Source organism: Lepidochelys kempii, chromosome 10 (assembly GCF_965140265.1).
Source record: "Lepidochelys kempii isolate rLepKem1 chromosome 10, rLepKem1.hap2, whole genome shotgun sequence".
In the NCBI taxonomy this organism is placed as follows: domain Eukaryota; kingdom Metazoa; phylum Chordata; order Testudines; family Cheloniidae; genus Lepidochelys; species Lepidochelys kempii.
In genome coordinates this window covers 8,140,685-8,394,330 of record NC_133265.1, presented here as the reverse complement: position 1 = coordinate 8,394,330, position 253,646 = coordinate 8,140,685, and the positions used below count along the sequence as shown (strand labels likewise).

Sequence of the window (253,646 nt, the reverse complement as noted above, 5' to 3'; positions counted from 1 at the left end):
TTTCTTCCCCCCACAGTACAAGAAAAAATGTCTCAGACTAAAATTACTGCAGAATAGTGCATCTTTAAAAGACAACAAAAGGGGGAAAGTCTTGCTACATAAAGCACACTTTGCAGCAGGTCTATGTAGTTGGTGGGGATCGGGTTGTATTCCAGTGAAGTGAATGGGTACGCTGAGGCCTTGTAAGTGCTGGGAATGTTTCTCTACAATCTCCTGTGTTTGCTACCTCTGGTCCAGCTCCACCCGCGGGCATCAGATTTTTCCAGTGCTCCATGCCTCCATTTGCAACCAGATTTTCAGCAGAGCTCAGCATCTACCAGGCCACTGAATTTGGAGCCTAAATGGGAGCTGAGCTTTTTCGACAATCTAGCCTGTGAAGCCAGGGTGGAAACAGCTGCCAGGGGAAGCCATTTGCAATGCACAAGAAGTTTTACTGGTCCTACAGAATTCAGGAATGATGCTACGTGCACCTGAGCACCAATTCCTGGCACATTAGTAATTCACAATTTCCCTCTGTGCAGACGCAAGGCACTCCCCTAACAAGCCCCGATTGTGGATGCTGAGTTCTGGTGAAAATCTGGCCCATAATGTAGACGAGGTGCCAGCCACCACCAACATGATAGCGGTTACAGAGCGTAATGCCAGAAATATAACATTGGCCATTGCCACCATCTGCCCACTAAACCCAGCAGCTGAAATTAGACCAAAGTATTTCAGCGAGCAGGAGACTAGATTATTATATGCCACCAGCAGAGAATAGGAGGGACCGAGGCCCCCACAATGTCAGGGAAATGATGAAGTGAGATATACCTAGCTAATCCCGGCAAGTGACCCACACAAAAAAACCCCCAAGTTCAAGACCAATATGAGCTGGGGGAAATTCCAGGCTGTCTCCACGTAGGGCAAACAGTTAGACCCTAAGCATGTGAGCAAGAACCAGCCAGCCAAGCAATTGAGACAGAGAGTCCTCAGGGCCACCTCAGAGCCCCAGCCCTCTCCACCCAAAGACCCATCTCCAGCCGTGGCTAGCCCTGATGCTGCAGAGGAAGAAGGTCAAACAAAACCAAACAGGATGGGGAGAATCCCTCCACCGTACTGTGAAAACTGTGTCATCTAACATAGAGAAGGGCTACGTGAAGGGGTATTTATGCTAGCTATGCCCTGTGTTGCTCACTCAACAGGGCATCCCACCTACATCCTACCAAGGGCTCAAGGCATGACCCAATCAATTTAGGCACCTCCACCCTTTCCCTTCCAAGGGCTCAGGGTGTAAGGCACCTATCCTTACCCACGGGGCTCACAAGAAACCTGGTCAATTTAAGTACATGCCCTGTCCCTCGGGGCTCAGGGCTCTATGGGTCTGCGGAACCTTTTCCTAGTGAAAGAGCCTTACACAGTTGTCCGCTAAACATCTATTAATTAGAAACACACACAGAATACGGATACCAAGTAAATCTCTTCTGCTCACCACTCCCAATATACAGACAAATTTCACCCAATGGGCAGCGAGGGGTTCATTCATCTGGAGGTTTCCGGCACTGCCTCTGCACCTCACGGTAGGGCAGAGGGGTCAGAGTTCCAGCAGCTTGATGTTGCACTGCAGGACGGAAATGGTTCCCAAAGAGCATTGTTTTTCATTTACATTTTATAGATAAAACTAGCTCCCTTCTTCAAATGTACTAACCTGATCACATTATCCCATAAGCCCCAATAACAAACATTTAACCAGTTACACACTGGCACCTCTGTGTCCTCCTGTCATATTAAAGAAGTTCTGTATTAAAATCACAAATGAGTTTGATTCCCCATCGTTTAAATTCCAGGGTATTACTAATGAAGAGGTCTCTTGGTTTTTGGTGCTGTTTCTCTCCCTCTATGTGTGAAACTTGCAAGCTGCTAATTGTGTTAGTACATTCTAAGACAGAGTCTGTTCTCAGAGCAATTCTTTGTAACAACAACTACTCACACAGAGAGAGACTCAAACCAATACTCTGTAACAACAGAAACAGCACCCAGAGACTCCCCGCCCTTTTGTCGTATTCATCTCGCTTTGTTAACAATTGTGATTAAAATAGAGATAGAGGATGTATGTGGATGGATGCTGGGTGTGGATAATAACTGAATGATCAGGGAGGTGCCAGCCTAAGAATCCAGTGTCCATCAGCTGAAGAAGGTGTCAAGTGGAAATAACCAGAGGACCCCCCAAAGGGCAGACTGGAATCCACCCAACAGCCTCAAGAATGGGAGAACCAAAGAACAAGATAACATCTGGCAGCACGGAGCCGTCAGGAATGTGCCATCTGCTGATTGATTCAGCAACAGCATGATGAAGCAATTCCCATAGACTGGCATAGGAAGAAATTCCTATAAAAATGGACTCTAGAAAGTGAGAACTTTGGGATCTGATTCTGCAAACCAACTTCCAGGAGCATCAGATGACCATCTGACAAGGCCCTGCTCCCTCCTCATGTCCAGGCCACCTGGCCAGTGGCTTGTCATGAGCAACTCTTAAGGCTGGTAACTATGATAACAACCTTGCAGAACCTGTGTGTGTGTGTGTGTATGAATGAATGTGTGAATAAATATGAAATTGAATGGAATGTTATAGCTATAACTAACTGCTTACTAGGATTCTTTCTGTATTCACAATAAATGTGGCATTTTGCCTTTTCCCCTTTAATAAGATACTGCTGGTTTTTATTTTATTGGTATAACACTCTTTCCTGCCCACATTTTTTACATTTTATCTTTCATGCCCAAATTGTAACTTAGTTGTGACCTTCTCTGCTCATGCAGATGGTCAACATTAAAACGCTGGTCAGAGCTTATCTTACCGTTTATTGACTCTCTTTCTGGGTCCTCCTAATTTCCCAGCGCCTGGACGTCTCTACTGTGCAGACTTGGTGGTTATAACTCTCTAGGGACGTTCCTGAGGTGGGGGTGCTTTATCAGGAGCAGAAGAGTCTTTTTTTCAGTTTTAGTGGAGAACTCCCCGAGTTTCACCCAAGGCTGGTTTAATATGGGGGGCAGGAAAGCAAAAGTCCTCGTGTAAACATATAAACACCCCGTAAGGCTCAGTATTAAGACCTCACCAGGTTACCACCTATACCCAGCATGCTGCGCGTTCACCTGAAGTGACCGACCGCACGCTCTTGTGTTGAACATGGGCTGAATTCTGGGGGCTCATCACGACTCCAGTTCTATAGGCAGGCGAGGACCCTGCCGAGGATCAGGCCAGGAAGTCGCATTCCCTTCTGAATTCCTGACTGGACTGAAAGAAGGTGAGAAAAGGATGAGACCATGTTTGTACCATGTACTGTTAGATAGCCACAAACATCATTCTCCTTCTCTAGCACAGTCCACCTGCTGAGCTCCAGGTGCTTTACAAACCGTGAGCCACGCAGCACCTCTCGGAAGCTGGGGAAGCTGAGGTACATGTAATGCTTTTGTTTCTCTGCATGGGCAGAACCTGTGAACACTCTTTCCTCCCCAGGGAGTTTAGGTAAAAAGGAACAGAAGCCAGGAAAGAGTTAATGAAATGGAAAGGGGCTTAATTGGGACAGCCTAGGTACACCTGGGGAGGAGTGTGTCTGTGAGGGCGGGCCCAAAGAGAAGGAAGGCCTCAGAGGAGTGTTGGTGGGTGAGGAAGCCTGGCACGGCACAGCCTGGCCTGGCCTGGATGGCAGGAGGTGGAGGCCCCAGAGTCAGCAGGAAACCTGAAGGAGGCTGCAAAACCTGCAAAGCCTGGGAGAGGCCAGGAGGAAGACCTGAGGCTGAGCCCAAGAGAGCCAGCAAGGAGCCAAGAGGCTGTTGCTTGGGGGAGCCTGCAACAGGGCTTTGGTGGAACATCAGCCCGAGTGGGATGTGTTGGGATGAGTTTGTTGTGGGGACCCCAGGGGAAGTCCTGAGGGCCTGAAACTAGTGTGAATGCAGATGCTGATGCATCTATTTTGGGCATGGGACTTTACTACCCGGGAAGTGGGGGATCTATATGTGACCTGGCCGGAGGGCTGAGTCACGAGAGGTGGACCATCCGCCAGCGCAGCTGTTGCCAGGGGGCACCAGATGAGGGGAGCCTGCTATGCCACGCCTGGCCACAAGGAGGCACGCCAGCCGGTGAGTCACTCACTTCTGAATCAGCCACTAGTAGAGACTCCCAATAGTACTGCAGCACAGAAAGGGGGTGACTTGCGCAAGCCACGCAGCCATCTCCCTTGGGGCCAAGCCTCCTGCTTTAACCCTGAGACAGCACTTCTTGTCCCCTTCGTCGTCACTGACAGGTCTGCAGAGCCAGAGCAGCTGCAGGAAGGCAAGCTGGGTTCTGCTCTGCTTTGTTGTCTCAGCAAAATTAGCTGCCCGGCCCTGATTCCAGGGTTGCTGATGGCTGGTGATGTACAAAGCACAAAGAACACAGCTTGATTTTTCAGAGCAAGGTTGACTAGCACAGCTGGCAGCCTGAACAATCTTACTTGGCCTTGTAAATGGAGTGAGTTTGATCAGCAAGTCGCCGAAGGAGTGTAAATGTGGAACCCCATGAGGCCATTTTCACAGAGGGGTTTTTCAGGCCGTGACTAGGTTTAAAACTCCTTCCTTAATACTGCCTGGGCAAGAGAGCCAGGCAGCTTCCGCATTAGATGTGCTAATGCAATGTGTGAATACGGAGCTCGATGCAGAGGTGTTTTGCACTCACTACACTGCTGAATGCTTCACCCCCTGAAATCACCCCACACAGGACTTGTGTCGTGTTAATGACAAGTGATTGTGACAAGTCTATGCGAGACTAGAAACAAACCATCTAGCTTTCCACTCTTGTTTGTGCTGGCTGTATTGTTACGTGAATAATTCAACCCCTCCAGCCCAGCTAATCAGCTGGGGAAAGGTGCAGTGATGTGTCGAGTTTCCTTGTGAGGCAGCAGGGGGCTCTTAGAAACCAGTGACTTGGAGGATGACTCAGCCGGGCTGCAGTTCAGTGAGTGGTGTGGGGGGGACAGTTTCTGCAGGGTGTGTGTGGGAGAAGCTGCATCTCTAGGGAGAGTGAAGGTATTTTCCCCACTCGCTTCAAAACTCCCTCTCTGCACATAACCTTTGTGAAGTGTGTTTAACATCAGCTAAGCTGGCATTCCTGGCAGTAGTGTAGTTGAGGGTAAACACAGGTAAGTGGAGTTTACCCACTTCTCATTTGGGGAATACACCACGAATCCTAAGGCTCATTTCAGCCTTGAGTTTCATTTCTGAACCCTTAGGTTGTCAGTGCCTGTTTCTCTCCCGCCCCAGAGTCTGACCTGTTGAATCTTGCATGGCACAGCTGGTGCCGGGCAAGTAACTTTTTGCACCAGCCCTTGATTCTGGGAGCAGGACTTGGTGGCTTGAATGCTGCTTTGCAGCACAGGGCTAGCCTTCGCGTCATGGCTGCATCCCACTGGTCCATAGAATCATAGAATCTCAGGGTTGGAAGGGACCTCAGGAGGTCATCTAGTCCCACCCCCTGCTCAAAGCAGGACCAATCCCCAATTTTTGCCCCAGATCCCTAAATGGCCCCCTCAAGGATTGAACTCACAACCCTGGGTTTAGCAGGCCAATGCTCAAATCACTGAGCTATCCCTCCCCCCTTGCGCTGGGAGTTAATTCTTTCAGCTGGTCAGGGCCATGAACAGGGCAGGCAGTGGTGGCAGGAGTCCCCCCCCCCCCCGAAACGCCCTTACCAAAGTGCCTCTCCCTAGGGCAGGCACCACCGGTGGGGTTAAAATGGAGCCGTTGCAGCTCGGAGAGTCCGCTTCCAGCCAGGAGGGTAGTGTACTGGGCAGAACTGAATGGAGGAAAGTTTTTGTTTCACTAGGTTCCTGCTGTAGGTATAGTTCTCATGCATGTGTCTACCAGTGATACCCCGGGGTTGGAGTGGTGACGTGGGTTTGCAATAAGCCACATGAAATGTTTGGCTACCATCGCCAAGAGGTTGCAGGGAATAGGAGAGGAGAGTGAGCGAGACAGGCAGCCATATATATGAAGCTACATTCCAGCAATACTTCCCACTTAGAAAGAACATGAGGTTTTGGCGGCTGCAGTGACTGGTCTCAGGTGGCTCCTCACCCCAGAGCTGTGTGCTGGCCGGCTGTTCATTTCCAGGTGTAGTTCAAGGCACTGGAGGTGAGCTATCCAGCCACATGGTCTGGGCTCGAACAGGTATCTGCCACCAGGACTCTTGTTCCCTTTGTGGCGGTTGCTCTGTTGCTGGGGTGGAACGAGGCACCATCCAGTCACTGATTTGAACGGAGCAAAGAGTCACTGAGTCCCTTATTGTGACCAAGGCACACTGCCAGTGTTGGTTGTCCAGGGTGGAGGCAGGCAGCCAGGTTCCATGGCAACCAGGAGAGGCCATCATAGGCCTGGGGTTGAGAGGCAACACTCTGCTCCTGTCTGTTCCCTTGCAAATCCTGGTGGGCGGGGGGTGGGGGGAGGGAGTCAGGTGTTGGCGAACGCGGACTTCTCTGTGAGGGTGGCTGTAGAGAGGCTGCTCTGTGGTGGCTCTTTGTGAACTTGGGGCATGGTCCAACTCCCCTTGGAGGTCCCCCTTGAGGTCCACGGGAGACCCCCTAGAACACGCGGGGGGGTCTGCAGGGTGAGGCAGTTCTAGCCGCTGGGGAGCGGAAGCTGGGGCCACTTGCGATCCCCCCTTGCTTTGGAGCGGGAGCTTCAAGAGACAGCTTTGTCCATGCAGCCCATTCCCCAGGCCCTGTGTTGGGGGCAGGGGATTTCAAAGGATGAGCCACGTGGCCCCACCGGAGAGCTGCACTGTTCTCCCCAGGGACCTGCAAGCTCCTTGGCGGAAGATTTACATTTTCTGACTCAACTGAAAAGAGAAATCTTTATTTTTTCCTCAGTTGCAAGGAGGTCTGAAGCTAAACCTGCTCAACGGAAACAAAGCCACAAAGCTTAGAAACCTCCTCCTGGCTGCACGGCAGAGCCCAGAGTCTGCCACCACCAGCCCCACAGGGGTAAAAGACCTGGCAAATATTGCTCAGGCTCCTGCAGTGACTGATGGGAAGGAGCGTCGGCTCCAACCCGAGGCCACTCAGCCATAGAGGGTTTGGTATTTGGGGGCTCGAAGTGGAGCCTCTGGAACATTCTCTATGGCAGGTTTTCCCCTCAGCCCTTCTTCACAACCTCTACCTTTCCTGCCCAGGATCCCTCGGCGCCACTTCTTACTCAGCCGCTGCTCTGGGGAACGAGGGGTTTCGGCCTTGGCCTCCTGCATTGTCCAAGTCAGTTGGGGGCTGAACTGTCAATGTGCCAGGAGCTTGGAGGTGGCACCTCCTTTGGGGAAAACTAGTCCATATTAAGACAATGGCCCGCATGAGGCCCCAACTCCATGCCAGTGTCCCATCCACCCTCCTTGGAGTGGCAGTGGGTTTCACAGTTCAGATGAATGGGGCAGTTCATTCCTCTTGGAGCTACAGTTTTAGGCTCCCTGCAGACTCTGGCAGCATCAGTTACTCCTATCCCATTTCCAAGCTTATCTGTGCATCCATGAGGGCAAGTAACAATTTACTTTGAATGAAAGCGGAGATCCTGATCCATGACTTCACGAGCTGGGCCCTGGGCATGATCCATGACTTCATGAGCTGGGCCCTGGGCAGGGCCTACCTATGGCCTATAGGCTACGCCTTCATCTAGCCAGGGATAAAATAGAGCGCGTGCCTCTAGGGACACGCAAGGCCCCAGGATGCACTGGAGTCACTCGGAACTGGGTCCACATGTCTGCAATGAAGAGCAGGGCCGCCGTGGAGCTCACTCTGGAACTTTCTTAGAGGTGCTTGGCCTGCCCTTGACTTAGACTATGAACCTGGCGCTGCTGCTTTGGTTGGGTGTTTGTGGGGAAGTCCAGCTCAAGTGGCTTTGTAAAGTCAGTATTTCCCTCACCGCAGTGCGTGAGCTTTCTTCACCTTCCCCCCGCCCCCGTTCTGCATCATTGCCAGCGCTGTGGACGGTGAGAGATCCCTGCCCGAGGGGCTCGTGGGCTAGAAGAGACCCCCTTCCCCCATCCGAGACAAGCTCAGGCAGAGCTTGAAGAAATCACCCCACCAGTCCTTGGAGAGAATGTCATACAAGAGCCGGGGGGACCCTGCTGAACAGCCCCAGCTTCCCCTGGGAGGTCCAGGCAGCGGGGGTGCGTGAGCAAAGCCCTCCAGTGAAAGGCAGGCCAGTGCTGGCCAAGGTGCCCTGGACCTGGTGCAGCACGGCGGGGGGGGCAAGCGTCTCTGCATTGCCCTTCCAGGGTGTCTCCTGCAGAGCCAGAAGGGACAAGGGGCAGGCGAGAGCAGAGCTCAGTCCTGAAGCCTCCTCAGGCTGCCTGCTGACCAGGAGTGCCATGCAGGAGGCTGGTTTCTGTACCGCAGCCGCGGGGAGGATCACATCGAAGGGACCCAGCCCGGCTTCCCTCGCCCAGCATCCCAGTGGGCAGCAGAACTCCCCAGCTCAGAGATCCCAGATACATTCAGTGGTGGAGGGGGAGCGGGGTGTGGGGGTGAGTGTGTGTCGGGGGGGTATTGCAGGAGTGTGGGTGGTGCACTATATGTATGGGGGGTTGGACAGCACATAGGGCGGGGGACCAGGGTGCACTGTGGCTGCAGGGGGAGTGTGGGGTGGGGTGGATGCTGTGTGAAATTCGGAGTCCCCGTCCCACACCTGTGGAAGGGCTGGCTATGGGCTCAGCCTGTCAGCCAGGGGTTAACGGGGGCCTGACACCAGCTGTGCAGTGCTGCCCACCTCTCAGGATTTCAGCACAGTTCTGGCAATCTTTGGGGAGTTTCCTCAATCCCTACCTCCTGGAGGCAGGGGATTTTGGGGGACTCTCGGCTTTCCTTACCCATAAAAGGGAGTTGCCAACCCTCCCTGGTGCAGAGAGAAGTTTGCAAACGTGACCCTGGCGGCGCAGAGAGCAGGAAGTGACTACACAGAACCCAGCCACTGGGTTTTCAGGCCTCATGGTTTGCCAGCCGGTCTCATGAAGGTTGGGGCCTGACTGCAGCTGTTGCAGTGAGGCTGGGTGAGCTGCTGGGGCACCAGCACTGCGGAATGAACCGGGGGAGGGCGTGTGGCCAGGAGCACACGGTCTGTCCCACCCACCCTCTGACTCGGGGCTTGGCAGGGGAAACCTGCCTCTGTAAATAGCAGCTGGTGATTTGTGGAGCCGCCTTCTCGTGCCCTTAACAAGGAAGTGAGAAGCACTTTGGGCAGGTTTGCTCCTCCTGGCTGAGCTGAGATCTGGTGATTTGACTGTAGCTTCAACTACCGGCATGTCAACTCTCAGCCAGCTCAGCAGCCCCAGCCAAGCACACACCCAGCACTGCCCCCGACTCCCCCCCCCCAGCCATGCAGGCCCCCAGCACTGCCCCAAGCCCCCCCGCCCCCAGCCACACAGGCCCCCAGCACTGCCCGACACACACGCCCCTCCTCCCCCCCCCCGCCATCCAGGCACCCAGTATAGCAGCCCTGCCCCCAGCTACATGTGTGTATCTAATTGAAGCCCCACCTTCCCAGCAGCACTCCAGCCCTGCGTGCATCCAAACAACCCCCTCTGCAGGCTGGTGTCCCCCCCCTCAGCCCCCGCTGAGCGGTAGCAATCTGAGCCAGCCCCAGGTGGCTCCCCACCACCTGTCTCCTGGCCTGGTGCTGCAGGGCTGGTGCGAGCAGGCCTGTGGCTCCAGGAGCGTGGTCACCCCAGCTCCCCAGAACAATCGGCTCCGCCATTCTGTGCCGGCGGGCCAGGCCACGGAGTGCAGCTGCTCCGAGAGCCGATCAACGCACCGACTCTCCTCTGGCAACTCCTTGCACCTGCAGCTTCGGCCGGCATCACAGGGGCTGTGCCATGGCCTCTCTGGTGTCACGGAATCTGCTTTCCCATCAAACCACGGGCTGGACGCCTGCACTTCTCCTGGTACCCTGGGGAATTCTGGGGTACGGCAGAGGGGGTGATGGGTGTTGCTCCCTTGGATGGCAGCCGGTATCCCGCAATGAGCTGTAAACACAACCCAGAATGCCGCTGGGCCAGAGGCACATGCTTACTCTGTGGGGACACTGGCGATGTTGCTTGTGCCAGTTCAAGAGTGTGACACGCAGAGCCAAAGGGTTAGTGTCAACGTAACTAACCACCTAGGTCGTCTACAGGCATGACTTCCGCGTGTAGGCGAGTCGGGCAGGCTGGGCCAGGGAGAACCAGGAGCATCAAAAGCCAGGGCAGGCCAAACACGGGTTTTGCAGTCCGTGATGCTCTGAATGAGGGACTTGGGGCTCTCGGGCTCGGCTCCCACCCCGAGGCGTGTTGTGGACACATGCTGTCTCCATGCAGGCCCTGGGTGCTTTCCTCTGGGCGCCTCGCAGCCTTAGTCGAAATGCCCAGCTCTCCAGTGATGTTTTTCTTCTCGCCTCAGCTCCAGACCCCCCGTCCATTTGCGATCTGGGGCCGACCCAGGGGGATGAGGGTAGATGAGGCTTTCTTCCGGCAGCTCACGGAAGCTACTAGATCGCATGCCCTGATTCTCATGGGTGACTTTAATTTTCCTGATATCTGCTGGGAGAGCAGTACAGCGGTGCATAGACAATCCAGGAAGTTTTTGGAAAGCGTAGGGGACAATTTCCTGGCGCAAGTGCTAGAGGAGCCAACTAGGGGGGGCGCTTTTCTTGACCTGCTGCTCACAAACCGGGTAGAATTAGTGGGGGAAGCAAAAGTGGATGGGAATCTGGGAGGCAGTGACCATGAGTTGGTTGAGTTCAGGATCCTGACGCAGGGAAGAAAGGTAAGCAGCAGGATACGGACCCTGGACTTCAGGAAAGCAGACTTTGACTCCCTCAGGGAACGGATGGCCAGGATCCCCTGGGGGACTAACTTGAAGGGGAAAGGAGTCCAGGAGAGCTGGCTGTATTTCAAGGAATCCCTGTTGAGGTTACAGGGACAAACCATCCCGATGAGTCGAAAGAATAGTAAATATGGCAGGCGACCAGCTTGGCTTAATGGTGAAATCCTAGCGGATCTTAAACATAAAAAAGAAGCTTACAAGAAGTGTAAGGTTGGACATATGACCAGGGAAGAGTATAAAAATATTGCTCGGGCATGTAGGAATGATATCAGGAGGGCCAAATCGCACCTGGAGCTGCAGCTAGCGAGAGATGTCAAGAGTAACAAGAAGGGTTTCTTCAGGTATGTTGGCAACAAGAAGAAAGCCAAGGAAAGTGTGGGCCCCTTACTGAATGAGGGAGGCAACCTAGTGACAGAGGATGTGGAAAAAGCTAATGTACTCAATGCTTTTTTTGCCTCTGTCTTCACTAACAAGGTCAGCTCCCAGACTGCTGCGCTGGGCATCACAAAATGGGGAAGAGATGGCCAGCCCTCTGTGGAGATAGAGGTGGTTAGGGACTATTTAGAAAAGCTGGACGTGCACAAGTCCATGGGGCCGGACGAGTTGCATCCGAGAGTGCTGAAGGAATTGGCGGCTGTGATTGCAGAGCCATTGGCCATTATCTTTGAAAACTCGTGGCGAACTGGGGAAGTCCCGGATGACTGGAAAAAGGCTAATGTAGTGCCAATCTTTAAAAAAGGGAAGAAGGAGGATCCTGGGAACTACAGGCCAGTCAGCCTCACCTCAGTCCCTGGAAAAATCATGGAGCAGGTCCTCAAAGAATCAATCCTGATGCACTTGCATGAGAGGAAAATGATCAGGAACAGCCAGCATGGATTCACCAAGGGAAGGTCATGCCTGACTAATCTAATCGCCTTTTATGATGAGATTACTGGTTCTGTGGATGAAGGGAAAGCAGTGGATGTATTGTTTCTTGACTTTAGCAAAGCTTTTGACACGGTCTCCCACAGTATTCTTGTCAGCAAGTTAAGGAAGTATGGGCTGGATGAATGCACTATAAGGTGGGTAGAAAGCTGGCTAGATTGTCGGGCTCAACAGGTAGTGATCAATGGCTCCATGTCTACTTGGCAGCCGGTATCAAGTGGAGTGCCCCAAGGGTCGGTCCTGGGGCCGGTTTTGTTCAATATCTTCATAAATGATCTGGAGGATGGTGTGGATTGCACTCTCAGCAAATTTGCGGATGATACTAAACTGGGAGGAGTGGTAGATACGCTGGAGGGGAGGGATAGGATACAGAGGGACCTAGACAAATTGGAGGATTGGGCCAAAAGAAATCTGATGAGGTTCAATAAGGATAAGTGCAGGGTCCTGCACTTAGGATGGAAGAATCCAATGCACCGCTACAGACTAGGGACCGAATGGCTAGGCAGCAGTTCTGCGGAAAAGGACCTAGGGGTGACAGTGGACGAGAAGCTGGATATGAGTCAGCAGTGTGCCCTTGTTGCCAAGAAGGCCAATGGCATTTTGGGATGTATAAGTAGGGGCATAGCAAGCAGATCGAGGGACGTGATCGTTCCCCTCTATTCGACATTGGTGAGGCCTCATCTGGAGTACTGTGTCCAGTTTTGGGCCCCACACTACAAGAAGGATGTGGATAAATTGGAGAGAGTCCAGCGAAGGGCAACAAAAATGATTAGGGGTCTGGAACACATGACTTATGAGGAGAGGCTGAGGGAGCTGGGATTGTTTAGCCTGCAGAAGAGAAGAATGAGGGGGGATTTGATAGCTGCTTTCAACTACCTGAAAGGGGGTTCCAAAGAGGATGGCTCTAGACTGTTCTCAATGGTAGCAGATGACAGAACGAGGAGTAATGGTCTCAAGTTGCAGTGGGGGAGGTTTAGATTGGATATTAGGAAAAACGTTTTCACTAAGAGGGTGGTGAAACACCGGAATGCGTTACCTAGGGAGGTGGTAGAATCTCCTTCCTTAGAGCTTTTTAAGGTCAGGCTTGACAAAGCCCTGGCTGGGATGATTTAACTGGGAATTGGTCCTGCTTCGAGCAGGGGGTTGGACTAGATGACCTTCAGGGGTCCCTTCCAACCCTGATATTCTATGATTCTATGACCCGGGGACACTGCACTCCAGGGCAAGATGCACTCACTTGGCAGTGTGAACAGACACTGAGGGAGGGTAGGGGGTTGGGCTTTTGGTTGAAACTAGCAACTGTAAGGTGGGGGCGACGGCACAGCTGGCTCCAAACCACCGTGGCTGAAGAGTCATTTTTTAAACACGCTACCTCCTCCCAGCACACACGCACACGTGGGGTGGCTGGGTGCTCAGAAGATGATGCAGCAGAAGAACTGTCATGTTCAAACAGGAAATACTTGCTTCCAACAGGAAACAGCAACGTTCTCTGCTTTGCTGCAGGCTGGGCCCTCCTGGAAGGGGGACAGGAACCGGTTTGCTATTTCCATTGTCCTGCCTGCCGGGTCCCGGGGACACACGTTCTCGCCACACACTAACGGGAATTTGCACAGCATAAAAACTCTGGGCGGGCACGAGCAGTTGAGGATTTCAGCTTCATTTTTCCAGACGTGGGCGCAGGGCTAATTTCAGACTGAAACGGAGGTTCAGTGAGGCTGATTAACTACTTACCCAGGGTCATGGGGGCTGGTCCCTCACTGGCGATTTTGAAATCAAGCCTGGATGTTTTCTAAAAGATCTGCTCTGGATCAAACAGGAAGTAATTCAAGGAAGTCACATGGCCTGTGTTATCCTGGAGGTCAGACTAGGTGATCACAATGGTCCCTTCTGGGGACCTATGAATTTTAAATTTTAAATTTTAAATTTTTAAATTTTAATTTAATTAAATTCTTTAATTCACACTGCTGCAGCCAGCCCTACCCCTGCTGACCAACCCAACTAAGACAGGCTAGTGTGCATCCGAGAAAGAAGTCGCTTGCCGTGCTGCGACCATCTCTCTCTGCCCCCAGTGCCCTTCCAGGTCTCTGTTCTTTAACAATTGCAAGCGCTGTGGGCCAGGACGGTGTCTCGTTCTGTGCTCTGCTTGGTTCCTTCCTCCCAGCTCTCTGCATGGTAGGACATCCTGGAGTGTGTAGCTGAGACTGCCACTCTGTGCGCATGCCCTCTGGGCACCTGGCCCTATGCTGAGGCTGTACGGGGGAGCTATCCAGTTTCTCCCCAGCCTGTACCGTGCCAGGTGGAGATGGTGTTGTGGAAAAGCTGCTGGAGGGATGCAACTCAGCATGTCTGGGCCAGGCTGAGAGTGTCCCAGACTAGTTATAAAAGCAGGGTTGTGCTGAGAGGCTAGGCTGGCCCTGGGAGATGTGGCTGTCTGGTGCATTCAGGGAGAAAGAACAGCTCCCTGCCAGCGGCCTCCTGGCCTACCGCCCTAGGGATTGGTTGTTCTTTGTTCTCACCAGCAGGTGGCACCATTGACTAAGGCAGCCTCTGCTTACACCCCTGGCCTGGCTGCAAGGGAATAGGCAGACCTGGCCCTGGGGGCTGGGATTCTCTTTCGTAGGTATCGGGGCTTAGAGCCCTGGGAGCCTAGGGCTGCAGCTCGTCCAATGCACTGATCTTTGCAGCTCTGCCAGAAGCTTGCTGTGCCCCAGCCTGCAGGCAGGAGCTCCAAGCCAGGCTTAGCCTGTGCAAACACATGGAAATGGAAAAGATTCTGCTTCCTTGGCCTTTCAGCGGAAAAGAACAAAATCCAAAGCAGTGAGGCCAGATTCAGCAGGCTCCTTGGGAGACACTTTGGAGTCATGATCCCCATTCAGCAGGGAGCCTGCAGTGGGAAGGCTCAGTGGCTTTGGGCCTGAACATCTAGATTCCCGGTTCCTTGCGTGCCGGCCTCTTGGCTTTCCAGAATGGCCCACGCCCCTTGGGTCAACAGGAAGGGAAGGTTCCTGGGGTGGCTGCCAGGTGACCTGGGTGGATGAGGGGAGGGCTCTATCCACTGCTGGGCTGTGGTACAACTGACCTGCACTGCAGCACTTCACCTGTGCTTCCTGCTCCCAGTCTGGGGAGCTGGGAGCCAGCGGCTGGAGCTGGGATCTTCGGACTTATGCACGGTAGGAGAACAGATTCCCCCTTCACTCAGCCTTCCCTTTAAACCCTGATCTTCTCACTGGTTTGTGGCGGGTTTTGGCCAGAGCTCCCCTCTCAGCACAGAGACAGAAGGAAGATGCCTTCTCCATGAAGCTTGCAAAATCAGCTGTTGCCACGCCCATTTGCAGCAATGTACCCACCAGGCATGTGCCCACCTCTAAGTCCCTGCAGCCTGCAATGAACACTTCTATGAGACTCCCTTGTCCTATTAAAGCTGCTCTTCTGCCTGCTGGGTAGAGAGCTATGACTGGCTCTGCCAGGTTGGCACCAGCAAAGTGATCTGTACTGGCTCATCCAGAGGCTGGGAGCCCACCTATGCAGTGCACAAGATGGGGATGCCCCAAATTGTACATGCGGAGACAGACGCAGGCTTGAAGCTGGCTGCAGGACTGGGCCTGTGTATCCCTTTCAGGGTATTCCCAGCAGGGGGTCACATAGGAGAAGCTGACCGAGGAGGCTGTGTGATGGTGCGGGTGTTGTCTGGTGCTGAGCTGGGGGTATCATCCTGCCAAGCTGAGCTCTTTGGAGTTTGGATCCAATGCAAGGGCTGTAAATGTGAAGCAGAGTAATGCAGCAGTGTGAGATAAACCCCGCGTATCAGAGATGGGCCAACCTGACAGTGCTGGCCAGCGATGGGCTGATTGGTGCCAGGGGAGACGCAGCTTGGCCCTGTATTCGCTGCTACTTGTGCCTTTCAAAGCCAGCCCCGAGCACTGGCTCCTGGCTCCCCCACCAGGGACTTCGGGGCCAGCCTTAGTGCATTATCTCCCTGTCGGCCGGACGATCCGGTGGCAGATGTCTCCTCCAATGACGCTCAGGTGCACAGCAGGGAGAAACGCTTCCACAACACCCTGCGGGTGACAGGAGGGGAAGGAGCGGAGAAAGGCAGGAAGGGGTCGCAATGTGACCAGCCCCCAGCCAACTAAAATCTTTAGGGGAGAAGTGGGGCCATTGAAAGCAGCTCTGTCTGCTGCTAGCTAGGGGAAAGCCACTGGAAATAACACGCTGCTAGCTAGATCTGCAAGGAGCTGGGCGGGGGCCTTACAGCCGCTAATTAATTAGCATCCCGAACAGCACCGCACCACCTCTGGACGAGACTGCAGCCTCCTCTCTGCTGGCAAGGACTTGTGATCCTAGCTGACCTGGCACCCTCCAGGCCCCAGACAAACACACAAGCCCTCTCTGCGTTCTGATCAGCTCCCCACCAGGGTATTTCAGGTGGGCGACTCAAACACTGGCCCCAGCCAGGGCGCCATGGAGGGCTGAGAACCCTCTCCCAAAGGGCCATGCTGTCTTGGCCGGCAGTGATGCTGTTCTTATGGACTTTGATGGAGAGGCCCCCCTGTTTGGCTTCTGCTCTCCCTCTTTGCAATGTCCTCCGAGGGTGCGTCTACACTGCAAAAAACAGCAAGTTGGAGTCAGGAGGGACAGACTGGGGCTTGCGGGGCTCGTGCTCCAGCACTGAAAAGAGCAGTGTAGACGTTCCCACTCAGGCTCTGAGCCCCGCCCCCCTCGCTGGGCTTCAGAGCCCAGGCTCCAGCCCAAGGGGGAACGTCTACACTGCTCTTTTCAGCACCATAGTGCGAGCCCGAGTCTGTAGTCTGGGGCTCTGAGACTCGTGGCCGCAGTGGTTTTTGTGCAGTGTAGACAAACCCTTAGAGGCTTTGGAGCAAAACATCCCTCCCTTTGGATTGGATGTTGGCCCGTCAGGCCGGACTCTGATAGGCTGTTGTGGGGAGGTGTAAGAGACTCCAGCCTGGGCCAGCTAAGGGTCTAGCACCGTGAGGATGGGGTTTCCACCAGGGCACCTCTTGGACTTCTGTCAGGGGCCTCCTCATCAGGAGATGATAAATCAGGGTGCTCCTCCGGCACCCTAGCTCCGCCTCCTCCCCACTCAGCTCCACCCACTTCTTGGGTAGCCCTGGCTCCCTGGGGCCTCTGGTATAAGGGAGTGGAAAGCCCCCACATCCCTTTGCGGTGCAGACTTCCCCTGGGGGGCTTCTGCCGTGCTCTAGGCCAACCTGGACTTCTGCATCCACCTAGCCCCTTGTCTTTTTGTGTTTAGTGTCAGGGCGAACTTAGAACCCTTTAACGGAGCCTCCTCCCCAAACCTTTGGGGGTTCACGTAAAATAGAGACCCAGACCCAGCTCCACGCAGCCAGCTGGTCTGGGCTGTCCGACACGTGGACCTATTTCTATTCAAAGTCTGAACGGATGGAGAGGAGTAAAACCAAAGGCACCCCGGTCCTGGCTGATCGCTCGCTGCATCCACTCTCGTGCCCCGGGCTCAGACCTCGGCACCTGTCTATTCATGTCACATCCCTATGTTGGCCTTTCTTACCTGTGTCTCCTGCCTGCTTTGGAGCTGTCTTTCAAAGCCTGTGCTTAAGAGGCACTAGCAATGACCGGGGGAGTCCCTGCTTCTCTGTTACCTCTTCACTTTAGCACTTTTGATCCTCTTCCCCAGCCGGTGAATGTAGCTGGGGTGGGGCCTCCCTGATGGTGCACTTCTCCCACTCCTGGAGCGGGGAAGGATTTCATTCCCTGCCTCGGCAGAGCATTCCCTGACATTGGAACCCTGATGCCTAACGCTCTGGAATTGGAGGTTGTTTACCGGGTGTTTTGGCTTTGGGTGGTTTGCTGAATCATCTTGCCTGTCGTCGTGTTCTTGCCCGTCGTCATCAAATACCTGATGTTCTTCCATTACTGTAATTGCCCTAATTACAGAAAACTGCGCAGCACTAGGTATGGGCTGAAGAGACTCATCAGATTCCAGCCTGCTCTGTATGAACGTCTTTCCAAAACTGCCACCCCCTGCCCCAGCTGGTACATCAAACCAGGGAAAGACTCCCTAGTGGGTGACCAAACTGTCCTGAGCTTCTACCTATGTCTTGAAGCAAAGCTGGAGTGGAACAGGGCGGAGGCTTCACACTACACAGCAGGGCAGGAAATGGAGCCAACCGCTGTGTCCTTCTTTAGCTCCAGAGGTAATATGGGGAGGCAGGATCTAACCGACCTTGCAGAGATTTGCCCAGGGTTAGTGCCACAGGGATTCCAGACCTTGGCTCTGTGCCTTAGCGGAAGGCCAGAGAATCTGCTGTCCTAGGCTGATGGCTGTGCAGGTCCAGTGACAAGGACCAGAAGCTCAATGGGCATCCCTCTTGTTTGCAAAAGAAAATTCAGCAGAGAGCCCTGGTGAAGCCCAGCTGAGATGGACACAATGCATGTTCCCCCACCTTCTGTCTGTCCCTGAGGCGCTTCTAGCAGCAGCAGCCCCCTTGCATGTGGGTGCTATGGTAAATAAACAATCCTGTGGCAATGGATCTTTCCTGATTATCTAGGGCCAAATCCCAGGCTCCTTGCTCAGCCCTTACCTGGGTGAAACTATTGATTTCCCTTGAGTACAGGCTGAGTTAGTGCCCGGGGATCTGCCCTGCCTCATGCCTGAGGAGTGACTCCAGCAGCAGATCCATGGTGCGGAGGGTCCTGTTGCTTGCTAGAAGGAAGCTCAGCATGGGCTGGAGCGAGCACTGCCAATGACCACCAGCTGCAGCAGGGCATCTCCCTGGGGCCTGGGGTGCTGCTCAACCCCGTTCAGTCTCTCCTGTGGCTGGCATAAGGCCCAGGCAGCCCTGCGGCTGATTTCCTGCCCCCGCCACTGCTGCCCCCTGCCCCGGGGGAGCCAGGAGTCTGATGTGTGACATCCAGCTTCTCCCAGGATGAGTCATCCCAGGCTGGGTCAGAGCTCCATCAGCAGCCCTAACTTCTCCCTAGCTGGAGTCACCCACTCCCAACCTAGCCTCTGCACTGCAGCCAGCATCCCCCACACAGGGCTTATGTCGAGAGCCTATGAGACCTGGGTGTCAGGTGTGACCTCAGCCAGCATCCCCCCAATGGGGCTTGCAATGGAAACCCTGTGTGCTAACACCCTGCTCGGCCCCCGGTCCCCTGTATGAGTGAGGCAGGGAGACTGGATGCCATTGGAAACATCCGGTTCCCATACAGTGGCAGTGATCATGCATAGAGGAGTTACAGCCAGGCGGGCCAGCGATTCCTCTTCCATTCCCAGATGTCACACCTCTCCGGAGGATGCTGTGACATCAATGAGCAGGAGCATTCAGGGGCTGGTGGGGGAGCAATTAGTAAAAAAAAACCTTTGGTGACTCCAATCTCTTGGCTGCTGACTCACCCCCCAGCTGCCCCTTGGTAACTCTCCATGCAGCTATGAGCTGTCAATGCATTACAACTAGAGTACCTGAGGGCAGCGTGAAATTAACTGAGTTTGTCCTTCAGATCATTAACCCGGAGAGTGCTGCACTGATTGCATACAGCACTTTGGGTTTAATGCTGCTTAAAAGACTTGGGTTTGGAATGGGCTTGGAGCTGAGCACAGGATATGCCTGGCTTGCCCCAGTGCCCTTGGCTAGAGGCCAGTGGGGCAGTGTGAGTGCATATAACTTCATTGTGTGTCTCCCACTCTGCCAGCCGTTCCTGCCCCGTGTGGCTGAGCAAGCACCCTGGTGCTTTCAGCAGAGAGACAGTGACCCAGCCGGAGCCAGCGGTCTCTCCCGGGGTGTGGATCGGTGCAGAATTCAGCCCGCACTCTCTCAGCAATCCAGCTGGACAGGAAGAGCCTCGCTGCAAACCTGCTGGGTTGCATTCAGCCGTGCCACTGAAACTGCCAGAGCTGTCAGCTGCGCCTTGCCTCGGGCCCGGGCGGGGAGGCCTGTGATAAACTGGGAGCTTTCCCTCCCTGACTGGGTCTCCTGGGGATGAGAGGGAGACCAGAGAGGTTCCCGCCCAGACCCGCATCTGAGTCAAGAGCCCAGGCCCTGCCCTCTGGAGGGACCCATTCTTTTGTCATTCAAAGCTGCACGCCTGGGTTAGGGGCCAGGGATTGCACCTCAGTCCCAGCCTGAAGGCCCCACCCCTTGCCCCCCACCGCATCCAGATGTCCGTGCAAGACCCTGTGTGCTCTGGACAAGGCTAGCTGGGCTATAGCAAATCGTGGTCATTGGAATAATTCCCCCTCCCCAGTAAATGTTTATGATCTAAACCAACTCTTCCTTTGTTCATAGAAACACAGTCAAACCCCAGCCCTTTGCCACCCAGCTTCTAAGACACCTTGACTCCAATGCCAAAGAGAAAGAGGGACTACTTTGCTTGGTGGAAGGATATTTCAGAGGTGACCACATAAGAAGTGCAGTGTCTCGTAGGGAGAGGTGGGATGTGCTGTGCAGGGTTGCACCGTGGTTGGCCGTTCTCGGTAGTCCTGCAGCCGTTGCGGGGGGTTCAGCTGAGGATGCCTAGCCCCAGAGCCCCTTAGCTGGCAAGTTCTCAATTTAAATTCCCTCTACGACTGAGGGGAGGGAGCAGGCTTGGCGCGCCCAGGCCTCTGGGTGTATTCCTCTTCCCTCCGGCCTTGTCTCCAGTGAGTTACGCTGGATAAATACGTGTCCGTAATTACATGCAGAAAACTATGCTGCTGCAACATTCAGGTGGTGCCGTTCTGAGACGCGACGGCAAACACAAAGGCTCCTAGGGCAGCACTGCCCAATTCTGTGGGATTTGGTGTTTTTTTTCTTAAAGCGCCAGCTCCTGGACTCCTGTGATTATGAGAGAAACTCAACTGTCACTTTAAAAATAATTATGTTTCTAGCCCTCATGGTTGTGGAAAAAACTTGAAAATAATAGTAAGAACTCCTGGCTACTCCCTAGCATCAGTAGAGCTCAAAGTGCTATACAAAAAGTAGGGTGTCATTACCCCCATTTTAGACAGGGAAACTGAGGCACAACACAGTGATGTGACTTACCCACAATCACCCAGCAAGCCAGTGGGAGAGCCAGGAATAGAACCCTGATCTCCTGAGGCCTATTCCAGTGCTCTATCCATAAGGCAAAGCTGCCTCTCATATGACCTCCCTTCAAAAAAGGTGGAAACACCAGGAAGCAAATAAAAAGAACCCCACATTCATTATTTTAAGAAGCCAGTCACAATTGCAGGGGGCTGCCCTGTTGCACTTATGCTCTTCCTGTTTCTTTTAGGGCTGCACTCCGGCACTTTTCCTTGGTCTGAATAAAAGAAAAGGAGGACTTGTGGCACCTTAGAGACTAACCAATTTATTTGAGCATAAGCTTTCGTGAGCTACAGCTCACTTCAAGTAGGCTGTAGCTCATGAAAGCTCATGCTCAAATAAATTGGTTAGTCTCTAAGGTGCCACAAGTCCTCCTTTTCTTTTTGCGAATACAGACTAACACGGCTGCTACTCTGAAATTGGTCTGAATAGTGCCTTACTCCTCACATAGTCTTTTTAATTCCAGTGGCACTATGTACAGCGTAAATACTATTCAGAGCCAGGGCTTGTATACACATGAAAATTAATCCAGACTTAGGGAGGGCAGAATCTGGCCCTAAACATACAACCGAATGTATGGCCTTTTGTCTCCTAGCCTGAGCCCTAAGGTTTGTAGCCTTGATCACTTACATAGGGAGCTTCAACTCAGCCTTGACAAGGGTGTGTTAACTTTTAAGTTAATTGGCAATCAAGGTAAAACAGTCTAGTGTAAACAGGTCCTTTAGGTTTTAAAGTACAGCCCCCCACCACAACTCCCAGGATGTGCAGTGCAGTGGAGTTAAGCTCCCGGTAGGAACTCTTGCATTTCGTGTGTTTTATGACAGCTGTGCCACCTTCCTGTTGAAGCAACAGCTGTTCTGGCATTTACTGCCTTTGTTTGGTTTTTGTAACTAGGCTGGCTCTTGCTTTCACCACCAGCGCATTTCAATGGCTCCATTAGGCTCTGAAGCCAAATGAATGAAAGGGGGCTGCCAGGTGCGCTCACCTCATTGAGGTGGTGGAGGGGTGGCTGGGCACCTTTGCTGGAGACAGCTACCTGCCAAGCTCTGCTAACAGGCGATATTTGCTGCTGGTTAGAGGGTTAGAGCTTTACAATGGGAAAAGAGTGAAACAGGGGTGCCTGAAATCCAAAGCCTGTTGCTAGGAGTAGGTGAGTCCTGTGGGGGCAGAGAGCAACACAATGCTCTCAGCATGAAATATTCCCTTGAGAGCAAAATTTGTGTGCATGTTTCTGCTAGGAGAAGGAAACAGATGAGCAGATTATGGGGAATAGGGCCCCAAACACCGGTCCAGATGTCAGGCCGCTGTGAATCTGGAGTAACAATGGAGATCCACTGGCTTTACATCGGTGCCACTAAAAGCAGAATATGTCTCATAGCCTTTAGGGATTACTTACCACCGAGCAACCTTGACCTTTTCATGAGCCCGAAGTTCAGTCTGGATGCGTGGATCAGCCCCCAAGAAGGAACACCAATTGTTTCACTGAGGAAGGCAGGAGGGAGAGATGGTGAAGAGTCTGTGGCAGGCAGCTAAGTAAAAACAACCTGGACAGTCTTAGTCTAGGATTGCCAGCAAGAGAAGGGGAGTGAGCAGCCCCTCCCCTAAGCACAGTGGATGTGGTGGAATGAAATCGCCAGAGAACACGGAACGTGGAATAATGGCCGCAAAGCCCATCACTAAGGAGGAGCAGAAAGTTTGTCCCCGGGGGAGTGAAGAAAGTGAGACACAGCTTTAGTGATCGCTGCGGGGGGCGCAGGAAATCTCGATGTAATGCAGCACAGGCCGGCTGCTCCTCCCAACCCCACAAAAGTATCTGTTTGTGGCAAATAAGCCACAGCTGTTTGGACCTGGAGCTGGCTTGGTCTGGCCTAATCCGGATGGGCTAGTCAAACTCGGGGGCCTAGGCTGTGGGGTGGCGCTGTGGCACTCACCAAGAAGACAGGGAAATGGCAGCCTTTGCCATAAAGATCTCTCCCCTTTTACCCACATGGGGAACTGCTGACTGTACAGCAACTGTATCGCTGACAGGATAGCAGTGCCTTGCTCTGCAGTGGGCATAGAGAGAAAGCCAAGGCCCTGTGTCACACCTGAGACCTTGCTGCCCTCCTAGGGGAATATGGCACAATCTGGAACTTTCACTGGTCTCCCCAGGCAGAAGTGTGGGCAGGGAGCCAGGAACACTTGAGTTTTAATCCCAGTGCTGCCGCTGATGTGCTGTGTGATGCTGCCCTGGTTTGTGCCTCGGTTTCCCTAGCTGTGAAATGGGGCTGAAGGGTTGGGGGGGACTCACCCATGCTTTATGCCATCATAAACACTGGCAGGGGGACCCTGAGGTTAATATTCCCCTGGAGCCGAGGCACTAGCAGGTGTTCACAGCTTGCCGTCAGCTGGGCAGGCTGATGGGGAGCAGCAGAGACTGGACAGGCTGGGAGCAGGGATCTTAAGGTATACAGTGACTGAGTGCATAACCCAGCAGCTGCTGATCTGGGTGTGTGTAAGGGGTGGGGGGAGCTGCTGTGCCCCGTTATAAACTAAAGCTACCCGCCTTCCCCGCGGCAGGGACCACACCTGCCCCGCTGGGGCGTGAACTCCCTGTTTATAAAGGGCTGCAGAATCAGACGTCCCTACAGAAAGGCTTGGTGTCCATGGGGGCTCAGGGGTGTCTGAGTCTGACATCCCCAGATCAGAGCCCGCAGCGGGCGGCGTCCAGCTCGTTTGCTGCTTGGAAGCCTCTGATTCAGAGCCCTGTCACTGGGCCCTGCGATGGGCTGCTGTGTGTCACTGACTCGCAGTGCCCGAGAGCAGAGATGGCCCCAGGTCGTGTTCCAGAGCTGCCAGGAGGAGACGGGCAGGTGCAGGTGAGGGGAGCTGGCCCGGTTCTCTGAAAGGGCCCTTAGGGCAGGAGCAATGTGCTCCTGCAGCAGTAGGATATCTGGACTGGGTGGGCCAGACCTGGCTGAGCCACCTGCTTCACGGCTGCAAGGCCTGTCACTGTAAGGGAGTGAGTAGCGCTCCAGAGTCAAAGGAAGCCATTTTGTTTGTCCCTTAGGGAGCATGAGCAAACCACCTCTGCAGAAACCCCAGCTCTTGCTGCAGGCGTGTAGAGTGGGGAACGAGCCGGGGCTCCCCTGCCCGGTGCCAGGCGTGCGGGGCGGGAACGAGCCGGGGCTCCCCTGCCCCTTGGTATCTGGACCCTGGCTCCGGATGGGCTCGCCCCATGGAACATTCCTTACTTCCTGCACGCAGGTGGCAGCAGCAGCCATCTTTGCCTTTTCTCCTGACCAACTCCTGACTTTGGCTTATGGCTCCAGAGCCTGCAGCTCAGCACGTCTGACGCTGGCCGGCTTGCCCTGCCCGTCGCTCACCCAGACAGGGATCTGCTCGAGGGCCAACATCCCCCACATTACCCATAATTACAGCCCAGACCATTCAGGAAATAAAAGGCAGGAGGCTTGCAAAACCCTGTGACTTGGTAATAGCCTGGTCCAAACGCAAGGGCAGCATGTGCCCAGCTGATCGGCAGAACACCTTTCAAGAGATACCCCACTCCCATGAGTCAGGATGCCTGGGTTCTAGTCCAAGCTCTGTGGACAAGTGGGGTACACAGTGGTGGGAGCAGTGTGAGTGGGTGCCAGGATTCCTAAGTTCTCCTGCTGGCTGTGCCACTGACTTGCTGTGGGATCTTGGGCAAGTCCCTTCACCTCTCCCTGTCTCAGTTTCCCCTGTAACATGGGGCAAGGAGCATCGCGGAGGCTGTGTTGATCCACAGGGCCGTCTCTCCCAGGGAGGAGGAGCACATTAGCCACAGAGCCGTCAGGTGTCCGTGTGGAAAGATTCCTGTCTGCTCCAGCATTCAGAGAGATACTCGCACCCAGCGGGGAGTCATAGGCTCTGCCATGGGCCCCCAGTGTCTCTGAGGCTCTTTGAGATCCTGGGATGAAAGCTGCCAATTGTCTTGGAACCTGGGACATCCCAACAGGCTGCTTCCCCTAATGCCCCAGTCAGTGCATTTCCCAGGACGCTGTTCTTTCAGGGCCTGTCTCTTGCGTTCACCCCTCAGCTCCAGTGGGAGTCTGGCTCAGGTGAGACAGACTCAGGAGGGGTGGCAGCATGTGTCCCTTTGCAGGCCTGCTTTTCTTTCAATAAAGAGATTTGTTTTGAATCTATGAGCCTGATGTTCATTTTTCAAGCGGCGGCTGCATCCGTGAGGTGCTCAGACAGGCTTGGCTGTGGTAAAACTCCTCTCCCAGGAACAAACAGCCATCACAGCACTATTTATTTATTAGCAGGAGGACAATTTGGAGATGGATTGGCCAGTCTGGCAAGATCTGGGCCCTACATCAAAGAGGACAGCAGGGCTGGATGACTGGAAGCCAAGTGAGAGGTGTGGGGTGGAGAGATGCTGTGGCTCAGCTGTAGGATCTAGGGCTCAGATCCTCCCAGGCAATTAGGGTCAATATACCTTAGAGGATGTGGCCTGTCTGTCCAGTTTGTTCTTTCCTCTAGCAGTTGATGGGCAGGTGAGGTGCTCTCTTCCCAGGTGCTGCCTATCAGCTTGTGCGCTTTTGTTATGAATGAAACAAAACAGATCCACGAGCCTGCACTGCTCGGCTACTCCTTCTGTTTTCAATTCATTTCCCTTTCAAACCTGACTCAACTTCTTTGCGCTATTTTTAATTCAAGGAAACCTGTTCTTTACCAGGCAGAATAAACCAATGAAGGAACACACACATTCTCCTAATAGCAGGGCCCTATGGGTTAGACAGCTGGCTGCTGAGAGATAGGGCATGTTTCCTCTCTTTGGACATGTGGCAGGACCCTGAACACCTGGGAAGAGTTTCTGTTCGTCGTTCAAGGCTGTAAATCCAATCTATAAGGTTAGAGGTCAAATCAGAGTTTTGCCAGTATTTTATGGGATCAGCTGAATGGCTAGACTAAGCTTCCCTGAGCTGCCTAAGGGTTTTAAGCATCCAGCTCATTTTAAAATTAATGGTATCCAAATCCCCTACCTCTGCTCTAGTAAAGCAGGAGGTGTTTGCATGTGACTATTCAAAGGGGCAAGGGATATTTCTGGGTCCTGTCACTTCCTATTGTGTTAATGGTGCCACAGCCGGATTGGTGCCTCTAAGGGTATGTCAACGCTGCGAAGTTGTCGACAAAACTTCTGTTTTTCACAGGTACTTCGAAAAGCCCCCCCTGTGAAAGACAAAAGTTCTGCCGGGGCAAGCAGCAGTGTGAGCCTGGCTTTGCCGGCAGGAGTGCTCTCCTGCTGACAAAGCTAACGCCGCTCAAGGGGAGGAAGTATTTTGTCAGCAAAGGAGTGTTTACACACGCTGACTTTGAGCGGCAAGGCTGTGTCGACAGGGCTGTGTCGACACAGCCTTGCCGCTAAAAGCTGCGTGGTGTAGACAAGCCCTAAGATTCTCCATATACATAGCAATAGCCCAAGGAAATGACAATAATCATATGTGGAATTTGTCCATTGCAGACAACAGGCTAGTGCATCCTGCTCCACTTCTCCAGGGCGACAGCAGGCCAATGAGGGCTGTCTCATCACCACAGCTGTGATTTCCAAGAAGGACCTTCTGGAGACGATACCATTGCTTCTCATGGTGGGGGAGTGTTGACCAACACGCAGATCCCTAACCTGGATGAACTTGGCCATAGTTTAGTCAGTTGGCTCCTGTGCCTTAGACCGTCATTTAATGTACCTTTCCCTTTTGTTGAACTAATCAGTCAACGGCTACCTCCATTGATCTGGGCGGGGCTGGGGTGGGCACACCACAGAACTTGTGTGAAGAAGATGAATGTTTGGGCTTGGAAAAATCACCTCTTTAGAAGCCTTATCCCACTGAGGGGGGTGCATGTCCCAGTTGCCTGGGCGCCATGGCATCTGGGTTCTATTCATGGCTTTGCCACCAACCCTGTTGTGGGACCCTGGGCAAGAACTTCACCTTTCTGTTTAGATTGACAGCTCTTCAGGGTAGGGACTGCTTCTCCCACTGTGTTTGTATAGCACCTAAAACAATGGGGCCCTGATCTCAGGTTGGGACTTTTAACTGCTAATGTAATATAAATAATAAGAACCCTGTAGTTTTTTGGGGTGGGGGTGGGGCCCTCAATAACCCAATCTTTATATTCATTATTACGTCTACTGTAGATTTATGGTACCGCCTGTAGATTATATTTACTCTGTAGATACATTTGGTGCTTTCCACAGGGTAAAAATGTGCTGAACAAACAAAAAGATTTTCTCCCCCAAGGAGTTTATAGTCTAAGTCCAGAGGGGTTATAATACAGTATGGAACAAACACAGGGTGGGTGTGGACTTTAAAGCTGGAATGTTTCTCTGTTTTTCTGGTTGTGTCCTTCTTGGACTCTGCAATACATACTGTGACCCATGGCACCTAAATATCTGTTCTAATTAATAAGCCAAATGGGTGTGCACATCGATGTACTGCAAACAGTCAGAACGCTATCAAGTTGGTAGAAACACCCTCACCTTTGTAAAGAACAGAATTCAAGATAGACTAAATGGCAGTGTAACAAAGCAAAGACTGAGGGAATGACTGGGGTGCATGAACATTATATTAATGTTTAGTATTGCAAAGTACAAGATAACATCTTGTGGACTGAATCTGTTGTGTTCACAAACATCTTCCTAATAATTATACCTAGCTATTATGTGGCACTTTTAATCAGGAGTGGGCAAAACACTTCACAGAGGAGGGCAGTAGCATTATCCCCATTTTACAAATGGGCAAACTGAGATGCAGAGAGAGAACGGCCCAGATCCTCAAAGGTATCAGGGCTCCTAACTTCCACTGATTTCAATGGTTTACTTGACAATGTGGGCCAAAGTGACTTGTTCAAGGTCACCTAGCAAGCCAGTAGCAGACTTGGGAACAGAACCGAGCTCTCCTAAGGTCCAGTCCAATACTCTATTCATTAGGCTATACCACCTTCCTAAGTAGGTGATTTTGTTATTTTGTACTGTGGTTCCTGTTGGTATATTCGCAAACACAGTCTTTTGGCTCCAGTATGAATCTGCGGCAGGAACCCGTAGATTTCATCTCTGTTTTTAAAAGCAGGGATATTCTGTCTCTGTCAGGCATGCCTGGGGGTTCTCTGGCTCACACGCGGCTCCTGACCGTCAGACTCACAGAACAATTTTATTTCTATATTATTATTGCTTAGCCCTGCATATTTTTTTCTCTTACCAAAACACGTTTTGACCTATACTGTACGATGCCATCTGGTAGCCGTTCTGCAGTGACCCAGTGCAGCTCATGGTGGACTCTGGAGTTTGTGCAGGGAAGTATCAAACAGAACACAAGGCCCTTTCCTGCATTCATTGCGCAGCCTCCTCTCCCCCTAACACCAGGGCTGGATCTGGCTGTAATTTTCTATGATGAAACCTGGATCCATTTCCTATTTTTGAAGTACAGGAACTATTAAAAAATGGCTCCCAGCTGTGATGTTATAGAGTGGACAATAAAAACAGTCCAAACAGTAATAAATGATGATACTTGAAATGTGAATACCACATTTCATTCCTAAGTGCTTTGCAGACAATCAGCCTGACCCTGCAACCTTCCCGCCTTTCCTCCCATGATTATTCTCATTGACTGGACCAGGAATTAGGGATGTAGGATTGGGCCCCAAAGACCACTGACATGCAGCCACCTCTGGGGTGGAGGGCAGGTCAGCAGCTAAGTAACAAATTTCACAAAACTCAGTGTGTGGGGAGGAGGGGTAATTTTGACCAAGGACCCCTGGGGCAAACCCATCATGTTAGTCTATAAAGATTCCCCGCAGCTGCTGGAGTTTTTGGCTTGGGGGTTTAAGCAGGTTGCAGCCAGGAACTAATAATGGTCATTATCCAGACATCCCATAAGGATGGGGGGCCAGGAGAGCTGTAACCGGCTGCAACTTCAACCTTTGCAAACAACGAATGATAATAATAAATCCCGCCCCTCTGCGAACGCACTTTGCAAGGAGGTGAGCGGCCTGTACCGGGGGAGGGAAGTGGGAAACACAACCCAGAGCAGGCACCCATTGCAAACCAATCCCGATCCAGCCAGCTCAGGAGAAACCCTCCAGCTCCTTCCGGGAAGGGGATGTGCCCACATGGAAACAGTTGCAATCAGACCGGCTGGAGGATGCGACTACAGGCATCTTCCCCCAGCAGAGTCCCGCAGCGCCAGCTGTCAGGGCTCCCCGTTGGCTGCACGCGTCCACCAAGCCTAGACGCCCTGCTCCCCACCCCCTTCCGCTCGCCCCACAAGTGCCCACCCTCTTTTTCCCTGCCTCTGATTGGCCAGAGGTTTCTTTTGTTAGCAGCTAAGAGAGCCTGCTATTGGCTAGGGAGCAATGTCCATCCGATCCTGGAGCAGCCCCCTCCCCTTTCCCCTCTTCCCAGCCCGGACCCTGGGAGCGCGAGGGGGTTTGGGGTGGGTGGGTTTTTGTGTGTGTGTGTGTGCGCGTGCAACCATTTGCCTCTTGCACTGGGCGCAGGGAGCGGCGGTGGGTGGGTGGGTGCGTGCAGGGGGGGCCCGGCTGCCTGGCCCCCAGCGAATGCAATAAACAATAATCATCATTAGAGGGGGGAGAAAGAGGCGTTTCCTTCGGAGCATGCATCCATGGGCGGACTGAGGCCGGGAGGAGGCGGCGGCGGCGTTGCAAGAAGACCCCTTGGCAGCAGATGGGATTTGTGCCTTATTTGAGGATCTCCTGGGCAGTCCCTCTCCCCACTTGTGCTGCTGTCGGGGGGAGGGGGGGGGAAGAGAGAGGAAGTTGCATTGATTATTTTTTGCTGCTGCTTCGCTTTCCCGGATTCCCACACACCGAGGCGGTTTTTAAATCTGGATGATTATGCATGGAAAATCGCCCCCTCCCTCTAAGGAGCCAACCCGTGCGGGCAGCCAGCTCCCCCTGAGCCTGCCTGCAATTGTGCCTTCACTTATGCGTGTGTGGGGGGAAGGGAACTGAGCTGTTTTTCTTGCTTTTGACCCCCCCCCCCCCGCCGCTCTTTGGAGGGGAATCAGTGATCATCTGGGATTTCCACCTCCAGCGAGTCAATCTTGCCCCGACTGCTGGATTTGCTCCCCTTGCATGGGGAGAAGCGGCGAGCTGGTGAAGAACTCTCGGGCTTGGTTTTTATTATTATTATTTTTTGAGGGGGGGGGGCAGTTGCTTTGCGCCCCAGCCCGGCTTGTGTGTACGCCTTCCACACCGTCCCTCCCCCGCTCCCTGCCTCTGGACATTGGGATGTGACCAGCTGAGGTCCAGGCGACGCTGACCCTTCGCTCCGGGGGCTCGTGATCCTGGAAGCGGGTTGAGAATATCGCCGCACAACTCGCCTTGGAGGGATTGTCAATTACCGCCCCTCCCCGCCGCCCACCCGCCCGTCGGAGACCAGAAGCCTGGGATCTAGTTTTGTTTCGCCACTAAACCAAAGTGGGGACAACTGCTTGGGGTTGCAGGGCCACAAAACCATGTCTGCTAAAGAGAACCCCTGCAGGAAATTTCAAGCCAACATTTTTAATAAAAGCAAATGTCAAAATTGCTTTAAACCTCGGGAATCCCATTTGCTCAATGATGAAGATTTAAACCAGGTGAGTCTCCTTCCGGTTTTATTCCACCCCCTCCCCCCTCTAAATTCGCCTTGGGTTTTCAAGTGAACTGTTTTCATAACTGCACTTGGGTCAACAATGTATCTTAAGTGGGCCAGTCCGGCTTTCACGTGGACTTCATCGGTGCCGCTTTAAATGAGAGGAAATGGGATTTTTAAAAATATTCCCCCACTTTCATGGCTACATTAGGTCCCGTTACACACACGCGATTATTTGTTTTGTGATTGCTTTAAACCGCTCTCGTTTTATTTAGACCCGAGTGGGAAATACTGAAAGGCGAGAACTTGGGATGGGAGGTGTGTGTGTGTTGGGAGAGAAGGATTTGAAGTTTTAAAAGGAAAAATTGAAGATCGCAGGGGAAAATCATTTGGATTTTAAAGCCTTTCTTGTAAAGTAGGGCATGGCTTTCTCTTTGCATAGCTGGAGGGGTTCCCTGAAAGGAAGGAATCTTAAAATGTAATACACAGAGGTTTCAAAGGCAAGTTCTACCAAATCAAAGTCACTCCAGGCGCCTGGGAGAGCTGCTTTCCTTCAGTAAAACCTTTGTAAACTGATGGGCGGGGTCCGTGCTGCACGCCTGTCTGCTCTGGAAGTTTTACATTTCAGTTTTCTAGGAGGTGTCTTTCCTTGCATGCCTTTCATCTGCATATTCCCGCACGATCGCTTGGAGTTAGTAGAAAACGCGTCTTAAAAGTATGCACCCAGCGCCGTTGATCCGCCCTGAATGGGGGGCGTGTGTGTGTTTTCGCGGGGCTGGGGGGTGGGGAGGAATAGGAGCGGTGATAATCTAGCAGCATTCTCCCATTTTCCCCTCCCACTGCACTAGTTCTGACATCTAGGCTTGCAATCCTATTATGGAAATGAGATCAGACATATTGCTGGCCGAGATAATGAAATCTGAAGGCTAATATGGAAAAAACGTAACTAGGAAAACGAGTGTGTGTCTATAGTGTGGGGGGGGTGTAATTGACAGACAGTGCTTGAGCAAAGGGAAATATCCTAAAGTTTGCCCCCCCCCCCGCTCTTCTCTGTTTCCACAGCTTAGCAATGTGATTCATGGGGATTTGTGACTCAGAAATGCCTGATGGCTTTGTTACTTTCGAGAAAACTGTATGTGTGTTGTCCAGCCCGGCCACTATCTACGTGGAGAGCTTGACTTTAACCCGCCTCACACAAGCCCTCTTTTGCTTTGTTGCTATTCAGTCTCCTCCACTCCCTCCCCCGCCTTGGGTGAATTTCAATGTCCATTGGAAGGTTGTCCAGGGGCCCTGCCTGCACCCTGGATTTGACTTTATTGTGGGTGTCCTGACTTTTGTGTGTGGAGTGGGATGTGGGATTCGGGGGTCCTTCTGGAAAAGTGGGTACAGTATGGATTGCCCAAATACTTTCAGGGGGTTTGGGAGGGGAGGGGATGATTGCCCCCCCCCTTGTGGAGTAGGGTGACCAGATGTCCTGATTTTATAGGGACAGTCTCTATTTTTGGGTCTTTTTCTTATATAGGCTCCTATTACCCTGCCACCCCATCCCGATTTTTCGCATTTGCTGTCTGGTCACCCTGTGGAGTAAATTAGTTTATACTAAGTATAGCTATGAGATCTCATTCTCAGCAAGGGAGAAATAATTCCACTTTAAAGATAAGGGAAGGTGTGTGTGTACGAGATACACCCTTCTTTAAAGTATTTTACTTAATGATGGCCTCAGTTTCTGTGATCTTACATGTCCCCACCTCCACTCCCCCAAACTGAAGAATCTCATTCAGTGGATACATTAGCACAGACAGCTTGGTGTAGTGAAGGAAGGTTGCTGTAAGGAAGTTCCCTGTCCATGCATTCTGGCCATATGTTGGCTAGTTCTTAATGTTAAAGAGAAACTCATCTGACCAGGAGGCTTTGCTCTTGAAAAAACAGCTAAAGGCGTGTGTATGGGTAACATCAAGATGTAAACATGAATAGCTTTTTCATCTGGCCTCTGTGGTTAGGTTTTTTTGCAGTCCTGTTGGATGGTTGTTTGGGGTGTCCCAGAATCCTAAACAGTGGTTGGAATGAGACTTAATCATGCTTATGGTACTGCTGCCTTGGCAGGTCCCATTTACACTGCAGAATGGAACCCATGCTTTCCCCATATTGTACAGGGACAAAGCTGTTGCCATCATACCAATGGGCCTATAGATAGCCAGGCTAGAAAAGTCCTTTTGAGTCATCCAATCTGACCTTTTGCTGCTTGGCTTGAGGGGAAGATGAGGATACTTGGCACTGAAATGCTCACGTTTCCGATTTTATATAAAACTGTATGCGCTCGACTGTATCCATCTCCTCCATCCTCTGCATGTCATGTGTCATCTGAGATTGTAAGCTCTTTGGGACGGGGCCTGTCTCCTCCTATGTATTTGGCTAGCACTTGGCACAGTGTGGCCCATATCCTGCTCAGTTGGATCAGGAGTTGATACTTCTCAGTATCATAGTTAAATCAAACAAACATCCAAACTAACACACTCAGAGTCCTTTACTCATAATCGTACTTAACACTTCCAGGTTCAAAGCCTGGCGCAAATGCTAAACCGTTAATCCTTGGAGTTCTACTCTCAGGTTCACGAGTTGTTTTTCTGTGTGACTCTGTGTTAGATGAGAGTGAGCTGTTACAATTGACGGTGGCTTCACTTCTTGTCGTGCTCATTGAATGCACAGGATCTCCGCACAGTCTCTCCTAGATCTGTATCGACGTATGCAATGGACTCCTTGTTAGTTTGCAGTCGTTGTGGATGAGGTGGCTTTCCTATCTCAAGGGCTCTTTTAGACACTAGTCCAGCAAAGCACTTAAGCAGGTGCCTAACTTTTAAGCCTGTGAGCCGCCAGGCTGACTTCATTGGCTGCTCCCCCCTCGAATAAAACCTGGTAGTTTGAGTCTGTAAAGTGTCAAAGCTCCCACGCCAGGTCATGTCAAAGGGCTTAGATACAAGCTGTTCTCCCGCTTTCCCTGGCACATGTGGTGTAGTTGGGGGGGAAGCAAGAGGCGGGTGGATTTACTGAGGTCACTGTTTGGGCTGTAGCCTGTCTAGACATTGATGGTTCCTTCTGTGTCATTGCCCGTTAATGGCGTGCCTCAGAATGGAGGAAAGCCGAGTTCCGCTTCTTCTCCTCATGTGCTGCTAACGGTGCTGGTGTCTTCTCTGCTGCGGTGGTGTGACTCGGGAGTGATGCCGTCGGGGCCAGTGGTGTTACTCCATATTTCCATCAGTGTAACTGAGAGCAGAATCTGACCCGTTTGATTTAAAGATACAAGTGAGTAGTTGCCCCTGACAGAGATGTCACATGGCAACTGCTGTCCATCCAGAAGAGAGCATCTGCGGTATTTTAGGACCGGAAGAAGTTCACAGGGGGCTGGCCCACAAAGCTACTTAAATAGTCCATTGTGCCAACTTCCTTTGCAGTTGGCAGTAGGTGCCCCATTCTAGGCAGCAGAGAGGCCAAGGGTTGAATGGGTTGGGAAGTCCCTTGCTCTGGGTGCAAAGGTCTTTTCAGGACAGGATATTGCTGGTGTTCTGTGTTTATATAGAGGACATCAGCTTTTCAGAACTGCCATTCTTTCTGCCACATGAAGTTAAAACCATCCTTATCACTTAAAATATTAATGGGACGGTGTCAGGACAGATTTACCCTTCAGATCAGGTTTTGTAGACAAGCTTTTTAAAACTCTAGGCCAGGAAAGATAAATGTTCCCATGATAATTAAAATTAATTCTAACAACTCTTTGCAAGGAGAAAACATTCCTCTGCTCTAGTAGAAATCCAGATTTTGCAACATGGCACAAGAAATGATCCGTTTACTGGTCCCATCCTGCGAAGCTTTATTCACATTGCCCTTAGTTGCACGAAGAGATCTGTTGCAGTCTAGGACTGGGCTGTATCTTAAGTGCATATCCTTTGGTCTCTAGGAAGAAGGAAACCTGCTCCTGAAAATGAAATTAACTAGAAACTGACTTGGTTTTATTTGAATCTCTGTGTTCCTCTGGGCATTATTGCCTTCATCTTAATGTTTTGGATGATAGTAGACATGTGGGTTTGCCATCTGTGTGCCCCTCTGCCCATTTACTCTCCACGAACTGCCTCCGCTCAGATGATTTTTGGAATGTTGGGAAGGGGTGCAAATCTTGTTCACGCGCAGTCTTTCATTGTGCTTTTGCCCAGGTTGTTTCTATCTGTTAACCCTGTGACTCCTTAGACTGTTGGTAACTTTCTTACCTCCCTCGCGCTTGCAAAGAAGAATGTTCAAAGTGGGGGGTACCTTTATCTCTTGGCTTTAATAATAAAAAATAACATCAGTAAATGGGGTTGTGGTCTGGCAAGTTTATAAGGGTAGCCAGTGTTGGGGCAGGAAAATGGAGAAGCTGAGACCTTGAGGTGGTGCTGGTGACTTTGGGCGTACAGTGAGTGGGGAGATACAAGGGAAATTTAGGGTGGGATTTGGCTTAACTTTGCTTCCATTGAAGTCACTGGGAGTTTTTCCAGTAGTTTCAGCAGGAGTACAGAATCAGGCCATGGCTGAGCATGACTGACTATTTGAAGACTTTTTCACACCATAAAGGGCTCAATTTTGCTTTAGTGAAAGCGCAGCTTAAGGAACTTGTCAGGGATCTCCTAGGAGATTTACGTGCCGAGCCCCACTCAACGGAAAAAACACTTGTAATCTGGTTTGGTAGAAAGTGGCCCTGTGTGCTTGTTCTCAGGGAGGATGGGTGAATAAACCCAATTTGGAGATCTGCATGCACTGGGCATTGCTGTAATGCATAACAGCATGGGCTGTAAGTCGGATGAGACCCTAGTCTTGTTGCTCCAGACTGGCTTGGCCAGTCTTCCTCTGAGACCAGAGTTTTTTGTCTCTAACAGTCAATGTGCAAGAAGCTGTTTTCGCTGCTCAGCTCTGGGTAGTTTTCTTCTGGCCACCAGTGGCTGTTTGTTGGGAATCCTCTGCATGGGAAACCATGGCCAGGACTTGAGGATACAGACTAGTGGCAAAATGAGACTGTTCACAAAAGTAATGAAAACAGAAAGGAGAGCCTTCTATGCTGTTTATACTGCACTGATCTAACCATCTGGCACTGGATCAAGGCAGCCTTCTTGCTCACTGGATGCTAGGTAGCGCGTTGTGTCCTTCTTCCTTTACCCTGCGTTTCCACGTGCTGGATCCCAGAGGAGCAGTGAGGCTGACTGATAGGTGCACCATTATCTAGTTTCCTCTCTGTTTTCCCTTTTTTTTTTCTTCTTGGGAAGATCTAATCTTTCCTGAAAAGCTGTAGCCCTGGAAAACAGCTCCTGCTCACTTGCTCACATTCCTGACTCCCTGACTAGCTGCATCATGCTGCAAAAATCCAGCTGTAATTGACTAATTATTAGGACCAAACAGGGGAAGAGTCTCTGAAAATGTCAAACCCGCCTCCATCAGCTGCTGCAGTGGGAAGGAACTGAGGTCTGTCTGTAGGATTCTCTTTTGGGGGCTAGAGGGAGTGGTACAATGGAGCTAGCTCTGCTTGATTGGGGGCAGGGGGAGAGGCGTTTAGGGAAAAAGACGTAATTTCTTTCCTTTTAACTTTTTTAAAGACTTTCCTTCTACCATCCTTGCCCCACAGACACAAAGCAAAAAGTCCCAGAAATGCATGCTCCACGTCAACATGCCAAACAAAATCATGCACGATTATAAGCTAGTTGCCTAGCAAAGAAGGATGGAGGGCTCCGTGGGCATTGCTCCGTGGAGCGTGGGGAAGGCCTGTTGCAGAAATACAGATGACTGGCAGAGTCAAAGTTAAGAATAAAATGCTTTGTTGGTTGCAGTCTGCATTTCCCCTGCTGTTGGGTCCAGGGACAAGGTCAGGATTCATTCTTCAGTTGTTCTTCTGCCTGAAGTATGTCCTACCTTCTTGTCCCGCTTGAGTTCTCTGGAGAGTGAAATTCTCTTCTCACCCCATGACCAAACGTAGTGTGGGCTGCAGCCCTGCACGCTTCCCCTGAATCCTGCAGTGTTTCACCCGCTTAGCTGCAACAGAAAGGTCCGTGTGTTTTGTCTGTCCTGTGAGACTGCTTAGATGCACAACCGTCCATTTGCATGTACAGTTGCCAGATGAGTGTGTGCAAAGTAGCTGAATGGTTTCTTTGTACAAACCCCTGCTTTTGGAAAATCCGCCTCCTTGCATTCATGAACTGGTTAGCTGCCTTCCTTGGACATGTGCATGTCTGTCATTGCACCATAGCTGTTGTCTGACCTCCAGAGAGGTGATCCTCCTCTCTCAGCAGGGCCCTGGTGAAATCTGTTGGATGCTCAGGGGAGTTTGTGGACGCTCCATCTCTTGGGACATTTGGAACAAGAGTGGCCAGAGCCCTGCAGTGCGCTATAGGGCAAAGCCCGGACTTGATGTGGACTAGACGATCTAACAAACCTTTTCTGCCCATTTCCTCTGGACTGACAGGCTGAGGGAGGTGAGTAGAAGGGGCTGTTAAAGGCCACTGGTGCCCTCTCCTCTGTTGCTGTTGTCAACCAGGTAAAACAGGCCTTTAGATGGAAGCATCGAGGGGCTGTTTCAGCTCTCATTGCTGCTGGAAGGGATGGAGGGGGAGTGGTTAATTCTCAACCGTGGCACTCCGAAAGGCTCACGAAGGTGAGTACAGGTGGGAATCGGGGCAGGTGCCCAGGGGTGGAGTGTTGGGCTGTGTCAGGGCAGCTTTGGGCCGAGGACAGATTTAATCTAGCCCCTTCTTGCTCCTGGGAGCTATGAACCGCTCCTGTCTCCCTGGGTGACTGCACAGAAAGAAACCAGTTTTGGAGAGGAAGCCCTTTTGTTCAGGGGTCACGGTAGCAGTGGGTCAGTGCCACCGATACCCACAGCAGAAAGGTGCTATGAGAACTTCATGTCATGTCACCTCTGCCGCTGGCTCTCAATCCTGACCTGCACCCGCGGAGCTACCTGCCGTTCCTGTCCTAGGAGCCCCACACGCCTGGTCAGAGCTACCTGGTTGGTCTACTCTTGGTCTCTCCTGTGGTGATGGCTTTTTGTGCTGTGGGGCCGCATTTGCTGCTAAGTTGAGATTCACCAAACTTGCAGTGTAGGCTGCTTGTGAATCCTGGTCTCCGCAGGAAAGCAAAGCTGGGGTGTGGGCAAGAGGCGAGCAGCCGCCCGAGTTACTTCAAGTGGGGGAAGATACGAGCTTATTGATGCTAGGAGGGGGTCAGCACATAACTTTGCTTTGGGCTGTTCCTGGCCTTGAGGGAGGCTGCACTGATGCCAGGCAGGCCAAGTTCATGGCATTGATAGCACTAAGCACCCAAAATGCTGCTGGATGTCAGGACAATGCATATTTGGGGTGGAAACTAAGTCTGACTGGATCCTATTAGACCCCCAAAGCATTAGGACTCTGTGTGGGGTGGCTTATGGCTTCAGCTTTTATTCAGTGTGTCCATTATCGGCAGCAGCCAGTGGCTCTCCCAGCGACGTTTCCAAGGCCTGTGTTGGGTGATGTATAAGGATCTCTTCCTGCTCAGGTTGCTAGTGATGCTCCATATTAGCGCTTCCTAGGCAGAGCGGCTGCATGCTGGGGAATCTGATGGCACCCTTCAGACTTGGCTCTGCACTTCCCACCATCCCTCTCTGCCCTGGCATTTGGTGGGTGTCCAGTTAGCCCCAACAAAGGCAGCTGCTGCCAGGCAAAAGGAGTAAGTTGTAGGGGTGGGTTTGCCTAGAACCTTCTCCGGGATGAGTCCTGAATGTGGAAATACAGGCCTTTCTCTGCCCCAAACTCTCCTGATCCTGCTGTCTGCATTTCCAGAGGGAAATAATTCCAAATCCCTGTCCCCCCAAGGGTCGCCCTGGGTTCCATCTTCTGTGAGGTTTCTTGGCTACTCCCAGGCTAGAGATGGAGTCAAGGCTTCCATCCCCTGGGAGGGGGAGAGCCCGGCCGTTGGGACCTGGAGCTTGTGCTGCGAGCGGTTGCAGGGTAGAATCTAATAGCCTGGCTCCCACAGAAAGGTGCAGGGCGCGGGGTGGGGTAAGAAGCTATTGGTATGTGACTTGGCTCCTCTTGCAGCCCGTTGAGCTGGCATCCAGAGGGCAGCCCAGAGCACGTCTGTTCCAGTCCATGCTCCCAAGAGGGCTGGGTACCTGCTGCCCTGTTGGCTCAAGCCATGTCACTGAGTGACTCTGAGGCTCCCTGGCTCAAGGACAGGCAGGAGCACATCAAACAGAGAGCAGGTGTCTGGTGCTGAAACTGCTGGGGTGGAGGGATTAGCCTACAGGACCCTGCTCGCTCCCGAGGGACCTTGACCCATTCAGACTGGCAGGGCCCGAAAGAGCTGGGGAAGCTTGGGGTGGGTGCTGTATGGGGAGGAGGAACCTGTCCAATCTCTCCCCGGCCCCCAGTGAGGGGAGGTGGCAGGCGGCATGGTAGCTCCCAATAATGAACATCCCGGAGCTGAGGCCAGCCTGGAGAGCCTTCTCTCATCCCTAAAAGACCCTGCTGATGCCTGGGTTCACCCCTCTCACTCTGTGGGAAGATTTGCCCACTGGTGTCTAAGCAGCAGGATGGAAGCCCTGGTCCCGTCCTGCCCTGCAGTACACGTGCTGTGCGGGAGGGGTGGAGTGCATGAGTCGGTCTGAATGGGGAGCCTGTGTACTGAAACCAGCCCTAAGGAGCCCACCTCTAGGAGGTGACCCGTGGCTTCAAAGGATCCCCGGGTGGTTTCCCGCACCGTCGTGTTCCCCCATCTACAGGCCCCTTGGGAGGGTGACTTACAGTAGCATTTGGTGCATGTGCACATAGGGGTGTGTGTAGGCAGGCAGCACAGAATGTGCAGCAATAATGTGTGGCAAGCCAAGGATGGGAAGGGCCAAGCACCAGGTAAAGGGGGTCAGTATAGTTAACCTGCATTTGATGGCGGGGGCTATTGAGACACAAGGCGCTGAAATGGCTTGGGCTGGGGCTGGAACCTCTGGTGCACAATGTCCAATGCCAGCTAGAATCCCAGAGGCAGGAGGTGGAGAATTTGCCCCCTACCCGGGACATGCGTCATGCTCTCTTACTGGATTCTGCAGGACCTTCAAGAGAGATGGGCTCTAAGCCAGCGGAGATGTCCGAGTGGCTGATTCAGGGCCCTCCTTTCTGATAGGAGGATGCGTGACATGAAGAACATTAAGTAACAATTGGTGTGTTCTTGCGAAGAGTTTGCAGAGAACCCTCTGTGCGCAGAAGGCCTGGGAGTGAAGTACAGCCTGTCTCTGCTCCATTGTCCCTTGGAGTGAGGGCTGCCCCAATCCTGACCGGCCAGCATCGCACCCAGGTTCTGTTGGGCTCGTGTGCATCCAAGAGCTGAAAATGTGGGCTCAGATCTGCCTTGTTTTGGGGTCATAATCACAGAATTCCGTGTGGCTTTCACTAGAGCCTGTGCCCAAACTGCCCGGGAGGTGGGGCGGTTTCAGATCTGCCTCTCTTGTAGTGGCTTGGGGCACCTGGAACCAAAAACTGCCCAAAGAGTACAGTGTGGATGGTGGCTTGGACCCTGACAACCTGATGCCATTCCTGGCTCTGCCATGGCCTAACCAGGTGACTGTGGGTAACTGCTTTGGCTCTGTCTGCCTCCATTTCTCCAGCTAAAATGGCGTTCTCACCAATCCATGAGGAAGTGCCGGAGACGCGAGTGAAGAGTGCTAGGTTCCACTATCATTTTATTGTCTGTCTTAAAGGCCCCTGGGCCTTGATGATCCTGCTCTGTACATTGGGTCTATTCTGCAACCTGGTGAGTTACCTTTAGCTTCTGTGATAAGGTGTCCGCCTGCCTGTAGGACCCCCCTGTGCATGCTCAGACCTGAGAGGCAGAGACTGAGCCTTCCCTGTGCTTCTTTCCTGTTTTTTTTTTCTCTCTCTTTTCCTTCAATTGCCAAGATCAACTTAAAGTGAAAAACTCCTGCCTCAGCCCGAGACAGGCTGATTACGTCTGCCGGCAGCCTAAACAGATGACCCCACCCCAGCGCGCACATGGAGCCAGGAATCTTTCTCCGTGACTAATTTGAACTTTCCCCCCCGAGCGCGCCGTGATGGGTCAGAAATGCAGCTCACGGGGAGTTCTTCATCCTTGTTTTTGCAAACGTTTAATCTCCCCAATTCCTTTGGTGTCACAGTCGATGGGGTTTTCTGACAGGTCTGTTTGGGTAGGTGGCAAACCTGGCTTGGAAATAAGGCTTGGTCAAAGTTCCAGACCTGGGAGAGGCCGTGTAGATACGCCCTGTTGTCAGACCTACTCCCGGGGGATACGGCCCTAGGAGGGTGTTCCTCCCCACAGCACCAGGATGGGAATGCTTCGGTCATATAACTCCGCCTCTACGATCTGCACCTCACAGAGCCCAAATTCACTGTAGCCAGGCACGCAGTAAGTGTTCAGCTGGTGCCAATGAAAGTCACCTCAGTGTGGTGCATTTCCCTGGGGCGGTTAGACTTGTACTTCTGCGGCGCTTCCTAGTCGTGGTGGGTGGACAAAGTGGATGCCCCAGTGGCGGGTGCTGGTGGTCCAAAACCAGGCTGTTCAGCTCGTGTGTCCTGATGGCGACTCTTCTTACCCCAGCTTACAAGTTCTGTTTGCTCTTAATTGGCTCTTCTATTAACATGCTCCAGTCATCCCTGGAGTGTGGGTGATCAGGTTGGCCCGTGTGCACCTTGCTCCTGGCCTGTCCTTCCCCCCTCACTCTGGGGAGAAGTGGAGATCTGGTGGGCTCTTGGCAACCTTTCACCTTGAAGTCACCGGTTCAGATCCACCGCAGGTCTGTTGTTCCTGGGAGTTACAAAACGCCTTCCCGCTGTGGGTGGCCCTGCGTGTAATGGGTGGGTGGGTCTCGGTCCATTTCCTAACAGACTGGCGGCTGCAGCCCGAACACCCCTGACACCCTTAGCAATCTGAGCAGAGAGGCCAAGCACGGCCATGGACACCAAGTTCCCCTCTCGGACCAGCAGGAGGCTGGTCCGTATCGGGGCTGATGCTTGTGCTGGAGTGAGGCTGGTACAGCAGCGCTGTCCATCCAGTGCCTGTGGCCAGCACAGTACCCACAGCAGCACCTCTTCAAAGCCAGTATCTGGTAGCCTCTGCCCCTCAAAGACTGCCTGTGTGGTGGGTGAGGGGTCCCCCTGCAGTGCCAGCTCCACTCCCCACCCCTCCATCCCAGCTGCATGGAAGCCCCAGGCCTCTATTCTTAGGAGCTAGTGGGGGCTGGCTGGATTCTGTCCTGGGAGCCAGTGATTCCTGCCTAGCGTCAGCGTGGCAGCTTGACAGCCTTGTGTAAACCTCGCTGGGGCCATTTCCTCCTCCTCCTCCTCCTCCTCCTCCTCCCCCCCGCCCCTTGCTAACTGGCCCAGTTGGCTGGGCTGGAGGCAGCGTGTTCCTCTGATGCAACACAGATTTGAACAGCCAAGAAAATAAAACCCAGGAGTAGGACTAACCGGCTCAGCTTGTGAGCTCTGCTCTCTGACGCTGAATTACAGGGGAAGAGGAAGCGACCTGCAAACCCCAGCGAGGGGGAATAAATGCTCTCGTTGAAGCACAGCTATTGACCTGAAGCAGGAGTGAACACAGGGATTCTCCCTGTCTTGTACAGGTCAAACTAGATGATCACGATGGTTCCTTCTGACCTTAAAATCTCTGAAATCATGGTGCAGGTATCCGACCAGGAAGCACTGCAAGAGCGGCCCCAGTTGAGGCTTGCTTATTAAGGGCCGTCTTGGGGTAGGGGCGGGGAGCAATGAGCATCTTTCTGTGAAATAAGTTCTTTGACTAAATCTGGGGTGAGCCCAGATTGGCTGAGGGGGGTGCCCCTGTCTAACCGTTGAGCCCATGGCAGAGTGCTGTGTTCCCTGCGTTTTGTCCATCGGGATTGGCCCGAATTTTCAACGCCGAACGTTTGGAAAGTTCAGCTCCCGAGCTAAACAATGGGGCTCGGGCCTAGCTCTCGTTTGGCCAGGGTTTTGCCTCCCTGGCTTGTTGCGTTCTGGCCCAACTGTTGCTATTAGCAGATGGTTTAGTTTGAATTCATATTTTAATCCAGTTGCATGAAAGGAGCATGTCCTGCATCACATCTTATTGAGGCTCTTGTCCGGTCCCTGAAGCTAAGCCGGGCCAGGCTGAGTCAGCGTCTGGATGGGAGACCTCTGGGGAATACCAAGGGGTTGCAGGAAGTGATGATGATCTTCCTTCTGAGTCAGTTTGCACTAGTGTCCCAGCATGTTGTTTTGATGGTGCTGGGCTGCTGGAGACACCTTTCAAATGGATATAAAACCAAAGCCCTATTTTGCTTGTAACCATTTTTTGGAAGAATGGGGAGTGTTGGAACCAGTTGAAAAGTAATGGGGGTAATAACATTTTTCCGACTTAGTTCATTGCACAGTTTCCGTTAGATATAGTGTCCTTCATTTCCTGCCCTATAGCGGGTGCTCTCCCATCCCAGAGATGACTGCTTGTGTATCTGTACCTCCCTGACCTGAGTGTTGTTAAACAAACCATATGTTTGTAAAGTGCTTTGAGATTCTTGGGTGAAAGGTGCTAGAAGACTGCTAAATACTATTTATAGTCCCACCTACAGTGAAAGCTGCAAAGTGACCAGATTGGCCCGTGTGCCAGGGGACCACCAAAAATAGTTCACCTAAGATCAGCTAGCCTCTGCTTGGCCAAACAAACCTATTCTGGGAACCTCAGTGTTGCTGTCGAGTGGCCTTTTACACAAGGGGTTGTATAAATCCCATTACAGAACAAGAGTATTGTCAAGCTGCCGTTTAGCACTTGTGGGGTTCTTGTGAATTCCCAAGTGCGAACTGTGTTCAGAGAAAACAAACTACATGCGTAAGTCTGTGCTTCCTTCCAATGTGTTTTTTCTATCCCCTCCAGAAACCCTCCTCTTGTGTGGGAGAGTCAGGTGTCATTTATTTTAAAGCGTGTTGCGGTGAGGGGATTAAAAGGTCAGAGCTGGTTTTAACTCTGAGGCCTTGTCTACACCCAAACTTGTGCCAGCCTAGTTAAACTGATACAGATCCCTGTGTGGCCGTTTATTTGCTTTTAAGAGTGGCTTGGTTTGGCTTAAAATAGACCTAAGGGCTTGCAGTCACCCAGAGTTCTTGTAATTCCTGCTCCTCAGTTTGGTTTAAGTCTGGATGGGGACACTGATTTCAGGGTTTGAATGCCTTTGATTCAGTTTAGCTAGTAAGGAATTGATTTAAAATTTATATTGAAATAGGGCACTCAAAAAACAAAACCAGTGTTCCAACTCATGGATTTCACAGGCATGAATTATAGCTGATGCAGTCATTTTGCTTCCACTTACTGTGTAGACAAGTCTTAACTGATTTAAGCTAAATCAACATAAGCGTGGTTTAAACAGATTAATAGATTCATAGATATTAAGGTCAGAAGGGACCATTATGATCATCTAGTCTGACCTCCTGCACAATGCAGGCCACAGAATTTCACCCACCACTCCTGCAAAAAACCTCGCACCTATATCTGCGCTATTGAAGTCCTCAAATCGTAGTTTGAAGACTTCAAGGAGCAGAGAATCCTCCAGCAAGTGACCCGTGCCCCATGCTACAGAGGAAGGCGAAAAACCTCCAGGGCCTCTTCCAATCTGCCCTGGAGGAAAATTCGTTCCCAACCCCAAATATGGCGATCATCTAAACCCTGAGCATATGGCCCTGAGCATATGGGCAAGATTCATCAGCCAGATACTACAGAAAATTCTTTCCTGGGTAACTTGGATCCCACCCCATCTAATATCCCATCACAGGCCATTGGGCCTATTTACCATGAATATTTAATTACCAAAACCATGTTATCCCATCGTACCATCTCCTCCATAAACTTATCAAGTGTAATCTTAAAGCCACATACAGATCTTGGCTTCCACACAGCATCTTGTGCCAATTTAACTAAACCCATTTAAAATCACACCATAGGTTAAACCAGCACAAGCCCCTGTGTGGGCCCTCTGAGAGATTCTGCCATGAAATGGGAGAGGTGTGTATTAGAGGCTGGGTTTTCAGCTTTCGGGGTGGCAGTTATGAATGGGGAGGTTGGCTGTGGCCCCTTGAAACCTTTCTTTACGGCCAAGGGTGAAGGGCTTTTGAAACATCTTCCAGTTGGAACATGAGGGCCCTTATATGGGGGAAGCAGTTTATTTGTTTTATAGGGTGTTCTATGTTAGCTAATTAAAATTTCTCCCTGCACTTGCAGTTAAATGTGGTATTCTTCACTTCCTGTCCTAAACTGTTGTGTTGTGATTACTCCTGGGGGAATTCGGTGGCAAAAAAATTAAAAATTCTGCACACAATATTTTAAAATTCTGCAAATTTTATTTGTCAAAATAACACGACATAATCACGCCAGTTTCAATTACTTAGGTATTTTTAAATAAACTACCAGTCAGCAAGTGTGTCTATAACAATATAAACACACAAAAAAATTCCCCCAGGAGTAGTGTGTTAAAGAAACCCGGTTTCTGGGTGACAACCCAGTTTCTGCTTCTCTGCCCCCTTCCTCCACAGAGCCCAGCTGGGGGGGCCAGACACTCACACCCCCTTTCCCCTAGAGCCCAGCCATGGAGGCCACCCTTGCCCATATACCTGCCCTGCCTCCAGCTGTAGGGTTGCCAACTTTCTAATTGCACAAAACTGAATACCCTTGCCCCACCCCTGGCCCTTTTTCCGAGGCCCTGCTCCCACTCACTCTACCCCTTGCTCGTTCTCCCCCATTTTCACTCACTTTCACTGGGCTGGGGCAGGGAGTTGGGGTTCAGGAGTGGGTGCGGGCTCCTGGGTGGGGCCAGAAATCAGGGGTTCAGGATGCAGGAGTAGGTTCTAGGCTGGGGGTTGGGGTGCAGGAGGGGGTGTGGGCTCCAGGAGGGAATTTGGGTCTGCGAGGGGGCTTGGGTTGGGGTGTGGGCTTTGGGAGGGAGTTTGGATGCAGAACGGGGCTCAGGGCTGGGGCAGGGGTGAGGGATGTAGGCTCTGGGTGGGAGTTAGGATGCAGGAGGGGGTTCTGATCTGAGGCAGAGGGTTGGGGTGCAGGAGGGTGTTTGGGGTGCGGGCTCCAGCTGGGCAGCGCTTAATGCAGGGCGAAGGCAGGCTCCCTGCCTACCCTCGCTCCATGTGGCTCCTGGAAGCTGCTGGCATGTCCGGCTCCTAGGCGGAGGGGCCTGGGGCTCGGCGCGCCGCCTGTGCCTGCAGACACTGCTCCAGCAGCTCCCATTGGCTGCGGTGCTAACGCTCGGGGTAGGGGCAGCACATAGAGTTCCTGTGGCCACCCCTGCACCTAGGAGCCAGTCATGCCTGCCGCTTCCGGGAGCCACGCGGAGCCAGGGAGCCTGCCTTAGCCCTGCTGCACTGCCGACTGGACTCTTAGCAGCCCAGTCAGTGGTGCTGACCGGAGCTGCCAGGGTCCCTTTTCAGCCAGGCGTTCCGGTTGAAAACCGGATGCCTGGCAACCCTACCCAGCTCGGGGGACCCCTTGCCCAGATACCTGCATCCCCTCTCCACTCCCCCCACAGACCCCAGCCATGCCACCCTCAGCCCAGACACCCACCCTCTACCCCCTCAGAGCCCGGGGATCCATAGGGAGAAACAGACAGATGCTCTGTACCAGGCTTGCACAGAGTTTCCTGCGCGCCACCCTCTCCTTCTCTTGGGTCGTATGGGGAACTGCAACTGCCAGGAACCCTCTAGCTTTCTCCCCCTTCCCCTGGCAATGTCCCCATAGTGGCGGCCAGCAGCACTGCATCCCATTTCTGTGGGGGAAAGGAAATTCTGCACAAAAACATTAATTTTTGCAAAATTGCGCAGTGGTGCAGAATTCCCCCAGGGGTAGTTGTGATCTACTAAGCAACTGCTGCCTTCCACCTTACAATGTCCCCTGAAAGTGGGAACAGGCGTTCACATGCCACTGTTGTAGCCAGCGTCGCAAGATATTTACTTACCAGATGCGCTAAAGACTCATATGTCCCTTCATGCTTCAACCACCATTCCAAAGGACATGTGTCCATGCTAATGAGGGGTTCTACTCGATAACGATCCAAAGCAGTGCAGACCAACGCATGTTCATTTTCATCATCTGGCTCAGATGCCACCAACAGATGGTTAATTTTCTTTTTTGGTGGTTCAGGTTCTGTAGTTTCCACATCGGCATGTTGCTCTTTTAAGACTTCTGAAAGCAAGCTCTATACCTCATCCCTCAGATTTTGGAAGGCACTTCAGATTCTTAAACCTTGGGTCAAGTGCTGTAGCTATCTTTAGAAATCTCACATTGGTACCTTCTATGTGTTTTGTCAAATCTGCAGTGAAAGTGTTCTTAAAATGAACAACATGTGCTGGGTCATCATCTGAGACTGCTATAACATGAAATATATGGCAGAATGCAGGTAAAACAGAGCAGGAGACATGCAATTCTCCCCCCAAAGAGTTCAGTCATAAATTTAATTAACGCATTATTCTTTTAATGAGCGTCATCAGCATGGAAGCATGTCCTCTGGAATGGTGGTCGAAGCATGAAGGGTCATATGAATGTTTAGCATATCTGGCATGTAAATATTTTGCAATACCAGTTACAAAAGTGCCATGCGAACACCTGTCCTCACTTTCAGGTGACATTGTAAATAAGAAGTCGGGAGCATTGTCTCCCATAAATGTAAACAAACTTGTTTTGTTTTAGTGATTGGCTGAACAAGAAGTAGGACTGAGTGGACTTGTAGGCTCTAAAGTTTTACTTGTTTTGTTTCTGAGTGCAGTTACTTAACCAAAAAAAAATTCTACATTTGTAAATTGCACTTTCACGATAGAGATTGCACTACAGTACTTGTATGAGGTGAATTGAAACATTCTATTTCTTTTATGATTTTTACAGTGCAAATATTTGTAATCAAAATAATAAAAAGTGAGCACTGTACACTTTGTATACTGTGTTGTAACTGAAATCGATATATTTGAAAATGTGTAGAAAAAAATCCAAAAATATTTAATAGATTTCAATTAGTAGTCAGCTGTTTTAACAGCACGATTAATTTTTTTGAGTTAACTGCGATTAATCGACAGCCCTATTGCAAATTTACTTAATTTCTGCCAGTGAAAGCCACGTATTGGACTGCAAAGCATAATTAGCATGCAGCGCTGCTGGGCACTGTGAAACGTCCCTCTGTGTATTGAAGTGCCCTGGTAGGGTGCAAGGTGAATCACCATTGTCAGTGTCTCTGCTAGTGTCTGGGAGATGAACACTACTGTAGCGTTTTCTGAGCAGCCAGGCTTGGATCTCCCTAGAGCTAAGATTCCCCATTCCATAGTGCAGATCCAAGTGTCCTTTTTTCCAAGTGTGCTGTTGCTAATTTGCCTGGCTGATTGCTTTCAGTCTTCCTTCTGCTGCTATTCAAAGACATTTGTATTTGGCGGACAGCTCTTCACCTACCTGCTCCCAATCCCGGTTCTTCCTAACTGGTTCTGTGGTTAGATCTAATGCAGTCCAGCTGCCACATAAGCAGATGTGATACCCTGAACTCAACATCAGGACATCCCTGGGGAATGCCTGGCAAGGGGGAGAAATGGACTGGGACCACGTGTGGTGGTTTTGCTCAGGAAGCCATTCGCCTGCCAGCCTTTGTTGTTCTCTTCCCTGCTGTGTTGGTTGAAGTGAAGAAGCGGATCTAGGTGACTGCTGTGCAATCAGGTACTTCTGCCTGCGCCAATATCTCTGTCAAATCTCAGGCAGAGAGATTCTCAGGCCGGAAGGGACCATTGTGATCATCTAGTCTCCCCTCCTGTACAACACTGGCCAGAGACCGTCCCCAATATAATTCCTAGAGCAGAGCTTTTAGAAAAACATCCCATCTGGATTTAACAATGGACGGTGATGGAGAATCCACCACGACCCTTGGTAAGTTGTTCTGATGGTTAACTACCCTCACCATTAAAAAATGTATACCTTATTTCCAGCCTGAATTTGTCCAGCTTTAACTTCCGGTGATTGGATCATGTTATAGGCGAGATAGGAATGACAGGTGGTTGGGTTAAAAAAAAAAAAATCACCCTTTTTCAAGTAGTTTTTTTTAATGGAAGAACCAGGGAGAGACTTGCAGGGCTACAGCATGGAGGCACTTACAAAATCATGGTACACCTACCTCAGCAGTTACTGCTCTCTGTATAGAGAAGATATGAAAAGAACCGGTGTCACACCTCCTAATGCGGCTGAATGGACTGATCCTACAGCTGTTCTTCTGGGCGAGGAGAGTTGTGTGACGTGGGGTACAATTCTTGCCAAATATCCGCATTCTGCTGTGATAAAAGGAAAAAATTCCTGCCTTGTCATTACTATCCATCTATCTTGGGTGCTTCACTGCAGTGTCTGAGTACCTCACAATCTTCCATGTATTTACCTGCCCAACCCCGCTGTGAGTCAGGGCTGTGTTGATATCCGTTTCGCAGGTGGGCAGCTGATGCACAGAATAAGTGACTTGCTCAAAATCACACAGGAAATCTGTGGCAGAGCAAGGACTCAAACTTGGGGGTCTCAGGATCCACGCCAGTGCCTGACCACTGGATAATCCTTCCTCTCTGCTACTAATGAACACTTCAGATGGGTGGAGGATGGAAATTAAAACTCTAGCTTCCATTCTGCCACTTTATTCTTTCTGTCCGAACTGGGAGAAATTCAGAAAGGAAAGTAGGCTGCTTGGTTTTGCACCCTTGTGCTCTAGCAGCCCAGTCTGCAGGCAGTGTTTGGGTTGCAGAGACTTTTCCCTGTTGGTAACATGCCCTGGGTGGTCACCATGCTGGGCCGGAGGCAACAGGTGTAGAACAAATCAGAATCTCTGTCCCAAAGAGCTTGCATGTGGGAGAGGGGAGCGGAATGGGGGATGGGGGGACATGCAGTTCATAGGCTGGTTGTGGCCTAGAATTAGAACAGGTGGATCGTCAGGAGATATCTCTGGGGGAGGGTGCCTGGCAGACTGTGTAAGGAGTGGCAAGAAGGGGAGTTACGAGAGTCAAGGGCGTGGGAGGAGATTGGGAAAGAAGTGTAGGCTGGGGGTGTGGCTGTGCAGAGTTCTGCAAGTGAGGGGGCACGTTTAGTACCTGCTGTGGAAGGAGAGCGGACGCTGCAGTGACAGGACCTAAGAAGCCAGGAGACATGATTGGAAGGAGAGGTGGTTTTGGTGCCAGAGCTTTGAAGGGGCTGCAGGAAGGGGGTTCAGGAATCCAGGTATGGCCCAGGCTTCTGCTGAGGGGAGGGATGGTTTTAAGGGAAGGAACACCGGGATTTGGTCACAGCTTGGCTGTGGGGGGAGAATTTCTAGCACTTTGGTCGAGGTTTTCAAAGTGCTTTCTAGAGCTGGGTACATGCCCCGCTTCATGAATAGGGAAAGTGATGCACAGAGGAGAAATGATTTAGGAAAGCTCTTGTCCTGCAGGGAGGGTGTCGTCTTGGCATGGCACGAGTGCCCCATCGTCCTAGGTGGTGTACGAACAAATGCGGAAGAAAACAATGGTCCTTTTCCCGACGGCTGCTGAGCACTGCCTCTGTAAGGGGGGTGGTCCTGGTAAGCTGGAGTCACAGGTAGAATCCTCAGCTGTGACTGTAGGAAAGTGGGGAGGAAATTCAGGAGCTGTGTCCCAGATGTTTAATTTGAGGCTGCCCCTCAGCAGGAGAGCTCGGGAAGGCAGCGGGATGCTGCAGAGGAATGTTTTAAATTCAGCCCTGAAACCAAACTGTGCACTTTGTTAAATTAAAAAAAATTGTATTTTGTTTTACTAAAAAAAAACACAAAACAACCTCTTAAAGGGATTGTCACCTTATTTTCAGACAGTTGTGAGATCTTGTTTTCCCTGTTACAAGCAACGCCTGATGTTTAACATGCCACTGAAGGAGATTGGAGAAGCGATTATCTTTTTTTCAGCTCATAAGCAATTAAGAGGCGTCTTCATTTTGTTTCCCGTTTGCTAACTTTGCGGACTTCATGCCTTTGGCAATTTTTCCTGTCGTTTGTGTGGATTTTTCCAGAGGGGAATATATATCTATTTAAGTGTTGCAAAACCACAAAAACTCACAGGTGGCCTATGGGAGTGTTGGGCCTGAAACAGTTTAGTCTAGATTTCACCTTGATGTCACTTGAAAAGGGTTTGAACTGCCTCTTAGCTTTTTTTGGCCTAAGCTCCCCTCTGAAGGTCAGGAACTGTTAGTGCACATCAGCAGGGTCCCCGTGGACAGTTAATACGCGGCGGCAGGCTAGTGCGAGGTAGATATACACCCCACCTTGCCGTGAAGTAAATGTTTGTGTAGACAAGACCATGTTTGCTGTGTAGTGACAATGCCCTGGCCCGTTGCTCACCATGGTTCTGATGTCCACCATCTTAGTGTCCAGTAAGTCACTCACGGTCTGGGAGTAGCATATTCAGCTGGTAGGAGGGAAAGTGGGGGAAGGATGATGGACGGGTGCGGGGGGGAGAATGTGTTTTGCAGCCTGACCTTTCTGGCCATTTGCTAGTGGGGTGACTGGCCTTATATGCTGGGGTTGCCTGTGATATCAGAGGCCTGGACTCTGACCCAGGAGGTCCTTTCCAGTCCTATGGTCCTAAAGGCAGTGGAACAAGGACTTCCCTTTGGCAGCGTGTAGTTCCTCCATTAAAGAAGAAAATTCTGGGAGGGGAGCTGAGATTTTCTTTTGCTGATTTCTGTGATGGTGCAGATAGTTTTTCCAGGTTTCAGAGTAGCAGCCGTGTTAGTCTGTATCCGCAAAAAGAAAAGGAGTACTTGTGGCACCTTAGAGACTGACAAATTTATTTGAGCATAAGCTTTCGTGAGCTACAGCTCACTTCATTGGAGCATCCGATGAAGTGAGCTGTAGCTCACGAAAGCTTATGCTCAAATAAATTTGTCAGTCTCTAAGGTGCCACAAGTCCTCCTTTTCTTTTTGTAGTTTTTCCAGTTATTCTTTCCCCTCCTCTTGCTGTTATTGGCTAAATGAGCCGCTTCCCGGTGTGAAATGACTAGGAGCGGCCCTCTTCTGTGCCAGGTTGCTGGATGTTGGAACTGACAGTGGAGAAGAGCGAGTTTAGGGAACGCTGTTCTGTATAGGACCTGGCCACACCGGTAAAGCGCTAACGCCGAATATTCTCTTTTGTGAATAAGAGCGAACTGTTCAGTAGAGCTTGGTTTTATCTGATTCCGGATGGGCTTCTTTGATGAGTGTCTTGCATAAGAACTACGTCAGGAGGGGGTCTTTATATAGATTAGCCTACTCAGGGCCAAGGAGTGTGAATCGCAAAGCTGCTTCTGCCCTGGGTCTCCAGACAAGCAGGGTTGAGGGCGTGAAAACTTTAACGGATGTGTCCAGTGTTCCGGACGTCCTGAGGGCAAGCTGGGTCCCATCCAGAATTCTCTCTTTACCATGGACTCACCATATTGGAGGGAGTGGGTCTGTCTCCTTAAGGTGGTTTTTCGCCTTCCTCTGTAGCATGGGGCACGGGTCACTTGCTGGAGGATTCTCTGCTCCTTGAAGTCTTTAAACCACGATTTGAGGACTTCAATAGCTCAGGCATAAGTGTGAGGTTTTTCGCAGGAGTGGGTGGGTGAGATTCTGTGGCCTGTGTTGTGCAGGAGGTCGGACTAGATGATCATAATGGTCCCTCCTGACCTGAATATCTCTGAATCTATGAAAAAAAAAAAAAGACTCCAGCTGACTGGTTCTCTTCTGCTCCCTCGTAGGCAAAGCCCATCTACGGCGGTTGGCTGCTGCTGGCACCAGAAGGGACGGACTTTGACAACCCTGTGCACCGTTCCCGGGTAAGGAAAGCAGAATCTTTCTCCTACTCTAGCTGTTGTGGCAGATGAAGCATGGGATGGGGTGGAGGAGGACACATGGGAAGCACAGGGAGGTGTTCCGGGAGGTTTGTTGCTCCTTCGTTATTCCAAACTCCTCTCTCCCACATATTCAGCAGTAATCCAGTCCCACTGCATGTGCCCCGGTTTGCTAGGAGATGTGTTGGCTGATGCTTGGCGTCCCAAGGAAATCAGGCCAAAGGGCAATGCCCCCTGTGCGTGGTGTAGATAGTAATGGAATAGTCTTCTGTCGGTGGGAGGGGTCCAGCAGCGAATGAGTTAAGAGACCTTCCCAAGTGCTAGAATCGGAAAGGTAAAAGCTGTCCTGCTGGCGGCCAGCAGAATGTGTGCTGACTTTCCTTCCTTCTTTCCAGCTGCAGAGTTGTACTGAGAGCTCTAGGTATGGTCCTGAGATCGCTTCTCTAGGTAGGCGGTCGCTGTAGTTGCCAGTATGATGCTAGGGTTTCGTGCCCGGGAAGGGAAGTGCTGTGAGTGGGATGGTGTCCAAGGCTATGTTTGTAATGTGAGCCATAATGATAAATTATTACTGAGTTGGGCTCAAGCCACAGAATCTGGATCCCAAGTATGAAACCTCCCCCCGCAGTTTAGAGGGAGTTTGGAGGGTTGGTGGGGACCCAGCTCGAATGATCATGTGTCCCTTAGTCAGCATTGTAAATCATACAGGGCAGTGCAGGGCCAAGCAAGTATCTGGCACTGATACTACAGACAAATGGCATTGATGTGGTGGCAAATGGCAACACACAGACATGAGACCACCTAGGCTGCCCGCAAACATGTGGGGTCTTGGCAGGTGTTTGATGGAGTAGGTGGCTCATGCCCATGTCTGCCTCACCAGCCTGGAGACTCGGAGCATTCTAGTGATGCCATTCAGGAGGGTGGCAATCTTGGGGCAGGCCAATTGTAGTTGGCTAGGCACCCCACATGACTGTAAGAACCATCTTCGTGTTAGCGAGAGACAGTCCAAGTGAGATTCTCCAGCTCCCAGCTGTGTGAAGGCTGGGGATCTGGGGCTGAGACATCCCTGCTGGAGCACAGGAGGTGTGAGACTATAATTCACCTGGGAGGGTGGGGTGAGGCTGCCTGAGATCTGCATGCTGAGAATAAGGGTGGGGTGGGGGAATCTTCCAGTTTCCGTGGAACTTCTCTGGGCCCTAGGCACGCTGGATTTCCCCTAATGCTGCAGGCATAGGACATGCTTGAATAAATGCAGGGGAGGGGGAAGAGGGGGCTGACAGTCAGGTAGGCTGGGATAATGCACCCTAGACAGAGTGGAGGCTGGTGGTGGGTTTCTGGGGGAAAGAGGAGCTTTGCTGGGGGAGAGAATCACGTTTCCAGTCTAAGGGGCCGGTCTCTTGCTTCTCGGCCCAGCGACGGGGTGTTCCAGCCTCCGCTTTTCCCTTTCTCTGTACGTCTGCCTGGCACCAGCATGTGCTCCTCTAATCTTTGCCACCTCGCCTTGGAGCAAATCCTTCTGAGCCACTTCCTGTGTTATCGGAGATGCAGCTGACATAACTCAGGATCTGGCTGCAAACAACGCAGCACTTCTTTGGATGCCCATGTAAGGAAGTCAGACAGTAAATCAGCTTTAGAAAACTCAGACTGGTGTGAGCGAGGGCCTCCCGCGGAGCCCTGGCAGGGTCACCCGACGGGGAACGTGCTTTCTAGAGCCGCTGCTATCCACCCATCCCCCCCCATTAATGATACTGTGCCATCCTTGACAACACCGAAAGGTAATGCATGCCAAGGTGTGCTGGGCGGTGTTTGCAGGGCAAACCGCTCCCATGGCCTGATGCATGCCTGAGAGTCTGTCGGTTATAACATGGCCAGGCTGTTCCTCGGCAGGCTGCTGCGCGAGCAGGGTGGGTTTCAGGGGAACCGGGCTCCAGATGGCCAGCTAGATCGCCTTTGAAAACCAGGGCAGCGCTAGTCGCCCTAGTGCTTGGCCAGAGTACATGCATGCTCTGGCAGTGTCCCCCTTCCCTAGGAGTCACCTTCCGCTCCCTGGGAACCCCATGCCGGTTGTGGTTCTGCAGCCCACCCCCCACCACGCCGGGTCCCTTCTGCTGCTGATTCGTATACGGCTGGCAGCAGAGCATCCTGAGGATGAAGAGGACGCTGGGTTGTGTGATGTGGCAGAGCTCTCCTTTTGTGGAAGGATCCAGCTCCTTTCTCCCAATGGCCAGACCTAGGAAAGGAAGCTGACTCGATCCATAGCAGTGTTCTGGCCAGCGTGAGAGGGAAAGGAGCTCTGTTTACCAGCCTTGGTGTCTTCTCTTCCAGAAATGGCAGCGCCGGTTCTTCATCCTCTACGAACATGGTCTCCTGCGCTATGCCCTGGACGAGATGGTAAGTGGCACCTCCTGGAGGTGGGCGTCCCCTGCTCCCTGTTTATTTCCCTGGTGTGCTGGCTGCCTCCTCCGTGCTGCTGAGATGGAGGGCTGGAAACGGGCTGCAGCCCGCCCTGTGGCGGCTGTGCGAAGCCTGTGGCGGCTGGCGCACTGAGGACTGTGATCGCCGGGAGTGGCGTTGGGTATGGCTGGCATGAGGCCAGGCTTTGCCAGACAGTTGCGGAGCGTGGCAAACAGCCCTGTGCCACACAGCCTGGGGGCCTGAGGAGCAGAGTGGCTGTGCTGGGCTTTGGCGCGGGGCTGTCCTTGGCGGAAACGGGTCCCTGAGGCCGGGCCTGAAGCGCCAAGTCTAGCTTGGTCAGGGTGTATCACAGTCAGTGTCTGGCCTGGCCCTAGAGATTCCAGCCTTGGCCCCTTCAGGCCTGAAGCCATTGCTGCTGACCGGCAGGTCCCTTACTGGGTAGGAGGAGGGGCTGGCTCAAACGGGAGCTCTGCCCGTGGAGGGGAAGCGTGTGTGCCTCGGGTTCTCACAAGGGCAATGGCAAAGGGATGGTCTGCCCACCCCCCACCATGATCCCAAACGTTAGAGGCACGTGGGAAATGTGCAGTGCCCGCTCTCCGGCTGGCGGGAGGGGAATGGGTCGCCCCAGGAGGCCTGGACTGAGACAGCATGGCCCCGTTCCAGGGATCCTTCCTGTTCCTAGAGTCTCTTGGTTTCCTTGCTGGGTGTTTTGGGTTGTTGGAGGATTGTGGCTGTGAAGCATCAGACCCTTCTGTAGCAGTGCCCAGAAAAAGTAGGTCAGTTGGGACGTTTCCCTGCTTCTCTCTCCTTCTCAGGGACTTGGATTCCTGTGATCTGGGCGGCAGGGCTCCATTCACCATGAAAACCCGCTCTTGTGCGAGCGGAGCTGCAGCTCTGGGTCGTTTGGCCAGCTCCGGCATGATTGGCTGGGGCTGCGGCTTTTATCCTCCAGAGTTAAACAAGCCCGGGGGTTTTATGTCTCCCTGTGCTGGGCCTAGTGCTTTCCTGTTCCAAGGGGGAGGTGTTCTAGGCGGTGTGTGTGCGACAGGGCTGTGCAAAGGCAGGCGTGTTGGGGCGGTGTGTGCAAGTACATGCATGTCGTGGGGCCGGGTCTGGGGGAGTGTGTGAGAGGCTCAGTCACACTGTGTGTCTGGGGTGGAGGGCGCCTTTTAGCTTCCCAGCTCTCCCCTGCCCCGGGGCAGAGTGGGCTGGGTGACGTGCTTTTACACGATGGCTTGTACCCAGAGGGAGCGGATCCGTGCTCTGAGCCTGCCTGTGCCCCACTTGCTGTCTGCAAACTGGGCTCTTCGCCCGACCCTGAATTGCTGCTTAGTGTTAGCTCCCAGTGGCTGCAATAGCTCTGAGCTGGCGTTTCCCTGCCCTTCTGGGGAATGGGCCTTGCATTCCACACTCCCTGCAGACACTTCACCTCCCCACCCATGGGGCGCTGTCCTTGAATGGCTTCCCTGCCAACGCCCCCTCGTTCCATGTCGGGACATCCCCAGGGCAATTACTTGCAAGAATTTGAGCCTGCATGTGAAAACAAAGGACGCAATTTCCAAAGCGGGTCTGTGTCTCACTCTCTTTCTTTTCTCTTCTGGGGGTTGATCCAAGTCCCCTAAATAATTTACACTGCTCAGGCAGGAGCAGCAGAGCCTTGCAATACATTTGTAGTATCTCGGCAACCTGGCTGGGGTAATATGTCAGGGGGGATACAAACGGAAGGCTATGCTCTGCTGGCTTATAGAGAAGAGACCAAATCCTAGGAAGACCCAGGGCCCAGGAGGGAGGATTAGGGGGATGCTGGGAAACTCTCTGCTTGCTTAGTGGCTCCGCTGGCCTATTCAGAAGGCCTTTAAAAGCTGTATCGAGGCTGGTTTATTTCCATAGGCCCTGTATAGGGGTGATCCCAGTGGGCTGGCGCTGCTGGTGGCAGCATGGCCTAGTGGCTATGCTGCAAGGTGTGTAGTCTCTGAATTTCTTGGTGGTGTTGGTGTCTCGAGAGCTCATGTAGGGCTGAGGGTCGCCCATGCTGGTTTCCTGGGAGCAAGATGCAGCCCCACGCTCTCTGGGATGCTTAAGAGAGTCCACGTAACTGAGGCTTCATCTGTATTAGGGCTTCCAATGTTAACTGTGCTGGTGCAAACACTGTTTATACCGGTCTGGTGTAACTTGCACCAGTGCAGCCTACTCTGATTTGCACCCGTACATGTCCTGGTTTACACCGTTTGCTAAGGGTTTGCTCTGTTGCAGCTAGCTTAAGTTCTGAGTAGCTGAGTCCTGAATGAGGCTCCTTATTTGTGTGGAAGGGACTGGCCCACTCTAGCCAGCATGGTCCATCAGAGCTCACCTCTTCGGGCACTCTTCCCCATATGAGGTTTAACATGCTTGGCCTGAGATGACTGGGGTTCCCATCCCATTGCTGTGTTAGTGGCTCTAGCCAAAGAGGAATGCTCTTTAGTCATGGGAGTTGGTTGCAACCACAGGCTGAACAAGCAGCCCGCTTTGCAAAGAGCATGGGAAACTGAGGCACAGAGGGGTGGCGTGACCTGCTCAGAGGTCACCCAGCCAGTCAGGAACAGAACTGCTGACTCCCAACTCTGTGCCCTGTCCTGACCCTTGCTGCCCCTCGCGCCTGTGCAGGAGGACGGTAGGTCTGAACTCCTGCATTCAGGTGCTGAAGGGAATTGGGTGTGCAATTGCTAACTGGAAGTGCTGGTGGCCCAGGCTGCCCTATGCTGCAGGGGAACAGTGCTTGATGAAGGGCAAAGAGGTCAAACCACAATTCCCCAGGTACCTTGTGGGCTGGCAGAGCTTAAAGGGAAAAGATGGAAAAACAAACTAGTAGAAAGCGAGGGAAATGCATGTGAATGTGTGTAATAGAAGTCTGGGTCTATGGGTAAGCTGGATCCCTCTGCGCAGACCCAAGACAGCTTCCCACATGCAAGTGTCTTATCGGTTCTTTGACTGGCTGGCTTTCCTGCTCTCTGCCAGTTCTAAAACCTCCCTCTTTGCAGGAGCAGAGGAAGGGCTAGAGGCGAAGGCGCCAACTCGGCATGAACTCCTGATCCTGCTCGTATTCTATGACGGAGTTCCTTAAAACTGACCGATGGTGCTTAATGGAATCTGCCCCAGACCCTTACTTTCAGCAGTGTGCGTAATGTCTCTTCTCTCCGGAGTGGGGTGAGCTCCAGGTCTGTGGAAGATTACTTTAGCCTTCAGATTGCTCTGCTAACGCGTCCCGAGAACGAGGATCAGCCTTGGCAGTGGACAGAGCACTGGCCTAGGGCTCCTGGGTTCTATTTCCAGCTCTGCCACTGGCCTGGTGCTTGACCTTGGACAAGTCACTTCACTCCTCTGTGCCTCAGTTTCCCCATCTGTAAAATGCAGGTGGGGATACTCCTTAGAAAAGATCTATAGTTGAAAAGCGCTCTAGAAGAGGCAGCTTTTTTATGTTGAACATTCATGTCTTGCTTGATGGCCCCAACATGGTGCGGGGGGGGGGTCTCCCCCTGCAGTGTCTGGTCAGGCTCTGGGGCTCAGTCTTCAGTTTTAGGCTTTGCAGCAGGAGGAGCACCCCTGGGAGGTCTGTGTCCAGCATGGAAAGCTCTGATGGTGCCGGCAGTACAGCGAGCAAGTGTCAAAGGGAGCAGTAGGAACCTAGTGGTGATTGCTCTGCCCCATAGACAGAGCGTGCTGGCTGAGTGCCTTTGGTGTGGCTAGGGCAGCATCACTTACCGTGGGGTATGAGCAGTCACAGTGCCACCGGCTAAATGGTAGGGCCTGTAGCTGTGACTCTGTGATGTAGACAGAGGGCTGTATTCCTCCAGGCTCTCAGCTGCCACGCAGTGGGGAGAGGGGGAGCCCTACGGTGGGGGGTTCTTGATGGGAGACCTTGATTCTGGGTGAAGGGGCTGTGTCTTGCCCCACATCTGGGATGTGATGTTCCAAACCCCCTGAGGTCAGCAGAAGGAGGTAGTCCTCTCTCTTCTCCCCTGCCCTGGCTGGTTCAGAGCCCACCCTCCAACTTGTTCTGACATGTTCTGCAAAAATACCCCGCCAGCCTTTCCCAAAGAGTAACCCCTCCGCACCCTGGCTGGCATTCAGACTGATTTAAAGGTATCGCCGCTTCAATGCAAGAGCCTGTGGGTGGCTGCCCGGTGATTGCCATCCTGCCTGGTCTGAGCGTGACCGCTGGACACAGCTGTGGTGGGGAGAGCTATGGGCCAACTGCAGCTTTGCTAGGATCTCCTGCCGACTGTCTCTCTCCTCTGCTCACCTGGGTGAACAAACATGGGCAGACCTCTTGGCCTGCTGCACAGCGCCCCCTCCAGTTAATTGGAGTCTCTGCATGCACTGGTCAGGTGGGTGTTCCGGTGTGAGAGAAGGTGGTTTGAGGCTTGACTCGCAGCCTGGCTGGTGGATATTTTGCAGGGATTGTGGAGCAGAGGGACTTTCTGTCTCAGGACAAAGCCATGGCCAAGAGGAGACAAAGGGGTTATTTATCTGGTACGCCAAGGTCTAAAGGCAGGGAGGAGATGTGGAAGAAGAGGGTGATCTTTCTCCCTGTGCAGAGTATGGGAAAACCTCATGCTGAGCATCCTCTGCTTGACCCTGGGGGAGTTGTGTTTGCAGAACGGCCAGTCCCTGAACCTTTGGGATCCAATGCCAGATCTGTTAGTGCATGGACTCCGAGGAACAAGGGGACCCTGCCTCCCCTCCCCTTCCTTCTCACTCCAGTCGCACCAGTGCCAAAGTGAGCTTGTTCTGAGCTGGCCCGTCCTGGAAGCTACGGGGGTTCATGTAACCCTGGAGCCCTCGTTCCAGAGGCAGATTTATCCTCCGTGGATCAGAGCTGGGTTATCTGGGAGTCAGAACATGCTGAGCTCTTGGTCTGGTTTTGTCTGTCTTGCGTGCTGGGAGGCATGTTTACAATGGGCTCAGATAATTCCTGCAAGGATTTTCTGCAGGTCGCGCTGGGTAAATCCCGTGCATCGCAGTGGAAGTTTCCATTGAGTCCCCTGCCCTGTGCAACTCATTCTTGCAGGGTATTGCCAGAAAAGGCTCTTTGCTTGGTTGCTCGGACAGTAGCTTTGTGGGGGGCGCACCGAACCCCTTTGAGTCAGATACATGAGCTGTAGCTCACGAAAGCTCATGCTCAAATAAATTGGTTAGTCTCTAAGGTGCCACAAGTACTCCTTTTCTTTTTGCGAATACAGACTAACACGGCTGTTACTCTGATACATGGGACTGAGCGTGAAGCATCATTCCTTGGAGGCCTCTGGCTAAGCCACAGGCTGGAGCTTCTAGCTCCTTACTTAGCTCAAGAGAGACAGATTGCACATGGGTTCCTCATTTTATTCTTTGCTGCTTTTGACAGTCACTTATTTTGCTGTGTCTCGTAGGCTGGGCTGTTTCCCCTTCCTTTATACCATAAGGCCACTAGCTCACACCTATCAGTAAAAACCGTGGTGAGGAAAATAAACTCTCCTTGTCTATGCAAGCTCTCTTGGTGTTTGAGCCAGGATCCCAGGCTCATCTGGGTGGATTCTGTCTTCCAAGTAACCAGGAAAATCTGGTGTGAGCTGAAGAGGGACTGTGCAAATGGGAAATGAAGTACTAGGGTTGAAGTCCCCGATTCAGCAAAGCACATAAGCAGGTGCTTTACTGTAAGTTCTCTGCTGAATCAGAACCTGAACTGGTCCTTCTAACATACCTCTGGCTTTACTGATGCTCTGCGAGGGTTGGCTGGAGTTGCGGGGGAGGGCAAAGGGGAGAAGGCAAACAGAGAGTGGGGTCCCCAAGGAGTGCAGGTCTATCAGACTTGCTGTGGTTCTTTGGTAAGTTTCGTGTAGTCTTAGGTGATTCCCAGACTCCATCACCAGCTGTGTCCTGGAGTTCCTCTGCATGGGGAGCTACGAATGTCGCTTGGATTTTGAACCCAAGCCCCCCACCTGTGTGCAGTGAGACTGGCATGAGTGTGAGGAGGGGGCAGAATTAGCTTCCTTCATTAGTCAGGTGGGTTTTTTCCTCCTTGTTCCCCAAGGCTCGGCCAAGGCCCATCTTTTCCCTGGCTGTAGGGGAGAGGAAGGAGGAACCTCAGTCGGCAACAGTGGTTGGAGATTCCAGCTCCTCTCTCCAGCAGCCAGGCTTGGAACGGGCCCAAGCGGGAAACAAGGGCAACACAAAGGTGCTGTCTTTCATTCAGCAGAACTTGGCACAGCTCAGGGGAGCGTAGGCAAGGGGGGTTGGAAGCAGGGCCAGAAGTCAGGAGTCGCTTACAAAAAAACCAAACCCACCAGAAGATGAGGTCCGTGCTCACTGGCCCCCCAAGCAGAGTAAATGATCGAAGCTGCATCAAGGCCTCCAGATGTAGCTTGTTTATAGCAGGATTGCAGCTGCACTGAGCCAGACCTGCTTGTTGCAGGGCTGAGGCAGGGAGGATGGGGGGGGGGGGGGTTGTTCTCCTTAGCTGCTTGGTGCTTGAGAAAGCAGAGATTGTGCTTTCCTTAGCCTCGAGGCAGATGCTCCAGGGGCAGTTGAGACTCCTGTTCTCAACCTGGAGCCCCCCCCCCCCCCCCCTTGCAGAAGTCGTTTAGATTCCTTGATGGCCTGTGCAGATTCCCTCCTCTAAAGCCTTTCCAAGGACCGGATGCATGGGTGGGTGGGTGGTTGGGTCCTTCTAACATCCCTCGTTTCCCCTTCCTCCCCGCAAAGCGCATCCTGTAGTTAACACACGGGTGACCCGTGTACACAGGACTGGTTTGCAGCACCGCAGGCTTGTTGGCTGGGGTGATACCCTGGCGATGGTTTTGCATCCTGGCTGCAGGCACCCCGTGCATGGAGGTGGGCTAGCGTTATCAGACCTGCTCCCACTTGCCTGTTAAGACCCTTTGACTAGCCCCAGGCACTGGATTCCCGGGGTTATGGAGGGATCTGGTGAGATCCTTGGAACCCAGAGGTGCTAGCCCGGCCGTGGGAGCAACCTGCTTTGGGAGGAAGCTGATGCAATGTGGCCTCCAACCTCACCATTGAAGTATTCAGCAAATTAAGGAGCTGCTGGCTATGGAGCCGGTAACTGAGTCCAGATGAGGCTCCCGCAGGAAGGGAAAAGAACCCGAAAAGTGGGCGGCTCATTGGCAAAGAGAAGCAGATGCTTGCGGGTGATGCTGTGGTGTTGCAGCCCTGGATCGTGACATGTTCTGAGGTGCTTTGTCTCTCCTCCGCAGCAGTGACCTGGGACGGGGCTCTGGGGAGGGGGGTCAGCTTCGCACATGTGCTCCGTAGAGAGAAAGATGGCTGCAAAGCCGGGGCGGGGTAGCTCTCCCCTCACATGCGTGCCCAGGGTAAGGTCCATGAGTTGCTGTGAAAGGTGCAGGTACTGTGGTGTTCATAACCCTCATCACTGAGAGAGCTGGTTAACTTGCTGCTGTAAAGCATTTCTCTGTTTAACCTGCTACACACCCTGTTCTCTCCTGCTTTGTTGCCTGGCCTCAGCCAGCTGCCCTTCGAGCGTCTCCCAAGCACGTGGGTAGAAACCTTGGTGGTGTGTATTGGATTCCCCTCCCTGGGCCTCCACCTGGCCCCCTCCCCCTTTGTCTGTGAGGCCAGTGCTGCTGGCTGTTTGTATTACCGCAGCCCCTGGGAGCCCTAGTCGTGGCCCTGGGCCCTGTTACGCTAGGCGCTGTACAAACCCTGAACAAAAAGATGGTCTCTGCCCCCAAGCGGCTTTCAATCAAAGTATGAGATAAGAGACAACAGATGGATACAGACAGACTCAAGGAAATAACAGGATAGTTTTGTTCAGTGCGAAAGTCTCTGCTCTCAGCACACCAGCTGCCTTGCCATTGTCAAGTTTTTCATAGGCCTCCTGGCAAAGGGGAGTTTTCAGGAGGGATTTGTAGGTGGATAATGGAGGTAGCTTGATCATGCCTGTCTCCGACACCTCCAGGCCCTCCGCGTAGGGCCTAATCTGCCCCACTTTGCCCCCCGCGTGTTTTTATTATCCCCTGGGGGCTTCCTTAGCTGGACTGGCACTTAGGGGCTCCCAAGGAACGCAGCAGCTGTGGGACGAGTGGGACCCACTAGCAGCTGGACTGAGACCTCCCAAGCAGTTGCAGGACTGTATTGAGTTGTGCTAACTTGAACCTTCTAGACGTGAATTTTGTGGCTTTGGCAATTTCTGCTCTTATTAGAAGTGTGGGGGGTGGAGGGGGAGGGGCGGTTGCAAGTGCGAGAGGAGTCGTTACTTACAGAAGGTGACGGCTGACCTCACGCTTGGTTTGGGGGAAAGAAGTCCCGATCGCTTTGTTTTGGATCACTCGCTTTTTGTTCTTAGGGAGCTGAGTTATTTATCCAGCCTCTTGACAGAGGAGCTTTTTGCAAAGTACACTCCTAGTGACCTTCCTGCAGCAAAGGGCACATCTGTTTCGGAGCTAGGGTCAGCTCTTAATGAGACATCGGCCTGTATTCGGAACGGCTGACCATGATCTTTGTTTTGGGGCTGGGGGTGCGAAGGGTATGGGGGGTGGAGAGCAGGTAGCATACATGCCAGGATGTCCGCTATGGTTCTCCCACAGTTCTCAGGATGCGTTCGTTAGGCTGGGCTGCTTGTTGAAAATGTTGGTGATTTGTTCAACTGGCACTTACCTTAGGAATCTTCTCTTTTAATCCACTGTGTAGAGACCGAAATGCCATATGACGGCTGTCTACGGGACAGGGCGTGTGTGTTGGGGTGGGAAGGCACTGCTTTTAGAAATGGTGTTGTCTCAAGATTACGCTCTTTGGCACTGAAGCTCTGACAACTGGCCTAGCTAGGAGGCAAAACAAGTGCAAATACTCCGCCTTGCAGCAGCAGCTGAATGTGGACAAGCTGTAATTAGACTTGACTGAAGAGAAGAATGTCTGATCCTCCAGGGGGGTGGCTGGCTGGCCCCCAATTCTTTGTCTCTTGTGAGCTCCCAACAGGGAATGGCATTGCAGTGGGACAGTGTGTGCTTGGCCTCTGCTCTCCTGCAGACCTGAGCTGGAATCACAAAGTGAAAACTGAGCCTTAATGGCCTTCTGGCCTCCTCATAACACCTACCACTGATTTCAGCATTGGTTGGCTGTGTCTGCTTAGGACGAGAATAGCACACGGCTTACGGGTCAGGGTTGGAAGGGCATTGACTTGGTTGCATGAGGGAAGCTAGCATGGTGCCTGACCTTGCTGTGCCCCACTTTGGCTGGTACTGTTGCATGTTCTTCACTTCCATCATGGGCACAACCAAAAATGAAGGCATGACTGTTCTCCTGTTTAATGAGTGGGATTGGAGATGGGGTGACATGGGCTAGTTTAAGGTGGCTCTGTTCCAGAAATGTAGTCCTGCTCCGTTTTGCACTGGTTTTGTAACATAGTCTGGTGACCACCAGTGGTTGATGTGGCCATCAAAAGCCTTCCCTCTGGTGACCCAGGTCCCCAGACACAAAAGGTGTGTTTTGAGACAAGACCAGTTTGGTGCTTCACCTTTATCAAAGGGTGAATATAACTGTCAAGGTTGTAGCAAGGCTTATAGATTCCAAGGCCAGAAGGGACCATTGTGATCATCTCATCTGACTTCCGGCATAATGCAGGTCATGGAACTTGCTCAGACTAATTCCTAGAGCAGATCTGCTAGAAAAACATCCCACCTTGATTTGAAAATTGACAGTGATGGAGAATCCACCAGGATGGTTGGTAAATTATTGTTCGCTTGTGTGACGTGTCAAACATTTCACTGCAAGGGTCTAAAACTCCCATGGCTGCTGCGTGGCTTGAGGACCTTCTCTGATGGGTGACTGCTCTCTCTCGAAGATCTGTCAGTCTGACAGATATAACGCACGCTCCATAAGGCCCCTTCTCAGATCCGGATGTGTTTTTGTTTTATAGGATGAGTTTCATAGTGGATTTCAATAAAGCAAGAAGCCAGCATGCTGGCTGATGTAGGGTGGGCTGGCAAGGGGAGACCCAAGAGTGTGTGTGTTATCTGGGTGATTCATCGCAAATGCTCTCTCTGGCCCAGTGGACTGTCCTGTTATGGCTGTAGCTTAGTAAGTCGGGGAAGACCATAAAACATAGCTAAGCAATTCTGGAATCAACCCCTTGCAGCATCTCTAGCCATGTGCCATACAAAGATGAGTGCCTGAACTAGTGACCTGGTTGGATTGGCTGTGTGGAATCGTAATGTTTTGGGTGCTCTGATTCCTCTGACTCATTCCCTGGCCTTCCTGCTCCAATTCTGTTACTTATTTTATTTTATTTTTTTTTAAAGTGCACTCCTGAAATTTGACCAGGTATAAATTGCAACTTGTTCTTCTCGAAGTCCAGCTGAATTCAGCTGGAAAGTAAGTTGAAGGAGCCAATAGCTGTGGGATTGGAGTGGCTTTGTGGATTTGCATGCCGGCATGGCATGTAGATTTTAAAACTTCTGCCTGTCTCTCTGGTGGTTCAAGACAGTTCTGTCTCTGCGCTAAAAGGCCACCAGTTATGTAATGGTCTCATTGTTGGTGATGGGGCCACAACATGTCTTTCAAAGCATCCTCTGTCTGACCCTGTGGCTGCTGGATCTCTTGTGGCTCTGTATCAGAATGGGGCTGTTGATTTTTTTTTTTTTTTTTTTATTTTAAGTAAAGCCTAATTCTGGGTGTTGTGATCTACAGGTTACAAAGAGCACGCACCTGCAGATTCATGGCTGCAGGCTTTAAGTAAAATCCGCATCACCACTTGATGTGGAGTGTGCCACCATCTTTGACCCAGGCGCACCAACCAATTCATCTCCCAGGCTTTAGCGCGGTGAACTTGAGAGGCTTCCATGGTATAACAACAGTGTCAGCACGCCAGCTGTAACCGCAGGGCAGGACTGCTCGCTGCACTGAGGTTTGGAGGGAAGAGGCTGCACACAGCAGGACGCTCTCACCTCTGGGATTGGTGTTGGTGGCACTTCTCTCTTCGTGAGACCCAAGTAATGCTCTCAGGACTTGCCTTGAGGACTGTCTTCCAAATGCAGGCCTGGACCTGGGAGGAAATGGCACCTTGCCTCCCCTGCCCCAGGCTCAGCCCTACTTTTTGTTCCAAGCACTTCTCCTGGGCTAGACTCCAGTTACGCTCTGGTTAGCTCCTGCTTGGCCTTCTTGCTGCATGGCTGTCCTCGTAGGCCGCTCTGATGACCCGTCCTGGAGCAGCTCTGAGACAGCAGGTCCAGCCTGTGGATTGCAACCCAGCTAACAAGTCCCATGTGGATTTTCCGGGCCAGAAACGGTGCTGCTGGTGCAGAGAGGATGCCGATGGGATTGAGTGAACTGTGGGAGGACGGCTGGCTGCTACTGCGGAACCGCCTCAAGGCCTGTTTGGGAAACAAGGCCTTGTGAGGAAGCCAAAATGTTCCAAGCGGGAGATGTTTGTAACTGGGCCTGGCTGCCATTGTCAGTGGAGAGGCCAAGGATGGCATGTGCATGTCGGGGCACGTAGGGCGAATTCCTCCCGCCCCATGAAGAATCCGTGCAAGGCAGGGTAAAGGAGAGCAGGCAAGGTGTGGTGTTGGGAAAGGCACGCCCTCGTGCTGCGGACAAATTGCTGGCACTGCTCTCCAGGGCTGTCGGCACGGCCCTGCTCCAGCACCAAATACACATGATGTTGTGGAGCCCTGGAACGATGCTCTGTTGCAGTCTCTCTATTTTTGGTGTGCCAAGTGACTGGTGTAGATTTAATGCTTTTGTCAGGTGATTGCTGGTGCAGCAGGGAGGCGGAGAGCATATGCTCTGTTCTGGATGAATGAGAGCGCAGCTTGGTCTCCATGCCCCAGTCAATCCTGGGACAGTACGTGCTTACTCTTCATGAGGATGACTTTCTATTTATCTTTTGGGGACAGAGACACCTGTCCTGGGGGACCTGGGCTGAGACCACTATACTTACTGCACAGGGTTCTGTGGCTTTTTGTTTAAAGCCGAACGTTGCTCTTGCAAATCACTCCAGCCATGTTGAGTGATCAGTACAAATAAAGCTTGTGCAGGTTGTGGGAAATAAAACTCAGACAGTCCCCTCCCCCTTTTTATCTCAAACTAAATCTGTTTGGTGAGCTTGCCAGCGTGGTGCTCCCGACTCCGCAGCCCTGGGTATACAGAGCTTGTTCAGACATGCAGAAATTCCTTGGCCGAAAACTTGGGCATATGCAGAGGTTGTGCTGACTTAACCACCCACCCCCATGCTGCCTTCTTCTCTTCTCGCCCCTGCCCCCCACAACCCCTTTCTGCAGCTGTGGGAGGGAGGGGGGTTTGTTCTTGAACAATTGCTCAGTCCTGTTCCCATGCTAAAGTGGCCACAGTGATTATCCCTCAGTGTTAGCTTGCTCATGCCGTTTATAAGCCTACACGCTGGGCCAGATGATGCAAAGGATGGAAACCACTAAAGATTAATCATTTTGGGGGGGATGGGAGGGGGAAGATGGATGACTTATTGCTTGTGAATCCGGCCTCTTGGAGTGACGGGGAGATTCTGCAGGGGAAAGGAACCTCTGCAGCATCAGGAGTCTGTGTGGGTGAATCTCTCTTCCCCGGTCCCTTGGCCAGATGCTGGTGCCACTCTAAGTGGCAGCAGTTGATCATTTCCTCTGCTTTCCTCTCTAGATTAATGGTTCACTAGCACCCGCGTTCACCCCGGCTCCCTAACGCTCTTGTTTTCCTAGGGCCACAGTCCAGCCAAAATGGCTGTAGATCAGGTCCCTGCAAGCAAAGGCCTGGCTTTTGAGCTGTACGTGTGGAGGCGGTTGTCTTTCTAGGGGGCTGGTCAAACTGCAGCTGGAATGCTCTGTATGGTTTGGGGCACCATCAACTAGAGGGGCTGCAAACGGGATTAATAATCTGCAAGGATTGACCGGGAAACTCCAGGGTGGCGGGGTTTGGTTAAGTGCCCATTAAATGTGGAGCGGATAACTGGCTCCAAGTACTTGTAAGGTCTAAATATCAGGGGAGGAGGGAGAAGAATCGTTTAGAGTGGTCCATGAAGGTGTAATTAGGAATAATGGGATGTAAGTGAGCAAAGGGAAATTTAGGCTAGATATCGAATCCCCCTCAGGGAAAAGTCTGTAAGGCTGTGATTAGCCGCCCAAGAAGAGCGCCAGCGGTCCCGTTGCTTATGACATGTCAAACTAGCGAGGGCAGAGCGTGGGCCTGGAGAACAGACTGTATGGTATAGTCCGGCCCTGGCCGGGAGAGGACAGATGAGATGACCTGAGAAGGCAGACAAGGGGACGAACCCCAATCCGTTTTGCAACGGCTGTCCCAGATGCAGTACTATAAACTGTTTCCTATAGGGTTTTTGACTGTCTCATAGTGTGGACTGGCCTCAGGTACGGTGACTTGCCCAAAGTCCACTGGAACCTGACACCTGTCCAGTGCTGTGTAAACACTAAACTTCCTTGTGAAATACTCTGCACACCCCAGATTAAACCTCACTGCCGTTTGCAGTGCATAGAGCACTCCTAGGGGCAGTGGGTTTAAGGGCCGTGTGTACAATCCTGTGGATGAGGTGCTGGGGTTGCCAGGCCCGCAGTGGAAATTGGTAACTAGTTACGCCAGCTCTGTGTGATTGCTGCCTATAATTAGGTGTCTAGATCTCTTTATAAATAGATCATTGCTGAATGGGAATATCATTGTAATTCCTACTGGCTTGCAAAGAGAGGAGACAAGTGATGTATGGTTCATTCCTCTTCCTCCTTCACCTGCACGGAGAGGGTGGCTAATTTCCTTACCCCCTATCTGGGAAGGTGTCTGATCTGGCTGTTACGGTGCCACATGGGGAATTATTAGTTAAATTGGAAAAGATGGGGATCAATATGAAAATTGAAAGGTGGATAAGGAATTGGTTAAAGGGAAGACTACAGCTGGTCATACTGAAAGGTGAACTGTCGGGCTGGAGGGAGGTTACCAGTGGAGCCACCGATGTGATACAGCCATGAAAAAAGCTAATGCGGTCTTGGGATGCATCAGGCGAGGTATTTCCAGTAGAGATAAGGAGGTGTTAGTACCGTTATAGAAGGCACTGGTGAGACCTCACCTGGAATACTCTGTGCAGTTCTGGTCTCCCATGTTTAAGAAGGATGAATTCAAACTGGAATGGGTACAGAGAAGGGCTACTAGGATGATCCGAGGAATGGAAAACCTGCCTTATGAAAGGAGACTAAAGGAGCTTGGCTTGTTTAGCCTAACCAAAAGAAGGCTGAGGGGAGATAGGATTGCTCTCTGTAAATATATCAGAGGGATAAATACCAGAGAGGGAGAGGAATTATTTAAGCTTGGTACCAATGTGGATACAAGAACAAAATGGATATAAACTGGCCATCAGGAAGTTTAGACTTGAAATTAGATGAAGGTTTCTAACCATCAGAGGAGTGAAGTTCTGGAACAGCCTTCCAAGGGAAGCAGTGGGGGCAAAAGACCTATCTGGCTTCAAGATTAAACTCGATAAGTTTATGGAGGAGATGGTATGATGGGATTACATGATTTTGGCAATTAATTGATCTTTAACTATTCATGGTAAATAGGCCCAGTGGCCTGTGATGGAATGTTAGATGGGGTGGGATCTGAGTTACTATAGAAAAGTCTTTCCTGGGTATCTGGCTGGTGAATCTTGCCCACATGCTCAGGGTTCAGCTGATCGCCATATTTGGGATTGGGAAGGAATTTTCCTCCAGGGCAGATTGGAAGAGGCCCTGGGGTTTTTTTGCCTTCCTCTGTAGCATGGGGCACAGGTCACTTGCTGGAGGATTCTCTGCACCTTCAAGTCTTTAAACCATGATCTGAGGACTTCAATAGCTCAGACATAGGTGAGAGGTTTATTGCAGGAGTGGGTGGGTGAGATTCGGTGGTCTGCATTGTGCAGGAGGTCAGACTAGATGATCATAATGGTCCCTCCTGATCTTAATATCTGTGAGTCTGTTAAAGCAGGAGACTGGGAATTGAGGCTTCTGGGTCCTGACTCTTAGTGACTTGCTACATGTTCTTGGGCAAATCATAACCTCAGTGCAGTAGCTGACTCCTCGGTCTGGTAGAGATAATACTCCCCTTTTTCACAATGCGGCTGGAGTTTATAACACACTGGGTGTGAATAGTGGCTTGCAAAGGCATGTCCTCAGTTTTTTATTCAGCCCTCTGCAGTGATGGTGACACCATCATGTTAACTGCGGTGAAGGGGGCAGGTGACATGCTTCCCTGGGGTTTCCTCCTGCCACATAAGCGTCCTTTTCTGTAGCTGCCTGGGAACCTGCTGTAGGAGAGGATTTGATTGTCAGCTTTGTCAAGGTGAGTCACCATTGTTTCGGTGGTGGATGCGTCCGTGACCTGCAGAACAAATCCAGGAGCAACAGGGGATGGGGGATGCCCTAAACTGTAAGCAGGTACCTGATATCCACTCTGGGAAGGTTCTGCTGTGAATAGCCTGTTAAGTAATGAACTGTCCATGCTTGGGCTGATGTAGATGGAGGAGGAGAGTGGGCCATGTTGCTCCGAGGAGGAATGGAACTAACATCTGGGCGTGAACTTAGTGTGGCCTGTTTGTCTCCTGTGCAATATAATTTTCTAGCTGTCCTTTAACACTGTTGCAGGGCAGGCAGTGGCGTAGAGCATGAGCTGGGAGTGGGGGGACCTGGGTTGTGTTCCTAGCTGTCCCCCTTACTTGCTGTGTGACATCACATCACCACTCTTCCTGAAAATGGAATTGGGTGGGTGGGGGTGTGTGTGTGTGTAACACCTTCATTTGAGACTTCCAAGATCTTAACAAAACAGGATGTGTTATCCCCATTTTACAGAAGGGTTCAGGAGATTGGAGTCTGGCACACAATAACACTCAGCTACCTCTTTGGAGCGTTGTGTGGATTAGTGATGTGCTCTGTAGATCAACCAAGCAATCGACGTGCCAGGGAGGACAATTTTGAACATGCTAACAGTTGCAGCTTCTCTTACTTCCTTTGGTCGTGAGTTTCCCAAGTTATGAGTCCTCTGCACCAACAGACCAGGCTCTGCATGGTCCTTTCTTAGCTTTGGTTTTTGTCCTCTTGGTTCCAAATCTTCCAACTTGGTAGATGCTTCTAGGGAATGTTTCACTTTCTTTCTATGCCGTTTGTCTTGATGGCTGCTTGTAGAGCATGGTCGTCATGTTTCAAGCCAGCTGTGCCCCTATTGAAGTCTCATGCAAGAAAGACTCCCACAGGAGTCCCATCTCTAGCCGTTCGTGCCCAATGAATCTGTATGCCACACTTAAAGCACAGTAGCTTAGCTTGTAAATCAGGCTGTTTTCAATAGTGCCAATATAAGTACAATCAAACCAACCTTTCTACCAATGTTTGCCGATGACCTGAAAGTGGGAGGGCAGGTTGGACACTGGGTCTGAAGAGCCCAGAGGGAAAAACCAGGCCAGCTCAGCGTCTGGCAGCAGTTAGGAAAGTAAATGGATCACTGGGATGGATGTATAAATAGAAGAACAGAGGCTGGCTTGGAAGAGGGAGTTCTGGCAATGATCAAAGGGCTAGCGGGGTCACATCTGGAGTCCTGCACACTGTTTGGGGCACTGTGTCACCGGAAAGAATACTGAAGAATTGGAGAAGATAAAGAGGTTAACAATGATGCTCAAGGGTTAAATACACCCTGAGAGAGACTGTAACCTATAGAGATACATAATTAATGAAAAAACAACCCTTTTATTTAGAAGAGCAGATTTTAAAATGTCACTGTAAGCCGAGCTGCACTGTTAATTCTCATTATCATTCTTGTATGCATCATGATGCCTCGTCCACAATTTTTCTTTTAAGAACCCAAGAATTTGTGTTTGAGTTTTTAGATCAAAGCAGTTTTCTTCAGTCCTGGCACAGAAAGAAAACTCTTTAGAGGGGATTAAAAACAAGCCGTAAAGGTTTTAGTCTGTCCATCCTTATTTTTTCCAGACATTTCACCATCTAAACATTTCCCAGCGCCCTCCTCCCAGTCTTTTGAGGAAATACAAAGCTTGAAAGCTTTGTCCAAAAATTGCTACAACTGAGTGTCCCTTGTAAGTTGCTTTTGCCATGCAGCTTGGTTTTCCTGCTGCTTACAGTTGCCAGATCTCGTACTTTCAGTTTCTGTTTAGCATAAAAGCTTTCTGCTTGACTCAAAGCATGTTTCACATTTAAAACAAGCTGAAACAAAAGGGCTTGACTGTAGTGGCTGTGAGAAAGGGTCAGATCTCTGTACGGTAATTCACTGGGCCCTCCAGGATCCCTACAACTTGGGGGCTTTTATCCACTGCCTACTTCTTGTTTCATGGCTTGCATCAGATAGACTCGCTTTCTGGACTCCTAGGCTTCTCCAGTTTAATTCTCCCCTGTCCAAAAAATGGAGAATATATTCTCTCGCTTTATGCAGAGGAGGATGCTACTGTCCGGTAGTGATTTGTCACTTCAACAAGCTCTGCCTGTACTGAGCTGACTCTCTGCAACTTCCAGCCTCCATTCAAATACAGAGTCAGTAACGCAGAATAACTTAAACTATTCCAATACGTTACTGGGTTCTATGTTAATAGTATCAACTCAGGGAAAAATTCCTGGTCATTATTGTGGAGAGCTCATTGAGGACCTTTGCTCAAGGGATGGTTCTTAATCCTGCCTCAGCACCGCAGAGATGGTCTAGATGACCTGCTGAAGTCCCTTTCCGCTCAACACTTTTGATTCTGTGTGCAGCAGCACTCAAAATGATCAGATACATAAGGAATGAGATGGAAAATATTATGCTATTGTACAAATCCATGTTAAGGCCTCACATGGAATAATACAATGTGCTGGCTGTTGTAGTCACCTCATCTCAAATCTTAGTCTGCAGAAGAGAAGAATGAGGGGGGATTTGATAGCTGCTTTCAACTATCTGAAAGGGGGTTCCAAAGAGGATGGATCTAGACTGTTCTCAGTGGTAGCAGATGACAGAACAAGGAGTAATGGTCTCAAGTTGCAGTGAGGGAGATCTAGGTTGGATATAAGGAAAAACTTTTTCACCCATAAGCACTGGAATGGGTTACCTAGGGAGGTGGTGGAATCTCCTTCCTTAGAGGGTTTTTAAGGCCTGGCTTGACAAAGCCCTGGCTGGGATGATTTAGTTGGGGATTGGTCCTGCTTTGAGCAGGGGGTTGGACTAGATGACGTCCTGAGCTCTCTTCCAACCCTGATATTCTATGAGTACAGCAGAAATTGACAGGTGCTGAGGATGATTAGGAGTAGTAAGAGGGGACATAAAAATATAATAATGAAGAGAAAAAGCAAATTGGGAGGATCTGTTCTCCTTGTCTCCTAACACAAGGACAAGGGTTCAATGATATTCAAAGGTGGCAAATTCAGAATAGGCAGAAGGAAATATTTTTCATGCAGTGCTTAGGTAGCCTGTGGAACTCATTGCCACAAGATGTAATTGAAACTAAGAGTTTAGCAGGATAAGAAAAGATTAGCCATTAATTTGGCTAATGAGCATATCCAAAGTTGTTTATAGTAAATATTTTTTTAAACACCTTTGGACGGTTATAAGCCTTCATACCTCAGAGTGTAAGCCAATCTTTAACTATTGGGAGTTAACAGGAGACTACCCTGGAGTATGTATCTCATAACTGCTGATTGCAGGGTTCTTGGCACTTTCCTCTAAAGCATCTGGTGCTGACCGCTTTTGCAGACAGATGCTGGAATAAATGGACCACTAACCTCCTTCGTTTCTGGTGATTCCTTTACCAGTCAGTGGGTAAAACTTCAGCAGCAAACAGCTATTTCAGGAAGGTAGAGCTCTAGCCCTGAAACCCAACATGACTGGATTTACTAGATGCCCACGTCACTGCAGCTGCTGTTTTCTTTATAAGCATCTGCTCTGATACTCCGTCTGTATCGTGAGATTTAATTCCAGGCCCTGAGCTTTCTGTAGTCTCTTAAAGATCCATTGGAATGTAGTAAGTGTAGGTGAATTAATCTTAATGTTTTGGCCAAATTCTCTCTCGGACAGGTATATTTTTACTTTCTCAAATTCTCCATTTCTAGCTTCAGTTGGAAAAGTTACCCTTCACTTCCCTGCCTAACAAAAGAATTGTCTAGCATTTGAAGCACTATCTAGAAACTCAAGTATCTTACAAATTAATCTATAGGAGGAGATTTCACTGGTTTAACGGAAGATTACAGGAAAAGTCCGGAATTGGGAGAAAGCAGTTTATCTAACCACCTCCTAATTAATGGGATGCTTTGATGATTTGGCCCAGTCTTACTTCCTGAAAACAATTCAGCCTTTTGTTGTCTTCTGTATGGCAAGTTTCAAAGCAGAGACTACTGTTACAGTGGTGGGAGGAATAGCAACAGGTTAAAATAGCTGTGTTCTTATTTCCTCTTCCCTTTTAGCTTAGTAGGGAAAGTGTGTGAGCTACAATGGATATATTTTTGTTTCCATCACAAGCCTTTTTCAAGGGGACTGAATAATGATTTTGTTTGGAAAAGTGGGTCTTTGATGCACTGAATAAAGTCTTAAGGATTTTGAAAACCTGAACTTTCTAATCAGACTCCCTGGACATCAGAATAATTAAGCAGCCATTTGTTTAAAAAATTGTATATATTCTTTAAGTGGAAGAAATGAAGCCACTTATAAGGCATTTATTGCCAGTGGAAATTTCAGAGCTGGTGGTAATGGCTCAGGTAATTGGGGGGTGGGGTGTGTGTGTGTGCAGCTATCCTCGGGTGGCTCTTTGGGGCAAGGACTGTTGTTTACTATCAGTCTCTACAGCACTGAACACAACAAGGCACAGGCCCGGTTTTCCTCCAGGCGCTATTGCAATATAAGTGGGAGAAAGGCAGAATAAAACAAATGAGAAAATTCTGCTCCACTCCCATGCCCTCCAGCCTCTACAAGCAGACACAACTGACAAGGGGTCTAACCGGTTTCCATGAGAGAACCTGAAGTCTCCATTCCCCACCCCCAGTTGAGTAAGCAGGGTAGTGAAGATACTAGAGCAGGCTAATGCTCTAATAGAAGATATCACTTGGGCATGGCCCAGCTGTTGGTTGGTGTCTGTCTGGCTAAGGCCGAGTGATAGGAACAATAAGTGATCGTAAAGAAAAAAATGGAAAGGCTGTTTTACTGGAGTACGCTTAAGGAGGGAGAAGCAACAAAATGAATACAATGGGCACCATTCATTGCTTGTCCATTCATCAGCGACCTACTTGCCGTGTAAAACTGGGGGGAAGCCCAGTGCTGGAGTGACTTAACCCGGCCTCGATGTTCTCCCATCCGTGCTGCAGAACAGCTGCATCGAAATGACTTTGAAAACTTCAAGGTCAGATCCTTGGGCGAAGGGGCAGATGCATGAGTGGGGAAAATGAGATTCCAAGAGGGCATTTGGCAGCTTCCCCTCTACATTGCCCCCTACTGTTCCCAGCAAGCTAAGCTCATCTGTGCAGAAACAGCCTTCTTCATTGCCTTCCAGCTCTGCTGAATCTCCGGCTACCTCTATTTTGGAGGCTTGTAGCTGTTGATGGCGTCCGCTTCCCATTTGAAAATGGAAGCATTTAAGAAACCATGTTCCCTTGGCTGGCGTGGTCCTGTCTCCTTTGGCATTGTGGGTCCTGTCTACAATGAAGAGTGCTGGGGAGTTGTAACCCCATGATAGATATCCTGGGCTGGGAAAATGGAAATTACTGTTGCAAAATGCAGTGGTCTTCAGTGATTATTCCTGAGGGAATTTTGCGCCAAAACATTTAAAATTCTGTGCACAATATTTTAGAATTCTACAAAACTCTAAGTTTTGTCAATAAATGAATGTGGAGGCTCCAGCATGGCAGTGGGGAGCACAGGCCATGCACCCCCTTCCCTCCTCCCCAGGACACAGACTCAGCGGTAAGGCTGCACCAGACCCTGACACAGCACAAGACCTGAGCCTGCCCCAGAAACACCCCAGGCCCTGCCCGTCTGCGCTAGGTGCACCAGGTGTGGGGCAGGCAGGCTCAAGCAGGCTGGATCCAAGTATGAAAGGGCTCAGTGTGGAGAGATCCAGGTGTGGGGTGAGAGGTTCTGTGTGGGACAGTCAGGGTGCAGGCAGCTCAGTGGGGGGTCTGTGTGTGGGGATCTGGATGTACATAGGCTCATTGGGGGGGTTCCAGGTGTAGGGGCAATGGGACTCTGCAGGGGCTTCCAGGTGAATGTGCTCGGGGCTCAGTGTGGGGGGGTGTCTGGGTGCTAGGGGCTCAGTGGGGAGTCTGGGTGCAGCTAGTTGGAGGTTAGTGATGGTCGGGTCTGGATGTGGGGGCTCAGGGTGGTTTAGGGTGGTGGGGTTCATTAGGGTGGGAGTTTGAGTGCAGGGAGCTCAGTGGGGGGTGGTCTGGGTGCAGGGGTGGAGGTCTGGAGGCAGAGGGCCTGGGTTCAGGGGGGCTCTAGATGCAGGGGTTGAGGTTCAGTGGGGTGGGGTTTGGGTTATGGAGGGCTAGGGGGGTTCTGGGTGTACTGTGTGAGGCTTGGTGGGGATGTCTGGGTATGGGAGGTCTAGATGCAGGGTGGTTGAGTGGATGGGGGTGCAGCCCCCTGTACAGTGACCCCTACCCCCGCAGCTGAGGGGGGAAGAAGCAAGAAGCAGGGCAGGATGCTGAGCTTCATGCAGCTGGGAGAGGTTTCTGCGGGTGGGTCTGACACCTTGCAGGGGAAGAGGAAGTCCTGTCCTCTGCAGCCCAGCTGAAACTAGCAGCTGATTCCAGTGAGGGTAGGAGCCACTGGCTGGGGTGTCCCCAGCCCCGGGGTGATTTACCTCTCCTCCGACTGCTCCAGCTGCCTGAAATGATTTGCCTGCCCTACTAGGGAGGGGTGCGTGACCACTCTTGCAGCTTTCCTGTCAGAAAGTCAGTTTTCTGTGGGGAAGCAAAGAAATCTGCGGGGGACATGAATTCTGCGCATGTGACGTGGTGCAGAATTCCCCCAGGAGTAAGTGATTGATCCAACAGGAGGAGGAGGGGGTGGGTTAATTGCGATGCAAACTATTTAAATTTAAAAGTGCCTTTCAGAGGCCACGTTTGCTCATCATTGACACTTAATGTACATGAATTGGATACATGTGCCCATCTTTTGGGATGGGAAGAAAGGGAGAAGGGGGAGTGTGTGGGGGTATCCATTAGACAAACTGCTGACTAGCAGGGGTAGTGAATAGGTTGCAGCTGGCTCCTCTCAAAACCCCGTTTGTGACACTTACAACTGCTCATTTGACACAGCTATTTTTAATTTCCCTAGTGGACGGTTCACAAACCCTTCGCATCTCCCTTTCCTGTCACCCCCATTCTGCTCCTCCCCCCAGCCACGCATTTTCCAACATCCTCTCCATTTCCCTTGGGTCTAGAAGGGGGGGCAGCCCCCTTTAGTTTTTTGGGAGGCTCTGGGAGTATGTGTAGGCCTTGACCATTCTGGGCCTGTGTGTGTGTACATAGAGCTGGGAAAATGGAGAGATAAATAAATACTCAATTAGGCAGGCGTCCAAGATTCGGGGAGGGGGAGGGCACAAGAGAGGGGATGTCCAAATTTTGGAATGCCTGAGAAAACTGCAGGAGCCTAAGGCAAGCTCTGAGGTTGTGGGCTTCCCACAGACTCTAAGGCCTACACTGAGCGGGGAGGGGCAGAGGCCTGGGAGCTGAACTCCATTCCCACATCAAATGTTAATAATGTGAAGCTAAAACTCTGACAGCAGGAACATGTGACAAAGGAGTAGCTTCCCCCTCCGAGCCTTTGTCCTCATCCCTGAAGGAAGGGGAAAGATCCTGTCAGCTTGGGCAAAGAAAGGATCCCCTGTCACATTTATTTTCTCTTTGAGGGGAGAGAGCAGCGTTTATTGCGTTAAATACTGTGCTGGGGGGGAGGCGGGAGGATGGCAGATCTCCAGGCTGAACAAAGGCAGGGTTTGGGGTTTTTTTCCCCTCCCCTTTTTCCCTTTGGAAATGCTGTCTCGCTCTCTGCTTCATTCTGAGCCTTTTAGAAATGAGATCCCTTTTTCTGCCCAGAGAGGGAGAGCTCAGTGATGTCTGTATCATTTTATTTCCTATTCAAAGGGAGATATGCATCGGCAACATCTCAGTTTCTGAACTGATTCAATAGTTCACGCGTAGTGGCTGCTGTCAGGGAAGCAGAAATGGGGAAGGCCCAGAAGCCCTTCGTGTTTGACGCTGGCGGGAGTTTGGATGCTCGGAGGTGGTAGGAAATAGAAGGTGGGATTGCAAAATGACTTCCCTGATCAAGCCACTTCCTCTGTCCCGTGTCTGTGTGATAAGTTGACTTGGTTTAAATCACTGTGATTTTTTTAAAAAAAAATCACTGACTCCTTATGGTTCCTTTTGTAGTTTACTAATGAAAAATTTTCATTCTCGCTTTTGGATATGAAAGCCAAACTGCGTACTCTGTTCAAGCTACAGCATGGCTTGGGTTTAATAAATCACTTATTCAGAGTCTTCATTTCTGTGTTATGGTAACCATTAGTGAATGTTATATTTCTGGTTTTCCAGACATAAATTATTCATCAGATTATGTGGAAGGTAAAAGTTTCTATTAGAGTTAAAGGGACACTGTCAGGTTTAAAAACCCTGGTTTTAACACACAGATGTTTTTGCCTGCCCTATGTTTTATGAATAGGTTTGGAAGGATTAGTTTTTTTTTATCAGTAAATGTTAGTAAGCATCAATTTCACGATCTGCACACAAATGGTTGTAGTCACTAGATATCTACGTGCTTGACAAATGAGGTCAATATCATTATTCCCATTTTACAGATGGTGAAACTGAGGCACAGAGGTGAAGTGACTTGCCCACGGTCACCCAGCAGGCCAGTGGCAGAGCCGTGACTAGAACTCAAGTCTCCTGAGTCCCAGTCCAGTGTGCTCTATCCACTGGGTCACACTGTCTCCCTGGTTAGATTGGAGCTGTAAGTGGCTCATGCTCCTTTTGTGGTCCAAAAATGGATCCCTGTGTTGCATATAAACCTGGCCATGCTTTGTCTCTTGTCTCTGGAGGGCCAAGTCTCTTTATAAAACTCCTGTCCCTTTAAAGGGTTACTTACTATGGTTTCTTCTGGATAAGGCCAGTGAGCTAGCGTGGGGTGAGGAGAGGGGCGTATGGGACCTGGGTGTCTCTACTCTACAGTCTGTGGGTGGGTGTGTCAAATGTGGTGTTGGTGAGTCATGTCCTCTCCAGTATCAGCAAGAATGTGTTGTCTTTTTTGGCACACATCTCTGTGTTGCCCTATATATCTGCTGCTTTTTGAAAAGGGCTCCTGGTTTTCTGTTCTGATGCTCTGTTGCTACAGATGCGCGAGCATCTGTTCCCCTGAAGCTCTTGGCATTCCCTCACCGCCCTTTAGGCTACCTGAGGGGTGTCCTGACCTGTCGGGGAGAGCACGCTCCTCCCAGCCTTCCAGCCACGCCTCCCAGAAAAGAAGTGATTTGTGAATAGTATCTGAACACTTGTGTCGATGTTTCCTAAGGAAGGTAGAAGCCAGTATGCAGTGATCTCCTGGCCCAATTGTGTGTCTCAGTGAACGTGCTGAAACAGACGATGTTTTGTGGGGAGGAGGGGTGTCATTAAAGTAATTCAGCACCCTGGGAACACCATGCCCCAGGGGCACCCCTTGTCTCAGCCCCAACCCTTCACCATGGCCCTGCACCCACTCGGTGTAATGGTAGGGGCCCTTTTTATTCCCAGAAGTGGCAGCAGGTGGTCTCTACTCCCCCCAGGAGAGGGAGAGGTAGAGGTGGCAGCAGCCCCTCCATCACTCAGCATCTACCTGTCTGCTGCGGTATCTGCTTGGGTTGGGGGGCTGGTCTCTTCTCCTGCTGGCCCGCATGGAGTCCATGGCTGGTGGGGCCCTGGAGGGTCGCGTGTCTGGGGATGAGAACATTGATCTGACCCAATATGGCCATTCCTATGGTCCATCTAGCCCTGCATCTTGTCTTCCACCAGTGGCCAGTACCAGATGCTTTAGAGGGAGTGAACAGAACAGGGCAATTATCAGCTGATTCATCTCCGGTCATCCATTCCTAGCTTCCGGCAGTCAAAGGTTTAAGGATGCCCAGAGCATGGAGTTGTCCCTGACTATCTTGGCTTATAGCCATTGATGGACTTACCCTCCATAAATGTATCTAATTCTGTTTTTTAACCCAATTAACTTTTGGCCTTCATAACATCTCCTGGCACTGAGTTCCACAGGTTGACTGTGCACTGTGTGAAACGCTTCCTTTCGTTTGTTTTAAATCTGCTGCCTATGAATTCCATTGGGTGACCCTGGGTTTTTGTGTGATTTGAAGGGGGTGAATAACACTTTTTTTTTTCACACTTTTCATGATTTTATAGATTTCTATCATATCCCCCCTTAGTTGTCTCTTTTCTAAATGAATAACCCCACTCTTTTTTTAATTTCTCCTTATATGGAAGTTGTTCCGTACCCATAATAAATTTTTGTTGTCCTATAATTTTTCTAGTTCTAATGTATCTTTTTTGAGATGGGTTGACCAGAGCTGCACGCAGTATTCAAGGTGTGGGTGTACCATGGATTTATATAGTGGCATTATGATACTTTCTTTCATAATTATTCCTAACATAGTTAGTTTTTTTTTTTTTTAATTGCCTCTGCAGGTTGAATGAATGTTTTCAGAGAACTATCCACAGTGACTCCAAGATTTGATTCTTGAGTGGTAACAGCTAATATAGGTCCCATCATTTTATATGTATAGTTGGGATTGTTTTCCAGTGTACGTTACTTTGCATTTATCAGCATTGAATTTCATCTGCCATTTTGTTGCCCAGTCGCTCAGTTTTGTAAGATCCCATTGAAGCTCTTCACAGTCTGCTGTGGAATTAACTATTTTGAGTAATTTTGTGTCGTCTGCCAACTTTGCCACCTCACTGTTTACCCCTTTTTCCAGATGACTTATGAATAAGTTGAACAGCACTGGTCCCAGTTCAGATCTCTGGGGAATACTGCTATTTATCTCTCTCCATTCCGCAGACTGACCATTTAGGACACAAAGGGTAGCAATATCTTTTAACCAGTTACTGATCCATGAGAGAAAAGGAGTACTTGTGGCACCTTAGAGGCTAACCAATTTATTTGAGCATAAGCTGTAGCTCACGAAAGCTTGTGCTCAAATAAATTGGTTAGTCTCTAAGGTGCCACAAGTCCTCCTTTTCTTTTTGCGAATCCAGACTAACACAGCTGTTACTCTGAAACCTGATCCATGAGAGGACCATCTCTTTTCAGCAAAATAAGGAGCTATGGATAAAGAGCCTTTGGTGGGGGACCTTGTCAAAGGCTTTCTGAAAATTCACTACATTGACTGCACCACCCTTGTCCCCATGCTACACCTTCAAAGAAGTCTAATACAGTAGAACCTCAGAGTTACGAACTGACTGGTCAACCACACACCTCATTTGGAACCAGAAGTATGCAATCAGGCAGCAACACAAAAAAATAAAAGAGCAAGTACGGTACTGTGTTAAATGTAAACTACTTTAAAACCCCCCCCTTTTTTTTTTAAAACAGATTTGACAAGGTAAGGAAATGGTTTCTGTGCTTGTGTCATTTAAATTAAGATGGTTAAAAGCAGCATTTTTCTTCTGCATAGTAAAGTTTCAAAGCTGTATTAAGTCAATGTTCAGTTGTAAACTTTTGAAAGAACCACCATAACATTTTTTTTTCAGAGTCAGGAACAACTTCACTTCTCAAGGTTTTTGTAAGTCTGAAGTACTTCTGTAGCTTGGTGTGGCATGATTTCCCTTTACAAAAGCAGTGTTGACTCTTTTTTCCCAACATATTGTGTTCATCTGTGTGTCTGATAAATCTGTTCTTTACTGAGGCCCATTTGAGACGTATGGGGCAGTTTGCCCCTCTCGGAGTGATTTGTTTCAGGCTCTCTGCAGACTCGAGCAGAGGCTACTGTATCAGCTACACTCAAGCTATGCCTTCAAATTTATCTTTGCAACCATGAGGGCTTAAAATTTTCTTCTGGAGTGAAAGCTGCGATTGTGATGTAATCGTGACTCTGGGAGCTGGAACCCTAGATCTATGCCTTAATCTGGCCCTCTGTATGTATAATATGTGCTTCTCTGGAAGTAAACCTAATGATGTCCATTGTGAAGTGCTTTTCACCCATAGAGCTGATTAATATATCCCATACCCAGGTCTGCCCCACCCCCTGCTTTAAAGAACAAGGGATTGCATGGGACCAGATAGAAAGCACTTAGCACCATCGCAGCTAGCTTCTGGCTGTCTCCATACTGGAGGAGTGATGGCTTGTTGTGTGTTTAGCAGATGCTCTGATCTGCAGGGCCAATGCCTGCAGTGCCTGCCTGTCTCAGGGAGCTGCCTCCCAGAGCAACATTACCAGGTGTCACCTTATCGAATAGGTACCATGTGACCTGCCTTGGAGACCAAAGCTGTTGTCTTTGAGTAGTTTTAAGGCAAGTGTGTATCTGCAGGACATGTGACAAAGAGCGAGCAGCTGCCGGCAGCTCCTGGGGCTCCCCAGCCCCAGGTTAGACTCTCCCTCCTGGAGCTTCTGGTGGTCTGATGCTTCCGGCAGTTTTCATAGCATTTGCTTGCCATGGGGAGCTCTGTGGATCAAGGCATCGCGGGGGCAGACGGAACAGGAAGGGACAAGCACACAGATTGATCTCGGATGTCCCCTCAGCATCCTGCCAAGGACAGCAGCAGCTTACATAAGATTTTCACCAGTTGTGTGGCTGCAGCTGGCGTGAAAGGGGATGGTGGGTGGGTGGGAGGAATGGGGGGAGGTGGCAGTGGGAGCAAGTACAATTTACCACCAGTAAAAATGGCATTACAGAGCCCTGGGGTGGCAGGGAGCCAAGAGATCTAGTTAGGGTTTCAGTCCCCTCTTTCACCCACTCTCCCTTTTGGGGGAGGGCTAGCAGTGGTTATGGACTGAGCAGATGTCTGCAGGATGAGGAAGCCTCACGTGCCCTGCTGGGTTGTTGCAATACGTAGGCTGATGCTGCCATGAGGAATCCACTGGCTTGGTAGGCTCACATCATAGGTCATGCATCCATTCTCGTGGATGCTGGCGGCAGAAAGGCCCTGTTGGCTCACTTCTAGTCTATTCTGCCTGCCAACTCAGGATTGTTCCCCCTGGCTGTGTCCAGGCTAGTTTTAAGTGTCTCTCTTAATTTCAACTTCCAGAGAGTCTCCAGAAGTCCCTTTACTAAAGGGCCCTTCTACAAAGGCAATGCTAAGCAATTCGGGTTGCCTGGTGAGAGATCATGGGGCCTTATTTTACAATAAGGCCTGGGACTCTGTTCCCCTCAGTGCAGTTATCTGTGAACTGTATTGACCTCTCGGGGGTGCAGGGTGCAAATACTGGCTGGGTTCTTGGGTAACAGCAGGAAAATTCCAACCCGGGATACGGGGGGGTAGTTCCTGTAATTGGGACGTTACTCTAGGCCTTCGGGTAATAGACCATAATGAAGGTAACTGGTTTCCCTTGGGGCCAGTTCTCTATTGCTGTTGTCTTCCCATCAGCCAGTACTTGTTTCCGTGTGGCTTGAAGTGTATCTTTTCCCCCTCCCCATTGCCTTCCCAGCCATCTGTATGTCTCTCCAGTCCTCCTTCACTAGCCACACGTCTCTTCCTTCACCTTCCTGGCTACTCTTTGTGGCCACCTTCTTCAGCCTCTGCTCCCTAAGCAGCAGATGCCCACTGCGTGCTGCTCCCCTGACAACTAGGGTGGTGCTGGGAAATGCGCTCAAGTGCCTTTGAGCTGGTACTATCCCAACGCGCTCTCGCTGCCGTGGCCTTTGCCCCTGCTCTGGGGTTGGTCCCTTGGGCACGAACTAAAGATGTTTCAGACCGATTGGTACAGAAACCAGCTCCTCACTTTTCCCTCCTTCCTGCATCTGTAGACTTCCCTTGTGTGTCCTGTCAGTTGGGACTGGCAACTCCGAATGCATGGCAGTAAAACAGAGCACTGATTGTTTCAGCTCGGTTTCCATGTTGTCTCACACCCCGACAATAGCCTTGTGTGCTGGTTGGTTGTCAGCCAATTAACTTGCTCCTGGGAGCTGCCCTGTGTATTCGGATTGGCCAAAAGCATCCCATAATTGTTACTTTTATCCTGCTGCATAGTGCTGATGGGCCGAAGTTAGAAAATTCCATCTGGACAACGTTCTTGTGTAATCGTTTGTCCTGGGTCCCCCAGAAAGGGCATAGGTTGCTACATGGAAAGACATAGGCAAGAGCAATTGTCTAGATGCTGGTTTGATTTATGCTCTGAGTAATATAAGAGTTGGAGTGGGAGTAAATGCAGGACATTGTCTACCAGCTTCTCTAGACGGTGCCAGGGAGTAACTTTGCATGTAGCCGAGTTCTTACCTCTTCTCATAATCTCCGCTGTCTTGTGTTTTTCCACTTAAGCATTATGTAAGCCTGGCACAAAAGCCCAGAAACGAACTTTTGTCGTACACTCTAATCCTGTTTAAAGTAATCGCCTGAGATAGATCCCTCCCAGTCATGCCACTGACGAGAGGAGTTGTCTTTTGTCCTGTGGAGCATCCAGCATTTAATCCTGCATGTTAGATACCGGCACCGCTCCCTTCCGCTTGATGCAATCCTGCAAGCTTGGTCCTTTAAATCAACACGTCCGCCATTAAGCCATTGTGTTACTTTGAGACATGAGAGAGTGAAGATGGCTTGGAGAAAACAGGACCTAAATGTCTGTCCCAGACTCAAACTAGAACCTGGAAAAGTGTGTGTATCAGGAGAAACATTTTTCCCCTTTGGGAGTGCCTCTTTTCTTCCCAGCTCCAGCTGGAGACCCTGATTCTGAGAGACTGGCTACATGGTATTCCCAGCCCAGCAGGAAGCACTGGAAATTTTGTAAGGCAACTGTTGGGATTAATGAGATTTCCAGCCCGATTTAGAAGAGGCAAGAGCTTTCACTTTAAGCATCTGAGCTTCTGGGACAGTGTCCGAACTTCTGACCCATCGCTAATGTGCACAGATGTCGATCTTTAGATAGTTGCTTTTTTTATTTTATTTTAAAGTGAAAGTAGTACTTGTGAAAGATGGTGCACAGACAATACTTGAAACAAGACCTGATGTCCTTCAGCCAGAGGGGGCTTAAGGAATATTACTCCTGGGGGAATTCTGCACTACTGCACATGTGCAGAATTCATGTCCCCCGCAGATTTCTTTGCTTCCTTGCAGAAAAATGACTTTCACAGGGAAGCTACAAGAATAGTCAGTCACCACTCTCTAACAGTGCAGATACAGCCGGTGCAGAGGGAAATCACCACGGGGTTGGGGACACCCCAGCCAGTGGCTTCTATCCAGAGCCAGGATCAGCTGATAGTCCCTGCTGGGCTGGAGGCAGGAGAGGAAAGAACTTCCTCTTCCCCTGCAAGGAGTGGCTGGGGCTGTGTCAGACTCACCCCTAGAAACCTCCCCCAGCTGCAGGAAGCTCAGCATCCTCCCCTGCTTCCTCTCCCCCATTGCTCTTCAGCTGTGGGGGGAGGGGTCACTGTACAGGGATCTGCTACCTCATCCGCCCAACCCCCATGCATCCAGACCTCCCATACCCAGACACACTTGCCAAGCCGCACCTGGTACATCCAGAACCCCCCTAGTCCTCCATACCTGAACCTCGACCCCTGCGTCTGGAGCCCCCCTGCGCCCAGACCTCCTGCCTCTGAAACCCCCCCCCCTGCACCCAGACCACCCCCCCACAGAGCTCTCTGCACTCCAACTCTGATACCCTCACCCCCTGCACCACCCTAAGCCCCCACATCCAGACCCCCACGCCACTGATCTCCAACTAGCTGCACCCAGACCCCTCCGCTGAGCCCCAACCACCTTCACTTCGAAGCTCCTGTAGAGTCCCGTTGCTCCTGCACCTGGAACCCCCCCCGCCCCAATGAGCCTCTGTGCATCCAGATCCCCCCCACACCTAGACCGCCCCACTGAGCTGCCTACACCCAGATTGTCCCACAGAGAATCCTCTCACTCCACACGGTGCCTTTCCATACTTAGATCCTTCCACACTGTGCCCCTCCACACTTGGGTCCTGCCTGGTTGAGCCTGCCTGCCCCACACCTGGTGCGCCTGGCACAGAGGGGCAGGGCCCCATGGTGTTTCTGGGGCAGGCCCAGACATTGTGCTGTGTCAGGGTCGGTTGCAGCCTCACTGCTAAGTCTGTGTCTCGGGGGTGGGAAGGCCGCAGGGTGATCTCCCACCTTTGTGCAGCCAGTGGTCTCTGCTCCCCGCTGCCATGCTGGAGTCTTTTTGCATTTATTTGACAGATAAAACTTGCAGAATTTTAAAATCTTGAGTGAAGAATTTTTAATTTTTTGGCCCTCAGGAGTAGAATATGCAGCAGTTTGGGAGTTGGGGTCAGCCCAGGGTCTCTGCTAAACCATGTGTAGTTGGTAAGGCCAACCATGTAGTAGTGGCTCCTCTTATGTTGGCAGCCCCATGATAAAGTTCCTTTTTAGATGAGGCTTTCTGAACAACACGGAAAGCTGTTTCTTTGAGAATGGGTGGTGGCCATCCATTGTGTTCTGCTGAGGTTGCTTCACTTCTGTACCACACGGACCCACTCTGACTTCTCCACCTCTGCTCATGGGAATACAGTACTTGTTTAGTTAGCACCTCTTGACCAAAGCTCTCCAAGCACTTGGATGCCTCACACCATCGCTGTGGGATTCAGAGCGTGTGACCTGAAGCCAATCACCACAGTGAATTGGGGGCAGAGCCAGAAGTAAAACCCCAAACTTCTGACCTGCTCTAAACAGGAGGTGATGCTTTGTGCTCTAAACTGATGTGATGCATTGAAGTTTGGCCACAGTGACTCTGTGCAGGCTGTCTAATTCATCTCTTCATTCCCTCTCCTCTTAGTGCACATTCCCTGCATGCTCTGTTGGTGTAAGCTGCAGCCGCTTTCCTAAGCGTGTCATGGTGAGTAGGGGGATGATTGCACATTGCATCAGAATTAGGGCTGCTGATTAATCAGTTAACTCACGAGATTAACTCAAAAAAATTAATCACGATTAATCACCGTTTTAATCACATTGTTAAACAGAATACCAATTGAAATTTATTTAAAAATTTGGATGTTTTTCTACATTTTCATATATATTGTATTCTGTGTTGTAATTGAAATCAGAGTATATATTATTTTTTATTACAAATATTTGCACTGTAAAATGATAAACAAAAGAAATAGTATTTTTCAATTCACCTCATACAAGTACTGTCTTGCAGTCTTTGTCGTGAAGGTGCAACTTACAAATGTAGATTTCTTTTTGTTACATAACTGCACTCAAAAACAAAACAGTGTAAAACTTCAGCGCCTACAAGTCCACTCAGTCCTACTTCTTGTTCAGCCAATCGCTTAGACAAACAAGTTTGTTTACATTTACAGGAGATAGTGGTGTCCTCTTCTTATTTACAATGTTACCAGAAAGTGAGGACAGGCATTCACATGGCAATTTTGTAGCCGGCATTGCAAGGTATTTACGTGCCAGGTATGCCAAACATTTGTGCGCCCCTTCATGCTTTCACCACCACTCCAGAGGTCATGCTGATGACCCTCGTTAAAAGAATAATGTGTTAATTAAATTTTTGACCAAATTATCCCCCAAGTAGTTTAATGTCCCCTGCTGTTTTAACTGCATTCTGCCATATATTTCATGTTATTGCAGTCTTGGATGATGACCCAGCACATGTTGTTCATTTTAAGAACACTTTCACTGCAGGCTTGACAAAACACAAAGAAGGTACCAATGTGAGATTTCCAAAGATAGCTACAGCACTTGATCCAAGTTTAAGAATTTTAAGTGCCTTCCAAAATCTGAGAGGGACTTTCAAAAGTCTTAAAAGGGCAACACTCTGATGCGGAAACTACAGAACCCGAACCACCAAAAAAGAAAATCAACCTTCTGCTGGTGGCATCTGACTCAGATAATGAAAATGAACATCCATCGGTTCGCACTGCTTTGAATTGTTATCAAGCAGAACCCATCATCAGCATGGACACATGTCCCCTGGAATGGTGGTTGAAGCATTGAAGGGACATATGAATCTTTAGCGCATCTGGCATGTAAATATCTTGCAACGCTGGCTACAACAGTGCCACGAGAACGCCTGTTCTCACTTTCAGGTGACATTGTAAACAAGAAGCGGGAAGCATTATCTCCTGCAAATGTAAACCAACTTGTTTGAGCGATTGGCTGAACAAGAAGTAGGACTGAGTGAACTTGTAGGCTCTAAAGTTTTCCATTGTTTGTTTTATTTTTGAATTTAGGTTTTTCTTGTACATAATTCTACGTTTGTAAGTTCAACTTCCATGATAAAGAGATTGCACGACAGTACTTGCATTAGGTGAATTGAAAAATACTATTTATTTTGTTTTTTTACAGTGCAAGTACTTGTAATAAAAAATTAATATAAAGTGAGCACTGTACACTTTGTATTCTGTTTTGTAATTGAAATCCATATATTTTAGGATGTAGAAAACACCCTAAATATTTAAATAAATGGTATTCTATTGTTTAACAGTGCAATTAATCGTGATTAATTTTTTAGTCGCTTGACAGCCCTAATGAGAATATCGTTGTGCTGAGATTCAGTATCCCTGAACACACAGCCTGGGCAATCCCTTATGAGGCCATCAGGGCTATTCCCACAACCACTAGGAGGAGTGGTAACCCTGGCTCTACCAGATCCACCCTCCTCCTATTTCATGATGTGCAGAAGCTAGCATCAAGTGTCATAAACGAAGAGCTGGGGTTACTGCGCTATGTTCCAGAATGAGACCCTTCCATCGCTTTCTGAAGTGTGAAACAGAGCCCCTGTATCACCCCCTCAGAATGTTTAATTCAGTCCCACCCCCTCTTCTGCTAGTAGAACTTTCAGGTAAACGTGGATGTGAGGGAAAACCTTGGCTGGAAGGAAATGGCAGTATCTGCTCTACAGTCCCTTCTGCTGGGGCTCAAACTGCATGTGCTCCAGACTAACTTTGTTCAAAGGTGGCTTGGCTGGCTGGTTGCAGATAGAGCCAAACCAGGAGTGAACCCACTAAGAGGCAGTTGCTATGTTTTTGTTTTCAACAGAATTTGACCCAGCCTCTGCTAGCTGGTCCAACAGAGTTACCCTGAATTGGCTGAAAACTGTCTTTCAACTGGTTAGGAGAAGCTGGTCAGAATTTCCCGTCAGATTTTTCTGGATCAAAGCTGGTGCTTTTAATTTATTTCCCATGGAAATTTTCATTTGGGAAAAACCTTTGTTCCATTAGAAAATGTCTGGCTTCTCATTGAAAAAGAGGAAACTTTTTAGTGTGTGAAATGTGAAAACTGGCTTTTGTGGACAAACCAGAAAACCTCACTGATTAGAAAACCAGCCAAACGAACAGGAACCTTGCGTTTTGTTTTGTTTTTTTTTAAATAGTTTTGCAAAAAATCGTCACTCTTTCCCAGGTAGTTCTGCTGGTCAGTAATCATGGTGCCTGGCCTAGGTATCTGGAGGCCCAGCTGTAAACAGTACAGTTGATGGCCCATTGCAAGTGGCTCCAAACAGCTAGAACTGTGTTGGCTGTGCTGTAAGCTGGCTTACACTTGATTTGGAGGAGTGTGTTAGCTCTTTTCTTCCCTCCATGGAGCTTCTCAGCTGAGACACCGCTCTGGGACACCTGGGCTGTGGCGGGGGAGACGATCCACTGAAGACGCTTGGCTTCCATCCGCTATGCTTAACATGGCTCATTGCTACTTCAGCCTCAAGTTCTCTCCATCCAACCGCACCCTACAGCCCGGCCGAGCTCCCTGGCCCATTTTGTGTGTTGTTGTGCTGCCTGTGACCTGTAATCCTTTAGGCGGTGATTTGGTTCTGGAATGCCCCTCCTCCTCCTGGGGGACTTGCGTCAGGCCGGCCTGGTGCTGGATGAAAGTCTGTCAGGTGTTTAGCGAGTGAGCTTGCCTCTGCGTCTGGGTTTTATTTCCTAAGCTGATTCTTGGTATTAAACATTATCTCATTAAAGTGCCTTTTGCATCTTTGCTTAGCAGCCTTAAGAGTTCCGAGTTGGGTAATTCCACATGCAAGATTTGTTACCGAAATCTGGCCCAAAAAGCCAAGTTCCCCATGGACTCTAAAGGCAGCCTGACCTGTGGTCTGGGGTGCTGAGAGCCATTGAACCAAACTGTAAACCCTGTATAAGATGGAAACCACTTCAAGCCAGTGGGAGTGGCAGCCCCCCTACTTCCAGCATCTCTGTCTCTGGTAAGAGCGCCTTTGTGGGCACATAGTGTAGCCTTATCCACCAGGTTGCAAGTAGAGGGTTGCCTCTAGAGCAGTGGTGGCCAAAATGCAGCCATCCTAATGCATCTCTGGCATGGAGTTCTGTGCTGTGGAGAGAGGTTTCCATGGAGCCTTCTGCACAGCAGCTGTTCTACTGGATAACAGCTGCGAGCGTTTGCTCCTGGCAGGGCTGAGATTACCCTGCTGAATCAGTTCCATGGTCTATCTAGTCTGGCTTCCCTTTGCCAGAAGCAGCCAATTGTTATTTCAGAGGAAGGTGAGAACCCTGCCTCTGTGATTCCCTTAGTTTGTGATGTACCAGTCCGTAATGGGGAGCCCGGACAAGCTGGCAGCTGAAACGCTGGAGCATCAGGTGATCTAGGATCCTATGGATTCTCTTGTTTCCATAGTGTTGATAGGGGCAGGAGATGGGCTCCGGGACAAGACTGGGTGAACAGAGAGTTGATAACCTGAGGCAGTGAGATGTCAGTGAGAGAGCAGCAGCCCTAGGAAAACTGTGTCCCAGATCTTCTGTGTAACGAACGTGTAGCTCCCTCAGTAACGATGCTGTCCTCCCCACCAGGCGCAACACAGAGATGATCACAACATGCTTTGTCAGTGTTAAACCTCAGTAAATCTTACCCACAGGGGTGAAGGGGAGGCACAAAGAGGCAAAGTGGCTGATTTGCTCAGGGTCACAGCAAGCTAGTGGCAGAATAGAACTCAGGTCTCTCATACTCTAACCACTTGGCAGCTCAAGCCCATCTCTAGGCGGTGGGCAGGAGACAATCGTGTTGTACGAATGGGGCACAGCTGGATTGGTGATCTGTGTGGTTCGTTGTGTCCTCGGCTGACACTGGGCGGTGGTCATGGGGTGTGGAGCGGGAAAGAGGAAGCCCCCCAAGGGCATTCCACAGCCCCTCTGAGCCGATTGCTCTGTTCAGAACTTGTGTGGCTCTCAGGAATGATTGGTTTGCTTGGCATGCTGGTGCTGAGTCCAGGGATGTTGTGCTTGTTGCTCTGGGCTGACTCCAATTATGGGTGTTAATCAGGGGCCAAATAGTTCAGATTTCCTTCTCCCATCCGCTCCATCGTGTGTGGGGATGAATATACCAGGGACAAGTCCTGACTTAGGCTCATCCAGCTCCCTAACGTGCACAGCTGTCCCTAGATACATCTGGGGAGGTTTCACCCCGCCTCACTCATTTTCTTTCCCAGTCCACCTGTGACGTTATCCAATTAAAATATGACCATAGAGATCATTGTTGCAACCACTGTTATACATTTGCAGCAAATCTTGTACAAAGGTTGTCAAGTGAGGTGTCTATGAAAAGATTATGATTTGCATACAGATGGCATAATCATAACCAGCATGTATCATTTTTGTATTTGAAGTTATGAATATTGGCTCTATACCTGGATTTCAAATGTTTGCCTCTGGGGTAACGCCCACAAAGTAGTTAGCCAGCACATCTCGGAGGGACTATTCAAATTGAGTGGCCCATCTAAAGGACACTTAACTGACAATGGACCATAGGAGACATCAATCTGAACTGAGTGAACTGCCTACCTGCTGTCTGGAATATAGGTAATGGCTTCCTGCAATGACTGAGTGAAATTGTGCATGAACATGTGACTTGCCCATATGACTCCAAACATTATCTGGTCACCTGCGATTCTCTACTACCTCTGCTGAGGTTTTTGTTTGAAACAATGAGTTTCCCTCCACATGGCAGAGGGTGTAAATGGTCCTGGAAACTCCTCCATTTTTTCTCTTTCCTGCCCAAGCCCCTGGGCTATGAACTTATACTAATGGGAGCATTCTAACCAAGGAATTGAGGACCTTCCAATGATTTGGAAGCAGCCAGAGACTTATCAAGCCAGCAGTTTATTCCATCATTGCTACAAACCTGAACCAAGAACTTTGCCATTACTGTATGTATTTGATTTCTTTAACCAATTTTAACTCACCTTTCTTTTTATGAACAAACCTTTAGATTTTTAGATACTAAAGGGATTGGCATTAGCATGATTTTTGGGTAAGATCTACGTTATATATTGACATGGGTGTGTGGATGGCCCTTTGGGATCAGAAGAACCTATTATTTGATGAGACTGATTGTAAAGAACCACTCATCTCTGAATCCAGTGTTTTTGGTGGTGATAGAAGAACTGGAATGCCTTTGTTTTCTTGTTAGCCAGTATGGTGAAACAGGAGTTTACTTTTTGTGGCTGGTTTGGTGTATCCTATGGGGGATTAGCCACCAGTCTTGGGGTGTATCTGCCCTATTTCTCAGGAGTTCGTCCTAAATTGGGCATCCTCAGTTGTGACCCTCTGAGGCACGGTTACGCCACCCCTTTTTGGAAGGGAGCAGGTGAATCTTTTTTGCCATGAGGTTCTCAAGCCATGGGTTGTGGGCTGCAAAAGGGAAACTTTGGACAGTGCTGGTATCTCCTGGGGCCTCGTGGACCAGACGGGCAGCCCATGGCCCGATGGGGCTGGCTCAGCTTCTGCCTGGAGTTTTCGAGAGCTACAGCTATATGATTTCAGGACAGTTCTAGGTTACTCAAGGAGGAAGTTTAGAGGGCAGGCCGAGAAAATGCTCTCCAGTGGGGATGAACTGTGGGGCTGCCAATGGGCCCTGTCAGTCTGGCCCACTTTCTCTGTGGGTCTTGACTGGAAATTGCCCTGGGACCCAGGAGCTCAGCCTGTATTGGTCTGTAATGAGAATTCATGGTTGCTGGTGACTTACGTTCCATCCAGAGAAGAATCTGGAGCTGGCAGTTTCATTGACTCCCTCACTATACCCATTGGGTTGGTGGGTTTGCAGGGAGTTTAGTTCCTCGTGGGCCTTTCTGAGCAGATGGGCCATTGCAGCTAGCTCAGTGTGAGGCGTGCGCTTGCTGTTTGCAAAAGACTTATGCAGGTACATTTTGGGCATGCTCCCTTATCAGAGATTGGAGACTTGGGGGGCGAGGGGGGAATTTCACACCTGTCCAAGGCTTGCAGGGCTGGGTCCACTGTGGGGTCACTGAGGGGCCAGGCACCTGCCCTGCTGTTTGTTCAGGTCTTGCACTAACTAGGACCCAGGGGATTTAACCAGGGCCACAGGGTGGCTAATGTGCAGGAGCCCCCAGTTGGGAGGGTCTTGGATGCTACACCCAGCCTCCAGGGGCCCCGGCCAGTGTTGGGGCTGCCCCACTCCCACATTTGTTGTCTCAGAGCCAGCCCTGCTCAGTCACATGGTCCCTGCACAGCAGCTGGCAGAGCTGAACCAGTCAAGTGACCTCAGAGGCTGGGCGAGCTGTGCCCTACAGAGAGAGGCTGGAGCAACAGCTGGATGCTGCAGGGAGGGACTGCTGCTTTTTGGGAGGGGAGACTTTGAGGGTAAGGGGGTGGGGACAGGGACGCTGTGACTCAAGCTGTTTGGGGGACAGCCGAACCTTTAAATTGTGGTGCCCACACCCCTCATCAACAGTTCTGTGTCTTCTCTGTTTGAGGGGTTGCATTGGAGATAGTGGGAGTTCCCTGTCCAGGTCAGTTAGCATCCCCCACGTGCACACCCCCCCGCCCCCCGCAACCGTCTGGACTTCTTGTGTCTGGATTGCTCAATGAAGTCTCTTGGTACTCCCCATGTGCCAATGGCGGGCCCTGGTGGGCGGCCACCCTGCTGAGATCAGCAGGCATAATTGGAATAGCTCCTCCTTCGCGCGACTCTGAATCACTCCGATCTGGGCCTGCATCCATCCCGTCAGAGACTGAGCCGGGGGAGGTCGGTGCTGCTGCTGTGGTGGGCCAGGTAGTGGATATTTTCCTTTTCGCTGAGCTCTCTAGTTCTCTGATGCTCTGTCTTCCCTCACCCATGGATAAGAAGCCACATCATGGGTGGTGGGTCCCATAGGCCAAGGGAGGCTAAGCCTCCCCTAACCCAGGCCGTGGCCCTGCCCATGCTCTCCCGGGAGGGCCCCCCCCTCCCCTGAAGCTGGTGGGGGCTCAGCTCCAGCTGGTGGCCAGGGACTGGGGTGGCTCAGGCCAGCCTCGGGGTTGGACCAGCGGCCTGGTGCTGGAGCCGGTGCTTGGGTCCACCGGTGACCCGGGTCTCGGCATCAGGCTGGTGCTGCAGCCATCCGGTGGCCCAGGGGTCTTCTGGCCGCAAGGCAGTGGGGGCTGCTCAGGCAGAAGGGGTGGGGCCGACAGGCTAGCCTCCCTGAAGGGAGGGTTCACCTGCCGCCCATGAGCCCCATGTCTCTCTGAGGACTCAGTGGCAGGATCTGGTGGTGTTTACTAGCTGGTACAAAGTCGACTCTCCTTTTTTGTTACAAGATTTATTTATTTATTTATTTTTCTTGTTTTCTCATGTGGTTTGGGTTGCACCCAAAACGGTGACCCCTAAGCCTGCAGTGGGCGCTGTGTACCAGCAGCCATGGGGCTCTCTGACATGGGGAGCACTTGGTTCATTTTCAGCGATTTCTCAACCCTTTCTCTCCCCCTGGTAAGGTGAAGCCGGAAGGGTGCCCCCTAGTGGTGCAAGGGAACCAGACCTGTTCAGTGCGGTGAGACTGCTCGGGTTATTCAGGTCACCTTCTGCACTGGCTGGGGCATGGGGAAGCTCACCAGGTCAATTTTTATATTTGAACCAGGCAATATGAATTTAAATATCCAGACCAAATCATTTGGACTCCCCCCGCCCCCCCTCCCCAGCTGAATTTTCTTCCCCAAACTGCTATCGAGCAAGAGATCCCTGAGCTAAAGTCTCTGTCTGGGTTCAGTAACGGAGCGTGAGCTCCCTGGGCTCTTGGTAGCTCGCTCATTACCATGGCAACCCACTTGCATGCTACAGATATTGTCTTCCCTTTGGACTCTGTGATTGTTATGCCTAGATCTCCTGTGCTCCTGGAGATGCCATACTGGCAGCTGTGCACAGATGGGCCTGGAATTTTTTCCCCCCTCAGCTGTTTCTGGGAGTGGAGAACATTTTGAACGTTTTTTGGTGTGTTTGATCGGCACGTCTCCGCAATGCCGGAAGCGTGGCTTGTGTAACATTGGAGTGGGCCCGGGCCAGCCTCTCCTGTGCAGTTCAGGGGAAGCCTCTGTTTCTGGCAAGCCTGTGCCTTTGGTTTAGTCCCAGTTCCCTGCTAAACTGCAAGCGCAGGTTGTGCTGTGTTGGAGCAGGTTGAATGAGAACTCAGTGAGGAGGTCAGTGTGGTCCAGTGGATGGGGTGCTGGACTGGGAATCGGGACACCTCTCTTCTATTCCTACCTCTGCCACTGACCTTCTGTGTGACCTTGGGCAAGTCACATCACCTTTTTGTGGCTCTCTTTTTTTTCCCCCTCCCACCTTCTTTCTCTTGAGACTGTAGGCAGTGTGAGGTATGGGTTGTGTGTGTGCAAAGTCTCTAGCGCAATGGGGCCCTGATTTCAGCTGGAGCATGTAGGCCCCTGTAATACCATTACTGTCAGCTACAGACTAGACTGAGACCCACTTGATATGCCCACTTGATTTGGGACCTAAGCCAGGATTGAAACCTAGCTGTCTGGAGGCAAAAGGCCAGGGACTGCAAGCTCCCTAGGCCACTCAGTTGCCTCACTGGGGAAATGTCAAACTGTGCTTTCCTTGGTGTTTCTTTCTGAGCAGCCCGTCTGGAGGAACCCTCCGTGCCCTGGCTATTTCAGAGACCTCTTGGGTCCCACTGCTGGGAAGGTGGTGAGGGGGCGAGGTGGAATCCTGCTTGGGCAGATACCTGCTCGGCCCATCCGTGTGTATCCCCTTGGCAGCCATTTCAAATAGGGCGGCCATTTATGAAAATGCCAGGAAGTCTCCAGGTAGGTTGGTGCCTCAGGGTGTGCGTGCACATGCTTTGCTGCTCTATCTTGTAGACCATTCAGCAGGAAAGAGGTTAACTGGAGAGCAGCAGGCAAAGTGCGTGAGTCCACTTTGAGGTGGATAACAGCTGAAAGCTGTGTGCTTGACATGAGGATCTCCATATAAGGCCAAGACAGCTGCAGATGCAGCCTGTTGTAACACCCGTGGCTGAGCCCTCTTGAGAAGAATGTTCCCGTCTCCAGCTGGGCTTCGTCTGTAGCCGAACGCTGTACAGTTGGGGACCTGGCTGACGCTGAAGCCCAGGCTGGCATCCAGGGATTTGGGTCATCGTTCCAGTTCTGACAGATCCTGTGAGGATTGGGGTGAAGGGAGTGTAGTGTTTGTGACGTACATTCTCCCTTTTCAGAGCACTGTCCCTGTTGTACAGATGTGGGATCTGAGGCGCAGAGGTTGTCTTGCCCCAAGCCGTCGAGTTGGCTCAAGACTTGGGAATGGAGCCTGGCTCCCAGTCCTGTGCTCAGGTCGTTGCTCTGCCTGCTGGTGTGGGTCTCGCTGGAAAGGTGTTTAGCCCTGCTCGGTGTTTGGACTTGCTCTCTTGTGAAAGTGAACATGGGCTTTCCTTAAAGGGGACCCCTGGCTGGACTCAGTGCCCCCAGGTTCTCTTCTCCCCTTTCATGTCCCCACTCCCAAATACTAACCATTAAAAATAACCCTTTTCTCCTGGAGAAGGTGAGCCGGGAATTATTTTTACTTCTGCTTTTACCTCCTTGGAAGTCTGCTGCTGGGGCCTAGTATGCAGAGACAGGCGCGCACATAGCCAGCGTTTGCCTCTGTTCTCTAGCCCCACTCATCTGTTCACTCAGAAGCCATCGCCTTCCCACTGTTAACTTAGGCCTTGATCCTGGCATGGGCCCACACAGAAGTACCTTGCATCCATGCAGAGCAACTTGCAGGATCAGGGCTGAAATTTAACATGGGCATGTTGTTCTGTGATGGACAAGCAGCTTGGGGGTCAGAGCGGAAGGCAGGCAGGCAGGACTCTGGGCTCTACTACAGATTTCCTGAGCTTGGGAGGTGAGGCCTGATCTCCCATCAAACTGGGCCACCATTTTTGCAGGCACAACTTTGCACCAGAGTGACTTTCCCCTGCGGTTTTGTACTGGCAGTGAATTGCTGTGGGAATCGTCAATGAACAGTGAGTGTAATTCACTGCGGGTGCACTCCTGTAACTGCAAAAGCAAAGGCTGGGTTTGCAATTCAGAACTTTGGTGCCTCAGTTTCCCTGTCTAAAATGAGGATAATGCCACCTCACAGAGGGTGTGAACATTCTGAATGTCTGGAGGGCATCTGGAGCTAGTAGGATGACGGGCAATCGCTGTTGGTAAAGGCCATACCAGAACAGGCCCCGATCCGTAGTACTTCTGGATCTCCACCGTCTGATGCGCAAGTCAAGGCTCTTTGCTCCCTTACCATCCCAGGTGGGCATGGAATGGTGATACACAGGGCTGAAGGGAATGACAGAACAGCGAGGCTGCTGGGGATTTGCTCAGGGCCTCCACCTTGGCGTACCAGAGAAGACTTTGCACTTCCTCGCTGCCAGTAATAACTTACTTTTCGATAGCCTCATGTGAAGCCCAAGCAAGTTGGAGTCTGCTCATTGACTCCATTGAGCTGTGGTCAGACCCTTGGTGACTGGCTCGTTGCTGTAAATGCTAGGCTCCACACTAAAGATGTGGGATAAATTTCAGAGTATCATGCCAAATGTGCTGTGCTTGCTTCCCTGTTAAAGGGGAGGGGGCAGTGATCAGGGCACTGGCCTTGCACTTGGGAGACCTGGGTTCAATTCCCAGCTCCCCCATAGGCTCCCTGTGTGACCCTAGGCAAGTCACTTAATTTCTCTGTGCCTCAGTTTCCCCATCTGTACAATGGGGATAATAGCCCTGCTTCTGCCTCACAGGGGTGTTGAGAGGATAAATACTGTAAAAATTGCAAGGCGCTCAGATTCTGCAGTAATGCATGCCCTTAGAATGGATATAGATTTAACCCTACAGAAGGATTTAAATTCCTGGGAACAGTAGTTTAGGAGCTGCTAGCGGATGGGGGAGAGGATGTCTTAGGATGGTGCTACTGAAAGGAGAGGATAAGGGCAGGGAGCAGTGACCACATTTCATAGGCCAAATCATTTGGTTGTGGTATGGGAGAGCAGCTGCCTGTGCTCATCGCAGATGGAGAATGAGATCTGGGAGGGGCCGGGTGGCTAGCTTTAATTATGTCGGAAGGAGTGGGGAGATGGTGGTTTCCCTTCCTACTTGATGAATCTATGGGTGACAGCTACAGTCTATTCTTTTATTGAGCCAGCTAAGGTCACTTTCAAGAGGCTTTTGTCTAATGAATAAATCTAGGATGATAAGCCTGCTGGATGATCTATAAGAATGTAATAAAATCTGCCCAATAGAGAGCACTGGTTGCATTGTAGCCATATTGATAGCATTGTGTCTAGTGGCAGGCAGTATGAAGTGCTCATTAAGCCGTGCCATTGTCCTGCTGCTGATCACATGGCATCACAGAGGATTTCATTGCAAGGGCAGCAAAATGACCAATTCCTTCAACACAACTAGGTTGCAGCTATGCTATACAGAGCACAGGGTTTAGATCTTACGGGGTGGATTGAAATCACTGATTTTAATCATGAATTAAATCAGCAAGCAGGAAATCTTGATGTAAATAATTAGTTTTAATCTTGGTTTTGCATTTGTACCTTTTTTTTTAAATCTCTAAAAAAGAGGTGGAAAGTGGCTCATATAACTTGGTACTTCATTTTTACTAACTACTAGGGTACATTCTATCTGTACACATCTATTTAAACAATTATATAGCTTAACATGCATGTAAACAGTAAGAATCTGAATAAATACATTTTTGTTAGAAAATGGTGAATGATGCATTTCTTTACTTGATTGACTTTTTTAGTTGTGAATTGTGTCCAGATGTATTTGGATGGAAACTGGAAATTAAATTAAAATGCACAAAAACAGCATTTTAATTTTTTTTAAATAAAAACTACCTTAAATGTGCTGGGTACATAAATTTTTTTTAAAGTAAGTTTATTCAAACATACAAGTAAATTTAAATGCAAAACATGTTTTGCATTTAAAACTGATTTATTAAACAAAGGAAGCTTCTTTAGTTAGTGAATTGGACTTATTGTTCACCATGGCCTTCAGGATTTTAGAACTAGTAGATCTCATGCTCTCTCACCTTGTTTTTATTCAAAGGTTGGAGGAGGAAAGCAAACTTTACAGCTTTTTCAGCTCCCAATTGGTTTCTCAAATTTGAATGACCTAGGAACCGAACTAGTTGAACAAACTGAAATGAAGAAAGTATTCTTTCTGCACTGGCAGAAGAGGCTCCTGCTGTCAAAAGCTAGTTTAGCACATCAACAAACCCAGATTCCAAGTGCTAAGCCTGTGACTTTCACCAGTTCAGTGGTTTGGCTTTCTTTAAAATTCTAGCAACAAACATGTAGGGCTTGAATGTTGTTTTGGTATTTACTTGGTTATTTTAATAGACTGTAGTAAATTTAGGCCTTAAAATAGGTTGCATTAATCTCAAATTTAATTGTAAATCAGTTTATTTTTACAAAAATAAAAGCATTTAATTTAAATGAAAAAATAAGATTTTTTTTTAAAAAAAAAAGTAAATTGATTTTTATCCACCCTGCCTTCTTACCATCAAGGTTTATGGGAGACATCCAAAAAGCCACTGCAAGGGCTTTTCGTTACTGGTGTCCTTCCACTAGAGAATTCTTTTTTTCTATTATCCTGGTGCCAGATTTATCACTCTGGGTTTTTTTGGTTTTATTTCTCCTCCCCAGGCTTTGTCTGTTTCTAGTGAGTTTCTCTTGGATCTATGTTTTTTGCATAGGAGGCTGAGTTATACTCTGTTAGAAGCTCTTTAGTTCAGTTTCATAACGATATCCCCTTTTGGATAAAAGCATAGGACTTGGAGCTAAGAGATCTAGTTTCTATTTACCACTGATTTTCTGGCTTTGGGAAAGTCACTTAACCTCTCTGGGTATGTCAATGCTGAACAATAAGCTTGGGTCTGTGGGACCCAGACATGTGAATTCAGTGGGTTTGTTTACACTATAGCGTAAGACCAAGATTAGTAGAACTCGAGTTAGCAGACACTGGGTTTGTTAACCTAGAGCATGAGCGTCTACACTCATTTGTAACCCCAGGTTAGGAATTGTTGAACTCCCTGCCCCAAGCTGGGTCTCCAGCATCTACACTTCATTATGTGGGCCAGAGTCCAACCACCCATATCCCAGACTTTCTAGCAGCCTCCCAGAATGTGGCCCCTCTAGCCCTTCGTTCGTGGTACAGAGTGGGAAAACTTGATTGTCCAGCAGACTTGGCTTTCCAGGGGACAAAGAAAGTCAGCCCATGGAATTGAGATACTTTTGGAGGACTCCCAGAGCACAAGTCTAGTGGGCCTGCATCTACACTGCAAAGCAATAGGGCTTGAACCCTGGATCGACTCAGGTTGGGTCCTGGCACCCTAGATCTGAGTCCTGGGTTAGCACAATTTGTGTATAGATGGAAAGGGGGTTAGTCTTTAGCCTGAGTTCAAACCCTGGGCTCACGTTGCAGTGTAGACATATTATGTGTTTCTAAGCCCATGCTTGAGCATCCACACTGCATTGTAAACCTGACTTCACAGTTCCTGGACCCTGGACTCCTAGCTGTGCTGATGCATCTATACTGCACTGCACAGACCTCCAGACTTGGGTCTGCAGCTTGACCTGCATCCACACTGCAGAATGACAGGGTTTGGACCTGAGTCACAGAGGGACTCCCTCCTCTCCCTCCCCCCTGCAGGGTCCTGAGTGCTTGCTGATCTGACTCGGACTGATTTGCATGTGGACAGAAGTGGGACTTGGGCTCAAAGCTGAGTCAGAACCCAGGGTTAATGTGCAGTGTAGACATACTGTCCGTGCCTTGTTTTTCCCCACTGGTAAGGTGGGGATGATACTGTCCCATAGGAATGCCGTGAGGCTTAATTAATGAGCGTAAAGGACAATGAGCTCCTCAGTTGGAAGCTGCTATAGAAAGGCAAATTAATATTATTCCTATTCCTTTCCCATCCCCTTCCTGAACGAATAGAGTCATGGAGTTTCAGGCTAGAAGTGACCACCAGATCATCTCATCTGACCTCCTGAATAGTACAGGCCACCAACAATACCTCTGCATGGAACTGCCGTGCTGCTGGAGATGCCGGATTCTAGTTGTCCTGGAAAACAGAAATCCTGATTGCTTGTGGCCATTAACGATCCTGTAGCGTCTTAATTAAGGGCTCCTAGGAGCTGGCCCCAGTGCTGTGTCCTTGCTGCAGTCCCTATGCCATGGTCACCAGCACACTGAAGTATTGCAATGGAACCTATCTGGAGTTCTCTTGAACACCACATGGGAAGTTTGGCTAGCGTAGAATATAGTGGCTCAATCACAGAGGTGTTGCAATGGCTGCCAATTTTGTTTTCAGTGAAGTTCAGGGTGTTGAGTTTACATTATAAAGCCTTGCTTGGTTTGGGTACTGGGTAACATCAGAGATGGCCTCTGGTCCAGCTCACCCTCCCAGTGGGCAAGGTCAGCTGGTGCACTGTAGCTACCAGTCTCCAGGTTTGAATTCTGGAGGCAGAGTGTTAGCTGGGAGCCCTCTGCCCTGGGATTCACTTTGCCTCTTGGTCTGGCAAAGCTGGTGGTGTTGATCTGAGATCTGTGTGCTCGTTTAGGCTGGTGCTGAATTTTGTTCCTGGGCTGGAGTCTTTGGACTGACACAAAAGCTAGTATCTCTTACTGGCTTAATACTGGGCATGAACCCATACTGCTTTGATGGGCACGTGCTGTGTAGGGAACCACAACCACAGCCTCGTTACCGCCGTTCCTCCTGCGTTGGGTTCACTTCCTGTCCAAAATGGCGGCGTAGCACTGGTGTTAAACAGCCACTGCTTTGTACTCCCGAGGTGGCTGCATTTCAGCAATGGCTGAACAGATGGAGCCCTTTGTATAATTTGTGGATCACTTTGCAGAGTATTGGAGATCCTTCAGGATGAGAATCTCTCTAACTTTATTTTTAATGAATATTTTATATTTGAAAATATTTGAACATTAAAATGATGTGAATTTTTCTTCCGTTTGCTCCCTCGGTTGTTTCAGCCCCATTGGAAATGTAGAGCAGAGTAAGAAACCCTCTGCCCATGATTGTTTTTAAGGAAAGCCTGTACCAGAGACACTCTCCTAGCAAAGTCGTGCAGCATTAAGGCCATCCCTCTGGTGTGAGATTGCAGTGGGTAACAAGCCTCGATTCTTCCAAGCAGGGTGGCTGGGCACTAAGGGAACCAGTGTGGCATGGGAGGTGCAGAAATGAATTTTCTGGTTCTTGGCAGAAAATAAAAAGCCCCTTTTGTTTGTTTTCAGCTCCCTCCCCTCATTGCCCCTTTTAAATGTTGTGTTCCAGATTTAATCATCCCAGGTTATGTAAGAGCGCTTGGCTGCTGCAGAGGGCTGGAACGTGTCGGAACGAATACACACAGTGCCGTGGCACCTACTCGGAGCAGATCTAGAGAACATGGCACTCAAACAATCCCCCTGTGTGTTCTTTGCTAGAGCTCCTGCTATTGCTACCATGCTCAGAGCTGTGGTGTTGTTGGCAATAGTGGCAGAAGTTCAAGGAGAAAGACCAGCGTGGGTCAGGACTAGAGCTTGACAGCCTCTGATGGCTGCTAGACAAGTGTTTTAAGCCCCAAAAGTCCCCAAAACATTCATAACCCTGTGTCCTTTCTCCCCCCCCAACATCTAAAAAATGTACAGAATTCAGGGTCTGGCACAGATGAATCCACTTTGTTTATAGGACCCCTATGCATCCTAAAGATGAACTTATCCTTGCAGGATCCCACAGAATAAACACAAAACAGTCAAGGTCTCTTCCTCTTCTCTTCTCTCTCCCTTTAATACCTTGCTGGCTGGCTGTGACTTCTCTCTTCCACTACGGATCTCAAAAGGGTTACTTTCTTTCCCTTCCCCCCACCCCCCAAATGGCTCTGTTTACTCATACACTGTGAGGAAGCAAGGATTGGAAATGGGACATGAAGCATTTGGAATCCAGCCCAGTGGCCATAAGTAATTCAAAGGCCTAATTGAAATGAATTGGTGGGTCTCAATCCAGTTCCCACGGGACAGGTGCCCATGTCAACTGGTATCTATTCTGGGAGTGGTTTCTTAACACCCTTGGCAGTTTCCCTAGGGAGGCAAAGGAGAGGATAAGTTGCAGAGGCCGAACTTGGCTCCCGAGGTGCTCACTCCAGGTCAGGGCTGAGGCAGTGTAGAAGAAGCATGTGTTGGTGTTCCCCATGGTATCTGCTGTATGGGTAAGACTGGGATGTAGCCCTCCAGGGCCATCTGGACAGTGCCCTTCACCAGCGCTGAGTTCTTGGGGAAGTATCAAGCTCTGGAGAGCTGTAGGTTCGAAAGGTGGCCTACGCAAAACTTGGCTTGAGCCCTCTTGCCACAGCACTCCTTCCCCTACCCTTGCTCAGCCTCCAGCCCTGCTGTCTCCTTGTCAGTCCCTGGACATACGGAATTGTGGTCACTGCCTGTATCTCATGGTGGTCCAGTAGGGACCCAGCCTTTCGTCAGATTTCCTGTGGTGTCATTGTCACTTTGGATGGGCTATCACCAGTAGGAGAGTGAATTTGTGTGGGGGGGTGGAGGGTGAGAAAACCTGGATTTGTGCTGGAAATGGCCCAACCTGATGATCACTTTAGATAAGCTATTACCAGCAGGACAGTGGGGTGGGAGGAGGTATTGTTTCATATTCTCTGTGTATATATAAAGTCTGCTGCAGTTTCCACGGTATGCATCCGATGAAGTGAGCTGTAGCTCACGAAAGCTCATGCTCAAATAAATTGGTTAGTCTCTAAGGTGCCACAAGTACTCCTTTTCTTTTTGCGAATACAGACTAACACCACTGTTACTCTGAAACCTGTCATAGTGATTGGTATGGACTGTGAACTGGCAACCTCTGAATTCTGAGCGGGGCTCGTTGCTCTGCAGCTTGTGGCTTCGCAGCGAACTGAGCAGCTGTGCCAGCTGCTAAAAGCCCTTAAACGCCAGCATGTTAAAAATCAAGGCCAGTCTGCCACGGGTTGTTTGTTGGAATTCCAGGGTCTTTCCTGGGGTGTCGGGCACTGTCCTATGCTGCTCTCCTGGTGTTTTGAGTAGGGATAGGCAACTGGGTTTGATTCAGACTGGAGCTACACCTTGCTCCACCAGGAACCTTCCCTCCCACCGCCCCAAACGCAGACTGAGTCGTTGAGGGCTGAAGAAATTCAGGTGTGCCTCCATCCCACCCAGCTTGTTGCTGTTGTCTCAATTGACAGATCTACGAGGTCGGACTGATCCTTGAGACTGAAGCTGCAGATCTTGGGGTGTTCCACCCATCGCAAAGTGTTACCTGGTCCTCTTCCTTCAAGCGTGCATTAAAAGGGCTGCCCTTGACCACAAGCCGTGCAAGTGACTTGGTGGCGACTGCAAAGGCTCCCTGATAGTGCTCTCCTTGGCAGCAGAACCAGACAAGAAGGCACCTTTCCACCCTCATCTCAGACTGCAGCTTGGGAACCCAGAAGTCCCTAAGGGGATTGTTGCTACTGAGGGATGGACTGTTCTGTCTGAAGGCAGTGGGGCATCCAGGGGCAGTGCCCCCGGATGATGGTTGTGCTGGGCCAGGTCTGAACTTGGGCTGCTTTACACAGCATCTCTGCTTAAGGTTCAGCTCTGTAAGGTGTCTAATGGCTTGGCTCCGCTCCCATCGATGCAGTGGTGCAGGGCTGAGCCCGGAGTACTGTTGCAAGTCTTACTGGATCTGGACGGCGGATTAGGCTGGTTTGTAGAGAATCCTCTTTAGGCAGACCTGGTATTAGGTTGGGTTTTTTTTGTTTTTTGTTTTTTTTTTTGGGGGGGGGGGCAGATAGTGAAGCTGCTTTGTTTAATTTCCTGTAGAGCACAGAAATCGGAACACTTTATTCCTTTCCCGTTGGCTCTGACGTTGAACTCTTTTCTGCATTGTAGAAGATGGAACCTCATCAGGAAATGATTCAGAGCTTGCACAAGAGAGGTGGGAGGTGAGGGAGAGACAGACGTCTTCTCTCCAGTGCTGCTTGTGTGCCGTTCTCTGTGAAAGGTCTCTGGGGTCTAATCCAAGTTCACTGGGAAGACTTGATGGTGAGGTTATAGAAGTGGAAAGTCAAGCACAGTGCGTCTTGCATGTTTGGTAACCCCAGCTGGGGAGTGTATTCCATGGGCTTCGTGTTGGAATCAGAATGCATGCTGTAGGCATGTGTGTGTATAAATACTATCTGTCCTACCTAAGGGAAATGCTAATGCAATTCCTCCTTGGCTCTTACTCCAGCATCTAGATCTGCAATTGCTCATACTGTGCGCTTGCTCTCCTGCGCCCTCCCCTGGCGCCAGCATGTTATAAACCGAGAGACTGGAGGGTACCATTTTGTGCTTGCCGTTTTCACTGGACAGTGACTGTGGCTTTGCTCCCTGCCTCAGCAGAGAGGACATAGCTAAGTCTTGTCTCTCCGTCTCCCACCTCTTCAAGCTTTCTTGAGGCATAGTGCCATCGCTCCATGCAGAGACTCCTGTTCGATTGGGGCGGGGAGAGTTGCATGTGTGGAGCCGGGATTGAATCTGGCCCGGAACATACAGGATAGGAGCTGATGCTCCACCTTTCTTGTCCATCGTGGGGATGGAATGAGGAGGATCACAGGCATTGAAGCGTGAGGTGAGATTGGAGCATCAGCCTTGGCTCATGTGTGGTAGGCAGGGGCTGGACCCAAAGGCTTCCACTGACTGCAGCAGGCTTGGGATCTGGTCCTCAATGAATATTTGCATGTGTAGCTTTATATCACATGTCTGAAGGCTTAACTGACATTGCCGCCTTGTGATTGTCTCTGGCATCCCTGTGTTAACTCCTCCTCCCCGTATTGGTATTTACTTTCCTTTAAAGAATAAAAAATTTAAATGCAACTGAGCACTGCTCCAAAGGAATGTTTTTAGTATAACTGGGTGACTCCTGCTGGGAGAGGTGCTGGGTTTCAGCCGCTAGGACCCGACGATTCCCCTGCTCCATTGTTGATACTGGAGCCCAGTTAGTGCTATTTGTGATGGTGCAGACACCTGCCTGGTAGGAAGTGAAGGGAGACCCTCCCACAGCCCTGTGAAAAACCACCAGAGTAAAACCTTCCAGTCACTACCGGTCAAGCCCGCATCCTGCAGGTGAAATGCATGCTCTCAGGGGGCTTCAGACTCTTCCAGAATGGGCCCCACATTTGAATAGAGAGGGTTTAGTAACTACCTACCTTCCTATTCACAATCATGGCCCTGGCATCCTGGTGGTAACTGCAGCATTGGCATGGACATCTAATGCATCTGCAGCTTCCTTAAGTGCAGTCTAGGAGGTGGAGATAAGGAAGAGGGGCGGCCAGCACTGTGTGACTGCCCAGCACTCTGCAGACAACCAGCAAGTGATCTGCAGTCCACAGCTCAGGAACCTCTGAGCTATCTAGAAGCTTTTCTTTCTGTACTCTACAGTACAGTCGCTAGCAATGAGCAAAGCCGCCCTGGCCCTCTCTGTGGAAAGTCAGGTTCCTGTAGAAGGTGATTTTCTGCTTGTACTGTGTGTGTGTGTTTTCCATTTTGTGGTATGTACACTTACATAGCTTCAGAGTGTCTCCTCTGACTCCTGGGCTACGCAGGATAAGTAACTCCTGGGTTAGACCCTTGGTGTGCCAACTTTCATCTTCTCCCAAGAGGAGGGTAAAACTCTGGGGGGAGGGTTATTGACAATTGAGAGAGGCCTGCGAGGGCTGGGTATTTTCTGGTAAGTTGTCACGTGTCTTGTGTCCCTATTTATCCTATGACAGGTTTCAGAGTAGCAGCCGTGTTAGTCTGTATCCGCAAAAAGAACAGGAGGACTTGTGGCACCTTAGAGACTAACAAATTTATTTGAGCACAAGCTTTCGTGGGCTACAGCTCACTCCATCGGATGCATAGAATGGAGCATATAGTAAGAAGATATTTATACATACAGAGATCATGAAAAGGTGGAAGTACCCATACCAACTGTAAGAGGCTAACTAATTAAGAGGAGCTATTATCAGCAGGAGGGAAAAAATGTTTTGAGGTGATAATCAAGATGGCCCATTTCAGACAGTTGACACCAAGGTGTGAGGATACTTAACATGGGGAAATAGATTCAATTAGTGTAATGACCGAGCCATTCCCAGTCTCTGTTCAAACCTAAGTTAATGGTATCTAGTTTACGTGCCACAAGTCCTCCTTTTCTTTTTGCGGATACAGACTAACACGGCTGCTACTCTGAAACATATTAATTCAAGTTCAGCAGCTTCTTGTTGGAGTCTGTTTTTGAAGCTTTTCTGTTGCAAATTTGCCACCTTTAAGTCTGTCACTGAGTAATTAGAGAGGTTGAAGTGTTCTCCTACCGGTTTTTGAATGTTATGATTCCTGATTTGTGTCGGTTTATTCTTTTCCTATGTGGTTTTCCCTTTCCTCTCTCTCCGTCGTGCGTGGGTCTGCTCTGCCAGTTGTGTGGCACAGGCATCTCCATGTTCAGCTGGACTGGCATCGGGTTAAGTAAAGCCCATTCAGGGTTCTCCTCCCTCTCAGGTCTGTTGGCTGTGCCACTGGTTTGGAGAGTCGGTGTTTCACCCTCAAGGAGACTGCTTGTTCCTGACTCTCCAGGTTCCTGCCCTGGACTGGCATGGGTTGTTCCATCAGATGTTTACCTTTGCCACCTTTCGCTAAAGAGAGTCCATTTGCCTGGCTCATTCCCCCACTGCTTTCTCTTGGCCGTGTCCTGTGTTTGCCGGGACCCTGTGGATCAGATTACACAGCAGCAGTGGAAAGGCGGTGCCCATACTTGCTCAAGGTGTGTGCTTGTTTGCACTTCAGGTGTGGGAGACTGTGTGATTTCCCCCTGACCTTTGCCCTGTACTTTTTGGCTTCAGCTCCTTCGAACTGGCTGCTGATGTTTAGGGCTGGGCTGGGGGGCCAGCTGGCTGTGTGAAATCCTGCCCACGTCGGCAGAGGTTACTCACTCAGCGCTGCAAACTCCATGTTTAACAGAGCCGCTTTCCAAGCCCAAGTCCTCACTCTGGCCTCATCCATTGTAACAACATTTAGTAGGTGTGTACTTAGTTAGGTCTCTGGGGTTGCTAGCCCACTCCCATAAGAACAGCCACATTGGGTCAGACCAAAGGTCCATCCAGCCCTGTATCCTGTCTACCTACAGTGGCCAATGCCAGGTGCCCCAGAGGGAATGAACAGAACAGGCAATCTTCGAGCGATCCATGCCCTGCTGTCCAGTTAGAGCTTCTGGCAGCCAGAGGCTAGGGATACTAGAGGATGGGGTTGCATCCCTCACCATATTGGCTAATGGCCACTGATAGACCTATCCTCTGAGTTGAGTGGGATGCACTCTTACCGGTGCAATGATGGGCGAGGGGACAAACCATGCCGTACGATTGCTGTCTTTGCAGCAGCGTCCTCCCTGGGTGTTGACACAGCCTCAGCCATGCTAATCTGCCAAGCACGTATTCTGGTGAGTCTGGATATTCCCTCTCGTGGCTGGCAAAGGGGAGGAAGGAATAGGAATAAAAACTGCAGGTTCCCTCCTGTCCTGTCCCCTCCAAATAAACGTGCCAGCGCTCTATTACCTGAAACTCCCCCCAGGAGACCGCAGGGGGTGTCTGCACTGCAATACAAGCCCAGGGGTGGTAGAACTTGAGTCACTGGACCCTGGGTTGGAGAACCCAGGGCTAGGGCCGCTACACTGATTACTGACCCTAGGTTGAGAGTTTTTGAACCCGGGCCCCAATGCAGGGCTCCAACATCTACCCCGCAGTACGCAGGCCTGAGTCCAGCCAACCGTATCTCGGGCTTCCTGGTGCCCTCCTGTAATGTGGCCGTTGTAGCCCTTCGTGGGAAGACTTGACTGGTCACCCCACGCGTCACGGGAAGTTTGAGCAGCCTGCCAACGCATCCTGCTGAGCTGTCACTTGGGCCCATGTGCTCCCAGCAACGTGGCGGATCTGCCATTTGAAGGCCTTCTCTCACTTGGGCTTTCACTCTCCTTTAAGGAGGACAGAGGATAGCAGCATAAGTGAAACAGTGGCCCGGGGTGTCCTTTGTGTTGGTAAATAACCAGATTCTTCGGGAACAAGTCTGAGCCGCTCTTTCAGTTGGCCTGGCTTTGGTCCCTGGCATGATTGGGGCAGGGAGCAGGACTGAATTTACACAACAATCCAGAGGAGTGAAAGCTCAGACTTTGCCACAGAAAAGTGAAGCGATGGTGTTTCTAGGACTCTAGCTGGAGTTCGTGAAAGATTCTCCCTCTTCCCGCCCCCCCCCCCCCATATTTACAGTTACTGGAAAGCTGGGTTTTATTTTTGTATAAGACGAAAAAAATCCTTTTAGGGATAGACTTCCTTGCCACATCAAATGGCAGTGCCAGCCTGTGGTTCCTGGAACATGATGTAACTGTGTACTTGGTCCGTCCATTCCCCCTTCCCCGCAGATCTCAAAGTGATGCACAAACATCAGGGCCAAGGATTTCAAAAGGGACTCGTGATTTTTAGACGTCTCTGATTTTGGCTGCCTAACTTGAGGTGCCCTAGGGGGCCCTGATTCTCAGAAAGTGGTGATCCCCTGACCTTTGGAAATCAAGACCTGTTAATGTGTCTGAGGCTGAGCCCCTCCGTATTGATGTACCCAGAATCACTGGTCGCTTAATAATCTTGCCTGGAGTCTTGTATGTTCTGTCCCTTCCCCCTCCATTTTGTCTGTCTTGTTTAGTATTATTTGTATTGCTGTAGCGCCTAGCATGGACCTGGGCTTCATTGTGCTAGCTGCTGTATAAACACAGAACGAGGAGGGCAGGGACCGTCTCTTATCCTGTGTTTGTACAGCACCTTGCACAGTGGTTCTTGGTTGACCCTTAGGCTCTATCATAATATATACAGTTAAGTCTCTCAGCGTTTTTGTGAAGTAGGGAAACATTTTCCACATTTTACATCTGGATAAACTTAGGACAGTGGGGTTAAGTAACTTGCCCAAGGTCACAGTTAGTCTGTGGCAGAGTTGGGACCAGATTCCCAGGAATCCTGATTCCCAACCCCTTGCGCTAAGCACTAGTCCATGCTTCCTCACTTATTATTTTTTTAACTGCATAGGCAGCTCTTGAAGATGCTTCAGTGGTAACTGTGTTCGTTTCCATGGCAAAGCACACTACAATGGTTGCCAGAAATAATTCTCCTTGCCAGCCTCACCATCTGCAGGAGGAAGTGTCAGAGAAGCTGGTTTGGATGCTTTCTCTGTGCCCTCTTTCTCTTCGTCTCCACAGTATTTGAAACACGTAGGCCTCTGTTCCGCTCACCTTGCTATTTTCACAGCAAGGGTTTAAGCAGTGCTCGGGAGAGGGATACGGGGAGCAAGGAAGGGGTTGAAGGCCGGCCCAAATGGAGGCTGGTGCTGAGATCAGTCCATTGTAGAGCCATTTTGGGAACACTCCTTGTTGCAATGTGCCGGTGGTCCCAGTGTCTGGCCGGGGGAGGGCTCTGTGGGCCAAGGCAGGCTTTTCATGAGCAGCTAACTCAGGTTAGCTGACCTGAGAATATTAGGCCTCCAGCCTCTGCTGCTGTGGGTCCTGGAGGAAGTGGGGTTTCAAAGGGCTCTGTGTGAGAGGGCTGCTGCCAGTTGAAGCAGCTGGAGGCGGTGATGGGAGTGAAGGAGTGGGAGAGACGGGGGGCCCGTGCTGGAGGTGACACTGTAATCGGATGAGAAGGAATGACTGCTCCAGATGGACCTGTCGGCTTCAATGAGCGCAGCCGACACACCTCTCCCACTCCCTGTCTCACTTTTTCTCTCTGCTTCTTCTTTTCCTCTCCCCCTTGTCTGATCCCCTTCCACGTTCTTTTGCTTTCCCCTTCCTGGCTTGGATCCTCTCTGGCTTTTGCAAGTAACCCCAGGGCCTTAGGCTGGGTACTGCCTATTAAAGGGTCAGTGGCCCGCTTCCTTGTGCCCTTGTTTTGAGGCCAGCGTTTGCCGATTAGAGGGGGAGGCACTAGGCCTTTGCAGCCCGCGTGAAAGGGAGAAGGCAGAGCTGGAACCTGAAGCTACGTTTACACTTGTGGCGGCGTGCAGAGTTCAGGCACTATATGCATCATTAGCATGTGTGTGGCTGCATGCAGCAGTGAAAGGCTCTAGCAGCAGGGAAGGCTTCTGGCAGGAGGGGAGCTGCAGGAGCCTCTCCCCGCTGCCAGAGCCTTTCACTGCAGCAGGAAAAGGCTCTGTCAGTGGGATGCTACGCTGCTGAAATAGCAGCGTGAACGTGGGAGGCAGAGCTCGGACATGTACATACCCTGCACGGCTCTCTACCCTGGGGGTTTGGGCATGTAGGCCGCTTTGCTCATCCAAGTCAAGTCCACTGCTGTTTCTACCCAGTCTGGCTGGGTGTGCGATGTCTGCACTCTACATGCTGCCGGCAAGTGTACCCCGAGGCTTGGACTGTCCTGCAGCAAGGGGTGTCATGGGGCAACCATGCGCCTCGCTGTGGATTGCAGTGCCCTCCATGTAGCGCACATTTTATGTCTAGAGCCTGGTTCAAACCCAACCCTTTCTCTGTGGATTGAGGATGAATTGACTCCACTCCCATCGCTGGATCAGAGTCCATCCCAAAGACTATTACAAAAGTGCATGCATCAAATCCTCCCCTGCCCACAAGGACATGCAGGATCCTGCCGTCTCCGTCTCTGGGGAGCATAGCAAAGGGGTGCTGACGCTACCGACCTTTTCCCTGGCCTCTGGCCCTGGACGTGGCGGCGGCGGCTGCTGCTGCTGTGGACTCCTCCTCTCCTGGATCAGTGGGGGAGAATATGCTCCGGGAATCGAAAGAGGGGAACAGAGTGGCACTTCTCCTGTGCCCTGCAGCCCTTGAACAAAGAAGACGCCAGCTGTGATGTAACAGGGCCAGATTCTCAGTGTTTTTCTGCTGAAGTCGGGAGAGGAATTCCGATATACACCACCTGTCCCGTAGGCTACGTCCGCACTATGATCTAGTGTAGCTGTGATAGCACGGGCAATGGAACCATGGCTTAGCTGCACCGAGTACAAACCTGCTTGAAACCGGTGGGTATGTCCTTGATGCAGGTAAGCCATCCCTGCGCTGCTGCCACTCATCCGACCATGACTACGCAGCTCTCTCACTAGCATGAGGAGGGGTAGCATGAATATGTGCTGGGAATCACACCCCCAGCTCATAGTGTAGACTGAGCCTGAGTCATCGCTGGGCACTGCTAGCACCTTTATTGTCTCTGGCTCTCAAAGCACTTCCCAAAGATTTGAAATGCATTATTCCTGTTTCACAGTTGGGGAAACTGAGGCCAAGTGGCCGCCCACGGCCGCACAGTATGTCAGTGGCAGAAGTGAATGTAGATTCTTGGTTTCCTGAACTCCCAGCCTCCCACTCTGGTGACTGAGTCGCACTCTCTCCCACCCCTTGTAGAAATCATTTCCACAGGTTGGGTTTCTCTGCGGCCTGAGGAGAAGGCCTGCGTGTTTCACAGCGCCTGCATGCTCCTGCATCTTCCTGGCCTTCCTGTGCCATGGCCTTGCAGGTGTTGGAGAGCCCAGGGCAGTGGAAATTCCCCTCTCTCCCCACCCCCCAGCACAGGCCGCTGTCTCTTTGATAATCTTCCCAGGTGATGACTGTATCTTCAGTGTCTCTCAGATAGTAGGGAACTGAATTCCTTCCATCCCCCTGCTTCTCCCCACACGTGTAAGAGCGGCTCGGGCACCTGCTTAGACAGCCGTGGCAGATTAATGTGGGGCCTCGAGGCCGGCAGGCGCAGATGCTGGCAAACTCGATGTTTCATTAACTTTAATGGGAAAATCCTACAGAGTGTGTGCTTAGGCTTGGCTGGCTGCCCGCCCAGCCCGATGAAAAAGCAGATTCCTCCTCCCCCTCCCCGGACAAGGGTCAGGTCCGGAGCAGCGTGACGTTAGCCCTTGTGTCTGTGTAAGAAAAACAACACAAAATGGAGCAAGACCGGGAGCGCAATCATGGCCATAAAGATGGGGCATGACGTGAGAGCGCCCTTCCTGGTGGAGGAGAGATCCCTTCACTTCTCTAGCCCAAGTGCTGACACTGCAATTAAACAGCCCCTTAGCCCATCCCCGGTGGGCCTGAGTCAGCTGGCATGGGTCAGGCGTGGGTTTTTAAATGCAGCGAAGTCATATCCCATGTGCCTTGAGCATCAGCTGGGGGTATTGTGGAAAGCTGGAGCCTAGCTTGGCTTGCTGGCAGCCATGCTACAGCGCTTTCTGCACTGTACTGTATTAGCTACCCTGTGGAGGGATTTGCTCACACATGACCGCACCCACCAGTTAGACCGAGGCTACCCTGTGGTGTAGCCCGTGCGTTAACTGTGTTCTTGAGCCCTGTTAAAGCTTTGGGGCAAGATTTTTCAGTGGTGCTTTTCAGCGCCTCAATTTTTGGGTGCCTAGCTTGAGAGGAGCGTGCTGAGCTCTTCTGAAAAGGAGGCCCCTTCGTAAAGGGATTTAAGTTGAGCGCCCAAAATCTTTGATTACTTCTGATGATTCTTGGCCTTGGATTCTAGCAGGGCTGACTCCCAGTTCAGGAACAAGGTTAAAACACTGGGGTGGTGCTGTTTGTACTGCTGTTTGTACTGCAAGACCACACTGTGTGTTAAAGTCAGGAACCAGATCTCTTGACTATACAGGTCCTAACAGTGTAGACCATAGACTAGTCCTCTTCTTGCTCATCCCGAGCCCCCACTTCAAGTAGTTAATGCTCAGTGTGTTGTGGCCTTCAGTTAAAATAGCACCGTTTTACAGGGTAGCCTTCAGACCATGTTCCACAAGGTCCCGTCTGGGCTGGTCCGGGAATCATGCTAGCGACAGCTGCCTGGGTTCTGATCCCAGAGCCGGGCTGGCCAAGCTGCAGGAAGTCAGAACCAGAAGCATCTGCTCAGAGCTGGGACACTGCTCTGTCTGCGCTTGTGTGTGATGGTTATTTTGCCTGCCATTTGTTTTCTATTTTTGTAGCGTGGGGGCATGTCAGCCCTTGCAGCTGCTGTTTCCTCCTGCAGTTTGTTTGGAGTTGGAATTGTTAGGCCGTTTTTAATGGGGTGCCTGGGTATGTAATGTTTGTCCTACCAGCTGCTCAGGCTGTGCTGCAGGGAAGGTCTTCTGTAACCCCCAGTGAATGGGTGTCTACACAGTGATCAGTCTGTGAAGCATCCAGGGGAGCAGGGGCCTGATGTCTCTTACGAATGATAGTCTTGCAGGAATACCTCGATACCAAGGCTCGTAACTCTTCTTGCCATTGAGAGCAAGTTACCAATTTTTTTGCTTGGCTTTTCCCCTGGTCCTGGGGGCAGGCGTGCATGGAGACAGGAGCCTGTCCCTCTACCAAAGCAAATGGTGGTGGAGGATTGGAGGCCAGACTGGGAGAGGTGTTGGGAAGGCTGGTAGTGAGGGCAGGGTGTGGGAGCCTGGGGGTATGTGGAGTTATTGGGTGGAGGTAGGAGCTGTGGCAGGTCAGAGCAATAAATGGAACAGTATTTGGGACAGCCCATGGAACTCTGTTTGAATGCCTCTTAGATCTTTGGGATGATGAGCATTGATGTAAACACCAGGCGAAGCGGAGAGTTGATTCTTCTAGCAGGTTCCCCCAGCCCTGGGTGGTTGCGGAATCTGCCTGGCTGGAGGTAGCACTTCCTGCGGGTCGTGGAGAGGAAGGGCTGCCTGTCCAGAATGGGAGCTGGGACTGTACATGGCAGGCTCTGCGAACTGTCAGAGACCAAGGGGCTTAAGTGAAGCTTTGCCTTGGGCAAAGGGTGGTGGGATAGGAAAGTCTGGAGCAGAGTTACGGATAGCACAGTCAGCTGGACTCCTGAGCTTGTGAATGAATAGATGTGTGGAGAGTGCCGGGTTCTATGCTGCTGGGTGGGGGTGGGATGGCTACCAGGCAGCGTTCGGCTCCTCCTTTTAAAACCTGCCTCCTTCTGTTCCAGCCCACGACCCTCCCACAGGGCACCATCAACATGAACCAGTGCACGGATGTTGTGGATGGGGAGAGCCGGACGGGGCAGAAGTTCTCCCTGTGCATCCTGACCCCCGAGAAGGAGCACTTCATCCGAGCTGAGAACAAGGAGATCATCAGTGGGTGAGTCAAGGCCCTGGGATCTACCTTCCCGGAGGTCATGTGGGGTTCTCTGCTTAGGTTTGCAGCACAGGGATGGCACCGGAGAACGAGAGGGCTGGACAGCTCAAGCGACTTGTGATATGGCACCTCTTGCTTTGTCTGAATCCCGCTCAATCGGGTAGTGTCTCTTGTCCTCCCACAGCTATTTCTGTGGCAGGTGTCCACCCAGTTCCTAGGTGGTGGGTGTTCACAAAACCCAAGCAGCTGTCATGTTTATCCCCCTTCCACTGGAGTTCAACAGAGATGCCCAGGGGTGGAAAGCCGTGAAAACTATGCCAGCCCAAGCCTCACCCTAACATGTGCTCCTGCCATGCCAGGGTGGAGGCAAATGGATGGGGGTGGTGAAGGAAAGCTCTCATTGTTACTGAGACATGGAGCACGGTGGCAAAGTCTTTCAAAGCGTCCCTCAGTGTCAGTTATTCCCCCACTTCTGCCGTGGGGTGATACCACCCCTTGATGTGGTCCTTGGCTGGGAGTGAAGATGCACTGCTGTCCTCTGCTGGACGTATGCTGGCCCAGCCCATGTCGTCTTCTGTTCCTCTCCGCTGGATTTTCCATTCTTTGAGGCCCATGCTTTAGAGAGGAGGGTCCCCAATGCATTCTTGGTGCTTCGTGTTTCATGGGCATCTGACTGTTGAAGGTACCGTTGCCACCAGTTCCAACAGTTGAGTCTCCTGAGGGTTAAAATGCTTTAGTCTAAAGTCACTGGGCTCAGGGCAGGGGTAAGAGGGTGAACTTTAATGGCCTGAGAGATACAGGAGGTCAGAGCAGATGTTCTAAAGGTCCCCGCTGGCCATAAACGCTATGAAGTTGTTATGGGTGCACATCACTCATTGTACAGCCCAGTGCCCACAGGACGATTTGCAAGAGGGGTCGGTCATGCAACGTCAGAACAGAGATAAGTCCGTGATAGTGGCAGATCTCATCTCTGTGTCCAAGCTATAGTATGGTACTAAATAGGCCTCATAAACTAACCCAGCTTTGTGTCTTCCTTGTTCTTGTAAAAGCAGCGGGTCAGATGCTGCCCTCAGTTGCCTCACTGAACCCGAGGGTTGTAACCGAGGGCAGAATTTGGCCCCAGTGTGTTCTGGTTTGAGCAGCATGTGCAGTTGTGTGTAGCTGCTGGTCTACAGAAATTGCTCTGTTCCAGAATTCTGCCTTGCTCTGCACAGTACCTGCCTTTTGGCTCTGATCAGTGTCTGATACAGGATGTGGGGAGGGAAGTGAGGCCGGAACCTGTTTTGGGAAGGGGATGGATTCTGTAGTCTGAGCTCCAACCCTACATTTTCCAGGAAGCCCGAGCGATGGCTAGGAGTGTGTGTGCAGCCCGTACCTGGGCCATCTGCCAGCATCAGTGTCAGTGTTTGACCATTTGGTGCTTGGTTGGCAGGGCAGCTCTGTGATGTGCATATATTTAATGATGGGTATTATGAGGGTGATAAACCTCTAATATCAGAGAGGCTCTAATTGCATTGGTGCCTCCTGAATCCAGCTGGCAGCCAAGCCCTGCCACTCTCCAGTGCGATGCTCTGCAAGTGGCTGTGGGGCTGGGTGGAAAGCAAAGCCCACCTTTATCACTATTGTGCTTGTTGGCATTGGAAGCCAAAACAGTCCAGCTAGCCAAGTTCAACAGTGAGCACAGGGGCTGTGCTGGCATATTGTGCGCTGCACATCTGGACCAGATGGGCATAAACACATACTCTGGGGAAGAAACTGGAAGGATTACACTGAGACTGAAAATATACTGGCAACTGCTTGCTAATGGTTGGATCTGATTATACCATGGGCTGCTTGTAATTCCCCCTTAACAGCAGACATTTATCTTCCACTGACTTTTGCCCTTTCCCACTTGGCTAGTTTTCCTCTTCTCTCTCCTCTCCTGTCCCCAGATCCCCACAGGTCTGGCACTTGTAATAGAGCGGCGTGACTGCCCGTAGGGGACTGACTGACTGCATGAGAATCATGCATGACTTTAGCAGGGATATGATCAGTGATGGAGCATTTAAGTCCTGAAGTTGGGAGTGCACCCTTCTGGGCTCTTCTCCAGCACATTCTGAAACTCAGACACCTGCCTTTGGAAAATCAGGTCCGTTTAAGATGTCTCTGGTGGTACCCCAGAATTGAGACACCCAGAGTCTCTAGTTACTTTTGAAAATTTTGGTCAGATGGTTGATTTTTTTGTGTTGTTTCCCTTTGATGTACATCTTACTTATTGACATACTGCAGGAAGGAGGCTTATGGAAGGGGAGAATTTTTAAACACACTGTAGCATTTGCAAAGTGCTTTGAAAATGGAACTGGCTCACAGCGCTTGGGAAGTGATGATGTCCCTGGTCTGTCTCGTCAGTGGATTGTATCTTTGTGGTAACAAATACTGGCCATTTACAAGACCAGTCAAGAAGCTGGTAGGAATGAAGGTGCGGGGAGTCGGGAAGGGACAGGAGCCTGGAAAGGGGTAGATTAGGGAAGGATCGGCACTAAGGAGGAGGCATGTTGCTGTAGTCTGTGCTTATACCGCAGTATACTGATCTATGATCCAGCTGGCTAGTCCCCCTCATGAACATGTCATTAATAACTGCAGCGCTTGGAGTAGTCGTCATCGTCAGCATCGTGGCAGATCCCAAAGGGACATCTCTATCGATGTCCTTAGGAGGTGTGGCTGAATATTTAGTTGATGTCAGTCACTGGCGATCTCACCGTACCATTGAAGCTTTTGGCGACCACATGATTGTCAGCTGTGTAGCAGCAGTCCTTGCTTTGGAATTCGTTGGTCTTCCGTCCTAAAAAATGCACATACCAAGCAAGCCACCAAAACCAAACTAGTGCTGATGGAGGCAGTTGAAGATATTTGGAACTAAACCCAGCATCACTGCTCTTGTCCTGATTACTTAATATACCTTCTATTCCTCTGTTATACCTGATGAAAATGACGAGAATCAAAAACCTCAATCTGTCACTCTTCAGCCTTCTTCAGTGCCCATGTTTCACTGCTGAACAACCAGGAGAGGTAGTTTAACCACGGTTTTATAGGTCCGGAGCTGTGTAGCAAACTTGTTGTCATGATGGCCCCACAGATGCCACTGAAGGGCCTGAAACATGGCAACAGCTGCTAGTATATGAGTGTCCACCTCTTTCGAGAGTCCTCCAACACTTCCCAAGTATTTCAGCAAGTGGCAATGTCCTGATTGGGCAGGTTAATGCTGAGCTGGTTGTAATCTGGAGTTGGAGGCTGGCTGCGGGCCAGGCACTTACTGCTTTTCAACTTCAGAGCACTTCAGCATCCATTTAATATGCCCCCTGGCTTTCCTTATTTCTTTTCTTGCTTCTTAATTGCTGGATGGCTTCTCTCTCCTATTTCTATGCAGGGATTGAGAGAAGGTGGCACCTCCCATCAGAAAACCAGCATCACTGGGCATTCAAATCCGAGAGTCCCTTCTCTGGGTTCCCATCACAGACTGTGCGGCTGTCTTGAAAAATGTTGGTCTGAAGACCTTTATAGCACTAAATGCAATAATCCAATTCTGTAGAATGCACCTTCAATCAGATGGAACTTGTGAGCCGTGCGGTGGCTTTCCATGGAGCCCCCTATTGCAACTTTAAAGGGAGCCCTTGTGAATAGCAAAGTTTTCCTGACCCGTGGGTCTAACGCAGAGAGAACGGAACGTGCCCGATCAGCCTTGCCATCATTTGTGTGGCTTGTTCACTGCTTGCTCTTTGCTCAGATCTGAGAGTAGAACTAAATTGATCTGTTTCAATTTCTTGATAGCATGTTTGTTTCTCATACTTTAGCACCCAGCTGCAGGGACTGACCCTGCCAGGAAATGTTTGAAGGGACCCATCCCTTAAATCAGACTTCTGTCTGATAATGTTATACCTTCTGCTGTTACAGGTGACCGCCCGAGGAAAGTCCCTGTGACAGAAAGGGGTTAGAGAAATCAGGTTGGCTTTGTGAATTTGACAGCCCATGGCATAGTCTGTTTTGCTCTTTTCTGCCCCTCCCACCCCCACTCTGTTTAGTTCCCTCTGTTGCTTCTATGTGGTGTCTCCATTCCTCATGCTTTTTCGCAGGCTGCCCACAAAGTTCTGATCAATACAATTTGTGGCAATCACATGGACGCCTGCCTGCTAGGAGATGGTGTGAGACCCGCTAAAGGTTCACGTTAGGCCACTGAATACCTAACGTCTGGGAGCAGTTCATAGTCACTGGGTTGCAGGGGATTTGTTGTTAGATTTCATGGTCTTTCTATTAATTATGTTGTTCCCCCTCTACCCCTGAATGTTGGGTCTAATGATTCTGAACCATGCTTCCCTCTAGCAGTTCCACAGCTGGGCACCGTCTCGTCTCCAGGGAACTGTTGCCTGGCACATTTTCCCCCCGCTCCCTCCCCTCATGTTTTACTCTCCTGTGTTGTTCTTGTCATCCCAGCTGGGTAGCTCTCTCTGCTCGTCCTTTGTGGGAAGGAAAGTGGAAAAGATTTGGTTGATCACTTTCTCCTGTAATTGGATCGCTTGCTGCCAGGCTTCCAGCAGAGCAACTGGCCTTAAGAGGAAAACTAAAATGAAATAACTCTTCTCTCCTATGCCTGCTGCTGATGCTCAGTTGCTTAGAAACACTGAAAGTTGGGCTGCTAAATAGAGAGAATTCCTTGTATGTTTCCCCATCTTCAGGCCTGGGATGAATGCTCCCTCTCCCCTAGTGGGGTGAGACGGAAAGGGAAGCTCAGGTTTATTCTGATTGAATAGGGAGGCTGAGTCTCTACTGAGCTGCTGAGCAAGGCAACTGAGAGCCAACAGGGTCAGCTGTCTTCTCATGGTGAGACTCGGGCATGGGAGAACCATGCCAGTACAGTGCTGCACCTGGAGATCTTTCCTTGTCCCTGTTGCTGTCTCCTCTCCTGGGCTGCTTCCCTTTACCTGTGCAGAGGCGGTGCTCTGTACCTTCTTCATCTAGTGCTCCACCGATAATCACTGCTCTGCCCCTCCCCATTGCCAAAAGTATCCCCTCCCTCACACCCAATCCAAATCAAGCTCACGGTACTGCCAAGCCCATGCTAGAGTCACCATCCAATCCCATAGTTATAACTTCCCCTCTATGCATTGGCTCCTTCAAGTGTAAGCTCCCTGGGACAGGACCCTCGCCTGGCATGCTGATGCTGTGCTAGCAGACATTAGCAGAGCAAACGGAGCTGGTTAAGAGCAGAGTTGTCATCCCAGGGGAAATATCAGTGTCTTGGAATTCGTTTTTGTTCCGTATCAGAATAGCAAGTTGAAAGAGCGAAAAGTCTCCTACTACGCAAGTTTCCAAGAAGTTCTTCGAGGTGGAAATGTTGGAACAAAAATTGTTGATGCTTTTTTTCTATCGTAATGAAACAATTTGACATTATGAAACAACATTTTTGATTTTGATTCTCTGCTAGGTAAATTTAATCCAAATTGGCATTGATCCTGCCTCAGCAAACTCTGATTCTGACAAAACTGCATTTTCTGACGGGACAGGAAAGCTTTTCACATGAAAGAACTCAACCAGCTCTTTTAGCAAACAGAAGAGCCCAGATTGTCTCCCCTCTTCTCTTCCTTTCCTCCCTTCCCACGGTTTGCTCTCTACACTTGCTGTGTTATATCTCAGTAGGACAAAGACCTTGTACCTTGGCATCTTGCAAGCCTCTTGGTTGTTTCCATAGCATTGGGGGCGTGCACTTTGCACACAGTAAGGAATAACTGGATCTCAGACTGGGCTTGGGATCTCTTGTTTATCTTGCGCTATGGACTCTTACGTTTCTCTCAACCCTGAGTCCTTCCTGCCCCTCCCAAACCAGGAAGCTCTGAAGGCTGCAGTCAGCCAGGAGCTGTGCTGGCTGCTTGTTTTTAGGGGGCCCCCTCCAGCTGTAGAACTGAGATGCTGAGGAGTCTGCCTCGAATCCCCTCCCTGGCCATATGGAAGATGAGATGATGTGTTGGGGATGCCAAGAATGAACAGCTGGGAGGGCAATAGTCAGCAGCGCTACCATATCCTCTCCTCTGGCAGAGTCCCAGAGGGGAAGGGGGCACAATTCTATGGATGGCCTATGTGTAAAATGATTTCTCCCTTCCCCTCTCCTGTTTTTTCCATCCCCACTTCACTGGTGCCAGGCCTTGCTCTCAAACCTTCCTCCAAAGAAACTCTGATTTCCCTGCCCCAGTGAGCTTTCTTCCTGCCAGAGGGAGCAGCCAATGGGATTTCTGTTCCCAGCACCAAATGGGGCTCCCAGTAGAAAGGGGCTGATGCTTTGATTTTTAATTAAGATTGGGACTCGCTTCCTGAGGCTGAGGAGTGACAGGAATTTGGGAGGCTGGGATCTCTTCTTACAGGAGGAGGTGCTGATGAGTGCCAGCAAAGCCCTTGGATGAGCCAGTAGTGTCCTGTGTTTGGTGGAGTGGGAGGCTAATCAGCAGCCTTGTCTGCACTAAAATCTTGAAGCCATAATCCAGGTGGCACCATAGTTAGATGTCTGTGCTTTGTCTGCACTTGTGCTCCCGGGCGGGCTGGCTGGCAGGTCAGCAGGGAAGAACGGGGCTCTTCCTTGTTGTGGGGGAGGCGGTGGTGTTCTCACTTCTATAATGTAATGATCAGTTCGGAAGCTGAAGGAGACCGGAAGTGAGAGGCAGAGGGGAGTGAGCAGAGTGTCCCTGGGCCCGTTGTACAGCGCTCGCTCCTGCTTCACCCGCTCTGGGTCTCCAGCTAACATCTGCTCCACTGGAGGTTCCTTCTCTCCCCTGTGTGGTGATACTGACTGGATGCAGGTGGGGATCTCCCCCCGAGCTCTGCTTTCCGACTCTTCCCCTGCCCTATGGCATCATGGGACACCAGCCTCCCCTTTCCTCCCAACTCCCCTTGGGGTCTGTTTCTCCCACTTGGTCATGCCCTACGATGTTACAGACACTTTCATGCTTCCCCCAAGACTCTCCTGCTGTGCTTGGTCATGCCCTGAAGCATTGGCAAAAATGTTTTCCCCTCCCTTCTTCCCCTGATCCCTGTGCTGTGCCCAGTCACGCAGTTGATACTGGTATCTCCTGACTTCCGCTTTCTCCCATGCTCCACTATCCAGCTCTGCCTTCCATTACTCTACCCCACTCTGCTCCCTGCGGGTAGTGCTAAGAGACCAGCATGCTGCAAAGCAAAGTGGGGCTGGTTGCTTGTGCATCTTATTTTGAAACTCTGCATTTGCCTCCAACCATGGCATTAATCATCCCACTTGGTTTCAAGCCATGGTAGTTTTCTTTTGCAATTGCAGCACTCTGCTAAGATTCCCGTATTCAGAGAGTTGTCTTACGTCCGTTGCGTGCTTCTGATATTTATTGCCTAACCAAAACCCACTTGATGTGGTTGTCCCAAAACTTGTGCGACAGCTGCGCGCACACACTCAACCCCGGGGGGGGGGGAGGAAATTAGGTGAAGCGAAGCACGAAACATCTGGAGCAGCCATTGGATCCTGATTGCAACCAGGTTGATTGAGATGTATGGGCTGCTTATCTGGACGTGACAAGAGCCAGTAAAGGAATCCACAATACAACTGACTCATGGCAAGGGCTGGCCTTTTTAATGCTGAATTTCCTTTCTGTTTGTTTTGTGGATTACTCTACAATAAAATGCAGTGGGAGCATGGAGTTAACATTTGCATTGCTGAAAGCGGAAGTCAGACAGCCCTGTCTAGCAGATACATTCCTGTAGGTTGGTCTGTGAGGTTTCCCTGATGCGTCCCGGTCCTGTCCTACAGTCTCTTCTTTTCCTTTCCTTCCCTTCCCTCCGTCCCCCGCCCCCGTATCTTTCCTGTCTTTCCCCTCTCTTGAGAAGGGACTGTGCCAAATGGTTTGGTTTTTTTTCCGATGAGGCCAAACCTTCACTTGAAGAACTAGGATGAGACCCAGCAAAGTCATTTTGCCTGTGACCTCAATGCTGGTTCCTTTTGGGGTTGGCACCGCAGCTCTATTGGAGGGGCTGTAACTCAAAACTAAGAGACAAGGGTGGCAGGTGGGGCTGTGTGGTCCTGGAATTCTGTGCTGCACTTCATGTCTTTTGAGTTGCTATGTAGCTTTGTGTGGCTGGGTCTCTTCCGCCCCACCCCAACCCCAACCTTTGCAAAAAGAGCTCTTCCTTCTCAGGCTGTGGTTACTGTCTATTGGGAAGATGCAGAACTTCTGGGTATTGTTTGCTATGTTGTCCCTAATGAGCTCAGAGAAGTTGAGATTCTGCGCGTACCAAGTTCCTGCTCGGAGGGAGCTTTTATGGTCAAGTTATAAACCCCTGAAAATATGGGTTAGTAATGGAAATGCTGACGCCACCCAAGCTCTGATGACATTCACTGCATTGCTGGAAGGCAGTGGAGAGGTTGCTTGCAGAGTAATATGGCTTCAGAATACAGCATCCAACCGGTAACTTGGTCAAACCCACCTATGAGCTGGAACGAGCTATCATGCTCTGCTCTTCATGGAGGGAAGAGTGGGTATTCTGTGCATCCAGGAAGGGGACACTTGTATTAATTTAGATGGACTATATGGGCCCAAAGAGGCAAAGGTGTTAACATGACCAGGTCCCTGTCCAACATTAAACAGTGGTTGTTTATGAGGTTCAGTATACAAGACCTCAGCCTGCTTAGTACTGTGGCAAACACATCATTGAAAATCTTTTTTTAACCTGTTACTGAAGATACAACAAAGAAAACAGTTAAAGCCTTTGAAATTTGGAGTATGAAGGTTTCGTTTTAGCAACGTCCCTTGTTCCCTTTCCCGTTAGCTGTGGAAAGCCTTTGGAAGGAATTATTTTGACAGTCTCTTAGATGGTAAAAACTGCCCTTTTGGGGAAAGGAGAAAGGGATTTGAGCTGGGCTGGAGCTGTTGGTCTGATCCCATTTCCTAAAAGACACGAGACAAACATGCATGAGAGGAGAGAGAAGAACAGCAAGGAGAGAAAATTCAGCTTCTGTCTCTGGCGTTGACTTTCGCTTGCAATCGCACAGCACAGAGTCTTCTATTCACACTGAGGCCTGGCAAACTGAGATCAGCACTGGGCTGTTTAGAGCATTGCTTTTAGCTGGCTCTTTGGTCACAGGCTGATAGCAGTATTGAAGATTATCCAGTTGTGGCTGACTAAGCCTGACTCTTATTAGACAGAAGGCGGAAGGAGAGAGATCGGAAGAAGAAATAAGATGGGGGAGGAAAAGGACCCACAAGAGGACAGGGGCTGGAACAACCAAATCTCACATCCTGGGTGGTGGTTGGGATTTAGCCAGAGCCAGTGAAGATGGCAATGTCATCTGGGTCCCTCTCTTGGTCTGATGTGGTCAGAACATCTTTCAGGATGATAAAGATCCAGCAGCAGTGGATCCCAGGGTAGCAGGAGATGGTGGGAGTGACAGCCAGGAATGATGGTGAAGCTCACTCCTTCCTGTTCTCCTGTCTTTGTCAGCTGGCATCTGTGTCTTCTAATGTTTCTCCCCAAAAGCTTTTCTGTGAAGCCCCCACTGATTGGTGGAACAGCCCATTCCCTCGTTATCTTGTCCACCAATTAGGCCTCGTTTCCAACGCACCAGTTTTGGATGCCATGACACCTTGATTTCCAGTCCTGCACTTTTCCTGTTTACCAGGCATGATCTTAACACAGTCTTTGAGTTATATCAGTGGGTCTTTCTGTTTGGATTCGTTCAGTCTTTGTCTCCCTGTTCTACCTATTTCCATCAGCATTTGTTTTAGGTGGTTATGAACTTTCACTGACTCCTTACAGTTGAGCTCACAATCGGAATGAATTTGTGGGCTCAGTTATTACAATGTAGAGTCATTGATTGTATAGCCGGAAGGGATCACTGTGGTCACCTGGTCTGCTCTCCTGTATAACACGGGCCCTAAAACTTCCCAGAGTTAATTCCTGTTCGAACTAGAGCCTAGATTTTCTAACTGGAGGGCGTGCCCCTTGCTTATCAGGAGGGTGCGGGTAAAACAGAACCTTCCCGCATCCTCGCTGCTTTCCAGGAAGCAGAAGCTGGTTGAGACAGTGTCTCTCTGGAGGCAGGTGCAGCGGTAGCAGCTGGCACACAAGGGAAGCGATTTCTGGCGTGGGTCGTGGGTGGGAGGATTTGGATTTGGAGAGCGAGCCTACTTCTGCAGTACCTGTTACTCCCCCCCTCTCCCCCAGCACACGCAGGGGGTGTGTGTGTGTGTGTGGGGGAATGCTGGGCCGGTGGCAGTGGTGCAGGGACCCGAGTCCAGGCGACGGTAGCAGCAGCAGCATGGAGGAAGCAGCTGGAGCCAGTGAGTGGAGTCAGCAGGCACAGCCTAGTAGGGATTGCAGCCCAGCTGTGGGGGAAGAGGGGCTTGCTAGGGGCCCAGGCTGGAAGAGGGGGGTGGGGGAGGGTAAAGCAATGAGGGGATGGGGGAGGATCAATTGGGGGGCACACACTGGGACACAAAACTCTGAAGGGGAGTGCAGTAAAAAAAAGTTTGGGAACCTGCACCTGATTTCCCGTCTGAATTTGTCTAGCTTTAGCTTCCAGCCATTGGATCACGTTATACCTTGTCTGCTACCTTGAAGAACCCTCCATCAAATTCTTAGAGACTGTGATCAAGTCACTCCTTAACCAAGGACCTCCAGGTGTCCACATGTATTGGCATAGATCCATGGCAGCCAGTGGTATTGCGTTCTGGACTCTAAGCCGAGTTGGGGTGAAGTTGGGGGTGTTCTGTGCTATCCCCAAACCTATATTCTGGGCTCCCCCACATCCTTTTACAATAGCAGCTAAGCATAAAGGGTTATTACACTAGGAGCTGAGAGTTCAGACAGCATCTTCCATGACCCTGTGCCCAGCCGAGAGGGGGCAAACTAAAGCAATGCAGATCTAAAAGCCAAGTGCCTTTCTGGCCAGCCCAATGACTGGGAATCCAGAGGACACTGAGTTCTGTTGGGAGCGAGCTCTTTCCCGGGCTGTCCAGCCAGTGCCTTTCCCCTGTTACTGCCCGTCTTGCTCCTTGGGGAGGACCTTACTGTAGTTCTCTGTTTGTTTGCAGGTGGCTGGAGATGTTGATCGTCTACCCGAGGACAAACAAGCAGAATCAGAAGAAGAAGAGGAAGGTAGAGCCACCAACCCCGCAGGTAACCCCAGGCAGTGACCCCCTGTCATTCACTATGACCCAGAGTTCTCTCCAGGGGCTGGATCCCTTGGGACTAGAGTGGAGAGCCAGGAATGGTCTGTCTCCTCACATTGGCTCTCTCCCAGGGCCCCTGCTGGTCTCCAAGGAAGGGTGGGAACATCTGTCTTGTTAGCCCAGTTGAGATGAGAAATGGGCTTCTGGCCCTTTAAAACGCTCTTGTTCCTGGGTGTACAGAGCGGTAAAATGGAGGAGCCAGTGCAGCAACGATGGTGTGAATTAATTTCCGGATGCCACTTTCCGAGCTCACTGCTCCTCCCCCAGTTTTGAAGATGAAAGTGCTGTATTAGAGCCAGGCTAATGAGCACTAAAACTCCCTGCAGCAGCCAGTGCTACAGCAGCTGCATTAAACCCCTGGTCGTCCCCCTCCCCATCTGGTTTCTCAGATCTGACTGAGTTACTTTCCCAGAAAGCAAGAAGGATGCATCTTCCCTGCTTTTCCCCTTTCCTCCCAGGCCTGGTTCCCTCTGTGCATGCTGGTTGAACTGCAAGGGGATGTGCAGGGTTGTTTATATGAGAAGAGTCTACAGCCAGGAGTAGGGCTGGAAGTGCTTAGGTTTAGGTGGGTGCATAAGGAAGAGGGTGTGGCATGGTGGGAAGCTCGCCACTTCTCCAGCTACCTTCTCTAACACACAGGCCAGCCACACAGACAATTACAAAGCTTTGAACAGTATCTTTTGGGCTTGGGGGCATGTGTGCAGAGGGGGAGGGAGGATGGGAAGAGGAGGAAGCGATCCTAGATGTTCACAGCCCTCATAGGGCCCGGGAAGAAATTCCACAGGGCTTCAGTTTCCCTGCATGAGATGACCCTGGAGATAACTAGAATGAAAGGAAAATAATGAAGGCCAGGGCTGAGCTGGGAGTTTTGGGGGCTGGAGCTGTGCTCTCCAGGGACCCAGCGACAGCTCTGCGCTTGCTTTGACTATAAATGGTAAAAGCTGGGGCTGCCCATGACCCACTCATTCCTGCCCGTGTCTCCCAAATGGACGGAGTCTGGGAGAAACCCCCAGGTTCGGAATCCCACCCCTCGGCTGGAATAATCTCTCCTCTCTGGGGCTGCAAACAGCCTTGGCTCATGTGAGTGTGTGTCCTGGAGCTGCTGGCCAGCAGGACAGAGGTGGTTGGACTGGAGGAATTCACCCAGCAGGCCTGGGCACTCACAGATAGTTACCTGTGAGCCATTTGTTTTCTCCTGGGATTCCCATATAAGGGTCAGATCTGGGCACCTGAGGAGAGTGGGGTGTGGCTTCACATGGAACATCTGTGGATTGCCCCCAGCAGCCAGGAGTGAGAGGCAGCAGAGCTCTGGCTTCCTCAGGTCCCACCCTAGGCCCTCTGAGGGGAACAGGGTGGGAGGAAGAAGGGGAAGGGAATCAACTCTTTACATAGATTATCTATGGCCAGTTCTTCCCCTCTGCCTCCCTTCTGGAAGACACTCCTACACCTGATGCTGGGTCATCTGAGCAGCCCCCTGGACTGTGGTGAGGACTTGGAACTGGCCCCAGAAAGCCTTGTGGGGAAATGTTGGCTCCCAAGTGCCATGGATGTGGTGATGCTATGCTGACACCCGTTCTGTCCTGGGGGCTTTCCCCTCTCCTGTCATCAGTGAGAACCACCAGCTCAACAGAGATGCTGACCTCTAACCTCCCAGCCGTGAACCCAACCCCGGACCCCTTTGTGGGGACTTGAACTGGAAGCATTGATGCCCCAGTGTGTTGCTTTCAGGGCATTCTGGGAAATCTCATCTGGTTGTGCAGGGGCTGTGGCCCAGAAGCTCCCTGCACATTGGGGGCTGGGGGGAAGAAAGGGAATGGTGTTGACTGTGGAAATGTTACCCAGCATAAACCCGGCTCCCAGAGCTGCCGGCTTTTGAGAGGGGGAAAAATGCAGCCAGAATAACATCATTTTGGGTTACGTTTCATCACCATGGCAACTGCTTGGAAACTGTACAGGATCTGAGCTCCTGAGCACCAAATAAGGCAAGTGGCTCTGGAGAGGATGCACCCTGCCCACGCGGAGGCGGTGCAGAAGCCCCGGCTCCCTGGAGGACTGAGCCTGGCTGCCCAGGTGTCCTCAAGGATGGGGCGTGGGGGGCCCAGTGGGGGCGCAACCTTGTGTCTCGCTGCTTTAGGCACAAGCTCAGGGGCTTAGTATGGGAATAGAGAATACCTCTATCACCTGCAGCAAAATGCCAAAGTACAGACCCTCCTGCCTCAATGCCAGCACTGGGTGTGTAGTCCAGGCCAGGTCCCCTGATGGGGCCAGGTTTGTGCTTCAGCTGCCTCTGTACTGAGAGCTCACGGTGGATGAGCTCATGTTTTCTATTTATTTCTCTGCTTCAGCTCCCTGGCCCTTGGCTGCTCTCGGAGGTCTTCCCCCAGGCCTCCATGGAATCCCGATTGCTGTCACAGTTGTCCTCTGTTAGCTGGTCTCTTCCTCTCCTCTTAGGTTTCATGGAGGAAGGCTGTGTCATGCCGCTCCAGCACCCCACTTATCCCTTTGCAGGAGCTCTCAGTGCCCTGAGAATGATCCTCTTGTCTCTCTTCTAACTCTGTTCCATCAGAGCTGGTGTAATGCTTCCCCCTACTACCTCCCACCCCGCTGCTCTCCACAACAGCCTTTCTTTCTTGAAGGCAGTGAGGTATTGAGCTTGTGTATTTCTGTCCACTCTTAGGCCATGTCCTAGTATGTGAAGGTAACTGCCCAGAAAACACTGCTGCATGCCACTCGGGGGGTTGGGCTTTGGAGGGTGGCACAGAGGTTAATACCCACAATTCAACAGCATCACTCGTACTCCATTCAAGCCAGGCCCCCCAGCAGTAAGATCAGTTGGGGCACTTTGCTCTTAGATCAGCTGAATAAGGGCTCCATCCTGCGTGGTGCTGAGCACTTCCCCGTCACTGAGAATGGGAGTCCAGGACGTTGTCCAGATTGGCCCTTGAAGGGTTTAGTAGGAATAATTAGACACAGCAAGACCAATTAATAAACCTCTCCCACCCTTCATCTTGCAAATCTCTCCACGTTCCTTAAGCAGCCCTTGTCTCTGCTTGAATTGAGCACAGAGGTCGTTTTGGGTTTCCACTCCATGGCGTGTCTTAACTGGAAGGCAGCATTGTAACAAAGGGCCAGCACCCAGGGGGCTGAGACTAGCAACTGATCAAACAAGAATCTTCTCCTTCCTCACCCCAGACCTTCCCCCAAATCTTTAGAAAGGAGCATGGAATCTATTTATGATGTAACTTCCACTTTCCAGACAGCCCTTTGCCCTGCTGGGTCCTAGACAGAAGCAGCTGCCACCCCAGAACTCTCTCCCTCAGACTTCCAGTTCCTGCTCTTTGATGCTGGCGGCTCAGCTGGGTTGGACAGCTCAGAGGAGCATCTGAATTCCTGAGCGCTTCTTTGAAGTCAGCATCTGAGTTGGCACTGTCCTAGAGTTGAGTGCATTTGGCCTAGGTCCGCGTCTGTCCCAAAGCTTTGAGGGATGTCTGTAAGGAATTCAACAAGCACTGTTTGAGACTGTCCCATACCTCTGTCTGCTCCTTAAATGTACTATCCGGCTGACAGGGGGACAGTGCCCAGCTCGAAGGCCAGATGTGGCCTGTTGAGTGCTAGCCCTTGGGACTATCAGCTGTCATAGGAACATAGGAAAGTGGATCAGATATGAGTACCCTCTAGTCCAGTGTGTCTTAACAGTGGCCAGCTTCAGAGGGAAGGTGTGAAAACCCTGCATAGCAGCACGAGAGCAATGTTGCTTAATGGCGGGCTCCTGCCACGGGGGAACTCAGACCACGTGTGGCTTCTCTGAACCTTTCCCTAAGGGGATGAGCACAGGGCCCGTATTTGGGTTGGAGGTGCCTCTTAAAATTTTTATTCTAAAAAATGTATGGAAATGTGCAGCCCATAGGCTCAGGCCAGCTGCCTGCATGGCCTCTTTATACTGGAACATTTGTGGGCCCTGTGTCATGGATCCACAGGACTGGTGCTATGACCCCAGCTTTGGAGCAGTCTCAAGGAGCACCCCTTCAGTGAGCCAGACCCCCTAGGGGTCTCACTCTTCCTTCTGGGCAAGCCACATGGCTTCACCGCCTCCTTAGGCTGGGCCTCTGGTCCTTCAGCCCTCCTGCTTCACACCATGAGCTCCATTCAGTGAGTCCAACTGAGGCAGACCCCTGAGGGAAACTTGTACAATCTTAGGAGCAATGCACCTCCGCCGTCCGCATCTGTAGCAACACTCAGCCGGCGTTGTCAGACAGTTTGTCACCTGGAACACAGCATAGGAAGACCTTGTTAGCACAGAGAAAAGAAATACTTGTGGCTTAGAGACTAACAAATTTATTAGAGCATAAGCTTTCGTGGGCTACAGCCCACTTCATATATGTCTATGCATCCGATGAAGTGAGCTGTAGCTCATGAAAGCATATGCTCTAATAAATTTGTTAGTCTCTAAGGTGCCACAAGTACTCCTGTTCTTTTTGCGGATACAGACTACAGACTAACACGGCTGCTACTCTGAAAAGAGAAAAGAAAGTTACAGTGTAGTCCATCCTGGTCAGCACACAGCCCAAAGCCTTGTCCCTCTGACCTCCCTTTGCCTCAGTCCAGATGTATCCCCAGCCGACTGCTTCCTGCAGCTAAATTAACTTCCACCTCACACTCCTCCCCCTGTTGTTCCTGAACTGGGGAGATGTGGCTTAGTGGGCTGTGGAGAGGAAGGGAAATCCATATCTCTGTGGGTCATTGGTTGCTAGGTGTCCATGTACGGGCAATTGGATTTGCCATTGTCTTTTCAAGAGCTCCATTAATATGGGGCCCAAGCCCCAGACAGCTAGGTGCCTGTGCTTTATGCTGCCCAGAGAGCAAACAGACCTCCCCTCCCCCCAAAACTAGGTAACTCTGCAGCACATAGGGGACATTGAGGCACACGCAGGCTTCATAAAAATATTACAAAAGATTCCCACTTAGTCACATCCTGTACGGTATTCTGCTCTACAGAAGAGCAAACCAGTTGCTGTGCAGCAGATGCTTAAAGCTGGGTCACTGGGTGATGCAGGCGAAACCTCAAAGCCAGGAAGCTCAGTGAGGAAACTGGGAGCTTTCCATCATAATCAAGGGCTGGAATGGAAGGCAGGAAACTCCATGTGTATCTGTTGCTTCAGAGATTTTGTTTGCCAGAACAGCTCCGGCAGGATAGCATTAAGCACCAGCCAGAGTGGGACTTTTTATCTTTACCTTCACGCATTCCTCACCAACTCTACCCGCTTCCCCATCTGCTTTCCTCCTTGTGTCAAATACAAAGCAGCCACAGCTTCCAATTCTCTTTCTCCTTCTCCCCAAAGCAGCCTGGAAATGAACTGATCCCAACCTCACGCTCCGGCCATGCAGCACCGGAGTGGTTCAAGCCACCATGCCAGAAGCTGTCACCACAAACTCAGTGCAGCTTGTTAAAGGGGATGGAGAGATGGTTACCAGAAAAGAAAGGGCTTCTATTGAACTTGGCTGCCTGTCAGGCCTCTCTCCTTCTGCAGGAAAAGAGCCTTTTGAAAACAAAAAAATACCCCTAATCCAGCAGCAAATATTGTCTGCAGCAGCACTGGCTGCTGTGATCACTTTCATGATCTGTTTTCCTTTTACCTGCAAACACTTCTAGGTGGCTGGGAAACATCATTGATTTTTAAGCCGGAGGGGACCACTGTGATGATCTAGTCTGGCCTCCTGCATAGCACAGGCCATAGGAATTTAGCTCTGGTCTTCTCACACCAGCTGCTGCTGGCCTTGGAGTAAAGTGGCATGAGCCCTTCCATGGAAAACTGATTTCAGCTCTTGTTCTCATGGCTTCATCTAATTGTAAAAATGTGAAAATTCTCATCTCCGCTCTTCCCCAGCCAGAAACCATATCAAGTCAGGGGTCAGTGCATGGCGCTGTTAAATATAGTGTTTTTTCTTAGCATGTGAGCACTTTTTTAATCTTGGAAGGAAATGCAGGCAAGTGGCTAGTTTTCTGCTGTTTTTCTGTGGGGGTGACGAGCAGCAAGGGTCCTTGCTCTCTGCTTTAATGTCTCTAACTGGAGTCAGTTCTTGGTGCAGAATTGCTCCCTGGAAACGAGGACATTGGTATTTGGGCAGAGATCCCTGAAAGAAGGGATTGGGCTCCGTGCTATTTGTTGTCACCACTGTTCCAGGACTTCTGTTTCTGTGCTGCGCTGATTTCAGCTCCCACTGAAAGCTGGTCTCCAAGGCCCAGGCATCTGCTACAACTCAGCAAAGGGGTGACATTATAATACAAAATTTAAACAGCTAAAGAAATGGAAAGAAGCCACCTTGCCTACTTGCCTGGGCAGTGCTGCTTTGCTCAGCTGTGTCCTTCTCAATCTCTCTCTCTCTGGATATATATGTGTGTACCTATTCATTAATACACATAGATGGACTAAAGTTTCAAAGGAGATTAGTAACTTTGGGTGCCCAGTTGGAGACATCTTAAAGGACCTTCAGAAGATGGTTAAATATTCACTCTCCGAAAATAACCCATTAAAATATCTCCGGGGAGGTATCTAAAAATTGAGGCACTTGCTAGTCATCCTTGAAAATGTGGGCATATGCGTGTATTGTTGTATTTATAATATATTCGTGTGAGAGCAGAGACCAGATTCTTTTCTATATTTAAAATCACCAGAGCATCTAAGGGCCTGAGCCTACAAACACACATATTTCTTCTTAATAACACACACAATCCTGTTGACTTCAGTGGGATAACTCTCAGCAGCAAGCACTGTGCTTGGGGAGCCAGTGAGTTATAGGTTTACAGCCCATTGTGCCTAATACAATAGTTAAGATTCACCTTGATTTGCCCATCCTGTGTCAAGTGGTCAAGAGACATTGTGAAGGGCTGTCACAATTTTTTTAAATCTTATTTCTGGCTGTGGTTAATTTATCATTGGTTTGTTCTGATAAGTACTCAGGGACTCTTAAGAAAAATTCTAAAAAATTCCCTAATTAATAGAATTGAACTTTACGCCAGTTGTGAACGTCTCCATCCCTTCTCATGCATTAACCTGCTAAACTGTCCTTTCTTCATCACGAACTAAGTCAGTGGACTGGGCTTCCTGTTGCAAGGATATTGAGTAAAACGGCAGCTGTTGCTGATTTATGTTAGGGCCAGTCATACTTGGAGATGCATTTAAAATAACTGGTATTTCCTAAATTGTATTTTAAATTGTGTTAAATATCTCTTCTCTTTTTAAATTAAATGTCCATTTAGCCATCTCAGGCATTAAGGCATTCCATTTTTTCTTTATTTGTGGCTCGTTGCAAACCAGACCAGATAAATGATTTAATTCAGCTGTTGAACAATAGGGAATGAATTTCTCTAGGTTTAATTCTTTTTTGAAGCCATTGCACAAAAATGTTTTCTGATGTAAACAAACTCAGTTTATTGGCTGGCAAATGAAAGCAGAGGAGAGAGGCGTAGGGGTCACGGGACCTATGTTAAGGGCAGCGGGGGTTTAAGAGCTGGACTGTCAGTGGCAGGAGACTGAGGGAAATAAGTGTGTGTAAGTGTGTACACAGCGGGAAGGGGATTTGCTTTAGAGAGTGAGTGTTTGTGTGTGTGTGTGTGTACACATGGAAGGAAAGAGTTTGTTTCTTGGCTGGAGGCAGAAGGCTAGGGTAGGGATTGTGGGGGATATCAGATTTATTGTTATAGGAGGGCAGAAGGCCTTGAAGTGAAAAACAAAATGGAAGACCTCTTGGCTCTATGTAGGATTGCTGTGACTGGGGCGATTCCAGTATACCTCCTAAATAACAGCTCCTCTGTTTCCAAAATGAAAGGCCCATGGACAGAATTTCCTGTCTAACTGCAAGTACTGAACTCAGTTTCCAGAGGTTAGGGAGGCTCCCGGGCCTCAGCTCAGGTGACGAGAGTAGCTTTGTTACCTCTTTCTTTTTAAGCTCTCGGGAGATTGTCCCCTTGCTCAGTGTTCAGTGCATGTTTTTAAACATGATCGTGAAAGGGGATGGAGCTGAGTGGGAAGGTTCTGGGCCCACACAGGGTCTATCTAATGGCAACTCCACAGAAACCATCTAAATGTTGAGGTCCTAGGCAGAATGCTGCCTTTACAGAAAAAAAGTTTTGCTTATGATGTAATGGGAGAAAAATCCATTTGAGAGACTGGCGCATGGAGGGGGTTCCAGAGTGACGCTGTCAGCCAGCAATGGGGCTGCATCAGAGGGTCAGAAATTCTTATTCCCTTTGTTGTAACTTTGAGCCATAAACGATAAATCAATCTGCTGACGTGGGCTGGGCCAGGTTATCAGGTGGACCAGGCAGAAGAGGGAGGGAACAACCGCAAGGTCAAGAAGCTAAGCTTCAGGTGTTAATAAACATCGCTTCACACCTCTTCAGCGCTCATTCAGTAATAACTGCGTCCCTGCTGTGCTTGTCAATACATCAGTCAAAGCCCTACACCCGCTGTGCTGCAGCGACAGCATGCAGGTGAGAAGGGCTCAGATGTGCCCCGCTGCTGACAGTCAGAAGCCCTTTCGAATACTGACTTAGCCCATATGCCACCAGCTGGGGGTTCTGTGGCTTGTTGGTAGAAATGGACAGCACCTTGCAAAAGTGAAGGTGAGGAGCTGCTGTTTAAAAATGGGTATAGGCCAGAGGAAAAAGGCATGTGACATTTCCACCTGCAGCCCTGTCTCCGGGCTCCCAGGCAGTAATGCTGGGAAGCCACTAATCTCTCTCTCAGCAGGAAGTGCGGCTTGGGGCTGGTAGCCTGGCAGGAAATAGCTGGAAAACCAGGCTAGAGGGTGGGACTTGTATTAGCTGAAAAATAACCCCTGTTCTAACTGTAAAATATACTCAAGTGGGGGGATGGGTGCAACTCAGGTGTTCCTCCCACCCCCTTTAATGTATTATCTGCTTTCTAGTCACATAAAGCCCTTCTTTGTCTAAACCGGAGGAGCCCCGGAGGTAGACTGTGCTCGTTGTTTCTAGCCAGGGAATTTGTCAGGTAATAGTTGCCTTCTTGCAAATGGAACCTTGTTGAAATGTGACTCGGTGGGCTCTAGAAGTCCTGTCTCTAAGAAGGTCTTCTGGGCAGAAGTTCAATGCACATGGAGCCTTGGCTCAAGGCCATTCTCCACATCCACTGTTGATGGACTGGGCGAGGGCAGCTTTGCCAAATTGTAGGCACGTTTGTCTGAGAGCTCTCGCTCTTGGCCGTACTTCCCAAGATCCAGGGCCTGGCTGGGCTTCAAAGCCTCCCTTCTTGGCGAGGTTCACTTCTCTCTCAGGTGCTGACAGTTTGTGAAACGTTGCTTTGAGGGGAAAGCCACGCTCAAGGCCGAAGAATGCAGAGTTCGATGCGGCTTTCCACTTGAAGTGGTGTCCAGGGCCAGCTGTTCCCTGCCATCCCATTGGAAATGATTTGCAGCTGAAGTTGATCTTTCCGGTCCTCAGAAGATGAGAGAGAGAGAGGTGGCATGGGGGGTAGATGTGTACGTTTCTTGGGTGTGAGGATGCTTCAGAGTAAACGTTTGTGGTGGGGTCAAAGCAGGTAGCCCATATGTTAAATGTCACAGAATATAAATCCATCGATGGTTTTTAGAATGCATGTTCAATGCCTTGGTTGGCCAGAATATCCCATCTCCACCTTCTGCCCCAGAGGTGGTTCCATTGCTGGATTTCTGTGTGTGTAGTTGTGATCCTCGGGGAAGAAAGTGTTTTTATAATAATAATCTTGTAAGATCCTCCACCAACAACGAGAGATCTTAGACATCTCCTGCCATGTAAGTGTTTATAATACCTATTGGGCTGTACTGAGGTGGTTCTGTGGCAACTGATAGCACTGACCTTTCACAAGCATTCTTGTCCTTGATTGGGTCAAAATGAAGTGAGTTTGCTAGGCCTCAGTAGCCCCTCAGGGAAGCTGATCCCCATAGATTAGAGAAAGATCACGCTGAAATAGAATCCATCTCAAATGCGTGTGCTGTGCTCATTGGTCTGGTGACAGCATGCCTCAGATGCACCAGACCTATAGCACGCCTACTTGGGAAAGGGCCAGCAGCAGGCATCACAGTCAGGCCTGGCGTGTGTTGGCCGAGCTTTAGGGCTCGGTTAATTCATGGTTTCATGAGCGCGAACTTTACACAAATGAACAGTTAAAAGCTCCGGTATTGTGCTGCGTCCTGTCTGCCGAGCTGGGAGGGGCAGTTCCTCCTGGAAAACAAAGCACAGCACAGCAAAGAGGCCCCTACCATGTATATCTGCCTCATCTCAGAGTCAGTAGGCTTCCTTCATTTGTGAGCTTACCTTTGCTCTGGTTCTTTCTCCAGCTGGACGGAGAGGGAGATATGGGCCATTTTTGGATCCCTCCCTCGGAAGAGCATATTAAAGACATTTCCTTTTTCTTTGTAAGAGCGGTGCTTAGCTGCCTTGCTTAAGGAAGCCCTGAATTAGCCTGTCCCATTTGGGAGAAGCACTTAGACCTGCCAGCATTTGAAATATATAAATCAGATCATTCAGGGAAGGGAAATACACACACCCCTTTGTAAGTGTATTGAAATGCCATGTGGTCTAAGAGCTTAAGGTAACGTGGTCCATGTGTCTCTAGATAAGGACTTACCTGCCTATGGTAAATCGGGATGACTGGTGCTAGGATGTAGAGAACGTGCAGTGATACCGAGTGTCTTTCCTGTTCTCTTCAGGAACCTGGCCCCGCTAAGGTGGCTGTGACCAGTAGCAACATTCCTAATGCAGAGAAGGTCCCCACTACCAAGTCCACACTCTGGCAAGAAGAAATGAGGGGCAAAGATCAACTGGATGGGAGCAGTAGCATCAGCCCAGCCCAGAGCCCCATACAGAGCCAGGCCATGCTTGCCAGCTCCTTGAAGGAACCTATGTTGGAAAGTAAAGAAGGTAAGGACCAGAGGGATGCTGGCACTGGTTTCTGTTCTCCTCTAGCCTCGTAGCATTCGATACCTGATTGTGGGGAACTTTCTTCTTCACCCTGAGGTTGTGCTGTGTAGTGACTGGAGCAGGGTCTGGGAGATGAAACTCCTATGGCTTGATGCTCAGAAACTGCTGAGTACCTGCAACTTCAGGAGGTCCATGGGAGCAGTGAGCAATGTCACTTCCTGGCTCTGCCACAGCCCCAAGAGATTGTTGGTCAAATCACCCCAAAAGCTTCTGTGCGTTAACTTACCCCTCTGAAAGGTGGATCTAATTAATACCTTACCTACCTCACAGGGATGTTGTGAAGCCTACTGTTTAAGTGCTTTGATATCCTTTGATGGAAGGTGCTTTCAAAGTGCAAAATGCTATTATTAATGGCCGATTAACCCCAAGTTGTTACTAGGACTGGAAGGTTTTCCTGCAGCAGTTTGAGTTTATTACACAGATGTCTTAACTGCAGTGGTGTGGCTCTCTTAATGGGACCTCGTCAAAAAGTTTGGTCTAAACTTGCTTTTATTTAAAAATATGAATTGAAATGGTTTCTTGTCTTTGTGTATTATGGTTTGTTTGTTTGGTTTTTTTTTACAAATGTAACAGTTCCCCTACTGGTTTGGAAACCCAACTACCTGTTAGTATCTAAGATCCCACAACTGCCGTAGAGAAACAGAAGGAAACTGCACTGTTGATGTTGAAAGTGATATTATTTACATTGAGGCAGTGCCTGGGTAGGCACAGTCATGGACTAGGGCTGATTTCATTGTCCTGAACTGTGTGAAGTGCAAAATAAGGAAGAAACTGACATAAGTAGTGAAAAGAAAACTAGAATCCTCCCCCCCCCCATTTTTAATGTTTTAATCTAATGGGAATGGCTCAGCGCATTGTCAGCCTACAAAGATCTGAACACTTGCGGCATTCCCTAGGGTGGTACCTGGGGTGGGGAGGTGGGGGAGAGAAGGAGGAGATAACTGTAAATAATGGGATGAAATTAAGAAAGAGGGGAAATCTGGATAAAATACTGGAAGGCAGAGGCAAGGAGGATGGGATGACCTCACAGGTCTTTCCCACCTCTAACGGGTGCGATTCCAAGGCAAGGAAATTTCCTTTGAAATAAATGAGCTTTTGAACATTGATTGTCCCCCTTTATACTAGCCTCTGAGTGATTCCCAAACTTTTCACTATGGCAGCCCACCAACTGCATTTTGTCTTAATTTGCAACCCACCCAGGGTCCTAATGCATGGGGAGCAGGGAGGCAAAATCAGAGGTCAGCTTCCCTGCCCCATGAATGGGGCACCGACCACCCACAGCAGCCCTCTCAGCCCAGTTCCATGGGACAGGAGCACTCACTGCAGGATGAGTGTGGGGTGGGCTTGCTATCCAACCCCTCCCCTTTCCCCCCTGCCCTCTCGGTGGTCTCCCCTCTGGACTGGGCCCATGACTTATCAAGAGCTTTCCAGTGGGTTGCAGCCTACCCTTTGGGATATAGTGCCCTAATGGAGACAGAGAGGCACTTGCCTACAGTTGGTCCTGTTTTATTGCCAGGCACTGGGATGCTGCTTCCTCCTCCCAACCCTATATCAGGGCAGCTGTTTACATTTTGTCTCCTTTGATTAGTCCATGAAAGCCTCTGGAGTCTGCTGTATTGTTCTAAATGAAACAATAGAGGCCTGGACTTTCTTCCTGCTTTGTATTATGTGTTCCCCTTGGATAAATCGGGGGCGGAGGGGAAAGCTGAGTTTGTTGCATGTTCTGAAAGGCTAGCTAAAGCGATTGCTTTCCTCCTTGCTCTCTTGGGATTAGCTAATGGAAGAAGACTGCTCCCTTTGCGTCTCTCTGATTTAGCTGGTGTCAGCAAAGCCCTGTTTTTGATGAATCAATAGGCTTTTGCCCTTGACACCTTGGGATGTGGCGATTGGGCAAGAGGGGGAGAGAGAGAGAGAGAGTGTGTGTGTGTGTGTGTGTGTTACCTCCACAGATGCTGCTTTTCATTTACTTGTTTTTCGGTTGGAGAAAACAGTAACTTACCATCCAGCTTATGATCTTCAGAATGGATGGGAAAGTCGCTGCTGGATGTAGACCTCTCTGCTGCCTCTCCTTCTTCCCTGCACGTGTGTGTGTATCCATACACACCTACCAACCAACCAGCAAGTCAAGTCTGCCTGGAACAAACGATTTTCTCCACATTCCAAACTTACACATGGAGAATCTTCTAGAGGCCAACAATTCAGGAAGTGCAGTGGTGATTAGATGCAGACTGTTTTGGCCCTTGAAAACAAATGCTCGTGCACAATTTTGTGGTGGTGTGAATGCAAAATGGGAATTGTTCTTTGTGCCCTCTGTAGCAAGAAGCTTCAGTGTGGAGGGATTCCCCTTTCCTTAATGCCTTTGTCTGTGCTGGCATGGAGGCTGGTGGTCACTAATTCACTCTGGCAAAAGGATGCATACAGCTGTTTTTCATCTCACTCAAATGGAGGGCCTGACACCCGAATTGCAATGAGGCCTTAATGCTCTCCTAGCTCCCCATTTTTTCTGGGGAGGAAGAAATGAAGAGCTGTTGATGGAGCCACGCTTCCTTCAGCTGTTAACACACCTTCCTCTCTCTCTTGTTCCCCTCTCCTGACCTTCTCCCTTTACTGGAATCAGACACCACCAAAGTTAATTTTACTTGTGATTAGGAAATGCATTGGTGTTTGCTGGCTGAACCTCTGAGCTTCCTTCTAATATATACAGGTACAACTTGTTGAGAAGCCTCCCCTGTATGTCTTAACAAAACACCCGCTCTTCCCTGTTCTTGTGTCCCTCCTCCAAGGCTCTGTGGAGACAGACTGGGTCAGATCATTGCGTGCTTGGACACAGAAATAAGGGGGGACTTTATTGGCCCTTCTGTAGTATGGCTGCTCCTGACCAGATGCGACAAGCTGGCTGGGCACCTGATAGCATTCTGCTAGCTTCATTCCCACCTGTTGCCGAAGTCTCTGTTGTCATTGTCCAGTTTTTCCCTCTGTAAATAAGTCAAAAGCACCCATCCCACCTTATGTCTATTGGAGCTTTGCATGTGGCACCTATAGTAGGCTGCTCAGTAATCCAAGTGTGAAATGCTGATGATTGGTGTGTCCTAGTCCACCTCCTAGCAGGTCAGTCTCCACATCACAAAAAACCTGTTCTTATCCTCACCCTTTCTGGCAGTTCTGGGCACAGAAACCAAAGATGCAATGGATCCTGAAACTGGACTTCCGGTTTCCCTCCAGAGGTGGGTCTTCCAGGTCAGGTTTGTGTCTGGGTCCATAGGCACTGTAATGCTGGAAAATCCTATGTGGATGTTTCCCATTCTGTGGAGGCAAGGCAGTTTGTGTTAAAATCCCCTTTTATACAAATGGAGGGGAGGCAAAATCAAGTTTGGAACCAAGCGTAGTAACCTCCACACAACTCCTTCCCCTTGTTTTCTGTTCTGTTTCTTAGATGAGAGCTCCATGAATGGCGACCGGATAGACTGTGGGCGGAAGGCACGTGTTGAGAGCGGTTACTTTTCCTTGGAGAAGACCAAGCAAGACTCGAAGTTGGAAGAGCAGCAGCTGCCACCTCCACCATCCCCTCCCAGCCCCAGCACCCCGAACAACAGGTACAGTTACCCCAAATCACCCTTCCAGGAGCACAGCCACCCCTTTCCTTCCCCAGGTACCAGCTCAAACAACCGAATGGTTTCCAGCTACTCACTGAACTCCCTGGATTCAAAGAGTACTTACCCTACGTGCAAGGACTTCAGCAGCAAAGACGGGGGAAGGGGAGCTGAAAGAAAGAACCACTCCCTTTCCTTCAAAGCCAGTCGGCAGTACGCCACCCTGGCCGATGTTCCCAAGGCCATTAGGATCAGTAACCGGGAGGCCTTCCAGGTGGAGAGGAAACGGCTGGAGCAGAGGACCCGGGCCCGCAGCCCTGGAAGGGAAGAGGTGGCCCGGCTCTTTGGCAACGAGAGAAGGTAAGGGGCCAGTGGCTGTTCTGTTTCTTAACTCATTTAACCATGACCACATGGTGGTGCTTGCTCTGTTAGTAAATCAGCGGGTGCTGGGACTGATGGCCCTTCATAGCCCATTGTAGAGGAAATGATTTATTTGGATGATTATAGTCCTGAGCCCTCCTCTCTTAAACCAGGTACTTAACTGGTGATCGTTTCTCCTCCTTTGAATCTATTAAATGGACTGGGAGGGAATCCTGATTGTCATGCCACTTTTTATGGATCCGATGGTGTGGGGTCATCCATGCTTAACAGCTCTCTCTTGTCGCCCATCCCCAGCCGAAGATATTTGAGCGAACTCCCAGCTGCCCAAAGCGGGGGGCATTGAGCCAGTGAAAAGCAATGCCTCAAATTTGTACCCAGGCCATCTTTCTGAGTCTCTGTTATTTTCCAGGCTCCCCTTTACTCTCAATTTCATATACAGGTCATTCCTGTAGCCACCGGGAAGCGCTCCTGATGTGGGCATAGCTAGGATATCCACTCAATGTTAACCAGCAAAGGATGTGATCCCCACCAGTGCTGTGTTAGCACAGGTTACCTATGGTTCTCGGCAGATCCTTCTCTTGGGGTAGTAGGTTGGACCTTCCTCCAGTAAGCTGCCATGTGATGCTCCGTAGTACCTCCCTTCTCCTCCTCCACCCTACCTCAAGTGGCAGCTGGCGCCATTAATTAGAGTATTTCTATAAACTGTGTTGGGGCCATGTATGTTATGCAATCGTCTGATGAGCTCAGAGAGAGGTTTCAAAGTGTCACAGTGTTAATCTCGGAAAGAGGGGAGTTGGCTGCCACTGATGCAGAACTGAGTGGGTGGCAAAACAGCGTAGTGGAGAAGGCTTTGCGTCCTGTGCACACGCTCAGTTTTTCTGGGTTTAAGGAGGCCCAGTGGGGAGGAAGGATAGATTTAACTTGCTCTGAAAAAGCCCCATTTATGTGATGACTGTAGAGTAAGCCATGAGATAAGGGCACTGGGCTAGAGGGCTGATTGTCAGTCTGATTTGCTTGCACTTGGGTTCCTGCAGGCATGTTCGCTCAAGCACTTGTGGTTTGCTTTTCACATCCCCTGGAGGACTGTTTTCACGCTGGCCCACAATTAATACAGGCATGAAGCTGCACTGCAAAGCACAGCCGCTGCTATTGCACAAGCAACACCGCTTTGCACTTGTGCGTGTTCCACTTCATTTAGATTTGCAACTGAACCATATTTGTGTCTAACCTGTGCTCACCCAAGCAGTGTGTAGCTTCGCTGCCTGGCTGCAATCTTGGGTGGAGGACGAGACTCAAAGACAGCAATATCTTGGCTTTCTCCTCCCACCTGAGGATATAGTCCTTTCTGTGTCTGGCAGAAAAGATGCCGTGCTTGCCTTCTGGGGACCCCATCCTGTTACACTGGGTGGAGAAAGAACAGTATTTCTTGGTTTGTGAATTGAGTGTGTAACATTGGCTCAAGTGTGTGTGGTCATGTCACCTGCTGGTGGCTGGCTTATAGCAGTGGCTCTCAACCTTTCCAGACTACTGTACCCCTTTAAGGAGTCTTTTTTGTCTTGCGTACCCCCCAAGTTTCACTTCACTTAAACTACTTGCTTACAAAATCAGACATAAAACACAAAAGTGTCACAGCCACACTATTACTGCAAGACGTCTTACTTTCTTATTTTTACCATATAATTATAAAATACACTGATTAGAATATAAATACGATGCTTACATTTCCGTTATAATTTATCGAGCAGTATAAACAAGTCATTGTATGAAATTTTAGTTGGTACTGACTTCGTTAGTGCTTTTTGTGTAGCCTGTTGTAAAACTAGGCAAATAGCTAGATGATTTGGTGTACCCCCTGGAAGACCTCAGCGTACCCCCAGGGGTACATGTACCCCTGGTTGGCTTACAGAATATTAAAAGGTCTACCACTGCTGCCAGCTTAATAGTTCAGGTACTAGAGGCTTGTGTGTTCTTCTGGAGCTGGAACTCCTGAGTCCTAGCCCCAGTGTGATGCTGCATAGCTGAAAGCAGTGATGTGTGCGCAACTCCTGGATTCAATAGCTTTTTAGAGCGGTTACTTCTGAACAGTTAGTAGTGCCAGTTGGGGCGCTGGTGTGCAAATGTGTGTTCAAACTGGGGCATAGGGAGAGGGCATGGAATATCTGATGAGGGAGACAGGCATACAGATACCTGGGAAAAGAAGGATCTCAGAGCTTCTGCTAGATATTGTCCTTTTTTATTTCATCCCTGCTGCTTTCTGGTTGGTGGGATGGGTTCCTCCTCCTCCCAGAGGCTACTGCACCCAGCCCCCTTTTTTTTTCCCCCTGGGCTCCTGAGGCTATTATACAGCAGCAAGAGATTGAATTTTATTGCTGTGTCAACATTGGTGAAAACTCTCCTATGTTATGTCCAATCAATTTATTGCCTTTATTTGAAGCGACTTTACTCTGCCTAGCGCGTGGGGGCAGATGAATGTCTCCTGTGCTCTTGCTTTTATTTATGTATTTTAAAAAAAACATGCTTTAATAAACTCTCATCAGCACAATGACAGTGACAAGGGTGGGTGTCTTTTGTCTGATTTCTGAGGCTGCCGGGAAAAGATTTAAAATAAACAAGTCTTTTGCATTGTCGCTCGTCGTAATTCAGGGGCAGGTGGGCTAATGTCCTGTCAAGCCAGCCTACATTTTGTCATTACACAGATTGTGACAACAGCTCACTCAGAAGGGCTTTCTGTGATCAACCTTCCCCACACACCCCTCCCAATGTCCCTACAATTGTTTCCCTTTCCTCCCTGCCTGCAGTCAGGGGGCTGGGAGAGGGGTTGAGGGTGGAATTGTCAGCACCAACAGAGAAGGGTTGTGTTTGAGCACAATGAGGCAGCAGCTTTCCCTCCTCCCCCTCTCTCTTTTATTTAAAGAGACATTCTCCAGTGGTGTAGGCCCCAAATCTTGTGTGCTTAAAAAGTTTTACCTACCCGTCTATAAAGAGAAGCATCTTCATGATTTGAGAAGAGGTGGGTTTCTGAGAGGGGGGAGGGGAAGGTGATGGCACACTCTGACAGGGCAGTGTGGGAATGATCTCTTTTCATCAGTGTGTGAAGTCAGCTATAAATAGAGTGAAACTGGCAAGTTTCTAGTTTCACAGTTGAGGGGGGAAAAGTAAAATAAATATAAACAAACACCATAAATGGTCATGGATGGGGAGTAGGTGTTTAAAATGCTCCAAGCTTTAATGATCTAAGATGATGATAGTGACAGATAATTATTCCAAAATATTCAACTTGACAGTTTCCTCCCACAAAGATGGCAGATAAATGCCTGTGAGAATCAAAGGCGTGTGTTTCCCAAACTAGTTGTTAGGATTAGTGATGATCTGTCCCCCAAAAGCAGGAGAGAAAGGGAGTTATTCCCTTCTCAACAGCACAGCCCTTTCTGGCCATGTCTGGGGCTGGGAACAGGGCCTCCTTCAGTCCTCCTTGGCCAGAAAGGTATTGTTTGGGAAGTGCATGGACACTGACAGGAGAGAAGAAAAGGGTTCCAAGAGGGTTATGCGGAGAAGTGGTAGTTGGGAGGAATACAAGTGTAATCCAGGGCTTTGAAAGAGAGTGCAGCTAGTTATAAATGACCTTCGTCTCAGCTGGAGGTGATCTGGGTGATGTGGGCGGGAGAGGTCACATTTTCCCTGAGCCAGGGAACTTCAGTGTTTCAAATGTTCAGGTGGACTTGGTGGAGAGAGCTGGTTTAACACTGGACTCAAAAATTAACATTTCCCGACTCTCTGCTTGGCTTGGCTGCTTTTTAATTTGATTTACTTAGTTTACATGTTTTTCTCTGCATTGAATCTGGGCCCTTTGAGATTGAGCATTTGTGAAACTTCACTTCTCAGACTGCAGGTGCCAGTTTTTCTTTAGTGCTTCAGAGCATTCTGAATGATCCTGTCCAGTAACTTTCTAACAGGTACTCCATCTCATTTTATGCTGGGAATTTACCTAGAATTATTCAACCCTCATGCAGACCCCAGTGAACTGCATCTCTTTGTCAAGCAGTGAAACCAAATAAATTTGCTAATCGTCTGTCAGTATTTTCAGCTTTTCCTCCCCTACTTCCACCAGTGCACTCCAAAGCTATATCTACACTAGAGACCTTACAGCAGGACAGCTGCACTGCTTTAAGATCTCTTGTGTAGCCACTCTAAGCCAACGGCCCCATCAACATAATTAAACCACCTCCAAGGAGCAGCGGTAGCTTTGTCAGTATGTCACACCCCTCAACCACAAAAGTGTTGCTGACATAAATGGTAGTGTAGACATGGCCTAAATTATTGCATGAGGATTGAACCTCCAGACAGTAGAGCACTATACACTGATTTCCAGTAGCCCTAGTTAGGGCAGCCTCTTCTCTTAGTAGTCCTGTTTTAAAGACACTTACTCCTTTTTTTTTTTTTTTTTTTTAATTTTAAGAGATCCTATATTAGTAATATAATCATAGTGAATGTTCAGAACTGTGTTTTAAAAGAATCCTATTGATTGTTCAGACCTAAATTTTAACCTCTGATTCATAGGTGCTGGAACTAGGAGTTCTGGGAGGGCCGCTGCACCTCTTGGCTTGAAGTAGTTTCCATCATATACAAGTTTTATAGTTTGATTCAATGGCTCTCAGCACCCCAACGATACAAATTGTTCCAGTACCCCTGCTCTGACCCCTTTACAATTTTCTGTGGGAACGGTCTGCCATATTCTAAATCTCTTCTTTATGAACATCTAAAGTGAACCCACCTTTTCTGAGAAACTTTCAACAACACTATTTTGGTGTGTGTCTCACATAGTCTGTGTTTGAGCTCCCCTTGCTGGTCTGCAGTGATAAATTTGGTGTTCAATGCTGTGTCTACATCTCTGCACAGTCCAGCTTGCATTGCCAGTGAACAAAGAGAGAAGAGGAAGTGAATTCAAAGCCCACAAGCTTGTTTCTTTAGCGCTGGAGTCATAGTAAAATGGAAATTATATGAATACAACAGTCATTTGTCCCTGGTGCAGGCAACAGCCTGGGTCTGAGTCAAGTGCGTAGTGTGGGTTGTGGCTTTTGTTATTCTACATTCCTTTAGCTGAGTTCTGGGTGGATTTGGTAGCGCTTTTACTCGGTGTTGTTGGAATAAGAGCCCTTGCGGAGATGCTGTGCCCACAGACGCCGAAAAGGCTAGCTGAGTAATAAATATAGCCCAAGTGTCCTCCCCAACCAGGCACAGGAATATGGGTGTCTCTCTGGAAACCAGATACAGGACTGACTGAGAACAAAAAGGGTTTCAAGACAATGGTAGGGAATAAGCCAGGGGTCAGCATACACTGAAATGTTGTGTTTGTTTGTGTGTTACCGACCTCTCACAATGAATCCTTCACCCTCAAACCCAGATCTCTGCTGGGTCAGATGATCGATCTGTGCAAGCAGGGCAGCCTCACCCAGTCCCCTCTGCCAGGTGCCGTGAGACTCCATTCACCTTGGAAGAGGAAGACTGGGCTCTCCATAAGATTTCATAACTCCTTTCTTCGTCCAGTGTCTCCCCTCCCTGACCTGAGTTCTCTTAGCTACCCGGGAACCCTCAGGCCCCGGGGCGCTCCGCCCGACACCCTCCTCAGCCGCCGCGGAGCCCCGGGGCGCTCCGCCCGACACCCTCCTCAGCCGCCGCGGAGCCCCGGGGCGCTCCGCCCGACACCCTCCTCAGCCGCCGCGGAGCCCCGGGGCGCTCCGCCCGACACCCTCCTCAGCCGCCGCCTTGGCATTCCACCTAAGGATGCCTGTTCCCTATTCCCAGCTGCCACGGATTCTTCAGGCCTTGCTGTTCCACCACCTGACAGCTCCTTGGACAACTTTTGTGTGATGGTTCCTACGGCGTTTCCCCCACAAGTGACACATGCAGTCCATCGCCCCCTACTCCCTCAAATACAATCTGTTTTACAAGCTCTTTGGAAACTGTTTAACCAGCTGGAGAAAGGAAATGACCCTTACCTCACATTGCCTCCTGAGCTTCCTTATTTATTTCCGCCTCTGCCCTTACTGACACCAAGCAAGGAGCCTAGAGAGGGAACATGACCAGCTCCAGGTGGTAATATCTTAATTTATGCCCTGGATGTGGTGCTTCTGTAGGGGTTTGTCAACAAATACAGGATTTATGATGGGCAATTTTTGATCTAGCAAAAATCTTACTGCCATCTAGCGAGAGAAGGCTTAAAGGTAACTGGAATTCAGATGTGATGACTAACCACACAAGCTCTGCTCCTTGGGTTACCACAGTATCCTCTGAAACCGTGATGTGGGCACTTGTCTGTAGCTGGGAGTTTCATGTGGCATTCACTCTCTGTATAGTGCGTGTCATGTTAGTAATGATAGCACATTCCACTGCTACTCAGTGCTGATCTCTGCAGAGCTTTGAGGCCCTCTGATTGATTGGTGTTTGCCCATGCTTGCTTATAACCTGCAGGGTTTTAAAGGAGATTCTTCTTACTGAGGCCTGGTCTGCAGTATAGAGTTAGGTTGACGTAAGGCACTTATGTTGACCTAATTATGTCAGTGTCCACACTACAGCCTTGCTCCCACCAACGTAAGTGCTCTCCTACACTGATATCATAACTCCAACCTTCACAAGAGGCGTAGGGCTTATGTCGGTGTAGTTAGGGTGACGCAGTGTCCATGTAGACACAGTGGGTTACTTACATCGTCTGTTGGCTGTCGTTCTTTTCCATTTCATGGCTTCCTGCTGGAGTGTGAAATTGACAAGAAAGCCTGGCTCACAGCTCAGGCTGTCACCTGGGGATGGGTGGGGGGCTCCCCACTCCCAGCCGGGCTGCCGACCGGGCTCCCTGGCTGCACCGAGGCTCACGGCTCCCTGCAGGGAACCCGGCAGCTCTCCGGCTTCAAGCGCAGAGCAGGGAGCCAAGAGCCCAGAGGGGTCAGCCTAGCTCCTGGCGGGGAGCTGCACATGGAGCTGTGAGCTCGGGCTCTTGGCCCCCCACACTGCCCCTCGTAAGTTGGTGGAAGCACTCCTGGTGAGGATGCGCAGTTGTGTGGACATGAACCACCACAGTAGTTACTGTGGTGGCTGTAAGTTGACCTAATATAGGTTGGCTTAAGTTGGTAGTGTAGACATGACCCATGTCCTAAATTCTACCCTCCTCTGATTACAGGAATTGGGACCTGCTATGGAATCATAGTTACATGTTTGCTGAAATATTTCTCCCTATTTTCAGTAAATCACAGAGCTGCCCTGAAATTGCAGACAAATTGTACTGATGGATTTCTCTCAGACACCTTCTCTGTGTCTTTGAGTCTTAGAAGTGAGTGTCGTCCCCCTGCAACCCCAATGCATTACACCTTTGCTTTGTAAACAGAGGTTACTCACTCCTTCCTTTCATTTTATTTATTTTTTTCCTTGTAACAGTCCTCTAATGTTGTGCATCCCTTGGGGTAATTCCCTTTCCTGTCTCTCTGAAACACTCTTACAATCTCTCATGCAGCTAAATAATAAATGAATACAACAAAACTCTTCCCCATCAAAGAAAATCATTTTAATTATAGATTTTGTTGTCAGTCTTTGTAGCTCCCCCTTTACTTTAACTCAATTCTGTGGCTTGTGTTCAGTGGCCTGGAGCAGATTAATAGCTTGCATGGAAGATGAGCTCCCTAGGACTAGCTTAAGAGTTGAGAGAGTACTGAATGACACCACATCTCTTTAAATACTTCATATCTTCTTTGAAGTTTGGAGCCGATGTTCGTAGGGGCAGGTTCTCTCTCAGGTGCCCATGTGTAGCTGTCATCCGCATGGGATAACAGAGAATGGATTAATCTCAGCTCTCTCACACACTCACTGTGTCTTTGTCAGCCACTGCAATACCTGTCTTGAAATATTTAACCAATGGAGGGAGCAATCTAATGATGATAACACTGGGTGCTTTGATTTGGTTGCTATGATTCTCCTTCCCCCCCACCTTTGGTAATGAATTCTTGGGATGATTTTGCTTTGATTTATTTATATAGAGAGATATAGATATATATTTCCTTTTCTGTTCATTCATTTTCCAGCCTTGTTTTCTTCCAGGTCTTGTTGCTCTCCACCTCCTCCTCCTGTGTTGCTGTGTGACGTGTCCTTTATTCCGCCTGCTTCGCTACCATCTCATCTCAATCTCAAGCCGTAGACAACTCGATGGTGCAGCCCCTTTCATGAGAAATCAACTTGCTTTTGGTTTTTTGGTTTTGTTTTTAATTTTCTTCAGAACTTCACCTGAAAGGGAAGAGACAGTGTTAATTTATGGGTCTCTTATTCCATGCTAAACTGAGTCCGAGAGAGAAGGCTGGGCTGGTGAAAGGGGCACTGTTGGGTTAAAAATCAAGTATGCAAAGAAATTCCCCTTACCTGTTTTACTAAAGATTAGGCCCCAATCCTGCAGGCTGCATTGTATGAGTGTACCTCTGCACCTATGTGGGGCTTTAATTGGTCTCTACAAGGGCGCAGGTTTCTAGCCTGCAGCTTTCAGGATTGGGGCCTTAGATGGTTCAAATGGAGTGAGCTATTTCTAAAATTTGATTGATTTAAAAGACTGTCCTTACTGATGTTGTCTACGTTTTGCACTTTCTTTATCTTTTCCAGTGAATGCAGACCTAGTAAACTCTTGTTTCTAGTTGATTTCGCTGTCTGGTTCTTATGGTCTAGTTCTGTGCTGCATTGTTGGGATTGCAAACACCGCAAGAGAAAGTTTATGTTTAAGCCATATTTTACTTTATGAAATTTGGTAAAAATTTGTAAAACCCTAACTGACCTCACAATTTCCCTTTTAAGAGAAGAATGGAAAATATTTTTTTGGTAACTAAACAACTTATTTCTCCTGAATTGGCTGCTGTTCGATGATGCGTTTTTGGTTTTTTTGTTTTTTAAATACATATGTTGGAGATGAACATGAGCTAAACTCAGATTCAAACACTTCTAAACCTTATGATTAAGAATTTAAGCCCAATTTGGATCCAGATATTGTGATGTGGCCTCATCTTTCCAATGCATTGAACTTTTAGCAAGGTTCAAAATCAGGGTCCAAATTTTGCAGCTTGGGCTCCTCTGTTGCATGTGCTAGTGATGGGTGAATCTCTAAAAAGGTTCCTAGTCTCAGATAAAAGCCCAGAGATTGATCCTTATCTGAACCTCTTGGCTGTACAAAATTGTTCTAAAAAATCTCTCACTACCAGGCCTCTTTGAGAATTCCAGTAGTTCCCGTTATGGGGTCGGGCATGACATACTAGCGTGCTGCTGATCCCAGCTGCAAAAGTGGGCAGTTCTCCCAACCTCAGAAGGCTTGTGGTTTGGGCTTAGGGAGATGTTTTGGGTTGGTTCCTTGCCCATCCCCCTCAAAATATATATATATAAAAAAAAAAATAAAATAAGAGTTGTCCCCTCTCTGCTATTAGAGCAAGGGGTGACCAGTGTCTTGTATGAGAGGCTCTGCTGCTTAGTACTGCAGTTGAAGATTGGTCAGTGTTGCAGCAAATAACCTCCTTCCATACAGGATATGCAGAGTGGTTTAGACAAAGAGGACCCTTTTGAAATGACCAGTATGCCATGTTACTGCAGTAATAGCTTTTGATGTTTGCAGACAAGGACAGGAGCAGCACTCTGATGACCAATGCACTAACCCTACAAAAATGTACACATGCACTTAATTTATGCATTGTGAATAGTCCTACTAAAAGTGTATGTGATTACTCACAGAGCATAGCATTAAGCATGTGGGTGAATCTTTGCAGGGTCAGGGCCCTACTGTTTATATTGGGGCTACCAGAAAATATCCTTTTTCCTTTGTACTCTGAGAATGTTCCTCTCTACATCTGTAAACGTTCTCAGGGCAACGCTGGTCTACGGCTTGGTTTGCTGCAGTGTCGGACAGTGAAGGGATGAACACAGAACCAAAGATGCCGAATGGGGAAGGCTCATTGGGAAAAATAGTTATTGCTGGTTTAGAAAATGTTTTCAAGATTAAAAATAATGTGCCAGGGCAGGAAAGCTCTGTGGCACAATCCACTAGCCATTGTGAATGGGGGGGGGAGATCATTGAGACCCTGTTGCATTAAATCATGTGCAAATATTAGGGGGGGGAGAAGAAGGGCAAACGGACCCTACTAATAATATTAAAAATAATTTGGTGTGGAGGTGGAACATACTTGGAGCTCAGAAGCTGTGAAAGGTCAGATTTTTCCATATGAAATCTGCTACCTCTGGCTGAGTGTGTATCAGAGACCAGGAGAGCCCCTTTTCTATAGTACATGACCAGCAAAGAGTTCATCCCAGTTTGACCTGACACAAGCAGGTAGTTCCCCTAGGCTGGAAGTCAAGCGTTCTGTAATCTTTTCTTATGGCTTCAGAGCCTGCAGGTAAAGTCCTGCCTGTCTAGTTGAGACCTGCTCTTTGACTTGAATCCCCCATGTTTTCCAGCATGAAGGGGGAACTTGAACAAAAAGGCATGAATGCACAGGCTTCGAGAGGAGCAGCTTTTCAGAGTTCTGTAGGATGTAACCCTTGTTGCCGCTACCCTGGGAGAGCCTCTTGCTCTATGGGATTCTGTAGTGACTCGCAAAACAATCGCTGCTTTGCGTTAAACAGGCACCGGTTTCCTCTCTCTCTCTGTTCCAGGCGGTCCCAGGTAATTGAAAAATTTGAGGCATTAGATATAGAGAATGCAGAGCATATGGAAACCAATGCGTCCGCAGGCCCCTCCCTTTCCAGCGAGACACGTCAGGGCAGGAGTGAGAAGAGGGTTTTCCCCAGGAAACGGGTAAGCCTTTCGTTTCTCTCTGAGGTAGGATGAAGGCACCTGCCTATGTTCTTGGAGGATGTGGTTTTGGCTGGCAGCTTATATTTAGTGCTCTTCCTAGTACAGCTAGGATTGTCCTTGACTTCAGGTCCTAACTGGCAATTTCTGTGCATGGAGCACAGAATCTAGAGGTCTTGGGACAGAGGGCGCATGTACCACAGCGGGCAGGCCTCGAGCACGAGTGAGCAGCGCTGATTTGCCACTCACTGCTCAGTCTCCTTGCTTCGGTGGTGGGATCAGAACAGAAGACAAATCACCTTTCTCTCTCTCTTCCTCCGGGATAGGAAAGGGAGGCATCAGATCTGGCATAGAAAAAACACAGCAGATGACATGAAGTATTAATAAAAAGAAGTTAACTAATAGAAGTATGTGATCTTGAAAATCTTGTAGCCTAAAGTGAGTTTAGATGTACTGGAGCCAGTCTAATGCCTCGGACTCTGTGTCCAGAAGGGCCAGATGCTTCTAAAAGCACACAAAGAAAAGTATGGTGTGAGCTCATTAATTTTAATTATGGAGTCTAAGAAACGTACACCACTGGGTCTTTGACATTGTGAGAGATGGGAGTTGCTGTTTTGTGTTGATGATGCGGTAATCTGGGCTAATTCTGTTTTCAGGACTTCACCTCTGAAACTGCAGCAGTAGGATCCATCCTGGAAGTCTCAGCTTCCCCTTTGTCTCCACACCGTAGAGCAAAATCACTGGATAGAAGATCCACTGAGTCCTCCATGACGGTGAGACCAAAAGGTTTTTTTCATTCAATACTGGCATGTGGGAATGAAGACATTGGCATGGCGTTCTTGGTTGAATGGAAACGCTCCATCTCTTTCAGCTGTTAGCCTTGTGAGAGCTCCTCTGCCATTGCTCTCAACCCCCACGGTGGACTAGGGGCCAAGTGCAGATCTGGTGTAAACAGCTGCAATTCAATTTACTTGAACCCAATCTGAATTTGGCCCAGAGTATGTTAGAAGCTAGACCTGGAAAAAAGAGAGCCTATAATTTATCTAGTCCATCTCCCTGCCAGGGCAGTGGAGAGGCAGAGACTTGGAGGAGGGGTTCGTTTTCCTAAGAGCATTGAGCAGATGCAAGAGCTGATCTGGGAACTGGCTCCTCATTTCCCTATTTGGCAAACAATTTTTCTGTGTAATAGTCAGTTACCTGAATGTTATGGTTTGCCATGCAGGTGCCATGTGCTTAAGGTGACAAATCAGCCCAACCATTACCAGAAAGGAACACTCCCTTCTTTTGTTTTCACATACTGTCATTCCCATCTGAGGTGGCTTACTCAGACCATTTCAGCAGGTTAATACAATTTCCTGGGTCCCATTCAGTGCTCCAGAATCAGATCAATTGCAAGTTCACCACTCCCATGCAGTCAGATAACAACACCTCAGACTTGGTGTATTAAGAAAAATTAACAAATGAACACTGAAGTATTCTTAAAATCTTTACTTTGTGTATTTATGCAAAGTAGACATCAGTGGAAGAAAGCTTGAGAGGAAAGTTTGGAAACTGAAATCCGTAGCTTCCTTCCACTTGCAATCAACAATGTTAAAGATGGGCAGTAATACACAAAGCTTTCCCAGAAGTTCTATTCCTTCTACTTTGCTGTGAAATAACACAACCCCCTTATGTTTAAAGTCGCTTCACAGGCCTGCATTCCTTGACAACAGAGGTCTTTATTTAGCAATGTGAGCACAGCATAAGTTTTAGAAATAATGATTTTTGCAACACAAAATTTTGGTAAGGCTTTGTATTTCTCTGTGATTCAAATGCCAACCAGACTTAAACAAGGTTAGCAGAACAAAATGAGATAACTTCAAGCAGTGCTCTCCTCCCACCTACTCAGTGTTGTATGCTAGTGGGTGGTATAAATGAGCATGCAGCTCTGGGCATAAGACCCTGAGCCATTCTAAATAAGTGCTACATGTTTGTCTGCAAACAGCTTTTGTTCAAGCTTTGTGTACAGACACGCACGCCCACCCAGCACGCGCTCACACACAAAGCATTGCATTTATATATCCGTTTTTATTGTAGGATTTGTACATCTACAAAAGCTCTTTATTTTTATGCCGTTAGCGCTGTTCCCAAGTTACGTAGTATTCGCGCAATTCAAGAAGTGTGACTTTGTGTTAACCATTTAGTTAAGGCAAGGAATTACGTAGTCCAATTAGCAGGATATGCACTATTTCCCTGCACCCCTTATCCCTTTATTTTGCAACTCCTGCTGTTAAAGTAACAGAAGTTGAACAATTCTGTTACCAACCTCATTCACTCACTTGTTTTTCTCCCCCTGTTTTATAACTTTGTGATTCCAAGTTTCCCCTGAAGACTTGGCTAGTCCTATGGGACTGGGACATTTATTATCAGGCAAGTCTTTCTTCTCAGACACAGGCTAAGGGTTGCATTCACCCACTTCACCTTTGTTGTCAGGGTTTCTTTGGTTTGTGGAGGATCATTCATGTGTGGATGAAGCACTGGGGTCGAGTCCTTGGGTCCCTCTCAGGTCCATATTTCGTCTGTCTCTTTGTCCCCCAGTCTGTGTGCATCCCTCTATTTGACCTGGTCATCATGGACCTTCTAGTTCCACCAAGTTGTTAGTTCCAGCATCTGGCTCTTCTCAAGCTCTGGCTCTAGTTCCTTGTACAAAGGCACTGATCCCCCTCACCACATGTCTGTGCATGGCATACAGCAAACACTAGGTGCGGTGACAGATTTGCCTAAGGGTATGTCTACCCTGTAGCTGGGAGTGAGCCTCCTAGCCCAGGGCGACAGACGCACATTAGCTCCGCTCAAGCTGGCATGCTAAAATTTAGCAGCATTATGACATAGGCGACCGCTCAGGCTGGCTGCCAGGGTCAGCCCACCCAACCGCCTGGGTCTGAGCTCAGGTGACTAGCCTAAGCTGCTCTGCCCGTGCCACAACACCCATGCTGGTATTTGTTAGCATGCTAGCTTGAGCCAAGCTAGTGCTTGTCTGTTCATTTGGCTGGAGGCTCACTACCAGCTGACGGTTAAAAAGCTCTGTTGTCTTCTGTCGTTCTGGGTCAATGTTTCAATGAAACCCCTTCTTCTGCCTTGAAATATGGTTCTGTTACTGATGAGGCAACTTAACAGCATCTTCTTGCTACTGTGGCTTTTAAATCCTTAGTTTCACTAAGTTTAAACTAAGAGCTCTAGTGGACTTTGAAGGTTTGCTAAGCAGGGATCTAATTCTGCTTTAATAGAAGATTGTTCCCCAGGGATGTCATTTGTCATGGTGCAGGGTGGCAGTTGCCACCCCCACCCCACCCCCAACCCCAGACTTTTCATAGCTCTGTATGCTCCATCCAACGTTTCTGGATATAATATAATCACACACAGCGTTCTAGAAGCTGACAGAACTTTGCCCCTCCCAGAATTTTTCTGTAATGATGACCCTGCCCTTCCTTTACAATTTTTTTCAGCAAGTAAGTATTCTGCCCTCGAAAGTCTGTAACATCTTCACTAGTTCTGCTTTCCTCTGCAAAATGCTTGGCTGGGAACAAATGAACGTGGATCCAAAATACAGTTTCTTCGTAGCAGTACAGAGCTCTCCATCTCTCCATGGGTGATCATGAAGCTCTTTTCTGTAGTCTTTGCCTGCAGCGGGGCTGTGGCTCACCAGGACCACTGATGGTATGATCAGAACATCGCCTTCTCTCACAAGAGAATCCGGGCTCTTTCATTAGGTTAACCAATCATAAAATAAAGATGCTGCAGCTCGCATAACTTAGTGAGCTTGGTTTCTGGAAGCTCTGGATACTCAGCACAGTCTCTTACCTGTGCCCAATCCATGCAGCATTCAAGGCTGCCTTTTCAACAGGGATTATCTGTTAGGGTCCAGTGGGCATATCCCACCTGGTCATGCTATTGCAAATGCAGGGTGGTCCTGGCCATTGGTGAATCTCTTTGCTGTCTCCTCTTCGGATTCTGTAGTGTTTCTGGAGCAGTGTTCGGGTATTATTCCCCTGGTTTTTGTGATGCTGAACTGGGTATCCTTCCGCTTAAGGACATTGAGGGACAAACTGGATTTAACAGATTTCTGTTTAGATTTCCTTTCCCCTGTGTTCACGGCTTCCTTTGCCATTGCCAATAGATTTGTGCTGGTTCATTTAAACCTGGCTTCTCTCCTACTCCTCCTCCTCCTCCGCTCCCAGCTGCATCTCTGACTTGATCCTGCTGTGAGGTTTCAAAGCCGCAATGCTTGGCATCCGTCACTTTCATGACAACAGGTTGTGATGTCCTAAAAACAGGATTATATTTTGCCTGCAGGCTGAAGCTGAAGGAGGAGCTGATCAGCGAGGGAGGGAAAATACTTCCACCACCTACATTAACATGCAATAAACAGGATGCGAAATAAGAAACTTTCAGCTCACCCCTGTGTGGAAAAGTCCCCTCTTCAGAGTTAAAGGCTGTTCTTTTAGGTGCAGCCTACTATTAAATCCACTTATAAGGAAATCTGACCAGGGTTCCATATAGGGTTATGAGATGCTGGTACTCCCTTCATGCAAACCTCTAGGGTATTTCATGGCCTCGTAAATAGGAACTCGGCCATATGTTGATACGCACTGTACCACGTGATTGCCAGCTGCCAGCCATGCCAAGCAGAGTTTATAAATAGAGGCAGAGAAGCAGGGAGTGGGGGCAAGGAGGCTTTGTGGATGGAAGACTAATGAAGAGCCACAAGGATAAGGTAGGCCTGGGCTTTCTGATTGTGCCAGCAGACTCCAGGGTTTGGTACCTAAGAGCTAATGGGGCGGGGGGGAGAGCAGGGCCCTTAGAACCTGGCTTGCTTTGGAGAAAAATCTCCTTCCCCGTCACACCAGTGAAAGCTGCGAAGTCCATGGATGTCGCTCCCCAAGTCTCGAAGGATGAAAAGCTCGTGTGCAACGCCTGGAGTTGAGCAGTAATATGGCACCCTGGTATGCACAAGGAAGGCAACACTCTGCCTCTCCCTGCCTCCCGGGGGCATATCGGGGACCACAGCTGGCACCACTTCGGTGTGAAACAATGGAGAAACCCAACACGATGTTCTGGATAAATAGGCTGGTCTCCATGTCGGCGGCATCTTCTCTCCCCTCATCCCCCCAGTCATCTTCCTGCTCCAGTAGCATAGACTAACTATATGGGGTCTGGCCAGCGTGAAGCAAAAGCTGGATCTTGGGTGATGGGAGGGGGTGGAAGTGGAACTTCTTGAGCAGGTTTCTGCTGGCTGTGTGTGGCTGCTGTCGGGGAAACTTGCACTTTGCTGAACTTCGCCCTTGCCCGCAATCTCTGCCTACTCAGCCAGCGCAAGGACCAGCATAGATACCGCCGCAACCTTCTTTTTACACTTTAGTGGCAAAAGTCCAAAGAATCCTTGAGCAGGAGGCACCTGGCTCCTGCTCTTCTAGCCACGGGGCTGTTTTCTTGCTTATGGGAACTTTAGAATTATAGAAGATTAGGGTTGGCAGAGACCTCAGGAGTTCATCTAGTCCAATGCCCTGCTCAAAGCAGGACCAACCCCAACTAAATCATCCCAGCCAGGGCTTTGTCAAGCTGGGCCTTAAAAACTTTATCTGATTGGATTGCCAAACCTGAAACTGAAGCCTGATTGGACCGCGCTAGCTGGTCAGTGTCTGCGATGATGCTGAGCTTTGCACAACTAGTCTCCATTTGGAGACCTCCCATCTGCTTGCTTTCCCCTGGAGAGCTGATGAATTTCCATCTGTCTCACATCTGATTCCCACCCTCTCCTGGCCAGTTTCCTTGGCTTATTTTTTTGCTCTCTGTTTTGATGACTCCTCCCTGCCCAGGCACTGCTGCACTCAGTCTTGTACGCTTTGCGTGCCTTGGAGGAGGAAGTAGGACAGCTGTGCAGTCACCATTAAAACACCTGGCTAGTCAGTGGCTCCTTGTGCTGCTGTATGTCTGAGGAATTGGGGAACAGAGAATAACTTCTCCAGCCAGCAAGCTTGGGAACTTGACAGCTTTTCCTTACCTCTCTTCTTACTAGCTGTTCTTTGTTATGAAGGGGACTCTGTAAGAAATGGCAGCAGGGCACGTGGGTTCCCCTGCAAAATACCTTCTGCATGACCGTGGCTGCCCAGGTGATACCTAATCTCTGAAACACCAAGGCCTTGTTTGCAGCAGCCTCTTTCATCTTGTCTAGACAGGCTGGGTTAAAAAGCCAGCAGCCTTGCCTACCCCAGCGTTCCCACTGTTGCTCCCTCTGGACCTCCCCAGCCTGGGGGGGAATCCAAGTCGCCGTGGGGCAGGCGGGGAGAATCCCCCATATCTCTCCAGCGTCCGCGGGCGGGGGCATCCCCCGGAGCTCCCTAGTCCCTGTGGGTTAAAGGGACCCCCCAGAGCAGGTAGCAGGGGAACCCTTGCAGCTCCCCGGCCTGGGGAAGAATCCCCCCGCATCTCCCCAGCCACAGCAGCTCCCACCCAGTGGGCAGGGGCCACAGTTCCCAGCCACAGCAGGGCAGGGTGCTGGACACTCCTCCCTCCCCATTTTGTCATAGACATTTTTAGTAAAAGTCAGGGACAGGTCACGGCTTTTGTGAATTTTTGTTTATTACATGTGACCTGTCCCTGACTTTTACTAAAAATGTCCATGACAAAATCATAGCCTTAATTATATTGTATAAACCATTGCTGAGGGATTTCTCCATGGTAGAGTTGGAAGCCAGCACTTCATCTGAATCCTTGAAAAGATCTAAATGTCTCCTTCTTTCCTCTCTTTGCAGCCTGACCTGCTGAACTTCAAGAAGGGATGGCTGACGAAGCAATACGAGGATGGACAGGTAAGTCTAGTGGGACGTGCTCTTTCTCAGCCACCATCTTGGATGCTGTGGTCAGTCAGCATTTGTATGTAACCAGGCATTTGCCCACCTGTAACATGGCCTCCTTGGAGAGAGGACTGTCCCTTTTCCCTGTGGCCTGGCACAGTGCAGTTGTCTGTCTGCGTTTGTGCACATGGCGCTGTGGCTACACCCAGAATCCAAATAAATGGCCAAGGGGTGCAGCTGTGTGGCTGCTCATTTGTGAGCAGGACAGATTCTTCGTTAAAGATGAACTCAAAAGGCTTTCCACCCTGTCCAGCCCCTGGGACAGGACTCAAGATTTCCCCCCGTCAGAGCTGGTGCATTTTCAGCTTCCTACCTTGCCGTAGAACTATGAGGGCCTGAACTCCTGATCTGAACAGGTTAATAAGGGAAAAGGTATGGGTGTGGGGGGGGGTGTGTGTGTGTGAGTGAGAGAGAGAGAGACACACACGTTTCAGGCTCCTAAGATGATTCGTGTGCAGTGCTCAGCATTTATATAGCGCTTTCCACCTTCCCACAGTAACAAACTTGTACCGCCCCTGCAAGGTAGATCTGTATTTGCCCTGTTTTATACCTGGGGGGAGGCATCTTGGCAGAGCAGTGTGCAGGGAGAAGTCGGTCAAATCTACAGCCTGGCACAGGCCAGGCAGCCATTGCTAGGTGAGCTCTACCTATCTCCCCACCATCACCACATAAGCAGGGCCTACTTGGGGCAGGAATGGCTGGCATTCTGCATTGCAGAGGATTCAGGCCCCTGCATCTGAATGTCATTCAACAGGTTTCTAGGGAGTTGAGGTCAGCGGGGGTTGCACCATTGGTTCTCTTGGCCTCATCTCCCTTGTGGTCACAGCCACCTCTTCAGAATCACTAATCAGGTGCAGAACATGCGCCCTCAGAATCATGGGAACAATGAGAGAGAGAGCAATTAGATTAAATCAGAATGTCTCCATTAAGGCACTAATGGAAGCACCAGCTTCCCACCTTCCTCTCCTTCCGTCCCTCAGGGGTTGTGGTTAAGTGCTCAGCTCCCACAGCCTTAAAGGCTGGCAGATAATACTGGGTTGTGACTGAGCTCATGTTACTATTTATAAATAATCCCCTCCCTTGATTTTCCCTCTGTCTTCCCCCTGCCCCCACTCCCTCCCCAGCCGGGGAGGCTGGGGGAGTGATGTGGACTGTGTAAGCTGGGGCTAGGGTACAGATTCTGAAGCTTGGGGAATTGGTGGGGAGTCCATCCTCTCCTCAAAGTGCCGCTGCCATCAGGAAAACGACGGACTGTAAAAATGATGTCAAGTTTGTTCATTGCTTTTCTGCACATCCAGTGCATTCAGTTTAGCAGTGCTCTCCTGCCTGCCACCATTGCATCTCAGTCTGCTGCGTGAAGATCCAAGCTCTGCCCTTTCTATTAATCCCCAGCACTACAGACTGGAATCATAATTTAGTCAGCTCTTTTTTTTTTTTTTTTTTGGGCGGGGAGGGAGACTACAAATCGAGCTATGAGATCCAGGTTTGGCTGGGTTCAGTTCTCATCAGAAAATGTCTCTTTCCATGCAAACAGGGCTGGAAATACTAGTGCATGTAACTGAAAGGCAACACTTACAAGGGAAAGCATAGAACTGTTTGATCTGGTTCTCTTAGATGGGGGAACTGGACTCTCTCTGGCAGCAAGTCAAGGAAATTAATATGGTTATTAAACCCTGATTTTTAGCTACAACACTTCGAATGAAGTGCTAGGATGCGAGTTCTGAAAGAAATGCCTTTCTGTATCCATCTTTTGTCTCTTGTCTCATGGATCATTGGTCTGACCCAGTATGGCCATTTTTATGTTACTCTTAGAAGCTGGGACTGATTGAAAGGGGGTGGACCACTTGATAAATTACCCTGTTCTGTTCATTCCCTCTGGGGCACCTGGCATTGGCCACTGTCAGAAGACAGGATGCTGGGCTAGATGGACCATTGGTCTGACCCAGTGTGGCTGTTCTCATGTTCTTATGTAAAGTGTAAGCTCTTTGGAGCTGTCCATTTGTTCAAGCTTTGTGAAGTAGCTAATGCAGTGGGGCCCATGGTTCATGACTAGGGCTCCTAAGCAGTACAGTAATATAAATAATAATAGCAGTACGTTACTTTAAATGGACAAAAACAAGGGGCAAATATTTGGAAATTATTGTGAGTTTTTTGCTCTTAACACAATAGAGGTAATGTGAAGGACCCTTGCAAACACAGTGGGGAGGGATCCAAATAACTGTGATACTAACTACATGCAAAATGCAAGGTCTAGCTACATTGCTGCTCTCAAGGATTGTGGTGGCCTCTGAAACAGACAGGGAGTGCCACTAGAGGGGTCACTTACAACCTAGTTAAGGGAAAACCACCCAATTCCTATCTGCTTCAGAAATAAACAGGAATGTTATCTGTCCAAATTCATAAATCATGAAGAACACGTCCTTCTGAGCCTAAGAATGCAGTCATTAAACATGGTGTCTTGTCAGTAAACTGCAAAGGAAGGACTCTGAAGGTCCAAGGAATGCAACATATTTGTGATGACTTTTCTGGTCATGGCCACGTGTTATCATTGAGTGATGGTGGAGCCTTTGCAGCTCAAACTGTTGTTGGCTCAACAAACATCGCCACTCAGACAGGAGAGGATCCTATAGGTGGAAGCCATGTTCTTGACTCACCTCAGCAGCCCTCTCCCTCTCATTGATTTTTCTACTGGCTTTCAGCTGTGAGAGGTTGAGTGTCCCACCAGAGCACAGAGCGGGTCATTGCAGTCTGCCCAGCTGTTTATACAACAGAGGGGGGTGGTCAACGGTTCTACCTTTACCTTAGTGAGCTGTGAGGTGATACCGCAGCCGCCCCAGGCGTGGGAAAGGAACAGCTTGTTAAAGGGTCTGCCTTGTTTGTTTCCTAGTGGAAGAAACACTGGTTTGTGCTGACGGATCAGAGCCTGAGATACTACAGGGATTCCGTGGCAGAGGAGGTAGGTGTCTCTTTCCTCAGAGTTTAAACCCTATTCATTGCAGACTCTGGTAAGTCCTAAATGACTTCAGCATTGCTCCTACAATTCTCCATATGAACACAGCTGTGTCCTGGGTGGGAGTTCAGGTTCCTGTTTGGATTTGTGTTTGTGCCTCGCAAGTGAGCTAGAAGAGCAGAAAGCCTGGGGGTGCATTTGAAGTTAATTGGATGCTTCCAGCAACAAGAGCATCCCCAGCAGTGCACATTCTCAAGCTCCCAGTCCTCAGGGATTCAATGAGAGGCAGAGCTTGGTGCAACCCCAGATCAAAGCCACGTCTCTTCCTGAACAGGAGATTGATCACTCTTTATCCCAACTCTGCAGGCCCTTTGATGGCGTGGAGCATCCATGTTAATATGTCTATATGGGCTCTACTATGTGTCTTGCCGTAAGTCCTTGATGCTGAGAACGAGACTGCTGACCTTGTGGTGAAGTTTCCTAAGTGGCTTCTTGTTAGATGTTGCTTTTGAACATGGGTGCGCACACTTTTAGTGTGCAACGATCCCTACAGTTTTCCTCTCTCTCGTTCCCCAGGCAGCTGATTTGGATGGAGAAATTGATTTGTCTACATGCTATGATGTCACCGAATATCCAGTTCAGCGGAACTATGGCTTCCAGATCCATGTAAGAATGCTTTGGGGAACGGGAACACTGCTATGGGGAGCAGTTGTAGAGAGGTTGGCAGACGCTTCCTTATCCCAACAGACTCTGTGGTCCATCTCCAGCAGTCACCAATGCTGGATGGATCAGAGGGAAATGAAACCACTCTTATAACACATCACTGTGGATACTATCCGATGGGAAGGGAAATGTCTTCCTGACTCCCCTCACATGGTGACCAGCTTGTGCCTTGAAGCATGTGATTGGTTAGTCATTGGTTCATGTTTTGATCAATAGTTGCTGGTAAGAAATGGGGGTGGGAGAAAGGAGTGGATTTAATGGTTCTCTCCCAAATACCCAATGAAAATGTTCTTAAGAACTTGAGTGATACACATTTGGCAAACTCAGGGCTTGTCTACACGGTACCACACTATGACCTAGATTTCTAGTCTCTGCACTGAGGGATGAAGAGTGAGGCTGGGGAGTGAGTCCTGGCAACCCCTTGAAGGGAAGGAAAGTGCTGCCCAATAGAATCAGCCATGTTGACCTGCTCCTCCTCTTTGCCTAGACTAAAGAAGGGGAATTCACCCTGTCTGCCATGACCTCTGGGATTCGACGAAACTGGATCCAGACAATCATGAAGCACGTTCGCCCCACAGCTGCTCCAGATGTGACCAGGTAAAGAACTAGGAAAAGAACAATGCCCATCTCTCCCATTTTACCCATTCCCCTCTATCCTCTCACTTGCTGTCCAGAAATACCCACCCCCTTTCTGACTCTTTCTGGTCCCTCCCACTCAATGTTCTGGCTATTCCCATTCTCTGGGCTTAGGCTGGACACCGTTTGCTCTCCTGCTGTTTATGCAGTGGCACAAGATGCATAGAACCGAAGTTCCTCCTGTTTTGCACACCGATGTGCAACCATCTGCAGAAGGGAGCGTTCCTCCAGCTTGCATCTGCTAAAGATCATTTGCACACCCACCTGCCTCACCTAGAGGCACGCACCTGTATTCATGGTCACTCTTAGATGTGTGTGCAACCCCTGGTTTGGGGTTGGTTATATTGGGTTTCCCATTTCCTCTTTTCAGCAAGATCAGCCTGTCACCTCAGCAAATGCCAATTTTTAAATTAAAAGCTGAATTTGCTTGAACCCAATTTTAGTCTGTGCTCAGTGAGAAGCATTTCTTCTCTGACCTTTTAGATAGCTGCAACAACTTCTTCCCCTTCATGTAAGATACAGGATGGCCTTCGTCCAATTGGAAAGCTTTCCGTACAAGAGGAAGGCACTCACAAATTTCATATAATACCTGCTGTCAGACCTTGCAGCTGTGGGTAAAGTGGGCTTTACTTTCTCTCAACTAAAAATTATCGTAGTTCGGCACTGCATCAAGCCACACACATCCTGATCCCTGGGTTCATTCACTACACAACAGCCAGCCAGGAAGATGCACCCACACAATTAACCCCTTTTCTCTTATGCATACTCAACTGGCAGCAAGTGAATTTGTGCCTGATTCCCCCAGCATCAGTGGAAGAGTTGTCTCCACCCAGTGCTGTCTATCCAGAGATGTTCCATGATCTCTTTCCCCTCTCCCACTCAAATACCCCCTCACCCCTGACAGGGCTGGCTGGTGGATCTCTCATGGCTCTCTGGGAATCCTCCTCTTTCCTCACTCCTGCATATGTTTGATTTCCATGCATTCCCAGGAAAAACTTCTCTTTGAAACTATCGGTGCTGAAGCCCAGGTTGGAAAACTGTGTTCTCTCCTGTATTAACATTCTGTGGTTTGTATCTCTTGTGAGTCACTGCATGCTCCCCGTTTTCTGCACTCCAGATAGAAAGTCCTGAAGTTTTCATTCATTTTTAAAATTAAAATGAGAGAGAAGGGAAGAAGCAACCTGGTCTTGATGCTTGATTTCCACACAATGGTATCTTCCGATGTGCGTAGTTACGAAGATGGACAAGACCAAGTAAATTAGAGGGGACAGTTAAACCTCTAAGGATTTGTGTAAATTCCTGTTTTGTCAAGTTAGCAAAAATAAATCTAGGTCAATTGCAATAGTTTTAATTTAGCTTATTTCAGAATTTTTGTGCAATGAGCGAGTTTGGTCAGTGATGTGGATTGGAACTATTTGAGCATGTGCCTCCGCAACTAAGCTGGAACTACCAAATGTAGAGAGAACCATTGCCCTGTAAATATGATCTCCGGATCCCAGGAGTGCACTTAACGTCCTCGTGTATGCGCCCATGCACTGGGTGCCCCCCAGTTCTCAACGTTCTCAAATGGTTGGGAGGCGGGAGTTCTGTGAGGCTGAGACCCAGAGCACAGGAGGTTTGCAGGGCTAAGGGCTTGCAAGTGCTTTACCCTGCAGTGCTAGTAGTGATGATCTATATCCCACTTCGGGGTGTCAAGGGGTCGGAGCAGTTTAGTCTTCATGGTCAGTTCAGCATATGGTAAATCTGCTGAAAGGGGCCCCAAGGTGACCATCTGGGATGGTGGTTTTGCTGATGTCAGCATCTCTCCACTAGGGGCTGGATTGATCCACCCAAATTCACTTTAATTCCCTTTTAACATCTGTTTGTTTGCCCTGTGTTATGTCTCCTGAAATTCATTAAGTCAAATATACGTGTTTTAAACTACAGTATAATTAATATTTGCATTGTGGTAACACCTATGAGCCTCAGTCATGGGCCAGGACCCCATTGTGCTGGGACCGGTATAAAACCAGAACAAAAAGATGGTCCCTGCACCAAAGAGCTCACAGTCTAACTGCAAACACTTTAGTTGGGTCAGAATAATCACCACCGGAAAAATAAAGTAACAACAATGAAAGTGCTCAGCACAGCAAGTGGGTCCTTCTTTACCTGCTAAATCCATCCACCTCCTACTTGGGCTCAGTCTCCAAGCCAGCTCTAGCTGCAATTGCCTGCCAATTTCGTACCATTTTTGAACTCTTCCACACCCTGTTCCTGACCTAAAAGGAGCAGTAACCAGACATTCCCCACAGCTATTAAAAAGCACCCTCCACCCCACCCTCTTGGCCAGTGATTGCCTTTCCAGAGCAAATGAGGGCTGAGGTAACTCATTTGAGCAGAAGGAGAAAAATGGGTTGGAGGTGGGAAATAGTCTAGTATTAATGGCAATGTGTGGGCTGTTGGGCACATCCAAGACTTCCTTTTCATCTTCTAGGTCAGTGTCACTGCATCCTCCTCAGTTTGTTTCTAAATGCTATTCATATGACGTGACATGTAATCTGTGCCCCTCTGAAGTGTGCAGAGGGGAAGCAAGTCGGTAACAGATATGACAACAGGGCATTCTTGACTCATTTTGAGAAGTCTGGGGTCAGAGCTGTATCATTTCAGTCTTCCGACAATGGCTCGGAGTCCAGGGATTCTCTTTGCTCTCAACCTCCGGTCTGTTTTAAGACAATGTCTCTTTACTATTAACTTGTGTAAAATGCTGTTTTAACCAGTTAACCAGATTGACTTCCTGGCTGTACGTTTGCTTTGGAGACATCTAGCCTCAAGCATGAGGGTCGAAAGTACCTCTGAACGCAAATAGTGCAGTTTCATCATGGTGCAGTATGGAAGTTTCTTTTGTTAGCTGCAGTGGACAGTACTGAAGAGTGTCTCTCCAGGCTGGTTTTCAAAGACAAACCTGAAACTTCAAGAATTTCTTAAAACTAAGCCCACCTGAGCCTGTAGTTTCATTGTGGGTGAAAGTGCATCGGAAGATACTAGCATAGGAACCAGGCAGAGTCATTCCCTTGCGTTGCATTCTTTGGAAATGTGCATATACGGGTTTTGGTGGGGCACAGGTAGGGAGGAACCTTTTTGTTGTAAATGCTCCAAGGAAATCCTCTGCTGTTATACCCACTCTAAAGGGTGGCAGTCTTCATGCATGTAACTTCAGTGTTAGGATACCGCTGTAATTTTAGTTGGCTGCAGTGAACGCCCCATATGAGGGCTTTATGGCTCTTCACTGCATCTTCATAGGAAGCTAAGTAGCTTGACACATCAAAGCTTGCTGAACACAAATGTACTTAGCTAAGGACAAATGTGGGGGTGCTGTCCCTTTAAGGGGCAAGATCCGGGCAGAGGAAGGAGGGGCTGGTCAAGCTGAAGGTGAATTCAACAGCACGGGTGCAATTACTGGGAAATGGCACTACCGGAGGCTCTGTTACCAGCAGGGTTTTGAGTGATGCCTCCCGGACCATCCGGGCCAGAATTATCCTGTGGGAATCACATTCCATGGAGTTGGCTTATTGCCATTTTATTTGTTTTAATTCTAATCTGCATGCACAAGGCTGGCATGTATGCATTTCTATTGAATAATCCAGGACTTTATTATAGGTTGTCCGTAGAAGCTTGGACATACGTTTCCTTTCCCTACTAACTTTACCCTTTCCTGCTTGACAAGTATACATCTCCCCCATCCCACTCCCCTCTAACTCGGCACTAGAGGGCCATTGCTTCCTTTGATTTACTTTCTTGTTTGAGCATTCGGCATCATCAGTGACCTTTGCAGTAGCATGCACAGCTCTTGTGCTGCTGCTGGCCCAGCGGGGGAAGCATAAGAGCACATGGTCTCAGAGTCCAGGACTACAGTGTTGATCACAATTCTAGGGGGCAGTGTTTTCAGTCCAGAAAGTGGCATGGAGAAGTTCTTGGGTGAGCCTTTGCCAAGCTCAGAAAAACCTGAAAGGTGTTACCAAAGCCCTCCCAGATGGTCATGTGCTTCTCTGTGCTTCCTCTTCTGTCACTGCTGAATCTCCACCTCCTTCTCCATGCCTTTCTGAAGCTACATCCCAGAATCACTGTGATGGTGACCAGTTGCAATATTGCAATGAACACATGCCTGTGGCTCATTAAATGAATTGGGTGGAAGGATCATGATGGTTAGAAAGAGGGCTTCACGGAGGGATGGGGTGAGGACTGGATGGTTCCGAAGGGATGTACTGTTCAAAGTCTGCCCGTGGGGTTAATGATTATAAAGTTAGCACTTGAGGGCTGCTGTTTGGCCTCCGTCCTGTTCCTAGTGGACAAGTGCCCACATCCCAGTACTGCCATTGGCCACTTTGTTGGCGGCCTCAGCAGAGGCCAAGTCCCGAGTGAGCAGCGTAGAGAGAACTCTTGTTGCTAGCAGGGTGTGTTTGAAGGGGGAGTGGGCCTCCCAAGCCAACGCTGCGGCACAATGGCGAGGGGACAGTGTGGGGAAGTTTGCACTGTTACCCTATGCTGCCCCACTCTGTTGAGAAACTAAAGGGCTTTGCGTCCTCGGGCTGCCAGCTGGCACCTTCCATCAGCACTAAATTCATACACAGAGTTCAAGGGAAAAGGAGAGCAGTAGCTCCTGGCCAAAGTCCAGATACTATGAGGAGCTTCAATGATGGTGGGAGAGGGATGCCCAGGAACACACATGGCATTTCAATGGGCTTCGGTCATCTCCCTGTGGCAGTAGCTCCTTTGGCATAAGTGCAATCATGGGCTGCATCTCTGTAGTGGGCTGAGGGATGTTTTCTTTCCTCCTCTGTCGTAACAGCTCCTTGCCAGAAGAGAAAAGCAAAACCAGCTCTTCTTTTGAGACTTGTCCAAAGCCAAGTGAGAAGCAGGACTCGGACCAAGCTGAGGTGGATCCTGAGCAGAAACGGAGCCGTGCCCGGGAGCGCAGGAGAGAGGGGCGCTCCAAAACCTTTGACTGGGCCGAGTTCCGCCCCATTCAGCAAGCCTTGGCGCAGGAGAGAGCCCTCGCTGCAGAGTCCTCGAAGAGCGGCTCCACGGCCTTCCCCAGGGAACCCAGCGCTCCGGACGCAGACCCCGGGGAGCTGGAACGGGAGCGGGCTCGGCGGAGAGAGGAGAGACGCAAGCGCTTTGAGATGATCGATGCTGTTGATGGGGCAGGCCCAGATGACATGTTGAGGATGGAAGTGGACAGGATCCCAGGCCTGCCCATCGCAGGGGAGGCGAAGCCACAGAATGTCCATGTGGAGATCGAGCAGCGATGGCACCAGGTGGAGACGACCCCACTACGTGAGGAGAAGCAAATCCCCATCATGCCCCTGCACCTGGCCCAACCAGATGACCGAGACGACGGGATCCACAAGCAGCAGCTAACCTCACTGCTGGAGAAGGAGGTAAAATGAGAGGAGGAGGGAGCAAGTCAGGGCTTTGGCTCCAAGGGGCTGCTTGAGCTGCCTCAGCCTGTGTGGTGATGGGCCTTCACGTTACACCAAAATGGGTAGCAGCTGGACAGTTCAGTCACAGGCTGAATTTATTGCTGCATTAAGAGCAAAGGGGATAAGTGGACACTATAGGGCCCCTTTGGGGAAATACAGGGACCAGGCCCATGACCTGGCATTTCCCATTTTCTTCCGATTTGATTGGCTCTTCCCTACTTCTACATCTCCTGGAAGGACAATTATTGCAATGGGGGTCCTTTGGCATCTTTTTCTAGTCAAGTCAGGCCAGAGGCTGTAGTGGTTGTTTATTAACAAGCCTTCCACTGTGATCTGAGCAGGATCTGAGCCCAGTTCAAGTATATTAATGCTGTCTGAAATCAGGCTTCAACTTCTGAACCTATAATTGTGAGTGTGATTTTGTGTGTGCATGTGCGCACAACAGCTCTGCCGACCTGCACACCTTGTAAGTGTGCAAAGCTGGTTCTGCTTGTCTGTCGCGCACAATGAGCAATCTCATGTTGTTGGAAACCAGAAAGAAAGTTGATGCCATAAATGAGCTAGGAAAGGAGGGGTAGGAAGCTCAACTTGCTTGGAAGAGGCCCAAGTCTGGCATAACATGGGTTGGTTGCTGCAGGTCAGAATGAAGGTGCATTAGCAGAACTGTGGTTGGGGGAAGGAGAGCTTGCCTGGGTTATGCCTGGCTCCTGCCAGTGCTGTTAGTCCTTCATTTCAGCGAACTTCAAAAATTAAACAAATTCATAACGTTGGGGTTTTCTGTGTTTGGTCTGAGAGGGGGGGTGTTGTCAAATTAAATAAAGCCCAAATCTCAGCAGGAAGAGAGGAGATGGCTCCATGCTAAATGCTTTTGAACCACTTCCTTCCGTGCTTCTTCAACCACCCCTTTGGGTTCTGTCTTTGTCCATTTCCAACAGTTGGAGCAGAGCCAGAAGGAGGCATCAGACCTCCTCGAGCAGAACCGGGTCCTGCAGGGCCAGCTGAAGGTGGCACTGGGCCGGGAGCAGAGTGCCAGGGAAGGCTACGTGTTGCAGGTAGGAGAGTGAGAGAGGGAGAAATCTCCATCTTTCGCTGCAACTGCAAACCTGTTGGGCTTCAGTCCAGGGTGCTCATGAGTGCATCCAGCGTGGAGCAGAAATGTGCAAACCCTATTGTGCCCCAAGAGACTTTGGCCCCTCTTAAATGCTGCCATCATCCTTTCCCGGCTTCATAAAGAGCATTTCTTTTATAATTCCTTTACTGTTCCAATGGTCTGGGTTCTGGTGGAGAGGAACTCGTCCCCCTAGGGCATTCATATCTGTGTAGAGACAGAAGATATGATGGCCAGCAAGGTTTCACTAAAAGAAAATGAGCCCCAGAGGCATAGTGGAAACAACCTTTACAAAGTTCACTTTGATATCAGTGTCGATGCGTGCACACACCCCCATCTCGTGTCCTGTGCATTCAGGGCTGTGAATTCTGCTCTGGCCACCTGACCTTTCTTATGGACTTCTGTGGTGGCTTTTGGCTGTATTAAAGGCTGGTGGCTCTGAAAGGCCTGGAATTGTGCTTTGGGGTGGTTAAGAAAGGAGAGAGGAGCAGCTACTCTCTTCCTCTCCACTCTTTTATAGGCTCTTAGATATAGCAAAGAAGACTCCTGCTGTGCCCCAAAAGGAGGGGCAAAGCTTATGGAGCTGCAGCAGGCTGGCTCAGCAAGAATTTCTTCTTGTTCTCTGGTCTAGGTAGCATTTCAGCTGCTGACTTTTACATGGTCAAACCTGCTGTGGAACAAGGTGGCTAGTGGCTGTGCTAGGGGCAGGAGGGGTGGAGGAGCTGGGTTTGGCATCCAAGGCTATGCCCACTTCCTGGGCTAGAAGCACTGGGGAGGTAGCATGCTTAGCCCAAGGGAGGCAAGAAGCACCATGTGTGCTCAGTCAGTCACCCCGCTGGAGGAGGAAGATTGATCTGTTAGTATTTGTATGGTGGGACGGCCCAGAGGCCCCAGTCAGGATCCAAGGTCCCCCATGCTGTATGAACATATAGGAAGATACAGTCCCTGCCCCAGGAGCTTACAATCCAAGCAGTGTTTGTCCGAGAGGATGGAGTCACAGTCTGGGATTTCTGAGGAGGGAGGAATTCCCTAGGTTCTGAAATGAGAGCGGAGATTCTTCCAAGAGGAAACAAAATGGGCCTAGCAAAGTAGCCAGCTATGCTGCAGAGGAAGCACCCTAAGCTTCCAAGAGGGAAGAGCTTCTCTTAACCTGCTGCTGCCAGCTCTCTGCCAGACTGGGGAGTTCTACCTAGCCCCCTTAAATTGGAAGACTAGCTGGCAAGAAAAAGGGCTTGTGAGGGTGGAGAGGGATGAAGGTCTTGGATGGGCTGACCCAGGGGGAGGGGAGAAGAAAGCTAGACAATTCCTGTGTGTGTTAGCAAATTCCGAAATGTTCATTGGACTTGCCACTTCATGATCTGCAGCTGTAGCTTCATGTTCTTAGACTGTGTTTGATATTCTGTTATGGCAGCAACTCATGTTGGCTACAGGCCCTGGGCAGGATCCCACATTTCCACAACAACAGACCAACTGCGGCTTCCCTAGGGTGAAGGCATCTTGCCACCCTTAAACTGGAGCCCAGCAAAAAGTAGACTAGCACAAAATTGGCTACCAAAACCTGCTCCACCATGCTTGACATTCTGAGTTGGCCTTAGTGCCTTTGAAGTTAGGAATAAGAGCAAGAATCAAAGTACCTAGTAGGTGGGCGCAAATCAGCTCTCATACAATACCAACCAACCCACTTTTTCATCTAAAACTAAATTGAATCTTGTTGAGAGTCTGAGAATGTCTGTCTTCCCCCTCCCCACCTTTGATGGCTGCCTTTGCATTTCCTAATTCTGGTAGACAAATTCCAGAGCCAAAATTCCATGTGAGAATTGAGTATTTCTAGTCCAGCAAGAAACCATTAGTATCTGAGAGAGGGATCCTGTTCCCTGTTAACCATCGGAACAATTTACCAAGGGTCACGGTAGATGCTCCATCACTGGCAATTTTTAAATCACGATTGGCTGTTCTTCTTAGTTATGCTCTGGAATTATATTAGAGACGTTCTCTGGCCTGTGATGTACAGGAGGTCAGACAAGAAGATTGCAAACCTTCTGGCCTTGGAATTTATGAATCTTTGAGAGTTCCAGCGCTACTCTGCAGACCCAGAAAGTCTGGATAAACTTTAGGGTACTTACCTGAACAGAGTGTCTGTATTTTTGTGAGGTCTTGCCCACTCCCAGTCCTTATCCTTGTACAGATCCCTTTCATGGGCATTAACACTGTTGGTTCTGGCAGCAAACACTCTGCACGTTTCTTAATAATAACAACGCTGCTGGACAAGAATTGGTACTGATGCATGCACCTTGCACTGAAGCCGGTTTTGAGCTCTTGTAACCCCTCTGATGTTTCTTGCTGTTAAGCTTAGTCACAACTGAAATATCTTGAACCCTTTGAATTCTAACAGGTGGTAAAGCACTAGTGCTCACTCTTTCTCTTTTACATACCTGGGACGTCTTCCAGCTCTGGTGTGGGAGGGGGTCACTTTACTAACCTGCCCTGGGTGGATATTCTTGCATGTTTTTGGTGTTAAGCATGACTTTAATGTAACATAACTGAGTGTCACATCTGTGGGCTTTCCCTACCAGCAAACAGAGTACAGCAAGGCGGGCCAAATTCCTAGGCTTAACGCTGTGCTTCTCTTGCCTTTTCCTGTTTGTGTATTTCTTTTAAAGATATATAATTTCTGTCGACTTATGCATGACTCTCTTTGTGAGTTTTCTCTTTGCATGCTACACTGCTTTGGTTTGAATCTCTCAAAGGTTTGTTTGTTTTTATTTTACGTTCTCATCGTACCTGTTTTTCCCTTTCACTTGTCTTTTTTTACAGGTAGAGAGATTAGATCCTCCCCACTCTTAAGATTTAGTAATAATCTTTTTTAAAAGATGAGCAGCCAGATGAAGAAGCCTGTTTAGCCATTACAGAAATGACATCACTATGGCAGCCATCTCCTCTTCCTGTGGCTTGGCAGGAAGTGATGTCATTTACTTTCAACCTCACTTCCTGTTGTTGTTTTTGTTCTGAAGGACTTTGTTATCTGGAATTGTGCACTTTTTGTTTCACAACAAACTAAAACAAACAAACACACCAAATTGAGCAGCTCCTCTCTCCCCAACCTGCTCCTTTTCCTCCCTGTCATCCTCACTCCCTTCCAGTCTTTCATCTCTGTTTTATTTTACTAGTGTTTCCTTTTCCATTGTTTTGGTTTTGTTTGACTTGTTTTTCATAGACTGTTACCTTAGAGATGTTTCAATGTTACCATCTGTATTTTCTGTTAATCAGAAGCAGATATTGCCCCCTTTAAAAAAAACAAAACAAAAAAAGGTGGTTTAAAAGAAAAATTGAACCAAGAACAGAAACCTTCCAAAATTGGAGCATATGGGTAGTAGCCAAAACAATCCAAGGAGCTTTCCCATGGTCAGACCTGGCCAAAGGTGTGACACTCAGAACTGGGACCCAAGTATTACTAATCTAGTATTTAATCAATTTTTTTAAGACCGAGGTGGCAGCCTCACCATCGGGTGCCTGGCAGAGGCTCCATAAAGTCAATCAAGACCTCCAAAGTGAGCTGGAAGCCCAGTGCCAGCGTCAGGAGCTGATCAATCAGCAGATCCAGTCACTGAAACGTAGCTATGGTGAGGCAAAGGATGTGATCCGGCATCATGAAGCCGAGATTCAGAGCCTGCAGGCAAGGCTCAGTAATGCTGCGGCTGAGCTGTCCATCAAAGAGCAAACTCTGGCCAAGCTGAAGAGTGACTTAAAGAGTGAGAAGGAGAAAGCCAAAGAGCAGCTGGAGGAGTGGCAGCACAGTGAGACCACTCTGAGCTCCCAGTTAAAAGCCAGTGAGCAAAAGCTGAAGAGTGCAGAGGCGCTGCTGCTGGAAAAGACACAGGAGCTGAGGGATCTTGAAATGCAACAGGCATTGCAAAGGGACCACCAGAAGGAAGTGCAGAGGCTCCAGGACAGGATTGCAGACCTGAGCAGGCAGCTGAACGCTAGTGAACAGGCTCGGATCCTAATGGAGGAGAAGTTGCAGAAGAATTATGAGGCTTTGTTGGAAAGCTGTGAGAAGGAAAAGCAGGTTTTAATACGGAGTCTGAAGGAGGTGGAGGATAAGGCCAGCGAGTACGAGAATCAGCTTCAAAACAATGAGCAGCAGATGGAAATTCTTCAGAAAGAGAAACTGAATGCAAAATTTGAAGGCAGCGAGATTGTCCACCAGCTAGAGGAGCAACTGGAGATGAAGGAGGCCAGCATCCAGAAGCTTGCTGAGGACATCAAGGAACTTGAAGGGGAGAGAGATCAGATCAGATGTAGGTTCCAAGAGCTGATGAATCAGGTTGAAGAGTCAGATAACGAAGTTGCCAAGCTGCAATCAAAGTTGAAAATGGAGGAGACCAACTATGATAAGCTGGAGCAATTGTACGAGAAAGTATCAGATCAGTTCCAGAGCGTGCAGAAGGTGCTGGAAGAAAAAGAGGAAGAGCTGAGACACGTTAAGGAAATGCACTTGAGAATGGTTGAAAAGAAAGATCAAGACCTCAATGAGGCTTTGGTTAAAATGGCTGCTTTGGGCAGCAGTTTAGAGGAAACAGAAGTAAGGTTACAGGCCAAAGAAGAGGTTTTAAAGAAGTTAGCTAATGTGGACTCAGTACCGTGTGCTAAAGATATGGAGGACTTCTGCACTAATCTTGAGGCTGCTGAAAGTCACATTCCAGACATGCCAGCTCCTGAGGGGCTTCCAGGTTTGAATTATGTACTAAAGGAGGAGGTTGCTGAACGTCCTGAGACCAGCCAGAGTCTGGCTGGTGAGCATACCATGTTGAATGCCGAAAAACTTAGGTCTCTGTTGAAGTCTACCGAGCGTCAAGACAGAGAGCCACAGCAGAAAGCCTTAGTGAAGTCTGATATAGGAACCCTAGGTGCCAAAAGGCAAAGAATCCGCTTCTCAAACATCCAGTGCCAAAAATACATCCATTCAGATGGGTCGGAGAAAAATTGGACTAGTAGCACATCTTCAGACACAAGCCAGGACAGATCACTGTCCGAGGAAAGCATGTCATCAGAACCAGTTCTTGGTTACCCAGCCTCAGGAACCAGTGACTCTGAGACTTATCTCTCAATCATCCATTCCCTGGAAACCAAACTTTACATCACAGAGGAAAAGCTCAAAGATGTGTCAATGAAGCTTGAAAGCCAGCAAGGTCATAACCAGGAAACTCTGATAGCCCTCCACCATCAGTGGGCCAGCACAGAGTCCCAGCTTAGGGAACAGCTCCAAGCTAGCTTATCTGAAGTTGGTGCTCTGGTTTCACAGCTGGAAAATGAGAGACAGGAAAAGTTCAGAATGATAAAAAATCATGTCAATGAGCTGGGAGACTTCCAAGTGAAAAATGATCAAACCCTGATCTGCTTAGAAAAATGCAGAGAACAGCTAAGGGCTTTACCCAAATCTGACCAGGAGAAAGAGAGAGATTTGTTTCTTACCACTCTGTCCAGCATGGAAACCACCTTGTCAAATGCAGTCCAGGTCTTGCAAGGGACACCCATCGCCTCTGATTATCAGCAGAGCGAAAGCTGTGTGGCTCAAACTCCACCTGCTGAAGGGAGTTTGCAGGAGGAACAGACACTCATTTCCCAGCAGCAGCAAGTTGAAATGTCTGATGGAGACCAGTTAAGATTGCTTTCTGAGAGGATAGCATTTGAAGCCTCCCTGATCAACCAAATAGCAGAATCTTTGAAAAATGCAAGCTCAGAGATTTCCCAGATTCTCAGAGAGATTCATGGGACAGCTGAGGTGGTTTTTTTAGAGCCGGCAAATGTGTCACATACAGCAATTGCCTTGGCCAACATCTTATCTAAGAAGCTGCTACTGGAAGGTGAATTTTGGAGCCAGGTGGAAGAATTGAGAAAGCACTTGGGCACCAGAGAAGAGGAGGTAGAAAGCAAAACAGAAGCAGCTAGTTTTAGTTTTCCCCAATGCCTTGTCCAAACAGTAGCAGATGCTACATTGATCAGGGCAGAACTTGGTTTTGTGGCACAGAAGATGCGAGAGTCTTTTCATCAGAGGTTAAAAACAATTGAAGAAGACCTCCACAATACCAAAACAGCTCTCCAGCAACATAAATGCATGTTAGAGGAAATCATCAAAGCATATAGGACCTCTGAATTTGACAGGGTTATGCATCAAATTTCTGAAGCACTTGAAATCCAAAAAGATGCTTCAGAAAGAACCCAAACCTCTTGGGATAGGAGTCACCTCAAGGTAATGCCATGTCAAGATTCAGCCAAGATGATACAGGCCCATGGTTTGCCAGACCATAGTAGTGAAGCTCTTGTTGCCATTCAAGAAGACCTTGCCCAACAACTCAAAGAAAAAGCAAATGTTCTTAAAGAAATATCTGTTGCCTTACTATCCTTGTCCCCTGAGGAAGCCATACGCGATTGCCAGAAGCTCCTAAAAATTTCTCAGTGTCTTTCATGTCATACATGCATGGGAGATCTTGAGCGCTATTCATCATTGTTAGTTCAAGATGCAGTTATCCAGGCTCAGGTTTGTTATGGAGCTTTCAAAGTTAAACTCAAGTATGAAAGGGAGCTAAAATTTTACAAAGAGTCCTTGCAAAACATGGACGCTCTGTGTCAAGAGCGTGTAAAGACAGTGTCTGCCCTTCGTGAGGAGTACGAAGACCTGCTTCGAAAGCAGCAGAGTGAATATGCCGAGATGATAGCCATCATTGAACGGGAGAATGTAGACCTTAAGGCAAAAGTCTCTCAGCTGGACAATCAGCGGAGGCTCTTGGAGGAAGAAGAGCACAAACACAGCAAAAACTTATTTGAGTTACAAGGCAGGTATGAGGAGGAGATGCAAAATGTGATTGAGCAGTTGACTAGGACAGAGGACACTCTGAAGGCAGAGAGAACAGAGGGCCTAAATCAACTTGATGCCATCATCCGAGATAAGCAAAACATGGAGAGGTATCACCTTGAGCAAATGCAAATGTTGGAGGACAAGTTCCAGGCCAACATAAAGGAACTGCAAATCATCCACAATGAGGAACTGCATACTTTGCAGGAGCATTACAACCAGAACCTGCTGCGCTTACAAGAAACACTAGACAATTACCAGAGGCAGCACCCAGAAGCCTTGCCTTCCAAAGGGTCTGAAACCAGTGACGGGAATGAATGGGCAACAGATCAGCCCGAGGGCGGGATGCTGGTCTCCGAGAGCGAGTTAAACTCCATGCACGGTTTGAGAGAGCGCATTCAAGAGCTGGAGGCCCAAATGAATGCCATGAGGGATGAGCTGGAGAACAAGCACGTGGAGGGGAATGCTTCAGCACTGAGGGAAAAATATCAGAAAGACTTTGAGAACCTGAAGGTTTTGAATACATTTAATTTTACCCCATAACCCTTCCTTCCTATCAATGCAATGTTCCAGTTTGTTCGGAGGCCCTTCTCGTACATATGGTTCCCCACACAGGGACAACACTCCCCATAAGACCTAAGACAGTTAAGAGAAACCAAACCAATTAAAATGACCTGTAAAGTCTCTCTCAACGCACGTTAGTTTTCTCCATGCTTCCCTTCTCTGTGCTGGGATGCATTCTAAATGCGTTGCTTAGTGCTTCTAGTCCCTTGTACCTGGCTGTTTAAAAAGGCTCAGCACAATGAGAGAGAATTATTTGATTGGGAACGGTGGCAGAGGCTGCTGGTGATTTAGTGGTGGGAGTCGGGGTCCAAAATGGCTGTAATAATGTCACGCTGCAACCAAGCCTCCTCCAAACACGAACATTGCAGTGTTTTCCTCATGGCTGAGTCATACATTCTGTGCAAAGCAGCTTCCCAGAGCTCTTTCCTGGTCTGATCAAACTTCAAGCCCAACTCCCTTGCCTTCAGAGCCCTAATGCAAAATGTAAATGTATACTCTCAAAACGTATGTTTGTCGGAGGAGGGGAGAATCTGTCTGGTTAAAAGAGGACAAGTTTTATAGACAAAAATTAATACTAATCTCGGCTCTATGTGGCTAACAGGGAAATCCAGTGTTGCTGCTTTTTCCAGCAGTTCTTTACGTGACAAACAGTGCACAGTTGTTGGAGCCCGGAAGTAGGTGCAGAAACAAAGTTTGAAGGAACAGGAGCAATGGCCACAAAATGCATTTACACACGATGCTCCACCATTCAGGGCTGGCTATCAAAGCAGCACCTGGCATTACAGCTTCTAAAGACTGTTGTTTTTTGAACTTGAGACCATTTCCAGCTGGGAGCTGGTTCTGTAGCAGTGAAATATGGAGTTGCTAACAGCGCTCGAGCTGATTTCCAGGTTGAATATGGAGCGCAGGTACCAAAAGGTCAGCCAATCCAGACCGCAAGCAATGACCCAGGGTTCATGGGCAGAGAAGCAAGTCAGACAGAGGTGCTTGCAAGGGAGCAATAATCCTTCAGAGTCAGCAGAGAGATTTTAAAGTGACGAGAGAGCCTGAGTCTAGCAGGAGCATTATTGAACCGTGCAATCTGCAAGGCTTGGAAGTAAGGGATGGAGCTAGGGTTTATGCCAGTTTCTGGATACATAGCATTTTTAGCCTGGGAAGAATGGTAAATCTACCCAAGTTCCTCTTCCTTTTCCTGAGACAAACCCCTCATTCGGCAGGAGGTGCTGGATAGATTGGAGCTTTAAGGACAGGAACTGCATTTCTTAAACACACAGGTCCTAGGATATCTGTTGCTGTGACTTCCACAGACAGCTCCAAACTCCAGTTACTCTTTGAGAGGAAAATCCCTTCCTAAACTCTTACCCAACTTCTCCCTCAGCCCAGTCACTGCCACGGTTACTCTGTCCTTGAAAACTAAAAAGACCTTGGAATCAGTGTCCCAGGCAACATGCCATTTTCCAAATAGGGTCCAAGAGGAAGAGTGTTCTTGCTTTATAAACAATTCCCTTTATTGTGCATCCCACAGTGGCCTTTTTGCTGCTTCCAAACTCGCTCGAAAAGCCATTAGACCTCACTGCCTCAACTGTTTTCAAACTGAGACTCCCTATTGGAGACTGCTGGAAACCTGCAGTTTGCCAGATGGCAAAACAATGGAGCAGTAACCTTTGGCAGACCTGTGCTGAGGAAGGACAGAGAGAGATCTCTAGACCTCCCTCCCTCTCGCCTTCCCTCACTTGTATGAACTGAGGGGACAGAAACAAAAATATCAAATTAATGTTGGTTACTAGGAAGCTAACCCAGGCACTTTCCAAAACTCTCTTTAATATGCACATTAAAATAGCATTAAAATACTTTTCTCCTTTCTTTTGCATACTCTGGAACTTTACGACCCTCACTAATTTCTCGGATTTACAGCAATGCGTTTACAATAAACTAAATACTGTACCTACCAACCAATGTTATTAAGAAGCACTTGCCAATTTTCCTCCCTGTGTTATGCCTGTAGATAAGAATCCTAGCATAACAAAGCTACCTCACCCTGATGCTCAGTCAGCCAAGTCCAGATAGGTTATGGCACCGGGTTATTAGCAAGAAACAAGGTTGAGAAAAGGAAAAATGCCTCAGGATAAAAAAGCAAGTCAAAGAATAAAATCCAGACCTAGAATTCACACTGATCACATAGCATTAGACGATGAACAGGGGACTCTTAAGAATAAGAATCAGTAGGGCTCAGTGGGTAACGCTCTCACCTCTGGAGTCACATGTTAAGTCCTACATGAGGACTTAGGCTCATAACTAGTGCTGATGCTACAGGATATGCTCAGCAGGTGCTGTATTGATACAGGAGCCATTAAACTTTAGCCACTGAAGACAATCCAGGTTAAGGTTTAAGCTCCTCTGGTCAGTGCTGTCATGCAGTAAACCAGACTCTGATGACCCAGGCTGTATATCTGAGTGCATAGAGCAGAGAGAAACTGGCAATGCAGGGTTGGATTTGTGGGGTAGAAGTTGCAGGGGGGTCAGTTCACAACCCTTAAATTCTACTTTGGATTCATTCTGACCTCAAACTTAACTGAAACAGTTAAGTTTCTGTGGCTCCCACCAAACACACTGGTGTAAAATCAAGCAGCGCTCCAGTGAGGTCAAGGTAGCTGAATGACACCAGTCTCAAACTGGCATAAATAGGAGGAGAATCTGACCCGTGACTCAAACCCCGTTTGCCAAGAGGTTCATGAAGTATGATGGGACCATTTGGCTAGTTTAGCTCTAGTGTCAGGTTTGTAACACAGCCCTGAATACAGGCACGTTTCAGAACTCACTAGCAGAGTTTTCATCACCAAGCTTTGTCTACATAGGTCCTGCCCAGGATCTGATGCACTTTGAAGCTCCTGGAATCTCAGTTGCATTCTCTCCTGCTTGGTTTCCTGGAGTATGGGTCTGGCAAACGCATTTGTTGCTGTGTGGAGAACTGAAACTAATTCCCAGTTGCTTTGCCTTCTGATTCATTTTCAGAGCTCTCTTCCCAAGTGGGGTGCCAGGAGGAGCAGATTAGAGGAGCTGGCTGGCTTCTGAAATGGAAGGGAAATCTTTGAGCCAGGGTGGGCCTACAAAGTGACCTACTGAGAGCGGAAACAGGGCTGGCTCCTGCACGGGGGAGCCAAGTACTGCATGTATAATTTCTTCTGTAGCTGATGGCCTGGCACGGGGAATATGGCACCTTCATGAAATAAAGAAAAATCTAAGCAGGAGCCATGCAACTCATGACTCAGCCCTCTGTGCTCTGTGGGAGCTGGTGGGTAGAGATGCTGAGGATCAGGGCTGTCGGCTTCTCCCCTGACCCGACAAACGCAGGAAAGAGGCCGTGTAGATTGGAGTTTGGTTGCTGTGATGGACAAGCACAGGGAGGCTCCATGGCTACAGCCCTAACATGTGGGTTGTGGTGCTGTTGGATCTCACCAGGGCCTGGTCAGCAGTTGGCTGGTGCTCCTAAGAGCAGCACCTATGTTCTGCAGAGGAAAATGCTGGTGATGCAGTGGGTGAAGGCCTGCCCTCCGAGTCAGTACAGAATCGAGGTTCTGGTGCTGGGATGCAGGAGGTGCCATCATTTAGATGAGAGCCAAAATTCAAGACTTCACTGTTTGTGATTATTATAAATCCCATAACACTTTCCCCAACAGATGGCCCCATTGTCCCAGCCTTACTCCAACTCTGGTAACTAATTCTAGCACCCTGAATTCCTCAGACAGTTTCAACTGAATGTGGTATTCGTTCATCTTCACCTCCTGTCCTAAACTATAATACAGTGTTACTGTTAAACAGCTACATTCCATCCCAGAGGTGGCTGCATTTCCGTGGTGGTTGCATGCCCCTTCTGTAGCCTGCACTGGAGATTAGGGGTTTGAAAAGAGACTTGAAAGCACAAATTTAATTGCTTTTGAAAGCGAGGAACTGGTAATCTGGTAAGAGCCCATCATGTTGCGACTCCAGCCTATGCAAACTCACTAGTAATCCCTTTCTCTTCCCAAATAGATCATTGTCACTGCAGCTCAAACATGCCCTGCAGCCGTTGTCCTGGACCACGCACGTGGCCCTGCTAATGGCTCTCCAACATACCAACTGGTACTCCAGCCCTGGGCCCCTACACGCCCCTGCCAAGGCATCTGAGTCTTGGCCTGCAGAACACCCTTGCGCTTGCCATCACGTGCCACTGCTTTACAGAGGCTGTCACTCAGGCTGAGCATCAGAAGTTTGGGATGGGAGAACGTGGGAAAGATTCCTGGAGTTCAGTAGATTTGCTGGAGGCTGCTGTTCTGGGTGTGTGAAGTTGTCCCTCGTGCAGAGAGCAATGAGTGGTGTAAAGGGGTTTGAGGGGAGTGTGAGGAACTAGGTGGGGGCTAGGAGGGAATGAACTCCAGCGCAGGCTGGGGGAGATGGTGCAGGACCTGAAGGGTGAGAGCAAGGCTCTGGAAGTAGATGCAGTAGAAGACAGGAAGCTCCCAAAGGGACGGTAGGGATGCATCCTATTACATACATTTTCCTTCCCCCATTTAGGGCCTAATGCCAACCCCACTGAAGTCCATGCTGGTCTTTCCATTCACTCCAGTGGGCTTTGGATCAGGCCCTTAGAGCAATCTCGAAAATGGAACCCCCCCGCCCCCCCCCACCCTTGGACAGCTGTTGGGCCACTCCTTGCCTAATAGAGTTAGAGATGGCAAAGACCCCCTAGATCTGCCAGTCCCTATCCCCTGGCTAGGGCAGGGCTAGTTCCTACTACGCGCTTGCTTATCCATTGTCTATGTGTCCATTTGCTGGCTGATCCACATTGTGTTCCCCTCTCAGGCTGTTGGGGCAGTGTGTGTGTTCACTGCAGGCACCTTGCCTGAGAGGGCATCGCTCCAGACCATGTTAGGAAGATAAATTCCAGCTCCCCTTCCATTTTGCAGGCGACATGTGAACGAGGGTTTGCTGCCATGGAAGAGACACATCAGAAGAAGATTGAGGATCTGCAGAGGCAGCACCAGCGGGAACTGGAGAAACTGCGGGAGGAGAAAGATCGCCTGCTAGCAGAAGAAACAGCTGCTACCATCTCGGGTAAGGGCCCAGCAGAGCAGTTGCTCCACTCGTGTGTGACCTGAGGGGGAGGGGAAGGTTCCCTCAGCTGTGTGCATGAGGAAGGGGCGTGTGGATGGAGCACTCACCGCAAGGCAGGGTGGACAGGAAGTGTGGCACAATCAGTGAAGAGCCCAGGGGCTAGTTTCCAGTCTGACAGTGGGAGATCAGGGTGGGTGGAGGGAGCACGGGCTGTGGAGTATAATTGCGGGAGGGTGCGAGGTCTCTGGGGCACAGTTGGGTGAGGGGCGAGGGCAGATGGGGCAGGGTTTCGGGGTGGGAGGGGGTGATTGATGGAGAGCCACCTCCCATCTCTTGTCCTGTTCTGATGTTCCTCTCCTTGGCGATAATGTAGCCCAGCCAGTTTTTCGCTCCATCTGAGGGAGGCGTTACTTACTGCTGGGGCTAATTTATTACCGATTCCACAGTGACTTCATTCTTCAGTGCCCAGGAGAATTTAAAATGCCCAAGCCCAGGCCTTGTGCATTCAGAGTCCCATAACTCAAAAAATAAACTGAATCAGGCAATTGTTGAACGTCTATTAAAAAGCAAGATTTGCAGAAGCCCTTTCACTGCTTTATGGCCATTGCCATGTAATAAAGTGATTGTGAAGCAGGGAAATTACTCACCAAGGTGACTCACATTTTGGGGGAAGGTGGGGGGGGGACTTTGGACCAAGTGGTAAATGCATCACCTCCTGCAGAGCATTAATCCTCTTTCTGTCCTGTGCAGCCATTGAAGCCATGAAGAACGCCCACCGCGAGGAGCTGGAGAGGGAGCTGGAGAAGACCCAGCGCTCCCAGATCAGCAGCGTCAACTCGGATATTGAGGCCCTCAGGAAGCAGTACTTGTACGTTTCTCTCTCCTCCCCCCTCCTTCTCTCCCCCCCCCCCCCCCGCCTTCACCTTGCACTATGTGCTGCTAATGCTCTAAATTAGCTTGACTCACAGGGCACATTTTTACTCCCTTTGGAAGTGAGGCACTGAGAGAGACCTGTTGTTATAGAGGGTGATGTGGAAACTCCACTCAGTGCCCTTCCATCCTAACCTGTGCCCTGCCCCGGACCTCCACACCACTCTGCTAGTGCTCCTCAATCCTGACCTGCAGCCCCCTGCCATCCCTGTTGTAGGCTCCCAGAAATCTTTAAATTTTCCATCTCCAGATACCTGTATCTGCAGCATTCTCTGTGTTACAGTTAACGTAGTGTGCAGATGCATGGTGGTGTTTTCCCTGCCGCTGGAACTTTGTTATTGCTCAATCAACTCTGTTCGCACAAGGCAAAAGCACTAGCCTTCAGTGAGGACCAAATCTGTGTTAGTAGGGGAGTTGGAGGAACAGCTAAGCTGCTTTAGCAGGCTTCCTGCCCATGTATAACACATCTGTGCTCAACCCTGTCCACCCACACATACTCTTTCCATCTAAGCTGAGGACAAGCACGGTAGCTTTCAGCCCAAAGAGTAATTTTTAAGTGATCAAAGGAAGTGCCTGAAAGGTTGACGTCCCTCCATTGCAGGTGCCTGAGGTCCCTTCTGGTGCAGGGGCAGGGGTTTCAGGAGAGAAGGAGGCTAGCTGGCCACCTGGTATTCTTCCAAAAGCAGAGTGTCTCCCTCACCCCCCAAGCAGATGTCCTGCTAACCCTGGGCTGTGAGGTGCCCCCTTAATCGGTGGAAAGCTGAGTACACGACCCCGGCCCCAGCCCATCTGTTTCTTGGCTTGGCCCCTCTGCAGGGAGGAGCTGCAGTCGGTCCAGCGGGAACTGGAAGTCCTTTCGGAGCAGTACTCCCAGAAGTGCTTGGAGAACGCTCACTTGGCCCAGGCCCTGGAGGCTGAGAGGCAGGCCCTCCGCCAGTGCCAGCGAGAAAACCAGGAGCTCAACGCACACAATCAGGTGAGGCACCAGCTGCCCCAGAGCTCCTTGCCTGGCCACTCAGGTTTCAGTGGGATTTTCTGGGGCAGTGGGTGGCTTCTCCCATGGGAAGAGAAGTTGGAGGCAAAGCCAGCCAGCTGAACTCCACTGGCTGTACCTGCTCTGCAGTCCTGGCCCTAGGTAATAACATTAAAGCAATGCTAAAAGCAAGCTAGCACCATGGTAGCCCTCAGGACTTGCACGGTGTCTGCATTCCTCCAGCTGTCTCCCCATGCATTCAGCCTCATCTGAACTATACAGCATTGCATAGGGGGAGCCCCACAGAGGGAGCCTTGCAAGGCAACTGGGGACAAAGCCACCCACTGCAGCATTGGATTGGGAAATCTTGTATCCCCTCTGCACACTCAGTGACTCTCTCCTCTTCCCAGGAGCTGAATAACCGCCTGGCTGTGGAGATCACACGGTTACGGACCGGGGAGGGAGGGGGAGAGGCTGCTGGCTCGCCTCTCACGCAGGGCAAGGATGCCTATGAGTTAGAGGTAAGTGCCCTGCCCCCTTTACTACTAGCATATGGAGAGGACAGGGAGGTAGCCACAGAGAAGCTGGTCTCTGATGACCAACAGGATTGCAGATGGTCCCAGCTGTAGATGGGCAAGGAGCACCACGTAGTGTAGGCCCTGACCCCCACCTGGTTCATGAGTGCATCCAGGGCACAGCCCGGGTGCTCACAAGAAAATGGCCTGGCAGTGGGCTAGGAAGAGGGGAGAATGGTGGTCAGAATTATGGTAAAACCACACACGGTGTAGTCTGAGAATGAGACTGAGCCAGCAACTGCTGGATTCTAATCCCGTTTCTTCCTCTGGTTCCTCTGCTAGCCTTAGAAACATCATCTAACTTCTACCCTCAATTTTCCAGCCCTAATGTGGGGATAATGTTTATGATGCATTGGGGCTCGGTTTTGATAGAGGCACGTGAAATGTGTTGATGTGAGCATGTGCGAGCGCACCTCATTGTCAGTGCAGACCCCAGGCTCAGCTTTCTCTCCACAAGTGGGCACCGTCTTTGAACTGCCCCAAAGAACAGTCTGGTCTGAACTATCATAGAATCACAGGACTGGAAGGGACCTCAAGAGGTCATCTAGTCCAGTTCCCAGCACTCAAGGCAGAACTAAGTATTATCTAGACCATCCCTGACAGGTGTTTGTCTAACCTACTCTTAAAAATCCCCAATGATGGAGATTCCACAGCCTCCCTAGTCCATTTATTCTGGTGCTTAACCACCCTGACAGTTAGGAAGTTCTAAACCGCCCTTGCTGCAATTTAAGCCCATTGCTTCTTGTCCTGTCCTCAGAAGTTAAAGAGAACAATTTTTCTCCCTCCTCCTTGTAACAACCTTTTCTGTACTTGACAACTGTTATGTTCACTCTGTCTTCTTTTCTCCAGACTAAACAAACCCAATTTTTTCAATCTTCCCTCATAGGTCTTGTTTTCTAGACCTTTAATCATTTTTGTTGCTTTTCTCTGGACTTTCTCCAATTTGTCTATATCTTTCCTGAAATGTGGCTCCCAGAACTGGACACAATACTCTGGCTGAGGTCTAATCAGTGCGGAGTAGAGCCGAAGAATTACTACTTGTGTCTTGCTTATAACACTCCTGCTAATACATCCCAGAATGATGTTTGCTTTTTTTGCAACCGTGTTAACACTGTTGACTCATACTTAGCTTGTGATCCACTATGACCCCCAGATCCCTTTCCGCAGTACTCCTTCCTAGGCAATCATTTCCCATTTTGTATACGTGCAAACTGATTGTTCCTTCCAAAGTGGAGTACTTTGCATTTGTCCATATTGAATTTCATCCTATTTACTTCAGATCATTTCTCCAGTTTGTCCAGACCATTTTGAATTTTAATCCTATCCTCCAAAGCACTTGCAACCCCTCCCAGCTTGGTATCGTCCGCAGACTTTATAAGTATACTGTCTATGCCATTATCTAAATCATTGATGAAGATATTGAATAGAACTGGATGCAGAACTGATCCCCGTGGGACCCCACTTGTTATGCCCTTTAAGCTCGACTGTGAACTACTGATAACTACTCTTTGGGAACAGTTTTTTCCAACCAGTTTTGCACCCACCCAATAGTAACTCCATCTAAGTTGTATTTCCCCGGTTTGTTTATGAGAAGATCATGCGAGACAGTATCAAAAGCCTTACTAAAGTCAAGCTATACCACACCTACTGCTTCCCCCCCACCCACAAGGCTTGTTATGCTGTCAAAGAAAGCTAGGTTGGTTTGACACGATTTGTTCTTAGCAAATCCATGCTGATTGTTACTTATGACCTTCTTACTCAGTTATTACCTGGCCAGGCTCAATGGGTTCCTCATTACACCTGAAGCTGTGGCTTGCTGTCTCTCTCTAGAGTGTGTGTGTGTGTGCTCGCCCCCGTGTTACTGAGTGAAAATGCCTCGTCCCTTTTACCGTACAGGTCCTATTGCGGGTCAAGGAATCAGAAATCCAGTACCTGAAGCAGGAGATCAGCTCCCTCAAGGATGAGTTGCAAACGGCACTGAGGGTAATGTCTGGGGCAGGGCCATCTCTGAACATGCACAGAGGGAGCCCTCTGTCCTGTATGGGTTTGCTCATTTTCAGGGGGGCTAACTAACTTATTTTAAGAGTTGAATCAGCATTTAAACATTGATCTGCCTTAATTAATACAGCCACTTACTGTTTGTGCATTATCGTCTTTGTGCTGCAAATGAAGCATCTGGTAGCATCAAACCAGGATTCGCTTTGGTCTCTTCCTGGAAAGACGTTACCTTAAATGTTTTTGTCCTGATTTTCTGTGACCTCAGATTTTAAAGGCCCGGTGTTACAAACACACAAACCCTGCGAATGAGCCGATCACCATTGCTTTAGGTGGTTAATTTGCCAAGGCAAGTTCTCAGCGTTTTAATTCCATGCCATTTCCCTGATGTAACAGAAAGCCACAAACAATAAATTCTGTAAATGAGCTGGTGTACATGTGCAGCACTTCTCTCTACTGGATGGAATCTGAACTGCCCAGCTGTGTCTTCTAGATCCTAAAAAGCTGTTAGCCAAAGGAAATTCTCCTTTAGCACAGGTGGATTGGCAGTAAGCGTGCATTTACCAGGATGATCTGAGTTCTCCCCTGCTGTCCCCAAGAAGCTCTCTGTGGGAGTGCTGAGAGTTCCTGGGTCTGTCCCAGAATACCGTTTCCTGTGTTGCTGGGGTTTGTCACATCACCCTCAATTAAGCACACACAAACTCTCTGGTTCCGTGTGTCTGTCTCACTCTGACACAACCCTGCGGGTTTTCCTTGTTCCTTTCCCAGGATAAGAAATATGCCAGTGACAAGTACAAAGACATTTATACAGAGTTGAGCATCGTGAAGGCCAAGGCAGATTGCGACATCAGCAGGTTGAAAGAGCAGCTGAAGGCAGCCACAGAAGCACTGGGCGAGAAATCCCCCGAGAATACCACTGTGTCGGGATATGGTCAGTCCCTCTGCTGTGCTGAGCAGCCTCGTTCCCTGCCCCAACACATGGAGCAGGTGGTAACAGCTCTAGTGTGATGGAGCCTAGAGGAGCGAGGGCAGGTCGTGCTAGGGTCCTGCAGGACCTCCAATATATCCACTGTGAATGCTGGGGGATTCAAACAAACAGGGCTGTATTCCTCCCTCCTGTCGCACCACTTCATTTATTGGAGTAACACCAGGGAGGAAGACGGCCCAGGTTGTGCACAAGGTGAAACTGGAACATGGGCTGCCTGGCTCAGATTGTTCATAAGGTTGGGAGCTGTTCACCTCCAGGTGGTCTGGTGAAATGTGGCCCAGGTTGGTAGTGATTAGAAGATACCTTCTACAAGAGCTGTTGGGTGGCCTGTCAGAGTTGGCATGCAGGGCAGGATCTCAGTCTAGTTCCTTAACAGGCAGGTGTCCTCATTGCAACCTCTTTCCCATTCCAGACTCTCCCTGTCCCCCATCCCCTTGTAGAGGCCAAGGATTGAATGTGCCTGGAGCCTGAACTCCCCTCTCACCCTTAGTGGCGTTTCCTCCTTCCAGCTTAGGGATGGGAAGCTTCCACTGGGTCTTTAGAAATCACCTGTGCCCCAGTCACCCAGAGATGTCACTTGCATCCTGGGGCCTCTTGCCTCACGCAGTAACTGGGTGAGAGGCCATGTTTCACTTGTGCTGTCCCTGTGGCTCTGTAGGGCCCTGCCTGCCCTCTTCTGAGTCACCTTCAGGGAAGCTTTGCCCAGACTGAGTCTGCACCGCTCCCTGGCAGCATTGCCCCACTGCTGACCGACATGTCCCCAGCCTCTGCTCTCCCTTGTGAGAGGGTCAGGACTCTGCAACCATAGGGCTGTAAGCAGCAGGCTCACGCTGCTCCCTTTGCTCTCCCCAGATATCATGAAATCAAAAAGCAACCCCGACTTCTTGAAGAAAGACAGATCCAGTGTTAGCAGGCAACTAAGGAATATCAGGTCAAAGGTGAGTGTGTTTCTCTCTGCCCAGGTGATGCAAATGCCCCACATAGCTCTCTAGCGGGGGTTTCTGGGAAGACTGCCCAAGGAACAGAGGAAACTGAGGCTGATTGGCAGGGAGATGAGGCAGGAGGATTTTCCCATCCTTACTGCTGGTCTTTGTGTTTGCATCAGCATGTAATCCCAGAAGGAGGTATCGCCCTGCCCAGAGCTGTGGCTGAATGAATAGTCACCCTTGTACTGGCCAGGCCACTGGAAGACCAGTTACATGGGTATAGTGGCAAGTCAGCCTCATCCCCCTCCCACTCACAACACGATTGCAGGAGAGTGGTCATGATGGGGTTAATTGAGTTACCCGGAGTATTATGGGATGGCATCATGCTCTCCTCTGCCTCCTTACTTCCTATTCAGTCAGTGGGTGTTCCCCCCGCTGTGACAATAAAGCAGCAAGTTCCCAGCCTGCAGTGCTCTGTAGAGACTTGTTTTTGTTGCAGTGAGTGGTCTCTTTGCAGAGCTGGTCCCCTGGCCTCTTCCAGAGGCCCTGTGCTGCTGCAGTCTAGGTGTGACACTGACATGCATAGCTACTGGAGCTGCTGTCTGAAAAGAGAGAGGGAGTTTGCCCTGATTCTCAGGCATTTCCCAGGAGGATCCCCTCTGGCACTTACTCCCCATTTTTGTGGTGAGGTTTGGCAGTGCAGTAACTGGTGTAAGCGTGCCTAGATACCACTGTGATGGGTACCTTGAAGATAATACAGTGTAATTCACTGCAGCCTCTTTAGTCTGTGTGGGGAACAGGGCTAGTTCTCACCTAACATTTTCCTTTACCTGGGGAGATTGGGGCTGATGGACCAGTGGTTCTCAGTGCTTTAAAGCCTGGCCATGCTGTACTTGTTGCACATCCCAAATCCAGTTATTGCGGTCACATGTCCCCAGTGTTGGCCTGCCAGCTGTCGGGATTCCACCCTTCAGGGCATTAATCCTCTCCATGGGGCCACAGGCACGCTGCTTGAATGGGAAGGGCAAAAGAGAACTTCTCCAATCAGCCTAGGCTGAGTGTACTGGGCAATCACACAGAAGAGCTCTCTCAGCATAGACCAGGCTTGCTTCCCTTCTCACTACTGATATTGAGCACCTTGTGCGGATATTGGGCTGCTGTAGACAGAGTGAGAAGCCAGGCCAAGCATTTTAAAGCTCCATCCTCTCCTAACAGGGGGAGCCAAGGCTCACTGCCCAAGCACTCCAAGGCTGCCATTTCAACCGGTGGTGGTGACTAAGCTGCTAGAATGAAATGTACAGGTGCCCCCACTGTGGACACTATACAGGCTTGCACATGCAAAACCCTGTGCTTGTGCACGCTAGGCCCAGTGTGTGTGCATGGATCCCCCTCTCATATGTGCAGGAAGTGCCTTTGCGTACCGAAAGGTGCAGCTGAGGTGACTCGTTTGCAAACCAGCTCTTGAGGGTCTGATGATCAGTTTCCCTTCCCCACTTCACCTCAGTTTGCGTATTTTGTCATCCCCTCTGTGTCTGTGTCCATGTTTATTTGGTGTGCTTGGGGGAGGGAGGAAGAGGGCAGTGTGGAAGGTGCAGATGGGCACGCTGTCTGCTTGTCCCGCTAAGGAGGGGACAGAGGGGCTGGGGCTGTGGAACCATCAATGCAATTAGGATTTATGTGCTTCTTGTTTTCTGTTTGTTTTTTTTCTTTATTTTGCTTTTTCCTCTGACAGTCCGTTATTGAGCAGGTCTCATGGGATAACTGAAATGAACCAGAGTCCAGGTTCCCTGTCACGTAGGTAACCACACCAGCACCCACCAAACAATGCAGCTCCCCGAGGGGGCGGCGGCCCACTTTGCATGTCCTGCTCACTCCTCCATGGCAAACGAGAACCTTCTCTTAATTATTGATTTGAAATTGCTCTTCGGGGTGGGGGAGCAGATTATCCTAAAACAAAATCAACCAGTGTCACTCTTCCCTGGGGAATTTGGCTTTCTCTCCCCCACTCTCCCCGGCACGGAGGTCTGTCACTGGGAGGGTGTGCGCACCTCTTGGGCACACTGTGTCGGGGGTGTGGGACACCGAGTGTGCATGCTTAATGACTGTGCATGCCTCACACTAAACTCACTTCGACATGCAGCCCTTGCAGGAAGAAGGGAACCTGGGTTTCAGTCGTGTCAGGCTGGGGCTGGGCGAAGTCTGGGAACTCTCCCTTAGCACTGAAGAGCAGCTAAAAGTGACGGAAAGGAGGAGGCCAGTGGATCTACCCTGGCCTGTGTTTACGTTACCCATCACTGCCACTTCCTTAAACGAACCGTACGTGAGCACAGGAGTTTCCTAAGGTGGAGCATCCTCTTCCTCCCGCTGCCCAGTGGTTGTGATACTAGAGTTCATCACCTCATTAACAACTGTCCTATCACAGACACTGCCTTGTGGCTTCCAAAATCGTCTGGTAGTAGGAGGCAGCTGATGACAGAGGGGGCTGTTCCAATTATCTTGGGTAACCAGCAGCAACAGGAAAGTGGGATAGTCCCTGGGAGGAAATGGGATTGGTTTCCAGTGGGGTTAATGGGAGAGGGTTTGAAAAGGCTGATCAAGGAATTCTGTGGGCTGGTGGAAATTTTGAATGAGAGTGTCTTTATTACAAACTGAACTCTGCACTAAGGTATCAGGATAAGTGATCTCAGAGACTCCCTTACTGAGTGAGGAGTTTGCTCAGCTTTCTACTCTTGGCAGTACAGTCTAATGCAGTACGGTGTCTTGATTTATAAAGAGAAGAGAGAATTCAAAGGTCCAAGTTGGAATTTAAAGGGACTCTGTTAATTTGAATAGGCTCAATATTTGACCTACTTTCTGATAGTCAGTAGGTAGAGACCGTCCTGAATTTTGAGTTTCTTTTCTGTCAGCTAAAAAGAGAGCAAAAACACTATTTAAACTGGTGTAAAAATCCCAGTTCCTGCTTTCCATTGATAATGGATTTACGTTTCTCTGTCTGAACAGTGAAACCAGTAGAAATGCAATGGTCACTGCAGTGTCTTCACAATATCACAGCCATCCTATCCACACTGGGTTTTGCAACCTCAACCTCCCACAATAGCCACTTGTTAACCAAAACTTGGCTTTGGGGCCTACATGACTTAACATTGTCCTTTTAGTCTTCTGATACGACAACCAAGGGACTTAAAAGAAAATGGGAACATTGCAGCCAGCTACCTGACAGGATCTGTGTATAAAGCTCCGTGTCTTGCAGAGCTGCCGTGTGTTGTTTTGTAGAGCAAGTATCAGACACTGATGTTATTGTGCAGAGGATGTAAAGTGAACTGCCTCACAGATGACTCTGCTGCCTGCAAATTGCCAAACACGATGGCTGATTGGCTGCCTGTTTTTGATCAGCTGGGCACATCCTGTCTCAGAGCAGGGAAAGCAGTCGTCGCCCCCCTGAGATGGCAGCAGGTTTTATGGTCTGCACCTATGCAGTGCACAGACATTGCATGCTTGATCCTGGGAAAGCGGTCTGCTGAGGTGGAGTATCCATTAGCCCCCCTCAGCCCCATGGCATCAGCCTTGAGATGGGACGTAGTGCACCTATGGCCTTGACCTAGAGTCTGTGGTCAGGTCTGCTCCGTACCAAATGCAGTAAGCATGGGGATTCCACCATACGATTGCGGGGTGGGGATTAGCAGTAAATCATGCAGCCACTTGTGTCCTTCTCCCTCAGATTCCATGTGGGCTGGAGGGACCTGACTCCCAAATGACAGTGTTGAGGGCTAGATAGATGGAAGTTGCTTTCACTTCTGAGTCTTTCACTTCTGAAGACATGGGTTTAAAATCTGGATTGGGTCATGAGTTTGGTCCCCTGCTAGAAACTATAGGAAACATGTAATGAGATCCACAGTCCAGCTCAGGGGCTTACTTGGCAGTGTGTGCTTGAAAAAGGTCCCCAGCCTAGGTTAACTGAGGGTAGAGTGAGATTGTCACTCAGAGTTGTGCGGACAAATGTTTGGACCCACAACCACCCAAAATGGACTCTTAATGAGCCCCGAAGGAGAACCAGTGTGCTGGTCCCTCTGAGCGCTGTAGCAATTGCTGTCAGCAGAACCAAGGTGTGCTGCTTTGGCTCTTCTGAAAGCCAAGGGCCTGTTCCTAAAGCTGCCCTGGGGCTCTGTATACTGCAAGCTGCAGGGATCGTTGTCACAGTCAAGCTAATCACGCTTGCAATCTCGCGTGCCTCTCATTTGTTTCTGAAGTTTGTCACCTAGTTAATTTCCAATCGCGCGCTCTAGGTGTGATTCACCAATAATAACATTCCATAATAGTCTGTTCTCTCGAGCATGTTCCACTAATCTCTCCTTCAGGGGGGCGTTTGCTCTCCTACCCACATTTCCTTTGCCTGAGCATCTGCCCCATCCTCCCGTTGGCTGCTGTCGCCGCCTCCTCCTTCAGTGTTTGACGCTGTCCCTCTCTTGTCTCTCCCAGAGTCTGAAGGAAGGCCTGACCGTGCAAGAACGCTTGAAGCTCTTTGAATCCAGGGACTTGAAGAAAGACTAGTTCTCCCCCTTCAGCTTGAACATGCGCACCTCCCAGCTTGCGATCGCACGGCACGAGCACCGCGTGTTCCTAGTTCCTTATGATCTTCTGTGCTGTTGTTCGTCTCGATGCTCCCAATCAGACTGAGTGCGGTTGGCGGTTCTTCCGGCCCCTGGCACCTTGACTCCACAGCTCCTTTCCCTGCACCGCAAGATGCTTCAGAGACTCTGCTAGGGAGAGGAGGGGATGGAGTTCTGCCCCCTTTGGCTCCTTCCTTCAGTGTAAACCATTACACTAAGTGTCAGTATTAAGGCTCAGCAGCCTATCGATAAGCTAGCTCTGTCATACCGACTGCTTTGGTTTAGAAATGGCCTGGCTGGCAAAGGCCAGACCCAGCTCTACTGCTGTTTGAGTGACCCAGTGCTCAGTCACAAGCTGTGAGTCAGTCCTCTGAGCTTGCGTTCCTTGCACCTCTGGGAAAAAGCCTGTGGTCAAAACGTCAGGAAAGGCAGGTCAGTCTGTGTCGGAAGCAGCCCAGTCCGTCAGGTGTGTGCGTGGGTCACAGCACCAACAGCCTGCTAGCTGCTGGAGAAAAACGAGGGGAGTCTGCTGGGAGAGTGGCTAGGGTTTGGGCTCCGTTCTCCCAACCCAGAGCCCCAGTAGGCCTCGGCCTTGGCTTGTTTTCAGTCTGTTACAGCCAGAGTGTTACAGATGTTTGTTAAACACAGATTTCAACAAAATCTGCCCCTAAGGCCCATCTGCCCCCTCTCCTTTCTTCCTATCATGCCTGTGCCCTGAGTAATGTATTCCAGGGCCCGAGCTGCAGGGCCTGTCTACGCAAATCCAGCCCAGCTACAGCCAGTCCCCTCCAGCCACTCTCTCCCTCTTTGCATCAACAACTGTGTGCGTGAGAGCTTCCCTTTCCCAGTCTGAGAAGGGATACTGAGCGGAAGACAGAGCCTGCGCTGGCTGTGAACATACACACACAGCTCAGTCCAAAGACTGCTCCCTTTTCATCTGCTCCTTTCACCAGCCCACAGCTCCAATTTTCATACTTTTATCTATGGCTACATTTTGCTTTTCTCCGAAATAAGAGTCTCAAAGCTCGCCTGTTCTGCAGACCATTCGTATTGCAGCTTCCCAGGACATCTTCCTGCCGGCTCCCAGCTCCTGAATGAGGATCACTCTTAAAAGTCTGTTTAGCAACACTGTGCAGCGTGAGGCCAATGGAGTGAAGTAAAAGTGAGGGAGGGAACTGCGGGAACCCAGCCGTGGAGGTGCAGCATTAAACCAGTGTCGCTTGGCAAAGGGGAGGGGAAAGAATCTCTCATCCTGTTAGCCCTCATGCAGCTCCGCAGTGGCCATGGTGGCTTATTCGCCATGCTGGCAACAGCATCCACATGCTTTCTCCCCTGTACGCCTCCTTGGTTCTGTGCCCTGCGCTGCCAATTGACAAGACAACTCCTGCCTCAACTCTGGGACTAGGGCCTGTTCCAACACAAACGGTTTCTAACCGAGCTTGGCTGTCTAGTGTGGATAGGCCTAAATCACATTGGACTGTGCCCTTGACTCTCTAGGGAGCTAGGCTACTGCCTCTCTCAAATTGGGTCTAAACATGGCTCCTCGCTAGCTGTGCTTGTGTGGCCAGCTTGGTTAAGGGGAAGTGCCCCTCATGAGCCCTGCCCAGCGCTCTGACACCCTCTGCCCCAGGAATGCTCAGTGTAGTCTGGAAGGCTTTGTTTACAAAGGGCCATTTGGAGCCCCCTCGTGCAGAGTGGCGGCCATGCCTGATCCTGGTAGCATGCAAGACCAATGTGGGAGTTTCTAGCCTGCTTTGACAGTGGTTAGACAATCCAAAGAACACACCTGACTTTACTAGGTGACTGTGGAACCATTGGCTAAAGCTGGTTTGAAACTAATTTCTGGTCTCTCCCATCGGCCACCCATATTGCCACGTTCCCCAAGGATCTCCCGCCTTGCCAAGATGGCTGTCGCCAGCTTGGGACTTGGGTGATTCTCAGCAGGCCTCTTAGCTCTGCCTTCCTGGTGAGAGGAGCTGCTTGTGTATCCCACAGATACCCAAAAAACACATTGATTTCTCAGCTTAGTTGGTGGCTGGGGGCTGTTTAAATAAGTCCCATCACCACCCCAACCCTGCCCTCAGATTCCACCCAGAGCTGCATTGCTGAAACCCCTCACGCTAGTGACTCTATTGGTGAAGCTAAGTAATGGGTCCCCCCCAAACTCCAGCGGCCATGGCATGGGCCTGCCTTCCAGCCAAGGACACCTAGATGTGACTCCCACCCTCAGTGTTCTTTAGTCAGCCGGAGGGGACACTGTATAGGCAGAGGAGGCATTCCCTCTCTGCCCCCAAATTCTCATCCACTCTGCAGAGCTTGAGCATGTTGCTGCTGTTAGATTCTGCTCATTCTGTTCTTGGAAGATGTCAAAGCTCTCTGCCTGATTCAGCTTCCGCTTATCCCTGTAGCTCCATTGGCTTCAATGCTGTTCCTCATTCTCACCACCATGAGATCAAAACCAGGCCCAGGATGAACCCTTGGGGGCCAAACTCTGATGGAGCTGGAGGAGGGGTTCCCATGGGAAAGTGAGACTTCAGTGGGAGCTACAAGCAGCCAAGGGCAATGTGGTCTTTGGGTTGAACTCTGGAGCCCCACAAGCTGTGAGGGGACCTGTCTCACAGGCCAGTGGGGATGTTTGTGCTGTGACATGGGTTGGATCTGGCTCTAGATACTGCCGGGGAGGGTTTGCTTGCCTGCTGTGTTCCCTATACTGTATATGTCCCTCCACATGCAGCAGAGGTCTTCAGACGTCACCTAAGAGACCCAGCTTTCTCCGTCTCTGACCTTTCCTGGTCTTCTCACATCAGCAATCACCAGAAGAGAACATCCCTTTGTTCTTATGCTCCGTCCCTGCTTGGTCAGGGTGGAGGGTGTTTGCCCTCTGCTAGCTTTCCAACCCTGAATTCTCCCTTCAGATTGTGGAGCCTATGGGACACAGGTACGGGTAGCATGAAGTCCTTCACCGTTGGGATTTCTCCTCCCTCACCTCACAAGAGTCCACTGGAATGTGACATTTCCAATGAGGACACACCCCAGCCTGTGCTTCCTTGGAGTCCGGTGAGGGCTTCTTACTGCTAAACCATCTGAGCAAGGTGTGTTCTGTTCTCCTGTTGGAAAAGCCACTTATCTCCCTCTTCCTCGGCCATCTGGGCTCTGAGCTTCTTGCTACCCAACAAGCTAATTGCTGCTGCTTTGTGCACTTCCTTTGGTTATGATCAGTTACTTTCAGGGTGAGAAATGAAGATCACCCACCTTTTCTCCATTTAGAGTTGTATGCCAGTGGGATGGAGGCTACAGGATGGTGCTGTAGATAACCATGGCCTGATGCCCTTTGTGGTACTGCTTCATTGCACTGAGCCTCAAAGGGATCCTGGTAATGATGCTCCCAGGGGGTTGAAGCCACCTTTTTTCTGCTGTGCACTTCCCCACTCCAGCCACTCTTTTTTTGAGGCTCAGTGTCTCTTTGCTTGGACCAGGAACTCTCAGTGAGTTACTGGGATCTTATTTTTCTTTTTTTACCTCTGTGTCTGTCCAGATCCTGATTTCATAATGGTAGAGAAGGATCATTAGAGGAGGAAGTGTCTGGTGTAACCACACAGATGTAGATACCACTGGATGATGCTATGAGGAGCTGGCTTGGAGGAAGGGTTGCAGCATGCTGATGGACAGCTTGGCAATGGTTTTGGCCATTCATATGGCAGAGGTGAAGAGGGAAAACTGTGGTTGAAGTGGGGACTGTCTTTTTCATCTTTTGACCCAGACGGTGTACGTGGGTGAGGACATGAGAAAAGGCACTGGTATGTTTTCAAAGTGGAAGCACTTAGGTAGTAGCTAGTGTAAAAGGAGAGCAGGGAGAGAAGCATGTAAAGCAGTGGAATAGCAAGCCACATAAAAAGAGGTGGTATTAAAGAAATGGCAGATCCAGTGGGTTGGTCTGAACAGCTTTCTGCCTGTGCTCCAGTCCCATAATTATCCTGTAAAGATGCAACTTGGGGAGCAGGAGGGCTTGTTCAGGTTTGTCCTTGTGATATACAGGGTCCCAAGGACTGAGGCAGAGAAGAAAACTGCTTAGAGGAAGAGAATCTTTTATTTGATGGGTTTCTTAGCCCATTTTCCTTTCTCATGTGCACATACCCCAAGCAAAAGGCTGTAATTAGGGAAGCTTTGAGTAGCCCATGTAAATTTCTTCTCTTGAGGAGATGTGCATAGTTCTGCAAAAGTCCTGCAACCTCAATATGATGGATGAGACATTGGCAGTAACAGACTTTAAGCAAGATGTTTGTTCAAGCTAGCTGGTATTTTTTTCTTTAAGGCTGGTATATCTTTATTTCCTACCTTACTGCAAACTCCTCATCCTGTGACCTCCATCTTACTTGGTCAGTGGATCAGCTTAAAAGAATTTGCTTCAAGATCTGCCAGGACTAATGGATCAGCAGAATCTGAACTTGTGGGAGCGGATCTGTCAGTGCAGGTTTGCAAGCACTGGGGATCTTTGGATAATGCATCTTGGCCCACCTTTCTGGACCTACATACTGCCCCTAAAAGCTAACTGGACACGCAGTTTCACTGGGATGAAATGGAGCCGCAGATACCGGCTGTAGCCAAAACAAAAATCTAGTGTTACAAGAAATGAGCTCCTCTGGAGAGGACATACACACCGTGCATGAAGGGGTGATTGGGACCACCCTTTGGTGTATATTTTTAAAGCTTCTAAGAACCTCTAACAGGCCAAATAAGTGTTGTTTTGCTGAACTTGCTGTTCTAAAATATTATTTAACACCTAAACAAAGGGTCTCGTACAACTATTTGTTATATACTGTCCCTTGTAAGAGCAGGTGCGTTCTGAAGCAGACACCTCTCCAAAGCGGGACTTAGGCTTTGTTTTTAATGTTTTTCTGCTGTGCACAGGGTATGCGCTCTAAAGTCAGTTGTTCCAGGAGGCGGAAGAGCAGCTGGCTCTCTGCCCATCTGTGCAGCTTCTCCATCCCATCAGACTGCAGCGCTCCCAAATGGAATCAACATTGCAATAACTGATCCTTCCAGAGGTCAAGAACAAAAAAGCTGTGGCACAAACACGCACTTGTTTTCTCTGATGTGCTGGCAGATGCCTCATTGCTGTTTCTCCCTGTAGTTTTGATGGGCACCTACCTGAGCTGGGAGGAGCCTCATCAAAGTATTAGGCAGTGTGTTCACCTCCACTCCACCCCAGTAAACACCGCGATCTACCACAAGTAAAAAAAAAAAAAAAAAAAAAATGGCAAAAGTCTTAGCTGAGTGCAAGGTTCTGTGTTTCACCCCAGTTCTGCCTTCTGCTTCAGGCTTCATCTTTCTCCATGAGGCTAGAAATCAGTGTTTCTCAGATTGAACTGACGAGGAGGGTGGGGGGCATAGCAAGAGAACCCCTCCCCCCCGCCAGCCCCTTTGCCCAACACACTTTCTGATTCCATCTGCATCTTCCATTGTGTATGTGAGAGACAGCAGAGCATTTTCCAATTCACTTTTCCTCTGCCTATGTTCCAGGCACCCTCCACATACAACAAGGCAAATTGGCATGGTAGCTGTCTCGCTTGCAGTGCTCCTAAAGGGCACAGTATATACAGTGTGTGAATATATATACGTTGCAAGCAGCTGCATTTTATATGGTCCTACATGATGAAAAGTACCAGAATGTGAGGTCTAATAAAACCAAGTTCAAAATAGCCGTAGAAACATATACATCTAATTGCTTCCAAAGTTTTGTCTTTTGTGGAGAATTTTTCAGCCATTTTTTTCCTTCTGGAAACGATTAGATTTAAGTTCTTTTTAACTGTGATTGATTTCCCCCCACTCCTCCCCCCATCCATCCATCTAAGAGAGGGAGCAATTTTTTTCCCCATTTGCTTCAAAAGCAGAATTTGTGCTTATGTGCAAAACACAACAAGGCTATTTTTCTGTAACCGGTTGAATGGAGTGCATTTAAGCAGTCCTAAGCATTGTAAAATGTGTCACTTTTGTAATGACTATATATTTGATTGGAATTCCACTAGACCTTTGCATTTTTGTGCTTCATATACAGTACTTAGTTTGTTGTGAACACTAAAGCACATGCACGCTCAGTGTAGCTTGCCTTTACTTTGTAATTTTTTCCATTTTTAAAAAAAAAAAAAGCTTTGTTATTCTCTTTAAAATAATTTAAAACCTGTATAGTATTCAAAGCACGCAATGTAAATATTTATTACTCAGAAGTTAGCGGAGGGTTTTTGTGTGTGTGTGTGTGACTAAGTTCTGGTTTTTTTTGGTTTTCTTTTTTAGGTTTTCTTTTTTAATCTTGTTCTAATACAGATGTCTCTTTTGGGGTTGGAAGAGATTTGCGTGTAAGATGTTGAACCTACCCTGTGTCCTCTTATTAGAATGTTTTTTGATGACTGTTATAAATATCTTTTAAAATTCTCTGACCTGTACCTTTAGCTTTGAAGATACCTGTCCAAAGAATGTGTCCAGTCTGTTTGAGAACTGTTAATCCTAAAGCGCTATAAATTGTTTTTCCATTGAGAATTCAGTAATCTTGTATTTGATAGTGGCATTAACACCCTGTGAATGTGCAAAATTGCTATCTATATATAGAAGTAGTAACTACTGTGTGACTAGAGCATACACAGATATCCTTGCATGGTAACTTAGGACTGTTGCAGTGAGTGAACTAAGGTTCCAGGATCTTGGGGCCTAGTATATAATTGTGTAACTCACTTATGCATCAGCATTGAAGCTACTCTGTAAGGCTACATGGAATTTACAAGGGAACTATCTCCTAGCTGTGCAGTTACATAGTGTACAACAGCATGGAAGTTTACTGTAACTTACAATGATATGTAAGTAACTGTTTAAAATATAACTTTCAATACATCGTAGTTACTACTGAGTTGCACTTATGATGTGATCCCTACCACTGTAATACAGAGCATTTCTTAAAAGTGGCTGCAGAAATATTGTTGCGTGACTGGGGAAGGACACTGAAGAGCCATGGGGGCTGAAAACAAAGCTGTCAGCTCTAGTGGTTTAACTTGCCTCAGCCTGCACTTTAAGAGACTACTAGAGGAGAACGAGGGGGCAGGAGGCATTAGCAGAAACCTGACTTGCCTTTGAATTGGTACCAACAGCACTAGCCCTCCTGGCCACTGACATTAGTTTAGTGCAATCACAAGCAATTATTTCATCACCCTTCCTGTCCACCCTACACCATGAATGTGTGCTGGATGGTGAAGGATCACTGACTCTTTGTTCTAATTTAGAGAGAACAAAGTGTGTTGTAAAATACTAAAGACTTTGACATGTAGCAAATAGATGAGGATTCTTAGTCTTTGATCCACATACACCCTTTTGGGACCTGGAATTTTGGGTTGACTTGAGATTTTAAACTTTGGGGGTAGGGGGCAAGAGGGAAACTGTATGTATTTGAATGATAACTCTGTGAAGTGGCAATAGACACCCAAGTATTGATGGTCAATCTTCCTCACTTCACACCACCAACCCAATCAGAATTGAGGGACTGCCTTAGCTCCGTCCTGTCTTATGCCTGCCTTCAATCAGTGGCCTCAGTCAAGAGAGATGGGTTCCCGATTGAAATGCACGCACCCTCAACTACCAGCTGAGTTTCAAGAGCTTCAGTCCCTGGTGGAGATGGAAACAGAAATCAAGATTTAATTGTGGTTTATGGTGAACACCCAAGAGTCAACCACAATGTCTCCAGTTCCTGTGATGATGAAGACAGAGAGAGCCACCTGTCCAACCTGCCTGCATGGTGTTAATGGCAGCAGATCAAACCTAGAAGATTGTGTAACTTACTTCCTGGGTTGCTACTGTGGTGGTGAGACTTATGCACCAGCCTCAGAACTAGCATGAAACAGGGGTGGTGACCAGGGAGAAGTGGCAGCTGTGTTCCAAACCCATTGGGCTGCAGGTCTGAATGGTGTGCATAAGGGGAGGGTTCCATACACCTCACCCAGCAATGGAGTGACATGTCCTGATCCATTTCCTCTTGCAAAGGTGAATGCACACGCATTTTGTGGCCCCCTGTGATACTGAGTATGAGTGGAGTCTTTTTTTCTCTCTTCTTCCCCCCACCCCCTTTGCTTTTATTTCAGTGCTTTTATTAAAAAAAAAAAAAAAAAAGCCACTGTTCACTGTAATAGAAGCATCACTTTGGTCACAATATTTATTCCTTACAAATCCTGTGTGACATGCTAGGTTCCCATGGATGTAGCTGATCATTTTTATTTTGTAAATATAATTACTTAACTTTACATAAACTATATCGTAATAAACTATTTTTGCACCACCCTTTGCATGCTGTGTAGTGAGGTGCTTGTTTGGACATGGTCATCTATGTGGAAAGGAGATGCAGGCTTTCGAGGCAGCCACTTAATACAGTCCTACCACCGTCTGCATTTTCTTTGATACACATTGCTGTTCAAAGCATTGTGAAGCTAATACTCCTGACTGTTGCAGTGGAAGACTGCCCACAGCTGGTATAGCATGGATATTTGCAGTGGCAGATTCCTTCCAGACCTTTGCCAGTGTACCTAGCCTGATCTAGAAGGACCGTACTAAGGGTAAGTGGGTAGACTAATCTCTGTTTGCTTTTACTGGTTGGGGCCTCTGGCCTAAGGCTTGCCATAAGTGGCAAATGGGGGTTTTGAGAGCTAGAGCCTATGGGGCCCATCAAACTCTTTTCCCATTGTTCACCTGTAGTGATAACTACCATACAAAAAATTCCTTGAACCATTATGCAGCAGGAAGAGCTTGGAGAAATTGTCTGGATTTGCTGAAATGTGGTGGTGTTAATAGTGCTAATCACTATACAGATTATAACAGGACATTGGCAACACACTAGTGGGACTTTTAGCGGTACAGGCTTCAAGCACTTCATCTATTTTACAAAGATTAAGCCATTTTTAACCAGACATGGGGAAACAGACAACCCATGGGCTTGTAAGAGTCTGCATCAAAATTGACTCACTGTTTGTGCCACAAATTTAACCTACCTTAAAGTATGAGGGCAAGGTTAATTTCCCAGAATATTCAGAATAGCCAATTACATTTGCATAACATGACCCCTCTGCTGACAACATCATAGCTATTAAGTTCTATTATGAAAGCTATGTTTTCTGTTAATACTGGTATGGTAATAAGGCTCTTAAGCCCAATGTAAACTGAAGTTGTGGTAAGTGTGGAATAACATATTTAACTGTGAGAAATAAAAATAGCCACAGTAACTTGAAGAGACCAGAAGAGGGCCAATTACCCAGGAAAACAGTTTTTACAACTAATAACAAGTCACACCACAGCTTGAACTGTGTGTGGCAAAGGCTGTTACTGGGACCGTAAGACTCAATGTGTTACAAACTTTACGCTGCAGTTAGTTTTACAATCAAACCTTCGTGACAGCACTGTGGCATAAGGACATGAACCCTCTTACATTCCAGGTCACTGTTTCAAGTGTACAGGCAGATATGTCCAAAACAAATTGGTGTGTTCCATTCTTATTCCATGTCAACACCACAAGAACTCTCATTAAGAGCCAGGGATATAATGGTTATGGAAACTGAACTAACCTCTTAAACTCTGAGAGGAGAATCAGGGACACTAAGCAGGGGAGAGCTTACTCATGCATGGGTATAACAGCTTCTGTTGCCTGTCACATAGCATTTTCAAGGGCAGTAACCTAGTTTCTACTAGATATGAAATGGCGTCATTTTCAGGAAGTCAAGAATCTACCCTGACCTCTGAATTCCATAAATAGAAAAGGGAGGTAGATGATTTTAAAAGCCCACTTCCCAAGAGAACATGGACATCATGACACCTAGTATCTGCAAGAAAAGGCAGGGAAGGCTTGCACAGGGGCGAACTTGTCCCAGCTAGAAAGCTGCCAATCCATCCTGAAGATTAAAATGGGAAAGGTGGTGTCCAATATTCTCTATTGCCAAGCCAAGTTGGGCAATTGATACGGATGGCGTTATGCTGCTTTTCTTGTATATGAACAGATCAAGCAGCCTATTCTCTATGTGCACTGGGGTTTCCTTTTGCAGCTCCTTTCCATGAGAGGCAGCAAATCTGCTACAGTCAGTTTCTCAACATTTTGCACTCCAAGTATTTCTCTCATACTGCTGGGCTGTTACAATGGCCAGTCCGTACTTGTTTTTCTGCAGATGGCCATACCTGCTCTCCAGCCCCATCAGGGCACTTTTTCTATTATGCGGCAGCTACTGAGAAAGTGAACTGACTAGAAGGAGGCTAATCAACATTCAAAATCAATTTTAAAATTCCTGACTTCTCAATCAAGTTTTCCATAACAAACCTCACCTTACCTATTTTAAAGGTTAAATGTCTAATATACTTTCCCCTTCTAATAAACTAACATACCCAGTTCAGTCCCTGTGTGAATTATAGCTTTGTGCAGAGCCCCTTACCCAATTCTTTTAGAACTAGTGATGAGGAACATTTTCACTCTTATACTGCCATGCATGAAATAAATGAGTTGTTTCCCAGCATGGTATGATCAGCCATACCAGAAACAGTATATATCATTCTGTAATGTCACTAGGGGAAACCAGTAAGTGACTATTTCACTGTCAAAATATCCAGTACTCTTAAACATTCCAAACATTGCCTTCTTCCAGTGCATGGCAGTGGCCATTATCTTTTGAGCTCCAGCACATCAGCTGCAACGTGCTGGCCCTTCTACTATACCACTACTTACCAAGAAGTTTAGAGTGATGCACTTCATTTAGTACACAGTGAGCTTTTCACTGAAGAGTAGAGAACTCTTCACCCTTGTATGATGCTATAGTCCTTGTAGCTATAACAAAATTAAATACAAAGAAGCTTGCTAGAAAAATGCTATTTGTCAAGGACCCTTCCAGCTCCAAAAAGCTGCTGTCATTTCTGTTCCTTTTTGTTGGGGAAAAATGTATAATTAGCTGGATTGTACTCTTCCCAAATCCTTTCAAACTCTGCCAGGAATGGCTCCACATACTCCGCATCCTCCACAATCAGCACGTTCTCACGGTTGTTCTGGATAGCTTGAGTGGTCCAGTTGAGGGAACCAGTGATGAGCATCTTTTTGTCCACAATAGCAAATTTGTGATGCATGTAGCCACTCTCCTGGTCGTGACGCACCTGAATCCCTGCAAAACAAGGAGAACCTTTTCAATGCTTCCTCTTCAAGGTAAAAAGCTTTCTTATGACCAAAAGCTACACTGCATTAATAACAGGTTTCAGAGTAACAGCCGTGTTAGTCTGTATTCGCAAAAAGAAAAGGAGGACTTGTGGCACCTTAGAGACTAACAAATTTATTTGAGCATAAGCTTTCGTGAGCTGTATACAGCTCACTTCATCGGATGCATACTGTGGAAAGTACAGAAGATCTTTTTATACACACAAAGCATGAAAAAATGGGTGTTTACCACTACAAAAGGTTTTCTCTCCCCCCACCCCACTCTCTGGCTGGTAATAGCTTATCTAAAGTGATCACTCTCCTTACAATGTGTATGATAATCAAGGTGGGCCATTTCCAGCACAAATCCAGGGTTTAACAAGAACGTCGGGGGGGGGGGGGACAAGGGGAAATAGGTTACCTTGCATAATGACTTAGGCTTGAATAGAGACTGGGAGTGGCTAAGTCATTATGCAAGGTAACCTATTATTTCCCCTTGTTTTTTCCTCTCCCCCCCCCACGTTCTTGTTAAACCCTGGATTTGTGCTGGAAATGGCCCACCTTGATTATCATACACATTGTAAGGAGAGTGATTACTTTAGACAAGCTATTACCAGCCAGAGAGTGGGGTGGGGGGAGAGAAAACCTTTTGTAGTGGTAAACACCCATTTTTTCATGCTTTGTGTGTATAAAAAGATCTTCTGTACTTTCCACAGTATGCGTCCGATGAAGTGAGCTGTAGCTCACGAAAGCTTATGCTCAAATAAAGTGGTTCGTCTCTAAGGTGCCCCAAGTCCTCCTTTTCTTCTTACTGCATTCATTTGAGAACCTAATGCCCTTCACCAAAAACACACCACCACCCCCCATCAGCGTGAGTGTGTGCTGCCATTCCTCACCACACCAGCACCAGGAGAGGGAAACCCTGAGCCTTGGGCTCATCTCGCCACATGTCCGTCCCTTGTGTCAACAGGTGTTTGCTTCTCTACCGCCAGTCTGCGAGGACACGGAGCTTGGCTAAGCTTGTTCCCGTGTGCCTGCCTCTTCTAACAGGCCCCAGGGGAGACCAGGTGGGGGGCTCATAGGGGTCCACGTGGCTGCACCTAGTCCCTAGGGATCACCTAGTCCCTCCCATCCTCCTCAGGGCTCAGCCAGGCTCCCCCAAGGGCTCCCCCAGCTGCCCTCTGTCAGTCCTTCCCCCGGCACATACACCATCCCCACAGTTCCTCCATGGGGTCCCAGCTACTCCCAGCACCGTCCCTTAGCTCCCCGTCCGCCTCCTCCATCCCTGACCCGCTTCCCTCCCCCCACCTCCCGCCCTGCCCTCCCTCTTCCCTTCCGCCCCTCACCCGCCTGCCGCAGGCGGCCGACCTGCGAGCCGCTGAGCGCCATGTAGTCGGCGTCGGTGACGAGGCGCACGCGCACGCCCCGGCGGTGCAGCAGCTGCACGGCGCGGCCCAGCTGCGGGCTGGAGAAGGCGAAGAGGCAGAGCTCCAGGGAGCGGCGCGCCGAGAGCAGGCGGCGCAGCAGGCGGGCGAGCGGGCTGTCGCCGTGCGGCAGCGGGCAGGGGCAGGGCGCGGGGCGCGGCTCGCCCAGCAGCGCCGCGGTGCAGGTGACCGGCGACGGGAAGAAGAGCACCTCGCGGCGCGGGGCCCGCCGCCGCCGCCGCCCGCGCACCAGCAGCGCCAGCCCGAGCGCCAGGGCCGCGCCGCCCGCCCAGCGCCATGGCAACGCCTCGAGGCCCGGCCACATGGCTCGCGCGCCCGCTCCGGGCCGCGTGCCGGGGTCACGTGAGCGGCGCAGGGGCGGGGTCTCAGTAGCGCGAGGATCCGAGTACGCGAAGTCGGCGGGTCACGTGCCAAGGTGGGAGGAAGGGGTTTGCCGCGCATGTGCGAGACCGACCATCCGAACTCATCGCGGCGGATCCCTGATCAGTCCCCCCCCACCCCCATCCCCGGGCGCGCGCGCTGCCCAGCTCCCCCCCCCCCCCAACTGCCGCGAGGCGTTCTCTGCCCGCCCGCCTCGCCTCGCCTCAGCGTTTCGCTACTCCTGCGGGGGGGAGAGTGGGGCTGGCTAGGGGGCAGGGCTGAAGAAAGGGGGGGGGTGAGCCTGGGGGGGTCGTGGGGCTGGCTAGGGGGCAGGGCTGAAGAAAGGGGGGGTGAGCCGGGGGGGTCATGGGGCTGGCTAGGGGGCAGGGCTGAAGAAAGGGGGGGTGAGCCTGGGGGGGGGTCATGGGGCTGGCTAGGGGGTAGGGCTGAAGAAAGGGGGGGGTGAGCCGGGGGGGGTCATGGGGCTGGCTAGGGGGCAGGGCTGAAGAAAGGGGGGGTGAGCCTGGGGGGGGTCATGGGGCTGGCTAGGGGGTAGGGCTGAAGAAAGGGGGGGTGAGCCTGGGGGGGGTCATGGGGCTGGCTAGGGGGTAGGGCTGAAGAAAGGGGGGATGAGCCTGGGGGGGGCGTGGGGCTGGCTAGGGGGTAGGGCTGAAGAAAGGGGGGGGGTGAGCCGGCGGGGGGTCGTGGGGCTGGCTAGGGGACAGGGCTGAAGAAGGGGGGGGTGAGCCGGCAGGGGGTCGTGGGGCTGGCTAGGGGGCAGGGCTGAAGAAGGGGGATTGCTGGAGAAGAGGGAAGGCTGGCTGTGCAGGGGATGTTTGTCTAGGAGCCCATCTGAGTAGGGAGAGTCCTTGGGGGCCCCTCTGATGGCCTTGTGCCAGTGGTGGGGCCCTGAGAGCTGCTGGGCATGTCGTGAGCTGTGATTGCTGCCCAGGTGCCTAAGCACAGCACACCTGCTGTTACCCCGTCGCCCACCCTGACCCACTTGTCCCGTCCACCTGTTACAGCTTGTCTTTTGGGTACCTCTACACTGCAAGTGCGGGTGTGATTGTAGCACAGGCAGCCATGTGTTAGCTTTAATCTAGCTTGCGTAGGTAACAATAGCAGTGAAGGTGTGCCAGGTGTGGTACATACTTGGATTGCTGGCCCACACTGGAGTCCATGCCACTGTGATTTCATTGCCATTGTTACACCAAACCATGGTACAGTTACACCTTAATTTGCAGTGTAGACATACTTTCTGATGGTAAGCTCTTTGGATCAATGGTTTTCATTTACTAGAGTTGTACAGTGCCCAACACAATGTGCGGGATGTGGGGGGGTCAGTTAGCCTCTAGGTAAATAGCACCACTGCCTTTGATCTCTATGCCTGTAACTTATAATCACTTGAAATCTATCTTGGGAGTTAATAAATCTGTTTTATATTTTACCTAAAACAGCGTGTTTTGGGTTGAAGTGCTTAGAGAATCTCAGCTCAGGCTAACAAGGGTTGTTGCATGTCCACTAACCTTTGTTGGAGCGGTGAACTAATCAATGACCATGCACTGTCCAAGGGCGTCTAGAGCAGCGTATTGCTGGGGTGACACCTCTCTCTCTGTATGCCATGAGTGGCTGAGTGTGGATCTCCACATGCTGATGGCTGAGTGATCACAGCACCTGGAGGGGTTTTCTGCTTGTCCCTGGCTGAGCATTGTGACAGATGGCCCAGGCTGGAGAGTTAAGGGTGCACAGTGGTCCAACAGTTCCAGAAGGCTTGGGGCTGCAGCTGGGAGGTGCATCTGGGGCTGGGACGGGGCCAGAGCCATGGCCAGGATCTGAGGCTGGGGTTGGGGCCTGGAGCAGGGCTGCAGTGAGTGCCAGCAGCTGGGTGTGGGGCAGGGTTGGGTAGCAGTTCCTCCCTGCTAGGGTTGGCAGGTGTCCAGTTTTCAACCGCAACACCTGGGTCAAAAAGGGACCCTGGCAGCTCCCGTCGGCATCGCCAACTGGGCCGGTAAAAGTCCAGTCAACAGCACAGCCTGGGCTAAGGCAGGCTCCCTACCTGCCTGGGCTCCGCACTGCTTCCAGAAGTGGCCACTAGGTCCCTGTGGTCCCTAGACACTAGGGCAGCCAGGGAGGCGCAGCACGCTGCCCTCACCCCTAGGGCTGGCTCTGCAGCTCCCATTGGCCGGGAACTGCAACAAATGGGAGCTGTGGGGAGGGCGGGGGGGGTCGGCTGCACCTGTGGGCACAAAGGCAGCATGCACTGTGCATAGCCACTTGCCCACCCGTGCACCTACAGGCCACTGAGACCTTGCGGCCGCTACCTTGGAGCTGCAGTAAACGCCACCTGGACGCCTCACCCGTTCCTGCATCCCACCCCCCTGCCCCAGCCCAGAGTCCCCTACCACAAACTCCCTCCCGGAACCTGCGCCCCCCCCCCCCCAACAAACACCCTGCCCCACTCCAGAGCCCACACTCCCAGCTGCAGCCCAGCCCTCTGCCCCCCAACCCTCAGCCCAGTGGAAGTGAGTGAGGGTAGGGAAGAGCAAGCGGACAGAGGGGAGATGGAGCGAGCGGGGCAGGGGGAGGGGCCTCAGAGAAGGGTCAGGGTAGGGGTGTTTGGTTTTGAGTGATTAGAAAGTTGGCACCCTACCCCCCACCCTCTGTAGGGGCTGGCCTGGGCCCATTGTGCCCCCTCCACGAACATACCTCCTCACTTCCCCCTCCCCCCCCGTTTGGGTACCTCTATCTAGCTAACCCCCTTCCTGCAACCTGAGCTACTCCCCCAGCCCACACACAGCCCCAGTTCAGTGGTCCCCAAACTTTTGAGGATTGTACCGCTTCAACTTTCTGTGCCCTGCACCCCCTTGGCCCCCAGAGTCATGGCCCGGAGTGGTGCTGCAGCTCCGAGAGGTTGGGGGGGTGGATAACACCAAGGGGTCCAAGGCTGGGGCTGCAGTTGGAGGTGGGGCTGAGGCCAGGAGCAGGGGCCAGGGCTGGTGGCAGGGGCTGGCGCTGAGGCTGGGGGGCGGGGCAGGTCTGGGTGGAACTCCCTCACCACCCTCTGTGGGGGCTGGCATGGGCCCGCCCCCAAATGTTATGCCTTGCCCGCGGAGAGTTGGGGGGGAAACGTGCCACGCAGTTTGGAGACCTCTACCTAGTTACCCAGCACGCCCCTGGCACACAGCCCCTAGCTACCTCTCTTCCAGTCCCATGCACCCTGAGCTACCCAACTGCCCATGCACAGCCTCTAGCTACCCCCCTGCAGCCCTGCTCCTTGCACTTGAGCTACCCCCTGCTCGCACACAGCCCCTAGCTACTCCTCCCTGCCCAGAGCTATCCCCCCTGCCCTTAACCCCTCCCTGCACCGAGCTACCCTCTTGCCTGTGCCCAGTCACTAGATACCCCCTCCCTGTACCCTGAGATACTCCCCTGGCCCACACACATCTGCCCTGCGCCTGCCACCCTGAGATACTCACCATGCCGCACAGAGCTCCTAGCTACCCTCCCTCCCTGCACAGAGCTACCCCCTGCCAGCCACACAAAGCCCCTATCTACTCTTCTCCTGTAACCCCCTATGCTGCACACAGCCCCTAGCTGCCCCCCCTGCACCCTGAGCTACACCCCTCACTGTGCACAGCTCCTAGAGACCCCCTTGCCTGCACCCCCCCATTATAATTTTTGGGTGTGCCCTCTCCCACCTCAGACAGACTGGGTGCCCTGCTGAGGTAATCAGGAGCAGATGTGTTGTTCTCCCAGCAGCCAAAGCCTGAAGCCCCAGCACTCTGCAGGGCTAAAGCCCTGACTCCCCTCTCCCTTCCCCCGGCTTTGGAGAACATCAGTTAGAGGGAGAGGACTGGTGAAAGATGTCAATCATGGCACTGGTTCCCTCCCCCATTAGTCAATTAACTCAGGCTAAAAACAATGTGTTGATTCCCGCTATAGCTTCAGTAAGACCAGCAGGTCTAGAGCTGCAAGAACATTGCTTATGTGAAAATTCTTGCATTTTCTGCATGTTTATGGTGAACCTTAAAGTTATTCAAGCTGGGCAGTTTCTGAAATAACAGGATAATGGTCTCTCCCCTGGGTTGTGTGCACACTGGCTGTGTCAGCTTCCTGGGACGGCTGTGCATAGTCAAGAACCTCTGAGCTGACAAATCAGTTGTTTGGGATTAAAGCCAATTCGGAATAACTGTTTCTTACAAACAAGAAGCAGAATCTAAGAAACAAAAAGATGTATAACGTTCTGCAGTCCAAACCCTGGGAACCAGTGCAAGAGAAGTCCCGTGGTTAAATTGCTGCTCTTGTGTCCAGTCCAGTTTTAAAATACTTAAACACCAAGACAAATCAGGTGCTCTCCATTTTACAAAAATAGCTCTGATTGAGCTTTAATTCTTGTTGCGATTTTTACAGACCTTATTGACAAAAATACCCATGGACTAAATATACATAAAAACAAAACCTGCAGACAGGTCTGAATATCAGCTCTGGTTCTTGTTAAAATGCGAACACGTTAGGTCAAGGGGATTACAACTCGCTTCCTTTGCCTTTTTTATTTGTAATTTCTATAGTCCTGTCAAGCTTTCCAACAATAACCTAGGATAAAATTAGAAATACAGTAATTCCTTTACAGTAAGATGTTCACTAAGAGCCAAAGTCAGTAGCTAAAAGATGCACAGATGGTGCTGCTCTTCTGGTGCATGCTCTCCTTGCCATGGTATTGGCAGACTATTAGGACTTCAAATTGGCTATTTCAGGGTTTCACAGTGAGGGAGAGTCTGTAGACTGGCTGTTTCCTGCTTAACCACACACCGAGCTGGAACTTCAGGATACAGAGAGCAGTGGAGCACTTCTGAGGGTAGGAGAAAGGTAAGAAGAGCTTGTCCAGGATAAAGTACCCTCTGTGCTTGAAGACTTACATCCTTAAGCAAAAAATAAAAAGGAACTTCGCCTACACATCATCATTCAGTGTGTGCTCTGAGACGATCCCTGTGTCACTTACAATTTTGGACAGTAGCAGATTTCTGGACCAAACCTAAAGTGTAGTTTTAAAGTTAGGATATTAAGAAGATGGAATGACATAAATCAAATCAGACTCCTCCTGCAATTCTCGGTTGTAGAGTAAGTCATGAAGTTCTTCAGATCCAGCCAAATCTACTGAGCACGAAGTGGTTTTAGAAAGTAATGATAGGAGTGATCCATAACTAAGGTTAGAATGTAGTAACCCCACTCACATGGCCTAAGATTTTTTCTTGCTTCTTTGCTCCTCTAACCTATGGAGATGTTAAGTGGGACCTACAGAGATATTATGTACAAACAGTTTATTTGTCTCGAGAGTCCCAAGCATCAAGATGTCTATTTATGGCAACATCCAAGATAAAGTCCAGAGTTGCAGGAGTTCTACTGTCACCCCGTTAGTATAAGGCTGGCACAAGGGCACTGACTGGTGTACTCTGATTCCTTGAGTTACACTGAATTAGATTCAGTTTGCAGGCTAGGTTCAGAGTGGAGTTGGAGTCCAGAGGCCTACCGGGAGGCAGACAGCAGCCCTAATTGCATGCACTCTGAGGAGCACAGTCTCACAGCAATTCAAAAGACTAAAACTAGAACTCTTAGAGTTAGTCTGAGGGCAGAAAGAGGTTCAATGGTGTTTCACTATTCACATGATGCGCATGCTGAAGGCTCAACGAAAACTCTCTCGGTTCTTTGCATGTATTCGAAGGCAGCAGGTGAGACTAGGCATTCCCGGTTAGTTCCGAGACTCTGAAGAGGTTGGGCTGCGGACTGTCGACATCAGGTGCGACTTGTATGTTTTGCTCAGGCCAGTCATCCAGAACTTGAGGAGCTTGACATTGTCTTCCTCAGCTGCCCCCAGAATGCTCAGCAGTTTTTGAGTGTCCTCCTTGGGTCGACTGTCCACTTTGGTGAATTTAAAGAGGACCTTCACTTTACTGTAGAAACAAAAAATTCCTGTCACTAGAGATGCATTAGGACACATTATGTTTGAGATACAGGCATAGGAAGCACTGCAAGTTTCTCTTTCGTACCCAATATCCTATTCTGTGCAACAAGATGCAAATAAAGCATCAAAAGGAACATCCCAAAGGAGCTCCTCTTGTGCTCAGAGGTTTGGAAAAAGGAACTGGACATAATTATTAGCCACTTCCAGCCCTGATAATATTTAGCAGTTCTGAATTTTCCCTTGGTCTCCTTTCCCATTTTAGCCTTTATGCCTTCGTCCATTCCACGCTGCACACTTGGAAGAGCCTCCCACAGAATGTGCATATCTAACTCCCTCCTAGCTTTCAAATCAGGCTAAAACCACACTAGTGCCATGAATTATTTCACCCAATAGTTCAGTCTTCCATTGTAACCACTTGTGCCTTTACATGCAGCCCCGGTGGACAGCACTATGTTATCTGTTTGGCAGTTACCTGCTTGTAGATCTTAGTGGACATTCACAGCCCAATATACATTTGCAAAGTGCTCTGAAGATGGAGACAGCTCTTGAATCCTCCTGACACTTTTGTGAGGTAAGCAAGATTTGTCATGTAGACAAGCATTACAAATGGGGAGACTGAGGCACAGAGGTTAAAAGAGATTTGCCCAAGGCCACGGAGGGAGCTGGTATCAAAGCTAGGATTAGAACTAGGGCTCAGATCACCAGATCATACTGCTCTCCAGAGAGCGGGGCTCAAAACTAACGTCAAAGGTCAACTGGCTACTAACTGGTCCTGTATAGAGTGATGAATATGTAAATTGGTTATCCCACCAGTGTCTTCAGAAAACCCTTTGGAAAATCTTGATGGGATTAAATTAACAAATATCTAAAGCTGTTTCACAGAAACCAAAGCAGTTGCCTCTTACTTCATCCACTCCTCCTTCAGGCAGACAAGGCACTGATCCACAACGTCTACAGAAAGGTTCTGGTTAGTCAGAGCAGCTTCGATCTTGTTCAGGATAGTAGGGCCAACTGCAAGCACAGGGAGAAGGGTTACAAGAGGAACAACACTGGAATTACAGATTGCCTTTATCAGCAGTTAACATGGGATGCCGACGCTTGTGTAAGGCTCAGTAGACTACAGCTGTACATATGCTAGTAGGATCCTCCAACCATAGCTGGGGACCTGCAGCAGCTTCTGGAATGCAGTAAGATCTTCTTCTGCAGTGCGTGAGAAGTCCCTGTTTTAGCTCTCTTACACCCACGTCCTTAAAGGGGTGGTGAGAGGGGAATCAGTCTTGTGCCTCCTCTTAGAGCCTATGAAAATATCTCTTCTAAATTAAAAACGGACTGCTCTGAAAACACTGAATGCGCTGTCTACATCGGTGCCTTGGGGTCACACCCAGTCCACATGACTGGGCCCACTTGGAAAGCGTCGTTTGTAGGTAAAATTAAGCTCTCAGCATGGGAGCATCGGACACATTTTTTTAAACAAGGTAAAGCTGAATTTAGTCCTTGTAGTTCAGTCCCAGGAAGTCAGTATCAGACACTGGAGCGAGATAATGTTATCCTTATCATCTGGCTGACTAGCAGATTAGACTGCACTCACCAGAGGTCAGGGAACTGAGATGTTTCAGAGCACAGAGTGTTCAACATGGACCAGGAAGGTATCTCCCTAGATACATTATTGTAGGCCAGGTGAGAGTGTCTAATATTCTTCAGAGAAGAGGAAGAATCTTCTATAAATCTGCTGAGTTGTATGGCAAATCCTATATAATTAACAGCATTTCAACAGCCTGCTTATCTAGAGAATACCAAGGTCTCTAAGACCATATTTGTGTACTGACGTGGCCTTGCATACAGACTTTCTTAGCGGCCAGAACACAAGAATAAGCCCACACAGCCAAATGCTGATGAATGAATGCTAACAGCTACAGACAGAGATTCTATTCCGGCCACAGCTGCATAGGCCTCTCCTGATAGAGTTCCATCTTTCCAAAGCACCCACCTCGGTCTGCTGCCACAGGGCTCCCACTGGTGACCACAAACTCGTACTTGCTGAGGGGCTGCTCATCATCAAACAGGACCGGGTAGAGGCTGCACCGGGTGGCAGTGCGGACTTCCACAAGGACAGCAAATTCTAGAGTGATGATAAACCCCCCAGCACATTAAAACCAACAATCTCTATGAAAAATAATATATCAAAATGTGTAAACTCTGTGCTTCAGAAGGGCTAATTTCCCCAGAGTGGAGGGAAACTGAGCGAAATTGATCAGGAGAAAAAGTTTAGACTGAGAAAATGTGAATGAAAATTGGGAGTTGAGAAGAACGTATTAGACGGCCAAAAAAATATGATTCCACATCGAAGAAAGGGGACAACTTTGGCTAAAAGCCCATTTGGTTCACTGACAAAGTGAAGGCAGCAATTAGAAATATAACAAATCGAAAAAGGGGAATCTAAACGGCAATCAATATAAATTAGAAATTATGAAATGTAAAAAAGCTAAAGACATTGAGGGGAAATATAGCTGGCAGGGCTAAGGACAATAAGAAGTTTTTAAACTATATTAGGAACAAAAGAAATCCTTTCAATGGTATAAGCCCATGACTAGATGGAAATGGTAAAATTGTTAATGATGCAGAAAAGGCAGAAGCATTCAATACATATTTCTGTTTTGTATTTGGAAAGAAGCAGGATGATATACTCGCATCATATGGGGATGATAAAGTACTTTCCTGTCCATTAGTAACGAAGGAGGATGTTAAACACCTACTTAGGGTAAGCATTTTCAAAATCAGCAGGTCCAGATAACTTGCACCTATGAGTCCTAAAAGAACTGGCTGTGGAGATCTCTGGCTTGCTGATGTTAACTTAATAAATCTTGGAAATATAATAGCAACCACCTGCACCCCTGCTGTAAAAGTTTTACTATAAATGAATTCCTAACACCCAGCTCTGGCCAAGACTTTACTATCTAACATCTACAACGTTCTCCATCTAAACCATTTGCTCACTAAGGCTCTGATCAAACTTCCATTGGAGGCCAATGGAAAGACTCCATTTGACTTGAGTGGGAATTGGATTGGGCCCATACTGTTGCTGTATTTGTTTAGGATCCCCATTCAGAAAGGCTGACATAGCCCTCAGATGGACAAAGTTTAAAACACCTCTAGGTTAATGTCTCACACAAATCCACCACACACAGCAGATGGTCACAGACTTGTATGTGTGCATATAAACTGAGTGCCGCTCTGGCAGGCTGCAGTGTTTGCTCCATATACAGCAGTATTAGCCTCTTATTAACCAAGAACTGGGATTTCTAGTCATTGAGCCCACTGCAAGCAATGATCATGCAATGTCCCTCAGCAACAGAATGGGTAAGGTCACCTGGAAAACAGCATAAAGGGGCACTGGTTCTAGCTCATTCAAGGATGTTGGGCTTTAGTTGCCAACTCTGCCTTCACAAGGTATTTTCTTTAACATGGGCAACAGGGAGAGGAGCTGGTTCAGGAGCAGGCTCTTACCAGATGACAGTATGTGGGGTGGGATATGCACATGGGGGCTGAGCCCCAGGAAGTTACACCGATATGCCTCCTCATAGCGGTCACTGTAGGGGATAATCCGAACACAGCCTACAGGCAGCATGGTCTGCGGAAGGAAACAAACATGGCAAGAGAAGCTTTAAAACTAAATAGATATGGGCCCCATTCACGTCCAAGTTTCTGTCTCACTTGTCAGGCTAATGGCACCTCGGACGGCTGCTAAGGCAGCTTGCACTGACTCTGGGAGACGGAAGTACCTCACTTGGCTTGAAAGACTCCCTTTGGTCAATACGATGCTGAGCAGGGAATCACTCCCAGCCTTCCTTGGCTTAGAGACTTAAAGGCTGCAATATGGAGCCTTCAAAGGGGAAAAAGTCTCCTAGAAATCCTTGGAATAAGAGAGGTCGTGCCCTCTTTTTCAGTTCTACTCGGTGAGGTTTTCTCCACTGCTCAGAAGTCTGATTATTTCAGTTCTCTTGCTGCTGGTTGTTACACAATAGCAAGACACTAATTATCGCAGACCCCACATAAACGATAGAGGTGTTGGGATTTTTTAATGTAAGGTTTTGGTAACAAAACAGCATTTTTTGTTTTAAACTCTAATAGAATTCAGAGCACATTCCCCACCAGATTATATTTTAAGAGGCAGGTCAATTTGAGGGCCTAAACTATTAAACAACTATGCAAGAAGATGCAACAGGGAGATGAAGAAACAAGTTCTTACCCGTAGGATGTCAAAGGCAGACTGGACGAGATCTGCATCTCGTGCTTTCCAGATGACCTGGTTCCCCATTAATACATGCCATGCCAGCATACGGAAAGCTGATGCCCCCAGGACCTGAAACAAGATAATCCAGAGTTTACTTGGATATTTTACTACTTTCCTTCACCATTTTAGTCCACCACAAGCATGTTTGCAAAGTAGCCTTCCTGCCATGTTACTGATTACCTATTGGAAATGCGAGTGAACTATTACCATTAAGTCTGTCTGCATACAGCACAAGTTTAAATATGTATTTTAGCACTGGTGAAAGATGCCAGACTGACCACCTGTTGGGGCTCTTGTATTAATTTAGATGGAATATATGGGCTCAAAGAGTTAAAGGTGTTAATATGACTCTGTCTCTGTCCAACATTAAACAGTTGGAAACAAGGTTTAGGGTTTGGTAATACAGAGACCTCAGCCTGCTTAATGCCATACCAAACACACGATTAAAAGTCATTTTTAACCTTTGTTAAAGATACAGAAAAGAAGGAAAATAGTTAAAGGACTTGAAATGTAAAGTGTTAAGTAAGGTTTATTTTAATAACATCCATGTTCTCTTTCACTGCAAAGAGCCTTTAGAAGGGGAAAAAAAACCCTTGTTTGACAGTCTTTCAGATAGTATTAAAGATGGTGATAACTGTCTTTTGCGTGGGGTGGGGGGAAGGAGAGAGAGAGAGAGAAAAAGTTTGTTGAAATGGGCTGGAGTTGTTATTGCTGTTGTCAAAGTCTCCTTTTGTTTCCTATATGACAAAACAAGAGAAACCCACACAAAATGGAAAAACGAGAACACCACAGCTAGAAAATGCAGCTTCTGTCTCTGGTGTTGACTTTCACTTGCAACCTCACTGCTGGAAAACAACAGGGACAGCACACAGTCTTATCAGCCACTCGGAGACCTGGAAAACTGGTACCAGCATCGGACTGTTTGCTTCTATTTGCCTTTTTGGTCACAGGCTGATAGCAGTATTGCAGTCTTAGCTGGGCTTTTATTAAACTGAATGCAAAAGGAGAGGGATAGGAAAGAAAAGAAATGAGATGAGGAAGGAAAAAGGACACACAAGGAGTGAGTGGAGAAAAAGTCTCACACCCCAAGGGGTGTTTGGGAGTCAGCTGGAACCAGTGGAAGTGATTATGGCTTCTGCGTTCCTCTCTCTGGCCCACTCTGGCCAGATCTTTTGGGACCAGAACACCGACGGCCCAGTGGTGTTACGGTAGATCCGGGGATCCCAGAAGACGGTGGCAGCCATGCTGGTAAAACTGACTGTAGTGGTAGTTGTCAGACAGTTTTTTCTTCTGCTAATTTCCCCCCAAACATCTTTCTTTTTAAGAGCTCCAAAGAAGCAATGGGTGGAACAGCCAATCCCCTCATTATTTTGTTCATCTATTAGGACTAATTTCTGACACACCAATTTTGGTCCATTGATTTCTGCTCCCACACTTTGCCAGGCACATTTTAACACAGTCCCTGAATTATATCAGTCAGCCTTTTGGTTTGGACTGAGTCTCCCTTTTGCCCCTTTTCCCACCAACATTTGGTGTTATAGGTTATTGCAATGTTTTATAAACTTTCACTCACTTTTTGCTGTTGCACTCACAGTTAGGGTCAATTTATAGGCCCAACCATCACAGCAGGACTTCAGCTCTGTCTCAGAGCAAGCACAAGAGCGCATACTTCCCTGCCAACATTTCTGTCCACAACCTAGGATTGAATTCAGTTCTAACCACAGGTAAGAGAACAGCTCAGTTCCCAGGGACATTCATTCACGCCTTGGTCTCTCAGCTGAGGCTGCCAACAAGTGGGCCAGTCCATTCCAACTGCACTGGTGGTTTGGGTAAGACAGACAATTGCTCATTTGGAACGGGACTGAGACCTAACACTTCATACAAACCAAACTGCCAATACATGACAACAACTTTCAGTCACTACTGACCTGTGATGTGTTCATACTACTGGTCCGGGGATGAAAATGCCTAACTCCCATTACCACTGCCCTGTTTGCCAACTTTGACAGGTGTGGAGAACTGTACGTTAATCTACAAACAATATTCATACCATTGTAAGTGACCTGATCAGTGAACTAAAGTTTCTGGACAACTATGGAGGGTTATTAGAATTTTTCTACGAAGGATTGCTCTACCTTAAGAGGGGGCTGTGGAAACACAAACAGGAAAGCCCCACAATAGTCCTAGACAAGCAGCACTAAGCACATGCCTGGAAGACAAAGGGCCAAGCTGTGAGCTTTGAGGATCCTGTCCCCGAGTTGTGAGCCTTGTCTTGCCAGTCTGGGAGGCTAGAGACAAACAGTCTAAAACATTCAAGAGGCTCACTCAGGGAGACAGGCTGACAGACAGAGACTCGTGGGGCAGGGGGATCTAAAGAAATCAGGCCTTCCCAGATTCAGGGAAACCTTAGGGAAAAGCTAGACATACCTACAGTCTGCTTTATAATTTTTCAGAGGGGTTTTCTCTTAAATGCTTTTGTTTTAACTAAAGAATACTTTGCTCTAAAGAGGTTGGTTTGTCGCTGTATTAAACCACTGTCATGGCTCTCAGAGGGAACAGAAGTGCAGGGGCTGGACATAAATCAGGCCTGCTGAGGTAAATCATAGCTGACACATAGGGGACTGCAACTCAGGGCCTGATCTGTGAGAGAATTGTGCAATTCCTCCCTGAAAGACAAGTGACCTAGAGTGGGCGCACTCAGACCAAGAGGAGTTAGAGATGCAGTTCACCTTATAATCGTGACACCCCCACACCCCATGCTTCAGATGCCAGATGGTTTTCAAGTTCTTTGCTGACTCCTCTTTGAGCAGCACTGCTGACATTCAGAGGTAGGTGAAAGAGGTACCAGGAAAGAAAAACTGAATTTAGACCCCAGGAGAAAAACGTGTGTGTGTAAAACACAAAACATGGCAGTAAGTAGCCATTCTCTTCTGAATAAAGGCTTTGCCGGCACATAGGTCAGAAAGCACCCAGCCAAAGGGTCCAGTCCTCTTTTCCTACCTGTCTCATGTGCCTGAGGGACCGGAAGACTGACAGCCTTCTGGGAGCTACATTCCAGCTGCTGCCATCGGACATCAGAGATGCGTCCGTTGGGCATTTAGTTAGCTCCCGCCCTTCTACAACATCAGGCTGGGCAGAAGGTTTCTCTTCTTCTCCCTCTGAGCCATCCCAGCCTTCTGACTCTTCTTTCAGATCTCCAAGAGAAGAGAAAGATCATTTGTTATGTTCCCTCCAGATACAACAACTGCCCCAGAGCTCAACTTCTGATCATCATCTAGTATCGATTCACACTTGACTCACTATGGCCAATTTTGGGAGGGAGGGGAGAAATGGGTGGGCCTTTACATGACGGTAGTATTTGCAGCTTACTATGTAAGCTATGGTAATAAGTAATCAAAACTCATGCTTCAAGGCATAAAATGACCACCAGAGAGTCAGGAAGTAAGTTTTCACCCAGATAGAACACTGCACAATTGGCCAAATACACTCTGGAGCTTTCTGTATCCTTCCTTTGAAGGGACCAGCTGCTCCTTGAGGCAGGCTATGCAGATACTCGAGTAGATGGACTGATGAACTAATTCAATGTGGGAAATCCACGTTTCTATATATTTAGGAAGTCTGTGAAATAGTAAGAAAGGGGAAAAGTCTCATGTCATGCAATAACCACCTCTCTTGGCCATCCAGACACAGTGTGAGGTACATCCCAGCTAAAAGGTACAGATATCATGGAAATGCGAGGCCAATATGCAAATAATGAATGCACACAGGGAGACCTTAAACCTCCACAGATCCTAATTTCACATCAGATTTCTTTCCACATGGGAGGACATGAGTCATTAGGCAAGTTGTATCACAGGATGACAGAGGCAAACAGTACTTATACTGGGGATGTAATGAGCAGATGTTCACAGTTTCCCCATTCAAAGCATTCTGAAATGCTCTCCCTGCTCTAGAAGCTTGGAGACTCACCTGCAAGCTTTTCCATCTGAACTAGGGTGTCCTCTGTGGGAGCTCCCTCCAGAAGCTTCTCAGTGAGTCGGCTGCCACAGGCTTTCAGAAGCCTGGTGAAGTGGGGAGTGAGAGGGGAGGGGAAAAAAAAACAAAACAGCATTCATCAAGCCTACTTGCTGGGGGCAGACCTGCCAGCATGCAGCCTGGCTGAGTAAGCTTACCAAGAATCAGGCTGTCACTGAGATGTGGCTCATTTGAGCAACCCTTCAATTCCCCATGTTGTAACTACTAAAACTTTTCACTGCGGACTGGGACACCCAATGGCATTGGAAAGAAAGGCTGCAGTAACATACTATTACACCCCTCCTAAAAAAAACCCAAACCAGCTCATCTCCAAGAGTACGCCACTCTCCACAGCACTTCTCCAGAGGAGTCTGATGTCCGAGTCTGGCATTGGCATAGCATGCTGTGAAATTTCACTAACGCACGCCCATTTGGCAGGGTAAAACATCTTATGCTCTACAAGGTACAGTACAAGGTACCAGGGCATGGCAGAGTTAGACTGTTCAACACAGAGTTACTACTGTCACAAGTTAGGTGCAGGGTGGGGTGGGATAAAAGAGCTCTATTTCCTCCTTGCACTTTTGTCTGATGCTTTGCAGAGCCCCTCCCTCTAGATCAGACAGGCTGATCACCATGGTTCCTACCGCAGCCCGTCAGTGCTGCTCCTGAGTCGGCTGGAACGTCTGCTGTAGAGCGATAGGAAAAGCAAGGGACCAAGCAGGCTGCTGCATCAGCGTGCCCAGTCCCTGCTAACTCAGGGACTTGGGGATAGAGCCCCACATAATACTGGAATACAAACAACTTAGATGCTCCCTACTATTCTAGGATGCTGGGAAATGTCTCTGTTATTCCAACAGGTGGCATAGGCCCCAGAGACACAGAGGGCATTACCAAGCAAAGGAGGTGTGCAGACACGCCCACAGGTTCTCATCGTTGGTCAGCGACGTTAGGGAACGGGCGGCATTACCATTCCTCTGGTGCAAAAAGGGGGTGAAGGCCGTATTCATGCGCTGGGCTCGCTGCGGGCACCCATACTGCTCAGCTTCAAACACCTGAGTTACAAAATAAAGACAGTTAGAGGACAACAGAAGAGACATTTTTTATTAAATATGACACAGTAGAACAACTAGGCAGATGCACCTTGTAACACAGAATAAAACACTATTTCCCATCAGCTACAGAATCAAGCTGGCAATTCTTGTTCCATTGCTCTGTGCCTCTTTTCCCACCAGAAGGATGGACAAATTGAAAATTTTCCCCTTAGATCCAGGAAAGATGGAGAAAGAATGACATTATTACAGACAAGACTTGATTGGGCTGGTATATGGCAGTTTGCCACACTGGCACCTCTCTCAAGCTGCTATTTGATTCTCCAGAATCTCAGCTTTAAAAGAAAGAAACAAATGGAAAAAAATAAAAAGTAAGTCTCTACCATTTATGGTTGTGAAGAAACCTCAAAACAGAGTGAAACGGATGCAGAAATGACTAAGTATGCAGAGACTGGGGATACAATTTTCAAAAGCACCTTGTCCCACTGATTTTCAATGGGACTTAGGCACTTTTGAAAGTTGGACTTGGGAGCCTAAAGCACCTAAGTGATTTAGAAAATTTACTATAGCTCTGAGGGGTGTGAACTGCCCCATTCATTTCCAAGAGGTGTTATCTCAGATACCCAGCAATGACAGCTATCGTTAACATTTACATTATTTCACTCCTCATGTGAGAAAGAGAGAAGAGCAGATCTGCCCAATTTCCTGTGGGAGACACCACACTTTGGTGCCACAAGTGGGTGGCATTTGGGAGCTATTTTCCCCGCCCCAATCTGGAAGCAGCCAAGCCCAAGAAACCTAGCAGAGCCTCTAGGCACAGTTAAGCCCCACCAAGAAGGAACCAAGCGGAGTTTGAGTGCTGCACAATCATATTTTGAACATCTGCACAGTCTACCATGAGTGGCCCTCATTCCAATGTCTCACATGGGGCGAGTTTATTTTGTGGGCAGAGCTTGGAGGTATACCACAATTCCTCCCTCCCCCCTCCCACAGTTCAACCCCTGCTTACAGGCAACAAAAGAGATGGGATGGAGAAGATGTCTTTCTTCCCTCCTGAGGCATCCACAGCATGGGTCCATCCCTATGTGCCCCTTAATCCCAATATCACCACCTAAATTTCCCTTAAAGCTCTAGCTTCATACATTACTCTTTACTTCTCTCCCAAACTGTTGAACACACCCATCCCACTTAACCTTCTTTCTCTCACCCGTATTTGTGTTCTCTCTCGAGCAGACCCACCTTGAGTGCTTTTCCCTGAAGCTCATCAATGATGCCTCGGATCTTCCCCAGCAGGAAAGGCCAGGAGTTTATGAGATAGATCCGGTCCATCATAATAGTGATGATGCTGTACCAGCGCTGGAAGCCACGTGCCAGGCTGTCTTTGATGAAGAAGGTGTGGCTGAACACAAAGCCATGCTGTTCATCCCCAAAGAAGATAGGGCCTTCACGTCCCGGGCAGACCTGGTGGGAAATGGACATGTTGGAACACATTGGCTGAGCACATCACTTAACTGAAACTACGTCGAGCTCTTCAAGCAGAGCTTTCTTACTTGTTAGGATATTGCCTGCTGAGGCATGAACAGCCCTTTCAGGAGTTCCACCCAACACAGAAAATCTGATAGACGGAGCCAAACATCTCCGCTGCTGCCCCATGTACCTGGCACATCCTTCAGGTTAACTGGAACTTAAGAATGCCTCTGTATTCTGCTACAGAAAAATTGATGAAGTGAGCTGGGGCAATCTCAACTTCTGTAAGGCTTGCCCTCCTTTTGTACGAGGCTGTACTTTATCAGTCCACAAAGGTCAAAACCAACATTTACCAATATGAAGCAACAGCCTGAAACATTACCATCGAGGTGGCTTATTTTGGAAATAAATAAGTAAAATAAATAGGGGCAAATACAAGAAAGCGAAAACACAGCTCTGAGATCACAAGTGCCTTTGCTTCAGGTGAAGAGTAGGCATCCCAAAGTTAGCAAAGGTTCTCTCCAGTAACAGATCAGATGAGAGAGGGACAAGGTGGGTGAGGTAATCTCTCTTACTGGACCAACTTCTATGGGTGAAAGAGACAAGCCTTCAAACTACACCAGTGGTCTCTAACCTTTTTACGCCCAAGAGCACTTTTGAATCTTAAGGGCAACCCAGGATCTACCGAAAGCCCCTACCCCACTCACTCCATCTCCCCCCACCCCGCCCCCGTTGCTCGTGCTCCCCCACCCTCACTCACTTTCACCGGGCTGGGGCAGGGGTTTGGGGAGGAGGTGCAGGCTCTGGGCTGGGGCCAAGGGGTTTGCACTGTGGGAGGGAGCTCTGGGCTGAGCCTGGAGCAGAGTGTTGGGGTGCAGGAGGGGGTATGGGGTACTGGCTCTGGGAGGGGGCACTGGGCTGGGGCAGAGTGTGGGGGTGATGTCAGCCCCCTCCACAGCCACAGGAAGGGGTTGGAGACGGAAGGCAAGGCAAGACACTTGGTCTCAGTATTTGGCAGGAATTTTTAAAAGTGACTGCAAAAGAAAAAATGCTGGACTCTGCCCTTTCTGATGCACAAAGAAGGCCTGAAAGGGTTTATATAAAGTTTCAGTCATTTCAGAGCTATGATGAATTAATTTTTAATTTTCATCGTCTGATCACCTCAAATGCTCTCTAGTGTAAGTGTTTTAGCATCCATGGTAACTAATCTGTTCCACCTTTATATCTAGCTGTGACACTTTTGAGTACCTTTCCCAGACCTGAAAGAGAGCTCTGTGTAGTTCACTGGTCACCAACCGATCACGATCGACTGGTCAGTCCTAGAGGATCTCCCAGTTGATTGCGATCTCCGGCGGCGCAGTGTGGCTGCTGCTAAGGCAGACTCCTTACCTACCCCGGCCCTACGCCGCTCCCGGAAGAGGCCAGCGCAGACCCAGGGCAACGGGTGTGGGAGGTAGGGGTCTCCCTCCACACGCTGCTCCTGTCTGCAAGCACCGCCCCTGCAGCTCCCATTGGCCGGAAGAGCTGCAGGGGTGGTGCTTGCAGAGAGGAGCAGCGCACAGAGCCACGTGCCTCCTGCCCACCCCCCAGGGGCCATGGGGCACGTTGGCCCCTTCCAGGAGCAGTGTGGGGCCGGGGTAGGCAGGGAGCCTGCCTTAGCCTCACTGTGCTACCAGAGGTAAGTGCTGCCTGGCGGGAGGCCGCACTCCAACCCTCACCCCTGAGCCTCCTTCTGGAGTCAGCACCCCAAACCGCCTCCTGCACCCCGAACCCTGCTCTGAGCCCCCTCCCAGAGCAAGCACCCCAACCCCCCTCCTGCACCCCAATCCTCAGCCCCCTCCCAGAGTCTATACACAGATTTTCTTCCTGCATTTCATATCACTTACCTCACAACTTAGGCTGCGGACACAGGCCTGACGCACAATGCTAAACAGCTGCGGATGGTTTGGGTGCTGGTGGCTGACATATTTGATTGATGTCTCTGTGTCATGGCTGACATATCCAGGGTGTCCTGCTGCAAGAGAGCGGCAACCCTGACCACAGAAAGAAAAGGAAAATCCTATAGTAAAGTAGGACACAACTATCTAACGTACTTATATGTAGGCCTCGTTACCATAGCACCGGAATGACTGACAATCTTCAGCATAGATATCCTCACCGCACCTCGGGGAGATCGGAAAGTATTTACAGACCGGGAAACTGAGGCACCGAGAGGCTGAGTGACTCACTCATGGTCAGGAAGTCTGTGGCACAGCCGGGACTTGAATCCAGCTCTCCCAAGTCCTAACCACTGGACCATCCTTCCTTTCCTAGAGCCTCTTTCACAACTCCCTCCCTCACTGGATTTTGTATTTGATGTTGGCTACACCACTGGCCAAATTCAGCTAATGGTGGAAGCAACCATGAATCCACTGACATACTGAAATCTGTCACCACTTGAGAGACACAAAGCACACTAGGAATAGCTTCATAAGAAAGGTACTAAAAGTTAAGTGGAAGAGCACCCCTGGGGACGGACGGATGGACAGACACATGGGTGAATACATTTTCTCTACAATTTGAACTAGATACAGAATTTTTTCCATTTCCTGTTTAATACTTTTGCGTAAGCGTTGCCGCTGTTAATCCATGGTCAGGCTTTAGCTACAGAGATGGCCGCACGTCAGTGGTGGGCAAAACAATTCTAATCTAATCTAGAGTTTAGGAGGGTTTCGGGATCCTTTGTTGTTACTGACACAGTGCAAGTATAAGCCATTTTCTGTGCACTATTTTTTCTCCCAAACAGTAACATGGCCCTTCACTGAGAATCCCAAAGCCCATTAGTTCAGCAAAAGACACAGGGTGGCCACACACACACCTCACACATATCTGACTTCTTTGGCCCCGGGCTACTAGAGTCCACACTAGTGCCTTCTGCTGGGCTGTGTGAGCGGATCCTGCTGCTCATCTGAATGCCACCTTCTTCGTCTTCTGCTTGCTCACTTTGCCCAGGGCTGTCTCCATTCCCTGCGCCTTGAGGAAGCGGCGAATGCAGCACCTCTGTACAAAAGAGGGTGCGAGGGCCATGGAGCTCACAGAAATGACAGAGGGCAACGATGGCGTTCATAGCGATAGCTTAGCCGGCTCCTCCTGCAGGTGCGGGAGGAAGGACCCAACATCAGTCTAACAAACAGAAACCAAAACATCCCCCCATTCCGATCAGGACCAGCCCTGATCTTTCCACTCGGGAGACGCTCGGAGTCAGGTTCAGCTCTGCGGCCAGGTCACTTCTGAAGGGGTCATGCAGGCTACAAGTCACAGATCTCAGTTGGGCCCTTTTCTCGCTAGGCAAGTGGGCGAGTCTAGTGCAGGGTTCTCAGGCCTGGGCACTGGGAAGGTCCAAGGCAGTGGAGGGTCTAATCCAGGGGGGCTTCCCCATGCTGCCCCCTGCCTCAACCCGGACCTGCAGGGACACTTCTAAGGACGAGAGGGGAGATCAGCTCCCCCACCCCACCCGACTTTTGTGTCACAGGAACAAGTCTGGGCTACTCATGGGGTACCTGTTCCCTAGCCTGACCCCCAACTCCCCACCTGGGGGCACCTCTCTGCCCCCTGCTGGGACCTGGCCTGACCTACCCCATGGTGGGACCTGCCCCCCCCAGAACCTGCCTGACACCTGTCTGCCCCCGCTAGGACCTGGCCCGATGTCCCCCATGGGGACACCTGCCCCCCAGCAGAGACCTGGCCCGATTCCCCCCCCGTGGGGACACCCGTCCCCCACCCAGCAGAGACCTGGCCCGATCCCCCCCACCCACGGGGACACCTGCCCTCCCAGCAGAAACCTGGCCCGATCCCGCCCCCCCTCCCCGGACACCTCCCCCCAGCAGAGACCTGACCCGATTCCCCCCCCCCCAGGACACCTGCCCCCCTGAGCAGAGGCCTGGCCCAATCCCCCCCCAGGACACCTGTCCCCCCAGCAGAAACCTGGCCCGATCCTGCCCCCCCACGGGGACACCTGCCCACCCAGCAGAGATCTGGCCCGATCCCCCCCCCCCACGGAGACACCTGCCCTCCCAGCAAAAACCTGGCCCGATCCCACCCCCCCAGGACATCTGCCCCCCCAGCAGAGACCTGGCCCGATCCCCCCCAGGACACCTGCCCCCCCAGCAGAAACCTGGCCTGATCCTGCCCCCCCACGGGGACACCTACCCTCCCAGCAGAGACCTGGCCCGATCCCCCTCCAGGACACCTGCCCCCCCAGCAGAGACCTGGCCCGATCCCCCCCCATGGGGACACCTGCCCCCCCAGCAGAGACCTGGCCCGATCCCCCCCCATGGGGACACCTGGCCCCCCAGCAGAGACCTGGCCCGATCCCCCCCCATGGGGACACCTGGCCCCCCAGCAGAGACCTCCTGGCCCGACCCCCCCCCAGCAGAGACCTGGCCCGATCCCCCCCATGGGGACACCTGCCCCCCCAGCAGAGACCTGGCCCGATCCCCCCCCATGGGGACACCTGCCCTCCCAGCAGAGACCTGGCCCGACCCCCCCCCCCATGGGGACACCTGCCCCCCCAGCAGAGACCTGGCCCGATCCCCCCCCCATGGGGACACCTGCCCCCCCAGCAGAGACCTGGCCCGATCCCCCCACGGGGACACCTGCCCCCACCAGCTAGGACCGGACCGGACCCGGCCCGACTCCCTCCTTGCGGCACTGGTGGGGAGGCTCCGGCCTGGCCCCCCCGCCCGGAGACCCCCAGCGGGGGGAGGGGTCTGGACACTCACCCGGCAGCTTCTCCGAGACCCCTCCCGTCCCGTGCCTCTGGGCGCCTGATACTGACTGACGGCCCGAACCAACACCACCCCGCGGGGGGGGGGCGATCCCGCTGCCTGGCCTGCACCAGGCGCGCTCGCCCGGCTGGAAGCGAGGTCGGCAGTGGGAGCGGGGCGGCGCGGACAGACTGTGGCACTTCTCGGTCTCCTTCCTGCTTCCGTGTTTCCAGCCGCGGCCCCTCTCTTCTCCCCCCCAGCACAGGTCAGTGGTTCAGTCCGAGGCCATCCCGACTCACAGGCAGTGGTCTGAACCATTTCTTCGGTCGGGGGGTGGGATCTGTGGAGCCAGGGCTCTGTGTCTTTTCGCGCCAGCGGGGCAGAGCGAAGTCGGGGGCTGAGCCAGCCAAGGACCGGGCTGGGGTGAGGAAGCAACAGCCGAGCTCTGGCTCTTAGATAGCGCTGCCCCCCAGCAGCGGGAAGATGGTACACTCCGCCAGGGCTGGCCTGGGATACACAACTCGTGCGTGTGGGAGGGGCTGCGCTGGGCGGGGCTCGGGGCGGGGCCAATCCCAGGGTTGCCCAGAGGGGGGCGCTATGCAGCTCAGTCTGGGAGCTCCTGGGTGCAATGCTGGGGCCAGGTTGGGGTGGGGGAAATGTAATTTGATTGGTGAAAATCTAGAGACTCATAGTGCCCATGGTGTCACCTGCTGCTGCAGGAGGCAAGGGATCCGCTCCCCCTCCCGGCTCTGGGGCCTCCTGGTTGGAAGAGTGGTGCTACGGGAGGGTCCAAGGCAGTGGAGGGTCCAACCCAGGGGCACTGGGAAGGCTGAAGAAATGGGTGAAGACAAATGGGGGTATCCTCGCCCACGAACAACGGGGTACCCGCCCTGCCCAACCTAGAACAGTTGTGTACAAACAATCACGAAAGTGTCTTTTAAAAAAAACATTTTTTTTAACGTTGTACTTTGACCCAGGCACCTCAAACATGCAGCCCTCACACAGTTAAAGGGTGACTGTTGACCAGCTGTATTTGTTAAGGCACAGAACGTGGTACCTGGTTAATTTTCGGAATGTTACAGGTTACTGTAAATGGAAGGAGTATTTCAAGTTGATTTCCCATCGTTAAGGCTACGATTTAGTCACGGGTATTTTTGGTAAAAGCCATGGACAGGTCACAGGCAATAAACAAAAATTTACACATGACTTATAGTATAAATACCCTGGCTAAATTTTGGGGGACCACTGCTGGAGGGGAGCTGGGGGGGCACTGCTCAGAGGAGCGCCCTGTTCAGGGGGCATTCTGGGGGGCTGCTGCTCAGGAGTGGGGGGCGGCTGGGCCAGTAGCAGCAGCCGCTCCGGCAGGCCCCAGGACCGCTGTTGGGGGAGAGGGGCACCAGGGCCAGTGTGGCACCAACTGCCAGGGATCACCCGCTGGTGGGAGCTGCCGAGCTGTGGTTGCTCCCACCACCACTTGGGACCGCTGCGCAGGGTGTCCCCAGGGCCAGCTGCATGGGGCTGACGTGAAAATTATCTTGCATGCCATCAATGCAACAGAGAGAGATGCTACTGAGCTCTGGATTTTTGCATAAGACAAGCTGTTCTAATGCTGTCTGTGAGATTTTACCCAATTCAATTCTGTTTTTGTGGCTGCTGCTGGGGAACAGAATCACTGTCCATTCCAGAGACGTGTTGCTATCACTCAGACTATTGAAAGCCACTGCACTGCAAGATACCCATGCCTCTTCAAGCTGTGATACTACTGGAAGGTTGGCTGGAAAGACCAAATAATCTTACTGGAAGGCATTCATATGCCAAATTTACCATTTGAAGACCAACATTGTGACACTTGCAGAAGTATGTTGTGTCTCTAATATCCTGGGACTGACATGGCTACATCATAGCCTTGACATGTAGAAGTTAATGCAAACCTCCCTAGGATTATCAAAGATCAGTGGGTTGTTTTTTTTTAATATAAGCAATGCATCCCTGTGTTAAACTATAATTAAAAACAGATTATTTTAAAACATTTTCTCAAATATATATCTACATAATTGATCTAGCCTTGTCATGTTTGGTGCCATCGCGTTTGTGGGAGGAGGGCTTTTGAACAATACGATGTCCTCAGAAACCCAACTGAAGGACCTGGAAATGGGAGGGGTGGGGTGCAAAGAGCAAGTCCCCTCGTCTTGCTGCAGCTGGCGACACCATTGAAATTATGATTTTCTAGACGGTTTTGAACCAAATGACACTCCCCGTACCTGTCAATCACTACCTTGCCCATGGGATGAGATCTTACTACATTGTGCACCCAGCCAAATGCTCCCATTGAAGATTATGCAACACAGGCTAGTGCTGATAACCAATGTTCCAAGCCTTTACATATAAAACCACCACATAAGACTTCACATATGCTAAACATAGAAATTTGCATTCTGGTTCGGCTCTGAGGTCCATCAAATTCAGCATCTTGCCTCCAACAGTGGCCTGCTCCAGACGTTTGAGAGGAAGGCGTAGGAATTCCCTCCAACCCCCATAGGCAAATGCCCGTGCACCAAGCATCTTCCATTTCTACAAGAGATGCAGCATGAACTTTGCGCCTTTGCCAATCACTATACAAACTCCTGACTAAAGCACAATGCATTGGAAGATGTATAGTGTCACTCTAGACAGCATTACAGCTCCTGGACAGGGTTAACATTGCTAAAAAATGTGGAGGAAAACCCCAAAAAGCTGTAATGTAGCCAATTCGAAGCCTCAGCTAACATCTCACTATTATAGGGCAGGCGTAGTATATGTAAGACAAACTTAAAAGAGTTACACTTCTGTTTGTGATCTTTATTTTTCAATACTACATTTAAACAACTTCTCAGGACTAACCTTCTCAGCCATTCTGGCCATGCAGCAAACCACATTTCTTAAGTTATACAGATAACCTATGACAACACAAGAAATGAGTCACAATTGTACCCTACTAAAAGGAGGGGAGAGGTGTGCAGAAAGCAGCAATTTTGGTCAGGCAGCAGCACCTGGAGCAATGGCAAGTATACTGTGTGTGTGAAAAGCTCAGTGACCTGGTTATGCTGCAGTGCTCCTTAAAAATGGCACTAATATTACAGGAAGATATCCAGAAGCAACTTCTGGCCCTTTCTCAACTATTTCAGCCTCTGTTAAACATCTGAATGAAAGGCCCCACCCTGTGGCTAGAAACTGTAGCTGCAAGTTGTTTTAAGGAAGGGTATAGCTTACCCTCAACAAATTGAAGTACAATTGCAAACTAGATGCACCAAAGTATGTATTAGGTTTATTTCACTGTACATGCATCTAATAGTTTGTGGATGCATCTTGTGGGCACTTATGACACGAAGATTGGGGCCACAGGATTTTTGAGATTTTAAATTCAGTTGAGCGTAGCACGCAATGTTAAGTTTAAGCATGTGTTTTCCCCTAAAATACTATTTAAATCCAGAAGGCTTAAGTGGTGGCAAAGCTTCCAGTCCCTCACTGGGGTCTGAACTGTTCTGCACCTTTCAATGACCAGGTCAGATGAAAGCAATGCAAGGAGTTAATTTGTTGAAAACCTACAAAACGTTATTTGCAACAGTCCCAGAAGATGTACAGATGCCAGAACTGAGTCACCCTAGCCTGTTGCCACTCTTGTCCTACTTCAGCGCTTCCAACTGTCCCTGTCTTGGGGCACTATGGCTCATGTTAGATGGTAAGCACTAATGAGCTGGGATCTTGATTACAATTTTCAAAGCCAACTAGAGGATTCATCCACACAACTTCTGTCAATTCTCATTGGAACCGTGTGGCTAAACCTGCCAGCTGGCTTTGAATATCTCAACACATCTTTTAAAGATTTAGAACACTAGAATACTGTAGCATAAAACAAGGACTATATAACTTGGAAATTTTATAGGTGTGTTTACACCACCCTTTAAACTTGTTCATGTTGCTTATTTGACCAGCATGAAGACAAAAAATGCAAATTATACAACTGTTAACAAGCAGCTGTATCAAATCAACTGCATGACTAACACTAGTTTGCTCAGTGGTACTATATTAAGCTAAGTAGTTTGTTGACAGTTATTTGAGACAAGTCCACAAAAGCACAAATAGGAACAGTTTAAAATTGGGCAGTTGAACTATCACTTATGAAGGTTGATGGGGGTTTTTAAACTATTAAAATGCTTGGTTATATTCACTTCCTATGCCATGTTTTTAAATGATTCTTCTATGTGAAAGGGGGCCTTTTCATATGTTTGTATAAGCTGTAGTTTGTGGTTAGTCATCTTCTGTATCTGTTGTGTGGTGGCTGCACATAATGAAGGACTCTTTCACAACCCAGCTTCTCACTTGAACCTGCAGTGCTACCAATCTTTTATTTAAGATATTTCTAGAGCACCAAACAGGATGGCACATTCAGCATTTAAAATCGCTGCAGGATTAAACAGGAGAGAAGGTTGGGAAGGAGCAAGGCCCAGATTTGTAAACGTATTTAGGTGTAGCAGTGTTCAATTTAGAAGCCCAAATCCCATTTGGATTCAAGTGCATAAAGCCCTTTTCAAAATGAGATGTAGGCTCCTCACTCAGTTTAGGCATTGTAAGGCTGACCGCCATCATGTCCAAGTGTCTTTAAAAATCTGAGTCTAAGACTTAAAATCACAAATCTTTACTAATTACAAGTGTGGCAAGGCAACGTATGAAACAAGGACTTGCTGTAAGGTTAGGTGTGAAAGCTGCCTTCAGTATAGAAGCTGTTCTATGATGGGAAGCAGCACATCCAAGGATATGTCTACACTGGAAAAGAATATACCCTGCTGCAGTGAGTCTCAGGGCCCAGGTATAGAGTCTGGGTCCCATGCTAAGAATAGCTGTGCAGATGTTCTGGCTTGGGCCGTTGAAACCTGCTAAGGGGGGTGGATTTCACAGCTCAAGCTGGAACCTCTAGACAGCTATTTTTAGCTCAGTAGCATGAGCCCGAACCTTTAGACCTGGGCTCTGAGATTCGCTGTTGTAGGGTCTGTTTGTGTTTTTGTTTGCTTTTGGCTGGGTAGACATGCAAAATAACGGAGCAAGCTATTTGGGGTAACAGTTTTAAACACCACTCCTACACCAGCCACAGACGAGCTTGGGCATCATTTTTCCTTTTACTGGAGAGGGCATCTCTCTGTCAAAGGCGGCTCTGCTAGATTTAGAGCTCTTTAAAAGCAGTTCCCAATATCAGCGTTAGAAGCACAGCTGCTCCATAGCCCCACAGTAGTCTCGCATGGAAGCGGGCCTTCAGTGGTGCTCAGCACTCAGCAACTCCCATGGAGATACCTAAGTGGGCACTGTGGGATGCTGAGCAATTCTGAAAAATCTGACTCAGGGACATGTTTATGTCTGACAGCAGGAGGGCAGCAGTGACAGAAACTGTTTCAAAAGTGCTCTCTTAACAGTGAGAAGCTTCAGATATACAAAAACTGCAAAACTAACAGCCAACCTGTTGATTCAATGGGTAAACTACTTAAATAATTCAACAAAGCATCTATGGTTGAAATGAATCCTTGGATTTCACACTGAAGAACACTATTCCAGCATACATTACCTCCATATGACAAGTCTGCTTTTATATTAGTAGTGTGTTAAAAGTGCCACAGAGAGGTAAGCCTCAAGAGTAGCTCTATAGTACCTTCTGTACTTAAACTGAATTCACATACAGCCAAGTTCCAGGCTGTTTTAAAAGCGCCTTTATGTCAGGCTATGTAGTCTTGAGCCACTAGAGTTCTTTTCAATGCAAACTGGACTTCACCTTCGTCTTGCCCCACAAAAACCAGGTTTTAAAGATACCCTTTTGTTTAGCTCTAGAAATTTTCATCTGATTGCAAGAATATTCCATTAATATTGAAGGACATTAATCCTACCACTAGTGTTTAAATTACTCCCATAAAATAAGTAGTTGTCATATATAGAGGACCCTACAGCCTTTTGCACTCTGCAGCAGAGCCAGCTAATGCCACATTCTAATTCCATACCAGCACTGGAATGCTTTGGTAATATTCTCAGCCTTTTGGGATGAAGAGGGTTTATATTTAATCACTTAATAGACAGCTGGATTGGGTAGGGACAGAATGTAAGTTTACAAAAATTGTTACTCTTAAATAAAGTAAATTACTTTTTCTATACATATGATAAATAAATCTGTATTTATAGAGCAAACTGAGTCCAAAATGCTTTCAAATAATGAACTAATAATTGTCTTGTATAAGTGACCCATACTTGTTTGTATTCTTCCCTGAACAAACACACTTTAAACAAATTTTGTAGGAGAGGAAAAAGGACTGCTACAGAAACAGCAACATTCAAACCATTTAAAACAAAAGGAAGATTATTTAATGCATTAACGATGTTAATCTGAAGATAAATAAATCCACAACAGACTTTAAAATTTCTTTGAGATTTCCTTTCTTTGCAGAGAATATTTTTGAAATCATACAGTACTGAGAAGGTGTCATTTTATTTTCTATATGTCCAGGTGAAAGCCTCAGTTCTCTGCTCTCTTCATAGGACTTTTCAATGCCCAGTCCAAAAGGTAGTTTTCTTTAGCTTTTACTTTAAAACAGAATAGTGGCCAATGTTAATTTCAAGAATAACTTGAAGGTTTGTTTCCTGAATCATCTTCTTGAGAGCCCATACTCTGTAAGGGAAGAAGAGAAGTTAATTCTGTAAAAATTCTTTCCCGGAGATTTATTTTCATCCTAAGAATAATTCTAAAACGTCTAATCACAAGAAGAGACAGGAAAATAAAGTAGACATAAAAGAACCTGCACTCTCACTTTTTGCACAGTGCTCACCATGTGTGGTGTTTACCCACTTTCCACATCTGACTTTATTTAGATTCTTAAGTTCAGTATACATTCTCTGTGAAAGACCTTATGTCAGTTACCTTCTGCACAAACTGAGGGTTCACAGTGATCTCTTGATCCATGGCTTTCAGTCGTTCGTCAAGCTCTATACACTTCAGCATCTGAGAAAGGCATGTTGAAAACAGCAAGTTGATTAGTTTGTCCAAGTCCATTTATGGCTCAGATGTGTCATGAGCTAATGAAAAGCAAGCATTTGGTAGCCAATGTTACAGATGAACAAGATTTTTAAATAGAAGAGTAATTTTTCTAGTATTTAACTCAGTCAATCCTATTGACTTCACATAGTCAATATTATGGGGTCAAAGTGCTGGCATGCCTCAGCTTGTGCCTAATGTACAATAGGCAACTCAGCACTGACAGTAATTGCCTAGTAGAGATGGTAAATGACTACAACCTAGTTGCTACAAACAGCAGAATAATTTCATAGCCCTGCATTTCTGCTATATTGAGGTACTTCACCTTTTAAAGCACCTGGCTTCCACCTATTCAAGAAGTGAATGTATCACAAAATCTCTCCTTATAACACCATTATTAGATTTTGAAGGCAATAGCAAGAATGTATTAAATGTTATTTACCTCCTGATCAATGTTATGAAGCATAGCCGGATTGTTATATTTTTCAGGATTATCATGGAAACAGACCATACCATCTTTCTGATTAATACTTGCAAAGATTTCACCGTCTTCTATCTGAAAGAGGTGAAACAGTTTGTAATACAAAGATTAACCTGAATACGGAAGAGTAAAAAAAAAAAAAATTTAGATAACCTACAGTGATGATTCAAACACTGATCTTAAATATATTTTAAAATGTAATCATCAGTCTTGGTTCTTCCTTCCCAACAGTCTATTCCAAACAGAGGAGCGTACATCATTCTAGTATAAAAGACAGGCACTACCGACGTTTGGTTTGGATTAAAACAGTTCAGACGTTTTTGGGCAGGAGGTGGCAACTTAAAAAAATCAGGGATTGCCACTGCTAAATAAATATTGACTGGTCACATCAGAATATTAACCAATTATAGTCCTTAAAGTGATTTGGGTCCGTTTTGTAATTAAAAGCCACTTTAGTCAAGTAACATTCCTTACCATGTGAAGGACATATTTTTCTGCTTCCTGGGGCCCCGATAGCTGCACTCTACTTGCCATATCTTGTAATGACAGGGTTAAAAATGTCTGAAAGTTAGAAGCATGGCAAACCATTATAATCTGAAGCCACCAGCTGCTGTTCCTATGAGTTCTTTATGGACTACATAACTAACTGCATTTTTTAAATTGATCTGTTGACTAATAATGGTGTGAACATGCAGAATAGGCAGGCAGTACAAGAGTATCATGGAAATACTTGAGTAATTTCTTCATGGAAACCGATGTTTTATATTGCTAGGTGCACGTATGTGCACAACTGGGTGACTGTTACCAGAATGCTGTGTTTATAATTCTTTCCTTCCTAAAGGAAGCCTAGGTGATGTCAAGCTTCCTTTTTCCCCCATGAAAGTTCTCTGCCAGACTAACACAGCTATTTCTTTCAAGAGACGTATCCATTGTTTTAATTCTGTAGTCCATTTCCCAAATAATCCTATTACAGTAGAACCTCAGAGTTATGAACACCTCAGGAATGGAGGTTGTTGGTAACTCTGAACAAAACATCATGTTTGTTTTCAAAAGTTAACAACTGAACAGTAACTAAATACAGCTTTGAACCTTTACTATGCAGAAGACAAATGCTGCTTTCCCTTTATTTTTGTAGTAGTTTACATTTAACACAGTATTGTACTTGCTTTTTTTCCCAGTCTTTGCTGCTGCCTGATTGTGTACTTCCGGTTCCAAATGAGGTGTGTGGTTGACTGGTAGTTCATAACTATGGTGTTCGTATCTGAGGTTTTACTGAACATTATATGCCTGCGGCACACACCATTTGAGTTAATTTAAGCAAAAGAGTATCTTAACTTTCCCTGATCACCTCTAGGAACCACTCTGATCTCTACTTAGTTGCATGTGTAACTGACCCCACTTCTTTCCCAATTCTTCTGCCACTGGACAGTCCCACCCTTCTTTCCTACTCCAGAATTCAGATGAAGTTGTAAAGTTCAGTTTCCCACAGAAGACTGGAAAACTGAAGGTACCGGGGGGCATCTTTACTGACTTCTTTGGCTACATATAAAAGTTGTGGGCAAATTCTCAGTTGATATAAATAAGTCAGCACGGCCTATTGACTTCCATGGTAGTACACCAGTTTACTGCAAGGTCTGGAAGCTTCGGCATAAGAAGGAGGCAGGCAACTGAATCTATACATGTAATACAGAAGCAAAGAGGCCCCCTACTTCTGTATCCAGAGTTTTTGTATTCCTCATACAAAAATACACATTCACCTTTATTTAAAATATGGTTAATTTTACTAGCTCATTATATAGATCATTTTCACTTCAGTAGCACTATATTCAACAGATACATTTACTAAACAATGCAATTACTTTTTAAAGTGACTATTACAGACATAATCAATGTACTATTGAGCCTATCACAATGTTATATACATACAAGACTATTTTTAGATTAGCCCTTCCAGATATAGTGTGCTAAATGCAGAATGCCTGGATGACTGATGCCAAAAGAAAACCTGCACCTTACCTTGGTTAACCTCTGTATATTCTTTTTATAAAGAGATGACAAGCACTGCTTAACCAGCCCCATATTGTTATCTCTGGTGAATGTTTCACTATGTTTGTTGACCAAGTTTCGGAGCTCCGATGGTTTATTGGTTGAATAAACTTGTGCTAATTCATGGTACGCATTACTAAGGGGCTGCAAATAGAAAAACAGATTTTTAATGCATATGGAATTCAGTCTTACAACAGTCTATTTAATAGTTTTGCACTGAAAGTTATTTAAGCCACTCTTATGATCAACACCATAAAACTTTTTTTTAAAAGGGGCTCAAGTCCCCCAGTGGATTAATGCACTAGACTTTCACCTCTGAAGATCTAGATTTAAAACATGTAGAACACAAGTTTGGTGGTTTCAACCTAGCTCTCAAACACCTGCTCGTATATCAAAAGCATAACAGTCAGGCTGTAGGCTCCTTGAGGCAGGGACTGTCTTTGCATTCTACCCAAATTAAAGCCAAGGGGGTCAGATCCCGCTTAGGGCCTTTTTTAGAATCTCTGCACAATAAACTGAATTATTCAGTATGGCATTCCTGAGATTCAAGTAGAGATCAGCTATGTGAAACTAGAGGGTTTTGTTGTGTTTCAGGACATGGACACTGCTAACGGGAGCTAATGGGAAACCTAAGGAGTCTTGCTTACTATCTAACAAAAGTAGAAGGCTAGTGAGTTCACCAAGCGCATTACTAAGATGTCAGATTGATAAATGTGAAGCCAGTTTATTCTTTTGTCTGGAATCCATTTCCATTTAAGATGTAAAAGCTGTGTTGCAACATAATCAAAAGTGCCTATGTTTTATTTTTATATATAAACTGAGAAGGCATGCAATCACTTTCTAGCCATGCCTTTTTTGTGACTTACAAACAGGCACAAGCCCAAATGACATTTGTTTCTAACATTTCCAATAATCTAGAACAGTAAACAGAACTGCATAAAAGATCCAAGGAAGACAGATTCTTGGCAAACATTGCAACTTTTTATTCTGAATGTATAGTCCAGGTTATTGTTCAATTGTCTTTTGAAGAAAAAAAACCCCCCAAAAAACAAACAAACGGAAAAAAAAAAATCACACTTACCTTAATGAATCTACCCACTATCTGAGAGGTGTACTTTGGTAGCTGTTGAACTTTGCCAAGTAGTATCAAAGAAACTAGAATGTACTTTTTATACGATTCCAACATAATATGACTGACTGCCATGGCTGGAGTAGTTATTGCCTAAGCAAGAGAAAGGGATGGGAATAAAAAAGGATATTTAATAAGGTTTATGCCAGTGACACTCATTTCTAGATTTAAAACTCCATATGTAAAAGGGATGTGATGGAACATGTAATTCACCAGTGTGTGTTAGGCTCTATGAAAATGGAAGTTAGTTTAGTAAGAATCACTCAGAAAAGCCTAAAAAGCAACTTCTCGACCAGCTGCTCAAAACCACAGCATAACATTTTGTACAGTGAAACTGGTCTTAAAATGACCCCACAAGGGTCAAAACAAAAAATTTTCATTTAGTAGTGGTGGGCTTTAAGTACAGATCAAGAATTGTACTTGAAACCTTTGGGAGCCTTTGAAGAAATTACTTGAAGAAGGGGCTGGCTACTGAAGGTAGTTTGGTCATTTTCCATAAGATTTTTATCCATTACAAAGACGTACTAAAGTTTTGAAAAGCTTTAGATCATTTGTTTGTACAGAAAATCATTTAAATTCAAGAGTACTAAAAAAGGTTAGAGGGAAAGTTAAATTCCTTTTGTCTCAAGGTTTTACCCCTGCTAGAACACCTAAATTACCAAAAGAGCAGGAAAAAAAGTTTACTTTGTGCATTTGACAGCATTTGTCGTCTACAGAATTTCCCATTTGTGGGTCTTTCACGCAGAAATCAAAAGAAAAACAAACCATTTACAAATAAGTAGAAAAACAAGAGTGACAGCAAATACCAAAAATTAGTCATGGTTTCAGGGGCAGATGTACTACCTGAAACCCCTAAACTGATTTTTCTTGACGTTAGCATGTGATTTTAAATCCTCATACATGTTTATGAAAGTCAGCCTGTGAATTGTTGCCATCCGCTACGAAATAAGAAACAAATGGCAATCCAAGAAAGTTTAAAAGGAGATAAAAAGCAACACAAGCATTTGATAGCCAGGCTCAGTCATATGATCTTGTAGGCATGTAACCAGATCCCTTGAGAGGTTCTGTGGTGCAGTAACACTTGGATTTTTGGCTGGAAATGCACAATGGACCATTATTTGCAGCCACACAAATTTTTTTTCCTATACAGCCCTGATTTAAGCAGAAAAGGATATAGCAAAATCCTAGAGTAACTGAAAACACATCTAACTTAGATTTGCTAGGTAACTATATGTGGTGCACAGACATAAAATAGCAGCAGTGAAGTATATATATGGAAGGCCCTCAAATACTATGGTGATGAGCAGCAGTATAGAACGCCAGGATAGGTATATTTAACGCAAGTAGAAGTACAAAAATAAGAATCAAAGACTCTAATACCTTCTCTTATGAAAAGAGCCATAACTGATCTTTTTGGCAAGTTTAAAAACCCTATACACACAGTTTTGGACTTTCAACCTATCACATTCCTGATCTTCCCACCGGCTTTTGATTCAGAGAAAGTTACCTGTTCGTAAAAGTAGAGCGCTCTTTCGAAGTTCTTTAGCCCAGTGTATATCATCCCACCATAGTAGTAGTAACATAAAAAATGCTTCGCATCATATGCCCCATTCTCTTTACAAATATCCATCATGTCCACGTCTAGATATGGGAGGGCAGGTTTAAAGCATTTTGCTAACAAACAGAGCTACAAGAAAATAAACCAGGGTTACATGACCAGACACCTCTATTCCATCTTAAAAAAAACAGTAACTAAAATTCAGTTTAGTACCATTTATTAATCTTAATGCACTTTACTGCAAAAATGCAAGTAGCAACACAATCTAGGAAATGGTGCAATTCCAGTAGTGTTTTACTATAGGCTGGTCATAACCATTATGACATTGCAAGATCTACCAACACCACTGATGAGCTGTTACAAATTATATTAAAATAACTCCACCCTAATTTGCAAAACTGCCTGAAACATTCCACACAAGCTAGCCTGCTGGCAGCACAAAGTGCCACATGTGATAATCCCAGTTCAGGCCCTGTGCCCCAGGAGCTAAGAGCAATGCAAAAACAGAAAATTCAGCCCAGAGAGGTTGGAAGAGACGTGCAAATGCCTCATGCCATTGTTGAGCAAATCTACTCTGGATAACACTCAACAATATCTGGCTCTGGAAGGAGCTGTGTGTTGCCCTCCTCAGCAAAAGGAAGGATCACCACCATCCAGACTTTCAGAAGTGATGGAGGGCAACAAAATGAAGGATCTAAGAGGATCCTCTACAAATCCCATTCTAATGATTTCAAATATTAAAACATCAGCATATCTTATGGTTTACTACCATCATAAAACCCACTATACTTGTACTCATTCCTCCATTTCAGAAGGATGAAGCACATATTCACCCACTGCACAAAGGGATTGGGCCAATTTAAAATTTTTATTCTTGGTATTAGCCTGATATAACCTTTTACCTGGCAGAGATCAGCATGTATTGAGGTCAGCTGGTTTGTGTTCATCTGCATCTTGTCTATGGCTTGTCTGAGAATGCCAATTCCTCGCAGGGGCTGTCAGAAATTACATCTCTTTCAGATAATTTCTCATAGTTGGCAGCACATTGGATCTTATGTTGACACTTACAAATGAAAAATAACACTAATTGATAGGTTACATTTAGTAACAATTACTCTGAGGTTCCCCCTTCCTTGTAGGATACTGCAGTCCCTTCTTAAGAGATAAAATTATTCTTGGCTATTAACTAGCCTTGGTTTGCTTCTCTTGATGGACTACTAAAATTTAGCATTTCTGCTTCAAAAAGACAATTCTATTAAGAGCACATTATATGGTTAAAATACTAGAAAATTACATTCTCAAAGACCTAATCCTCACAACACCAAAACATGACCCTGTTCACACTGAAGTCAAAAGCAAAACTTCCAATTAGTTTCATTTGGAGCAGAACCTGGCTTCAACCCTATTTTCTGACTTTAAAAAATAATAAAGTGACTAGAAAGCTAACTTCTTAACCTTACAGATGTGATTCTCAAAGCTTTGTGTTTCGTCAGTCCACTCTAAACAGTCATCACAGTTTGTTGTATATTTTAAGACACCTACTCAGGTGGTAGGCTTATGTGAAGATAACGCTGAAGGCAGTGACAACTGACTTACCAGTACCAATTATTTTGGTACAATCACTTATTTTTGTATATTGTCTAGAGAATTTCAGCTCCATCAAAAGTTAGTGAGCACAGTAATTTCCTATTTTGCGTATGTTCCATATCATGGTTTATTTGCCAGTGCTCTAAAGAATTAATGGTATTTTCTTCCTTTTAGGATCTCTCTGAAATAACCCTTTTTAAAATCTAGTTTTGGAGCCATTACCTTCCTGTACACACAGGAGCAAGAATCTGCATAGAAACGTTCTTAATGAGGAATTAGCAACAAATCTCAAAATGAGACACTAAGTCTACTATGAACAAACTAAAGAACTTGGATATATAGTCTACTTATTTCTACTAGGTGACATCTGCTTACCTGTTTTCTTTCCACAAGGGCATTTGTTAACTGGTGGCAGAGGCCAGCAACTAGATACAACAATAAAAAAAGTGAAAATCACAAATACCAACTATACCAAATTTAGATTATGTAGGTGTACAGAACAAATTGAAAGTTCACTTACAAGTGTCTGTTGCATATCTAATGTGCTCCCCATTACAAGTGCTGATAAAAAGCTGGACCTGCGAGAATAATGTTTCGAAATCAGGGACACTTGGCATAGAAAACTTCACAAACCTAAAAACAAATCAAAAAATTAAACACTTAGTTTCTGTAAATTAAAAACTAAGGCATCACCCTGAAATTATCTCTGCATGGGGCAGGTAAACTTCTTCAACTGTGTGGAGCTAATTGCAGACTTGGCCCAAAGTGCATATTGTGGACTTTTTTTAGTTTGGCAGACTAAAACCTTATAATCCAAGCTTAAGTATCCTGACAAACAAAGAGTCCATGCTTTACAGAACTAAACTTTGCAAGTATGCTGTCTCAGCTGAGAAGAGTAAAAACATCTTAAACACATTAAAAGGCATACATCTGACAACTACACTGGTATTTGAAAATGTGATTAAAAAACCCTCACCTCCATGCAGTCTTATGCAAACTTTCACTACAGAGCATGTTACAGCATGTGAAGTAGTAACTTTAAATAGCATGAAGAATACTGTAATAGAGCAAACCTAAACAAAACCCAACCAAAAAACTGCATCACACATTCCCACTCCCCTCACATTCTTCCCCACCCTAAAGACACATATAAATAAAAAAGTTTACACTTAGTCAATCAGCACTTTTTTTATAGACACGTCAATTTACTTTTTCAAGCTATATGTTGCTTAAGTTTATTTTTTTTGAGAGCAGAAGTCTTCTTAATGGTTTTGTATTCCCTCCACTACACCAAGAACAAACCATCACATTAGTCCTTCATAAGTACTTCCCATTAACCTTAGAAATATTGAAGTACTATTGGTACTGTACCCCTCTGATGGTGGTTCTTTATTGCTTTCTCGCTATGTCTTAAGTACGTTTGTGGTTCCTACTCAACTAAAATGTTCAGAGTGTGTTTCTTGAGAAGCATTCAAATTCCTCTCATCTCCTCTGCTCCTTTTTGACCCTGAACTCTGTCATCCTAAGTCTGTAAATTTGTATATCACTACCTCCAAAACACTGCCCATGATGACACTGTCTTGACTATACCTCCACTGAAATCCTCATCCACGCATTCAGCACACTTCTCCTTGACTGCTGAAAATCCTGGCCTACTGTATGGCCTCCTCAAATTCCAACATCCCTGGGAAGCCGTATCCTGAAAATCTCCAAGCACATATTCCGACTCCACTTACTGCCCATTTATTTTAGGGTGTAGTTTAAAACTGCCTATATTCTTAAACTTCATTTACTTGTCGTGGATGGCTACTAACATACTTGCTATTCCTCTTGTCCCTTCACAAAGTCTTTCCACTGTTTGTTCCAAACAGAAGCTACAGTGTGGAAGACTTGCACTATTTTCCTGTACTTCTGACTCAATGAATCCATCCATTCAAATCTCATCATTTAAACATCTCCTCTTACTGACAGTTGCCCTTTCTCCCCTTATTTGTTTTTAAAAACTAAATGTTTTAATTTAGTCACCCCATGTTTTCAACATTGGTGAAGCATGACAAAGATGGTGTGCTTTTTTAGAATTTTGTAATGCGTTTTTGGGATCCAACTTGCATAAAATCCAGTACAAAGTGAAGTACTGTATGTACTAGTACTTATGGTATTATATTTTTGTCAAAATGAGATTTGCAACAAAAGCTAGTTTTCTAACAGATGAAGATCAAATTTTTGTTTCAAAGTTACTTTATAGAATCCCAGTAGTGCCACTTGTAAAGACACTTCCCTTGAAGTTATGTGATGTCAGGAACAAAAGATGGCTCCAACTCCCTACACACAATTTTTCCATACCTCATCCATATCCTAACCCCCTACAACAATTCAACTGCTCTCTTAACCTGCATGATAATGAGACCTTCCAGATGGGCAGAATAAATGCTAGCTAAGAAACTGAGACAGCAGCCCATGCTTTTCCATGTATGAAGTGACATTCTGCTTAACGTTATTAATCCAGTTTGCTAATATCCCATTTATGCATCATAGCTTAAAAACCATTTGATTTTTTTTTTTGAACCCATGAGCAAAAGTAATTATCTATGCAGACCTTCTACATGTAACAGAGGTTGCTCATAATTAAAAAATCCTTCCTAGGAGCTGTTTGTCATGGCATTTTACAAATTTCAGAACTGGAATAATATCAAAAAAGTAAAACACACATAAGTCAATACTTTATTTGTAAAAAGGAAGTACACTATGAGAAAAAAAAATTAAGCACCAGTATGGCAACAGCACAGTGAAAATGCAAGTATCCAACAGTAATAATTTTGGCTAGCAATTACCATACACAGTCTGAAGTTTTGGAAATTATAAGTAAATTAAGCCTTTAAATAAAGGAAAGGATCACTTACAAAACAGCAAGAACCCCTAAGGAGTGTTCTTGCACATCCAGGGCACCAAGCACTGTATCCAGATGGGAGAGATTTTTTGCTAGTAGTTCCCCGCTTTTATTGATCAATTCACAAAGCTGGGTCATTTGCCCTGAAATATGAAATACTACTGTCAAAATTAAGTTAGAACACTAAATAAAAATTACTTAAAACAGTCAGCATGTCCCCATTTAACACTTCCTTGCTTTTTCCTAGGATTATTTTAAAGAAGCAACTTTGTTCAGTGCAGTAGTCAAACCTACTAGTTTGTTCTTGTTAGCAATAGCCCAGGAATCCAGTCTCCCAGGCTAGGGGACTCACAATAGCTTAAGCTCTCATTTTTTAAAAAAATTGAGCTTCCAGTTGTTATAACTTCAGAAAAAACTTTTAAAAAATTAACAGACTGTAATCCAATGCAGTATCATTTTCTTGAGTCTGCAGCGAGAACTAAGTGCCACAGCAGCTGCTCAGAGTTTTGCCAAGCTACAGGAATGGAGTTTCACATTTACAGACACACATGGAAAGTCCATCCCCACAAAGTTGTCCATGGACAGCACCCTGGTAGAAGTCTCAGCATCCTCCACCTTCTCAGAAGCTGAGGTGCCAGGAAACTAGTCTTCTCATCAGGGTGCTGCTCCTGGACCTCAGCTTCTTGAATGTCTGATCAGCTTTTTCAGCCTTGTCCATAGCACTTTTGAAGTACAGTATGTGGTATAAAAAATTTAGGCTTAACATCTAGGATAAAAGAGATTGGAGAAAAATCTCTATTTTTTCCAGTTTAGTTTGTGCATACATTATGACATCCAGTCATCTGTAGTTTACTGCTTGGGAGATTCAGCATAGCATGGGGAAAGAGAAAAACATTTCAAATGAAAGAGTGTGCTAAACCTACAAAAATAGACAGAGGGATCACAGGCAGATGCTGTACCTCAAACTGTTTTTACTTATCTTTTAAAAAAACACTGGATTTTAAAATCAACTGTGGTCCTCTGAAGCAGACTTGGTTCAACTATCTATTCTGACAGATTAGATACAAACCGCATTGAGGGTCTAACCTCAACTCCTAGAATCTTTGAATCTCTATATATAAAAAGGGAAAGAGGTACACACATAGTTCTTCTCTCTCTCTAACCTTTTCCTCTAAATTAGGCTAAATGATGAAAATGAAAATTTAGCTTTGAGAGAGGGGTGTGGTCTAATGGTCTGAGTGCAGGACTGGAAACCAGAAACTCCTGAACTGTAATTTTAGCTCTAATAATGACTCCCTCTATGGCCTTAGGGCTATTACTTCACACAGATATCCACCCTACTGGATCATTAAGAGGATTAGAGCACTCTGAAGTTATATAATGCTGTACAACTACTAAACACGATCCATTTTGATAACTTTCCCCTATTAGATCAATTAAACATCAAAATGCATCTGTTCCGTCAGCATATTGCCAGCCATCAAGCAATCTACAAGACCAAATTTCTAAACAAGTTGAATTTTATACAGTATAACTGACAGAATATATATCAAAAGAAAGTTTGAGCCCCACCCAGAAATAACTCAGTCATTGAAGAGATCAAAAGTGGGCTTAAATTTTATGAGAAAACATCAATTGTTGACCTGTTTCAAAGATACGAACATCCCACATAGAGAAACAAAGGGCTGATCTACATTAGGTCGGCTTAACTACACTCAGAACTGTGAAAAATGTCATACCCCGTGAGACGTAATTAGGCTGCCCTAAACTCCAGTGTCCGTAGACACCGACAGGTTTATTTACTACAGAGATAGAAGAACCCCTTCCATGGCTGTAGTAAGTTTTTATGCTGCAGCTATACTGCGGTAGCATTTCTAGTGTAGACATACAAAATAAACATGAAAGTAAAGTTCAGGAACTTGCACACATATGCACTGAAGCTCTATGTAAATACAAGCAGAAATTTGGGTTTGAAAAGGCAATTAAGAAAGACTATGTTATTAAAAGGCTTTCTGCACACAGAGTTATGAAAGCTCCAATATGTAATCCTAGCAATTTTTTATCATATGCCTCGCTAGGTAAGTGTCAGAACCCAATACTTTGGATGGAAAAGTCCACAGGTCAGCTAGTCAATACCCCAAAGGCCAATTAAGGAAACACTGGGTACTCGCTACATTTTATTTTCCAGTGTTTCACCCATGTAAAAGGCCAGATTTTTCATAATAGCCGTGCAATAAAATCAAATTTCAAAATGACACACTACCATCAATCTAGATGCTTGCTGATATATTACAGCTATAACCTAAATCTGGAGTTAAGAGTACTTTCCTAATTTGCAAAACTAAGGTCTGGTCTACACTACAGATCTATATCAGTATAACTACATCACTCAGGTGTATGAAAAATCCACACTCCTGAGTGACATTTATACCAACCTAATCCCCTGTGTAGACAGTGCTATCTCAGCAGGGGAGCTTCTCCCACCAACATAGCTACTGACTCTTGGGGAGGTGGATTAACTATGCCAACGGGATAGCTCTCTTGTGTCAGCTTAGAGGATCTTCATTAAAACAGTGCAGCTGCACCGATGCAGCATTTTAACTGTATATTTGTCCCAAGGTTAAGGTTGCACTGCAGTAAGCTAGGTTCCGATTTGAGCCCAAAGACTTTGGCAATAGCAGTCAGTGGCTGCTACTTTCCTATTCATCTGCAGGCCCTCTAACAAGCAACAGATACCAAAGAGTGAGCAGCCAGGGGATAAAAAAAACAGTGAGAAGTAGCAACGGTGCCACACTATAACCCAGCAAATACCACCATTTAGACCAAATACTACTGACAGAACAAATACATGAGAAGAGTTTTACCTGTCAACTTCTATTCCTCAGCTGCCCTAGAAAATTCCTAAATTTCTGGCCTTTAAGACCAACACGTGCCCTTACGATTAGCCTGACCTCCTGTATAACACAGGACGCAGAATTACACCACATGCTTTCTCCACCTAGCGCACAGCTTGTGGAGGAGTGAGAGAGCATCTTTTAGGAAGAGCCTTCCCCTCATGAGTTAAAGAGAAAAGGGGGTGGCGAGACTCCGACAGATGCCAGCCACGCTGCCCCAAGTGAGACGAAGGCAGGGCAAAAAGCAACCGAGGTCACGAGCCATCTGAAACCCAGTTTGGAGAGTCCCGACCATGGCCCCGCAGGCTCCGGGGCAGGAACAGGGCCGGCCCGCCGGCCGGGCCACGTGACAGAAGGGAGCGCGGGAGCCGGGGCGACCCCCCATGCCCCGCACGTTCACCCCCAGCCCCGGGGCGGGGCCTATGGAGCCCCATCTTCGCTCGCGCCGCCGCCGCCGCGCTGCACCTGCGCCCCCGGGGCAGGGCGGGGCCCCGGGCAGCCGTTCGCGGCCCCGCGCTCTCCGCACGGCTCAGTCCGGGTTTTAGCTGCCCCGCTCCCTCACGGTGCCGGTCCCCTTCCCCGTGGCCAAAGCCCAGGCCCAGCCCCAACCGCTGCCCGGCCTGCGCCCAGGCTCCCGCTGAGCCCAGCTCCCCCGTCCTCCCGCCCGCGGTCACCTTGGGCCGAGAGCTGCCGGACGCTGTTGACGAACTGCTCCAGGGCGGACGCCATCTTGGCGGCTCTCGGCGCGGCCGCGGCTCTCCGGGGTGGTGGAGAGGGCGGGCAGGCGGCCCGAGCCGAGAGCGGCGGGGGGACGCGGGAAGGAGGCTCCGGAGCGACGCCGCCACCACCCAGCCAATCAGCGGCCGCTTCGGGAGCCGCGAGACTACGCTGCCAACGTCACTTCCTCCATGAAACATCGCGAGGGCAACGGGCCTCGGAACAAACGCCCCCTGACGGTTACCATGGGAACCTCCTGCGCCCGCCTGGCATCGCGGCCTGATGTAAAGGCGCAGAGCGCCCAACGCAGGGGCCGTGTTGGGGGCCAAGCCGTGACGCGGCAACGGCGAGAGGCCGGTCTGTGACGTAGTCGCGCCACCTCATCGCCTGTCTTCCTTCCCGCCGCAGATCAGCGCGTCATCCTGTTGCCTCACAAAGCAGCTTGTGAGGTCACCCGGCATCCCTAGACCCAGCCCTGGAGCGCCTGGTTTGCCCCCCACCCGGTGAGGCGCTGCCAAAATCTTAACAACCGGTTCCCGATACCACGTTCCCGCTTAAGGGCTGTGCCCCAGTGCCTCTCGTTTGTACCAACGGGGTTACCGTACCTCCCTATTTTCCCGGGAGGAACATTTAAAAATTCCTCCCGGACGGCGATTTAAGAACCAAAAAGCCTGACCTGCCCGGGACAGTGCGGGGGTGTGTTAACCCTGCCGAAAGTTCTTTTGTAAAAAGATGGCCCTGAACTAGAAGCGAGCTCCGTTTCACAGCTGTGGGTCCCCACCACGCCCTGGGGGGTGTGCTGGGGGACCAGATGTCCCGATTTTATAGGGACAGTCCCGATTTTGGGGTCTTTTTCTTATATAGCCTCCTATTACTCCCCACCCCCGTCCTGATTTTTCACACTTGCTGTCTGGTCACCCTAGGGCGTGCACATGCGTGGGTCCCAGCTGCTCCCTGCTCCCCTCATTGAAGCCGGCGTGCAGGGTTACTGCCCTGGGAACTGCAGGGCACCAGTGACATGGGGCCAGCTGCAGACAGGGGCGTGGGGCAGGGCTAGCTGGAGGCAGGGGGTGCAGAGCTGGCTGGAGACAGGAGGGTGTGGGTTTGGCTGGAGGCAAGGGGGTGTGGGACTGGCTGGAGGCAGGGCAGGGGCTGGCTGACTTCGGGCAGGGCTGTCGGGGGGTGCAGCAGGGGTTGGCTGGAGACGGGGGGGTGTGGGGCTGGCTAGCTTCGGGCAGGGGGATGCGACAGGGGCTGGCTGTGGGCAGGGCAGGGCATGCAGCAGGGGCTGGCTGCGGGCAGGGGGTGTCTGGAGACAGGGGTGTCTGGCGGCAGGGCAGGGGGTGTGGCAGGGGCTGGCTGCGGGCAGGGGCCGTGGGGGTGGCTGGAGACAGGGGCTGGCTGCGGGCAGGGCAGGGGGTGTGTGCGGCAGGGGCTGGCTGGAAACGTGCTAGCTGCAGACAGGGAGTGCGGGGATGGCTGGAGGCAGGGGCTGGCTGCGGGCAGGGCAGGGGGTGCGGCAGGGGCTGGCTGTGGGCAGGGGATGCAGGGGTGGCTGGAGACAGGGGCTGGCTGTGGGCAGGGGATGCAGGGGTGGCTGGAGACAGGGGCTGGCTGCAGGCAGGGGGTGCATGCGGCAGGGGCTGGCTGCAGACAGGCTGGCTGCAGACAGGGAGTGCAGAGGTGGCTGGAGGCAGGGGCTGGCTGCGGGCAGGGAGTGCGGAGGTGGCTGCAGGCAGGGGCTGGCTGCGGGCAGGGAGTGCGGAGGTGGCTGCAGGCAGGGGCTGGCTGCGGGCAGGGCAGGGGCTGGCTGCAGGCAGGGAGTGCAGGGGTGGCTGCAGGCAGGGGCTGGCTGCGGGCAGGGCAGGGGCTGGCTGCAGGTAGGGAGTGCGGGGGTGGCTGCTGGCAGGGGTTGGCTGCGGGCAGGGCAGGGGTAAGGGGCTGGCTGGAGGCAGGGCAGGGGCTGGCTGCAGGCAGGGGGTGCAGGGGTGGCTGGAGGCAGGGCAGGGGGTGTAGGAGTGGCTGGAGGCAGGGGCTGCCTGGGGCAGGGTGGTGGGTGCTCACAGGGAGAGCGGCTCAGAGCAGCCCGAGCAGCAGGACGCAGCCCAGGCCCAGCAGAGCAGCCGGGGACCCACCAGGCAGCAGCGGGAGCCCCAGAGCCAGGGGTCGGGGGAGCAGCAGCAGCACCAGGCGTCGTGTCAGGGCCAGGCAGCAGTCCACATGGCTTCTGCAGCGCAGCGCCCCCGGCGGCCGGAGGAGGAATTACATCACTTTTCGGCCAGAGTCCATCAAAGCCTCAGCGCCCCCTGCAGGGAAGCAGGTTAACAACCGGATCTAAAACTGCTTCAAAATTTAACAACCGGTTCGTGTGAACTGGTGCGAACCAGCTCCAGCTCACCACTGGGCCCCCACTCCCTGCATCACCACCTCCCGGCCTGCAGTCATGCCATCGTCCGCCCCATCCTCACGCTGTCACCAGCATCACCCCAGCATCAGCCCCTCCCCATCTGCATTCATGCCATCATCCACCCCATCGTCACACCATCACCGGCGTCACACCAGTCACACCCCCTCCCTGCCTGCAGTCATGCCATCGTCCGCCCCTTCATCACACGGTCACCAGCATCACCCGGTCCCATCCCCTCCACAGTCATGCTGTCATCCCCCCATCATCACACCATGACTGGTATCACACCAGCATCACCCTCTCCCCACCTGCAGTCATACCATCATCCACCCCATCATCACACCATCACTGGCATCACACACCAGCATCACCCCGTCGCCCCCACCCCTGCAGTCATGCTATCTTCCCCCCATCATCACTCCCTTCCCCCTGCAGTCATGCCGTCGTCCCACATCATCAAACGATCACCGGTATCACACCAGCATCACCCCCTCCCTCCCACAGTCATGCTATCACCCCCCTCATCATCATGCTGTCTCTGGTATCACACCTACATCACTCCCTCCCCACCTGCAGTCATGCCATCATACCCCCCATCATCACACTGTCACTGGTGTCACACCAACATCACCTAGCAGTACTCAGAACCACAATGACATCACACTGACCTCACATTGATGTTACACATGGCTCATCCCATCCTCACACTGTCCTCAAAATGGCATCACCTCACATCGACCCCCATTTTCTGGTATCAGTTTGAAAGAATCAGCTCATTACATTATGCCCTAGACATTTGAACAAAGAGATTGTTGAGTACGTTACAAAACACTTAAGGGTACAATTTTAGTGTCTGAAAAGGGCTTTCTGCTGGCTGTTTGAAGTGATTTTTTTAATGGCAGTTGATCAATTACACTTTGTGATAACAGAAGGAATATCTATTTATCTCTCAACGCATATAGCACAGCTATCTGTGTTGCTTGACTGCAATATGGTCATACTGTGCAGATACCTGAATGTTGATTGTAATATACCTCTATCATCCCTTTTGTTATAGAAGAATTCAATTTGCTTTTCAAACTATATAGACACAGAAATCACTTCACACACAGAAGCCACAGCCGGGATACAAAGTGATAGTTATTAAACATTGGCATATACCATTAGGGTATGTCTTCATTGCAGACTTAACTCGAGTCATATGAATCAGAGTTACTCCTTGGGTTAGCCAAGCTGTACACATGCACAGGAACCAGTATATTACAGTGCGAGGATGTGAAGCACAGTCTCTCGAGCTGTCAAGTGTAGGGAATTTGCTGGAGTGTGAATGATGTTTTCTGGCATATAAACAGAAAGGGGATCTTTCTACCCTGATGTCTGAATGGTAGATGCATCCTGTAATCATTTCACTGGAAATTTCAGCTATGGGCTGAAATACTGACTTTTGAAATAAGCAAGATATACAGGTTGTGAAAGCAGAATATAGCCTTGAAACTATTAAAAATCTTTCTCACCCAACCCTCCAGTTTTTTCCAGCATTGCCTAGTGATTAGAACAGGAGCTTGGGAGTCAGGAGTTCTGTCCCCTTCTGTGCTACTGACTTACTCTATGACTTGGGCAAGTCACTTAATCTCTGTGCACCTCATTTGCCCTATTTGTAAAATAGGGATAATAATACCCTCCTTTGAAAAGTATTTTAGGATCTACAGATGAAATATGCTATGGAAGTGCAAAGTATTATTAATGCCATCCGTAGATATCTCCTCCTCTTTTGCCATCTCCAGCAGTGGCCTAATAGATGAGACTCACACTCCCACCTTTAACAACTTTAGCCTTCTAAGTGTTTTCTCCCTGTATTGATCTTTGATAATGTGCTACTGATGCACACACCTTTTATGGTGTATTGTTTGCATGTTTGTGAGCACTTCCCCCTAACACATCAACCTCCTCTCTGTGTAGACCAGCTCAAAGTATCCATCTTCTGCTTCTGTACATCTCTCTGCTAGCTATAAAAAAAGAAAATCTCTTCAGAACTCATTGTATAAGAATTCTCTTTGGGAGACAAAGTGAAGATGTAATGCTTTTTACCATCACTAACTAGTATTTCTTCGCCCTGTACCTAAATATCTTCTTGTAAACATTTACATAACATAACAATAAGAGTTTATACATCTATACATCATTGCATCCCAAAGGATCTTAGAATGCAACAAATTATTACAAGTATTTAAAATATAAGAAAGTGAGGTTCATATAATATATTCCACACAGCATGTTGGATCTTACCTAGATAACAACCCACTGAAAAAAAATCTCTTCACACACACACACACACACAAAGAGAGAGAGAGAGAGAGAGAGAGAGTGCTCTCTTGTAGAGACTTTCTTGCTGTTAATCTAAAGTAAAAGCCATTCACTTATTTGAGACTGTATTGGACTTATTGAGAGACGGTATGTCGGTCCCCAATGTGGTGCGTAAATATGGCTGCAAAAAATTGAGCATCTGTGCCATCAAGGGGATCGTATTCAGAAATTAAATCATTCAAGTGTTTCGCAGCTTGGAATAGTTCAGCAAAATTTATGAAGATTCCAACTTGCTGGCTCTTCCTGTTCGTCGTCATCATCTTCCTCTTATGTAGGCGATTTTATCACTTCCTCTAACTCTTTGTTAGTCAATGTTTCTCTATGGCTCTCAGTTAATTCTTCAATTTCTTCCTCAAGGATGTCAATGAAGCCATCACCACCCACTTGCCTGGCCACCTGAACAATGCGTTTCACTTCTTTGTCAATGATTGGGAAACCCTTGAAATCATTCACACATTCTTTCCATAGGTTTTGCCAAGATGCATTGACTGTTTCAGGCTTGATTGCATCCATTGCCTGTTTAATATAAGTGATGCAATCGGCAATGTTGAAGGACTTCCAACACTCCATCACATTAAGATTGGGATCAGCATCCA

At 49.0% G+C, this 253,646-nt stretch overlaps 4 protein-coding genes across 14 annotated transcripts; 1 reads left to right on the top strand and 3 right to left on the bottom strand.

Annotated features, from left to right (window-relative positions):
* Positions 1 to 29,378: 29,378 nt before the first annotated feature.
* MPRIP (myosin phosphatase Rho interacting protein) lies at positions 29,379 to 201,730 on the top strand. 8 transcript variants are annotated; one of them, XM_073361859.1, is made up of 25 exons: positions 29,379 to 30,456; positions 52,221 to 52,298; positions 54,636 to 54,701; positions 115,035 to 115,186; positions 126,259 to 126,343; positions 137,104 to 137,314; positions 140,808 to 141,324; positions 152,005 to 152,146; positions 152,800 to 152,916; positions 158,935 to 158,991; positions 161,924 to 161,992; positions 162,563 to 162,652; positions 163,197 to 163,306; positions 168,171 to 168,762; positions 169,740 to 169,856; positions 173,394 to 177,278; positions 182,273 to 182,420; positions 183,171 to 183,288; positions 184,167 to 184,326; positions 184,734 to 184,844; positions 186,795 to 186,881; positions 187,662 to 187,824; positions 188,734 to 188,819; positions 190,540 to 190,601; positions 193,284 to 193,371. In XM_073361859.1, the coding sequence occupies exons 1-24, from the start codon at positions 30,337 to 30,339 to the stop codon at positions 190,570 to 190,572; spliced, it is 7,314 nt and encodes a 2,437-aa protein (XP_073217960.1). In that variant the 5' UTR covers positions 29,379 to 30,336; the 3' UTR covers positions 190,573 to 190,601; positions 193,284 to 193,371. The 8 variants fall into 8 exon arrangements, with proteins under 8 accessions (XP_073217960.1, XP_073217961.1, XP_073217962.1 ...); XM_073361860.1 differs by having other exon boundaries at positions 190,540 to 190,605; positions 193,284 to 193,365; XM_073361861.1 differs by lacking the exon at positions 190,540 to 190,601 and having other exon boundaries at positions 140,808 to 140,967; positions 193,284 to 201,730.
* On the bottom strand, positions 201,538 to 206,354 carry PLD6 (phospholipase D family member 6). The gene is made up of 2 exons (XM_073361867.1): positions 205,952 to 206,354; positions 201,538 to 204,576 (listed from the first exon to the last, which is right to left on the bottom strand). The coding sequence occupies exons 1-2, from the start codon at positions 206,352 to 206,354 to the stop codon at positions 204,329 to 204,331; spliced, it is 651 nt and encodes a 216-aa protein (XP_073217968.1). The 3' UTR covers positions 201,538 to 204,328.
* A 4,412-nt stretch (positions 206,355 to 210,766) lies between these two features.
* Positions 210,767 to 228,400, bottom strand: FLCN (folliculin). 3 transcript variants are annotated; one of them, XM_073361855.1, is made up of 12 exons: positions 227,951 to 228,400; positions 226,048 to 226,319; positions 225,077 to 225,223; positions 222,963 to 223,184; positions 221,566 to 221,726; positions 220,630 to 220,721; positions 219,661 to 219,854; positions 216,616 to 216,729; positions 215,874 to 215,997; positions 214,357 to 214,488; positions 213,275 to 213,380; positions 210,767 to 212,358 (listed from the first exon to the last, which is right to left on the bottom strand). In XM_073361855.1, the coding sequence occupies exons 2-12, from the start codon at positions 226,294 to 226,296 to the stop codon at positions 212,157 to 212,159; spliced, it is 1,743 nt and encodes a 580-aa protein (XP_073217956.1). In that variant the 5' UTR covers positions 226,297 to 226,319; positions 227,951 to 228,400; the 3' UTR covers positions 210,767 to 212,156. The 3 variants fall into 3 exon arrangements, with proteins under 3 accessions (XP_073217956.1, XP_073217958.1, XP_073217957.1); XM_073361857.1 differs by lacking the exon at positions 227,951 to 228,400 and adding an exon at positions 227,835 to 227,930; XM_073361856.1 differs by lacking the exon at positions 227,951 to 228,400 and adding an exon at positions 227,799 to 227,910.
* A 5,890-nt stretch (positions 228,401 to 234,290) lies between these two features.
* Positions 234,291 to 248,428, bottom strand: COPS3 (COP9 signalosome subunit 3). Of its 2 annotated transcripts, XM_073361851.1 has the most exons (12): positions 248,237 to 248,428; positions 244,682 to 244,811; positions 242,302 to 242,414; positions 242,157 to 242,206; positions 241,097 to 241,189; positions 240,144 to 240,323; positions 238,589 to 238,729; positions 237,478 to 237,651; positions 235,936 to 236,022; positions 235,423 to 235,536; positions 234,867 to 234,947; positions 234,291 to 234,617 (listed from the first exon to the last, which is right to left on the bottom strand). In XM_073361851.1, the coding sequence occupies exons 1-12, from the start codon at positions 248,289 to 248,291 to the stop codon at positions 234,564 to 234,566; spliced, it is 1,272 nt and encodes a 423-aa protein (XP_073217952.1). In that variant the 5' UTR covers positions 248,292 to 248,428; the 3' UTR covers positions 234,291 to 234,563. The 2 variants fall into 2 exon arrangements, with proteins under 2 accessions (XP_073217952.1, XP_073217955.1); XM_073361854.1 differs by lacking the exons at positions 244,682 to 244,811; positions 248,237 to 248,428 and having other exon boundaries at positions 241,097 to 241,257; positions 242,302 to 242,325.
* Between the last annotated feature and the right edge of the window lie 5,218 nt (positions 248,429 to 253,646).

Excerpts from the sequence above, each read along its gene's own strand:
- MPRIP (XM_073361858.1), top strand. The coding sequence starts at position 30,337 with ATGTCTGCTAAAGAGAACCCCTGCAGGAAATTTCAAGCCAACATTTTT. Across the intron at positions 158,992-161,923 it reads AGCAATACGAGGATGGACAG|TGGAAGAAACACTGGTTTGT; the intron begins GTAAGTCTAGTG and ends TTTGTTTCCTAG. Across the intron at positions 187,825-188,733 it reads TACCACTGTGTCGGGATATG|ATATCATGAAATCAAAAAGC; the intron begins GTCAGTCCCTCT and ends TGCTCTCCCCAG.
- PLD6 (XM_073361867.1), bottom strand. The coding sequence starts at position 206,354 with ATGTGGCCGGGCCTCGAGGCGTTGCCATGGCGCTGGGCGGGCGGCGCG. Across the intron at positions 204,577-205,951 it reads CGGCCGCCTGCGGCAGGCGG|GGATTCAGGTGCGTCACGAC; the intron begins GTGAGGGGCGGA and ends CTTGTTTTGCAG.
- FLCN (XM_073361855.1), bottom strand. The coding sequence starts at position 226,296 with ATGAACGCCATCGTTGCCCTCTGTCATTTCTGTGAGCTCCATGGCCCT. Across the intron at positions 215,998-216,615 it reads CTGCCTTTGACATCCTACGG|ACCATGCTGCCTGTAGGCTG; the intron begins GTAAGAACTTGT and ends TTCCTTCCGCAG. Across the intron at positions 214,489-215,873 it reads ACCCCACATACTGTCATCTG|AATTTGCTGTCCTTGTGGAA; the intron begins GTAAGAGCCTGC and ends TCATCACTCTAG.
- COPS3 (XM_073361851.1), bottom strand. The coding sequence starts at position 248,291 with ATGGCGTCCGCCCTGGAGCAGTTCGTCAACAGCGTCCGGCAGCTCTCG. Across the intron at positions 244,812-248,236 it reads CCGGCAGCTCTCGGCCCAAG|GGCAAATGACCCAGCTTTGT; the intron begins GTGACCGCGGGC and ends TTCATATTTCAG. Across the intron at positions 234,618-234,866 it reads ACCCTCAGTTTGTGCAGAAG|AGTATGGGCTCTCAAGAAGA; the intron begins GTAACTGACATA and ends CTTCCCTTACAG.